This window comes from Rousettus aegyptiacus, unplaced genomic scaffold, assembly GCF_014176215.1.
Source record: "Rousettus aegyptiacus isolate mRouAeg1 unplaced genomic scaffold, mRouAeg1.p scaffold_m13_p_18, whole genome shotgun sequence".
Taxonomy (NCBI): Eukaryota; Metazoa; Chordata; class Mammalia; order Chiroptera; family Pteropodidae; genus Rousettus; species Rousettus aegyptiacus.
The window spans coordinates 6,887,357-7,175,714 of NW_023416293.1; the positions used below are offsets into that span (position 1 = coordinate 6,887,357).

At 38.4% G+C, this 288,358-nt stretch overlaps 3 protein-coding genes, 1 long non-coding RNA gene and 3 pseudogenes across 6 annotated transcripts; 2 read left to right on the forward strand and 5 right to left on the reverse strand.

The window, feature by feature from the left end:
• Positions 1-19,914: 19,914 nt before the first annotated feature.
• Positions 19,915-43,793, reverse strand: RGS13 (regulator of G protein signaling 13). 2 transcript variants are annotated; one of them, XM_016122678.2, is made up of 6 exons: positions 43,558-43,793; positions 42,133-42,247; positions 37,275-37,343; positions 33,998-34,059; positions 23,032-23,198; positions 19,915-21,936 (listed from the first exon to the last, which is right to left on the reverse strand). In XM_016122678.2, the coding sequence occupies exons 3-6, from the start codon at positions 37,337-37,339 to the stop codon at positions 21,751-21,753; spliced, it is 480 nt and encodes a 159-aa protein (XP_015978164.1). In that variant the 5' UTR covers positions 37,340-37,343; positions 42,133-42,247; positions 43,558-43,793; the 3' UTR covers positions 19,915-21,750. The 2 variants fall into 2 exon arrangements, with proteins under 2 accessions (XP_015978164.1, XP_015978165.1); XM_016122679.2 differs by lacking the exon at positions 42,133-42,247.
• Positions 43,794-44,064: 271 nt separating this feature from the next.
• On the forward strand, positions 44,065-164,456 carry LOC107498963. The gene is made up of 5 exons (XR_001594166.2): positions 44,065-44,237; positions 136,827-137,031; positions 141,306-141,533; positions 141,658-141,803; positions 163,986-164,456. It is a non-coding gene; the product is annotated as an uncharacterized LOC107498963 (long non-coding RNA).
• LOC118613517 lies at positions 54,955-55,073 on the forward strand (annotated as a pseudogene).
• Positions 78,948-83,541, reverse strand: RGS1 (regulator of G protein signaling 1). 2 transcript variants are annotated; one of them, XM_016122676.2, is made up of 5 exons: positions 83,307-83,541; positions 82,872-82,955; positions 82,357-82,418; positions 80,909-81,072; positions 78,948-80,251 (listed from the first exon to the last, which is right to left on the reverse strand). In XM_016122676.2, exons 1-5 carry the CDS (start codon positions 83,441-83,443, stop codon positions 80,066-80,068), a joined length of 633 nt encoding a protein of 210 aa, XP_015978162.2. In that variant the 5' UTR covers positions 83,444-83,541; the 3' UTR covers positions 78,948-80,065. The 2 variants fall into 2 exon arrangements, with proteins under 2 accessions (XP_015978162.2, XP_015978163.2); XM_016122677.2 differs by having other exon boundaries at positions 82,872-82,952; positions 83,307-83,537.
• Positions 85,187-85,305, reverse strand: LOC118613395 (annotated as a pseudogene).
• A 28,708-nt stretch (positions 164,457-193,164) lies between the features above and the next one.
• On the reverse strand, positions 193,165-214,783 carry RGS21 (regulator of G protein signaling 21). The gene is made up of 5 exons (XM_016122665.2): positions 214,746-214,783; positions 212,079-212,153; positions 207,791-207,852; positions 204,009-204,175; positions 193,165-193,848 (listed from the first exon to the last, which is right to left on the reverse strand). Exons 1-5 carry the CDS (start codon positions 214,781-214,783, stop codon positions 193,645-193,647), a joined length of 546 nt encoding a protein of 181 aa, XP_015978151.2. The 3' UTR covers positions 193,165-193,644.
• Positions 200,835-200,953, reverse strand: LOC118613441 (annotated as a pseudogene).
• Positions 214,784-288,358: the final 73,575 nt, after the last annotated feature.

Below are 288,358 nucleotides of genomic sequence, written 5' to 3' on the forward strand. Positions count from 1 at the left end.
TTAAATACCTGCAGTTCATTGTATGTCGACTATACCTCAATAAAGGTTTTCAGATAAAATGCTTACCAGTGAGTCCTGAAGGAGCAGCTGCAGGCCCTTCCCCTCTGCCATCCAGCCAGGAAGCCCTCTGTCTGTCACGTGCAGCCTTGTATCTGTCACAGGAAGAGCAGCACGTGACATACAACAGGAGCTTGCCCAGAGGGAGATGTTTTAGGGGCCGGCACGCATGAGACCTGAGGGAGGGAGAGATCCTCTTGTTCTCTGGGGAAACAGGTTGACGCTTTCAATGACCTGTCCAAGAGACCACAGCTAAGGACTGGCAAAACAAACAGACAAACAAAGCAAGCAGAGAAGGGGACAGTGAGCTACTGTGGAAGGCTAGGGGGCTTCCCCACGGGCCCCTGTGGGGAAGGCCCTTGCAGCTGGAAGAGGCAGGTGGCCAGGCATGGAAGCCGAAAGAACAAGAGGGCATGGGCAAGAAGACAGTGAAATAAAAAAACATACACAACTGCAGCGAGAAAACAGTTGGAAACCTTTGTTTTTATATGAAAGAATAATGAACTGAGTGAATTTCATTCCGCCGGTGTGTTCATATCTGACACAGGCCACTTTCTACCGAAGTTCTTGTTACTGAATGGCATACGCTTAGGGGTGTCTATATGGCACATATGAGCAGTTTCCTTTTACTTGTATAAACCAAGTTGCGATCCATTCTGTAATACTTGACTAAACATTTCATATAAAAGACTTAAATGTATCTTCCATGCGCATTTCTGTGACTATAAATGCATTTTTAAAAGGCCTGGAGGGGATCACATCAAACAGGTTACGTCTGAGGAAGGCAGTGAGATTGGATGGGGCCAAAGAACCGTATTCAACATTTCAACAGAGAATATCTCCTGTGTAACTGTATTTAAAAATAAGTTTCCAAGATGCAAAAGAAAGATACGGCGAGAAGAAGACTAAATATTTTAGAGACTTGAAGCATAGAAAGGGAACAATAGAAGTGACTATATTAAAAAATCTGTTATAAATGGAATTAGTTCATAAATGGCATTGCAAAATAAATATAATTTTTGTTGACCAAATCACAAAAATGCACAAAACATTTGAGAAAATTCTATACGTGTATAAAATACTACTTGACATAGTGGACAGTAAGCTTACAGAACTTGATTTTCACAGTGGTCATGCACAGGTTGAAAATACAAATGCGTTAAATCATTCAAATTTATAGATGAAAAACATATACTGGCTTGTAGAGGAAAATCTTGAGAATCGGGTCGTATTCCTAAATTTGGAGTTTTTATCAGAGGAGATAGTATTTTCAGAGGTAAAATGCTGAGCTATGTGATACCTGACATTTCCCGGCACGGGTTCCTCCAGGGTCCTCAGAGGTGACCTTCTCAGGCTTTTCCTTGAGCACTCGGTGTTCTGTCTGCCCTTCCCTAAGAGAAGAGGGGAGTCGGTCACACCCTTTGGAGACTCTGAACTTAGAGCTTTTGCCCTCCATGCTCAGTCGCTGACGGTCAGATCACTGGGAGGGAATCTGCCCTTCCCGTGACTCTAGCACCTTAACGTTATTTCCACAGCTCTTCAGTGTCTTTAAAGTTCTGATTTTTGGTATTTATCTGGCTTTTCCTAATTGTCGCAAGAGTTGCCTTGCCATGATCTACTACATCCTTCGTGGCATGGATGCCCTGCGTACTATGCTTAAAACCTCATTTTGATGTTGCATGTAGTTATCAGTGGGGCATCTGAAATGAAGTATTTCACAAAATGGTTTTGTTTGCCTGCCACTGGGAATGCAGGCACCTGGCTCTGGGTTCCGTTTCTTCAAAGAGGAGGTGGTATTGGCATCAGGTTTTCTCTAGGGCTGGGTCCAAGTTCTCTTCTGGGGCCCCACCTGCTCTCTGCCTCGCGCTCCCCATCACGCCTACGTTCACACCTGCCTGAGTCCACAGCCTCTGTTACCTGCCTGGATTCTGCAGACATTAGAGTTTGTGATCGTCTGTTGCAGCCCTGAGAAAGCAGCACCCATTCTGTCTTTGTCTTAGCATTTTTGTGTAGGTGACTGACATCTTGGAGCTTGTGGAATGTTCAAGTTATTTTCATGGCCCATCTCCATGTTTTATGTTTTAAAGATTATTCAAAGGGGCTCTGAGAACATATATTTTTTTTATTCACCAATTCTCTTCCCTTAACCTATAAATTCTTAGTTTAAACTTAGTGCTAGAAAAAATTCTTTAAAGAGTTGATATAGTTCCTTCTATGCTATAATGACATAGCAGCAGACTGTCTGTCTATCCGCCTGTCCATCTATCCGTCTGTCCATCCGTCCATCTATCCATCCATCCATTATGCGTTGGACCTTATGATGCGGGTATTTCTAGTCCTTTGCTTGGAAACTTTCTACTTCGTTATATCTTTGTAGCATTCTCTTTTAAATTCTCTCAGAAGTAGGAGGGATATAAGCTGACACATAAAAGTAATTTGTGTAAAAATTTTAAAATTACTTATTAATATAAATTTGAGTTGGCTTAATTAGCATGCAGAGCAACAACAAAGTATGCCTATCTTTAAATGCTGATCAGTGAAATAGTCTTAAGGTGTTTTTGGTTATGGTATTGAATTCTGCTCTTATATATGAATAATTTGTGATTCCTGAGGTAAATTTCCTTATAACAAAACAAATAGAGCCAACATTTATCATCTGTTTGTCTCTGTATGTATGATTTCCCTTTTTCTTTAGAATAACCTTGGGAAATAAAAAATATTTATAAGAAAATCAAATAGTATGCCTTTGAGTTCAGGGCACCACAGTTTGTTACATTAATTACCCTTTAAATGGAGCCATGATTATTCAATATTTATGCCTTTGTGGGTAGACAGAAACGGCTTCCTATCATCATTTGTTCAGAAACAGAAGACATCTGGTAGTGGATTGTGTTGAAATCATTTGGCTGAAAAAAAAAGGAAAGAAAAAAATCCATTTCACAGCCTGCCAGATGGTTGACTAAGAATGCCTTTACTGATTTGTGGGGAATTTTTCTTAAGTTCTGGGCTGTTTCTGAGAATAAAGCACTCAAATGAGCAGGGAGCCTCAGACAATCAATATAGCCACACTGCAATAGTGGGGCGGGCGTTACTGAACTGTTCAGTTCTCAACTCATTTGCTTTTTAGTGCACAGGGTTTCTGAGTACGGGGAGGATAAAGTACTTTGGATTTCAAATCCCAAGTCTTGATAGAGTATATTGTTGCTGAATTTAAAGCACCAAATGACTCACAGTTTTCACAAGTACCTGAAAGGGAACATGATCTGAGATTGAAAAACAGAGCACGATTATTCCTGATCAGACAAAGCCCCTTTCAGAAGCTTCTGAGATTGATAGCCGTCTCCATGTGCAATTTTGCCTGATGCTATCTTTTTATCCACTCTGGATTAATTGAAAGGGGAGAATCATTTTTACAAAGAATGAGCTGTTATTTCTCTTCATCTTGGCAAGAGCTGAAAAGAAGTACCTTCTTGTTAGTTTTGAAAGCTTTGAATCCAGGCGGTGTTTGCTGGGTTTCTACCTTCCTGGATCTCAGCTGTTCTGGAAGCTTTGACCCAGAAAGCCCAGACGGGTCCTGCCACCTTCCGTGTGACGCAAGGACAGTGTTGGGGGCCTGGAAGTCGGAGCCAGGGGTGTATCTTTGTCCTGACAGTTACTACTGTGTGCTCTGGGGAAATTACTTAGCCTAAATTTCAGTTTCGCTTAGGGTCGTTTCGAGGAGTAAATGAGAGCATTATGTTAAATATTCAGTAAATGGTAGCGAGAGTGACGATGACAGCAATCATCTGCTTTGGTGACAAGCACCCATCATTCCCGAGTTCAGACGGCCTGAGAGTACACGCAAGCTCTGGCGTGTTCGTGCCTGTGAACTTGAGTCTCAATTTTCCCATCTGTAAAGTAGCTTTCTCACCAGGTTGTGAAGATTGTGTGATACACACTCATTCACACACGCATAGAGTTTGTCTCTGACACTCAGTGCCTACAGCAGTCTCTGGCACACAGGAAGTGGTGAATAAATGTAAGCTGTTGTTAATATCATTAGCCATTCGGGGAGGCAGAGCTGTGGATGTGTGTCCTTGTCATTTGCCTTTGCCTTCTTATGTACCTGCAGAGTGGACCAGAGCCTGGAGTGCTGACGCCAGGCTGACCTTAGCCGATCAAACACTTTCCACCCTTGAGTATCTCCCATCTTCTAGTCTCTGTGGACAAATGACGAGGAGTTAGGATTCAGCTCTAGCCTCTAGGACTGAAGGGGGTGTATGGTTTTCTTGTCTGTGGACTGATGACAGTATACACAACTGAAGAATTCATCCAGGCATGGGCTTTTGATTTCACTTCGTCCTACTTTCATGAGCTTTGCCTTTTTTTTCTCTCTCTCTTTTCCAAGAATCTTTGCAGGCAGACCAATTCTAGTTATTGATGAAAATACTCACCTGTTTCAATTTATGCTGTTCATCAACACATTGATTATTTACTTGAAAATGGAAAATTTAGAGGTGGAGAAAATAGAGAGTTTGATTTGGACTTTTAAAAACAGTCTGTGTTATGCTGACCTCAGGTCCGATTTTTCAATAAATATGTAGATGGCTAAGAAAATGGAACTAAGTGCCGGTTGCCAGTCTGCGTGCGTTTCCCTGTCGTCTAGTTAAGAAGCTGCACACTGTGGGATTATGTTTCTGATAATAATAGCTACGTTTAGTTGAATGGAAAAGGCGCCTTTCATTGTTAAATAGTTAAGGCATTTATATATGCTGTCTTTTACTTTTTAATTTAATTTTTTTTAATTAAAAATTACATGCTGTCTTTTAAAAATCACATTTTAGCCGCGCCAGGATATCTGCTTAGGATTTAGGGGGTAGATTTCATGCCCCTTTTCTGACGTCTGTTGGAATGTAGGGTTTAGTTGCTTCCTGAGGGGCATCGGGAGAAATCCTCTATCATCAATCTATCTGTCACCATAAACCTACACAGAAGCAGGTGCCTTTCTTAACGTGTAATTTTGCCCGTATCCTCTTCAACTCTCCTCATTCTTTGGAGTGGTTTACTTCCATTTTTGACGGGGCTTACCTGCCTTAGAAAATATAAGGAATTGCATCTGAGATCTGAATTCTATTCCTAGGAGACATGTCAACTTTCTGAGTTCTGGTTTACTCATTTATAAAATGGAGATTGTTTGACTAATAGTCTCTTCAAGGAATGGCTATAAAGATCAAATACATTCATGCACATGAAAGACGATATAATATTATAGGAACATTGAGTGTTAGAATTAATGTTATATGGTACTTGAATTCAATGTTGTGAAACTTAAGTGAGAATAATTGCTATTTTATTCATTAGAATACCCCGAGTTTCTGCTTTAAAATGACACTATCAAATAACACACAGCAAGTATAAAATTTTGAAAATATAACAGTTGACTGATTTGTGGTAGAAAGTTTCTATGACTTCAGGTGTTTACACAGCTATGATTTAATCTCCCAAATAAGATTGAGTTTCTCAATCTATATTTAGCATTTCTTTTCTCCCTGGCAAGGATTTTAGAGGATTCACTAACTCTATTTTTAAAATAGGATATTAGTACTTCATCTTCTAAAATGCCTTCCAGGATAGGAATCTCTCCAGGTAGAGGAAGTGATTAACTTTAAATAATAGACTTATTCATTCTCTGCCAAGAATGTGGATTTTGGCTAAATGTATCCAAATTTGTATTAAAAGTTGTATTTTGATAGATCCCTTATCTGTTACTTCTAGCACATTGCTTTGTAAATACTTAGGGCGAGGGGAACTTGACTAAATTTATATCCAGGTGGTAAATTTCCTCTGCAAAATAGATTTCTCACTATAAACTTTAAAATTACATTTAATTAGAATTAAAAACTTAAAAATCATTGCACAGTAATTTCTCTAGACATTTAGGCTGGCAGAGTAAACCTTTCTTGCTTTAAAGACCAAAGAGCTCTCAGCTGGTTTTAGTATGATGTCAAGAAAATCAATTTTGTAAATTTAGCTTAGGTAGGCTGGTTAGCTTCATAATATTATAGAATTACATTTGTAGAACTGCCTGTCATAGCTTTCATTAGGAACCAGGTAAGAAATGGAGACAGATTGGCAAAATCCTTCCTCTTTGAGAAACTCAACATACCATATTGAAAGATGCCACAGTTTTCATCTTTGCACATGACAGGGTATTATTTTTCAGTGTGTGAATTATACCAGTTTCCATTAGAAGTTCAAATTTCCACTTGGAGCCTTTATAAGGCTCTTTAATAGACTTGAATCTAGGAAAATTTGGACCAGAGGTGAAATTAAGTTCTATATCATTTCATTCATTTATTTTATATAACTAAGATGATTTTATCCTATCCCTTTAAAGTGATATTAGCTAAACATGCAGAAAATCATTAAATATATAAATTGTATGCAATGTATAAATTGATGCAATCGATACGTGGGTTAAAGTGGGACCTCCATTCACATGGAATTAACTCAGGACAGCTCCGGAGCACTGTAACGGGACAGCATTTCATGCTGCACAGCAGAAAATGTCCAATGGACGATCCATTGTCAAGTGGATTATTAACCTGGGGGTTATGGTTTTCTCTACCAACATCAGAGATCCAGCCTTCAGGGGGAGCTGAATAAAGCCTTCTTTCCTTTGGCACAGCGCTCGTCTCCTTTGGCACCGAGGAAGAGAGCAAAGGTCTTGTTGAGCATGTGCACCAGGAAGCTGGCATTTCGCTGAGCTTGTTATTAGGGAGACAGTCCCTCTTCACCTGCACTGCCATGTGGTCGAACGCTTCGCTTGCAACTAGGTATAGCTGTGCATCTGGCTTCCAGTCCACCGTTTTCCAATGGTGTGACTTGAGAATTCACACGATCCCAGAAAGCCTCAGTTTCTTCAAGCACAAGATGGAAGTGAGAATATCTACTTTGGAAGGTCCTATAAGTGCTCTATGAGAAAATGAATGTTATAGACTTAATGTAGTGATTGGCAAATACTGAGTCATCGTTATGAGTAAAGATTATTAGGATATAATGATAGATTTCCTACTTGAACTTTCAGCATGTGAAAAATGAGACATTAAAAGAAACTAAAAGAATGACCCTGATGCGCAATGTTCGACAGCCTAAAATAGGACAAAGATAGTGAAGTATTCATGAAAGAAACAGAAGATGCTAAGAAAAAAAGAGAGAGAGAAATCCAGACCAGAAGAGAATGGAGACTGTTCTCTTGGCTGTACTAGTTAAAGTGTTTTACCAGTTCCTCTGTGAGAAAGGTGTGAAAGTTTATTCAGATTTTCATTTTTATCCACTGAACACTCATAAATGTTCTGCATATGATGGATACGATTTATTTGTTTAACACATTCTCATATACAGTAATATCTCTATACATATCCATATGTATCTTACTCACACTAGGGCTTATTCGTTCTTTGCATTCTCAAGTAAAGTCTTGGTTATCTCATAATGCCAACCCCCCCCCCCCCCCAAAAAAAAGAACCATTTGGTATGGTTGTGTATAGATAACTGGACTGAATGGATGGTGATGACCACCACAGCTAGAACTCCTGTGCTAAGAGTGACAAAGCAGACCAGCAGCACCAACAGCTTAAAGACCACCCACTTGGAGTCAGATATGCCTGAGTTTTGGTTCTCCGTTTTCCACTAAAGGAGTTAGATGATATTCTCACATTCTCCAAGATTTAATTTTCCTATCTCTTAAGCTGACTTTAATTGCCTACAGCAGTAGCAGTAAGGTTTAGCAGATGCAGTATTATCTAAAAAGTTTTTCCGAGGGAGGGGAGTCTGGCTGTGCTGTAGAATTATTAAGTGTTTGATATAAGAATAGGAAAAAGGAGACGCGGAGTGATTTCATTTGTAAAAGGAAAGAGATGAGATAATCAATGGGTATAATTTATGTTTATAAAAAGTATTTACAAAGATCTTAACACATCTGTGTATTTTTCTAATACATGTATTTCAGTTTGGGAAGTATTTTTTTGTACCATTGAAGACTTTTGAGATTAAAAATATATACATATATGAAGATAATAAGATTTTCGAATAAAGTATTGCCAAATTTTTATCTCATTTATATTTTAGGAAAAACTATAAAACATTCCTTACATATTACAAACCGGATTTATGTACAGGTACTTGCAAATGATTTTACCGACACCTGTAACAGAAGCACAGATATATCACTGTGTTTTCACGGTTCTTTGATTAATCATTAAGTTGTTGTAATGCTTGCTATTTTTATCAAGCCTTGCTGAGAGCAGCCACTGTTCACTTACCTTTGTATTTTGCCAACATTCCCTTTTGACGTAATATGATAGGGTTTATTTTTAGAAACTAAAGAGAGTTATTTTATTTTTTTAGCTAGTAGTCCACAAAAAATTATTACCTATACCCTTAGCTTGACACAAACAGCTTCAGAGATTGCTGTGTAACTGGGTGAACCCACGCGAGTTTTCTTTAGTCGGAATTGTGTCGTCTGTGGGCCTTGACCCTTTAAGAATTGTAGGCTAGCTCATTCTCAGCATCAACTCAAATAAGCAGGTGGTTAGCCAGCCTAACATGTGATTCCTGTGGCTGTTTTAAAGAATAAATAACTTTTGTATATCGTGATTTAATAGTTTCAATAGTTTTGTATCTCTGTTTTAATAGATTTAATAGTTTATTTCTGTTAACAGGAGCCAATTAAGTTTTGTTACCAGAATGTTGCATTTTTTGTTTCTCTTTTCTCTCTTCTCTTCTCTTCCCCTTTTTTTTTCTTTTTCTTTTTCTTTTTTTCCTTCAGAGTGTAAAACTTCTCCAGAGAGTGCGATATGGACATAATGAGTTGAAAATTTCGTGGAAGACTGATTTATGCTTAATATTAAAGTATAGGTTTCAAAGTCAATCCTTGCGGGGCTGGGCAGGTAGCATAAATGAGGTTGGTAGGCAGAGCAGAAACTAGAAGATTTCCAGAGCCGCTGGGGCTGTGGCGAGCTGCAAACTCTGCATGGGCCGGGAATGACTTCTGAGAGCTTCCTGAGGTGGTCCAGGTGCTTGCAGATGCCTAGTCTTACAGGGGAGATCATGGCGGAGTCGACAAGTGGAGAAGGTAATGTCTGAGACTGGGGACCGCTATTAGCAAAAGTAGAGAAAGAAACATAGCCTGGTGGGGGCGGGGGCTGGGCCATGGGGTAAGCCTGGCTTAGAGGGGTCCTGCTCGGCGCGGGGTGTTTTACCACCCTGGGGTGTTTGGTAATAACGTCTGTAGGCGTGTTTGCCTGTCACCACTGGAGGAGGACATCTCGTGCACAGACACGAGGGGTGCACTAAACCCCCTTCAGTGCCCTGGCCGTCCCCCCACTCCACTAGAGAATTACCTAGGCCAGTGGTGCCCAGGTAGAGAAGCCCTGCTCTAGATGAATGTGTGAGCTGGGGAATCGGGAAAGGTAAAGGTAGACGTTGTATTCTGCAATTCCCTGTTTAAATACTTTAGCATAGAAGGTGTTAGTTAATTTAATCTACACCCTAAGGGCCATTAGTTAGCATTTTAGAGATCTCAGTCAGGAGTAGTTAGTCAATACATGAAAGGGTCTAAGCAGAAACTCCAAGTCCTGAGGTCCAGGCAGGCAGAGAGCTTCACTATCTTTATTTCTAGTATCCGTTTCCTTATTAATTAGTATAATGGATGTTAAATATTATTTTTCAATCCATGAAATGAGGGCTATTCAGGTTAGACATTTTGCATGGGAATGTATAGACTGGCACAGAGATCCAGCAGGCCATGTGCTTTGGAAAGTCACCATAGGCTTAGGTTTGTGCACCTGACCTGTGTTCAGCTGTTCGGCAGAGGACGTTGTTGCCTGACTTGGACCAGAAGATTGGTTGAATCATGCAATCAGCATAGCGTAGAAAGTGCAGGAAATGGGGAGATGTTGCCCCAAGGGTACAAACTTCCAGGCACAAGACATATAAGTTCTCAGCGTTTAATGTACAGCATGGTGATTATAGTTATGCTGTATTTATATACTTGAAAGTTTGCTAAAAGAGTAGATCTTGAATTTTCTCACCACCAAAAGGAAATGGTAATTATGAGAAGATGGAGGGGTTAGCTAAGGCTGTGGTGGTCATATTCTGAGATATATAAGTGTATCAAATCAATATGTTATACACCTTATATGTCACGTTATATATCAATTAAATCTCAGTAAAGCTGGGTAAAAGAATGGTGTAGAAATCGGCTTCAGGTGAATTTTCCATACGGAACATTGCTGAAACGCCAGAGATGATCGTTGAGTTTACGGAATAGGTGATATGGCTATTGTGGGATCAAATGGCTATTTGCATAGGTAGCAGAGTCGACTCTGAGTCCTGCTTTCAAGTCGGTGTCATCTGAGTGACAAGGCTGTGGGCTTCTTCCTTTACCCATTGGCTGCTACTGGAAACCACCAAAAAGAATTAACAATGAGTCTAGATTAGTTTAGTGGAGTCGAGTTGTAGAGAACTTTGAAAGCGAGGCACACCCGTGTGTACGAGCCAGGGCCCCGCTGTGCTGGGCAGCTGGGAGCAGGAGATGGCTAATACTGACGTCCGAGATGAAGAAGAGGGACGCACTGGAGGCAAGAAAACCAGCGGGAAAGCTGCGAAAATAATAAGACTTGAGGCGAGCCAGGATTCTTGTGGATTTAGCAGTGAGAAGAGACAAAATCAGAAGGCACCCCGAAGACGCGAGCAACAACAATAGCTAAAATGTTGCGTTCCTTGATTTTTACTGTTCGTGCGTTATCTCACTTAAACCTGAGAACAGCACTACAAGCTAGATATGATTGTTGCCCCTGTCTTATATGTGAGAAAAGTCAAGCACAAGAACTTAGGTGACTTGCTTAGGGTGACGCTATTACTAAGTGATGAGCAGGGCCATTTGGAGACAAATGTTAGCACAGGTTTGCCTGGCGATTTCCAAAATGACTACGTGGCAGACGGAGCCAATTTGAATGGGGAAGGAGAAGAGTACGTGTGCGTCGGCCAGAATCAAGAGGACGGAGTGTAGTAGGCGTCGTTGGCTCATGGAGACGCTGTCCAGGAAATCTGTCAGGGCTGAGCAGTAAGACACCGAGCCAAAGTGATAATTCCATGAAGTTCAATTGTCCTGTTTTCCTGGATCGGTTTCTGTTTCTTGTGTAAATTTATTTAACTTTAAGTGCTTCAGTAATTCTAGATTGCAACTGCTGTGAGTTTTGCCTTCCTGTGTGGGCAACAGAGGAGTCAGGCCCGTTGCACTTTGAAGCCTTGTATCCAAAAGCCATTTAGTCATGATTCTCAAACATGCGTGTCTGATATATTCAGACTTACTAAGATGCAAGATTCATAAAAGCCAGGGTATGGATTTCTGTTGATTGTAATCCCAGATAATCGGGGTTAACTAGAACTACCAGCTTTTAGATTAGAGCCTTGTAGCTTGATTTTATACTTGTCCCCTCAGACTCAGAGGATGAGGCAGGGTCTTTCTTAAAATTTTGTGAAGAGTCTCTACAGTTCCTGGAAGAGGCTTAAAAGCATCTGAGGCACAATTAAGTAGGTTATATATGTTCTATATAGTTTATATCAAATTATAAAATAAATTATTTAATCTCTAGATCCCCCCAAAGTCACAACTAAAAAATAAGGTAAACTACCTCTTTCACCCTCAAGCCTAGACACTGAAAAGCCTGTGAATATTCTCAGAGATCCTTCCTGTCGTGTCTTAGAGACTCTGCTAGACAATTTACAAAAAGACATTTTCTTATATTTTCATGAACGATGCCATTCTGCTATTTATTTCCCTAGCAACTTACACTTCTTCAAAAGATTCGGTATATATATCTTATTCAAAGCTTATTTTTCTTGCTAGAGTAGAAGCTTCTCGAAGACAGGGAATTTGTGTAATCCAATGGGCCTACACTTAACTCTCTTCAATTTTCACACTAATAATTATTGCATTTCACATCTGTCAGGTTGCAGGATTGAACGATCATTCTCTCTAGGCAGCTGTGTTTTCCCATTTACGGAAAATAGAATGGGAGCAATAGAAAAAAATGTGTTTGAACATTTATTGAAGGCTTGTAATAGGCTGGTTGTTTTGTTAGAAATTTACAGATGTTATCGAGAATAATATAATCTTAACAGCAACTCTATGAAGTAACTTTTATCCAGTAATACTATTTTTTATTTGAAAAAACTTTACTTTTTAGGGCAATTTTAGGTTTACAGCAACACTGAGAGGAAAGTGCAGAGATTTCTCATATGCCCCGGCCCCACACATGCATAGCCTCCCCCACTATCTACATTCCTCGCCAGAGGATGCGTTTGTGACAATCAGTGAACCTGCTTTGACATGTCATTATCATCCAAAGTCCATCATTTCCCTTATGGTTCATGGTTGTTGGTGTACAATCTATGGGTTTGAACCAATGAATACGACAGGTACCCGCCATTATAGTATCATACAGAATAGTTTCACTGCTCCCCAAATCCTTTGTACTTTGCCCACCTACTTAGTTGGTCATCTTGCAGATTTTTCAACAGAGTTCTTGCTCTTGGGGAGCTTTTATATGATAGAGGTCTACAGAAAGTAAGCAAAACGATATGTTAGGGATTGACACGTGTTATGAGGAATAACGAGGTCAGGGGAGTAGAAGGAGGTGATGATAGTGTTACTCTTTACAGGGAGACCTGAGAACGTCTCCCTCAGGCATTCTGCAGAAAACAGCTGAGCTGCAAGCATAGGGCCTAGTGAGTGCAAATGCTTGGGGTGGAGGGAGAAGGGAATGATGAGTTCGTAGAAAGGCAAGGAGGCCTCAGGGTTTGGAGGCGAGGGAAGGTGATGGGGTTTTGGTGCTGGTGTTGAGGGAGCGGTTGGAGGCAGATTTGATCGGTGCGGTAGTGGGGAACTGGCGGGCTTAGTGGTCCAAAGAAAGGGTTTTGATTTTTTTCTTTGGGCACTATTAGAATCACTGGGTAGTTTTACAGAGGATATAATCTGACACATTTTCAAGTGAACACTCTGGCTTGTGTGTGCGCATGTGTTAGAGAAAGTAGTGGATGTGGAGAGGTAGACACTGGAGAGAAAGCCAGCTAATATCCATTGCAGTAGTCCTAGAGTGGCTCGGGGTAGGTCAAAGGAGTGAAAATGGTGGCCAGCGATAGGGCTCTGGGTCTATTTTAAAGGAAGAGAAGGCCAGGATGACTGATGGCTGGAGAGTAAGATGTGACAGAAAGAGCAGAGTTCAGGACAATTTCAAGGGCTGGAGCCTAAATTTTTTTGGCTTGTGGATTGCACTGAAAATGGTTGCCGCGGGCATTCAGAGGTGAATAAGAGATGGTGTTCTAACCTGGGGCGATCACGGAGGACTTTGGAAAAACAGGGTGAAATTCGAACTGGACCTTGAGGGAGAAACAGGATTTTTATGTAAAGTGAAGAGAGGGCAGAAATTTCAGGCAGGCGACATCTAAGGAAACAGTGCAGAAGTGGGAAGAGGCAACGCTCTGTCCTGTGACGAGGAAAATTGGGGAGGAATGGGTTCTGGAAGAATATCAAGAATTCATTTTTGGACATACCAGTTTCAAGATGTCTTATTAGACATCCTAAGTATTTACAATCTCTTAAGTGTTTTGTGCTCTCTTTATTTCTAAGAGTTCTTTGTCTGTCAAAAGCAGTAAACCAAGAACAGATAGAACTGTACTCAAAGTACTTCATAATCTTGTCTCTGCTTCCCTTGTTATGATTCACATGTAGATGATTTCACCACCAACTCCAGATCCTATTAGAAGGTTTTTTAAACAACATTTTTCTCTCTTACAGTGATTTAGTTGACAATAATTCTTTCATTCCACTTTGTACTTTTTAACTGCCTAGCTGTTTTTCCAGAATTGTCGCTAGCTCTGATATTTAAAAATCCTTGTTTAATATTTATGAAACAGTTAGAAATTCTTGTTTAATATTTACCATTATTTATTGTAGAGTTCTGTTTCACTATGGGTTCTATTAATGTGACTGATTTTTCCCCTAAAAGTGCATATTACTTTATTAAATACATGAGACAACTTTAACATCCTCTACTTCTTAATTAAGGAGCCTATTTCAGAGTGCCTTGCTTTGGGGTGAGTGATATAGACACGTGAATGAAAGTTCATTATTGATAAAGGATGCTTTTTCTAAAAGAATGACATCAAGAAATAGATAATAAAATTTTGTCTGCCCAAGGATGTGGATTCCTGCGAGCAGAAATTTACCATTGAAAATAAGACCAAGTTATGGCTTTTCCACTGCTAGCTATATGTTCTACAGACACTAATTAATGTGTCCAAAGTCTTAGTTTTATCCGCTGTAATAGAAAGGTAATATAATATAAATAGAACCAAATTTACAAGTTTGTCGTAAGAGTTAAAGGAGATAATCCACATGAAGTGATTGGCACAGCACCTGGCGCCTCGCAAATTCTTTACATTACAAATTATATTATTGCTATTATTATTATCATCTTCACCAATGGATAAAATACCATCTCCAATGTACTTTTACCATGTACTCCTTGTACACAATCGATGTGGTCTCTGGTGAATATAAAGATGGACAACATGGGTTACTGTGAGCTTATAAGCAGTTTCTGAGAGCTAAAGTAGAGAGTGTGAGTGAGAGGGAGACAGAGAGAGAGAGAGACAGACAGACAGAGACAAAGACAAAGACAGAGAGACAGAGAGACAGTGAGAGAAAGACAGATGTAGAGGAAGCAAGCACTAGAGCATGAGCGAGCCAGCGGATGCTGAGATTAGAGCGGCAGGGGAGAGTAAGAGTTTGAAGAGATAAGGACCGTACTAGGGTCTACGAGGAGTGACCGAGAGCTGGGCAGGATTTGGTCTGTGGTGTTATGGACAGGAGGCCCCTCAGATAGAAGGACGTTTCCATCTTTCAGAAAAAAACTGCAGTAATCCAAGCGAGCATGATGGGAATGAGAGCTAAGGCGTAGCGACTAAGATGCCAAAAGGAAGACAGCTTCTTGAGCCACCCAAAGTAGAATGGGCAAGACTTGATTACTAAAGGGTCTTGGGGAGAGAGAGGAAGGAGTCTTGGATGACTCTGGGATTCTGGCTAAGGGGATTGGGTAGCATCATTTATTTAGCAAATGTTTATATAGTAAATATGTCTTAAATTATTTGTCCAGCTCTCTGACAGTTTCTGGGGACATAAAGGTTGCTAACAGTGCCATGAAAGAGGAAGACAAGTGAACATACACATTTATTATCATTGATAAGTGATGCTGTTCATTCTTGTAAAGAATACAGGAGGGAAAGAAAGCAGAGATCAGTAATAAAGAGAAACAGTGCATTTGTGTATAGACACAAGGAAGATTCAGAGAGCTCCGGTTCTACTGAGAGGTAGTGAGGGTTGGGGGAGTGAGCATCAGCCTCATGATCAGAGAGACCTGGGCTTGAAATGTTGGTTTCTCTCATTCATTAGGTTTGTGAACTTCAGATAAGTAATAATTTCTTCCTCTGAAACATGGATTCAGATTACCCACTTTTCAGAGTGATCAAGGATGAGTGATGATAACGTAGTATGTATTTTAGCACCAAAACAAGCCAAAAAGGGTGCACCACAAACGGTGGTTCTGAACAGAGGTGGCGTTGCACAGTTCAGGTCTAGAGTTCAGGGAAGAGATTAGGCTGGGGCGTAGGTGACCCATGCTCCTGCCTTGGGTGACAGGTTACTCTAGACAAGTCTAGTGAGCAGGAGAGGCTTGGCGGTTTCTGATTTATCTTCCTGTTATCTGAACAGATTCAGTTCAGAATATGCAGATTATTTAGTCTCATTTATCTGAACAGTTTTCCTACCTTTGGAAAGATGGAGAATTGCCGAGAACAGTAACCACTTTAAAAACTGGGATTTTAAAAATTGGAATATGGGCAGGTTAGAGTACACCTATCAATAACTGTTGCATATTGCATAGAAAGAACTTTCTAACTTATGTATCTTCGGGATGTCATTTGAATGATGATGATAGCTTTTTTGAGATTTATCAAGAAAATCAGTTATTACTCAGACACACACAAGTCTCCTCAGTGTAAGAAGCTAATCTGCAAGCATGTGGCTGGACATAGTTTCAGTTTTGGCCATCAGTAAGCAAAATCGCATTTGATTTATGGGAAGAACATGAATTTCAGAGTCAGAAAGTTCTTCGATTTAGTTCTGGCTTTATTTCTTTGTTCCTTGAATGAGCTTAGTCACCTTTTTCATTTCTCTGAACCTGTTCTCTCAAGATTAAAATGTAGTTAATAATTTCTTTCCCCATTTATTGTGAGACTTAAATGAGGTAAGATGTGCAAAATGACCATTACAGTGCCTGTCACCTAGTAGCTTCCAAGATTTTCCTTTTTCTTTTCTTTGCCCCCTGAAAACAGAACTTCAGAATCTTTTTTCCTCTCTTCTCAAAGAATAAGCGTTAATGACACTTTCCCTAAAACTTTAAGCTAATAATAACGTTTATTTGTGGGAATTCTAGAAACAAACTGCCAAACTGAGACATAAAAGTTCAGCTAGCACATACACTCCAATTTTAGATTTAGTTGCTTGGGATATAACTCGCGTATGAATCACCATAGCTGGGGTGCTATCAAACAGTATTACAGCAGAAGAACAGACTGTATTTACCTTAACCATCTTTTATTATCCTGCTCACTAGTAGAGCCCTGTGATAAAGAATTCAGTTACAAGTGCTGCCAGAGACTCACATCCAAGTGTCTAATAATATAGCTGAATGCACTATTAATTAGAAGCCATGTGATGGGCTGTCAAGAAGTCAAATTATCCAGTAGATTTTCCCACCTCTTTCTGTAAACCATTCCTTTTAAAGTATGTTTCAAACTAAGTGTGTTTATAGGTCTGGCATATTCCTTGCTTGTATTGAAAACTTTCCTTTCCTTATGAAGAGTGGACGCTCTCTAACGAAGGGTGTTTATCATTGTAAGTGTGGCTTGTTTACAACCATAACACTTTCTGCGTGGGGTTTCTTTCTTCCCTTCTCTTTCCTTCCTTCTAGCACTTGACATCTGAGGATGCTGCTCCCTTTAGTTCGCACCATTATTTCTTCTGTTTCCCCTTGCGTATTTCATTTTGTTATTCTCTTACATCTTGAGTATTGCTTTCACTTGGTTTGATTCTCATTATTCTCTAAAGTCACATGCTCAGGCATCTGAATTCATCAGCTCACTTAATTCATGCAGCACCCTGCAGGGCAGTGGCTATTACCATCCTGCCACTGGATTTTGGTCCAAGTGCTTGAATCCCTCTGCTCAACCAAAGGCCCATGTAGCATCATCAGACCCAGCTCATTGGGTCCTACCACTCTCTTCCTCTATACATCAGGGCTAACCATGCATCCTATTAGGATTGTTTTGATGCTCAAATAAAATACATAGTAATGTTGTTCATGAACTGTGCAGACTTTATTCATTTCTGAAAATACATTTTTCTTTCTAAGGCATTTTGCCTACAAATTGTTAAAATCTGAAAATGCTACTGGTCAAATTCTTTTTGTAAACATACTTTTTAATACTTAGGTAAGTGGTCTAAGCACTAAGTGATTCGTTTCTCATTCTCAGCAAAATCACAGAGCAAGGGGACAGTTGGTAGAGTATTGGGTGGTGTCCTCAGAAAGTGACAAATGCTATTTCATGTGTGGCTGACAGATTAAAAAAATAATAAAAACAAAACAAAACAAAACACCCCAGAGGAGAATGATGCTGCTCGTTAAAGCAAAATAAAAGTATTCTCATGATTTCCTACTTTATTTTCTCTAAATTTGTTGGTGATACATTCTAGGTTCTTTCGGTACTTTCTTTGGCTTTTGGTGCTTCTGATGTTGTTTTTCACTATGTGTGTGTTTAAATGCCTGGCTCAATCCACACATTTGCTAGTTAAAGAGAAGATGCTTTTTCCTCATTTGCCTGGCTCAGACCATCACTATCTCTCGTTCGGACTTTCATGGTAGCTAGTAACACAGTCAAGGTTTATCGAACACAGTATCAGGATTGTGTATGCACTTAAGTATCCAAGAGGCCATGAGGTAGATGTCATTAATTATATTGTTATTTTACAGATTAAGAAAATAACAGTGTTCCGAGAGGTTAGCAGTTTCCTAAATTCTCCAGGCTGCTAACTGTTACAGCCAGGACGTGAACTTCAATCGGTTTGATTCCAGAGCCTCCCCCATCTTTTAGACCTTCCTCGTTGCCACAGGGTTTCTCTTCTTTAGCGCTCATTCCAACCCAACTGCGTTCTCCTTTCCTCTGAATAATCTCTTAATTATTCATCAGGAATAACATTAAACATCACCTCTTCTGCTCTTTCCACGTTTTGCTGGGTAGAATGCTTCTGCTGATTCCACAGCACTCTGTACGTCTGTCACCTTGGCCCCTATTATTTCGTATTTTAATTATCAGCTCACACATCCTTGAGAACAGAAACCATACCTACTTAATGTTTGCATGTATAATATCTGCACTTTGATTTTTATTGAAGGAATACTTCTATAAATACTGTTCGCTGAGGAATTTAACACTTTTATAGGGAGCCTATTCATTTTTCTACTGAACTGTATAATAAACAATTTTGAATACCTGCTTTTTAAAGAAAGCGCCCTCCTCCACTTTGGTTTTCTGTTAAGAGCATACGGAGATTTTAATAAGCAGTCTGTTTTCATGTTCCCTCTAGTTACTCTATTATCTTTGTTCTTTCAGCCTATTTTCTTAATGCCATTCCACCTGTGTGAATTCTATTTTCCCAAGTCTTGCGTTCTGCTCAGCAGCAGGTGAAGCTCAGCTCTAGATTTCACTCCTCACTTAAAACATGAATTCAGATGCCATTTTTCATTTTCTTTGCCCAGTGATGGGAATTTCATGTCCTAGAGATAGAGGAGATATTTTCAGCAGTGGGATCTTATGATTTCTTTCAAATCACACCTCATTATGTCTTTGAAGAAAGCCTCATGTATCTCTTTTATTCCAAAATTGGTAAAAAGCCCTTTGTAGTTGATGAAATGATAGTGTGACTGATGAATTATAAATAGGAAAGTATTCATCTATGCCAAGATGCTTGAATCTGAATTGTACAAATCTCTGTCACTATCTCCTTTTGAAGATAAGACTTTATTTTTATACAGAGACAATGAAGGCTTATCTTGTGCATCATCAGAGTTTGAAAATATTTGTCTAAAAATAGAAGAAAATCATAAATACATCTGGATTATGATATCAGAAATCTAAAAATATGTTTTTAATGAATTGATTTCAAAGTACTATGGATAAAATGAATATCTGTAAAAATGTGTTATTGTGGGCACATCTCGTAGCCATTTGATAAATATTATCAATTTTTAATTGTTATAATAAAATAAAATATTAATATAAAGTAGTCTAAGAACAATAAATAAGATTTAGGATATTATTAAGTTAAAATGATCTGAAAACCACTTTAATTGTCAGTAGCATGAAACATATTTCCATGTAGAATTCTCAAACAGATAGCACTTTAAATTTAAATTCTGTTTTTCAGTTAAAAAATTCAAAACTCCCTTAATCAGAGTTAAACACAAAATAAGTAGTTCATTATCTACTTCTTCATGGTAACGTCAATTTTTGGAGGAATTACTCTTCAGAACGAATCCAAGCTTGAGGAGAATGATGAACACATCAGGAACGAGAGGGAACAAGACACGCACTGCCCGTGGCTCACTCAGTCAGCTCATCCCACCTCGTTATTTTACAGGTGAGGAAGCTGAGGCTGACTGGCACCAAAGAAAGGTACAAGGACCTCAGATGAGCAAACTTGCACTAACCCTGTGGCTTTGTACCTCGGCCCAAAGCCTTTTGTTTCATGCCACCATGTGGCACCTTGTTTACCCAACGTGAAGTGAAGGTACTTAGAAAGCCGAGCAGAGGGACTGTATGTGGGAGGTATGATCAGTGTATAAGCACAACCGAATGTTCCAGATGTTCCCTATATTGAGTACGAGGGGAGGAGTAAGTAGTAAGGAATGCTGGCTTTTCTAATTTCATTTGTTAATTCTATCAGTGTTCGGCCAGTTGCATACCATTTGAATGAGAAGAGGAATTCTGAAGCTGCTAGACTGTGTGTATTATGTCCATGTGTGTGTAACCTTTCCTACCTGCCCATAATATACTCATTGGCTGATGGGGAAAGACGAGGAGACACTTTTAAACATGTGAAAAAAAAAGTTGTTTTCTGGTTTATTGTGGCTGGAGATCATCATCTAGTTCAGGTACATAGGACTTCAACCTGTAATCAAATACTAGCATTTTTAAGAAAAAGTAAATAAAATTCAATGAATTAGGTAAAATTGGAATATTGTGGTAACACCTTTTATTTAGAGTGCATTAATCAACCATGTACTTTTTAACAAAAATATTCTCTTGTACAGCTAATTTTCTTTCTCAGAAATGAATGAACCCCCAAATATTTATTCTGTTATAATAATCCTTTGTTTAATGAGAAGAATTTCAGTTAATATTCATTTTCATGTGATACAGCATAGTTTTCTAGGCATTTAAAAATAGTAATGATATTTCAATCAAATTTGAGACTTAAAAAACACTTTTCATATAAAACTAAGATCTTGAACAAAATTTTCCTAAAGTTAATTCTTTGGAAAAATGATATTAAATATTTTAGGTATTTTGTTCTTTATCAAAAGCATAGATATTTGTCCTTTTTATGGAGCATTTATCCTATTTTTGTGCTAAACAAGCTGAAGTAGACATGAGTTCTTTCTTCTGGAATCTTCTGGCAAATTCTAAGAAGTTGCTATGATAGGACAGATAAAAACAATCTTTAACTGGAAAAATAACTTTGCTATATCTTTGAAAAAACTTATCTTTGTAAGTTTTTCATTTATATCTCTCTGGTTTATTGATTATCAGGATCATGTTTAATTCACAGTGTGAGGAAAATAAGCTCAAAGTATAGGAACCAAATTTTCTACCCTTATAGCAATGAAAGTATAGAAATAAATGAAGAAATTCATACATTTTTAATAGCTTAGAATCTTCAGGAATTTTTCACCTGTAGGAGATATACGAAATATAGAAGTTCAGTTATGAACGTAATAGGAAAATTTCGCATGAAATATCTCTTAAGAACACATCATTTTGATACAGTTCGTGATGTAACAAAGCTGACTACACCATAGGTACCAAGTTTGTCTATTAACTAACATTATTAAGAGCAGGAGAGGATACAGTCACGCTAGAGACACAACTCACATGGCTACCACTTTTATAGGCTAATCAGCACACCATGACAACAAAATTTCAGTGATAAGAAAACACACATTAGTTGATGTGTACAGTCAGAACCTTGTAATATTGGTGTCATGGAGCAAGACCTTCCTTTTCCTTATGTGTTTGCTGGGCCACAGAGCATGCTAAAAGTCTGTTGTTCATGTGGTAAGAGGCATCGAGTCCATCCCTTTTGGGATCTGTTTCTCTTTGTGAACTAGAAATCAATTTATAGTTTGATTTTTCCTATGTCATTTCTACTCTGTTTCTCATTTCATGTGTTTTTTTTTTTTTTTTTAATTAAAAGAACAAAGCTAGTCTTTCAATATACCATCTTCAGTTTTAACTTCTGAGCAGCCGTCAGGAATTGCTGCTGGACTGCATAGTCTTCAGAAGTTTCTGGTACATTTCCGACTTCAGGAATCTGGGGTAGGAGTCTCTCTCCATGTGCATATACACAATTCTTTGAGCCTCTTCGAAACATGTTTGAGTGGGTTCTTGAATATTCCTGCAGATGTTTTCTCTTGTCGAGCTGTCAATGTTGATCTGAAAGGTGAAACCACATGTAGAGCATCAGTAATTAAAGATGAACGTATAACAGGACGGTTTAATTCCCCCTCCCACCCCATCCCCACTCTCCAGTGGAATAGGGTTATTTTGTTTGCAGTTTCATGGGTATCTCAAAGACATAGGAGATAAACTCTTTGCTTTTTAAAAAGTAAACATCCACCTCCACATCCGGATAAAAATACCATGAGGCCTAAGACCAGGGAAATCTCTGCAACCATTGCTTACTTAGTAGGTTGTAAGTGGTTTGTAAGCCAAGTCTACAAACAAGGAAGTTTATGCGATGGCATTCTTTTCTAAGGAAAAAAAAGGGAAGTGGGTGCTATTTTAAACTTTATCTTCCTTAATAGTCGCCAGTGTTGATTTAACCGAATATGCCCTGAAATGGGAAGAAGGTGAAGAGAAGTGGAGAAATGGAGGCGAGAAGTGGTGATTTCCATAAACCGAGTATGTTTCACACAAGAGTTTTGAGGAACCAACCACTTCGGCAGGACTGTCGTGAGCGATAGGAACCTCGTGCACCGTTCCCCACCCTTTTCCCCTTGAGGGAATTGTCATTCTTCATTCTCTCTCCCCCAGGAGGAGTCTTGGTGTTCTATTCACTCCTGACTCTGTTTCCTTGAGACGGTCCTAGGTGACTGGCAGTGGCAGCAGCGTGAATGCTCGCTGAACTCGCTGGTTTTAGCTCAGGTGAGCAGTGCGCTCTGGTGCGGTGGCAGACTTTGCCCAGCACCGGCAGGGAGGTCAGCATGCCTGTCGAAAGTATCTAGTTCCTTCTAAAAACACCAGTTCTTCTTGGAGGGGCTTCTTTGTTACTTTCCCAGGAATTAAAATAATTTGTTAAGGGTAGACTTCAGAGCCAGGGAGACCTCACTTTGAATCCTAACTCTCCGTGTGAAACTGTACAAGTTAGTTCACTTCTCAAATTCTCAGGTTTCTCACCTGTAAAACCAGGTTAACGATACAGACTTTACAGCACTATGGGAGATACTGGATGTAAAAGTCTGGTGCATAGGTGTGCTTGACAGGTATTAACACCCCAGTTTCCATTTGCTGTCACTGTCAGGTGGTTACCTCTCTAGGGGATTGTGGCTGGATGTAAATCTTATAAAGCTTCTTTGCTTTAGAAATTCTGCTCCTCTGTGAGGCAATTTTCTTATAGGTTTCACATGCCATCCAGAATTTGATATTCTCGTCGCTGTGTTCCATTTTTAAGTATGCCGAATAGACTACTGGACCATCTAAAAGAAACAGAAATTTGTTTATTTCGATTGGTCGAAATCATTTAAAAATCTGAAAAAAACATGTAATGCAATTTAAAAATCAAGTCTGAATCAAAGCTGTGAATATTACACAGTGACATACACGCACACCACATCACCCTTAGATGTGTACACCGAAAGTGTGTTTTTAAAAATTATATTCATTGGGGTGACATTGGTTAATAGCATCAGATAAGCTTCAAGTGTACAGTTCTATAATACATTGTCTGTATATTGCATCGTGTGCTCACCACTCAAAGTCCAGTCTCATTCTGTCACAATGTGTTTGACCCCCTTGACCCTCTTCAACCTCTGTCCCCTCTGGTAACCAGCATACTATTGTCTGTGTCTATGAATTTGTTTGTTTTGTTACTTTCTGTTTCCTATCCCGTACATAGGAGAAATCACATGGTTCTTGTCCCTTTCTGTCTGACTTATTTCCCTTAGTACGATACTATCAAGATCCATCTGTGTTGTCACAAATAGCAGTATTTCATTCTTATGGCTGAGTGGTATTCCATTGTATAGATGTACCACATTGAGGCATGTTTTGGTAATGCCCAACAGTGGTGTGGTCACCCCTTCATTCTTTTATTCTGAGTCACAGAGCAAATGCTCACTGGAGTGGCTGGTTCCAGGATGTTAAAGGTCACCAGGATCCAGAAATAGGAATTAACTTTGAGTCAGTAGATAGAGCTTTGCTCCTAAAACTGACATGAAAAATCTGAGACTGTAGGCCAACCTGATGGGCTGGCCAGAAAGGTGAGAGTTAGGTTTAGACTCTAAATAGGCAGGATAAGTTTGGAAGGGAAAAGCCAAGCCACATAGACATGATAGACTGATTAGACCGTACAGCCTGGGGTGTTTCTCAATATCCGATAAGAGCAGGAGAACATGGATAGATAAAAAATTCATGGTTTACAGTTCAAACAAGAAATGAAGGACTGAGCAAAGAGTAGAGTTCAGACGAGGTGTTGGAAGCTTCTCAAAACTCAGACAGTTACAACCATCAAATGCCACTCGATTCCAGAGATGCCAGCTCTGGTCTTACACTGCCTTTCTGGAGTGGGTAGATGGGGACAAACATGTGAGAGGAGCTTTTCCAGCTGAGGCGCTATTTCGTAGGTGCCGGAGTTTGAAGAAGACGGATAGGCAGGCTCTCACAAATCAATGCATTAATATAAATCTTTGAGAGGACCAAGCATTCCCCGGATTCAAGACGAACACTCTTGAGATGAATATTAAATTTCTTTTGTTGACGAAGTCTTTCGGCAGCTCTGAGAAAGTGAATTCCCAAATGATAAAACATAACTTTCAATTGATAGTAACAGAAATATGTGTGTAGGCACTTTGAATATATGACTAAGCCATGGATTTTGATGAATAATATCTTGGTCAGTATTACTAACTGTTACAAGAAATAATGATAATCAGATGGAATGACAATGGTGACTAAAATTATATCTTCTTAGATCTTCATGTAAGAGATTAGATTAAGTTTTCTAGCACTAGAAAGCCAGATTCCTTGACTCCTTGACTTCTACTGGCTCTTTCAGCAGTGATGAAGATAATAATTAAGATGTTTTGTATCCAAGAGAAAAGCTCAAATAGAGACAGATCTCATCTAAAGAGCCATTAGGATTGGGGATATCTGGCAGTCTGTAAGAAACGTGCCATTCTAGGAATATACACAATTAGAATATGGCTCATTATTATCGCACGAGCAAGTATATGCAGCCTTTATGACATCAGGCAGGAGATGGTTCACAGGATATCACTTGAAGTGAGAGGGGAGACAAGATGTGGGTGGATCATATATAAAAATGAAGGTAGGAAACATCAGAGGTTAGATATCCCTACCCAATGGGGGAATATTTTAACTTAGATTCCAATCAAGAAATTCATTTTCCCACCAAAGGAATTTTAAGATGTGCCTTGCCTCATCACAGGCACGGAAAGCTGAGGTCAGGGAATACAGATGTAGGAATTGGCACTCCCTTTAGAGAAATAGCTGGACGAACAGGCAAACCATTTCTGGCCTAATGAGTAAAGCTGGAAGCCAATTATTTGCAGCATGTATTGAAAGAAACAGAGTTCTAGTTAAGAAAAAAAAAAAAAGCAGTTTGACATACTTTGTATTCAGAGGGATTTTGACCGAGTATTTTATCAGGAACAGAAAATAAGGGCCCTTAAATAAATAAATGAGCCATGTAGCAGGAAAAACCGAGATACCAGATACAACCTACCGATCCTGGAATGAGAGTTAGCCACCAGGCTACTTGGACGAATTGAGTGGATGGGTGAGCGGGGCTAGGGAGATGATCTGGAAACATGATACAGTATTCTGGATTTGTGTTTAAGTTTACGTTTAGCTTAATTGTATAGGAAAATGTTTAGAAATGCTCATTCTAGAACCAGCCTGCACCCGCTTCTGCCTTCTCTAACTTCCCTCCTGATCATGCCGGTCAAATTGCTCAACATTTTTCAATAGACCCGAATCCTTGGCTAATGAAGCCATCCATGCTTCGCAACCTATGTTTTTATATAGATACTGGGTGTGTGTGGGGGGGTTGTAGGGTTCTCAGTTATTCCTTGCCTTTCTCATACGAGGATTAGACTTTCATGTCCCATTTACATCAGTTTTGCCGTTTATCGGACTTGCGTTTGCCCATGAAATATACACAAAGTGCCATGTATGGTGCACAGGGGTTTATGGACCCCCCAGGTGGTTTTGTCATTGCTCCTGCCCCTGCCATGGGAGGCACACGTTCTGGAGAGAGCTGCTTCTTTGGCCTGAAGTCAGAACGAAACCTGGAACAGAGCTGGAGCTGACCCCGGTCTTTGTGCCACAAAACTATGAAATGAACCTCCCTTGTTGCAAATTCCTGGGATGCCAATGTCACGTGACACTGCGTGTGACACAGTGAATGCCGACCTGGACCACGAACCTATCGGACATATCAGATATGATCCCAGTGTGTAGAGTAAGCGCTCATGTGATTGGCATATTTTACAGAATTTTGTCTGCGTTAGACTCGTGTGTAAGTCAGCCAAGTTAGCAGCAGAGATCATGTATGTTTAAAAGTGTTCCAGGAGTCTCAGTGATTAGTAAACCCAGAACTGAATTGCTCAGTCTAGAATTTCTAGTTGACTCACACAGCAAGTAAGTTATGAGGTTGGAAAAAACTCTTTTTCCAAATCAGGCAATGCTGCCCATTCTGAGGTTTTAAATGGCACTCCTTCCTGACCCTTACACCCAGGAGACCATGATTCTGCTTAAGCTGAGTGAATGGGGATGAACAATAGAATTTGTCATTAAATTGAGGAAATGGAAAAAGTAGTTTATGCTGTACACAGCGTAGCCTTTTTCCTTGAAGAATGAGAGTTGTGCCTTTGGGACTCTCTAGCATGAGCTTTTCAAACCAGTCACTGAAATCAGTGTTCTATGACACACGAGGTGATAACACGCCGGGATCGTGAGGCGGAAAGGAAAGGTGGCATTCCTCTGGTCTGAGTCAGAGCCGTGGCCCGTCGCTTCCAGGGTGGTTTTCTGCAGGGCGGTGAGGCTCACCACACGCGTTCGAATCCTAGAGCTGAGCTATGTATGACACATCTTCCAGCAGAAATGTGTCTACAACAATTTTACATTTATTGTGTTTTCCATCTGCATCGCTGAGGAGAATGAATTCCACAAATCTCCCAGCCTGCTTGAAAATTTAAAGTAAATCTTCTGCTGTATGGAAATTCTCTGGTTTGGCTTCTGTGATATTAATTATTTCTGATTCTCATCACTCTGCAGTTTAAGGCCATTCACGTGGCCTATAGGCCCTATGCTCTTGTTATGTTAACTTCTTTCATTCATTTTAAGACATAACCCCACTCATATCTCAGTTTCTGGAAACGTTCCTCTGAACCCTCCAGGTCCCTGTCAATTGACAAAGAGCACTGAGCGCACACTCGTTTCAATTACGTCTCACTCTGTATCACAGTTCGCCGTATTTATTGGTTTACTTTTATTACTCTCCCGCTGACCTGCGCACACTCTGAGAATTAGGACTGCATTTTATTCATTTTCAGGTCTCCAGTGCCTGTGCACAGCCTGGCGTGTGGCAGGCACTGAGTACATGAATGCTTGTCGGCCCACGCTTTCGGATCCCTCGTGCTCATGTATCGTAAGGTGACTCGCCACAGGTTTTGAAAAGTGAGGTGGGCCCCAGTTATTCAGCATCCAGGGATCACCGAAGTCCACAGGGTTAAACCAGGCATGCTGTGACTTTTTGCTTTTCTGAGAGCAACATGTACACACCCAAAAGTCCTAAATGAACAGTGATGTTTCTAAAAGGCCAGGTTTTGCTATATATGTTTTTTTCTCTGCAAGGTAAAGATGGACATGAGAAATAACAAAGAAAAAGGTGCTGAGTGGAAAAAGCTGAGGCATGGCGTGTGGGTAACATGAGGGTTGGTGGAGGGAGCCATGGCAACAGCAGCGGGTAGCGGAGGTTAGAGCAGATGCTAGTGCAGGCAGCTGCCAGTCCGCGCAGAGCGGCACAGAATCTCTCCTGGATGCAGGCGGCCTAGAGAGAGCTCTGCCTCTGGGCTCGGGATGCACGTGAGGGCACAACAGTGCCTCTCAGTAACTTCTAACGCCCACTTGGTGGCATGACCATGAAGAAGAAGCCCCGGCCGGCAGAGGCAGTGCGCCTGTGTGGCCAGTCCTTGTCACCTTCAGCTCTGAAATCCTGTGCTGTTCACCGCCAAGGCTGTGTACAGGTGACTGTGATCATTTAGCAGGGAGGAAAGTATAGAGTGCGTACAGGGATGATTTGGATCAAAATTAAAACACCGATGCAGAGTCTGTGTGATCCAGAACCCTCGGCCGTCTGGCATGGCTTCTCCGTATGTCTGCCCTGCGTCTGCAACGGGACAGACTGCACGGGCCACAGCGATATACAGCTCTGTGGAGTCACCACTGAGGAACTGAAACGGGCAGTGCGCACCCCGCGCTCCTCCTGCTGCCCGTCCGCAGGGTCGGCGGGCTCCCCAGATCTCCAGAACGGATCACGTTCTCCCTTTGAAAAATGCCAGCGCATCTGCTCAGGTCTCCGCGGATGATCTTGCCTCAGACTTTGCTGAGAATGGAGATTTAATGAGGTGGAGATTTTTCTCATCACCCTCCTCCAGATCAACCATCCTCCCTCCAGTGGTACCTGCCCTTCCCGACGTCCCTCCGGAGAGGGAAGTGTCCCTGTTCCCTGTTCCCTTTTGGGCCGAACAGTTCTCTGTTGGCTCCCACCTGACCCGGCTTTCTCCATTCCTTTTGCATTTTTCCGTTGGTCTTAAAATCGTCCCCACTCCCTGTGTGTCACCAGCTTCTCCCTGTCTCGTGGTTGCCACCATCGCGCTTGCCTTTCGTGATCATGTACAGTTTTAGTCACCCTCAGCTCACCCGACGCTTTTTCATGTCTCTTTCGAGGACTGTCCCTCTTCTCCAAATTTAGAAACATTTCGAGCGCCTGAGCTCCATCTCTGTGTCTCTGCTCCCTCTCCCTGAGCTGCCCCCCTGGGTGGTCTCCTAGCCTCGGCCTTTGATGAGGGTCTGTTCACTAACGACTCCAGGCTCGGTCTCCCCCACTGAGTCCAGTCTTATCTGGGTTTTTTGCAACAGCCTCCTCACCGGTCACTCTGCTTTTCTTCTTCAGGAGAGAGCCAGAGGGATCGTGTGAAAGCACGCCGACTCTCGTCACTCTGCAGTTTAAGGCCATTCACGTGGCCTACAAGACCTATGCTCTTGTCACGTTAACGTCTTTCAGTTACTTTAAGACATAACCCCACTCATATCTCAGGGCCTTTGCACGTGATGCTCCCCTCCTTGGGCCACTCTGTCCCCAGACCCCAGGACGCTGGCTGCTTCCCATCACTCAGCTCTTAGTTCAGCTTTTGTCTCTGCTCATAGTTTTTCTTCTATTCTCTAATCAAACAACCCAATTGCCCTCTTACACCTGCTTTTCTCCGTCACGTCTCCTGGCTTTACATTCTTCAAAGTGCAGCTTTCTGGAATGACCTCATTAGGTGATCTGCTTGGTTGTGTGCCCCCTCCCTCAGGAGCACATGAGCTGAGCATAGTGACCTTGTCTGCCTCTTTCACCCCAGTGTCCCAGTCAGCCAGACACACATGACACGACTGAGTGGATCATCCAAGGGAACTGCAGCTTTTTACCGAACAATTTTTTCGTTTATATTGAATACTTTTTACTCAGATATCAGCGGCCAATCTGTATTTTTATCTTTTGAGATTTGGCCAATAAATATGTGCATTATATTTTCTGGCATTATAGATTTTGATTTTGATTATTTTTTAGTATTGACCTTTCTGGTACGAAGAACACTTGGGTTTCAGGTGATTGCCAGTCTCCTTGTCATTTCAAATGTGTGTGTTTCTGTATTTTTTTTTTTTAAGTTCTACTAAGTTTAGTCATCAGCAATAGAGTTCTACTAGGTTTGGCCATCAGAAATACCCATGGGATTTTTTTTTCCCCATTTTTCATCTTGCTGAACGCCTACTGCTTTGATGATATTTTGGGGGAGCTGTGCTGTATTTTGGTTCTCCATCATTTCGGGAAAAATCTTTAGTAATTCTCATGCCTTTTTATGAAGAGATGACTAATAGCTCGGACATTTTTTTCTGATTCATTTAAAAACTTATTACTACTTTTATGTCTGTTTGAAAATAATTTAATTCTGTTGTAAAAACTTGGAGGACTTTCTATTGTCTGTCAACTTGGAAATTTTGCAGGGTACTTTCTACTTACTTTATTTTGGAGGCTTTTAAATGAGACCAATTTTTTTACATCAAATCCTGAGGAATCCTTTGTATTCCATTTCTTCCTTGAAAGAAGACTCATTCATCTTGGCTGTGCTTGCTTCTTCTCAAACAGATGCCTATCTTTAAAATACTGCCAGTCGGATCTCCTTATCATTTTGCCACAATCTGAGTCATTAAGACCCATCACCATCTCGCCTCGCCTCGCCCCTCAGCACGTACACACGAGGCCTGTGCGACGTGCCCCGCTGTGGCTCGTCTCCCTTCTCTACGGCTCTTCCCATACTGTCCGTAGTGCATGGATGTCTTATCCTTCCTTGATTGTAGATGCCTTCAGGAAAACATTGTGCCATCTTTTGGACACACTGCCTACCACTGCCTGCAGGACGGGGTTCCCTACTTCCTATACAGTATGAACTCAGGGGGTGTTTCCCTGTTCTTAGGTCCCCCTGCACCACGTATCAGCTAAAATGCAAAGATTTTTTTTTTCTCGTTTTGTTCTTAGCAGTTCTTTGGGCGACCTGCACAGCCCTCTGATTCTCAGCCTGGCCTGCCTGGCACTTCACATACACACGTTACTATGGTCACAAGCCGCACTTTAGGGAAGGTGTCCTGACAGGAGTTTGCAAGGAACTGTACGTAAAAAAAAGTGCGTGCGTAGCATGTTTTTCTTTCTATGTCTAGAGCATCCTTCTGCTTGTGCCATGTAACAATAGATCCTTCGAGGGAAAGGGATGACTTCCTAAAACCATCTTTACTCTAGCCGCTAACAAAAAAAAAAAGAAAAACAATACATAGCTACCTGCTAGTCAGTTTATTATGCAGTCTTTGGTGAAAATTTTTGTCAAAGGCTGTTATTTTTAAAAAGTGTGCTTGTGTCTTGTCTTCGGTGTTACTACAAATCGCTTCAATCACCATTTCTACCTTCCCTCGATGTGCCATAAATGGCCGGCTTCCCTGTTATTTTCTGGGAGAGTTTCAGTTTTTGAAAAATCTGTTTTTTTCTATTATTTTATGTATCACATGGACACATGGGTTTTTTTTTTTTTTTTTTTTTAAAGCACATGTCCCGGTACCCAAGAAGTGTTTAATAATTATCGAATATATATCGAGCAAGGATAAAGATTGTTTTTTTAAAAATCAGCTTGTTTGTCAATCTATTATTAAATAACATCTAGAATGCCTCTAGGTCACTGGCATACTTAATTTCTAACCAATGTCTTAACTTTGTCATGGTTCTGTTCTTAAATTCATGATTTTTTTTGGATCTTCCTTTCCCCTGAATTTAACTGTATTGTGATGATTGTTCCTTAATGGCTCCTAAACCAATTTCTGCTCATCTGTGGAGACCAAGCCTAATATGTGCCATTCCCGTGTGGCTTTCTGAACCGCATGTTCTTCGAAGCAGGCTTTTTATCTGTGTAGAAGGAGGCGTTTGCCCACCTCAGCTAGAGGGCACATTTTGCTCATATGCTTGGTTAATGCAAACACACTTTGTTCTCTGGCTCATTTAATGTTGGCATCCTTAGTTATCTTCCTGATTACACGGTCCACAAAATGATTTGTTTAGTTACCTTTTTATTCTGTGATTGTGGAGCTTTCACATGAGTTTCACAGTAATCTAATTTCCGGTAAGATTCTTACCCTGTTTTGCGGGTTTTCACGAAGAGCAGTGTGCTTCTTCCTGTCCTCATCTCTGTAGACTGCTTATTCTCAGGACACTAAATCTCTAAATTGCTAATTCTAACTAGGCTCCTTCTTGAGATCATTATCAAGTAATTAGCTGTATTCACTTTGTTTATGAGACCTCTAGGACTGGCACGGAAACTCTTACATAGTATGGCTCAGTGTGTTGATCTTTTCTTACCAATATTTGTCTTGTATTTATTCTCTGAACTTTTACTGAATGTCCATTTGTTACAGTGCATGTTTTAAGTCTCTGGGAGGGAGGGATAAAAGGTGAATGAAAGATGACCTAGCTCTTAGGGAATTCACAATCCAGTGAGAAAGCTTTGGAGGAAAACACCCGATACACAAAATAACTATAATTAGAATCAGAATAAATAATGATACTAACAAATAGAAGGAAGAGAAAAAATATTTCCAAGGGGTTTCATGGAAAAGGTGGAAGTCGGGTGTTACTTTTAAGGATGGGCAGAGTAGACAAAGGAGACAGAGAGGGCTTCGCACAAAGGTCAGGAGCGGGAGGTTCATGGATGCAGACAGTGGAGGGAGGTCACGTGGGCAGAAGGGCCAGCGTGGTCCGTGGCGGGGCAGAGCTGGAAGTAAACTTTAGGAAATATATTGGGTTAGGGAGTGGAGCCCGAATACCATGATGGAGGCTTTGGACTTCTTGGTAGACAGCAGAGAAAAAGGAATGATGGAGACATGAACTTTACTACTAATAAAAATAATCATCAGTTGTTGTGAGCCTAACCTGCACCAGGCACTGAGCTAGGGGGGTGTATATTTAACCTGCACAGTAATGCTGAGAAGATAAGTGATATTAGTCTCATTTTATAGATGTAGAATAAAACTCCAAGCGAGAGACTCATCTGGCAATGTTGCAAAGCTTGGATTACAAGGGATTGGGACCTGAATTCAAATTATTAGCAGATCAATTAATATATCTGACTAACATATACTCTTGCTTCTTTCTCCCATTCCAGTGCCCTAAAATTGCGCCCCCCCCTTAAAAAAATGTATTTCTAAACATTCACAGTCATGCTAGCAAACTAGATGACAGACTATGAAAAGTGAAAGACAGGAATGGTTGTGGCAAAGAAGTTTCCACATGCTTATCAGAAATGAGGGGTTTCAAATGCTTATCGGAAAGGCCTGCTCCAGAAGATGGGCACTCAGGTGGTGACCCACGGCAAGAGGTGTGGATGCCAGCACTCGGGAGGGGCCGCGAAGTACTTGCCAGAATGATTAAGGTGTTTCTGTAGGAGCATTGCTCTTGGCCGGGCATGACAGCTGTCACCACACCTGGAAGGGCCCTTGAGTCAAGGGAAGCAGGAGCATCCCAGGAACACAGCATCCCCAGGAGGTGCAGGAAGAATCCCATCCAGATTAACCACCCACACATCCCACTAATTAAACCGCCAGGTAGCACTAACCCCCCTTCCTCAGTCCACAGGTATAAATGGAAGACACACTCCCAGAGAGACAGCAGGGTGTCTCAAATGAAAAGACCTCTCCAGACAACAGTTAGCAAACATTTGGGAACAAACATGAACAATGATTAAAGGGAACAAATTCCATTAAAAAAAGATACCAAATTTAGCCAAAATGAATTTTCTTTGAGTATCCACTACATTTTGTTTTCTTACCTGATTTTTGGTATTTATCATTTTCTACGATTTCCCAATTGCCTACCCCAAAACACAGCTGATTGCTCATGTGAATGATACTTCTTCATATTTCTGGCACTGAGCCTGACTTTATTGCCCTCATATCCATTGCTGTTACCTTGTACTTATACATCTGAATATTGCCACTAATATGCAACTGTATAAAGTCCCACTGAAATGAGACACTGATCAAGTTAGTAACAAATGTTGAGGAGTTTTATAGCATTGAGACTCAAATTTATTCTTACTTTTGAAGGCACTAAGAAAAGCAAATTGTTAATATATTTTTTTAATTTAACTTTAGAAGGCTACGCTTAAACAGTGTATTTCAGGATGTGTTACTATTTAAGCATATTTTCCAAGGGATTTTACACATGTACTTGTGAAGAATAAATATTCACAGTGACTAATCTTGTTTTAATTAACACCAAGAAAATCATGGTCGTTGACACGACAAACTATTTTCAGGGTTTCCTTTTTTAAATGTGGCAGTTGCCATTTAGAATGCCGTGAGAAGCGCATGCACTCATCATCTGCTTTTTTCTTTTTTCCCTTAAAAGTGAGACAGACTAGTTATTTAAAGATGACATATACATCGTACTCACATTTTGTAGCCATCAACTTTTCAAAGGACTGGGCCCACTGTAACACCTCCTCCAAAGTAAGGCTTTAAAAAGAAACAAAAGGTGCTTATTGCACTAAAATATTCTTGGTTTTGCTGAACTAAGCGAAAATAGACTATCTTGAAAATAACACCAAAATATAATCACACTCCATTTGTGTTTGGTTTTGGTCAGAAGTTTATATCCCTGTGATATATTACATTATAATTTTACTTCCTAAAGGCTTAAAATTATAAACTTATAAAAGTAGTATAAACTTGAAAATATGGTAAAACACATTTTTAAAGAGTTAAAGAATTATATTCTTATTATCTCCTGATTCCCAAATTACTACTATCAATATTTTGATTTTCTTTTTCGTCTTTTTGCTCTGTGCATGTTTGTGTGTTTTAACCAAGAGGTAATCATACTCTGGATGTGTGTTTGTGTGTGTGTACTTTATGTGTATGAGTGGATGTGTGTTTATTATTATAATGACCTTCTCAGATGCCTTCACAGTTGTCTTAATAACCATTTACAGTGTTGTAATTTAGAGTTATAATTTATAATCACTGATACTCATTATCATTTATAGTGACTGTGGAGCATCTACAAAGGGGCATTCCGTGGTTTGCATAAGTATTCTCAATGAGTATTTTATTTCTCATTTTTCACCACAAAAACCAAATCTAGCCCTACTGTGATTAAAGCTCGCCTACACAGATAGGGTAATTCCTTAGGAGATTAGCAGAAGCGGATTCAAAGTGGGTCAGAAGAAGTACATTTTTAAGGTTCATGGAACAAATCTTCAAATCTCTTTTAAAAGGATTGTGTACTGCCACCACCAGCAATGTGTCTGCCCGTTTATCTACTGGAATTTTAACTGTAATTGGAATTCTAGCATTTACTCACAAAACCTATTTGCTTACATTCACATAATATGGTTACCACACATCTATTATGCATAGCTATTTTCTCAGTCTATTATTGACTATAATTTTTTATATGTTGAGGGTTTTAATTTTATTACTGTGAATAATACATTGTTACATTTTACCCAAACAGTATTTTAAAAGAGCATTTATCATTTAGAAAATATCTGTGAAAGATACTGGCTTCGAGGCTTCATTTCTGTTCATATTGTCAGGCTTTTGAGGTGAATTGGCAAGTGACGATGCCTGCCGATGTATGAATTATCGTGTCTTCCATCGTTTAAAATATATAATGTGTTCATCGCCATTCAGGTTATGATACATTCTTAAGTTTCCTGTATCCGATAACTGCATTTAATGAAAGACAGGTATAGATACAAGCAAGCACTGTCCATTGGCTGTATCTGGTGTACTTAGCCCGATAATTAGTGTTGAAGGAACAGCCATCAGCATTAGCAGGTACCTAACATAATACAGGAAGATTAGTAAAAGAGGTTAAAAAATAACCTAGAACATGGAAAAATATTGGGAGTCCTAAAAAAGGTCAAATAGCTTTTGTTTTCTAAAAATGTAGATGGCTCTTGTCATTTTTAGCAGGACTATTTGCATCAGTACCGAGGCTTAACAGCGTACTGCTGCGAGGCTTGCTTTCAGAAAAACATTTCCATGAAATGGTGTCTGACTCATTGTCCTTTTCTCTCATTAGAACTTGAAAAACGGTGACCTAAAATAACCTTTTCAATCAAGTGACACAAAAAGTTCCCGGCAAGGTGTAGTGCATGTCCGTCTCTTCCAACCATTGCTATTATTTAGGGGAGAATAAAATCTACAGCACGAGTGAAGACGCCATCACTGTCTTTGGTTGGCTTAAAAGTTGGTGTTGGTAATTGTTGGCAAGAGAATTCCTTTACACCTAAGATCCATGAGATTTATGGAGACATGATAATTGGAGTAATTATAGTTGGGGACAAGTTGTGAAATGAAATCTGTTTTTGGTTTAACCCCATTTGTGCTTGAATTTTTTTCTTAGTATCTCACAAGTTTCTCACTGTCCCCTGGCTCTCCAGCGGCTTTTATCAGAATTATTCTAAATACCTTCGTCCCCTCACACACCCAGATTCCTAATAGAAGTTCTGCACTTTTATGTCCCTCCCTGCCCCCCCCCCCCTTTCTTCTGGACAAATTGACAGCGAGTACCAAGCCGATCTGTGAACTTTCAGAGGCATCATGATGGAAAGAGTGATGAAAAGAGAGTTTGGAATTGGACGGTCCTGGCTTCTAATTCCAGTGCTGTTCTGAATCACTTTGGGTTTTTATTAAAGTCTCTAAGCCTCAGTTTTACAATCTGTAAAATGGGGATAATAATACCTATCGCACAAAGACCATGTCATGAAATCAAATTAGGTTGTAAATGTAAAGCACCTATCACGTGACAGTTGTCTAGCAGCTTGCCATGCACGTGAATTCTCTTTCCCTGGTCTTCCCTTCCCCTCGGTGAGTCCACAAGGCCAGTAGAAGGAAATGGGGGCCCTGCCAGCGTCGCCCTACAGGGGTCCTTAGCAGAAGAGAAGGAGCCATTCCCTAGTTAGTCCACGTCACTTTCCTCCTTGCACGTGCTCGTGCATGCAGCAGGCACAACCTGCCATTCAACATGCTGAGCTTTGGGTCTCACTGTCTCCTCTACCCACTTGTAAGCATTTGGGGGCATGTTGGTACTTGGCGCTGGGAGCTCTGACCACAGCAGGGTGGTGTGGCCAGAACCAAGGTCTCCACACACACCAGGTTAGGCACTCATGGATCAGCTAGCGGGGTCCTCGCCCCAGGAATTTTCTGAAGTGAGTGAATCCAATCTCTTGGCCTGCTACTCTTCTCAGAGACATTGTGCTTTCCATTTTGCTACAGTTACTGTCCCTACCCAGAGGGCTACAATGTCTAAGAGACTTAGGAGCTTGGCAAGCATCGGGTCACTCCCCTGGTCTCACCTCTTCCAACTGAGGTTCAGGGTTCCTGGCACATTGCAGATGGAGGATTTGAACATAAAAATATTTTGAATCGAAAAATCTCATTTTAACATAAATGATATAAAATTTTTTTAAACCTAAGAATATTTATTCATAATAGACTCTTTAAAAACATTTCACATGCCGAATTCTCAAGTGTAAACCATGAATAATGAAAAGGGAAGCTTCGTGGGACAGATGATTGCTCTTCTGGCGGAAATTACTCATGTGTAAATGCAAATTTTACTTTTTGAACAAAATATGCTAAGATAGCAGTTGAATGCACATTTTCTATTTATCATGTGATAAAGTGCTCTGTAATGGCCATAGACTTTAAATGCTACTTACTTTGAAGGGGGCCTCTTCGATTCATCTCTGCAGATCTTACAGATCCAACAATTCCGCCTGTTCATTTTTCTAAAGAAATACAGAATACGCTTAGTATAATTTAATCATTTAAAATAACTATGTTAGCATCAATTTTTAAAGAGCACACAAACTTATAAATCATGAAAAAAGAAGGATGAACTCTCGACATTAGTGAGACATAATTATTAGTGGACGTGGGGAGGAGAGAGGAGAATTAAAGGGCTCATAAACGTTTTATAGGAAGGTAGGTGCTTAGAGTTGGTGCCTTTAGCACCCATCTGTCCCACCTGTTTGTTAAATCATGGCATTTGAAAAATCCAGCTACCCAAAAAACAGTCGTTCCATTTAGGCCCACAACAGCGAATTTATTCATTGTTGGATAATTCTTATTTTTAGAAAGATCTCTTGATTTTGAATAAGAATTTGCCTTTGATAATTAGTCAGATAAAATATAAGTAGCCAAATGAAAACTAAGCCTCCTTCAGGTTGAATTCTGAGAAGGTGTTGCTTACGTAGTTCTCCCATTTCTAGGAGGTATACTTTTGACTTTAAAATTCACATAGAGTCTACTCGACCCAGGCTTTATATAACAATGCATGTCATTTTTAACACAGGACTTTGCAACGACTCAAAAACATGTTAAGAATAATGAAATCCACAGGTTATAATGAGAGTTGGAAATATTTTGCTACACATGTATTCACACTTACAAACAATGAATTATTGAGGATAAATAGTGAGTTTTTATCCTAGTCTTTATTGATTCATTTGAAGCATCTGTCAAACACTTGTTACGTGCCAAATGCTGGCTGCCAGTGATCTACATGGATCCTGTCTCTCCCCATTTTCACTAATAAGCAGTTAAAATTCATGTGATGGGACTTTGATACAGGAAGTAGGAGGGCCTGTGAGAATACACAGGAAGAGAACGCAACCAGACTCGGGGTGAGGAGAGAAGGCACCCCAGTAAAGTAACTGCCGAGTTGGAACCTACAGGATGGGCAGGAATGTGTGGAGTGCAGGGGAGAGAGAACTTAGGGCGAAGCTCAGGAGTCAAGAGGTGGTGTCTCAGTTACAAAAATGAAAGGGTTGCAGCCACCACGTGATTCTAGAGTGTGGCAGGAAGAGAGCTCAGAGAAAAGGCTTGAGTTCCGATCAGACCAATAATCACGTTCAAAATGTTTGTTGCTGCAAGAAGGGGGTGAGAGGTGTCGTGACGAGGGCCTGATGCAGAGTGTGTTAGGGCTCACACACTGTCCGTTTCATAGCAAGGACAGTCATTGAAGGTTTTAAAACATGGAAGAGACCTGTTAGCATTTGAGACTGGTTTTGTGAGTAGAACGGGTTGCAGCGTGTGGAGGATGGAGCTGGGGGGCCGGTTAGGAGGTGACTGTGGGAGTCCAGGAGAGGGATGTCACAGGCTCACATGGGAAGGTGGCAGTAGACAAGTAGACCCCTTCCGTCCCCTCTCTCTGTCTCTCTCATGAAAGCTGTGGACAGAATGGTATCATAGAGGCAGGACGATGCCATTTGACCGCACTGGTCTGTGCTCTGTGCATCGTTCATGTCATAAGGCCTATAATGTGAGTGACACACCTTAAGGCTGACAAAGAGTGGCCATGGACAGAGATTAAAGACGTAGAGGAAAGACTGAAAATCCATAGAATTCCAGGTTCCTAAGATACCTGTAGCGGGAGCTGGAATTAGACTGTGTGGGCTACGACACTGGAGAAGTGGAGGCACAGGAAATGAAGGCACAGGAAGTGGAGGCACAGGAAGTAGAGGGCACAGGAAGTGGAGGCACAGGAAGTGGAGGCACAGGAAGAGGTTGCTGTCACTGGAAGGGGTGGGGGAAGCATGGGTGCAGTTCTGTGCACATTTGCGGGTTTGGGCATAAGACCTGATGGGCGCTGTGGTTGCTGGACTTCATTTTCTGTATGGGTCTCTACTGTGAAGATGGTCAAGTGACAAGGTAGTTAAATATATCCACAGGAAGGAGCAAAATAGGAGTCTTTGGATTACAAATATAGAGTAAATCTTAAGTTTAAGCACAAGGGAGAGTTTATTATAAGGCTATGTTTGTGGGTGCAGTTAGATTCTGGATGGCCTTAAATGTTGGCCTCTATTCTGTTGGAAGTAATAATTCATCGAGGTCTTTGAAGAATAATGTGATGAAAAAAAGAGTCCTTTCCTGGAAAGATACAGCTGACTGTAGATGATTAGTGCTGACATAATCGAGGCCGAGGAAACTGCCCATGGACTGGCTGTCCACAACGGACCCTGTGTGGCATTGAGCCCCGGCTTCATTAAGATTCCTCAGCCCTGGGATTGCCTCCGAGATGCAGCCGGCCCGACCGCTCTCTGCTTATCTGCTAAGCGGGAGAATGGTCAACAAGTTCCTTTTTCATGCCTCCTCTGTCAGTATAACGACTCGTCCTCGTCTTCTACTACCTCCTGATGACCCGGACGGTCTGCACATCTCATTGTCTCCTCGCTGGATCTGCTAGACCTGTGTATGCACACGGTGATTTCTGTAACTAAAATCCCTGTCTGTCTGCAAATTACTGAATTTCCTTTTCCAACTTTAGTGGGATTGTGGGACTATGGCTGAGCCATCTTAGTATGCAACACCTGCTGGGGTCCAAAGTACAGCAGCGTCAGAGTAATCCCCAGGTGTGCCCGAGTTTAGGGAGTCCCGACAGCCCCTGAGAGGCAACAGAGTGTGTTAAAATAATTCTGGTCCCTGAAGCCAGACAGACATATGCCTGAGTTCAAGCTCTTAGCTCTGTTTTCTTGGGCATAGCAATTATACTTTCAGATTCTCAATTTCCTTTTCTCTAAAATGGAACTGTGCCCATCAGAAGAAGGCAGGCAGAAACTTTCTGTTCCAGTTAATCCGATCTTCCTTCAGCTTCTCGCACCACGTCACCCGGGAGGTATTTCCTAAGCGCTTTCGTGTGTGCAGGAAACACGGACCACCGGGCTGCATCCCTTCCTCTTTTTAAATTTCAACTCAGGCCTCATAGTTTCCCCAGATAACCTTATCCATTCTTCAACATGTCAGGCTCCTCCCTGCCATCCTTCTTTCCATTTTTGTTTGTGTTCCTGAGTTTCTGTTGTTCACACAACATATCGGTAGCTGGAGTCCCAGCTTTGCAATTAGCTGGATCTGCGATAGGGGTTCAGACACTTTCGGGTACATGTATCATATTGATACAGTGGGGCCGCAGGAAGGGTTTTGGGGTCAGAGGAGCTTGGGCATGCTTGAGAGCCGGAGGGGGAAGGGATGAGGTGACAGCCCAGCCAGGGTGCCCCCTTACACACAACTATGCAGGTCGCCCCCTCTGTAGAGAAGCTGGTCTGGAGCAGAGACGAGGCCGAGATCTATGCACACTCCCTTCGCCAGGCTGAGTCCCCAGGTGGGGGTTCATCCGTGGGGTCAGACTACCTTGTCAAACCCCAGCAAAGGCTCTGAACAGAGGAGCGGCAGCCCTGGGCTCAGCTATGTGACTTGTTCAGAGGCAGATCTCTGGCCCAAGCTGGTCGTTAGTTAAGTGACATTAGAAAATGAATGTAATATAAATATATACATATATATATAATGCAGAAATAATGTCATTTATATTTCTGATTTATTCTACTATAGATTCCCTGAAGTATTATGTTCAAATGCTATTTGATAACCATATATAAGTAGTTTATATGTTGTTTAGTATTCTAAGTCTAACATTCACAGATTTATTAAATGATGGGCTACCAATAGAATGACATAAAACAATAATTAATAAAAATTAGTGGTGGAATTATGTACAAGATGCATTATTCATAGAATAAACAGATTGCAAAGCAGCCTTATTTTACAAAGTTCTCTGGTTTTCTAGTCCAGTATGAAATGCTGTCTCAGTGGCTGTCTCAGTGGCTGGGGTTCAGCTCCGTGAACCCCATCCTCTAAGATTTCTGGAACTGAATATCCACTCGCATGCTGGCCTTCCTTTGATTACTACTAGATTCACTGTCACTATAGACCGCTATTTCACTGGGGTATCACAGAACACTCTCCATGTTCTTGTAATGCATTTTACATTGAAACCAAAAGACAAATTCACAAATATTTGCCCCAGTTTCCGGCAATAGAACAGATCGAGCCCCTGAGTTTACTGCCTCTTGCCACCAAAACATTGATAAAACTACAGTAAAGGAATGCATAAGGCTTTAATATGAAGGAAAAAAAGGAAATTATAAAAAGACAGAAAACAACAGAATATTTCAAGTTAGTTTTGGAAGATGAAAAGCAGATGAAGGAATAGAAATTAAAATTCTCATACTTCTAAAATGAGAAGCGAAAAGGCAGACTTTGGAATTTCATCTGGCAAAATAAAGAAAATATAATTCACAGTCTGAGAGCAAAGAATTTCCAGCATACCTGGTGGTTTAATAAGAAATGTCTGCTACCCTGCATTCAACAGTATTTGTCATTCCATATATATTCGCATCTATAGGTTAATAATACCAAAATAGAGTGGCAGAGCGAAGCACTTTTACATTTGCAATCGAGAACTTTTAAGAAATATTTTTGATAATTCCAAAAAGAGTAAATTCTAATTTTTTTAAATAAGTATAGTTTTTCAGGATGAGAATTTGATTGAAATATCCTATTAATAAACTCAATTTATTTTGTTTATAGTTAAATCCAATTAAGACCATCTTTAGTTAAATTATATCCTTGGAATTATAATATATGTGGTCATTTTCTAGAAAAAGTAAATATTAGCCTCAAATATATCATAGAACTATAATTCTACTTTGGCAAAAAGAGAGTTCCCTGTGAAAGAATTACCTGAACTGATATAATATAGAATTGATTTAAATTCGAGAAATCACTTAGCTTTAAATCAGCAGTAATCATTTTTTTCTAATGTTGGTAGTATGGCATGTGGAAAAATTCCATTGACCTAAAAATAAAAAATAACGGAAACAGACAAAAACAAAAAGATTATTGTGTGCTTCCTGGAAAATGCATATTTGGCAAAGATTTCTATAAATACCTTTTGCCTTACATCTGAAATAGTTTGTTTACTTTGTAAGTACTGAATTATGATTATCTCTTAGATTTATTAACTTCTCACCTAGAAGTTTATTAATTTTATGGATTTATATTATAAAAATTCAATACTTTTAACTTGTATTTTCCACTGTTTTTTAAAAACTATTTTTAATGTTTTTATGTTAACATCATGCATGAATTTTGTCTTTTTAATTTTTTTTTTCGGATTCCTCTGGGTAAAACTAGTGTGCATTTTTACAATCTAAGCATAGAGTATTTAGAACAAATTTAGGTCTTCATAACGTTTTCTCCCCCAATGTTTTCTCCTGATTATTTTAAAGAAAGTGTACGTATCATCTAGCATATCTAATTCTTACAGTGGTTATAAATGTGCTAGTGGTGAATTGAGTTGGATATGTTTTGTCAGAAATAGATTCAAGTTTCCTCTAACATTAAAATGAAATATTTCTCAAAGTAAACTGAAATGATTTTTCTTAAACTGAGCCATTTTACATATTTACATGTTTTTACTACCCTGATAGGCAATTGATGCCTTCTTTCCGTTCCTATGCAATATATATATTTAAGTGTGTTTCTCTATATTGTAAGGTAGCATGTCACATAAAATTTAGAAAAACCTAGAGCAATTTATACTTCCATGATGTTTGGTTTACTGTCACACACAAAGCTCTTGCCTTTTAAAACACAGTGCTGTGCGCAGTTGAGCTTAGGCATAACATTTAAGAATGAAGGCATCCTGTAAAATTATGATTAGCAATGCTTCCTATAAACCTCACAACTTGGAATCAGTATAGCTAATTAAATGATAGAACTAATTTTTTGGTAATGCATGATTTTTTTTTTAAATTCTGAAATATCTGATTTTATGATATATCTGTATCTTAACATATACACACCTGTACACACAGAAACCCCATAAAATGGAAGACTGTTCTTGCTCTAAAACTGTAATATTTCCTTTACTGCCCAGTTTAGAAGCTTCGTTTATGCACATAGGACTGTAAGGGTTTTTTTGGGTTTTTTTTAGGTATAGAAACCCTGGGCCAGACAAACATATGTGTTTACTCATTTATTTTCCTTAGAAGAAACCTGCTAACACTCCTAGCAGTCCTGCTGTTGAAGTAAACACCCACTAGTCATTTACACCAAGCTAATACTATTGTATCCATCAACCATTTTAAAGACCCTCATACTTACAAATATATCTTGAAGAACAGTCAACCATGCTCGATTTTATTTCCTCTCTGGATGATGCTTTTGAAATCAGGTTTCCAACTTTTGTGAGACACCCAGCTTTTTATTTCTCCTGGCATAAAAGAACTTTACTGTCTCTGTAATTACTTTCGATGGCACACTGGCCTCTGCCTGAATGCTCTGTTTTTATACACGTATCTATGCAAAGAGAAGTTTTGTTGAATATGGAAAGCAGAGCTGTGGGACTCCGGGGCTCTGCTGATAAAGAGGTTGTAACAGTATCAGCCCATCTGTTGTGATCAGATGAGGGGAAGCAGACGCTCCATGAACTCATCAGTGGAATCGTCAAACTTTGTTTTCTAAGATAATTCATTTTTCTAGTTTTAGAAATGTATAGCATAAAATAAAATTTCCTTTAAAAATAACAGAAAACCGAATACCAATGAGTAGGCTACCCCTGCCAACACTTCCTGTCAAATTATTGAAAATTATGAAAATCAGTCTGTCATTTTGCTAAGGAATAGTCAAGTTCCTAAGGACGTGTAACAGCTGAAGGGTCTACAGAGGTCTCCTTGCTCATCAAATCTTTCTAGTTCCTTCAATTGGTTCTCCAATTGGGGCCGCTTCTGGATTCCCTCTTGTTCTCCAGTTTGCTGATACACCTGTTAAACTCTGAATGCCAGGTGAGGACTAATGAATGCAGAGTATGGTGAGAGTTGTTAATGCTCGTGTCCTAGGTCTAGTCTAACCGTGTGTGTGTGTGTGTGTGTGTGTGTGTGAGAGAGAGAGAGAGAGAGAGAGAGGAGAGAGAGACAGAGACAGAGACAAAACAGAGACAGACAGACAGACAGACAGCAGTGGCAGATGAGGAATGCTACAATAAAACAGCAGAGAAGATCAGAATGTGGTTAATGGAGTGTTTTTTAAAGTGTTCGGGAGCTTAATGAGGTAGAAGATTATCTTGACTTCTGTGTCGTAATTTCGAGGATCATAAGTTTGGGACTGGAAAAGGCAGACAAACTCCATAAAGTCCGAAGCACATCAGACCATATGGGCGGTGAAGGGTGGGGGTCGGGTTAGTCATGGAGGGTCCAGGCTGTCTGCTGAATGAACTTGTTTCCACTGGTCCTAGTTGTCTAGTTCCTTCCCTACCTCAGGACCTCTGGGAGTTTCTTCAAGCTCTGTGCCTGGGACTTAGGATTATTTCCTCTTTCTCATCGTATGGGTGCAAGGAGCAGACAGGAAGATTCCAGAAGCACCGCTCTGCTTAACAGAGTGAATGTCAGTTTCACAGCCTGCTTAATGGAGTAAAACATGAGCACCTTCCTACGGAGTGAAAACTGGGTGTCACGGAGTAAAGACAGGTGGGCAGGTAGAAGGTGGTCCTGGACGAATTCCAGAACAAGGCGAGGCTGGTGTGGCAGCTGCCTCCGCATCTGTAGTAGGTAGACCACGTCCGATGAATGGGGTCGGAGGAACGCAACCCGTGGGCCGCGTCAGCGATGTGAGGGCAGGGCGGGGGGGGGCGGGAGGTGGGGCTCCCTGGGGCCGCTCGGCACTGCCCTCGCCTTGGCCAGGCTGTGGCTCTCGTTAGCTGTCGCCTGCCTGCCCCTGAACACTTCTACTCTGTTTCTATTTCAGCCAAACTAAGTCCAAAAGTCACACACATTTAAATGTGCAAAATGAAAGACTACTTGATACTGTACTTTCGTATGGTTAAAAATCCAAAATGAGCTTGCTCAAAATGAAGTGTTAGATATTGGTTGTTTTTGGTGATGGCAGTTTAAGAAATAAACCTATCGTTTATAGTGCATCCTGTTTATATTGTATAGTTACCGGTTGTTCATAGCACCTAACAAACTTATAAAAGCACTCTATCTACTTTAATATTTAATTAATATGTAGTACTTAAATATAATAATATAATATGTATTTGATATGCTTTAATATCATGGTATACTCATTTTAAACATATACATTGAATATATGATGAATATATTATACTTTTTAGGATATTCTCAAAGCAGAATAAACCACTCTTGAGTGCCTCAGTGAAAGGTATCCAGTCGGCAGTAGCTGTACCACTGTTTTCATCCCCACGTAGGAGAGATTTTCTAATGTGTCCACATGTGCAGTCGCCGGCTTTGGGACGCCGTGTGATGCTTGGTGCATGAGCCGCTGCTGGCGGGGAAGCACATGCAATACAGTTGCGTTTTCCGCCCACTTGCAGGAATACATTCCTTTTCGAACCTGACTTTAAAATGCTACTCAGCAGCTATTTGTAGCTATGCACATCTGTTAGTTAAGTAAACGCAGAACATGCTGTCACTTCCTTTAACCGAATTGAAAATTAAGGGGTTAGATAGTAAATTATGAAAACATGGACCATAGTGCTTAACACTTAAGTATAGTTTGAAAATGCTAGTTCCTGCTTAGTAACCTGCGAAGACAAAACAAAAAGAAAGATACAGGGGAACAGTCTGTCGAAGGTGATATTCGACGTGACTATGTCAGATGCCACCTCCTGAATCTTTAACAGAGGCTTGCAAGATAATTATTTTAGCTTTACATTTCTTCGATAAGGATTTAAAATTTTCTATTCAAGTCTTTATTTACAGAGATATAGAGCTTTTAACAAACATTTAAGAAACATTTGCATTTTATGCGTAGCTAGAATCTGGCTCAAGAAACTGCCAAATGGCTAGTATCTTCCTCCGAATCTTCCTTATGTCACCACGATTTGCAGCCTTGCCGCTTCTTCGAGAAGACGTGCATGATATGCATTTCATCAGGGCCCAGTTGCCCTTCGCAGCTCCTGAGATAGCATCTCAGCTTCCTGATTTACTCATGTTCCAGTGCGCTTTTTGTCAGGGTGGTTGATGTTTGCTTCCACTTTCCCTGAACTGGACCTGACCCTCTCAGCCTTTCCCTTCGGCCCCTTCTCTTGTCGCATCTCTTCAGAGCGACCTCTATCAGTCTTAACAGACTCCGTGTCCCTGTCTTAGCATGTGGCCTTGCCTTCTACAGCCCAGACACTAGACTCGCTCACCCCTAGGTCTTGTCCTTTCTGGCTTGCTGCTGACTAGAAACCATCTAACTCTGGCTTCTGGGTGGCCTTGTGTGAAGCAAAAACATAGTGGCAACATAAATTAGAACATCAGCCACTGCTTCCAGCCCAGAATGCACCTCAATAGCAATTAGAATTAGCTACCAATTAGTCTGCGTTTATTCAAATGACTTACTGTAAAGGTGTCTTTATTACAGTCATGGTTTGCCAGTCTGTCAGGTTCACTCACTGACTTCCAATCATTTTCCACTTGGCAGCAGCTCCGAGTCCTTCCTGGGCAATCAGTGATGCTTCCAGTTTGTAACTGGAAGGCAGCAAACAGCAGCCTCACTTGGCTTCCACTTTCTCCTGAGCACTTACTGGTCTCATTCTACCCTTGCCATTAGTTCCAGGAGATTTGTCGGAATCTTACTGTTTCCTCCAGTGTTTTTTTTAGACAGCATCATTATAGCTAGGAAAGCAATGTTCTTTTGCTGGAAAAAAAAAGGAGACAGCCCACAGTTGTTTAATTGGGAGAGGGTTGTGTCCATTAGCTTTTTCATAAATTCATGTTCATTTTTGGGACCATCTGAGAATGAGGTTGAGGGTACTGCCTTTTAAATAAGATTGCTTTGGCTGGGGCCTTCCAACCTGAAATAACTTTGCATCGTGGGTTCCTGGACCATGCAGGTAAATTTAAACTATAAACCCAGGAGAGCACGCACCTGGTGTTGTGCCAAATCCAACATGTTTCCTTGTCATCGGTCTTTATAGGTGACTGGTTTTTCCTGTTTACTCTTTCACAGAAGATGTGGCACTTTGAGGGTCCTTGACCCATCTTCCTCCCTGGTGAGGCCTAAGGTCTCTTTTTCCGGTAACTGGGATCAGCAAATGCTGAGCTCAGCCATATGTTAAATGCTGGTTTGCCACTCAGATTTAAGAGTCCCTCTGTTTACCCTTGGACACTTTCCTTATTTTTTTGCAAAGCTAACTATGCATTTAAATGAGGGGTATTTGTTATATTCTTTTTTTTTTTTTTTTTTAGCATTTTGAATAAATAGTAAGATCTTTCAAGGTATCTCTTACCTACCATAATCCATATTTTCTTTTATATGATACAATGTGATATATTCATTTTTTAAAGAAATCCAAATGCCATGAAATATCAAGGAAACTGGCACTTCAGAATTTCCTTGCTATAACAGGTGGAAAGCACCATTATTTGCTTCTGGAAGTGAGAAATGCCTCAAGCATACAGGGCCCATCGGCTTGGGGTTGTGAAGCTGAAAGCTGTGTGGTTTCTCATCCTCTAAACAATCCTCTGCCCTCATTCTTTGTATGAGAGCCCCTCACTTTCCACAGAGCATATGAATTTTCTGCCATAAAAGGGCAGAACAAACACACCTGTGCCATATTTCCTATTTCATTATATGTAAAATCACAGTGATGAAAATGGCTCTTTTTGCAGATTACTATTTAAAAACGTGTGGACAATCTTGTAGCCACTCCGCCCCCAGAACAATGATGAACGGTGACGAATAGCCCCATCTGCCCCCTTCATGGAGGTCTGTGTGTATCCAGGGATTCAGACCAGGCAGTGACTCAGAGGCAAAGGTAATTTAAGAAGAAATAGGACCTCTCATCAGCTGGTAGGTTGTACAAAGGAGGGTGGAGAAGTCAGGATTAACTTGCATGGCTGCTTCCTCCTTTTCTAAGGGGCCTCTGGCTTCTGTCAACATAACACTGAGACTGGCATAGTAGATGCTCAATAAATATTTGAATAATTAATAAATATATTCTTTTTCTAACAAAATTCATCCAAAATAAAAATTACCTTTAATGTTCTTTTAACCAATTTTCACTAATATAAAAATTGGAAAAGATTATATTGTATACATTTTCCCACATTGCAGACCTTACTTAGAGATAATTCTGTGTCTCTCCTGTAACCTTTTAATAACCTGCAATTTGTGTAACCGCTAATGAGATGTTAAGCTTTGTAAGTATAATTTACTCAAATAAGTGTTTTTATGAAGCATGCAAATTTGAACAATGGAGTTCTTGTGTTTCTACCAAACAAGGAACCAGAATAAAACAAAGCCAACCTTTGTCCTTAGGATCTGAAAATAACATAAGGTAACTATATTTAAAACCTTTGGAAGGACATGATATGCAACTGAGATTAGTTAAAACACATTTCATTTTTAGGAAAGGCAAAAAACTTAAGAAAAAATGCAATCCAAGAGCTTTAGAAATCTACTTTGATGTGCTTTTCTCCATAAAAAATTCATGTTTTTTTCCCCTGCAAGGTTGAATAGTTGGGGTTTGCTTTAACAACTTGAAAACCAATCCATCAAATAAATGTGTTTTTTTTTTCAGTTATAAAAAATGGATCCTTAAAATATCTTTACATCAAAGAAAAGCAATGTGGCCCAAAGAAAATTATATCTAAAGGAAGATGAAAAGTAATGCCGCCATAAAAGATATAATCCTGGGGTCCTGTCAGACGAACAGAGATTATCCGGATGCTATTTATAGAGGGACCCAAGGAAAGGGACGGCCAGAATGGGGTGTAGATGAGGGGCCAAAAGACAAGGGGAGTGACTTTAGCTTGAACAGGAAAAATTTCTAGCCAGTAATCACAAACATTCATTTTCTCCAAAAACATTTCAAATAATGAAGAAAATAATATTTATTAAAACCTGAAAAATTTTGAACTTTATTGAAAAAATTTCAAATACAGTAATTTAGGGAAAATGTCATATTTTTTCAGGTTAGTGAACATTTATCTCATGTTATTCCTTTTCTCCTCTGTTGGTAGGCAGAGGGTAAATAGCAGTGTGACATTTATATCAATTGATTATTTTCTTAATACCTTTGCTGAATGGCTTTTCAAAAGAGACTTTTATAGCGAGAGGTATTTCCGCATTTAAATCTCAGTTGTCTGTGTGGTAAGTTGAAGAGCTTGTATCAGAGGCTACTTCTCCAGCCCTATTTTAAACTATAATTTCCGTCATAGAAATTTAGCATTTAAAGGAACTTTGAAGATGATGTATTTCAAAGCTTTCATTTTATTGACCAAGATATGGCTCTCTTGTGCATTTCCCCACGTCACACTAAACCCCCAGGCCCCCTAGCCCATGAGTTCTGTGTACCTTTTACTGTAAGTTCTTACATTCCTTTAATGATTTACTTCTGATTGAAAATGAAAGGTATATCTGTACCTCAGAGTCTCCTTTTCATTGATGTAATAGCCCAAAGTTTTTAGGCACACGTGTTTTTGTGTCCACGCCCTTTTCTTTGTTTACCAGGAAGGTATGTGACACAGATGTCGCAGTGCACAATTCTGCTCCATTCTTGCTGCATTATGGCCACTGTGATTCATTAACTTCATACTGAGAACTGGTCTCTCCACTTGAGGGCTTTTAACATGGTTTCTGTTGAGTTGAATTAATGGAATGCAACGCTTCTAAATGTAACTTGTCTGTCTCAAAAGATTCAGTTCGGGCATCATCCTTTACAGAAACACAACATATGACGCCTACTACCAGAATATAATAAAATATCTGACAGGAAAATATAGGTTAAAGGATGATGGCTTATGTTGAAAATAATGATTTACTTTACAGAAGAATCCCATAAGGATTTCTTTATGGAATGCCTCTAGTTTAAATGTCTGAAAGTCAGTTGAGGCTCAATAGTTCAAGAACATAACTTAAAGCAAAATGTATTTGAATTTGATGACACATGAAAAACACCTCAACTTTTCTAAATAACTCTAACAACAGTTCCAAACAGTAGTTATTTTGGGTAATATCAGCAATCACATACCCAATGTATTTGTTATTATTTTACTGTTACTTTCTGCCAAGGCCCATGTTTTTTCGGTAGGATGAATGATACTATCTGTAGATTGGGAACGGATTTAAATTGCTAAATTACAATGCTTAGAAATACCCTAGAGGGTCAATCATGCCTGAGAAAAGAGGGTCAAACAGCTATTATGAAACAGTGGTAATTAAGGAATATTCCACTGAGGTCTGTTTTAAGTCAAGCCATGCTGCAGAGGGACCATGTGGCTTTATTTTTAGGTTACAGTTTATTAATTCAGGCTGCAGCCTCTGTTCGTGGCCTACAGATGTTTTATTGGTTCTAGATAATAAGAAATTATATGTCTGTCATCCTGAGGAGAAGAAACCAATTACTCAGCCGAGGAGTCTTTCTTCAGGGTCAAGCCCTATTGCTAGGTGGACCACGTGCAAGGTTACTTGACAAATAGTGAGCTTCACATTGTCCATACATAATTTCCCCCGGGCCAATGAGTGATGGATTAGTCAGGATTATGGAGGCCATACTTGGAATGGGGCTGTGAGGATGACTCCCTGGGTAGTTAATCCAGGGAATCAACTAGCTAACAGCTTGATCTCTGAGGGGTTGTGACAGGAGATCAAGAGATGCCAGTGGTGCACAAAATAAACCAAGGGACTGGCCAAAACAAAACAAAACAAAACAGAAACCCCACAGGGTTGGGGAAGGCAGCACAGTGTGCATCTTTAGAGGTGTTCAGAACTCATGAAGACAGGACACGGAGGCAAGTCCAGCTTCATGTGCATGTGGCATGTCCCACAGTTACACGGGGCCCAGAGCCTGGTTCAACACTCTGTTGTCACTGTCTTAAAATCCTTAATGGTTTTTAAATAAAGTGCCTTCAATGTTCTCAGTGAACTGAGGGCAGCACTAAGTCTCGCCCAATGACATGGTGAGGTGGAGGAGTCTCAGGGGAGAAGCACAGAGGTGTCCCCCAGGTGAGAGATCCAGAACAAGGGACGTCAGCGTTCCCTGGGCAGTTGCGATTGACCCAGTTAGGAGACCCGGTGAGTGAATAGAATTAGCCGAGTTACATTGCCTTTGACTCACCGGTGCTTGAGAAAATGTCACTTGACTTTCAGTGTTTCAGATTCCTTATCAGTACAAAGATTTTTCATACTAGCTTCCCTCTAATAACTAACAGTCTTAACATGATAGCATCTGTCAAATGCTCTGAGCTCCTAAGAGATAGGCTCTTTATCGAGCAGCACAGAAGTTTGTTCCGATCAACAGAAATAAGTGAATCTGGGGTCTGCTGCAGTCACCAAGGAGGATGTGGTTTGAAGTTTAGGAGTTTAAATGTTGTAGTTAGCGGTTCTTTGGGGAGATATCTTATATGTAATGGCCACTTCCCTGTCCCAAAAGCTCAAGTAAATTATCCAGTTATAGTTCCTTGTAAAGTTAAATAGGGGGTCAGACCTAAGACAGTAAGTCCCTCAGGTATCGTAGAGGGGACCTGCTTAATTTAGAGGGTTCGTAAAAATGATAGTCTGTGAGCTCTTGGGGACATTGCAAACAATTTAGGTCATCCTCTTAAGTTTCAGCTGACAAAGTTGAAAGAGAAAAGGATAATGAATGACTCAGCTCTCACACTGAAAGGCATGGAGCCGAGTTAGTGACCAGATCTATTAGCTTCTGGTTCAGGGTTTTCCCCTTATACCACGTGTGTCTTCTAGGCAGTCGGGTCTGTTATCAAGGTTCTGTTTGGTTCCATATTTACAGGTGTTCCAAGGTGATTATTATGGAGTGTTTATTAGTGAGAGTAATAATAAGAAGGACCACTCAAATAGGGCCTACAATGGGCACAATTAACTTGAACTTCATCTAATTCTTTCAACAACCATAAGAGGTAGATCTTATCATCTTCATGGACGTGGGGACTCAGTATCACATGGCTCTTAATTAGATGGAATTTAGGACTTTACCAGCCTTCTGGAAGGTTTTAGCAGCTGCTCACCTCTGAGCAGCCTCCATGTACTTGGCAGGAGCTCTCCCAGTCTGCCCTTCCTGGCCAAGCAAGATCTGGAGCGCGGACTACAAGGATATTTACCTTACGGCATTTAGTCTTTCGTTATTTGCATTAACTCATGATATTTAATTTTATTATTTTTTCCAGTTGATACACAGAGGACTCAGGGTGCTCTTCCTGGTCCAGTCACTCAGCTGGAGCACAAACTCCCTTTAACAAAGGGAACACGTGAGAGAAATGGGAGTGAATAAGGACTATGACGTGTCACTTTATGGAAATAGAATGGTGACGTGTGTACATTTGTCAGCCTTCAGGGAGGCATTGTCAAGCAAAGTGTTTTGATTATAAGAAAGGGCAATATTTGAAATCAGTTTAAGCAGAGCTGACTAGAAATTGAAGGAGACGCAGGGAAGTCAGATTTTTCTGGGCTGTGTTTGTCCAAGACGCTTAGAGTTAGGCTATAAGTCAGAACATGCATTTACCCCTCTGCTGGGTGCAGAGAGGAGGGGGCACAGTTAAGAGTATAATAGGTACCAGTCTGGGGAAGGGGTCGCAGGTGTGGTGTGCCCTCCTCCTGCAACTCTTTGTCACCCTGTCCAGAGGCAGAGGACGTGGCCCCTGGAAATGAACTCAAGGCCCTCTGTCAACGCTGTCATTCATATTAACCAGTCAGGCCACTAGACTTCATTTACCTAAACTCGTGTTGTATTTCCCCTAACATTCTTGGTTGGCCAAGGTTGCTATGAGTACAGTCAAGTGTAAAGAGGCCATGCAGGTTTCTGTTCAACAAGGCAAATGTGAGTTTCTCATCACTCCCCTGGGGCCACTTATCATGAGGCATTGGCTGTGGGAGCTTTGAAACTTTTCCATTCACCGCCCTGCATATCTTTTATTGTTTTGCCTTTTAAAATCAACGTGCTATTTTAGAAAAGAAAGAGGACAGGCTCAAGAAGCGTAACAAGGGCATCTGCTTTGCAGAAGTTTTGCATTAGTCCCTGTCTCTGCACACTGAGTTTTAAGTTATCACCTGAAGTAGGAAAATATGCAAATGTAAGACATGTGTATTGGTCATGCTTTTATCTTGAGACTCTCCTGCATATCTAAAGGATGGATGTTGGTGTGCAGATTTGATTCTGGTTTCCCCACGACACTGTGCTTGTGGATTCTAGAATGTGGCACGTCTCACAGGCGTGACGATTCTGTAATGTGGTTGTGTGGTACCTGGCACCCGGCACTGTGCCCCCAGCACCAGACCATCAAATAAATTTCATTGTGAATAATGACTGCACTTTACAGGTACTGAGTTTTCATCGTGATTTAGAGATATCAGAAGAGTAGAAAAGTCTGTTCTGATCCTGTAGGTACCCTTTGTTTGTGCCCTAAAAGTACTTCGTACTTGCTTCTGAATTGCTTGGCTTGTCTCAAGGTACTGCATTTGCATGTTCAAATGCCTGTTTTCTTCATTAGACTCTAAGCTCTTGAACAATAGGGCCCATGTTCGTCTTGTTCATTATTGGGCCCTCAGAACAAATTTGTGCATGACTCTCAGCGGGCCCCTGATCAGCCCTTGTTTAATTGAGCTGATACCTTTAATTTAATATGTTTTTCTGGGCTTAGTATGCCAGACACTGTGAAAGGCGCCTTGAACCCAGTTTCCCGTGTGTTGTCCTCACAGTAACCATTCAAGGTGGTTATTTTGATGTTTATATTCCAGATAAGGAATCTGAAACTCAGACGGGGTACGCGGCATGTTTAGGCTGTCCCGCTGAGCCATGTAATTTGGAACTGGATCGTGGTGACTGCAAAGTCCACACCTTATCTCCCACATCATACCGCTTTGTAATCAGAAGGGAGAATGATATGGAAAACACTCCAGATGCTGACGGAAAGTAGCAAAACGTAAAAGATGGGTTTGTAGGCACGTCGGCAAAGGGATGTTGGTAAAGAGGTGTATCCCCTTCAAATTTCTCACAGAGAAGTTCTTTTGATTAAGTACAAATTGCTCCTTAGACAAATAAACTAGATAAAGCATATTTGTTCAATGTTCCTGCCATTTTGAATGGCAGAAATTAAAAGTAATTATAGCTAAGGATGGCATAACCATTACTATTGGATTTAATTGACATTATTGACCAGTTTCTAATTCTGAGAATGGTAGTGGATGAGGTGGTACAATTTGTCTCTTATTTTCACAAGCTTACAGTATAACCTTGTGAGAATAAGAGGATAATCAAATTACTACATAACAAATGTATTCAATGTATATAACATATGTACAATAGAGAGAGGCTATCGAAAGAGTAAGATTATATCTGGTTGGCGATAGAAATATGTTATGGAAGGGGTAGCATTGGGATGGCTCTTGGAAAGTCGGTGGGATCCAGTGGTTTCATCTGAAGATGAACAAAGACATGGTCTCTGCCTTTAAGAATTGCTGAGACTTTGGCAGAAATGAGTACTGAGTGAGGAGATACAGATCAGAGAACAGTAGGCTAGAGAAAGAATGAAGAAATAAATGGTCTGCGGCCATGCTACCCTGAACAAACCAGATCCCGTCTGATCTTGGAAGCTAAGCAGGGTCAGGCCTGGTTAATACTTGGATGGGAGACCAACTAGGAAGACCAGGTGCTGTAGACGTAAAAAATAAATAAATAAATAAATAAGGGATTGTAAGCTGACAAGGTCTTGCAATCTGTGAGGTCAACCAAGGCTCACCTCACCTAAAAAAAAAAAAAAAAGAAAAATAATTGTGTGATGTAATACTGAAATGATAGTGTGGGACTTTGTGTCTTTCTAGGGAAGCAGTAGAGATTTCCAACACAGGTAGACGGCCGACCAGCAGTTGAGGGTTTTAGACAGTGTCGATCTACTCCTTAAAAGTCCATTCTAAAAAAAAGACGTAAAAGGGGTTTCGGAAGCTCGATTAATGTAAGCTCCAGTTCAGTGACTCAGTTTCCGTGGCCGCGAGAGGGTTTGAGTGTGGAATCCACAAGGCGCGGGAAGGGGAAACAGCCTTCCGGACAGCGGGGCGCACTGCTGCCCTGCGCATCCGAGCTGGCAGGGAAGAGTCAGGCAGCATTTGGGTCGGATTATGTTGAAATCACGTCAGAGGCTGAATAATTAAAACCACTTTAAAGGGAAGTTTGTTTTTCTCTCTCGCAATGCACATATGACTCTGGCGTAGAAACATTTTTCCAGTTAAATTTTGGTTCATTTCCCATTTAAGATTTGTCATGGTAAATGATCTTTTCTCAAACGGCAATATCTCGAATGTAAAATATAGAGGGTGCTGTCTAAACACTAGGTAATCAGTCCCTCTGTGGGTTCAACTAGCTGTTTCTTAGATAAGGATTGTAAAACGATGAAGTAGCACACATGATCAAATACTAGGAATGTGTCCATGGTGAAGATGACCAGAGATGCTTTGGGTAATAGAGGAGAATGGGATGGATGTTAAAGATGTCAATTAGCTATAATATGGCAACACCTTAAAATTTATTTTTATTTTTTATTTCAAGTATATAATACTTGGTTAGACATTTATATAGTTTATAAAACAATGCCCCTGATTACTCTGTCTGCCCTCTGGCTCTACACGTATCCATCACCTTACTGCTGACTGCATCCCCATCCCCACGATCCTCCATCAACTGCTGATTTGTACTTCTTTAACCCATCACTGCTTTCTCCCAGCCTCACCACCTCACCACTCTCCTCTGACCATCACCCGATTGTCCTCTATATTTGTGGGTCTATTTTTGATTCATTTGTTCTATCTGTTCCCTAGATTCCACATATTAGTGAAATTATATGCTATTTATCTTCCTCTGACTTATTTTGCTTAGTACTGTCACCTCTAGGCCCATCCATGTCATTTTTTATGGCCAAGTAATATTCCATTGTATATCTGAACCATAACCTCTTTATCCATTCATCTGTTGGTGGGTGTTTAGGTTGCTTCCATATCTTGGCTATTGTAAATTGTGCTGCTGTGGACATAGGGGTGCATAGATCTTTGTGAATTATTGTTTTGGTTTTCTTTGAGTAAATACACAGAAGTACAATTGCTGGCTCAAAAGGTAGGTCCATTATGAATTTTTTGAGGACCCTCCAGACTGTTTCCCATAGAAGCTGCACCAGTCTGTAATCCTAACAATCGTGTACGCGGGCTCCCTCCTCTCCACATCCTCGCCAGCACTTATTCTTTAATGTATTAATGACATCCATTCTGACAGGTGTGAAGGGATCTCTCATTGTGGTTTTAATTTGGATTTCTCTGATGATAGTGACCTTGAGCATCTTTTCATATATCTGTTGGCCGTCTGTATTTTCTCTTTGGAAAAATCTCTGTTCAGATCTTCTGTAATGGCAACAGCTTTTTTAAACAACCATAAGCTTCTCCATTAATCTTCTGTGTCTATAGCTCCATAAGCTGGCTACAAAAATACAAACAGTATAGAAATATATTTTTATTAAAAAAGATCAAGTTGTTGTTATTTTTAACAGCTTTATTGAGAACCAATTTGCATACTTTTTTAAAAAAGTAAAGTATGTTTCTTGTTTTTGAAAATCTGACAAACTAGAGAGAAGGTGAGGTTAAACTGTCCTTTCAGAGATGAGTGATAAAACTAAGGGTTAAACTCTGTCCGGAGACCACAGGTATAGAACTAAAAAGGGGCAAAAGCTATATAAATAGAGAGATGACAAAACGAAACAAGTAAATTGAACACCAGACATGTCATATTCATTTAGATGAAAATGTTTGATTGAATAATGAGATAATTCCTCCACATCTTCATTTTTTTTTTTTCCAGTGAAAAAGAGAAAGACTGTGTGACTATCAGTAATTTGTAGAAACTCATGTTGGAGGTCTCTCAAAAGTCATCCAAATTTAACCCCCTTGTATCATTACCAACTATGGAATTGAGGCACAGAGAAGTTACTCAATTTGCTCAAGTTCAGAATAGCCAGTTCGAGGGACAGCCAAGACTATAATTCTGTCTTCTGTCCCAGTAATATTATATGACATGACTCTGCCTCATATTCCGATACTTTTGAGGGTTAACTGATTATAATACATGCATTTGTTCTGAGCTTGTATCAGTTTATTTTCTGTCTTTTTAAACTATTTGTCATTGATAGCTAATATCTAAAGATTTAAGTAAAAATTTTAAAAGGTGGCCTTTCTTAATTCCAGATCACTCTTGTGAGCATTTTTATCTTTGTAATGGAAAAGTGAAGTCATATATCTACCTTCTTCTTTAAACGTGTCAGAATCCACAAATGGAAATGTGACTATGAAATTGGAAAATTCATTGTTAATCAAATTGAGAATTTCAGAATATGCCCATTAGCCACTAGGTGTCACCATAAGCCACTTTAATTAAAAGCAAGTTTGATAATTTTGTAGGAAAAGTCAATAGCAAAAGTTTTGCTGAAATGCAGCTCTGCGATTCTGGACCTAAGCCCTAGGTGGATACATTAATTAGGAATAGATTTAATGTAACTTTCTTTGCAGTCCATTAACTAAGAGTAACTGCAGCACTGAAGATTTTAGTGACCAAACTGTGTTTTTATCGATGTTTAATAATGGCAACATGCATCTCATCTTGGGATTCTATTGGTTTCTTGCCAATTCACAGAGAGGGAAGGTTAGGGGAGATTAAGATCTGCCCTGATTGGTTGTTTTCTGGGGGGAAGTGCCAAAAAGGAGGAATGTCGTCTCCGATGGTTCTGCAGGCCTGTACCGAAGGTCACATTACTTGGTCTGGCTGGCTGGGAGCTAGCTGGGTCCCCCGCCCTCTTGCACACCAGTGTGCAACGCTATACTTCACCTCTGTGTGAAAGTCTGCTTTTTTCAAGTGAAACATCCATTTGCTCCATGAACCTGCAGGTGTTAAGGCGTTTTCAGAATGGGTCTGTCACATCCATCATTGACTTCTTTGCTTTTTGAGTCACTTGTTTCAGAAAAGAAAACAAAGATAGAAAAAGGCATTTCAGTTCTCTTCATCTCTACCATACTCTTGGGTTGATGGTTGTCATTTTATTGATTTCCCCATATCGGAACCGCTTGTAGACTCCCCTGCATAATATGATAGAGTTCATTTCCCATTTTTAAAATGGAACTTAAAAATGTTCCAGCCGCCCTCGTAGTGAGGGCATGGACACAAGACATAGCACCCGCCAGTCAGACGTGCCTGCATGACAGTGAATCAGAATTTAGTCACAGGGGACAGGGGGGACTGCAGAGCCCTTCCGGTGGGAGTGGTGACGGAGTGGCAGTGCCGTGGCATCTGGGGACAGCTTATGACGCCTGGTGTTTGGAGTACAGGTGCCGTAACCAGCAGTGCGTGTGCCGGGGTACGGGGTGGCGATGGCTGATCTGTGGGACAGCTTTGCGGCAAGGTTTGGGATGGAGCTTCCAGCCTCTAGGCCTCCTAGAGATTGTGAGAGCTGCCCGGGAGCCTTCTGATACGTGCGTTTCTCTTATGCTCAGTGAGGTTTTTGTTTTGTCTTATTTTTTTGTACAGCAAAGAATTCTGACTTAAATACTTTCAGTTTCCAAAGCAGGAAAACATGGAAGCCTCCACTGTGATAAAGGAAGGCCCCGTGTACATCAAAAGCCTCCTAGAGCATACTGGTTAAGAGTACTGGGGTCTGGCAGACCTGAGTTCCAATCCCATCCTTGGCAATTATTTGCTAGATGATCTCAGGCATGAGTTGCTTAAACTTCTGTAAAATGGATTTTTAATTGTACAAGTAATACACAAAACTGTTCTACTTGCAAAACGTGAACAGTTATAGATAACTTCTTAACACCCATAGCCTGACCTTACCCTGAGGCAAACATTATCACCCTTTTCCTCACCTGTAAAATGGGTGTGACAAAAACTGTCCGACAGGCTGCAGTGAGGTTTCCTCACTCAGACAAGAGTCACAACGCTGCTGGCCTTGGGACGCCTTCTCTGACACTCAGACTAGGACATTCCTGTACCGTCTGCTCCCATGACACTCTACTTCATCATAGTAGTTTCATAGCTATAGTTTATTTCTTTACTTACAGTAGAATATTATTTACCCAGCACATTCAGGATTTGGTCTAAGATTGATAATAACATCCAGAGTTTGGAAAACGTAATCCCACAGAAAATAGAGCAAGAAGAAATAAGATGTCTTGGCAAGCAAGGACATCTTCCATGCCAGACACATATGTGTGTATTTTATATTTGTATAGAAATATATGTATTTCCATTCTCATTGTCATCAACAGTTGGGTGATTATGAGTTTCAGCCCCTTTACTCAAGTATTCAAGAAACCGAAATTTCTTACCTCTTCTGACTTGATTTTAAAACTTGTGATTGTTTTGGGATTTTCCACAGAACTGTGGTATCACGGTAGGGGGTATGAAAAGATAAACTGAGGCATATTAAAATTTTCAAGAATTTATTTCAGCAACATTGATTTGAATTGGGCAGCATCCCACCTAGTAGATAGAAGGGAGTTCCAATGAGCTATGAAACAGGATGGACTTTTATAGGCAGAAGGGGACAGACGCAAGGAAGTCACACCAAGAAAAAGTGGGCGGATTACTGCAGAGTCACTTTCCTTTAGTAGGTGGCAGGGGTCTGTCTGCCAGGCAGTTATCTCACTATAGCTGATCAGGTGATTCCTGCTTGACCAACATAAGATTCCATTTCTAAGAGGGCTGAGTCTGTAATTAAGTCTCAGTTTGGTGACAAGAGGCATGGAATAAGCTACTCCACTTTGGGCCTATTGTCTTGTTTTTAGCAGGAGAGACCACCTGGTCCTAGGTGGTCAAGCCACCTTGATGGCCTGGTCATCCCTGGACCTGTCTAGTCTCAGTCGTTGGTCCAGAGAAGTAGCTGCTAAATTCTCGTCATCCCTGGTGGCAAGGCACTTCCAGTCCAGCTCTCCCTATGTCCACGGCCAAGGGAGACGGGCATTGTGAGTCTGTCTGAGCTCAGCCGCCTGTGACCCAGGTGCCATGCTGGGTGTGGGCCGTCTCTGCCACAGGTGCCGCTTTTTCAGGCTGTACCCATCACATTCCCTCAACACCTGGATTCCCAAGAACCATCTGGAGATTTGGGAATGTCCTTCCCCGGCCACCAAGCCCTTGGTAGATGGGGCACTTTGTGCTCTTCATCCTCCCAGAAATGCTCTTCCATAAATGCACGAAGCTCCCCCGCCCTTCCCCCAGGTTCTGGTGTCCTCATGAACTTCTGATCCAAACCTCTCTACCCTTCATTTCCTATGCCTTTAATCCCATAATTTGAATTTTAGCATTCATTGCCAATTAATTTCATTTTTTTCTTATCTTTCTTTCTTTTTTTTTTCTGCTACCGTTTTTTTCCTCCTTTCCTTTGTTTCTATTATTATTCCTATTAAGTATCTCCTTCCATTAGAATGTTGGCCCAGTGAGGTTAGGACCTTCTCAGCGTCATTCTTTATTATGTCTCCAATACTTACTAATTCATGCCCAGTAGACTTTTTGAACAGAAGAATAAACAGAAGATAAATCATAACCTTGTCATTATAGTTCCCTTCAAACATGATTATTATTTTTCTGTTTTAGAAGAATTAACAGAGGTTTTTCTATTTAATTTTCATTTCTTCTAATTAACTTTTCCTAAATGCATCACTTTACAGTATATTAATTTCAGCTTTTAATCTAATGTTCGCTTCATTGAGTAACTTCATCGTTCACTGAATAACTGCTGTCCTTTGTGGTTGTCACTTCATTCTTTTTGTGATGTAAATATTTAATACATTTATTTTCCTTTTTAAAAAGCAATGAAGTTGTGATGTAATATATAGTATTCTCTTTTTTGTTGTCTAAATAGTCCTGTATTTTATTCTACAACTAGTCCTTGATTTTGTTGTTTTTACTTAAGAAATTTTTAAACATATTATAATCACCAACTATTTTTTTGTTTAAATATATGTTTTTAACATCAAGTCTTTATTGAATTTTGATTTATGAAATTTCTATTTTGTGGAACTTATTGAGGATATTTTTTGTGATCAACTTTTCTAATGTTTTTGTTGGTCCTCAAAAAAGTGCATTCCTTGTCTTTAGAAGGACTGCATACATGGTAAGAAAGATGATATCTTTATTCATCAAAATTCTTTTGAAGTGCACTGTATGTGTTTGGGAGAAATTCATGGTGAGGCTGTAGCAGTTGGGAGTGTGATTTTGAAGAAATAGAGTCAATGGCAAACACCTTTGTGCTGACGAACCCACCTCCACCCCACCTTGTTCTATCTTTGGGGTCGAAATGGCCTCAGAGGCTGATCCCGTAATGTGGGTTGGGCAGCTAGCCCCACTTTCTTCTCGATTAAATTTACCTGTGGAGGCCACTCATTTTGGAATGCTAACTTTTCTTCACATAGCTTTACTGTGTTCTGAGAGCTGTAGTTTCTGAACACATATGACCCTGTATGGGTAGGGAATTTGACTCTCATGGTAGAAATTTTTGGGAGGTCACAGTTTCTTTCTGACATTTCAGATAGTTTTCTCAAAACACCTATTTTCTGTATTAGTCTATGTGTGGAATTTATTCAATTGGCCTATCTTCACAGGTATCTCAGCAGTAAGTTTAATAGGGCTCCTAGTAATGAAATTTTAGTAATAGATGCTTTACACATTGTAAAAACTCTAACAGAAAAGGTTTTCTGAGACTTAACAACTTTAGTTCTCTGATGTATTTATTTCTAATGGGTGTCATTTTCTTATACTGTCATACAATAGCACTAAAATAGAGACATGATTTCTATATTAATTCTTACAAATAAGATAGAAATAAAGACAGAATTGTATTACATTATTATAATTCATAACACAACCATTTACATTACATCTATACATGCAAATGAAAATATCAGGCATTGACCCCCTCATGGTTTCGAGTCCTTTCTCGTTTGTAGATTTTACAGTTGTGCTGGGAGGGCAGGGGCTACATGCTGCAAAATGACAAAACAAGTTTAAGAAAAACAGGCTAGCATTCTGATGTATTGTGGAGAGCCTTGGCCTTTGTCTGGGGAACTTAGTTCAGGGTCTTGTCCCGTTTCTGTTTACAATCATTATGGCACCGAGCAAGTCATTGAACTTTGAAAGGAACGCTTACCTCTTTGAACTCCTATTTTCTACAGGTAATAGGAAGAAGAGGAAGATTACATTTTATTAATATAGCAAGTCCTACTGTAAGTGATCTTAACGCAGCTTTTCATTGACTCTTCGAAATAATTTTTTTATGGTAAATATTTTTATCTGCTTTTTTCAAATAATACACACAATTAAGTTGCCCAAATTTACAGTGTTTAGGAGGTAGGATGATTGGGATTTGGACCCTCAACTTGGTGCTCAGTCCAGGACAAAGCACTGTGTATATAAGCTCTTTGTTCAGTCTAAAACACTATGTATAACTCATCCGTACTACGGATGATGTTTTAACCAGTTCAACTTTGCACGTATACACGAGTCTGACACATTTTCTCCATCAAGACTGTAAGCAGCTAAAGTGGCAAAGAGCAGCGTTATTCGTTAGCTTGAGAAACACAATGAAAGCCGAGATCCCAGGCGTTTATTAAAACAGTATTGCTCAGCCTTGAGAGCTTTTTAAAATCCCATTAGGGTTGAAAATAATGGCAACTTGTCATGGTATCAACTTTCTTTGGAAACGTTTTTATTAGTTGAATGCGTTGGGTTGAGAACAGATGGCTCATTTTCATAGCCTAACTTTACAGCCTTGAGGAACTGGTGGTCTATGCCTGTCTCAATATCGTGAGGTAATCAGAATGTTTCAAAATTACCAAAGGAGAAACACATGCCAAAGTGATAAAAACAAAAAGAAAAAACAGTAATAACAACAAAAACCCCAAAAAAGAAGTATGTCGTAATCAAGCACGTCACACATCTCTGTCTCGGTGAGGGTGATGACTCTTCTGTGTGGACTTAGATGTCACTGAAAAGCATAGGCCATGATTAAAAATAGTCGCTGTGGTCAGACATGTGGCACCACAAAGAGGAAGAAATCTAATCTTGTTCCGCATGTATTTTTTCGAAAGATCCTAGTGCCCATTTGTTTACAGCAACAAGCTTGGCTACTAGCAACTTACGAAGGAATCAGTCATCTGATATCAATGCGAAATGTTAGTTATTTCAAGGCAAGTGAATATATAATCTTGAAAGACTTAGTTTTTAGATGATTCATTCATCAAATAATCAAATCTTATGTAAAAGTTCATTATCTGCATAGCGATTTAATATGTTATACATATTTCATCATATTATCTTGAGGAAGAAAGGGTAATAATTTTTATTATCCCTATGTCATAAAGGAGAGAATAAGGTCAGAGTGGTTAAGAGACTTGTCTCAGGTCACGTAGCTATTATTCAGTGGAGCCTAGCCTCGATTTAGTCATGTAATCACCAAGACTATAGTCTTGGAATAAAGTTAAAAACTATCAAGGAACATTATCCAGGTCCATTTTTTTTTTTTAACATACAGCCCGCATATTATTGAAATGAAAGTTATGTCAAGAACTTGTTGTCAGCAGATGATTTAGTATTTTGTAAAATCCTACAATTGTAAAGCTAGGTATATCCTAGGAATCCAATCTGGCTATCTCAATTTTATTTTGTGTTGTAATGATAATTTTTTTTTCTGTTAATTTATCAAAACCAAATTTTAACTGTTTATATTTATCCAAAAAATACTAAAACATAGTTTGTAACAAGTTTGGTCATATGATACTAAATCCCTGTTTTTAATTACTAGAAAATCACAGCATCATATATTGGGATAGTCACTATAATATCTTAAGAGAGAATATAACCTAAAGAAGTTCATCTAAAATTTGCTGCCTTATAGGGTTTATATTTCACTCTTCCCAGTTTGTGTTTAGTCTGCTTAATATACATCCTCTAGGAAAACAGTAATAACAGAATAGAATTTGTTAGAAGATGTTTGAAAGCTTGAGACTAAAATTTTTCTGTAGCTTTGACATGCAAATTAGATATCTTTCTATCATTCGTCCATCCATCCACCCATCCACCCATTTATATGTGTTAAATTTATTGTTAAACACTTCATAATTTGTTTTATAATAATCCCACATAACTTTCCTATTTTGAAATATTCTGAATATCGAAATACAATTTTGTGTGGAAATAAAACATTCGTTATGTAAATGCAATGTTACCAGTAACAGTTGTGTTTTATACTTGGGAGAATAGAGAAGCCTAAGACATCATTTTATGTAGTACAGACTATAACAATGTAAAGTTCAGAGATGATATACTAGTAAGAAACTGGAATACTTTTGTTAAAGGAGGACTTGAAGTGGGCTTTGAAAGCTAGATTTGGCTTTGCAGAAGAGAGGTATGGGATTTTAAAAATGGGAACAGAAAAAACAAATAACATGAGACTCCTAGAAGTAGAGAGTAGAATAATGGTTTCCAGGGGCTAGGGGTTGGGAAAATATAGAGATGTTGGTCAAAGAGTTCAAAGTTTCAGTTATGCAGAATGAATAACGTCCAGAGAGCTCATGGACAATACAATGACTGCCGTTAATAATACTGCATTGCATTACTGGAAAAGGACGGCTGAGCCGATGAGCATATTTTATAGTAACTATACGTGAAGTCATGAGTTACAGTGACTTCAGAGAAGGTGTGAGGATGGAAGTTTCAGTGTAGTGTGGGTTGACAAGTGAATAGGAAGTGAGTCAAGAGAATGCGGGGTGGAAGGAAAAATGAAAGGCAAGTTAGAGAGGAACTCAGGATAGTATTTTTTTTTTTCCAAAGAGGGGAGAGATGTGACCATTTCTATTTCCATATGGACACTTTCTGTTGGTGGCTGCTCTGTAGAGTGAGGACAGGGAAATTTACGGGGTGCTGGTATGCAGAAGAGTCATTGGATGGACAATAGAGGCTCCACCAATTATTACTCAACAGAATATTCATATAGTGTTATTGGCACATTCTGTGCCACCTTGAGAAGCTTTGTAGGTCACAGACTTGCTACCGACGTGTAATTCTGTACATGGCAAACTGCCATCTCTAACTCGTTTAATGGAAACAGAGGACAGGCCGGCAGCACTGTGTTACTGAAGTATTACTGCGGCACTGTATTGCTGACATATGGCTGTGGCATTGTTTTCCTGATGTATTACTGAAATATTCCTAAGTTACAGTCATATGCGCCAGTTTTCATCAGGTAGATAGCATGGGGCAGTTTATAAAACTCTCAGATCTCATGTCCTATCTACTTGTGGATTTTTGATTTTGTGTCTTTATTCCTTGGGTCTCCACGGATAAACCACTTCATCTTTTTGTGCTCGGGCTTCATAATCTACAAATAGGAAGGGTAAATTTGGCAACACTGGCTGCGACGGGCTGGCACGATGCTGTGGGGTTCCGTTTCCCTCCCGCAGAGTGGATGAGAGAGTACTTGGCCAGACAGAAAGCCAGTTATCATTTTCCTCATCTCATGATTTCCTATATGAGTGGAATCGACATTTAATAGGTCCTTTGTTCACTGAGTGATGTTCTTTCTATAGGGTCAGAAGCTCTCATAGAGTTTTGCAAATATTCTCCAGATTTAGCCTAGGGTATTATTTCGTCAACGATATTCCTTTTATGTTACAACTAAAAGCATGGATTTAGCTTTCGAGGCATTTGAGTAAAATTTTTTTTACCATAAGTTTTCCTGGAATACATTTGAACTGCTGTAATTAGATTTTTTTCTGTTATAATTATGTTATAAAGACTGGAATATGGTTTTATTTTAGTAACTGGGAAAGTAAAGTAATCCAGGCCAAGGAGATTCATGTTTGAAAGAGAAGCTAGTGCAAAGGCAACACTGTTCTCTCTAGAAACTTGATGAGAAAATACCCGGGGAGAGAAACAGAACCACAGGTGATAGAAGAAGACTCAGAACCACCAGAAGCAGGAAGACTGTGGAAGAAAGAACCTGAACTGTGACCACAGGAGGAGTCACGAAATCTCCCTTCGCATGGTTTCCAAGGAACTTGTCTTAGAGGAAATGAATTGTGTGGGGTCTTTCAATGTCTATTTATAGTCAGAAGAGAAATCTTCCCTGTTGCTCGTGACTCATGCGGAAAAGAGGGAAAATCAAGGAAAAGATGAGAAAGACCTTTGGAAGGGAGAATGGCTTTCACCTGGTATTTTTGTTTGTTTTAATACAAAGTGTCTGGCATGAGGTGGCGTGGCTGTCACAGAGGATGATGGGTGGGGTAGGGATGTAAAGGCTAAAAATGAAGTCGTCATTTTAAAGAAGAGCCTTAAGAATTTCGGGGACATGTTTCGAGACTCCAAGTTAACACCTTCCTAATCTTTTCACATCATAGTGCAAAACTTAAAGATAAAATTTGTCCATGTCACTGTGGTGAATGCTTGGCGACATCCCTCGTCAACCGTGATAAGCCAGCTCTGGAACTTGACCATACTCGAAGGTCAAGATGTTATTCACTTGAAATTTTGCAACAATAATAAACAAATTACCATGCTGTCTAGAGTAATGTTTATAACAGAGACTCCAGAGGCAATGATGGAGCATCTTCAATTAATAGGTCAGCTGGACATCCCCTACCTCCCAAAGTCATCCAGGGACCTAGGCTAGAAGGGTAACTGTGTCCTCCTCTGGGCCATTGTCATCATGTGCATACTTAAAACCGAGTGGGTACCTGTCTAGGTTCCAGCTGGCAAAAAGTGGAGCAAAGCGTGGAGGAAGGCCACCCAGTACCTTATACCCTGGGCATCAGTGGGACCAGCATTTCTTCTCAAGTTCATTTTAGAGAACTGAGCATGGCCACACCTGACTGGCCAGGATGAGGAGAGAACAGATTCTGCTGTTCTCTCCACCACGATTATCATTTTCCTTTCCATTTTAATGAGAAGCAGCTACAGTTTATAAACACTCATATATATTTTTTTTATTTTTACCCTACAAAGGCCAGGTTATTAATTAAACAACTAGAATTTCTCGGATATTGTCAAAGTAAAATTTATAAGCAGTTGTTATTGAAAACTCTGTGCTACATGTTTAGGAGATTAAAATAAATTAACAGATTTTTTCCTTCTGAAAACTCCCATAGAAGATAGAAACTCAGAAAAAAAAAAAACCCAGCTTAAGTTAACACTAGAAGGTGTACAAAGTGAGTTCCAAAGAGTTAACCCTCTGGGGAAGGATAGAGACAGAAAGTAACACAGTAATTCAGAAGAGGGTACGTGAACTTGGATCATCTGAGAAGGCTTTATTGGGAAGGATGATATGAGCTGGATTTTGAAGGAATGGTAAGATCTGGATGGCAAATAGAAGTTATTCTATGTAAGAGAAAAACGTTGCTTCGAAATGCCCAACACAATATTCTGGGACTAACATGGAATTTGGCTCATTAATAATGTTTATTATAGAAATACAAGCACATGGGTAAGGAATTATGAGGTTTATTGATGGGATATTTAGTTATCTTTTGGACTGGACTGGAATGTTCAAGTATTTAGATGACTAGCAGATGGGCCATTTGGGATGTGTTATAAATTCAAATGGCTTTTTATAAGGAAAAGATTGTGTAAACTGATTCAGACGGTCACTTCTTTTGGCAATATTTACTTCAAATAGTGGCAGGGACATAAGTTCATTATATATATTATCTATATCTATGTATATATGTATGTATGTATGTATGTATGTATGTATGTATGTATGTATGTATGTATCTATCTATCTATCTATCTATCTATCGAAAGGCCTCTTGAACATTTTGTCCACAGGAAAGAGCCTGTAATGACATTATCTGTAATGGATTGCTTGTGTCTCCCATACTTTGAACAGCTTGAAGCAGAAATGACTGGTTGTCATATAAATATATAGGTATAGATACATATATTACATTTGAGAAGTTGACAAACTTTACCATGAAGCCCTGACCAACAAGTTAAAAGGATGCTCCAAGTGCCTGGAACTGTGTGTCACAAAGCTCGTCACATGTCCCCTTTCTGGAGTTTCCCATGATCCTTCTCAGCAGCAGTTTGAACGCTCTTTCTAGATACACATCGCTGCTTCTCATTGATTTCCAAGTCCTGATCTCTTGCCTGTTTTCCAAATGAATGCCCTGAATTATTATCAATGGAGGTGGCCCCATCTCCCTGTCCATGACGACCCTCTGGTCAGCTCCTGTCTCTGCGAACTCCCTTACCTTAGAACAGGATCTGTTCTATTTCTTTTTAGCCTCACTCTAAAATAAGGAGTTTTCCTGCTATTCCTTTTCTTTCTTACTTTTTTTTTTACTCCTTTTTCTTTTCTTGGGAAGTCAAATAAGCCTTCTCCATTTGATGATTCACTTGGCACTGCAAGATTTTTTGTCAAAAGAGTAACCTTAGCATCTAGCCTTTTAAAAAGAGAATTCTGGTCTTTATTTTTACAGTTGATTATTATTAAGTGAACATCCTCTGCAAAGCAGCAATTTCATAATGGTGGAAATGTCTAGGGCGTGAGTCAGCAAATAACCAGGTTGTCATTCTAAGCCAGGAAGTCTGAAAAATTCATTTAACAGATAATACCCATTGTAACTCAGAGAATATTTTATGTTTTAAAAATATTTAAAACAATAATGCAGGATTCCAAGCAAGATAAAGTAGTTTCTCCGAATGATTAAGTGATAGAAAATGGATATCCCTTAGAGGTTTTTTGATGATGACAGAGAAAATCTATTATTTCTTTGAGTGAAACCATCATCTAAACTAACGATATTTATCATAATGTGGCAAAAGAACAATTGAATTTAAAGTAGAAAGTAATTCTGCCATTAGCTGAGTTGATTGTCTTTCCTTGCTGAAGCTTGGCTTATTGTCTATAAAATGGGAATAGTTACAGCTCTTCTGTCTTGTAGCTCTAGCTGGAATTGACAAAACGATATGTTAGTCATGAATACCGTGAGTGATCCTCATCTCCCCACCTTAGACTGACTTATGCACACACCACCTTCTAGATGAAACTGTAGTCATATTGACGGCAGAATACGTGCTCGGCTGATCACAGCACCTTGTCAAAATGCAGGGCCCTATTTGCAGGATAGCCCTAAAATATATTTGTTGTAAGTAATGAATGAACATTCCCTGTAAATTGTTTTGCCTTATTTCATTGTAATTGATTCTATTATATAATGTGCTAATATATAATGTGATACAATTCTGTTTTTGGAAGTAGATGGATTTTAAATCTTAAACAGATAAATGATGTAGTTGCATCAGGGGTCTCAGATAACTTTAGCAGTAATTTTTGAGGTGGAATAGCACTTCATATTGGACCCACTTGGAGCAAAGGGGCCAGAATTTTGGACCCTGCACTGATCACTCATTGACTACAGTCTTCTCCCAAAGAGGGACATAAACCTGGCAAGGTAGCTTCTGAGGCTTGGCTGCTACATTTGTCCATGTTCAAGTTCCCGGAGATACCCACTGGATTGTCTGGTCGAAAATATCCTCCCTTAATCCTCATCTGTAAGAGCAGCCCTATTTTCTCTTCAAGATCAAGGTCAATTACATCTGTCAGAATGATGACTCCTTTCTTTGCCTGCTGGTCTCTTGGTGGAGCCTAAAGTAAGCAATAGGTGCCTGCAATTTAAAGTTCCTTGTAACTCTGATTTTGTGCCTTGATGGAAGTATTTACCTTCTGAGAACAAGGTCACTGGGAGTGCTAGCAAATAGGGCCACCCCTATACTGACCCTTTGGTTTTCAGATCCACATATTCCGTATATTGGGGACACTGTATCATATAGTGGTCATTGATTAAAACTATATTCTTTATTCTGGAGGATGATGTATAATCCTTGAAGGGTATTATCTCAAAACGGTGCCTCAGCAGTGCCATAAAAAGACCGTTGCGTCACTCCAGCAGGTCGGCAGCTTCTGAGTAGTAGGGCATGTGATACAGCCCATGGATGCTGTGGCCATGTGTCCACTGCTATACTACCTTTGTTGTGAAGCAGGTCTCTTAGTCTGATGTGATTTCATATGGGATCCTGTATTGGCAGATCAAAAACTGTCTGACTAAGGCCTTACTAGCAGGAAAGGCAAACCAACCTCAGATATGTGTTGATTTAAGTCAAGATGAATCACTGCCTCTTTCAGGGTGGAAGGAATCCAATGTAATGAACTTGCCATCAAATGGTTGGCTGGACCATTTGAGATAGGGCATCAAATCATCTGCTCAGCATTGCCCTCTTTTTCTTGATGGTTGGACTTTGGCAAGGGTAGGTGATAGATCAGCCTTCTATGAGTGGATGTTCATTCTGTTGGCCCAATGCATATCCATCCCTGCCACCATGGCTATCCTGCTCATGAACCCATCACAGGCTGGCTGATGAGAGAGGCTAACGAGTCAGCTGGCACAGTCATTCTGTCTGCTTGGTCATTTACATCTTTTGTGTCTTTTGTGTGGTAAATGGTCTCTGCTGGGCATTACCATGCGATACAAAGACCTTCAAACCTTTGAGTCCTCTTAGAGGTCTACCCACATGCATCTTCCATAGACCTTCTTATTTTCATCTAGGTCCCAATCTACAAACCAAGCTAGTTTCCACTGTCTGCGAGTTAACATCTATCCTAGTCTCAAGTCACTTTTCTTTCCATAGGAAGTAGATGATGAGGTGCATTGTTGCCCCACACTCCGCCCACGGGAGGGCTTTTCCTCCGTGCTGTCTTTTAGGTCCATCCCTTAGCAGGACTGTAATGAGTATCAGTATGTTTTCAGCTTTCACCTACCTGCCATGTGCATAGAAACTTAGTTTTTTTTCCGCCTCCATCATTAGTCACAAGGGAGCCCTAAGCTGCCACAGGGCACAAGTAAGCTCATGTTGGATCCTGGATTGTTCATTTCCATCTCTCAGTGCACTGAGGTCTATGGCCTGGTGGTCTGATGGAACCCAGCTCATAATGAGCAGACCCCCCCCCCCCCCACCTCTCTTAAACCCCGTCACATGCCAGGAGCTCTGGGCTGGGCTGACTTCACATTTGTTCTGATTGTTTCGTTCCCCACTCTGTGCAGAGATTGTGCCTCTGCCCGACACTACCTGCAGCTGGGTAGCAAGTTGATCTTTCTCTGGGGTTGTATTAGAGACCATATCACTCCCTCCCAATACTCTGTTCTCAAGCTGAGCTGAATCAGTAATATCTTGACCTCTGCCTTATTCCATTTACTTCTCAAATCATCAGAACTTGGGTAGGAGGGGAGAAGAGCACCGTTCTTCTTTAAGAGCCCCGGGCAGGACCACCACACCTGCGTCAGTGTTCGCCAGCAGTGATGGAGGCACCCGCTGAAGCACCACGCCCCCTTCCGCTTCCTGCAGCTCGACGCGCGTGGACCGATGCCAGTTCCGTGTGCCGCGTCCCGTCAGCGCTCCCCTGCGGACGCCGGGTGGGGAGAGCGCTTCACCATCGCCAAAGCAATCCGCGGCTCCCGGGGGTCCTCGCGGGCTTACAGGACGTTCAGGGAATCTGTGCTTGTAGCGTTTGTCCCTTTTTCATGGCTCGCTCACTCAGACTTTGGAGCTGCATCAAGGGCCGTAAGAGTGGCAGGGACCCGCTGTCCTTAGAGGGGCCTGCTTCTGCCACTTCATCCACTGGCTTTAGGCCCGTTTACACATCACACAAACGCTCTTCTTTTTGGATAAATTATTTCAAAGTCATTCTTTGGTCTCAAGAAAATTGGCCCTGGTGAGTTCACTTCTTTGGTATGCGTTGAATTCACACTTCCTGTCTGAATTCCACCTTAACCACACACATGCTTTCCAGGGCCCCGCGCAGCATTTGCTTGGCAGCCTGACATTTACTTGGCAATTGGCCCATCTCAACCTCACAATATTTGTGTCCGTGCAAGATGAGCCCTAAATTGAGTCAGAGTGACTGAACGGAACATACATGTTGCATGGCCCGCTTGTTCTCAGTTAATGTTTTCATCCACTGCAAAATTTTCCACTACTTATTCTTTTCCTGCTTCTGAACCCCCGCCCCCACTTTTTTTGTGCTGTTTTTGGCATTTCCTATTCTAAATTGCATCCGAAATAAGCTTTTCACATATTGTTCTCATCGATAGCTCACATCCTCCTTTCCAGGCAGCTCTATCTCGAAGAACATCACAAGGCCAGAGCGATAACCTCGGCCAAATGTGGGAATTAAATAACACCGATTTGCGATGGAGAAGTTGCCCTGGTTTTTTCCAGGATGGCTCGCATGCTCTCTCTCTATATATGTATCTATATATCTATAGATATATAGATATATATACACACACCCCCCCCACACACATATATAGAGATAGATAGATAGATAGATAGATGTGCTACATATAATCTTTAGAGATGAAATAAGGAATTGTGTTTTTTTGAAGGAAACTAAATATATGTATATCTGTGTATATATCAATGTCTTCATTTTCATCAAGATAATATTCCCTAGTTACCCTAACAAATAATCCCCAAATCTCAGAGGCTTTTATTCTCCACATATACAAATGCCTGTGTAGGTTGAATGACTGTTTCTAATATGGTGATTTCTTTCTGTAGCTTTACAACATCAGGGTCCTTGGCTTCGAGTGGTGTGCCTAGCGAAGGGAGAGGCATCAGGGTTTCTTACTGCCGGCCTGAAGCTGCTGTGTGTCTATCCCTTTCTGCTCACCAAATGCAACTCAGTTTTGTGATTCTAATAATTCAAGGCAAAATATCAAATTGCAGTTCAAGGTGAAATACCAAATTGAAGTAAAAGAGCTGCTGGGAAGTAAATCCTCAGTAAATATTGACAGCACAGAAACATTCACAGAAGGTTCTAGGCCTGCCATTCACATTTAGGGCGGCTGGGAAACATAGCTTTCCTGTTCCCCAGACAGAGGACCTAAGACTGGCGAACGTCTGGGCAGTCTCTATCAGAACCTCCTGAAATGAAAGAGGAGAATAAATCATTATTTTAGCACAATAACACCAGCTAAAGGAAGTCAGTATTGATGTGCACAGAGTAATATTAGCAGCTAGGATGAGGGACTCATTCGATCCAGATTTTCTGGAGCCCGGTCACGCCAGCATTTGTAGCCACTTGTGAGTTCCAGAGCTTGCAATTAACCCAGTGGTGCAGTAGTTCCAAAAGTCACTTGATTCACTTTGAATTTAATCTACATTTTGTTGTGCGACTGTTATTTCTCCGAAGCCTTATCTTTCCTCCAGGATACAATTACTAGCCCCTCCTCTGAGCTCTCATGGCACATTGTTCCTGTCTGTTGAGCAGAGGCTGGGATAACCCCCCCCACATTCCATAGGAGCAGGAGGAGGAGCAGCAGGTGTCACTGGCTCCTTAGCCTTACAGCACCTCATACAGGAGCAGGAGTAGTTTTTTCTCAAGGCTTCATTTGCATCAGGCACTTCGGAAGGAAGTGGGGAGCACCCACCTGACTCTGTGACCACAGAGAGAGAGAACTTGCTAAGGGAGGATAAGCTTGCTGTGGGACCTGATTCCCCGGGGAAGATGCTAGCAGCATCTGTAGACTTTTGGAGACGCTGTACAACGTCTCCCATTTGGCGGGAGGGCCACCAGTCCCAGTGGGCTTTTTAGCTGGGACCTGGAGAGAGCCACTGTGGAGGTCTTTTATCAGACAAGCTTACTTGTCTGTCCTATATGCTTCTCTTACACTGTTTAGTCGGTTTTAGTTTTCACTCCTTACTTCGTGCTTCTTTCTGTACAAGATCACTGTGACCCTCCGAGGGACTGAGGGCTACATCTGATTCATCTCTGTTCCATGGCATGTTGCCTGGCTTACGGCACATGGTGGGTGTCTCTATTGGTGAACGTGCTCAGGAAGCAATAACCAAGACTGTAGGTGTATATAATCGAGCCTAGATTTCTGAAGATGAATTAAAAAGCCTCTGAGCAAGGAATATCTTGTGCTTCCCTTGACTTTGGCGCTTTTAACCACCCCCAAAGTTAGCATGACTTATAATCATTCTAGTCGAAATTATTCTGGGAGGCATACTACTTAATTCTTAATACGGGAACATGTTCTACTTATGACTTGTTCACAGTGGGTCATTTGTGAACACCAAATTAACTGACTGATTTACGAAAAAAAGCACTAAGCTAGGAATACAATCTGTTTTTATAGTTAATCCAAGCTGCGGGTTTCAGAGGCAGAATATAAAAGATGAGTGAAGAACGTGTCAGTTTCACTGATTTAAACCGAGCCCATCACATTCTTCGTGAGATTTAACTAGAATTCATTCTAGGTTTGACTAAAATAGTAACAGCGTTTCGGGGGAGATAGGAGACTATCTGAAACCTGCAATATTCTAGTGGTTTTTTTTTTTTCTATTAAGAAATAAAAGATAAAAATAACTTCATCTATTCTGAGGTATTAGGTAAGAAGCATCAAAATAAAGAAATGTGCCGAGAGTGGCTGGCTAACTTCGGGACTACAGTCCTCTGTTTTTAATCTGTCGGCAAGAACTGGACATGGGAACATCCCACCAGGCACACGGGCCCACCATCAAGTTCATGGCCGTCCGAAGCAAGAGGCGCAGTGCCCGCCCCGCTGCCCGGTTCGTCGTCGTCCCCCGTGCCGTCGATCTCCGTCCGCCGTGGCTTCTGTTTCTGTCCTGTGGCTGCTCTGCCCGTCGTTCGGCCTGAATCCCAGACTTCGGTTTTGCCCCCTGCGTGGTCGTAAAGGTTTTTCTCTGCCTTAGATCAGTGACTTGCTTCACATGCGTTGAGTCTCCTGGCCCTTGGTTTTCGTTGTCAGCCTGGAGATGGCTTGCGAGGCTCTGGTCTCACCTGTGATGAGAGCGAGCTTCGAGGGGGGACGTGTGGAATGCTCCATCTATAGGTTGATTAGGAACAAGCTTCATCTATTGAAAGCACCGCGGAATTTATTTCACATGTGGAACCTCTTAAAAGTGTGTGACTTGATCTTCTCCCTCCAGTGTCTGCCCCCATCTTCCATTTCCAAGTTGTTTAATGCACATTTGTAATTGGCGGGCCTCAAAGGGAATATGTCTAAAATCAGCCAGAAATTTTGAGGGCCCAGGCTAGACACCCCGAAGGTATCCTGCATTGCTCTTCACCACAGCAAATTCCTCATCAAGTATTGTCTGTTCATCCTTCCAATTGCCTTGATTGCTGTCCTGCATCAGGCCCTAATCTCTCTCTGTCTCTGTCTTTCTCTCTCTCTTTCTCTCTGTGAAAAAAGGAGAAAATCAGCCAGTAATATTCTAACAAGTAAAAATGCACATTAAATATAGGATAAAAGTAAATACTTTTCATGAACAAATCTAATGTCTATTATAATGTATTATTATTGGAATAACTTTATTATTTTTTGCTAAAAATTTGGAGTTAAAGAACTTTTTAGAAATCTTACATTTTTCACTTGAGAAGTAGGAGGTTGGTTTTTCTCTTGGGTGACATAAAAGAGTATCTACCTGGAATGTCCCTAAACTCTCTGAAGTTGTGCATGCTTAGCTAGACGGATCATAGGCATCTGGTTATGAGTTTGATAGGAGAAGGAGGAGGCTGTGAATATTTAATTCGGAAGTGTAATTGGCATGGCCAACAGAGTTTTATAAATTTTAAATAGTGTACCTACAACATACCATTTGTTTTTATTTAAATAAATTAGCATGCTAATCCCATGAGCTTGAATTCTTTTTCAATCATCAAGCCCACCACCATAGATCTTCCCTAACAGACAATACTCCATATTAAAACATGGTCCCCATGGGGTTTTAAATTTGGATATCTTGGATTTAGATTCAAATTCCTAGTCTAATCTATCATCAATTATGGGAGTTTTAAAGTAAAGTTATATAGACAACACAAAATTATAGCATAATCCTCTTTGGTTTAAAATTTTAATTTGAGAAAGTAAAATATTAAAACTGGCAGTTTGGGGCATTCAAGTTATAAAATAGATATAAAATAATATAGACATTTAAGATGCTCGGCCAATTCATTTTCCTCCTGCCCCCCACCCCACCCCACCCCACCCCAACTCCTTCCTCTTTCTTTTTGTCCTGTTTTCAAATTCCAGTTACAGGAGCTACTGAGAAGTACATCCCCAGTCAACTATTGACTGGATAGAAACATCCATAGAAGGTTCTTTATGTTGCCACTGACTTAACTTGTAAAAAAGTTTTTTAGGTCGGACATGGAGTGAGATACAAAATTTTGCCAATTAGATGATACATTTTTAGCTTTTAAGATACTGGTCTCCAACAAAAAGGATGGATGTGTATGTATGTATGTTTGTGTATGTATGTGTGTGTATATATATATTTGATGGTATTTTTTGTTCTATAGAGATTGATTTCATGCTGGTCTTGAACTTCTTCCTCTGTGTATAATAGCAGTTATTTATATCTGTGGTCATATAAACCATTGTTTATTCTATTTCTGCCCTCACATATTTCAGAATTTCTTATTATCAGCAATAAATCATCAAGGATTTCTGCTAATGTAATATAGCCTGTGTTTGTACACAGAAAGAAAGTTAAACTTTAATTTATCCCATGCAAGCTAAATGAGTTAATGTGTACTTTTTATTAGACATCATGGGGTATATCACTATTCTCATTCCTACCTACTTAGATTCCTAGTTTTCTATGACTAGGAAATATTAGAAATAATGTAATTATATTAGAAATAATGTAAAACATGTCCGAGAAAAGCATTTTTTAAATGAATGAGTTTTAAAGCATATTGCCAACTGCCTCTGCTTTAGTATTACAGTAGAGCACAGCCTGTGTTCTAAGAATCTCAGGTCAAGCAACTGGATCAGATTTCTTTAAATAATAGATTTTACCAGCACTAATCACATTCTTGGGAGTCATTTTATAAGAAAGTCACACCATAACAAACAATGCCAGTGAAAAGAAATTTTTCTGTTTAATTATTTTACAATATCTTGAATTTTGGCAGCCATGATGACTTTTTTTTTTGAAAATGAAGAGGTCTTTTAGATGTTTGTTTTGATCATCTATTCAAAAATTGGTGACTCTTTGATGCGGCATCTTATCAAGACAAAGACCAGAGCATTCATGTTTTGACCAGCTGTTCTTCTCACGGCACACAGTCTAAAGACCTGGAGTATTTCATGTGACAGCAGTACTAGGAATAGGAGCAGAGTGTCTGGTGTTTATTTGGATTCAGTTCACTTCCATTAGACATTGAAAATAACAACAGAGTGATGTAAAGTGTTAGCCTTAATGGAAGAGTTTTTCTTCCTGGGCTTCGGATAATTGGTTGGAGTTTCAAAACTAGAAGGAGGTAGGAAAAGGAATTTTAGATGGAGAATAACCAAAGGCCTGAAGATAGTGAAGACTGGAGCTAGCTTAAGAAGAGGCAATTCATCCAGCATGACATCGAGGTAGGAAGGATACCCAGAGGGGAGTAACGGGAGTTGTACCCCATAGCTCTTACTGGGAGAGTTTTGAATTTCTGAAGGGGAAATTTGAACTTCATTTTGTTTGTCATGGGAAATAACATGGCCGGATCTATGTTTTAGAAGGTGACGCTCCTGCCTATTCTAAGAGAATGAATTGGAGAGAAGAGGCTAGAAAGAGGGAAAACAAGTCACATGAGTTAGCAAGGGGTAATAAAAAAAAGAGCAAGTGACGTGCCAGCTGCACACATTGATTGTAGAAGGAAGATTACCAACCACTGTTTGGTGATGGAATGAGTAGGGGAGAGAAACACTTGATGGTTATGATGATGATCATGGCGGGGGTGGTGGTCATGGTGGTGGTGGTGTTGATGATGATAGAGATATGATGATGATGATGGTGATGATGATGAAACTGGACTCCCTTCCTAAGCCTTTGTTATCATATGACGTGATAAACCAAGGAATAAAACTTCAGGTAGAGCCAACTGGGATTCTGTTCCATGGAAACTCAAGAATAATACTTTAAAGTCTGATTTAGATATTACCCCATACCTTCACTGTGTGCCTGATAACTAGAAAGGCCTATACTGAGAATATCCATAGAACTCCATTATGATGTGTAGATGGCTGATTATCCAATTTGATATGAAATGCAGGTGCATAGGAAGACACAGCCGTACAGGCTCTGCGGGGGTATGCACCATCCTGATTATTTTTCTGCTCTCTGTAGGTGATTCCTGCAGAGTGATCTTAATTTCCTACTTAGGTGACACTTAGGACTGTTGCAGACTTGAGTGATTTAGGTCACGTGTTCTTGTCAGTAGGGGGCAGTATTACATAGTAGAAGGAATACAGAGTGTGTGGCCAGATTTCTGTGCACTTGATCCCTGGCAGTGTGACTGTCCCTAGGGTTCCCAATTATGTATTATATCATTTTCAGAATCACCTGGCCTTTCCTTTTAAAATGCAGATTTTTATACCCTATTCCTTTGAGACTACATTTTAGTCAGTCTGGCGCAGGGCCCTAAAATCTATGTTTTGTTTTGTTTTTTTTTTAACATTCTAGATAATTCTGATCGTTAGCTAAACTTGGGGACCAGTGATTTAACCTTCCTGAATCCCAGGCTTCACAGGATTGCTGTAAACAGTAAATGAGAAAATATATCTGGGTTTGATAAACTTTGAATTACCATAAACTATCAGTTACTAATTAAGTTACATCTTAAAACAACTTTTCCATTTCTTTTTAAACGACTTTTTCAATTTCTCATCAGTTTGAAGATTGACTATATGAGAGCATATTATATATTTTTTTGAGGTTATGCATTGTGATAGCAGAGAGAAAACTAATGAATTCTGTCCAATACATATACATAATAAACATAGGATTAATTAGATGATAGTTTTTGATGTTGAAGAAATGATAGAAGGCAAAAGACCCTTGATTAAATTTGTATTAAATCTGAGGAATAAGTGCCCATTTTAAAAAAGGTCAAGAAAGATTAAACAGAAACTGCTTCTCTATACTTTTAATACAAAATTTATATTTATTACTGACACTATAATAACTTAATTTACAAATATATTCTGACTTCCAAGTTTTAAGAGCAATAGCTTAAGTTAAATACATTATCCACTTCATCTCCTTCAAGCCAAAAGCAGTCAAACAAACAAAAGAACACCAAAAAGACTTTGTGTCAATAATAGCAATGGTAATTTCAATCCACATACTGTTCACATAGTCATCCAAGTTACAGAGTTCAAGCAGCTCAAGATAATCTCTATATAATAATATGCAGCACAAGTGTCAGTTGACCTTGAAGTTTACAGCATGCCTCGATCAGTTTCAGAGACTTTCTTCATCGTTCCCGTGTGACTGGAGTTACCCAGCCTTCTCAGTTCTGCATGATTTTCTGGTCCATAGCTCCACCGTATGTCATGACAGTACCACAGTGTCTCCTTCCTTCTACTGCCTCTCAGTTTTCATCTCATGCTTCTTCACCCCTGCGCCTGGATAACTTCCACATTAATCCTTTCTGAGTCATTTGTCCTTTCCCTGGACTGTCGAGTGGCCCCCAAAGGCCATGCTGCTCACCCAGGGAGCCATCCAGGCACATTCCTTCTGCACTTGATACCATCTTTGATTCCCTCAGCCAGGAAACGGTCACTTTAGACTATTAGCTTGAAGGTCATTCAGGAGATTTAAGTATATATTTGATTTGAGGAACCTGGGGTAGGAGTCCTTTTCCATGAGCGTGTAGATGGTCTTTTGGGCTTCATCGAAGCACGTGGAGGTTGGAGCTTTAATCTTCTTGGCTGTCGATTCTCGAGTGCAAAAGTCGATATTGATCTAAAAAGAAATCCTCATTAGTTAATATATCCCCAGTTCATTGCATATTTTATGATATTACAGTGTTTTTTGAAGCACCTCAAATAGTGGCTTTAAGCCCATATTTAAATCTGTTCAAATATCTCTTGAATGCCCATTCTAAACCAGTCCTATCCTAGGTGTAGAGGAGTTCAAAAGAAATATCAAACAAGTTTTTGCCGCAGGTTAGTTCATCATATAGTTGGGGGATGCAAAAGAGGCAGACATGAAAAATTCGAATATCCATACAAGGGGACACAAGAAAAGGAGGAGAGAGACTTTGTGCAGCTTTTTTTTTTTTTTTTTTTTTTTTGCTTGCAGCAAGAATATTTCTATCCTCATCCAAGATGAGGTAGCTAGTAAGAATTCCCTGACGTTCAATTCTGGCCAGTAACACCAGTGCTCCTCGCCACAATCCCATCATGTTAGCTGGTTTTGTAAAATCAGTCTTTCCTCCAATCTTGTCACAAATATAGAAAATAAGATTATCATTGCACCAAACTATATAAATATACCTAAATATGTAGCATCGAAATCACGATACTTAAAAAGGATTCCATCTTGTTAGTTATATTGAATGTTATTTCTGTATCTAATTTCCTTTACATGTAAAATGATGATAATGAACTTAATACTCACTTGTTTGGCAGCATCTGAATGCACAAAAGCTTTATATATTTTTTCTGCTTTCTTCTGCAAAAGATCAGACTCTGTTTTTCTATAATCTTCACAAGCCAGCCAGAACTCAATATTCTCCTCGCTGAACTCAGACTTCAGGAAACTTCCAAAAACATCTTGACCAGCTAAAAAGAAAGAGGGAGGGGTAAGATACTTATAGTAATTGCGCCGATAAAGGAATAACTTGAAGAAGAAATTGGCAAGAAAAACACTATTGCATTCTCTAGGTACAGAGCTGAGAGACGGCTGCTGTTGAAACAGCCATGCCCCGGTTTGTAGAGGTGGGAATGTCTCAGAGATTTCTTCTTGCATAGTCTTTCCAGGGCCACACAATCATGTAGCTGCCTAGTGGTGGCTCCAAACTTGCTTTGCTTCCATCTGCTAATTAAGTTAAAATTCGCTTCTACTGCTTACAAAACAATCTGTTTTTGTATATGGAGTATTTCAAGGAAGCACATTGATAAAGGGCATTGGCACCATGTTATTTATTAACAGATAAAATTTCCACATCCAGTGCATATTAGTCAGAAAATGTGAGGCCTATATATTACCTATTATATTTGCTAGTGTTACCGAGACTTTCAGATGGGACATTTCTATGCCGTTCATTTGTTTGGCTGAATCAGAAACTAAGTCATGAACGAGGTTGAACCACTTGGTCCCCAAGTCAGGCTCCTTAGGGGGTTTGCTGAGAGAAGAGACGAACTGCTCATATTTGCCTCTCATCAGGGTCCTAATCCCAACAGACCTGCACTGACCACGTGAGGACAAGGCAAGCTGATGACATTCTTTACCTGCTTTCATCAGAAATGCCCCCGTAAGACTCTGTTTTTAAAAATTGCTTTTATCTTATCTGTAATAAGATGTGTTTTGTTATATTTAATGCAATTACATACTATGTGTCTTAACTGCCTTCAGGGTAGCCAGACACTGTGTCTTTGTTTTGAATTCTTTGTGCTTTTAAAATGCTTACCACATAAAAGTGGGCCGAATGAATGAGTTATGAATGATAAAAAAATGAATCGAATGAATGAATTCTATTCCTTAGATCCAGTGGCACAATAACACATTCTTTAGGTAGCTTTCAGAATATCAGGTCAGCTCTTGAGGGATTTGGTTTATTTTACAAAACTTTAGATGTCAGAACCCCAGCCTAATTTTTAATTTTTCTCCTATAATGATCCACGGAAACACCTAATTCTCTTGGCGAAGTTGTCAGTGGAAGAATTGAGTGTAAAGTGAACATAACATGACAATGAGGCATAATATGGTGAAACTCTCAGCGACTACAGAAAAACTACAATACAGCTTCCCACACGCTCCCTTCTTCAGAGTACTGTATCTTAATGAGACTATCAGTGAAGCCTTGAGCTAAACCCAGACACATTCAGCAGTTTATTTATACGTACTTGGGTTGGAGAGAAGTTTTTCCAGAGAGTGAGACCACTGCAGTACTTCATCAGCAGAGAGTCTGCGGGGGATAAGATTTACATAAATTAGTAAAAAATATGTATTTTTCATAAGCACAGGTAAAATCTGAACGACTGCTGCATTTCTATAACTTCAAAAACTGAGACTGTAGTTTCAATGAATTTTATTAAAATTCATCTATAAGAAAATGAAATTTCACTTAGAATTACTATTGAGAAGAAATTTCATGTAGAATTGCTACATGACAATATTTGCCAATAAAATCTGGAAAAAAAAATCCAAGTACCTATACTCCAACACTATAATAAACAGCAAGTATGTACACACACACATGCTCTATTTAATTTACATTGGTAGTAAAGTGCTAATCTCCTTAGGCTTATTACATAAAAGCAATAAAGTCCCTTTTGTGCAGTATAAATCTCTTTCTAGAATACAGAGCAGATGCATAGGCCACTTTTATAATGATAGTTCCATGTTTTAGTGTACGTACATGTCCTTAGACTTGGAGGTCTTCATTCCGGATTCCAGATGGGGGATCACAGACCTCAGATACGCTTTCACGTCCATCCCACTGCAAAAGATGCAAAAGTGAACATTTATAGTTCCTCAGTAGAAAACATTTCATTCGTGAAAAGAAAAGAGCCTGAAATAAACTTCTCCCAGGAATAAGGCAATAATAAAAATTGTTGATATGATATGTTGCCATATTAAGATTAAGCCAATTTAAGTCTGGAAAAATTCCCACCTAATGCAATGCCCAATAGCGATTCATTTTTTCACATAGTTGAATACACTTGGAACTCTTAACAGGTAATGGCTCTGATCTAGCTAAACTAATCGCTCACGTTTTCTTCCAATCATTCTCCGTTTCTCTGGCATTACAGAAAAGTCAAAGTTCGCAAAGTGAGACACTGAAGAAACTTACAAAGTCTTTGGCCTCCTTTTCCGTGTTTTATCGTCTAGAAGCGAATGGTCAGTTCCTTTCAGGTCCTTTGGTGTCGCAGAGAAGAGCATGCCCGGCATCCTGTCTGAGCTTGGCGCGTGGATGGCTGCTGCTCGCATAGCCCTCCCCAGCGAATGTCTGCTTGTCAGCGTCTCCGCTGCTTTATATAGGGAAGGCAAACAGGCTCGTGCTGCTCAGCGAGTCTGTTTATCAAGTGATGTTGCCACAGACACTGAAGTTCCCCCTTTCTTGCTGGGCTGTGACGTGTATCTTAAAAAAAAAAAAAAAAGAAAAAGAAAAACGAACAGTGATGTTTCGTGGTTGAAACTTAACCAAATGAGAATAGGTCACTTTGATTATAAAGAAAGGAAGAGAATCAGACACTGAGACACGCGTGCGCACACACACACACGCGCACACACACACACGTCTGAAGCATTACTGGTGTCAGTCTTTGATTCTAGGGGATGCTTGTGTCTTTATGAAAATTGCATATTTCAGTAAAATGCCTCTTTTGGTATATTTGTTGTGTCACATAGAAACTGGACACTAGGGAGATATGTTCTCTCGATGCTTTGTTAGTACTTGGGTATAAAATGCATCTGATCACCATGTTTTAAAAAGTATATATATATTTTTTTCTTTCAGAAAGCACTGTAAAGTATACAAATCCTTTTTTTTTTTTTTTTTAAGTTTCATTAGTTTCATGGCAAGAAATTTCTTTGTGAGTGTTTTCCCAGATGTGTGCCAGACATTCTACTGGTGACATACATGATAATTTTAAGGGGTACCTGGATTTTAACATTTATTAGAAATATAACTAATCGATCAAACTTTGATTTTTTTTTGTATATTACTGCTCATGATAAGAATAAATAAAATTAAAGCAAAATGATAAACAAAAGTACAATTTGCACAAAAATATGGATACTATGCAAGCGTTTTGATACGAATTGCATAGTATCAGAGGAAAAACTGTTCATGGTAAAACAAGAGTGTATTTGGAGAGGCGAATAATGTGTACTTCTGGGCGATCAACTTCTGAATTTTGGCAGTATCTCTGAAGAGTTAAGTGTAGCTTTAATTAAGATTAAGGATTTTTTAAAATCCCAAGGAATTAGATGACTCATCACTGATCAGGGTGGAGGGGTTAGTGTAATATTAGCTGTTACAGAGTTTATATAGAGAGTGTGGTTTATTTATAGTGTCCAGTTTATCTTAAATCTCCTCTGGGTTTTGCCCCTGAAAAGACAAAACACATTTTACTTTGAAAGGCTTCTGACAGTAATAGGTAAAGCTGACAGAAAGAAGGAGAGTATTACTTTTCCTGTCTTGGTTCTATAATCAGGATAAAAAATATGTGAAGGAATCACACTTACAATAATTTAAAATTCACTTCCTACACAGCTGTGAACATGAATTATATTGTATGAAGCAAGCGTTATTTGATGTTCAGAAGATAACATCATGATGCATTAAGAAAGAGAACTAGTGGGTGGAGATAGCCCCTTTGTGATCAAAACACAAATGATGAGGCTCAAAGACTAATGACATAAAAGCATGTGTTTGTATATTTCCTGTGGTTCAGTCCCTACTTAACTTTTCAGTTAAACTCTTTAGCATCATTCATGCTTCTTTATCTAGCATTTATCTCCTCCTTCCTCTAGATGGTTGTAAGTTATGTTAAAGAAACATAATTTAATGTGTATTTTTATTTTTTTAACTAGCTCATTTTATTTTATATTTTTATTTGATTCATTTGTTTGTTTGTTTGTTTATTTATTTATGTGAGGCAACCCTTGGTTGACCTCACAGATTGCAAGGACCTGGTCAGCTTACAATCCCTCATTTTTTATTTTTTACGCCTACAGCTCCTGGTCTTCCTTGGTGGACTCCCATCCAAGTACAAACCAGGCCCGGCCCTGCTTAGCTTCCGAGATAAGATGGGATCAGGCGTGTTCAGGGTGGCGTGGCTGTAGACTTAATGTGTATTTTTAATGCCCCACTTGTGTTATTATTATCCATATATATTGACAGTTTCCAAAGTATGTTTACTACTTCCTTTGGTCATTAACAAGCGTTATAAGGACAATTGCAGCAGCAGCAAAAGTTATACAGCCACATAAGTTTGGGAAATGTTGAGTCAGAGTTGAATAAGATACTTAACTTGATCATTGCAGGTCTTCTGAGAGCCTTTACTATGTGAATGCACATTTTCTAGTGTCTAAGAGGTAGACTGTGCAGTGGTTTCCTAAGATTTTTGAGAATGGACCCTCATTAGGTAGGGAAAACAGTTTGCAAAAATAATGTTCCCTTGACACCACATTAGGAAACGCTGATCTGAGGCAGAGATAAATATTTGCCTCTTAATTTCTTTAAACCTCCAACCTTTTGCTACCTGAATATACACTTTCAAGCTCAGGCATTTGTAAGCAATTGCAACCTCATGCTTCTAAGTTAAAATGGAGAATTAAACTCCTTATAGAGAGGGTCCATCTGAAATCCCTGTATTGCAATTGGCTGTCGAAGCCACCTCAGTGGTACAAGAAAAAAGCCACTCTCTCAACAGCTGGCTGCTTGCACATGCCAAGCTGTGTGTGCCAGAGGTAGGCAAGTGTAGGAAGCTGTGTTCGCAAGGATTGATGAGTCCATGACGAGGCATTGAAAGTTCCTTATCAGCTGCACATAGTGTCTCCGTCTGGCTCCTCTTTGTGAAACTCAGTAAGAAAAGGCAAATGATCAGATAGTAAGTTGACTGAGTCAATGATCTGGGTTGAAATCGTAGAGGAGTTGATAAAAGCCAGTAAATAGAACAAATGGTGGCTCTCACGAAAGTATTCTTGTCGACATAGTTCCTTTGTGAAATTATGCTTAAGAAACTAGGTTGGAGCCTTAAGAAAAGGAATACTTCATGTGGGGTCTTGGTGTTATCTTTTTATATTAAAAAAAAAAACTTTTATTTTTAGAGCAGTTTTAGGTTTACAGCAAAATTGAGCGGAAAGTACAGAGAATTCCCATATATGCCCTCCACCCCCAGGGCCACCCCCATCAGCATCCCACATCAGTGTGGTGAATTCTTTTCGACCAATGATGAACGTGCACTGACACATCATCATCACCCAAGGTCCTTAGTTTACATTGCGGTTCACTCACCGTGCCCTACATCCTGAAGGTTTTCACAAGTGTGTAATGACATGTGTCCACCATTATAGCTTCATACAGAATAGTTTCCCTGCCTAAAATCCCAGTATTAGATTTTAAAATGTCTATGAGATTGGCTTAGTAAAACTCCTTCAGATTATGGTTATCCATTTGTTGGGGAAAATTTTAATCTTTGCTGGGTTGATTTTAGGTTTCGGTTCCATTCATTCCAACTAACTGAATCTCAGTAGGAAATGCTTTGCTGAATAAATTTTTCATCCTTGGTATTGATTCAACTGGTCTCTAGCCTTTATAATATCACTGAAATTTTGTTGGGACATTAAGAACTTTGGGGGAAAAGGACAATAATGAATACAAAATTGTATCATTTAAAAAAACTTATTGGTTTGCATTTTAAAATTCAGTTGATTGGGGGAACATTGGTAGATAACATTATGTAAATTTTAGGTACACAACTTCATGAATGACTTCTGACTACACCATTGCATGCTGACCACTCGAGGTCTAGTCTCCTTCTGTCACCATGGATTTGACCCCTTTACCCTTTTTGTCACCCCTTTCTCCACGCTTCCCCTCTGATAACCACCATTGTGTTATCTGTGTCTGTTTGTTCATTTGTTGCTTTCTGTTTTACATCCCACATATGAGTGAAATCAGATGGTTCTTGTCCTTTTCTGTCTGATTTATTTCACTAAGTATAACACTCCTAAGACCCATTTGTGTTGCCACAAATGACAGTAGTTCCTCTTCCTTCTGGGTGAGTAATATTGCATTCTATATATGCACCACATCTTATTAACCAATTATCCATGGAAGGGCACTTAGGTTGTTTCCATGTCTTGGCTATTGTGAATAATGCAGCAATAAATGTGGGGGTGCGTATGTCTTTATGAGTAAGCGTCCTGTAATTTTTGGGGTAGATGTCCAGAAGAGGGATTGCTGGATTATATGGAAGCTCTGTTTTTATTTATTTATTTTTTTGAGGAAACTCACTCCATAGTGTTTTCCATAGTGGCTGCACCAATTTACATCCTCACCAGCAGGGTATGAGGGTTCTTTTTTCTCCATATACTTGCCAGTACTTTCTATTTCTTGCCTTACTGATAACAACCATTCTAAGAAGTGCAGGGTGGTATTTCATTGTAGTTTTCATTTGCATTTTCTTTATAACTGAACGTTTTTTATATATCTGTTGGCCCTCTGAATGTCTTCCTTTGGAAAAGTGTCTATTCAGGTTCTCTGCCACAGGTATGTATCTTAAAAGTAAAAATACATCTATACATAAGAATCAATGACATGAACAGAAATTTTGGTCTGTTGAAACAAAATGCCTTCATTTAAGACATTTTTCTTGAAGTCTTAACAATGTATCAGACATAGGTACTGCAAATAGAAAGGTGAATGAATCTCTGTTTATAGTGTGGCTGGGCAGACAGATGTTTAAACAAGTAATCAAAAGGAGCAATTAACTCTGGAAGGGCGGGGCAGAAGAGCTGTGACCATTCACCAGAAAATGAACATGTATCTAGTCTCTGCCAGTTTCTGCATTTGACATCAACACCCCGTGGAAAGCACACAAGACTGCGGTAGAGGTGCTGGTCATCAACAAGTAGACACGTCTTCCATGCGTAAAGATCATGGAAGGATAGATTCTGTCTGTCACCAGGAAGCTCTGCAGCGTTTAAAGGGGGCTCTCAAAGAAGTTATCAAATTAGCATAACAGTTCACTTAAGACAAAAGTTCACTTCCTGGGTCTTTTTCAGCTCCTAAAGCCTCGAGGCTTATAGGCAGGCCTGCCTACAGTGTTTCTGCTACATTTCATAAAATTTATGTGAAAAGCTTCAACAAAGGTGCATTTGGAAGGATTTTTCTCTATGTCCAGGTAGAACTTTGATGGGGACATTGATGCCAACTCTAGGTTATTTGTGAATAAAAAGGTTAAATATTTTAGACTTGCTTCTAACTTTATTTTCTAAATGAAGAAATCAGCTGATAGCTTTTAGTAAAAAAAAGATATTCGCAACTTGGTAAAATTCATGATCTCAATAAATGCAAACTGAATGAGATAAGCATCTAGTTTCTTTTTCTCGTCCTGTTCTAATCTGCTGTTAGTCAACACCGAACACCTCCTTTCTATAATTTAAGCGATTATGAGAAAACGAACCTTCAGTGTACTGGGTTCATGGGATCCTGTAAACCTTATTCACCCTAGGTCTCATCTTACCGATAAACTTATCATGAATAGACCTCTCTTCCAAGTCATCCTTGAAAGTACTAAAGAAAACTTTGATTAATATTATTTCTGGTATACTTCCCCCATATTAGAATCACTTTCATTTATGATCACCTCATAACTATAATCATTTCAACAGTGGAGAGTAAGTCACGCTGGGCTCTACTTGACTATGTTTTGCAAATAAAACTTAGTAAGTACTGAAACAATTGTTTTATTCCCAAGTCTAAGAACGGAAAACCATGCCGTAAGTACATTGACGTATTATTTGCAGTTGGGGTGGAATGTTCTATTACCTAACACAAGACATAAATGCAAAAGGAAAGATACACAAAGGCCAGCATGGAGGGGCAATTTGCAAAGGAAAGTATATTTAAAGTATATTTTAATTATTAGGGAACAACTTCCATAAATGACTGTATTAAGTTTTCCCTGCTGTCTGAAAGTAGAGCGTTCCATGACACCTTTGGTAAGCCAAAAGGATATAAAGCGAAGAAACAATCACCTTAGCATGCATCTTGCTAACAGATGCACAAAATAAAGCAGGAGAAAGCACAGATGCCAAAGCTGGATGCTGTGGCTCTGAGCATCGTTACGGGAAAGGGGCCCGTCAGGGTCACTCTCGCTGCTGGGGCGCACGCTGCAAAACAAACGCCGAATGCTATTTTCACTTTTCTTTTCGGTAGGTTTTATTATTATTTGTACTTTAAATGAATAAATTTGTTGGCGTGATGAGTTAGTGAAGTTATATAGATTTCAAGTGTACAGTTCAATAATATGTCACATACACATTGTTTTGTGTGTTTGTCTTTTTTTATTCTCAGCGTGAACATCCTCTTCAGTTAGTGAAGACAGGTCCTCAAGTAGGCCTTTCATAAAGCCACCTTTTGGAACATGTGGCACTAGTCCAGTGACTCGCCTTTGTTTTTTACTAGACATTAGCGATAGTTAACAACAGTAACTTATGAGCTTTGTTTTTCCCGATTATGCGATTTTTCCTAGAAAAATCCATCAAGATTGCCTAATGTGCTTTGTTCTTTCCAAAGCCATGTCAGTTATCTCTTGCGATGACATCCTCTGCACTTTCTTCATGTCTTCTCTGATGTTTTCCTTTTGTGTTTATTTACATATTTATTTTTGATCAAGTATTGATGTCAGACCTTCTGGACATTTACTTTATAATAAGTTTCATATTCTCAAAATAAGTCGTAGTCTTCCTACTTGAGTTGGCATCTTTAAGTCGAGAGCTAGTGGCCACTCTCAGCATGATTGTACTGCTATTGTGGGTACAAGTTGTCTGTGGTGCCCCACTATTTCCTGTGCCTTTTTATGTATTATCCTAGTTTTATTTTTTAATTAAATGAACGGCTTTGAGTCCACCGAATCCCAGTAACATGTTAACGTTGCTGCCTTTCAAAGGGTTGTGGGTTCAAAACCAAGCCGTTAACTTTGGCCTGTTCCGGTTGCTTGGATCGGATCAGCTGACTTCTTGTCTGTTTCTTCTGCGTAGAGGTCAAAGATGGCCATCAATCCACCTGCAGTTCTGGCAATGGCATAGGGAGATTTCGCTCCTTTTGCAACTCCATGGTGATAAAAACTAGACCCTGAAAAATGAGGATTTAAATAGAATTTATCATAGGTAGAATGTGTTTCGTTTATATTTCTACATGGGAGCCCTTTGCCTTGACTTCTTCCTAAAACTCAATTAACTTGGTGATTCAACTGCTTCTAACGCAGAGCTGGTCCTGGCATTGCGTCTGTGCGTGCAGCGGGCCACACTTCTGCCTATCCCTTTCTCTATCAATCCCTATTTATCATGAGTCTCCTTTCCTCTCATTGTATTTCTGTAAACGAATAGGTTAAACACATGTACAAATGCACATCTAGATGTTCGTGATGTGGAAATATCACAGGCTATTTCTGCCAACCCCAATCTAATTTTCTTGCCATCTGCTTTTTAGATATTCTAGCTAGAGGTATTGATCACTCCCAATGCAGACCTTACCCAGCTCCAGGTTTCGAGCGAATCCGTAATGAGTCTGGAAAGAGCTAAGTTATTTTGGTTTGAATTAGGAGTGGTAGCAAGTTCTGTTGTAGATTCTGTTATTAAAGTTTTCATGGTTGCCAGTGTCAGTGACCCCGGGGTCACTGGGTAGTACTGGGTCATTTAGGCAAACAGGAAGGTAACTGGAGGTATGCTGGGGGTACCCGAGGTATTTAAAGATGATGCTGAGCAAACCCTTCAAAGGTCAGCTAAGCCTAAAAAGGGCCTCACAGTGTTTGTTAGTTATGACTTTGCATGAGACCACAGATAGCTGCACATTGAGGGAACATGGCCGCCACACTTCCCACGACAGCGGCCTCCCAAGGTGCGAATAGCCCCTCTTCTAGTCTCTCCTCATCTCTGCTTTCTTCTCCTGTGTATTTTGTCTTATTTTCACTTGGATTTATAGAAGCAGAAAACCAGGGCAGTATATTTGGTGGGGACTCAGATTTAGAACAAGCTCATAATCTCGTCTAACCTTTTGTCCCAGACGATACGGAAAGTCAGGAGCTATAATTTCAAACTTCTATATGCTGCTGTTATTTTGTGTGTGTGTGCGCGAAGAATAGGTAGCTTTTACTTTAAGAATTTACTTTTGGTCATTATGAGGTTTTAAATTCTGTTTTATCTGGATTTGGTATCTTGTTTATGACTCTTTGGCTTGTTCCCTTGTGAGTCTCATTTGACCGAACTTTGGTTGAGACAGTAGATTTTAACACACCCAAGACAGTGCAGAGAAATATTAAAAGCAGCCTGGTGTGTGAGTGGGAGTTTGTTCCGTTCTTCTAGCCTGGGCTTCTTTCCACACATTATTTTAAGCGAGGCCTCCCCCATGTGAAAGAATGAGTGGGCAATGCACACGGAGTGCGGGCACCAGCCACGCTTGCATCACATCGCAGCAGGAGGCTGGACGTGTGCCAGAAAGCAGGGCAGCTCGGTCTGGGTGGGCGGAGGGTCAGGCATGTGGCGGTGGGACCTGCGTCGTCCAGGGCGATCTCCACACCGGGCCTGTCCCTCTCCTGTCTCACCATCTCCTGGGGAACAGCTCTGATGACTGAGAAAAGAGAATCCTCTGCACAGTTTCGTAGTCACATCACGATTTACACAATCCTGTTCATTCACATCCTTGAAAACAAAGACCTTGCCGATAGTGGCATTTTATAATTCACCTTTTGCATCTTTAAATGAATCATTACTCCCCAGGTATAGAAAATTAAAAGCTTCTGGGGAGACCTAAAAAAATGATCAGTATTTTAGGATTTTCCCTCCTTTATACAGAATTTCCCCTCGATTTGGGATAGTTTTAAAGGCAGTGAAGTCATGCCAGGGAAAATGTCATCATTTCACTTCTCTTTTTGTGAGAAAAGTTGTTTTATGCCGTACATCACTTTAGAGCTAACTATAAAAGAGGTTTGAAATGTTGAGGGAGTTTTTTGTTTTATTTTCTTTTTTGCTTTTTTTTTTCCCTGGCAGAAACCATAGCCAACTACCAAATCAAACATCAGTCAATCCAGAGGAGGACCATCTGGGCAGCTGTGATATCTCTTGGTCTCCTTTACCTATCTTATAAATTTATAAATTCGCTTTTTTTTTTTTTTTTTTGCTGAAAACCTTGAATATTTGTACCCAGACATTCTCCCCTCTTCTCTCTTCTGTCTTTATTCTTCCCTAACTTTGTTGGCTTCTGCATGTGCCAATGGAATATGGCTACCCTATTTATCTAAACCATCTTCATGATAATAGTAGAAAGCACAGAGCAAGTTGATGGGTTGTGGAAAACTTAGGGTTTCTGGGTCTCTGTCTGCAGCCTCCACTAGAATCTAAAGTCTTCTAGTCAAACTCTACAAGCAAGGCAAATTTCTTTGAAACAAACTTTTTACATATGAATTCAAGAATGAGTTTATTGTGCTCAAATCTTCAGAACAACAGTTGGTGTGTATGAGGTACAAAGAAAAATAACTTGTTAAAAAAGAGCTTCAGGACTGAGGCTTACACTAATTTGCTCAACTAGTCAGTCAGTATATATCAAGTGCTTACCAGATGCTGGTCACTGGGCTAAGTATTAGGAAATATAGAAACACATCTTGTACTGGAGAGAGACAAATAAATGGGGTATTTCAAAACGTGTTAAATGTACAATGTAGAGTTGAGCCTAGGGTAGTTTAAAGGAATAAGGTGGCATCTAACCCAGCAGGATCATGATAAACATATTCATTCTGCACATTCAATAGATAAAACTTACTACGTGCCAGTTACTCGTCCACGCACTTTAAAAGAGGCAGGCCGAACTGGCATGATGTTTACCCTTTGCCATTGGCCTGAGCAGTCATGTTGCTACTGTGAGATTTCAAAGGATGAAAGCCAGAGGCTAAGGATGGCTGGGCAGAAACACAGAAGGGCCCGGGGCCCTGCCGCAATCACAGAGCCACAGCTGCAGCCGGGCCAGCGGGCCTCCACGTCACTTCTCTGTGAGAACAAGAAAGCGACCGCGCCGAATGGTCTCCGCTCATTCTGCTGTGCTTTCTATTTTATTATTTCAAAATACGCAGTCGGTATATTTTGCTATTGTTGTTTTAGTTTGTGTTTGTATTCCTCCTGACTAATCGGATGGTTTGCATTTTTGTCCTGGTATGCAGTTTATCCATTATTGTTTTAGATGATGCCCTTTACTGGCTATGAATGCTAATGCAATAAATATAATCTACTTTCCCTACTTTTCCCCTTTCCCTCTGCAATGTGGTATAATCCATATACATACGTGTGTGTGTGTGTGTAACGAGTTCGAGATCGCACAGCTCATGTGTGGTCACTAGCAGAGAAGGCCTGAGATCTTTCCTCACCCTGTGCTCAGGTCCTGTCTGTTCCCATTCTCTGGGAATCGCTACCTCGAGAAAGTGTCTGTCTTCACTTCGCGAGTGCTTTGCTTGGTGGCTCAAAACTCATCACACCCCCACGTCTCCGGAAGCCCGCCCATGCTTCCCGCCCATGCCAGTTCCTCCGGCAGGATTCTCCTCGTGGGGAGACGTCCTCGTCTCCCTCAGCCCCAGTTTCATGTTCTCTTTCCTTTTTGAAGGAAAACGCACGCACGCACACGCCTACCCTCTGAAAGAATTTGTTTTATTTTATTTTTTGGTCTCAGTGAACGAACATTTTACATCCAAGTTAAGGTTTTTCTGTTAATCTATAAAATTTTTAGGTTTTCGTATCTGGAAGCTCTGCCAACAAATTTCTTTTCAGGATTTGTGGTGAGTGGGACGCACAGACACACACTCCATTTTCCCCTTTGAGGTTCAGTCTTAATTGTCTAATACGACAGTATCCCATTTAGTGTATTTTTCATTTCAGATATTGTAGTTTCCGTATCTAGAAGTTTAATTTGTGCTTCTTCAAGTCTTCTGCAGCTTTACTTAACATGCTCAATATTCTAACATCTTGAACACAGAAGATGCACTTACAATAACTATTCTGACTTCCTTGTCTCCTAATTGCGTTCTCTGTGTCATTTCTGGAGAAGTTTCAAGGATGAATTTTCATCTTCATTTTGGGTTGTAGCATCCAAGATTCGTTACATGCCTGGCCATTTTTTGCTTAGATGCCAGAGTTAATGATTTTTCCTTTTTGGTAAATATGAATATTCTTGGATGTGGTTATTTACTTCCAGGTCAGGCTGTGTTAAGTGGGATCAAAGCGACATTTCTTTACAGGTCAATTTTCCCTGCTTCTCAGGCGAGGTTGGTTTACTGCTCTACCGTTTGACATCTAGGTCTTCCACTCTGGCTGCTGGGACCAATTCTGTCCCCGCGGGAGCTCTGGGCATTGTTCCCTCTGCTCCTTCTTTGTCGCTAGCAGTTTCATTACAGACGAGCGGTAATGAGTATTCGAGTGAATACAGAAGCAGAACCCTCTGTAAAATCTGGAGTCCTTTCTCTTATAGCTCGTTCTGGTTGCTGTCCCCGCCAATCCAGTGACCCTAGTTTTCATGTCCTTTTTCAGCATAGAAGGAATTGTTTCCCAGCCCTGACCCCTCCTTGCTGTGACAAATAAGTGTTGACAATACCTGACTCACATCAACATGTTATTCTTTACTCATACCCTCATTTGATTACTATTTTGACCTTCAGAGCGCTAGAATGCATTTATTGAGAAATATAATAATAGTCCTGATTATCACACAGCCTGGATTTGTATAGTTTTTAAAGTTGAAGTTAAAGATTTTGTTAAACTTTTAAAAGATTTTGTCTTTAGAGTGATGGCATTGGAGATTTAGAAGGAGAAATATAAACAAACAAATGGGCTGATGCTGGTCAAATGACTGGTCTGAAGTCAGTCCCTGCGTCACCGGCAGAGCCCGCGGCTGCTCTTGGGAGCATAACTCCCAACCACTTGTCCTAACCTCTAGACCACACTTCGATCATTCATAACCTTGAACACAGTTAAGGAAGTACCGCTTTCTCTGTGAGACTGCTTAGGTCAGATGGTAACCCTCATGTCTGGATGCGTCACAGGTGGACCTAGAAATTCATTCATATAATTAAGTACACCGGTTTCCCTTCTCATCATCGCAGGAAATAACATATTATATCTTTGATAGTTTCACCAATAACAGCAAGCTCGCCATAGTATAGTTATGTGGAAATGGAGATCGAGAGACTGATTTCATGTCGTGCCCCTTCAGAGTTGTGATCGACAAAGGGACGGACTCAGCAATGTCAGGCGACCTCAGACGGGCGGATTATGAGGCGGCTCCATGCCGTGCGTGCAACTCTCTGTGTCAACCTTTCATTTGTTACGTGCACCAGGGATTCCAAAGAAATAGTGCCCTGGGCGACAGTCAAAGCATCTTTCCCCCTTCAGACCTGGTATAGAAGTAATTTTTCACTGCTCATAAAGGTAATAATGATAGCTAATAATAAAGCGAGGGGACAGACATGTCAGATTATTGCATTCAGACTTTACAGTGATCCTGTAAGACACAAGTCATTATTCCCCTTTAAGAAATCAGACACCTAAGTTTCAAAGGGATTCACTTTTCTAATGAAATGTGTCAGCACTCGGAATAGCACTGAGGCCTGACTCCGAAGTTCCTGCTGCTTCCAGGGTTTAAGCTGCCTCTCAAAGTCGCTGCTTTGTATGACTGAAGTCACCAGACCCTGGAGGTGTTGCCTCTCGTAAGTGTAGGAGCCGGGTGCGCCCTGGAGGCTGTCTCAGCACCGCAGAGAGCCTTTCAGTCCAGCTCCAGTTTTCCATCCCCTGCTTAGTATCGAGGGCCACCCCTCGCTTCCTTTTGGCGTCTTTGTCACAGTCTGGTTTGGGGCTTGTCTCGCATGTGGGGATCCCACAGCTCATACTCAGCTTGCCTTCCAGTGGCTGGAAGCGACCCTCCCCCGCAAACCCCTACCAGGCAACTTTCTCAATTGCTTTCTTTTCCTGGGCAGTTCCCTTCACAGAAATTTTTGCCATGTATAAAGATCACAGTCTTTAAAAATGTGTCAAGACTTCTACACCTACTTTTCAATGGTTTCAGAAACTTTACTTCTTTTGGTTCAAATTTAGAATGGCACTGTGTCATCTCATGAGAATTTTTTAAGGTTAGGCTTGTGAGTTGTATACTTCATTGAACATCCCTGATGAAAAATCACTCTGTTTTGAGGGTTTCAAATTCATCGGTTACTTTGAGTGTATCTTGCAAATTTTAGTGTAGGGAGGGTTTTTTACAGAGTGTTTTTTTTTTTTAAGTTAATATTTCAAGATCACTTTGTAGGACAATATTCTATGCCAAAATGAAAACATGAAAAATCATTTCGATGGCAATAAGCTAGGTGTGAAGCATAATACCAACTTTATAACATGATTCCAAGGCAATTTATGTGAGCCCTACAGGCAGTGGGGCTTTCCGTTTGAAAAATACTAAAATTTAGTTCTGCGAAGTCTAGGGGCTTTCTGATGTTTAGCTGTAACACATCTGGACTGAAAAATTAAATCTCATTTCTTAAGCATCCTGTGTCAGTTTCTTTGCAGTGCAGGAAATAAGTTCGAAAAAAAAAAAAAAGATGAGAAAGATATATAATAGCTATGCAGGATGCCCTGTGTACCAACCAGTTCATAATAATGCAGCCATTTCCGGGAATCAGTGGTTGATTATTTTTCACGTGATATACTTAAAACAAAGTGATGGGAGGAAATCCACATTCAATCACATTCTCAGGCATCTTTCCTGATGCACTCACACATTCTTATATTTATCATAATGCTGACATGTCGAGACATGCATTGAATGTTACCTATGCTTTCTTGTCTTTCTCTTTTTATATATCATTCAAGAAACAATTCAAGATAATTCGGTTCACTTCTGACACATTATGCTTCTCTGAAAAAATCTCAAAATACCTTTACTAGAAGGGCACACTGGTTTAAAAATGAAACAACTGACTTACAGATCTTTAGAGCATCAGCTCCATTTCCCCACATAAATCAGTTCGTCTCTACTACAATATTATGAAATAGGTAGTGTTAGTCTCATATTTCACAGTGGAAAATCTAGTCTCAGAGGTTTTTTTTTAAACCTGCTTAAGGTCACAAATATAATAAATACATATGTCGAGAACTCGCTATGTGCTGTTTTATGTGTATTCATTAATCTTCCTAATAACTCCAGGGGGAAGGGATGATTTGATCTCCGATTGACAGATGAGGAACTGTACTTTTGGAAGGTCAAGTAAGAAGCCTCAGTGTACACAGTTAGCAAGCATTGGAGCTCGGATCCTTAGTCGGTGTCCCACGGCTGTCCTCTCTACCGCATCTTCTTTCCCTGGCAGAGTGACTCCTTCAGGACAGAGCAAGGATGCACACCCAGGGCCTCTGGCTTTGTTGTTGATGGGGGACACACTCTAAGACAAATTCATCAGTTTTATAAGCACATGCATTTCATTGGTGCAGAAGTTTCAACAAATTGGTGGTTGGAGTCAGCAATGATCCCACAACTGGAATTATCTTTTTGCATGATTTATAAGAGCAAGACTACAGAAACGTTGCCCCTGGGACAGAGCCTTGACTAAGAGGGACAGAGGATGTTTCCGTAGCTCAGCCATGAGTCTCTGGGATAGCCTCCTGTACTAAACGGTGCCCTGGAGAGTGACTGCAGGCTACTGTGCTCGTAAATAAGTGTTGAACATCTTTCAAATGAAATCCCTGCAAGGCACTTTCTTTAACTATTTAAAACATATGCCCTATGCCCTTGGAGGAGGCTTGGCTCTGAGTCAGCTATGAAAACCCTGCAAGAGAAGTAGAGGTGGGATATTCTTACCACCCTTGTCCTTCCTGTCCTATGAACTGTGATTAAATTCCCCCTGCAACCAGCTTCAAAGCTGCACGAATGAGAGCGTGAGTGTAGTCAGTCCAGTGCTCTGTCTTCAAAGGTCAGTCATCGCTCCCGTCCCACCCTCGAACTTTCCCCGGGACACCTGATAGGAGGGAAGTGTGTCAGCTGACGGTTTGTCAAGTTCCCTTTCAGGACGCTGGAGACCTACATGAATGGCCCAATGAATGGCTCCAAAACTTTGGAAAATGCCAGTGTGAAAGCTGACGACCACAATTAGTCATAGGCTGCACCCAGCCAGAGAGATCTTTGCTCTTTTACCTGCATCCGAATATACTTGAGTCGAAGTCTTGACTGAATGATCAAACAGCAACCCGCAAGCCAGGGCACACACAGCTTTTGAGAACAGAGCTGGGGCTACAGACAGGTAGCCTCGTGTGTGGGCAAGTCCTTGGGAGGCACGTCTTTTCAGCTGGGGAGGAAATGCTACTGAAAGCCTGAACCTTGAAAATTCAGATGGAAAAAATCCAATAAAAATCATAGATACATGTATGAATTAAGTAGAGGTTGATGTGTAAGGCCTCTGCTCTCTCTTTCTGAGTGATTCTTTCCAGCACTCTGCCCTGCGGGGTCTTCAGTGCATCTCCTGGGTGGTTCACGTAAAAACATTTACTCCCCATGTATTTTAAACAGTTACCATGATGATTAGAGCGTAGGCACTTTGGGGTAGGGTCATCACTCTTGAGTTGTGTTAGCCCCAAACAACGCTTACTCTGAACAGCCCCTAAAGTTGGGATGCTAGAAGCTCATCTTAAAAGGGCCTTTGCCTGGCTTTTCATTAGGAAAGTGAGTTCAAATTGAGATACTTGTTAAGTGGAGGCTGAATTCTCATCTGAGTTATACGTACCCTTTAAAAGCTGGCTGGGAGAATCGTAAAGCATGAGGGAAAGCCCCTTTGTGTGCAGTGCAGGTGGATCTCAGAGGATCCCCGCTCAGAGAGCTTGAGAGAAAACCACGCTTCCCCTGGCTTCCTCACCCACTGCCCTTTGGTCCTCGTAGCTGCTTTCCGCGGGCTCGGAGGAGGCTCCCAGGTTCTAAGGAACTTTAAGTAGGGCAGCGATGGGTTAGAATGTGTTTAGTTAGTCAATTCTTTTTTTCTTTTTGGTCAAAACCTTTAGTTACTAGGAAGCAATTTGAAGACTTCTGGGGAATATTGAGGGAGAAAGACCATAATTACTATGAAAGATAGGTCACAGTGTTATTTTAACTTCTCTAGTAAATGTTTAATGGTGGGAATATTACCGTCATCACCTATTCAGTTGAAGACATTTAATCGTTACACTGTTGAAAAATATGCAGAGTTGTTATTGTTGTTGTTGTTTACCCAATAAGGTACTGCATGCTGATTGTTGCTGTGAGCCTAAGACTGCTCCGGAAAATAGTCTATTATTTTTTTTTTTAAAAAAAAAGAAGAAAAAAGTAAAGTCAAAGTCCTAATTGCCTAAATTTAAATACTTCGTTTGTGATTCATGCCACAAATTCTCTGACTTTTTTTTCCACATTCATTGCTGGTTTACTTAAATAGCTACGGTTTATGTTCTCTGTTTATCTTTAGGTCCAGTCATTTAGCTGGTTTAGCATTTTCCCAGATTTCTCTCTCTCTCTCTCTCTTTTAAACAAAATCCTTTTATTAGTTATTGTATTGAAATGAAATAGGATGGGTTTGGTGACCTTTCAATGTATATTTCCATCTCATGCCATGACCTTATCTAACAGTGTGTGTGTGACTCACATGGCAGTGAAGAGAGTTCACACTTCAATACATGGTTAAATCCAAAAAGCAATGGGCGACACCTCACCTCTTATTTTCCTACATCTTTTCTGAAGTGAAGAGACACTTGCAGCAGCTCGAGGCAGCCAACGTCCTCTGGGTTTTAGATAGCAAGAGAAATCTTTGGCGCTTTGTTACCCACTGGTGTCTTTTCGCAACAGCCGTTTGTTCCCTGTTCTAATCTCTGTCACGATCATGAGAGGTAAAAAGCTGTGAAAACTCATGTTGGTGGCCATTGGGAAACATGGAGAATGGAAAGTCGCTTGTTTGTGAAGCCTGGCCAGGAAATAGACACAGCACGACTGCCAGAGGACGACGCAGAGAAGGCCATCTGGACACCTTCGCAAAAAGTGTTCTTCTTATTATTATTCTTTTACTTACGGTATAAACATACAACTACTAATTTTTTTAAAAACTTGCAACAAAACCCTTTCAGCAGCAATAAGCTAAAGAAAGTTTATGTTTAATTAAAAATTGGGTAATTTCTGTTTCTCAAGGGAGTGGATGAGGGAAGTATGCTTGCACAGAACGTTTGTCAATGTTTCCATCCACGGCAGAAGCTGTAGTGCTACCACTAACGGCGTGAGACGTGGGGGCATCAGCCTCTGCTCCATACGTGAGTAAGTGTTTCATGAAGACTGTGCCTGGAGACTGTGGATATCAGTATTTTGGAGGTTAATGAGAGTCTCTGTGACCTTGGTTAGATGCAGCCTGGCAGCCATAAAGTGCTAGATCGCTCTGAAGCCACCTTGAAATACTGAAAATTTTACATGTTTACCAGAGGGTAGTTCAAAGTTCCACTGGTGTGCTTGCTCCATGACCCAGGAACTCTGAGCTCTTCCAGCAATCCTCAGACATGTGTCCTTCCTCGGCTGGCCATCTGCCTCTCTATGACCCCGTTTTTGCCATGACCATTTCCGGTCATGACTTTGTCGCAGACCTCAAATACGGGTTTCAGTAGAACTTGCGTCCAGAAAGGCATCGCCTTCAGCTCACTCCATCTTCTGTGCCGTCCCATTTTACACTATCATATCCTATGCTGTGTGCGTGCATGTTTTCTGACATTAAAATAAACGAAAAGTTGCCATTTAGAAAGAGGAAATGATAGGGGTGAAATAGAGTTGATGGTCTTGGTGAAATATTCTTAAAAAGTAGGGAGAATCCCGTCAGTCATTTTAGCCCAATTTCCTGATACAGAGAATTTCCTCAGTGACGGAGAATTCTAATAACAAAGAGTCTGCTCGACCGAACTCTAGACGGCCTCCTGTAACGTCTCCTAGGTCCATCTGTGCACTTCCTTAAAAAGCCCAGTCTTACTATGACCCCGCTAAATCAGTTTAGCAAGAAACCCCCATCCACCATATCTGATCACTCTTGATATCTGCAGGGTTTCTCATCTTTTACCGCCCCCAGGTGATGTCTGATCACCTGGCCTGTCTTCACAAGGACTTGTTAGGTCATTTCAGCCAGAGTCCCCCTGAGCCCTGATGTTCCCTTTTAGTAAGTTTCCATCCACTGACTGCCTCCCTGCTTACGCTCACTCCTCAGTTGTAAGTTCCCCATCTGTGTTCAGAAGTGAGCCTGGGTCCATAGTGAGACCTCTGTTGCCGTCCTCCTGAACAGAGCCTCTTTTCACTGCCTTAAGTTCTGTCCAGCTCTGCTTTTCCGTGGACACTAGCTCGAGGTCTCATAGGAATGAAAGAAATATTTATGTCAAGAAAGAGTTTGTAGCATGAGAAATAGTACGTAAAGTTCCAAATGGCTACCTACCTTCCCTTCTAATAAAAATTACAAATTGTTAAGTTCTTGTAATCTTGTTATTTCCAATAAGTTCCATTATAATCCCAATATTGTTTTTACAAATATTAATCGTTCCCAAAGACTTCACATAGTTTGGTACAGATTCTCTCTCTCCCCACCCCCTACCTCCTCCTCCTCCTCCTCCTCCTCCTCCTCCTTCCTCCTCTTCTTCCTTCTCTCTCTTTCACCTTTGTACTATTCTTATGATGTCAGAAGTGGGAAAAAGTTATTTCCTTTTAGAAATGGAGAAAATGTCCAGGCTTCACCAGAAGTTAATGAGGTGGGGATTAAATGAGAGCCGTGGATTCCCAGGCCATAGCTCATAGGTGGTTCACATTTTTCATGGGTTCCTCATTAGAAATGTCTAGGAATAGTGAGGAAAAAAAATGGTAATAAAGTTATTGTTACTGGAAATTTTCAAATTGTCCATGGAGATGCTTCTTTTTAGGAAAGAATATTCTGTGAATCGCAGTTCCTTGCATGAACCCCTCTAAAAGGAAATAAAAAAAAAAAAAAGAGTTTAAAGGGGATGTCCAGAGAATAGTCTTCTGGGACTATAGTAAATTAACTCTTAGTCAACAGGGGAATTTCTCAAACCATCTTAACACTTAACCAGAACGGCACCTGTCAGCACTGTCTGCCTTTCAGGTCAGAAACATTTGCAAGTATAGCCTGAAATGTGAAGTGTCTACCACTCCCTCTTAAACAGCTACTTCATCCCTTCAAGAGAACTGAACCTAAATAGTGGGACTTTGCATGTTTGACTAATTACTCATTTCCTGCCAAGCCAAAACCTAACAGTTACATGAAGACAGTTACAAGGATGGGTAGCTAGTTGTGTATTATGAACCTGTTTCAAAGAATTCAAGCTCCTCTGAAATATTTCTATTTAAACAAAGGCCAAATGCAGACTTAATCTCTTAGAGTGTGTCTATACTCCAGGAAACTTCTTTTAAAACTACTATCGGAAATTTCCTTCTGCAACCAATTAGCTAAAATGACTCTATTAGTGTTAGTTATTTTTGCAGTTTATAGTTCCCATGACCAATCACAGTTGTGCAGATAAAATTTGAAAGGACATTGTTTGTTAGTGTTTCACCTAAAACGATAAGTAGACTGAAAATTGCCAACATTGTTTGGATTGATACATAACACGGAGTGGTATTTGAGGTATTTACCTGGTGTGTCAGACTTTAGGTAAAATCACAGAAAAATATTCCAGAGAGAATTTCTTGAATTCTTCTGGAATTCTGGAAAACAGCCGCCCTGTTAAAAGTTATAAAAGTCATAACCACCATACCGAGTCATTTTGGCATCTCATAAATTTTATTTTGAAATAAATCAATACGACATTTTCATAGAATAAATTATATTTTCATGACTTGATTGGATATCAAGTAGATACAAAATATTTGATTTGCTACCTAGTAGATACAAGAGTAGAAGAAAAAGGAAGAAATAAGGGTTAAGTCTCTCTCTTGCCAAAGATGAACATAGCTAGACATTGGTTAGAGCCATGAAAACAGATTTTTTTTTTTTCAGTGACTATATGATGGCAGGAGAAAGAGCTAAACTCCATTCAGGTTTGCAATTTGCACACAGGTACCTGGGCATTTGAAAGGGAGAATGGAGGGGTAAGGGAGGCAGAGAGCGAGTAGGGCCTTACGTAGAGTTAGGGAAGTAAAACGTTTATAAATGGTCGGCCAGGGCAAGTGATCAGTGTCTGCTCGCTGGCAGTTCTGGAAGCTAGGGTTCTTCCTCCCACAGAGACTGGGAGACAGAGACCCCATCCTTCCTGATGATGACATGTCAAAGGAACAGCTTTCAGATCCTTGAGAGAGACACTCCTAGGTTGTAGGAGGTACAAAGTCATCTCTGAGGGACAGAGGAAGGATTCTCAGTTGTAAACCGTTTTTAGTGGATGCGCTCAGAAAGGGAGGTCAGAAGCTTATCGTCAGATATTGTCGGAGCAGAAGGTAAATTCTCCACAGCCCTGGCCTTTTCTAGGCAGAAGCACAGCACCCCCGCCCCCCCCCCCTCTCACCTCTGACCTCTTATTCCCTCTTACTGTATCTGACAGTTTGAACTATAGGAAACAGAAACTATAACTGTAGGTATGTTGAGCAAAAATGGTTTTAATACAGGAAATTATGCGCTTACACAAATGTCAGAAATGATACAAGATCGAATTCAAGGCTGAGCTCCAGGGCTGACCCCAGACTGACCTCACTGGGCAGCTATCGCCTCTGAGGCCTTTAGGAGAGCTGCAGGTTCTAGAACAATTTCTGGTGCTGCGATGCAGGTGTTAGAACGCTGGAATCAGGAACTTGTCCCTGCTGCCTCCGAGCCTGCCTTCCGGCACGCAGGGCGCTAGAGAGCAGACTCCTGCGGCGACGAGCTGGGCGCTGCCCCTAGCCCTGCAGAAGCCGCACAGCGCCCCGCCTCCCGCCCCCTTGCCTGCCCGCAGGCATGCGGGGATGGTTTCGGCCTTGCGGTCCTTCCAACTCTTCTGACCGACAGGAACTAACTGTGCCTAGAAATCCAGATACGAAGGTGTCTCTGTGTCTTTCCATCTCCCGTCTTTCAAAGACGCGAGTCCATACTTGTTCCGCCAAAGTGCTAAACATTCCCGGGCTTCGGACATCATGCGTGCCATAGGCCAATCCCGTGCTTTTTGTGTGGTTCCCCGTCCAAAAGGGAGTCTCTGTCTCACGGGTGACATTGTTGGAGGAACTGTGCATATGGAGCTTTGGGAGCACATCGAATTCACGATAGCTGGGCTCAGTGAAGGGCCCCGGTGCTGCCTGGGAAACGGTGACTACGAGGTTGTTCACTGGGGAGGAGGCACAAGGTCCTCCGAGAGGGAGCAATGCATGGGAAAATGTGGGATTAAGAAAGTGTGGTGAGCTAAAGGCGGAACAAGTTGCTCAGTACAGCCCTGATGTAAGTAAGGGTGGTGGCTCTCACTCTAGAAAACTATGGTTGGAGACAGACCTTATCTCCAAGTAGGAAGCTCTGACTCCTGAAAGAATAACGTGGTTACACAAATGCCACGTGGCCTCTCTCCAGCTTTGCTTGTAGTAGTTCCTATAGCAACTAGGTCCAGGCCTGTGACACCCAAGACCTGCCTCCCTGACGAATACTTCCCCTCTAAGCTTCCAACTCTGTTTATGTCTTAAGCTTAAAAGAAACAGAATATCTTTTTTGCTGTTGATGTGCACGTTTAATTTTCTGATGCGTTTAACAGATGCTAGGAGCCGGCTTGCGTGCCAGGCACCATGCTCGGTGTGTGTGGGGGGGAAGCAGGTGCTCGTGTCTGCGCTGAGGCCTTTCTCGTGAGGAGAAGGATGTGCAGACACCATCTGGAGGACTAGTGTGCAGAACGCCCCTGGGGGACCAGAAGAGAGCTCTCCTAAGTCTCTTGGTGACATCAGCAGAGGCTTCTGGAAGAAGCAGCGCTTTACCTGAGAAGTAAAGGCTGATTTAACATGTGGGAGTGGAAGGATGTTCTAGGAGAAGACATGGCTTTTCATCATCTGTCCGCAGGGAGAGCACTGTGGATATTGGGGGAATATATGGGAAGGGCGATTTGGGATGGGGTAGCAGTGTGAGGATGCCATCAGAATATGACAAGGCAGACGCTGACCTCGAGAAGGGTCGGGGTGTGAAACTGTGCAGTGAAAGCTGCAAGGACTATGAGGATGCCCACAGGAGAGGCTTTCTGAAGTCCAGGGAAGGCAGCGAGGGCTTTGCTGGCGGCGGGGTGGGGATGGGGTGCTCAAGGCTTGGATTTGAAAAGAGCACAGGGACGAAGCCCCAGGTTTGCTGAGCGATGCGAGCTGCTGAGCAGAGGTAACATCAAGGTGCTCCAGCTGCCGGGAGGTGGGAACTTGAACCTGCCTTTAGCAGAGGCGCAACTCTGAGGGTAGCAGAAGTAGCGCTGGGCACAGAACTGGCTGTATTATTAAAAGCTGAAAATACCAGGGGGCATTTACGAGAGTGGGATAGAGAGCGTAGCAGTAAACGCTATCAGTTCAAGTACTGGTCCCGTCTGTAATTAGTTCTGTGATGCTGGACACGTCCCAGTCTGATGCTCTGCAGCTATAAAGAAAAGGCAGTAAGATTTCACGCCTGTAAGGCCACCTCCCGTTCTCAACTGCTACGCGTCTTTAAGACACGTGGAACATTTTAGTGGGTTTTGTTGTGGTGTTATTATTATTTGGCCTCAAGAAGACAGAATTAAGTTTGGGAAGCTGGGATTTACATCCAACATTTCAGTTGTGTGACGTGCCAGCTTCCCGACCTTGAGAAAATGATTTACTCTTCCTGTGCCTGAGAAGATATTTCGAATGAAATGGAGAGTGACACCTTGTAAGGTTGATGGAGGAGAAGAGATGGGGACCTGCTGACGGCGAAGAGAGGTTGGCAGCAACGTTCCTTTAAAATCTCTGTGCTCAACACAGGGTCTCAGGATGACCCCAGACTTAGGGAATAAGAACCTGCATCTTAATAGGACACCAGAGCGACTTCTGTGCCCATCACTGAATGCCGTGTCTCATCAGAACTGTCTTTAACCTGCTGACAGTGACGGAGGACCAGGAGCTCTGAGGGGTCCCAATGTCTCAGACTCACAACTGGATCTTATTCAATGAAACATTGTTCCTGATCAATGATAAATATAAAGATAATTTCAACCAACAGCTCTGCTTTTAGAAGAAACCAGGCGAGACGGAATACTGTTAACTTCACCCAGGGGTGTGTCGATGAGACTTGAACGATCAATGGCACCGAGAATTTTAGCTCAAAAAGAGAGAAAATCTGTTGAACGTTATATGGCAAATTCAACAATAAGAAAAATAATGACCATAGACCAAGCAAACAACTTGACCGTAAGCTTATGAGAGACCTTGACGCAGAACCACCCAGCTAAGCTACCACTGGAAAAATTTCGAGAAAATAAGTCTGTAGTTTTAAGCTGTTAAAAATAATAAATAAAACAAAACAGTATAATAAAATCTGTGCTGGACAGTGTAGAGAAATACATTCTAATGCAAATGGATAGTATAATAAAGTAATTTTTTTGTAGTCTGGGATCAAAGCATGCCAAAACGAGAAATTTACTTTTGAATTTTAAGAAGTATATGGAACCACATTCTAGAAAGATAGTGGCATCCGTAACGTCCACTGATATTTTCATGTAAAACATTTTAGATGATAAAAAGGTGATAGCCTATTTTTCTACTCTGGAAAGAAAAAATAAACTCTACAGCAGACAAATTTTATGAGCCCATTTCAGAATTGGAGAAGAGGATTTCTCGATGCCTTGTGAGTAAAGCCGGAAGACGACAAGTGCCAAGCGGACATTTCTTGGAATTGTCGTGAGCTCTGAATAGGAAATCCCAGGATATGTTTCTGTTCCAGGTTTCTGCATGTGCCGCCGTGAAGGGACCATCCCAGATCCTGCGCTCTGTAATGTGATCGCTTTTCTCGGGAATTCCTCCAGTCCCTGATACGTAGCTGGAGGAGTGTGGACCACCGGAGGTCATGTTTTATGTGTTGCTATGGAACTGTCTAAATGTTTTGAACAGAACAGTAGTACATGGCCAAACAGTGGTTGAACGCCATGAAATTATGGCCACTAGAAATCACTTTCACATCTCTGAAATGTAAGCTTCTGATTTAAAAAAAAAAAAAAAGGCATGTCTTTAATAAACAAATTATCCTTTATTGCACTAAATTAGATCCTAGATGGAGCTATGAAGACTTCAAAGGAGCTTTAGACGGTTGCGCATCCCGAAGACCATAACTAGCAAATGCGCAAGGTGATCAGGCAAGGCCAAGTGAGGGGCAAGCTGAATGCAGAAAGAGGTTGGTCGTCTCAGGGATCTCTATTATAACATTGCTGTAACAAATAGGGCCGCTTTAAGTCTCACCCCAGCCGTGTGGTTGGAAGTACACAAGATAACTCTGTTCCGGGCTCACAGAAGTGACCCAAACACAGTCCCCCTCTTCTGACTCCCTTGTTTTCAGCAGTGAGACCCCAACCGCTCAGCTACTCAGGCTTTGATGTTTTCTTTCTCTGATTCCAATAATTGTTTATGAAACTTCATTCAACTTTAAATCAGGAGTTACCCACTGTAAAATGTACCTACTTCCCCACTTCATTACAGGTAAGGTAAGGTTCATTTAAATAAGAAGTACAGCTCTCCGGTGCACTTTTTTGAATAACAGTTCTGTGAATGCTAATTTCTTCTGCAGATTATATCCACGCCAGTTTCCTCTCTGAATGAACGTTTTTCATATGTGAATTCAAAACACACCAAGCCTACGTCACAAGCTGCCCAGAGTGAACAGGAACTAAGTACAGCTGGGCCTCTGTGGCTTTCTTGTTTTCTTTCCTTTTTTCTCTTCTTGCTATTGAATGCTTTTATTTTTTTAATTAAAGAGGGGACAAAATGTTTCTCACAAGTTCTTTTGCCTGCACCAAGATATTCAAAATAAAAAGTTGAAGACTTTCAAAAGAGTGAAGTTTTACTTTGTGAAAAGGCAGGAAAATCCATTCCTCTCAATGTCTGGTTCAGTTTCACTAACAGTAGGAAGAATGCATTTCACGCCGCTTCTCTATTTTCTCATCCACCCTGCCTACCAGGAGAGGAAGGCACTTTCCCTCTTTTCTTTGTGGTTCTTTGTTAAAACAACATAAAAAAAAATGTTTAAAAAAATGTTTCCTATTAAATCAGTTTCTTATTTTTTAAGACATGCCACCACCTGGAAATTCTTATCTGGAATACTCCTTAGAAAGTATGGGAGATCTAGAACAAAGTATAAGACGTAGTGGAAGTTTAAAAATATCTGTCAAGTGAAACATTGCCTCAGTATTATTTCCAAACCTCGGACTACCCAATTTTCCTTTCTTCTTTTTGAGATCATTGATATTCAATGGAAGAAAGCCTTTTAAAGGTCTGACCTGCAAGGAAATTATGTTAAAAGATGTTGGTGGTGAAGCATGCTCAAAGAGAAGCCGTTATCAGTGAACACACTGACAACCAGCCGTGTTTGGCCACGTCTCTGTGGTCTTCCTGCCTGTACCCGGCTGAGTGAGACAGATCCTACTGAGGACAAAAATCTCCTGATGCTTGCTGTTCTAGGCTGTCGAATTTCTGAAGAAGGAAGTGGATTAGTCAACTATGTCATCCATGATCGCAGAAGTATGACACAGAGATAACTGATACTGTGTGTTTCATCAAATGACAGTGTGCCCGTTGCTATTTGATAATTTGGGGAGGTTTCGTGTTTTACTTATCCTTTTGGCACAACCTTGTTGTCTTCCTTTGGTCGATGACTTCAAAGTGGTTGCTCAAAATAAAAGAATAACAAAATGTATAATTAAAATTATTTTAAGTCTGTAAAGTAATAGATTCTGTACCAGGGTACTTGGGTGATTTTGCCACCCAAGGAATATTTGACAACTTCAGGAGACATATTTGATCATCATGACTGAGAGGGGGAGAGGCTAAAGGCGTCTGGCCAGAGGCCAGGTGTGCTGCAGTGCGTAGGATGGCCTCCCACAAGAAAATGTCCCAGGTATTGAAGTTGAGAAACCCTATATTATGCACATTGCTGTGAACAAAGACCTAATAGACATGCTATAATCCTGAGGATTTTTGTCCTTTTTAGATCACAAAATTGTTTTTTCCATATGCTTTTAGAATTTCATTACCGAGCAAATAAAACGATTAGTTATGTTATACCCAGTTTGAAACTGCAGGACATAATTATATTTTTTTGAGACATGAAAAGGAGATGCATTTCCTCTTCTATTTGTGTTTTAAGTTCCATTTACCTTCTCCAACGCATTCATAAACCTCCCAATAGAGGCCGTCTTCAAACTCGAGAGTAGGTCATATGCATTTTGCAAGGGGAACAAAAGTTCTATTTCACATTGAAGTTATAAGTATTGCAAACATTATTATAGCCCATATTATACTGAATTATTAAATTGTAACACCTCTGGACTTTTGTTATCTTGTTGAAGTATAAGAGTAGAGAGAGGTATATGATATCATTGCGCCAGTAAGCGTCACTGCGTTTCTAATTGTAATAAGCAACGGGTATCTTGAAAATTCTCTTCCTCTCATCTCTCCCACTGTGACAGGAAAAAGGAGATCTGGCAGAAAACTAGAAAGGATATGGATGCAGTTCACTCAGAGAAATCAAGTGATACTGCATTACTTAGCCATAGCTAACAGACTGTACTGGAGGAAAACTAATTTCAAAGAAATAAACTGATTAATATACCGTACCTCCATCCCTATTTGGAACTAGAAAATATATGGACATACATCTTTTACAAAGCTGAGGGTAAAAATGGCATCACATGTCAACAGACAGTGAGCTAAATCCCGGTGGCCGGTCCCTCTTTCACTGTGATTATTGACTCTCAGATCCTTTTCCAGGTAGGCTGACATCGTGGATTCCCTTCTGAACAGACTTAGGGAAAATGCCACCCCTGCCTCCAATTTCGTGTCTCCCTTGACGCCCAGGCCCTCACACAGCACCACTTGGACACAGGGACTCACATCTTTCCAAAGGCAGACCCTTCCGTTCCGTCCTTCCCATGGGAAACTCCTGAAACTAACAAAAACCCAGCGGTCTCACCAGGTACAAGCAAAAGTCCAGACACCGTTCCATTGCTAGTCTTTTCCATCCCTGGCCAATGCTGCTCACCCACTGACTCAGAAAAATGGCACACGGCGCTGCTCAGCCTATGTGTAAATTTCTAATCGAGAATATGCATTTGTTTGTTTGCTTTTTTATTTATTTCACCAATAATATTTTAAATTTTTTTCAATTATAGTTGACATGCAATATTCTTCTCCTTTTTGACGGGAATCTGTATCCAGAATATTTATTCTATGCATTTAGATTCATAATGTCAGCATAGATGTGATAGATAAATATTTTGTTTACATTTACATAACAGGAGCGCCATTATAGAGATTTAAGAAAAATAAATGACCTCTTCCAAAATACAATAGAAAAGTCTACTACTGGTGCAGAAAACTACTTAAGATATTTAGAAACAGTTTTCCCTAACTCGTTCATTTCAAACTCCCTGGCGTTCAGTTTTAACCAAGGCATGCTGTTAAATGGGGGCAAAAAAAAAAAAAAAAGGCTTTTTAATAAAAGGGAAATGGAGTAAAAAGTAAATATTACAGCACAGATGTTATTAGCCAAGACTAGTCAAAGAAGAATTTTGATTAGTCTAGAACTTTTGGAGAATCTAGACCAGCTGAGATCTTTACTTTTAATTGCACTGAAGAACTAAGGCATTTGAGGATGCTCTCACACGTGTATCTCCCGTCTGACCACTCTCCTAAATAGCGCGGCCATGCGCCCAGCTGCCCACCCACTGTCTTCACTACCCAGGAGTCTAACAGGGACCTCAGACTTCTGTGAGAGAGCCGAACCCTGTCTGTCTCTCTCCCACACTTCCCTGTCTAAGTTCATGGCAACACCCTTTTTTCTGTTCCTTAGGCCAAAACCCTTGGGGTTGGTCTTCATTCTTCTTGAAATTTCTCTGTCGTCCTGCATAAAACCCAGGAGCAGCCTTGCAGGTTTCATCTTCAAGATGTACCCAGCCCGGACTATATCTCACTACCTCCACGGACATGGCCCTTGGACCAGAGCATCATCTCTCGCCTGGATTATCGCAGTTGTCCCCTATCTGGTCTTCTTTGGGTCCCTAGACGAATTCCAAAGCAGGTTCTGTAAGTTAGGTTGCTAACCCACCCCGCCCCCCGCTCCAGTGATGTGCCATTTCTCTAAAGTAAATGTCAACATTCTTATAAGAGTCTGGAAGGCCCTTTGAAACATATCCCCTCATTCTTTTACCTGTTTGACCTGACTACGTGTCCTGCCAAAGCCTGCTTCATGGAAGTGTGACCCGTGCAGTCACACAGAGCCCTATGCTCAGGTGCCCTGTGCATGGTTCAAGGCTCTGCTCCAACTATCTCAAAATTCTGAATAATTCCGAGCAAGGAGCCCCGCACTTTCATGTTGCACGAGGCCACAAGTTACACAGCTGGTCCTGTCTTCTATTACTCATCTCCTCAGCCACTACCCTGAAGCCGACGCCTCACGCAGCATCCACACGAGCACAGTGGATGCTGTCTGTCCTCTCTCTGCGCCTTGGTACTTGCTGCTCCCTCTGCCTGCCGCTCTCTTCCCTGGAGAGTTGATGGGGCTCACACTTTATCTCCTTCAAGTCTTTTTCTAATGCTAATTTTTCAATGAGTCTTACTCTGACCACATCATTTATATTGCAAGCTGTCTTCCTATTCTCCTTACTCCAATGCATTTTTTCCTCATTTCTCTTATGACCTTCTTGCCTATTAAGATTTTTGTTAGTTATCAATTATCTGTATTTCCTCCTCTTGAATATAATAAGCTTCATGAAGGCAAGGATCTTTATCTGTTTTTCTCACTGCTGTATACTATGAGCCTGATACATAGTAGGCACTTAACTATATATTGCATGAATGGATAAGCCTTGAAAATTGATATCGGGGTCCAAGATACAACCTCTATAGTTAATTATATGTGATATGGGATAATAAGCTACATTTAGTTTTCATTAAAGAATGACTCATTTAATTCACAATTTTTTTGTCGTATCCATATGCTACTTGTTTTATTATAATTCAGAAAGTGACATATTAAGATCCTCTAAATTTCACCGACATTTGGGAAAATTTCAGTTTATATAAAAATATCCATCTTTAGGCCGATTTTGAAATAGGGAATATTTTGAGCATGGGGCATAGGTGACTTTGCAACAGAAATGTAAAAACCTAGTAAATTGGGATTCCTCAATTAAAACAAATAAAATACATACTCCTCCATTCCCCCTGTTCCCCATCCCCCCGCTGCCACCCCCCGCCCCCCATAACTAAGTTTAAGTACACAAATAACTCTTTGGCTTGTAAAACTGAAACCTGTTAGTGGAAATGGCTGCGTCTGGACAGAACTGGAGGCAGAAGTGAACGGCCAGACCTGACTTAGCTTTACTGAGTTTCACTTCCTTTGACTGCAGCTCTCAGCCCGTGGCCCCCTTGTCCCTTCACAGTCTGTGTGTGCCGCACATTGGGACTTCTTGTCCATCAGCAGGCACATCTTGTCCTGTCTTGAGCCCTTGTGCAGATGTGTGTCGGTACAGAGATGGCAAGCTGCCAGCAGGTCTCAGCCCTTCCTCTCTGGACATTTTTTATTTTTGTTTTTCCCATAAATTATGAATTTTGTCATTTGAATCTCTGCTATCTGTTGATGATCTTATTTCCCATTTTACTGAGCAAATAGAGGCAATTAGAGGAGAATTTCTACAGTTCCCACTACCATATCTACCAACCTCTGGCCTCCGTGCCCACATATTCTGCTTTCTCTCTTGTTCCCGTGGAGGAATTGTCTGAAGTCCAAGGCCAGTTCCTCCCTTTCTAGAAGGATATTGCTCCAGTACTTCGCTTCTTTCCGGAATTTTGACCCTGCTAGTGTGACCCTTCTCATCAGTGTGTAAATATGAATTGAGTCTTTGTCTTTTCCTTTTCAGCTACTGCTCCATTTTTTTTTTTTTGTCTTTTTATGGTAAATCTTCATACGAGAGTCAACTGTGGTATTTCCACTTCTCTAATCCCATTTTATCTTGAGTTACGCTTTTGCTTTCAGTATTTGCAGAAACTGCCTTTGTCCATACTACTTAAGACCTTCATAATAACCAAGATCTACACTCAATCCTTCCCCTTCTCTGCAGGTTCCTCGTCATGCCCTACTTAATTCTGGGGTGGCCCAAAGCTCAGTTGTCAAATCTCTCTGCTGTTTTTCTTAATTCCCAAGTGATCTCATTCATTCTTATGGTTTTAATACCATCCATATGCTGAAAACTCTCTAAATTTATGCCTCTTTCTGGATATCTTCCCTTTAACTTGAACGTTTAATCAATCTCTCCAAGTTAGGATGTCCATAGATCCCATCAGTCTTCCTTGCTCTTGCAAAATTCTTCTTGGTCTCCATGGACATATAAGAACTCTGTTTTTCTAGAGTTCAGGCCACAATCTTTAACGTCAATCTTGATGCCTTTCAGCTATAGTCTATAGTACATCCTGTTAGCTTTGTCTTCAAAATATTCAGAATCTGAGTCCTACTTATCACATCCAGTGCTGCTAACCTTATCTAAGACATCATTATTTTTTGCTTGGATTATTGCAGTAAACTCTTATCTAATCTCCCTTTTTTAAGTCTTCCATCTCATCTTTCATCTTTAGACTATTTTCCATATACCAGCCAGAGTGATCCTCTAAAAAAAAAAAAAGTTGGTTATTTACTCATCTGCTCAAAATCCTCCACCGACTTTCCGTTTTACTCAGAGCAGAGCCAAAGTCACCACAGTGTCCTACAAGACTCTAAGCAATCTGACCTCTATAATCTCTAACTTTGTCTTCTTCACCCACACTTCTTCCTTGACCATACCAGGTATATTTTTTTTGCAGAAATTGTTTCCCCCACTCAGAAGACTATTTCCTGGATGTCTGCATGATTTTCTTCCTTATTTCTTTTAGATTTCCCTTACACTTCTCAGTAAAATCTTCTCCGGCTACCATATGTATATTGTAATCCTTCAAATTACTTTATCTTCCTTGCCTGCTTTATTCCCAGTGACAATAATTACAGTCATCCACCATTCTACATTTTTACTTGTTACTTTTTAAAAATTGTTTGTCTCTTCACACTAGAATATAACTCACGCAGGGGCAGGTATGTTTGTATTTTTGTCCACTACTGTTTCTCTGGTATCTGGAACAGTGCTTGCCACCCACCAGGGACTCAGTAAATATTTAGTAAATAAGTAAATTTTGTATATTTTCATGATATACATATATAATTATAGTCTTTGTTAAGTAGATAGAGTTATAGATCTTATTTTAGGTCACCAAAAGTGAATTAGAACAAAGAAAGATGAATTATCTTTAGTATATTTTTTTAAGTGAGACTATTTTAGGATATATGTCAACTGTTTATTCAACCCTGCAGAGCGGTTTCCTACAACTCTCCTACCTAGCCTCATTCGTCTCTTTTCCTGTTTTATTTTTCTTTTTTGTTTGGCTTAGAAGGCATATTCTGTAACTACACCATGTGTCATCTTTACTAGTTATTTTTCTAACAGTTACTTTGAGCTTAAGAGTTTACATGGGCTGGTAGCAGTTCTTTGATGCTGGTCACTTACAGGGCCCATGCTGACTCTGCTCACACTCAGCAGGTGGAAAATGAACAGGACCTTAAGAAAAAGGGAGAAACTGCTCGATGTTACGTAACAACCTGCTTTTCCACAGTTGAATCATCCCCAAATGTGCAGATACTCCAATTTTCAGTTATATTAGTCTAGTTATCCTTTACTGAAACATGAAAGCAAAAAATCAAAAAACAAACAAACTTAGAAGAGTGCGTGAATGATCAATGTGTTTTTTATAATCACTTATGATATATCTGAGTTAGCATGTCTCTTTATTTTGTGTGTGTATATGTGGTGTGTGTGTATGTGTGTGTGTGTGCGCGCCTAGTTTTTAAATGCATGTGATACTGCTCAAGAGATGGGGATTGTCCTTGAGAAATCCCCAGTATTTCATCTTGGAAGCTGAGCATCTGGGTTCCCTACTGACTCTTTTGACTCTTGGCCAGAAGTAAATGGCATGGAACTCTTGTGAAAGTGACTAATGGTGAGAGACTTATAGTTCTTGGAATCTATGACACTTGACTTGGTATTTATGGATGACTTTCTTTAGGGTCCCTAGACTCCATTTAAGGTGTGCGAGGAATCCTGGATTCATTATGTTGTCATTCAGTGAGTTCCCCCCAAATGTTTGCTCTTGGACCTAGTCACTGAAAGGGTTAGTGAGCAGACCTCATGTCATCGTCTGAAAACTACGGAGAAAGACAATAGGTGGCCCCCTAGCAGGTTCTGTTTTCGTCTGAAAACTACGGAGAAAGACAATAGGTGGCCCCCTAGCAGGTTCTGTTTTCTGTGGAGACTATGTAGGTTGGTCACGTGGAGGTAAGTCAAATGACTTGGTCTCGATCTTTTTCTACCATGATTTTGTGATCTCATACTGATCACTACATGTATGAGTACTGTAGTCACGTGCTTTTTCTTCATGTGGTTTCCTTGCATTTGTTTGGTGTCTTAATCTCTTTGACTCTATATGTCTTCAGATTTGTTGATAACATTTTATTAATTTTTAGTTCAATATGAACTGGTTAGTGTGTAGTTACTATTGACATGTTACACATGCATTTGTGCATAACAAGTTGTTTATAAAGATAGAAATAGACACCAGAACCTTGTCCATTATGGCCAACCAGGCCCATAGGGATTCAACTGGTAGCTTCGTAAAATCAAGGGAAGTTACTGAGATTGACTGTATCTATACTATACACCCCTTGTAGTTTACTAAATATAACTTATACATACTCAATTAGTAATTTATTTTATTCAGAAGCTATTTTTTAGTTCCCATGATATTTTAGGAATTGTTCTAGATGCCAGAAGATTAGCAGAGAATAAAAGACAAGTTTCTACTGAGGTGGAACCGACATTCTAGTGGTAATGGTGGGTCAGACAATAAGCAAGATAAACAGGGAGTAGCATGCTCGGTCGTGATGTTTGAGCTGTGGGAGGAAAACAGTAGAGGACAATGTTGGAGAGTGGGTGTCAGGGAAAGCCTGACAGAGGGTACAGTGTTTGAGCAGAGACCTAAGAGAAGTCGGAATGCAAATTATGGAACTATCCCAAGGAAGGGCATCTGGACAGGAAGAAGCAGGTCCTAAGGCTCCATGGCAGGAGATGATGAAGTGATGGATGATGGTGAGAAGAATGGGAGAGGTAAAGTACTGTTGTTAGTAGGGCCAGATATTGCAGGACCCACCTAAGAGTCTGTGTTTTATGGGAATTCTAAGTGAGATGGGAGCCACTTATTTCCAAGGAAGAAAATTACAGGGTTTTATTTATAGTTTTAAAAGAATCTTCTGTGCTTTGGAAAATAGACTTATGGGAGAAAGGGGTGTAAAAATGGAAGCAGAGAGATGAGGTAGGAGAGTGTGGGAATCCAGGAGAAAGCTGAGGCCACTTGCTCTGGGATTAGGGCACTAGGAAAAGAGATGGTTGTAAGAAGTAGCCAGATTCACAATAAAACCCGGACATCAAGTGGGTGCAATTTGTTAAAAAAGCTGGTATGAGAGGAAGAGAGTTGTCAGGGATAATGGTAAGGCTTTTGGTTGAGCAACTAGTGAACAGTGGTGTCACTGATGTGGGGGAAAGTTTGGGGGAAGAAATAGTTTTGCGGATTGGGGTGGGAATCGAGGGTTCAGTTTGATGAATGTGAAATTTGCAAAGCCCATTAGGCATCCAAGAGGAGATAGTGAATAAGACGTGGGGGTCTGGATTTTAGGAGAGAGGTGAGAGATGCAGATATAAACTTGGGGGGCATCAGCCCACAGATGAGACTTTGCGGGAGCAGCTACAGAGTAGGTGCAGATAGAGAAGAGGGGGACCTCAGTACCCAGGGCTTTGGGAAGAAGGAGATGATCCAGCAAAGAAGGGGAGAGGCATGGGGAGAAAGTCTAGAGAGTGAGATATCTTGGAATGAAGCAAAGAAAGTAGATATTTTTATAAGGAGGAGGTCTATATGTGTTTAAAAAAAACAGCTGATATATCAAGAAAAAGAAGGAATAATAATTAACCATTGGAATTTGAAATATGAAGATCCTTAGATCAGTAGCAAGGTGTGATAAGATGTTCAAGTTTCTAAGTCGCAAAGATTAATTCTTGGCAGAAAACCTTTTTCTTCTTAACTAAATGTGAGGGTTTCTCGCCTTCATGTCATTGCTCAAAATTCAGATTTAAGAGAGTTCATTCATGGTCATACTTACAAACATTTTTTTTTCTATAGGATAGATAATGTAAGGCAAATTTTGAAACCCAAATCAGTTTACCTTTCGGTGGCCATGTCCCGAACGTGTTCTGTTTCAAGTTTCTTGTTAGGACCCCTTCCCATCACTGTTCCACCTATGTGCTCATTACGTGGGATGCTAATTTTTCAGAAGTCTTGAATTCTCTAGAAGGGACAGATTCATCTCAAAGTATGTCACTGCTCAGTATATTAGTGATCTAAATCCTATTTCCTAAGGGCAAGTTCATTTATCATCCTTTTCTGTCCCAGAACTTCAGTTGGCAGCTTGCCATAGAGTCAGTGGTTGGTTTTTCAGTGGGAAAAATGCAACATTACGAGTTCTTCACATGTTAAAGAAGAAAGCACCTTTGGAAAGGGCAAAAGGTCAATGCGTTGCTGTTAGGGGAAACCACTGTTTTTACCAGCACCTTCTCACTAGCTGCCTGGAACATAGAACAAAGAGGAATTGGGAAAAGGCTGTACTTTAGTCGGTGGTGGGCAGAACTTTGTGGATTTGGGGTTTATAGCTTATGATGTGTTTCTCTCTGGGAACTTTCAAGGCACCGAAGGCAAAACAAAACTATTCATTTCTTTTTTTGGCTGGAATTTTTGAGAAATGAGAACTCTTTTTAGTATGCGACAAAGCGCACGTGCGCACGCACACACACACGCATGCGCGCGCGCACACATACAATAGCTTCTGCCATGAGCACGTCCTACCAGAAGCACCGATGCCAGCAGCGTGCTGACCATTCTGATCAATCACCTCCGAGGGTGTTTGGAGCACTTATTCTGTACTTAGCGTAGTACGAAACACTCTATTAATTTTCTCAATTTTCTGAACAAGCCCACTAAATAGAGCTTACGTAAGACATTACACAAAAGAAAATTCCAGGACCAAGCATGCTTAAATAGTTTTATTAAAGGCACACGGGAGGTAAGTGATGGAGCTCAGACTCTGAGTCCGAAGCTTACTGTCTAATGCTGACCACCTGGGCTCCAGGTAGACACGTGCGCAGTGCACCAGTGCGTGGCCTGGTGAAAATGGTTCTGCACACACCATTATGGACCAGTGGCAGGAACAGGCAGTGGACTCTCACAAAGGCCAGAGGTGTATTTTCCACTGGGCCTTAACAGGTTAGGATGAGAGACTTCGGCATTCCTGGCTTTGGAGAAGCAAAGGCATAATGTAACACTGATGACTTTTGTGATTGTGTACAATATGTATCGGTGAACTGATAACCAGTTTTTGGAAACTTTCCCAAGTGGACTGTCACATCTCTGCAGTCAGTTCTCTATTCATACTCTGGAGTTGGGTACGTGTCGGTTGTGATGGCAGTTGGAGGTGGTGTTCACACCCAGAGCTTGCTTGAAAAGTCATGGGCACAGGGACACTTGGAGACACGCCTTGTGAAAACTCCCGAGCTATCTGGCTACTCAGTGGACCAAGAGCTGAAGTATGGAGAATGAGAGGCGAGGTACTGGGCAGCTCATCCTCGTCTTAACTCTGCACTTGTTTGCAAATACCTCTTTTGCCAGTATCGATTGCCCTTACACCATCAAAAAGAGAACATTGTCTGAGGGCCTGACATCAAGTTCAGAAAGATTAATTAATGTAGGAATGAATAAAGGGCATTGCAGGTCTAGATGACCGTAAAATCCAGTTCCAAGTTTAAGACAAGGGATTAAGACAAGAGAAAAAGATTTGGAGTCCTGGTTAAAAAAAAAAAAAAAAAAAATCAGCGAAGTATCTCAATTTGGAGAATGGATGGATAATGGGGAACAGGGGTAGATAATGGTAGGTAAGTAATGTGGTCCAATTCTAAACAAAGCTTTTCTGGTGCAGGAAGTGGCATATCTCTTTCAAGGCTAGAGTGACCCGAAGGGTGGGCTGCTGTGATTTTGTGAGTGAAGGCTCATTTACGTCTGGCTGAAAGCGGAGAACACGGCCTGAAGCGAGAGGAAGGTTATGAGTTCGAGTTCGTATGACAGGTCTCCTTTCCTGGATGGATTTTCCTGTTGGGGTTTGAGATGCAGCCCTGGCAATTCCTGGGCTTCATCCATGTGTGTTTTGCTCTATTTCCCAGATGTTTCCCAGGCTGCCTGTTGTCGAAGATGGTGGGCAAGACCCTGCCACACAAATGTCTCTCTTATACTGATTACAGCTTCTCAGGTGTCACTCGGTCTCTGAGCTGAGTGTTCTGACTAGTGCTTCCTCATGACTCTATAGTTCACAGGATTTTGGCCTCGCTTCCACTTTGCAGGATATACCCTAGGAAGGGACGAGCGATTGCAGCTCAGAAGCTGGTATTTCCCTTGAACTCCAACACCTCAACTGCTCGGCCATTTACGGGTTGCGTCATGCATCCTAACCAGATCTGGCGTTCATTATATTTTCAAGTATATGTGTCTTACTACCTCGACTCTATTGCGAGGTCAAGGAACATGAGTGTCTGTTTCGATATTTTATGCAATACCTTGCTAGTGCCCAGTCCAGCAGTTTCCCCATCCTTTTGTCCATAGTAAAGGTGACCACAGTCACCTGAGTTGACTGTTACAAATACACATCCCAGGGTTTCTCCCCAGATACTGAGATTGAGTAATTCCAGGCTAGAGTCCCAGAATATTCTTTTTTTTTACCTTTTTTTTTTTTAAACCAATTATCTCTGGAGATCACGATTATATTTTAAAAAACACTAGAGTCAGTAGTAGGAGCTCAAAAGACACATATCGAGTGATGATTGATGCCCAGGAAATGAGCAGAAGAAAGAGCAAAGCAAATCAGGAGGTGCGGCTGAGTTTTGTTTTCTGTAAGAACTACTGGCTCGCTTGGTTGGCATCCTGTTCAGTACTGCTCCTTCCCTGGTAAAGTTCAGAATGTCCCTAGTGCAAAGCCACCTGTTCACACAGCCACCACGCCGCTCCGTTCCAGTTCCTATTGTCCTGATTCATTCTTTCCGGTCTTAAATGTCACTTCCTCTGAGACCCTCCCTGACTTCTCTGAGCACTTTAAGTGGAATCTTTCCCCACTCAGCCCAGTTCTTCGGCAGCACCCGTCTCACTCGTAATGTTTTATAAATGCGGATGCGCACAGTCCACCCGCAGAGACATGTATGTGCGAGCGTACACGTGTGCACACGCGTGCGCACATACATCTACTTATTTATTGTCTGCCTGACTTCATCTAACTGCTAGTACACGCCCAGCGTCTGATGCCAACCCTGCCATCTTGTGTCATGTCAACATGAAATAAAGAAATCATATATAAATGAGAGAGCCATCCGGATGTCCATATGTTCATATGGGTAGGTTTTTAAAATTAACATTGATTATGAAAAGACAACGAAGGCTTTGGAAATGCATGTTGTTTTGTGGTTTATTTTGGTGCATGTTATTTATTTTGGTGTTTCTCTTGGTAAGGTAGATACTGTCATCCTAAACGTGCCGATGCCAGTTTCGAGATGCCCTAGGGAGTAAGCGGTGGTGTCCGCAGACCTGCTCGCCCCTTCCCTCGCCTGTGTTTCTTCTATAGCAAGCTATATACACAAGGTGGCCAAACCTGCTGTGAGAGAATTGTCTGTGTGTCTTTAGAATTGGAAAGGATGCCACGATTATTATTTCACAAACCGCACGTTCCTGGAACTATGTCTTGGGGAGATTCATTATGCATATCCTTTTTCTTGTTTATTTAAGACTCTTTCGGTGGGGCTGGCTGCAGGCTTCGCAGTGCAGTGCTTCTGTTGATCCTCATAGAGCAGCAGTCGAAGAAAGCTCTTTTTAGAGAGAAATAGCTTCCCTTCTCCTATAGACGCAGGATTCGATGGACAGAGCTTAATCTTTGGCTGGAAGCGTGTAACAGAGTGAGAGGATGTGCTCAGAGGGAGTCTTCATTTCCATCAGCTTGCCGGAGCTACGGAGCGCTTCTCGCTGACTGTCCCCTCAGGCTGCTGGCTAAGTCCACGCGCTTTCGGTGGTCTGGGTTTTCTTATGTTCGTCTTTGATGTGTATGCGAGCGAAACCGCCGATTCATTCTCCACAACCGACGGAATGTCACTCAGAATTATCAGCATCTGTCAACTTGTTTGTCACAACATCATTTTGTGTACAAAATGATCAGTTTTGAAACTTGCAGTGATTTTATAGGTCATTTACGAAGCTCTCTTGGAGATGTAAAGTTTCTAATTATGATAAAGTCTGTATATTTCTATGGCCTCGAATAAGAAATTCTTGATGAAAATAGTTAATGAAATACAACATCACCAAGATCTGTATTAATCTTTCCCTTTAGAGTTTTGTACATTTTATTTTTTGAAAAATATTTTGTTTGGCATAAACATGATGGGAATGGTTGGGGGGTTTTTCACAATCTTTAATATACTAAAGTAATTTACATTTAAAAAAAACGTTTGGAAATCAATACTACAAATTATGGTGTCACATTACCATGGGTTTTATTTCTCTTCAGATGGTTCAGTGTTAAAGAATGTTTAAGTCTAATAAGGTTATCAGACAAAGTCATGTGATTTTTCTATTTGTTTATTAAATTTATTGGAGTGACATTAATTAATAAGATTAAACAGATTTCGAGTGTACAATAATGTCATACACACATTGCATTGTGTGACTTAATATTGAATCTCAGAAGGATGATTCCGCTGCCTACCTGCTTTTTTTTTTTAAAGCAGATAAAAGTAAGAGGTAACCTCAGAGCCAGCTTATTAAGTTCAGTACCGGATCAGAGAAGGTGACAGATACTCACATTTACTCTTGGTGACCTAGGCTCTGTGATCATGCAAACATGAACTCGAGTGCATGGCCCCACTTGGTTTCTGGTAGGCGTGTGGAAACCATTCTAAAGCTACAAAATGGACTTTATCAGACTGAGTAGTTGAGGGAGAGCTCGGTCCTACTCGCATTCAAGTGACGAGGGGGGCTGGCCTGGCAGACGTGAGGTTATAAATGTCCATGCAGTGAATCAACATGAAGTGGCAGGTCACTCGGTTCTCTAGCTGTGACCGTTTCATAATTGGCAAGCTGGATCTTGGTCTTACTCCTGCCCAAAGAGGCAGTGCCCAAGGATGAAAACCGAACAAACTCATCTGATGCGGACCCTTCTTGGCTTAGCGTTTTGAGAGCATGTACGTGGGAAGTTGCATAGTGCCCAAGAGGCCACAGTGCCCGCCCCGAAACCAGGAAGCTGACTGTCAGCCTGGGCAGGCCCACTCAGTGCACGGAACTTCTGAAATGAATAATGCACCAGAGAGCAGTATTTATGTGGAGATAGATGGACTTTATTAGCTACATTTTTAAGCTCATGCCACATATTTGAATGCGACAAGGAATCACAGAGGGGAACTAGATGGAAAACGTGAACCCTGAAAAGCGGGCAACAATTTTTAACTTGAAAGCTAGAGAATTCCAGAAGAGCAAAGATGTTATAGTCAGTGATTATAATATATTCTATTTTTAATATGAAATGGCTGTAATCCACACTAATAGAAAGTTTTCTCATACCCTACTAAATAAATATTGAAGAAGATATTTAAAGAATATATTCGTTTGAAGAAATGCCAAGTTATTAGCCTACCAGGGGGCTCTTGCATCTCTCCCAGCATGCCCGGTCTCAACTCTGACTGCTGGTCTGTACCCTGGGCACGTGTCCAGGTTTAACACGTCCCTCCGCTGATGAAAAATATTCAGTGTCTCAACATTACCTGTGCGCGGAGGTCTGATCTCCTTGGCTTTGCGTTCACATTCTTGCTGGTCTGATTTCAACCTGCATTCTCAACTGTGGTTCCCATTCTCCTCCTCCCGGGACACCTCCGACAGGCAGACGAGTCCAGTCCCTGTTCCCGAACCTTCCCCAGTGCCCTCGGACTCCTGCGCTTTGGCTCCACGGCCCTTCCTCCCTGATACACCTCTGACTCTTCTGTTTTATCTGCACGCTCCTCTTTTCCAAAGCTCGCATCAAGTACAATTTCTGTCTGGATCGCTCTAACTTATAGTTACTGTTATCTAAACATACAGATATCTCTGATTATCAGCACCAGTCAGTTGGCGATATGCTAAGTGCTACCTTGTTTTGTTAGTTCTTTTCTTCATGTGGCTAAAGGTTCTTCCCAACCCTGACCCTCAATTGGACTATAGATTCCTTGAGGATCAAAAGTATATTTTACATATATATATATATATTTTAATCTCTATGGTATCTCTAAGAGCATATACCAAAAGTAGGTATTCAGAATGTAATTTCATCTAGAATCATGTTGGGGAGTTTAAATAAAAATTGCTGAATCATTTCTCCCCAACTGTCATCTGATTATACGTTTAGATCTGAGATTCTGAGAGAATCTGTGTGCTTAAGCCCAGCATCATTTGGCTTCATTATAAATATTGACAGAATCCTTATAATCGGTCGACAGAAACATGTCCTAAATAAATGTGGGTGACCTAGCAAGTTCCTTTGCCTTATCTTGTACAAGTTTTATATGCTGCATCAAAAAAAACAAGCGATTGCTGAAATGAGTAATACAGAGCTTCACTGGTTAGTCAATCTTCCTATTCCGGAAGTTGAGACTTCCACACAAGGCTCATTTACATCCGCACCCTGCAAAAGGAAGTTTTGGGCAAAGTGGTCTCTGTTCAGCATGCGTGTCCCACACAACCACATGGTCCTCGTAAAACCACCTAATATCCGTTCTCATACACCATGTCTCGCCAATGTGTTAATCATTACTGACAGCTGCATCTTTTTTTTTTTTTTCAGCTTCTGAGCTCGTTTTAGGGCAGTGTGAGATGTCGTGGGTAGTAAGCCAAGTGAAAGCCACTTTAAAGGGAATCAGCCCCAATATAACTTTTACATACCACCCAAAACAGTTGTCAGGTTACACATGCATTCCTACTTTAGACTTGGAGTTCTTTGAAGGAACTTCTTATCTATTCATCTTCTCCAGCACAGGGCCTGAAGGACAGCAGGTTTTCAATGAATGTTTATTGGCTGAATATTTAAAGAAAGAATAAAGGGATCAAGGAAGTGTGTCTGTGAAGTGGAGGGAATTAATTGTAGTACTACAACCAAGGAATAAATTGAAAACATTTACTAAGTTCCTATTGTGAGACATGAACTTCAAAGCGTGCGAAGGGAGATAGGCTAGAACTGCCTCATTAAGTCTCTCTTTTTACCCCATTGAAAATGAAGCCACAGAAAAAGAGAAAGGAGGAGAAGCATTGCCTGTTCCTCCCCTGATTCCTTTACTGAGTGCAGACCTTGTGTGGATGGTCTCAGATTGCCGAAGCTGTTTCCTTTATCTTTTCTTATAGGAGGCGCACGCTGATGGTTTATTCGGCCTTCTTAGTGTTAACGAAACAGAAAAATTTTACACCGATATTCAGATGTGTGTCAGTTCATGACAAAATATCTAGCAAAAGAGGGTCAGCGTTCTGCATTGCAGTGATTGTCTGAAATTGAACAGCAGCTGTAAGTGTTCAAGCCCATGGTGAAAATGCAGGCCGTCACTGTACACGGCTTGGAGGCCCACAGAACTACACAGTTACAGTTTGCACTACACACATGAGTGTTTAAGACTTCTTCATTAAGCTTTGACTGGGGGGGGGGGGCAGAGAGGGCGAGTAACACATTCACTAATTTTTAATTTAGCTATGCACCTTAGATATAACAAAAAAGACACTGGATATGGGATTTTTTTTTTAATACTAAATTTGCCACTGCTTAGCTGTGTTTATATCTTTAAACACTTTAGAGCTTATTCTCTGTTACATTCTCTGATTATTTACGTAATTATTCAGCAGAAGTAGGGTATAAGACAGGACAGAAACCAGTAGGGAGCGACGGGGCACTGGAAGAAGCCAACCTTAGAGGAGGCGAACTGACATTAACAGAGTCCTTACTTCCTAGCTACTGTTTTGGATTGTCTGTTTAAATCTTCACTAACACATCATGAGGTAGCTTCATTATTCCTAGTTTATAAGTGAAAAAGAAGGACTTAGAGTTCAAGAGTAACACTGTAGAACGTGTGTCCTCGTTTCTTTGATCCTAAACTTAAGATGCTTCCAAACTGTCTTGTTGATTTGGGGGTCCTTGTCCTTCCATAGAAGATTGAATTGGTGGTATAACTGCTTTACATCAACTCCGAATTGTAGAGTTAGCTTTAGAACGATGTGAAATTTTAAATGATATAACAAATATAAAGCACCTGGCTTGAAACCTAGTACACCATTCCTTCTGTCTTAAAAAAAAGCATTGCATTTGCATATTTGATGGGGTGAATTCACAATGGTAGACACTTAACAATTAAAAGCATTAATAGCTATAAAATATGAACTCTTTCTTTCAGAGAAGCAAATACCTGCATATCTATATGTGTGTATCCATAAGGATCTATGTATGTGCCTATCTATAGATGTATACCCTTTTGAGTTTTAAGAACTGAGCGGGGAACATAGCTTATTTCAGTCAAATAATATAGTTGCTCTTTCACAGTCATTGCTGGGAATCCACCTAGCTCTATGTGTATCAGCAGGAATCACCATAACAAAGAGAACCTAATGTAAATCATGGCGGAGCAGTTACTAAATGTATTTATAAAGGACAGTGTAACAAATCTGTTCGGTCTCCAAGGTGCCAACACAGCCTCAAATAATAAACTCTTCTGTTCTTGGAAACCAGGAAGATCTTCGGGAATCCTGGCGAGGGAAAACATCTCTGTCAGATGACACAGCCCGAGTGGTTGGCAAATACAATTCAATCTAATCTACTAGCCCCAAGCTTACCAGTTAGCCTGTTTTTGGACTCACGGAACATATATTTTGCTTTGCACTGGTAAGCATGTAGTCAACGTGAACCGATTATTAGTGATTAAGGAAAATATTTAGAAACAGAAACAAAGTTTTCTGTTTCATGTTAGCGAATAAGCTTGAATGGATGGTAGTTTCTGGGATGAAATTAGAAGAAAGGGGCCAAGTAGAGAAGAACATTATTTTAATTGGTTTGATGTTGAGTGTGAGATCCTGCTTCCTCATCAAGAGGGGCCGGAATCAGCCTTAGAGCCAAGCTACCTGCCTACCTGCGGATGTCAAGGAACCAGTGCTTATGATGACTTGGTCTATAGCAAAAGAAGGACTCTTAAGATTTAGAAGGGATAAACATCAAGAAATATTTTTTCCCCATAACTTTAAATAATATAAAATGAGATAGAATCACATTTGATACTTTATCTGTGAGCCTGTATGTGTATGTCTAGGAAGAAATGCATATGGTCTCATCGTTATATTTAATTTAGCCAGAAACTAAAATAAAGCTAGCTGTTTCTTTTTTTTTTTTAATCCATTGATACCCCATGATCAATATAAAAGTGCCACTCTCACTCTCCCCACGCCCCTTCACCCGCCCACCCATACACGCACACAGATTTCTGTCTCTCTTTTGGAAGTATTTATTTTAACCGAACTAAAGATCTAAAGTATTTTGTTATCTAAACAAGAGTATTTCTTTCCCACATGGCATGGGTATCACAAGGCTTTTGAACTAAGTTGTTTGATTTCTGTAATTCTTCACGTCACGAGCCTGATATCAGGACCAAGGCAGAGAACTTGAGAAGTTTAATGTGAACAGAGCCAAGGAGATAAAAGATGACAGAATTTCAAGTTGATCGTTAGATGCATTCTCCTACACACTTGTGTGGCAATGCTTGACTGCTGTCAGCAATGCCATTCACACTGTCCTCTCTGACATGCAAGACAAAGGTCCGATTACCTACGTTCAGATAAGGAGGCTGATCTGACCCAAGAGAGTACATGGGCGAATTCTGTTTAGAGCAAATGCTCTTCAAGTGGTTCTTTGTTGACTAACCATTAGGAAGGAGAGTCCTTCCCTCCGTCTCCTCCATTCTGATCATTCAAATAAACTGTGAGTGACATGCTGAAGGGGCTATGGAATGCCGTTTTTATTTTATCTTTTAATGTAAATTGTTTATTTATTTATTATTTTGAGGTTAATAAGATTTTTTTTAAAAAAAATATTTATTTTTATGGTGACATTGGTTAACGGAATCTGATGTTTCAGCTGTACATTTTAACAGTAAGGGAGATATATATATATATATCTCTATATATCTATATATACATAGATATATAGAGATATATATATATAGATAGATAGATAGATATATTTACACTATGTGTTCACCTCCCCTAGTTAGATTTCTTTTTATTACCACATATTTGACCCCCTTTACCCCATCTACCTCCCTGCTACCCCCTTCCTCCTCCCCTCTGGTAACCACTAATCTATTGTCCATGTCCACAAGTCTCTGTTTGTTTGTCCTGTTCATTTGTTGCTTTTAGGTTTATATCCCACATATAAGTGACATCATATGGTTTTCAACTTTTTCTATCTGACTTCATGATTATCTTGAAGTCTATCCATGTCGTTACAAATGACAGTATTTCATCTCTTCTTATGGCTGAATAATATGCCATTGTACATATGTATTATAGCTTCATTATCCAATCATCTATAATAGGACACTTTGGTTACTTGGCCATTGTAAATAATGCTGCTATGAATATTGATGTGCAGATACCTTTTCAGATACGAATTTCAAGTCTTTGGGATAAATACCCAGTAGAGGGATTGCTGGATCATATGGTAGATCATTCTTAGTTTTTTGAGGTACCTCCATACTGTTTTCCATAGTGGCTGTACCAATTTGCAGTCCCACTACCAGTGTTTGAGGGTTCCTTTTCTCCATATCCTCTCCAACACTTGTTATTACTTGTCCTATTGATAGCAACTGTTCTAACAGCTGTGAGATGGTATCTCATAGTGGTTTTTATTTGCATTTCCCTAATAGCTAGCGACGTTGAGCATCTTTTCATATATTTGTTGGCCATTTGTATATCCTCTAGGGAGAAGTGTCTGTTCAGGTCCTCTGCCCATGCTTTGATTAGATTGTTTTTTTTGTTGTTATCGAGTTGTATGAATTCTTTGTATATTTTGGATATTAGGCCCTTATCAGAGGTGTTGCTGGCAAATATATTTTCCCATTTGAATGGTTGTCTCTTTACCTTGTTGATGGTTGCTTTTGCTGAGCAGCAGCTTTTTACTTTGATGTAGTCCCATTCATTTATTTTTGTTTTTACTTCCCTTGTCTTTGAGGTCAAATTCATAAAATTCTCTTTAAGTCCAAAGTCCTCAAGTTTAGTTCCTATGTTTTCTTCTATGTGTTTTATTGTTTCAAGTTTTACATTTAGGTCCTTAATCCATTTTGAGTTAATTTTGGTGTGCGGCGATAGATATCAGTCTAGTTTCATTCTTTTGCAGGTGGCTTTCCAGTTTTCCCACACTATTTATTGAAGAGGTTTTCCTTTTTCCAATGTATATTTTCATTTTTTTTCTTTTAATAAAAAATGATTTGTTCATATAAATATGGGCTTAATTCTGGACTCTCGATTCTGTTCCACTAGTCCGTGTGTCTGTTTTTCTGCCAATACCATGCCGTTTTGATTATTGTTGCTTAATTTTTTATTTTTATTTTTGTCTTGATATCCAAGAGGGTCTGAGGCTGATGACTCCTCATCAGGAAGCCGCGATCCTTCTGTAGCTTCCGAAATGAGGAAGCACCTGCTGTGGGAAGCAGCTTCCCTTCCTTTTCCCTGTGGGCGTTCCCAGAGAGGTGCTTCTGGAATCCTTGCCTTGAAGAGACTCGAGCTATGCACTTCCCCAAATCAGCGTTTGTCAGGGAGCTTTATGTATGCATCATTTCTGGGCTTCAGGGGCGGGCTTGTGGACGTAAAGACTATTGCCAGATTAGAGATGGAAAAGGCAGCCCCGATGTGCTGAGCACATCCTTTGTGTCAAACACAGTGTTACCATCAGAGTGTCTAATTTAATTTTCAAACCAGGACTGAGGCTCAGAGAAATTAGGGAATTTGTCAGATTTCACAGCTGAAAGAAGCAGAACCGGGTTTTGAACCAGTTATCTTTCAGCTCCCAAAGCCCATGCTCTCTACTTTATTACTCGGAAAAGCAGGATGCAGACAGAGCCGAAAAACAAGGCTATTATAAACAATCATCTTTCCTGCTTAAAAATCAAGTAAGCAAACCAATCAATTTTGTTATGTTGTTTCTCTTTATAAAATAGCTTGCTAAGAAAGAGGTAAGAAGCAAGGCCTTCCCAACAGGGATGCTTCTGTCTCTTGCTTCTTGGAGACTTTCTTAAAGGATATTTGCAGAGGTCCGAGAGGTCTTGCAATGGCAGGTATTACAGATAATAGCTCTGCTACCTAGGGCTGTGAGGTGACTACAGAAGAACGCTTGAAGTGAGTACACACACACACACACACACACACACACACAGATATATATAAATCCCATGATTATATGATATATAAATTATTTAGTAACCTTTGGATTTAAAAAATATATCAAAAACTCTGTTTGTAAGTCTAAGATTACATTCTGGGTAATAACTTAAGAACTAAATTGATTTTGAGGATCATTTTAGAGCAGTTCTTCTCAAACTTCAGTTTTCCTAAGGATTACCTGTTAAAACACAAGTTCTTGGGACACCCCTAAGATTCTGATCCAGGTGGTCTGCAGTGGCATCTGAGATTTGCATGGCCGACAAATCCTCTCCTGTGTTGATGCTCAGCCCAGGGACCATACGAGGGAAGGCCTGGCTGAGAAATTGAGCAGAAGAGTAGAAGAATAGGGCTAAATTCTGAACATTTTGTTTTCAGTATTCAGGCTTTCTCAGCTACAGGCATGAGGCTAGAATTCATTCCTTTCCTTTGGTGATTTCTTGATTCAATTCAATGCAGGAAATATTTCTGAGCCATCTTTTCTTTTCCAAACGTGGTACTGTGCGCTCTGGATAAAATTTAATCTTAATGCCTTTAGAGAAATATACCAAAAGCTCTCACATTGTCCTAAGCTGGAGTTTAAAAAACAAGCAAACAAATAAATCTTAATCATAGCATTGTAGAGAAGGAAAAAAAAATTAGAGATAATCTAATACCACTTCATTTATGGATGAAGAAATTTCCTGGATAAGTAACTTGCCCAGATTCACACAGCTAATCCAATTGTGGACATGGCCTGGATTCTAAATTGTACATGATTTTTATAAATAAGTCAGAACCAAACTCAATGCTGGTTTTTGAAAAAATAAATCCTGAAAAATGTTGCTGAGATTTATATTTTTCTTTCCATTTCTACTTTTACCAGTTATTATGACTTCACTGTGAATTATCACGTTTGCTTCTGGCTATTCTAATTATTAGATCTCTGTTGCCTCTAACTTATCCTGTACCCAACAGACAGAGTAATCTAGAATCACTCTTTTTTCCCCTCTCATTTTCATTATAGATCCTCATTCTCTCCTGAATATCACTGCAGCTTTTCTGCCTAGTCTAAAATCTAGTCCCACTTTCCAATTTTCATTATTTCTCTTTCCGATCTCCAGCATAAACATTCAGCTCTGGACTGGTCATTCAAACCCATGGAACAAACCGAATGAATTCCTAATCTTCCCTCCCACAGATTCGCTGGTCTAGGATCTCCTTTCCATCCTTCCATCGTATAGGGACTCAGAACAGAGTTTCGCTTTGGAGCTGGACCCTAATAAGATACAGATCACAATGAAATCCTAGCTTTGGGCCTTGGACAAGTTACTTAACCTTTCAGACTTTGTTTTCCGCACGTAGGAAATGCAGCAATTGCAGCAACTCACTCATAGGTTTGTGGTGGAGATTAAAGAGACAATGCATGCACAGGGTTTTGCCTGGTACCTAGCGTATAGTGAACACAGTGAATGTCAACAATTATTTTTATTCAAACACTATTAATCATTCGTACTTATCTCACCTTGTTTAATTTCCTTTCTTCCTAATCCCTCTTAAATTTATAACTTCATTGATACCATTTATCTTTTAATTATTTATTTTCTTCTCTGTTAGAAAATATTTTTAAAGTTTTTAAGACTTTTTTTCCTCACTGGATGGTAAATAATCTGATGATCAGGTCAAGAATCCAACATTTCTGCGTTCACTGCCACCAACCTGGTCCAGGCCACCATCGTCTCTCCATCCCTCGCCATGGACCCCACAATGCCCTGGCCACAATAATCCTCCACCATAAACAGATAAATTCACTTCTCTGATCTTCAAATATGTGGAAGAATATTAAATATATTTATGTTATTGGAATTTACTCAATATATGGAATGACCTCTCCTGAATTTGAGGATGAGATAGTACTTTAAAAAATTTGTAATTTTTATTTTTGTTTGGAAACTCAAAACAAAAATCTTAATTAGAGGTGATTGTTGATATTTAGAATCAATAACATAAAGTCAAACTTTATCCTGATTTTTAAAGTCATTCAGAGAGATAAATAGTTAGGGCTAAGAATTTAGATGTTGAAACCGAAGTCTATTTTTTCTTCTAAATTTTGATTTTGTGTACTTTCTACATTTCTTCTTTTCCGTTCTCTTCTTTCTCCTACCTCCATTGCCTTCTTCTCTTCATTTTTCTCTTCGTTGTCCTCCTCCACCTCCTCTCTTCCTCCTACTCCATATACTTCTTATTTTATGTGTATATAAAAATCCTCATTCCTTCTCCATAGGAAAAAAATTCAGAGTAAATTAAATGCTTCTAGAAAGCTGAGATCAAACTGATGAATCTATTCATTGGTATAGGGTGGGATCACCCTGACTATGTAGAGGGAATTAACTTTCTGGGCAAAACCAAAACAAAATAGTTGATAATTCATCAGTAAAATTACCAAACATATATATCCAGTCTGTCTTAGGTCTTTCAGGAGATACCCAAAAATATGCAAAATGAATTTATATGCCAACTGGGAAAAAGATGTTTAAGTATTAGCAATAAATGATAGCATATGGCTATGATTATCCATTATGATATGTTAAAATTTAACTGTGATTGATATTAAGATAAGAAGAGATTGATTATGACTTTTGTTCAGATGACAGTTCTCTGTTGGATGGACCTATATGAACTTCAATAAGTCTGATTAGGCTGCACTGATCAACCTGCAGTTGCATATCTAAGAGTGATCCGTCAGTCTTTCCTCGCCTGCACGAGCTGGGGGTCCCCCTGCTGACTGAAAGCAGTAGGAACGCCTCCGGTTCTGTGCCCGGTCCCGCTAGCCCCATCTCCTCTATGGACCTAGGCAACACTTTTTAAAGTTTATAACTAGCAAATCCTGTGTCTTTCATCTTTTCCGGGCACTTTCACCAACAGGTATATTGAGTATTGATTTGGGAACAGATAGGAGCAACTATTATTCTAAATCAAATAGGAACATATCAAAATACTGCAAAGGGGTTAGGCCCTCATTTATAGGGACAAGCAGCTGTGAGCTTTCAGTAGATGGAATAAGCAGATATCCATGTGCTGGGATTTCAGGGATGCCAAGGAAAATATGTTACCTTTTATCTCTGTTCCGTTATGCCTTAAGTCGTATTGTTAAGACAAGTTTCCTGGACTTAAAACTTAGCCTTATTAAATTGCAAACTTTTGATGGGAATCCTAGCATTTTAAGTGTTACCTATCACATTTGCCCACTGGGTAAACTTTTTCATTTCTGATATATATATATGTGTGTAGATATATGGTCATTACAGTATAAATTAATACACACTCTTACTTGAGTGGAGTTAAGATAAAGGATGTTTTATACAATCCACAAAAGACGAAGGTTAATTTTACAAAAGACTTCCATGGTCAGGAAATGTATCTTTGAAAAACTCATGATGGCCTAGTACAGAATTTAAACTTATTTTTTGACGGAATGAAAGAAAAAAGATAATAGGAGCAGATCTCTAAAACTTATACAACCAACAGTGCTATTCTTCTTTAAAAAGAAATATTTATACTTTATCTCATTAAATAAGAATATATATTAACCTATACATATATGTATATACTTATATATGCACATGCATTAACTTTTTTAAAAGTAATATTTATACTTCATCTCATTTAACATTCAAAGATGTGTCACATAGAAAGTATTTCTCTAATCTTACTCTTTAAAGATGACCACTGTGAACTTTTTGCTATATGGAGTCCCATGTTTTTAAATTGTCTATATACATAACTATCTAGATTTTTAAAACAAAATAGAGATCACAATGCAATCGTGCGATGTAATACATTTTAGTCAATATACATGAACAGATAATATTCCATTGTACATTTTCCTAACCAATTATTTTCTCCAAAAAGCATCCCTAAATACAGGAATGTTAAGCAAAATTGAAAATAGAATTTGAATTTGTAATTAAATAATTATGGTGTTTTGCCCCCAATACTTTTTCATATATTGATGGGAAGGACAGAGATCTGGGAAGGAGATTCTGTGTGGGTTTTGGCATTCAGGGTATTTATCAGGGAATGCCCTTGGGAGAGGAAGGAGTGGAAGTGAGCAGGAAGAAGCTAACCTGTAATGCTGTCCCAACAGTAGCTTTAACTGACCCTGTGAAGAGCTTTGGCACTATGGTGGCCTTCCACGTTGTCCCAAGTTGAGGCAACAGGTTTTATACTCAACAGTTATTCTGGAAAAACCACATGAAATAAACCATACACAAAAAGCAGAATAGATCATGTACAACCCTTTCCCTGTTTTTAAATCATTTTTTTTAGAACCGTCTAGTAGCTATAAAAGGTGACCAGAGAGTGTGTACTTTTTTTTTTTTTTTAAATGATTGCTAACTCATGATTATATATATGTATCAGATCAATTTTAGGCCTTTCCATTCATTCTTATTGATACTCAAGTGGTTCCTCAAATTAGTCAGTGAGAGCTTCTCTGAAGGCTTCCTCTGCCTCTTTGCCATGACCTCAGATTATTTTGACATATTTTCCACTCAGACCTGGAGTCAGTCAGTTTCCAAAGGAGGGAAATAAACTTTAGAGACCAGAATCAGAGCGCAGAGGTAGTCATTGTTGCTGGTTTGTTTCTGCTTCTGGAACTTTTCAGTGGACAGGTATTTACGTAATACATGCTTTTAAAAGAGACAAGTAAACATGGGTGTCTAAGTCAGTTGAGGCTGCTAGATCGAATACCATAGACTGGGTGGCGTAAGCAGCCCCATTAATTTCCCGCAGTTCTGGAGGCTAGAAGTCCAAGGTCAAGGCCCAGGCAGATTCTGTGTCTGGTGAGGGCTCACTTCCTGGCTTAGCCACCATCTTGCTATGTGTCCTCACATGGAAGAGAAAGAGATCATTTCTCTTCTGTGTTTTCTTATGAGGGCCCCACTCCCATGCCCTAATCACACCCCAAACCTCCACCTCCAAATATCATCCCTTTGGGGAATACGGCTTCAACATGTGAATTTGGCAGTGGAGGGCGGGGAGGTCATTGGGGGTGGGTGGGTGTTCAGTTCGTAACAATGAGAATATGTATGTTTTAGAAAAGATAAAAAATATATCTCTAATGTTATTTCTATTTCAAATATACAATTATGGTGTATGCATTTATTTGGTTTTATGCTTTTCTTCGCATGTCATATTAAAAGTCTTGGTGACATGCACATAATTACTTCTTCGATGTTGTCTGTACCACATACGTGCAATAATTTAAAAATAACAAAACTGATGTAAGGCTATTGAATGCAGCTCGTGATTCATTTGTGGTGACTTTTATGCTTAGGCTCTGTCTCCCTAGTGATAGACAGTATAAATACTACCTTTCAAAGACACTTGAAATAATTTTTCTTTGTGTGTTTATGTCAACAATTAGTTATGCGAATATTTTCTTTTTCTTCAGATTTTATTTTTAGAAATTGCTTGGCTTTTTATTTCTGAAATAATTATATTTTTTGATAACCTAAGAGTATCAAAGTAAATATACAGACATCAGTTTCAAGTTCTCTTTCTTTCTCCATAGTAACCATTTTAAAATAAATTTCGGTTTACCTTTCTATTGTTTTAATACTTAAGTAAGTTTATATTTGTATGCCCTATTTGAAAGCATTTCTATAAATTTAAAAATTAGAAGGATTCTCAAATGTAGTCATGGTCTGGTCCTATAGTTAGACAACTGTATGAGATAGAAGATTGCTTCATTTTGCACTATTATAGACTCATAGAACAGGATGACTTCTAAGCAGAGCAAGCAAGTATGACAAATTTTAAAGGAAACATATGCAAAATATAATAAAACTAGAATATCAACTCATATTTGTATGGTATCTTTCAGTTTATAAAACAATTACTCCATAAATTTATTAATTTGGTTTTCACAATAACCTATGACTTTACCTCCATTTTACAAATCAGAAATTGAGGCTTGCCAAGTCCCATAGCTCATTACTGACAGAGGTAAGAGAAGAATTTAGGTCGTTTGTCTCAACACTACATTATGACACTGCCTCTCAGATGATTTGCAAATACACATGGAACTCCTGCGGTTTAAGCTACGGGTCTCCAACCCCTGGGGCTGTGGACCAGTACCGGTCCGTGCCCGTTAGGACCCAGGCCACACAGTCGGAGGTGAGTGGCAGGCAAAGGAGCGAAGCTTCACCTGTATCTGCAGCCGCTCCCCAGCTCCAGCATCGCCACCTCAGCTCCACCTCAGATCCTCAGGCATTAGATGCTCATGGAAGCCCTGGTCCGTGGAGCCAAAAAGGCTGGGGAGCACTGTTTTAAGCCATGTCTTTTGTAGTTGTCCTAAGTTATTTCACGTAAGTTTTAGAAGTAGGAAATCCTCTGCAAATGTCTGTAGTTTTGAAATGTTTACTTCCTAATGTTCCCTGATTTTATAAGACCACAGAACAAATCCCTCCCCAGCTAAGCCTGACAAGGTATTAAAGCAGTTAAAACTTGTTGTTGTTAAAAGGGCGATTCGTTCATTTTATGATGGCGTCCATCAGCCGTTATTTTCTTGTTATAAACCATGCTTGAGAATTATACTCAGTTTAGATGGCCATTTATGACATTCTGAAAGCCAGATGTTGAAGATCATTGGTGTTATAATATGATTGAGTCAATCTTTTAGTAATTTAATAATCAGGTCCTAATTTAGAAAAATATTAGTAATAATTTTCTCATAAAAAAAACTTTACCTGTGTTTAGTTAACAGACTCGCAAGGGAATCCGCAGTAGCCAGCAGTGCTTCTGACTGTTCTTAGCAACAAGAAACCAGGACAGAGCAGGGCCTGAAACAGGAGCCTCCTGCGTATTCTCATCTGCGCTGAGGGACGTTGGCGCTGGAGACGAATGAGCCTGGAGACGTGAACTGCTGACCGCCAAGGGCAGTGCACTCCGCACCGCAGCGGAGGTGAGTGTCAGTGGAGGCCGGGTCGCAGGCGGAGCCAGGTAGCCTAGCGTTTCCTAAAAGGGTACATAGCAAGTTATAAAAAGTGAATACAATTACTGGAGCTAATTTACGATACTCTTTATTGTCTCACTTTTTTCATTTTTTTATTCTGGTTATTTCAAGACAACTGACCAATACTTTAAGAAAAAAAAAAAAAACCTATTTTGAAGAACAAGGAGGCACTGTTGAAATTGGATTTTTTCCCCTCCATTCTTAATTTCTGAAAAATGCCCTTGAGAATTTAACCTTTTTTGGAAAGTAGAGTTACATACAGAGATAGAGAAAATCTCTGGGAATTTATATGCACTCCCCTGGGCTTTAATTGAAAACACTTTCTTGGATGAATTTTTTTTTAAGTTAATTAATTTTTTTTTTATGGTAACATTGGTTAATGAAATCCAATAAGTTTCCACTATATACTCTAACCATAAGGCATATATATATATTAACACTGGATGTTCACCTCCCACAGTTAGATTTCTGTCACCACATATTTGTGGATGAATTCTTAAAAATAGGGGGACAATTAATTACAGGATGGATTATTTCCTAAGGTAATTTTAATTCACTCATTCATCAGGGACCACAGAATTGCTATTTAGTAAGTGCCCTGGATTCTGACAGGCTTGTTGGGAATGAAAGTCGCACCCTGGGATGGCCATCTAGCAGGCTGACACGGTACATGACAGTGGTCAGATTGGTATTATTATAAGAATAGCCATAAAGTAATTCATGACATTAAAGCACTGAATGGATTTTAGAAAACTATGGGAAATTGGAAGATGTTATGTAGGTATATATGAAGCCTGGAGGAGTCTAGTATAGAACATTTTTGAGGTGATGATATTTGAGTTGAGCAGTGAACAAGTGAAAACCTCGGGTAGTTGGAGAAGAACAGAGAACTTTCCATAAAGGAAGGCTGAGTGAGCAGAGGCCAGGAGAAAATAAACCCACTGATGGGCTCAGGAGGTGAGTTTGACTAGGGCACAAGGAAGAGAAGTATGATAGGAGAAGCTGACATCAATTGTTGATGCACCAAGAAGGACATGGCTTCCTCTGTGTGGTGTTCTTGTTAGGAATGTTTAAACCGGATTTAATCGCCTGAAAAATTCAAATCATAGAACACTCTGAAAAGCGACTGGTCTGGACCTTTAGAAATTTCAGTGTCACGAATGACAAAAAGGTTGGGAAATTGTTCCAGAGTAAAGGAGACTAAAGAGGCACAACAGTGCGTGGTCCTGGAAAGTAATCTAGAGAGGAAAAGTCAATAAGAAAAAAAAACAAGCTACAAAGAGCAGTATTGGTATAATTGGGAAAATTTGAAAACAGGCTGTGTATGAGATGTTGGCACTGGATACATGTTACATTTTCTGAATGGGATAAGTGGATTGGTATATAAGAGAATGAGTTCATTCTTAGAAGATGTATCTGATGTATTTAGGGGTAAAGTGTTACAGTATCGGCAAGTGATTCTTAAATGGTCACACACACACACACAAACACACACACAAATATTACAAGAGAAACGGACACAGCTAAAGCTTAACATTGAAGAATCCAGACAAAGGGCATATGGAAATTTCTTTTACTGTATTTGCAACTTTTCTGTAGATTCCGAAATTTTCAAAATAACAAGGAAGAGGAAAATCAATTTTCTGTTAACATTTAGACATTCGCTTTTTTTTTTAACTTCTTTTATTTACTTGATATTCATTGAACACCTGTTAGTAAAGGATCCCTGGCTCTGTAAGTCTGAGTTTGTGGTGATCACTTTTGTGGAAATATTTGCTCTATGAACATTCATTAACGCAGAGCAATCTCATTGTATTCCTGAAAATGACTGCTGTACATAACCACAGGCCAATTTTTCCCTTGAGTCATAGCCTCATGAACACAGTGGTTTTCTCAAACGGTCCTATCCCTTCCCAGAATTATAAAACATTTCACTTTTATTTTTAAGTGTTCACAAAATAGTGTAGTTTAATTTGTGATAAAATAAATAATTCACCGCATATTTGTTACATATGTATCATTGCCTATAACTGGACCAGGTGTAGCGTTGGCTTGCAAGAGACTTAAACAGTCACTGACGTGTGACTGCCCATTTGACTCCAGGAAATGTCAGACCGTAAATAAGATAAAAATTTTCATCTGCCTCAGGGATGATGGGAAGGGTGGTTTGAATTTTCTAATAACAGTGAGATTTGGAGAAAGATACTTTGGTGAATTGCACGGAGGCCAAAGATTTGTTTTTTTTCCAAGGAATTATGGCTTCTAGAAACTGCCAGCGATGGGCAAGTTTCCTGAGAAGGAGTTGCACTGAGTGCCTTTCCCCTTTAACGAATCTATCAGGAGAGTTTTAGTTGTACAAGTTCTTAGGTAACCTGCTCTCTGAGTCATTGTTTCAGAGGCTTTCCACCTACTGATGTGATCAATGCCAGCTCAGACAGCTAGAGGTCTTTTTTTCCTAGAGGAGTTGTAGGCGTGATTCACCCTCTCACATCCTGTCCCCATTGTGACTTGAGGGTGCATTTTTAGGAGGACCTGTCAGGTCGGTGCTAGGCTATAACCATGAAATAAAACCAAGCAATTGTTGTACAATCTGAAAGCTTGGCAGTGAATGCGCCACATGCCAAATAATAATTCCACCATTTTGTATGCAGACCATCAATTTATTTTATCTGCTTTTCGTTTTCACGAAGGAGAGTTAAAATTCATCTCACCGTTCAACAGGATCCAAATAATACAGCCACAGAATCATAGTAAAATTGGCATTATTGCCCATTATAATCATGGTTTACTTTACAATATAAATTTGACAACCAAAGAGGATTGATCAGAAAGTGGACGCGGAGTTTATTTCTTTGAAGTGTTCAGAAACCCGATCTTCCCTAAAACAGCACACAGAACAACACTAAACAAAAACTCTAAGACAGAAAAACACAATTGTGAGGCAAGTTTTCATAGATAGCCCGGGATTTCAGAAGCTGGCTCACAGGGGTATCAAGTGTTCTTTCTATTGACCGTAGAGCATGGGGGGCCAGACTTGGCCATGTTATGGAGTGCCCCAGAGCTAGAACGGTCATTAGTGCATCAAGTGTGTTTGAGATGGAGTATCACACACCAAAGAAGAGAATAGGCATGGAAAATTAGGAGAGGCAAGCTCTAATGATTTAGAAAAATGATTTTAGTCTATACAATTTTATAATTATTAGAGAATTTAATTTCAGAAGGAAGATGCTGGGGACTTCAGGTTGAATAGTTAAAATCGATTATGTCCAACTCACTTTTCATCCTTGTTGAAAATTTATACTGAATGTCTTATATGCACATATTTAAAAAGAAAGTCTAAAAAGTCAACTAAGTCTCCATTTCAATGTTAGATATAGATGTTAGAAAAAGAACAGCAAGTTAAATCCAAGGAGTATGAAATGAAGAAAATGGTAAGAGAAAAAATTAATAGAAGAAACACACAAGGGATTAATAAAGTCAAAGTTGTTAAATTAAAAAGATTAGTAAAATTGCTAGACCTTTAGCAAACATATGTAATGGTGAAAGGTTTGAAACTTCTCCGTTTACATCAGGAGCAAGGCTAAAATGCTGTTATCAGTACTTTATTCCCTAGTGTTCTAGACGTCCCAAGCAACACAGTAAGAAAAAGGAAAAATATTAATGTTAGCAAAGTAGGAAATAAAACTGACATAACTTGCAGAAGATATATCATGTATACAGAAAATTCAAGAGATCTTAAACATAATTAATATGAATTAATAAGAGACTTTAACAACTTCGCTGACTAAAGCCAGTGTACAAAAAAATGGTTGCATTTATGTATGTATATAGATGAGTAACAGTTAAACATTAAAATTTAAAAACAAGGTACTAGTTAAAGAAATATTCAAAATATTCACATACCTAATTTGAAAATTAAATACCTAACATTCTAAATATGTATAAGAACTCTATGTAGAAAACTTAAAGTATCATTTAGAGAAATTAAATAAACTCTCAAAAATTAGTAGGTTTTAAGACTCAGTCTTGCAAAGATGGCAGTGAAAAAAATTCATTAATGCCGTTCAATTAGAATTCCAGCAGATTTTTTGTTGTTTTGGGGGTTTGGTTTGTTAGCTTGTATGTGTGTGTGTGTGTGTGTGTGTGTGTGTGTAAATTGAAATGCAGTTTTCATTTCAAAATTGGGAGTCAATTACCTTACAAGTCTCAAAATATTTTTCTAGAACGCTGATAAACTTACGGAGTCCAAGCACTGTTCCCACAGTACTCCGTGGATAAGGACGACTTCTTTGCATTCCCAGGTCTCTGTGCCCCTAGGCTGCGGGTGTCTCGCTCTACTACCACCGCGCACTCTGCCTCTGCGCCAATGACTCCTCGACTCATAATTCTCTTCCAATTAACCAAGAATCCAGGCATCTGTTGTCAAGTGGTTTGGGGTTAAATTTATTTAGGTATGTGGTGGAAAACTGTGCTTATGCATGCTATGAAACTATAAAGTTAAAGTTAATGCTTAATATTTTAACTGAAATTTGTGTCTTTGGAGACTAAGCACTTTCATTCCACTCTCTTCATTAGTTGCTGCAACAGGAGAAGCATTTTTTTTAAAAAAAAATATGGCTGCTTACCTATGTTCAAAAAGCGGACCAAGACCTTACTGCTTTTCCTGGTACCTGTCTTCTCCCTAGGCGTCATAGAGCAAAGCCCAAAGAAAAATTCCACAGGTAAGAACCTGACGATTAATTTTTGAAAAAAACGATTATTTTGTCTTCTCATTTGGCCTGGCGCTCTGTCTGACATGTTACTGACTTTAGAGATCGAGTACATGTCAACGGCAGGCATCTACATGCATCCCTACAGTGCCGTCACGGATAATTTGGTAAGATGTGCGGATTCAGTTAAAAGGCTCGTGTCGAAGTAATGCGTACACTGATGGAAATGACAGTAAAGGTAACAAATAAAAAGCGCGGTCATAGATCAAATTTACTGAGCACTTAATCACTGCGCTGAGCACTGTCCACACTGTGTCATTTTAACTGCCTGGGAACAGGGACGCATTTACAGAGCAGAAAATGCAGGCTGCGCGCAGGCCCAGAGTCCCAGAGACGCGGCGTGGCGTGGGGTGAGGCGAGGCGGGAGTGGGGTGCGGGCTGGAGAAGCTCGCCCTGGAAGGTGGAACCCCGCCGGGAAGACCGCGGGGGTGCTGCATCTGCTTCCCAGTGTTGTTGACTAAGCAAGCTACCTGCGACAGAGTTGGGGCCAGGGTCCTTGCCAGCGCCGCCAGACGTGAGCGCATTACTTTAGGAAGAGCGTGACAGCAGAGAGCTGCCGTGGCGACGTGGGAAAAGAAAAGCCTACGCATCCCCTCACGGGGCGTTGGAACGAAAGAAGCAGCCGTCAAAAATATGTGAAGAACAAGAACCCCAGCAACGCAGAGACCGCGGCGCGGCCTCACGCTCAGGTCTGGCGGGTGCGCACAAGGAGCTGCTGGAGATTTTTTTTTTCAAGGCTGGTTGAAAACATTTCTTTCCATCTCAGAGTGTATTAGAAGCCCTGGGAGAGCTTTTAAAAAACTCATAAGCGAACGCCACACCCCTGCCAGTTGTGAGCGAATGCATCTAAGTGCACAGAGCAGGGCTCAGAAATGCATATTTTGAAAAATTCTCTGGTGTGATTCTAACGCTCACCCTGGCTGAGTCATTCACCTAAGGTGGTGTTGAGCTATCTCTTCGCTGACAGAAGACTCAGGTGTGATACGCAAGTTGAATAAGATTATGGGGTGAGTTAGGAGTGTCGACTTCCTGGATTAGAACTAGTTTGTTCAGATTTTAAAAGTTCTCCAACTTTTAAAAGTGTCAGAATTAAGGAGGTCAGGCTTTTAGGGAAGTTCTCGTTTCTGTAGCATTCTTTAAAAGGGAGATTCTAGAAAAGAACAAAAGTGACCTCACATGGCCAAACGTTAAATTACATTTTGGTGAAAATAAGATTTATTTGAAAAAGATGAGCAGTGAGAAAAGAATTGTTTGGAGCCCAGAATTTCAAATTCAAGATATTGGGACATGTGGTTTGAAAAGAGTATGTGAATACAATGAGATGTATCTTTTTATCTGAAATTGCCTGAAAAAAAATGGTGATGAGTTATTTCTATACCCAAACCTCAAGTGTGCTAGAGGTATATATCACGTTAGAAAGTCATTTCACTTTTAAGACAGTTTTCTTGTTGGAATCTGGACTGACCACCTTAGACACAACTTCCGATTGAAATGCACAAGGATTATACTTTCTGGGTTGACACTGAAAAGTAGTCACACATTTGTATTATAATGAGGATTATTCATTAATTTATTCAACAAATGTGGATTCAGCATTTATTTTTATGCCAGCATTGCTCTGGGCTTTGGGATTGCAGTGGTCAACTAGACAGAAAAGATCACTGCCCTCACGGGTGTGTGTGGGGTATCCGTGGAGAGGAGACTGTCCCCAAACAATACTCATATCATGCCCAGGAATAACAACACACACAGTGGTAATAAACACCATTGAGGGAATAAACTTGGAGGCGTGATAGAATCTGACGGTGTGCTGGCATTTTTAGATTGGATAGATTGAGATGACGTTTGGATTGAGATGTGAAAGAGAAAAGTTAGCCGTATGACAACTAAAGGAAAGCAATCCAGGAAGGAATGGAAGAACTGAGCGTGTTTACAGGGAGACAACATGCCTCAGAACTACTGCCCCCCACAACACACGCACGCACAGGGAGAGCTGGGCCAAATGGATCAGGATGAGGCAGGCAGGAACCGGATCTCATCCTTTGTACTCCACTGGACGTCACTGGGAAGCCATGAAGGTTTTCCAGCGGTGTGACCTGGAGCAATTTGATTGCATTGGCAAAAGGACATGTAAGGTCTGTGGGAATATTGACTGGAGATAGGTAAGAGGAAAAACGAGATCAGCTAGGAAGCTTCCGCAGCCGGCCAGGTGAGGGAAGATGCAGGTGTGGGCTAAGGTGGTAGAAAGGGAGATGTAGAGAAGTGTTGACTCAAGGTATTTGAGGGAAGTACAGACTGGTCTTCGATGTGAGGGATGAGAGGAGGCTGTCACGAGGATGGCTCCGTGGTATTTGTCTTGAATTACTGGGCGGAAGGAGATGCCATTTATCACAATAGCTAATGCCGAAGAAGTTGAGACGAGTCAGAAAGCGAGAGTTTTCCGCTTTGTTCTTGTTAGCTTCGAGAGGCATGTGGCATACACGTTAAGTGTCAGCAGTCAGCTGGCCATAGAGTTTAGAACTCAGAAAAGAATTAAGAACTAGGCTGTACGTTTAGCAGTCATTATCTAATCACGTGGTGTGATTTAAAGAACACGGTGATGAATGAGATTGTCTAGCAAGAGGTTAGAAGAACAAAAGCAACCTGAACTGAACTTTGGGGATTCAAACTTTTTGAGGCCGGGGGGATGCAATGAAGTCATCCGAGGAGAGATAAAGTGAAAAGCAGAAGAGTGTGATGTCGCAGCAAGAAAGCCTAAGAGTTTCAAGGAACGGCCGACTATGCCAAATGCTCTTGAGTATAAAGTAAGGTAAGAACTGAAAAATGTCTGCAGAATTCGGCAACAGAGAAGTTTTTGAGACCTTGACAAGTGCAATTTCAGTGGGAGAAAGCCAGCCAGCCATAGGCTGAAGAGCGATGGTGCAACATTATTAGGAAGAGATGTCGAGTAGAAACTTTCAAGAATTTTGCTGTATTGGGGAACAAAGAAAAAGGTGGCAGCTTGACATTTGTGAATTTATATTTTTTCCCCAAATAGGAGGTATAAAGGAATGTTTTCATAGGCAACGGATAGGCATCTCAAAGAGAAAAATATCAATAGAGAATTGGTGATGTAGGAATGAGATCCTTGGCAAAGCAAAAGGGAATGGCAAACAGAATGCACTCAGAGTGGCCACTTTTTATGAGGACCAGCCAGAAAGACAGAGAAATGGTGTAAGTGTGGGTCACATCCATCTTTAGCTAATTCCACTTGACCACCTTTAAAAACCTTGTATTTTTGAGTTATAAAATCACATTCTTTGCCAAAACTCCTTGACGCTTTCTCAAATTTCGGAAACAAATATTCACCTACTCGAGGTCTTATTTTGAAATCCATGACAGAACCTAGCAGAGTAATCTGCCCATAATAAGGACTCAAGAAATATATGTTGAATTTCATTAGACTTTCAAAAGGACCTGCCCTAAGTAAACATAACTCAGAAAACTGCACGTATTTGTTTAATTTCAGGGAACCCAGGAAGGCCTAATCGCTGCAAATAATTTTCACTTATCAAATCTAGATTAAATATCTACTTGTTATGTACAAGCCACTGTGCTAGGTACAGGGAAGGCAAAGAACACTAGCTTATAGCCCAGCCCAGTGCAGAGTCGGGCGTGCAAATCACTATCGCCTATTTTGTTGTCTTTATTTATTTTTGATAAATGATTCTCATCTACCTTGTGTTTAGTGTATTCCTCTCTGCGTCTTCCTCCCTCTTACTTTTTCCTTATTATTCTTACCATCGTTCACCTTGGAAACATGAGCGGGTCTGAAGAAGAGTTGGGGGAGGCATCAGAGAGGAAGGGGGGCTCACTGAAATTCGGTCTTCTCCAAACGTCTCCTTACTCCCTCCTGTGTTCTGGGGCTCTGCGAAGCCCACCGGGTTTCTGTTTCGCTATGGTGTGGGGAGCGTGTGCACATGCACGCATGTGTAAGTGTGTGTTTGTCCACACACGAGCCCACACAGGTGTGCAGTGCAGGTACTTCCTTTCTTTGTCTTCTGCTTGGTGTCTGTATTTTATTCTGTATGCTGTTCCTTCCGTGGCAAGGACAGCCTTTCCATGCATTTCCTTTCAGTTCCTCCTTCCTGGCTACTTATTTGCAACAGAGAAGGCGCCAGCGAGGCTCCTGCTGGCCGCCCCTCGCCGGACCCCCGCTGTTCCAGCAGGGGGCGCTCTTTGCCCAGAAGCTGAGATGCATCTCAGGAGCTCTCAGCACCGAACACGCGGTCTGGGATCTGCTGTGGTCTCCTCCAGCTTTCTAGTCTGATTTTAATGGCCCTTTGGGACTCTTCTGTATGTGTTTTCATCTAGAGTTATGAACTTTTACTAGATTTTATTGACGATGAGGTGTTCTTCCTATTTTTCTCCTTGTTATTTTTGGATAGTTTTTAAGGAGAGGGACAGAGAATATTACGCCCTTGTTTTGTTTTCCCAGAATTCCCTCAAAAGACTTAAAAAGTAGTTGCAATGGAAGCGAAGGAGAGAAAGATCGAATGCTAAAAAATTCTGTTTTGGGTAGAAAATTAGAGTTTAAGATTCCAGAGGTGAAGTTGTAGATATGTTTATAGGAGCAAAGGTAGAGTGGAGACGAAAAATACTGGAGATAAAGAGGTTAGAAAACCGTCCAGCTGGGGTCTTGATTCAATCATGCATGTGAGAAAGGAAGGGTAGTCACAGTGATTGGGGTGGAAGAGAAGGCTGTGAGTTATATGACAAATTCTCAGAGAACTGTGTTCATTAGAAGCTACGGCGCGGCGAAGGAGTAAAGATGCAGACATTCTGAGCAGTGTTTAAGGGAGAAGCTGCATCCCATGACTGTTTCAGAGGAATAAGATATGGCAGAGGTGGTAGGCAAGGGCGGGCTTGGGAACGACGATGACTGCGTCCGTCAGCAAGGCCGGATGAAACAGGAGGGCGGCAGATTGCTGGGGCGGGTCTGTGTGAGAAGAGAGGACTTCTGCTTCCCCATTAGTCAAATGAGCATCCATAGCATCTGGGTTTATGCCTCTCTAGGCATTTTTCATGGTACCCAGAAACTCTGCTAAAATCTTTGGGAAATTTCTGATTTCACTAAAATTTCCGCAGTTGTATTTTTGCTGCTTCGTAAGTAGTGATGGAGTAGAATGAAAAACTGTTAAAAACTGTTAAGACTGTTTCTTTCTTGTAAGCGAACCGATTGATAGATTGTAAAAAAATATTAATTCTTTTGTCGTTGGAAATACCGAGCAAGGCTCTGATGGCATTTTTGCTTGAGAAAGTGATGCTTTAGGTGGGGTGGGTGGGAGGAAGGCAGCCATGAACCTTTCAACACTATTAAGCCAGAGGAATTTTGAGTCTCGGGGAGTAAACAAGAGATCATTTAAGGGACATGTCAAACCAGCAGGGAGAAGAGCCTTAAAGAACATGATGGAAGGCAGGGGACTTAGGGATGGAGATGGATACTGAAGAGCATTTCCACAGTGGAGAAGTGGTGACAAACACCTAGAAACAGTCATGTCCTCCACTGAACCGGCGGGATTTCTTTTCTGTTCCATGCTTCCCCATCTGTTACCGCCAAGTTTCCATGAAAGATTCTTTGTTGTTCTCTTTGTGTGATTTATCATTTGGGGAAAGAAAAAAAAGGTACCTTTTAAAAGTGCTTCTAACAGACAGCTCTTTTTATTAAACAAATATATATTGTGCGAGTTCAAGGTCAGTGACAAGGCCTTGGCCAGCTCCACAAACCTGACCTGTGGACCACAAGTTCATGGCAGAGCTCCTGTCCACAGGGCCCCCTGGGGCCACCCTGAGGGCATGTGAGGGGACATCCACGGCGACCTGGTCTCTTTAGGATTAAGATTCCCCAAAACAGGAGGAAAATAAAAGACTATTATCCATGCCCCAAGCCTGAGTCCAGGAAGCCAAAAAGCGCTCTTTGAGAGGAGGACTTTTCCAGTTTGGGGCATGGGAATAAAAATTGTCACATGTGGGCTGCCAGTGCCAGCCACACTGGTGTAATTGCAGTCATCTCTCGGTCTTTTTTCCAGAGGACTTGATTTATAGTCTGGACAAAAGTAGTGAAAGAGGAGAGAGGTGAATGGGTTTGTAATTTTATTAGAATTGAGTATCTTTCAAGTCTTTAAAAATAAAACCTAAGCTCTCTCTCTCTATATGTATATGTAGATATAGCTAAGAGATAGCTATATAGCTATATAGATATATACTTTTTCTTTGACTGGTTTATCTTGTGCAATAAGGATAAGACAATATTTAAAATCCAATAACTTAATTTGTGGATATGATAGAAATCACAATTAAAGGTGAATTTAGCTCAACTAAAGCAAGAATTCTCCAAATTTTTGGTTTTAGAGCCGCTTTACACTCTTAAACATGATTAAAGACACCAAAGAAATTTTGCTTGTATATTGATATGTATAATGGTGGAAATTAAAACAGAATCATAAAAAATATTAATTCATTTAAAAACCAAAAATCCCATTGCATAATAATGTATTTTAATAAAATAACTATATTTTTCAAAAAAATTTTAGTAAGAAGAATGAGAGAGTTTTCCATGTTTGCAAAGCTCTTTAGTACCTGGCCTAGTAAAGATTAGCGGGTTTAACATATGTGCTCCAGCATTTTACCTTTTGTGATATTTTGCTCTATTTGAAGTTATAATGAAAAAAATTAAGCTTTACACATACATGCATAGTCGAAAAAAAGAGGAGTAGTTTATTATCTTTTATAAGTAATGGTAAATAGTCTCCTTTGATATTATACTTAAACTCAGTGGGTAGTAGTTTCTTAATGATTAATTGCAATGTGGAATCTGAAACTATCAATAAATTTTCCTTACAGTAAAATCTATCATGTTATTTAAATGTAGTTTTTGCCCACACATGATTTTGTACCATGATGTACTGAGCATTTTGAAAATATGTTAAATAGATTTTCTAAGTGCTCATGAATTTCAATATACAATATCAAAAATTTTATTAATATCACTACCCTATTTATCAGAAACGCCTGTCAAGGTAACGGAAGCTTTCACTTGAACTTAAATTGTGTTATTGGCAATAAATACTGTCAGTTGTTTTCCTTAAGTGACAAGTTCACTTTGTTCATTTTTGAGAAAATGTCTGCCGAATATTCAAGACTGAATTATGATATTTATCTGCCATGTCTTCTTTTCGGGAAAAGTGATGTTTCATGAAAATAGTAGCTAGTTCAGCTCACAACGTAATCGCACAAGCGTTTTCTGCACAACAGCCTGCGTACTTCGGTGTGCGAGAACGCCTTATGTGTGCTCCCCATTTAAAAAAGACGAGGACTCCAGGGTCCAGATTTAATAACATTAGTAATTCCTGCTGCTTCATCAAGGACATTCTGAAGCGAAAGGTGACGTGTTGGCAGGGAAGACAGTGATGACTGTCACCCAGTCTGGTGCCAATGTCTTGGTTCATTCTAAAGTGCCAGCGGTTTTAGCCCGTCATTTTCTTTTCTTTTCTTTTTTCTTTCTTTTTTTTTTTTTTGCGCATTCAGTGCAAATGTCACCACAGTGAAAGTGGCAAATCATGTCTTCTTATTAAAATGCCTCTGACCTTGCTGAGCCCCTGAAAAAAAATTTGGAGACCCTCAGGGGTCTGCAGACATTTTGAGAACTGCTCAGCTAAATTATTTAATGATATGTTTCAACATAATTTAGCGCACGCTAGATTTTCAGTATTCATTTCTATTTATGAACTCCTTGAAAATTAATAACTTTTGTATTTTTAATCTCAATTAAATACGTAGTTCATTGGACAAAATTACATTTTGACAATTAAAAAGTATCCGTGAGCAACTGAATCGGTTGACTATTATCCCTTTCCTGCTGATTCATTTCTTTGGAGACTGTAATTTATGGAGCAGCAGACAGGAGATGACATGGCCTTCGCGTTCCATCCTGGTGAACGAGAGTGGGATCAGGAAAAAAAAGGCCATTAATTTCATATGCTATTTAAAATTATAGCTCAATATCTATCACATTTTCTTCCATGATGTCTGACCTCTTATTCTTTTTGAAACTGCTTTTAATTATTCATGGAAATTGTTAAACCTCATTATCCAGTAAGATAGATTATTTTCATGCTGTGAGTCTCTTATCTTTCATAAGTAGAAACTTTATTTATTTATTTTTTTCCCTAAAGAGTCACTTGTGTTTCTCTTGGATTTGCCACAGGGCACGATTCTCCTGGGGTGATTGTGGTGACCTCTCGGCTCCCTTTGTCCGCCTTGCCTTCTCTCCCGGGAACTCCATTTGCTAGTCCTTCCTCTTCGAAGCTGAGTTTTTTCTCCTCACTTGTATTTGCAGAGCAAACTCCAACCTTTTTTCTTCTTTTCTGCTTGTAGAAAATGAGCACATGGACCCTTATCTGTTTTTCAATACTCACTGAAAAATCAATATGGGAGCTATTAAATATTAAAAATATCAGTTCTATGATTCCATCTTCCAAATTTCGTCACACCATCAGGGCTCTGCCACTTTCTCTTTAAGATAAAGCCAGCAGGTCTTCTCTTCCTTCCCATCCATTGTAGATTTTCATGATCAACTCTTCAACTTATATTTAATTATCTTCCTTTTTTTTTCATCTACGATGTATTGAATTGTGTCCCCCACCACCAAATTCATATGTTGATGCCCTAACCCCCAATGTCATGATACTTGGTCATGGGGTCTTTGGAAGGTAATGAGGTTTAGACGAGGTCACAGGTGGGGCCCTCATGATGGGACCAGTGCCTTTGTAGGAAGAGATGCCAGAGAGCTTGCTTTCCCTCACTCTCAGCATGTGAGGGCACAGCAAGAAGGTAGCCATCTGCAGTTCAGGGACTGTCCTCATCAGAACCTGATCATGCTGGCACCTTGGCCTCAAACTTCCAGCCTCCAGAATTGTCAGAAAATAGACGTCTATTGGCTAAGCCACCCAGTGGCTGGTGTTTGATATGGCAGCCTGAGCCTACGACACCATCCATCCGGAAAAATTCCTTTTCCAGATGGATTCAATTGCTTACTTTTCCCGCGTCCATACTTGATTGAACTGTTGAGGAAATCTTGAAATTTCCCAATGAATGGTGACAGAATTTATTCTGTTCATTTTAGCACTGTCTGGTGGTACAGTTCTCCTCACAGTCAGCGATGCACTTTAGCCAGCATGTGTGTAATTTCTAACTTAATAAAATTACCAAAATGTGGATCTTAAAATAGAAAGGTTTCAAGAGATGTCTCTGTGGGGAGTGATTGGAGTCCAGCACACATGCAGCACAACTGGCGGCTGCAGTAGTACTTACTGTAAAGGAGCATCTGCTCCTGGGTCTATTAACCTATGGAAACCATCGGTCCCTGAGTGCGCACAGGACGGGGAGAGAGGCAGAGGGCCGGCTGGCAGCCTTAGGGGGGTCGGGGCCCAGGGCTGGCGGGACTACCCCTGGAAGCCCCTCCCTCCAAGACACTGATGTCCAACATCTGTTTGCTAATATTGCTTTATCGCTCTGCTAGGCCATGTCCAGTTCATTCGATTTAATGTGGATACTGAACGTGAACTCTTTAGGGTAGCCGAAGACATTTCCTAATGAATATAAGAACCCGAGAAAGGGAAATGATGACAATGGATGCACCCGTGCTCTTTGAACCACTAGACCAAATAAATTGGACATGATATAAAAGCTTCTTGTTTTTGCCAGAGACTTCGTCTGGCTCCTTAGAGAGGAATTCAGTCATTTTCATTTTGGTCAGTTCTTCATCAGCTGTTTGAATTATCTGATGAAACAGATCCAGTGAATATCCTGACGCCTGGAATTTTTGTGAATAACTTAGGATACTTGTCTATGTTGTAATAGAAGAATTTAGAATATTTAGATTAAGCATATTTTCCTTGCTAAAATGCATATCCTATGTTACATATAATGAAGTGATGGTATCTTTTGAAAGTTGTTTTCTTTTTCACTTTCAAATTTCAGTAGAATACTACCGATGACAGCTCATCAACGGTGAAGCATTATTACCCATTTCCACTAAGATCAGTCACCCTTCTTAAAGTAGGTAATCCTGTTTTAAAAGTAAAATATAATCATCTAGTTTTTAAATTTTATTCTAATTTAAATAATAACCATAATAATGAAAACTAGTTCTTATTATCAGCTGAAGTTCTAAGTGCTTTACCTATGATGATTGATCTAATTTTCACCAAACAAAACCAGAACAAAACAAAACACCTCGATGAGATAGATGCAATTAATATCTCTGCTTTATAGATAGGAAAACTGAGGTCTGGAGGAGTTTAGAACTCGCCCAGGACCGCAGAGCTGTTGGGCAGCAAAGCTGAGGTTCGAACCAACGCCCCAGGGTCTACCATTGTGGACTCCGCCTCTCCAAAATTCACAGTGCCAGTTAGGATCATTTAGTGTTGCTAATCAACTATGTGGTAATTTGCAGGAAAATTTGAAAAAGTATCCAATATCAGTACTAAAAAGAGCCATTAGCATTGAAATCCAGTGATATTTAACCCTGTTGATCACGCTCAGTGAATGTCGCGAATGTACATGCTCTTAGGGTTTTTGAGGCTGCAAGGGATGGTGATGTGTTTGGTTATGGCATATAATGGGGCTTTTGATTAAGAAAGAGCAGGGCAGAGCTGGAAGAGCTGTGGCCTCAGGCTCCACATTCAAGGTAGACCTGTGATTCTGCAGTCACGCCTTAGGGAGAGGCGGACCTTGGTTCAGCATTCATCATTGCTGGTAGTAACCTAGCTCTCTTGAGTTGCCTCCGGAAAAATGGCTTCACCATTTTCTCCTATTGAGTTTTTGCCTTTTTTTTTTTTTCTTTGCCCCAGTCCATCTCTGTTTCAAATGCATTTATTTCAACTGCTGGAAACTGACCCTAACTTGGCACGTTTCACATGCAAACTCCCCAAGAGAGAGTATTTGTTTTGGTTGAATTGTCACCACCCAGTACGAGGGCATTTCTTATGGACAGTCACCTATGGATGGCTGCCTTCCGGTACAACACCCACCCCTGCTCCAAACAGCCATGCCCAAGATTGACAGCAGATGAAATGCTGAGGCCGAGTTCCTCAGAAGAGAACTAAGGGCAGGTACACTTTGAGAATATTCTGTCCAAATCATATATCCATGTATTTTCCCTTAAATTATGTAAATACCAGTCAGTCTAAAACCTTTCCTCAATTAAGTTTGAGTCCACAAAGTTCTTATTTAAAATTAATAAAAGTAGTGTTTTCTCAAAACACAATTAAGATGAAAATTATTAGCTAAGTATTAGATTTGAAGCAATATCATAGAATATAAATTTAAATACACATACCCAACTTCCTAATCCTTACTCTTCTTTTCAGGCAGAAATTTAAGAATTGAGAGCAGATGTGTCTTTCATTGAGGAACTAGAAGGTTGATATGAAAGTAAATTCCTTTAAATAGCACTTCAGTTATTCCATTGGTATTGATTTCTCTTTATTTGGCTGTTAATAAAAAAAAAGCAATTACTGTGTGATTTCTAGGGCATATGTGCCTTTCAAACTTTAAGGATTATTGGCACTAGTAATAAGATATTAAACTAAAAGGATTTGGTCCTGTAGCTAGGTCTGTGTCCCCCTGTGTGTATGATTGCCGTGACTCGGTCATGGCTGCCCTGATGGATTACTCACCTGAGCCTCCCATGCTATTGGGAATTTTTTATCCCTTGTTCTCATGATGGTTTAATATGGCAAACCTCTGCCCCGATCCTCATAGAGTAAGGGAAATGATCTGTTGCAGAAAGGGAAGAAACTAAAATGGGAATAAAAATAAATTGTGGTGAGCTGAGCTTTCTCAGAAAACAGAGATACCCATGTCAGGATAGTTTTAACAATTTTGTTCCAATTTAATCTGTTGGCGAAATGACAAGTTTTCTTTGTTGGTTTATTTCCTCTTTGATCATTACTTAAGAGTTAAAATTCAAGCTCACTATGCCACTTTTTTGATTACAAAAAAATTTATTTAATACTCATCATTTAAACAAATGTCTCCAGCACATTGTAGTTTATGTAAATGCAAAACTCTGTTGTGTGGTCTTTTCCCCCTGAAGATCTCTGGGAATGTGTTGTGAATTGTCTATTACAGTCAAATCTGGTTGAACTTTGGTTCCAAACAGCTTAGAGAGTGCTCTGTGCTACTCATTAGTGGAAATGTTTTTAAGCCCATGGTGGCAGCTAAAGAAGAGGCTCATAAAATATTTATTAAAAAATAAAATACTGGATTAGAATGGGGGAGCTGGGCAGTAAATTGCACCACAGCCCTAGGTGAGTCACTTAACTCCTCAACCCTCAATTTCTTCACTGGCAAAAGGGTTATGCTAGTATTTGTCCTCAGAAGAGATTGTGAGTTTGAAACATTAATACCAGCTGTTTGATTTATGGTGTCATTTCTAGGTCATTTGAAAAACTATTTTTTTTTATTAGATAAACATGATTCCCTAAGAAAGAGAAACTCTATCAGCTAAATAGTGTGTTGCTGGGAAAGAAATAGTTCGATAATACAGTTAACATGTAGGTAATTCATCTTTAATTTCGCACAATGCCATATAATACGCACAGACAGAGGGCCTGATGGCACCCAGTGTATTGGGGGTTTGGTTTCAGGTGTCCTAAGGGTTTTGTGTAGTTTCCTCAGGGGGCCCAGTGTTGTGATGGGGGAAGGAGGCAAGTTGGCACAATTTGATGTTCCCCTCCTGTTTCCATACAAGAAGTTCACCTTTCTTTGTTACAAGTTTTTGGTGTGTCTCCAAATGACTTCCAAGTATTTTGCCAAAAACATGTTCAAAGATAATACATCATATTCAACATCCTCATTTGCAGATAAAATAGCTGATCTCCAAATCCATCTCTGAGTCATGCTAGTCTGTGATTTTAATTGACAAAGAAGTTATAAAAACAAAAACAAAACAAAACAAAAAACAACTGTTCGGATCTTAGCTGTGTTAGTCAACCTTGGCTGCACATTGGACTCACCTTGAGAAATTTGAAAATCTTGATGCCCAGGTGGATCCCCAAACCAATTATTTCATGTCTCCACAGGTAATTCCGACATGCAGCCAAAGCTGGAAACCAGTGGCTTGGCGGGAGGGAGAGGTGACTTTGACTTAAGTTGGTAGGGAATTGTTTATGGAGAAAGCAGGCTCTGAGTAAGACTTGACAGATGGGCTGAATTTTGATGGAAAAAAAAAATGGAAGCATTTTAGGTGATATAATAACATTTGTTTCAGAGAATAGAGAGAGGCAAAAGAACGAGAGAGAGGGAGAGGGGAGGAGAGAGAGTCAGAAGGGCAGCATGGCATTAAGAATCAGAAATAGCTTCATATGTCAAATTATGGTAAATTCTATCTTTTACTACCTGCGAAAATGCGTCCAAGTTACTTAATCTTTAAATCTTTGCTTCTTCGTTTTCAAAACAGAAAATAAAAGGGCCCACTGATGAGGTTTAGTAATGGCTCAAGGAGGGAATTCATACAAAATTCTTCACTTCTGTCACTATCCAGCCACAGAAAGCTCTCGATATTTGTTGACTGAGACCGTCACCATTATTACCGGCAGGTTTCGTCTCTCCCGTTAGGTAGTGCGAAGTTTCCATTCCATGTTATCCGATTCATAATTACAGATGTGCGATGCACTCTTGCTGAATAGATGAATGCGTATTTCTCTTGTGTTTACTCTGATACTTATCCGGATACTCTAAACCTCTAGGGAGCGTCTGAAAATGCATAGAAGTGTAGGGTATCATAACGAAGGCCGCCGAGGGCTGCTGGTGTGTGGTGCCCAAATCCCAGGAGTGCTGAACATACTGTAACGTGTGGGACACTGTGTACGGTGAACAGTGGTTTCTTCCTCAATGTCAAAAGGGTTGCCATTGAAAACACTGGCCGAAACACTGCTAAGTAGATGGTAGCTACTGTCTAATGCGACTATTGAAGTGGCTGAGGGATTTCGCAGCTGAGAACAAGCATGACATGGCCCTACTGACGGGGAAGGAACAGGTCTGAAGTAGTGTTGAAGTTTCCTTTAAAATGTAAATGACATGGTTCGATCAAACATTGGAAAAGACTGTTCTACAGATTTTAAAATAATCGGCTAATTATTTAGATTCGTAGCCCCTTGACAGTTGCATAAAGAGGCTGTCAACACATTTTCGATGCCCTCGAGATGGTGATCTGTCCTCAAGAAGTATTTTCCTAAAATAGTTTTGATTCTGTCCAAAATGCAATTATTTAATATATTTTAATATAACAAACTTGAATCGAATCAATCTTAGCTGCTCAACAAAATGAGATTTTTTTTTTTCAGTCTGACGCAAAGGATGATAAAGATACAGACATGGTTCCCACATCTATTAAAGGAACGATAACCACGAAGGATATTTACTTTTATATCTCAGTCCTTGTCCTTCCCTCAAAACATCAGAAATTACACCCGTTGAGAAAATGTCCGCTTATTATTTGTCATCGTGAACATAATGACCGACATAATGCTTAGTCAGTAGTTTTGAACAGGTGCATGAGTATAGTTTTTAAGTTTCTGCAACAAAATTTAAATAAATGATTATCAGTGGGATGTCATATGGAAATTAACCACAAGGTGGAACCAGAGGATTTAAAGTCAGTGCATTTAGCTTACCTATGACAAAAAATGAGGCGATTTTTTAAAAAATTATACTTATATGTATATGACTTAATAAAAACATGGATAAATTTTAAATTTCAAATATGTTCTGGGTACTAGTTTTCCTTAAATGTGAGAACACACTCACTAAGCATTAAAAACAAAACAAAACAAAACAAAAAATGGAACGAGTTGGAGATGGAGGGCCAAAGAAGGGACGTGAAAGAATATTCCACAGGCTGATGAAAATGTTACCTAGCTCCAAAGCATGCAAAATCCATATGTATATCTACAGATATGCACATACATACACATTCACTTATTATATATTCATGTATTATATAAATATTTCATACACATTTTATATTATATAATATACAATTATAATTTTGGATTATAAAACATGTTTAAAATTACATATATAATAAATACATAATTCCATCCCTCCATCTACCCACCTATCCAAGTAGGGCATTTTCTTCAAAGGAAGCAGGCTGGGGTCTTTGGTGCCTTCGTGTTTTTTTCTGGAATGACTCCCTGTGTCCAGTTTCTTTGTCCACTTCACTCAGAAACCTCTTCCCCTGGTGAAGTTCTTCCTGAAATCTCTCCCCGGTAAAACCTGTTACTTGCTTTATTGTTTCTGTTACATTGTTTTCTTAGGAAGGCATACTTCATTTTACTCTACTCTACTGTTCTTCACAGATGTTGTATTTTTTACATACTGAAGGCAAGATCCTCCACCAGCAAAAAGATTATTCCTCTCTTTAGTGAGATGCTCACTTTATTATGATGGTCTGGATTTGGACCTGCAATATCCCTGACGCATACCTGTAATTTAATATAATATCTTTACCTTTCAAGCACATTTATTTACTTTCCTATCTGCCATATTGTATGTAATGGTGACTCGTTTGAGAAAAGAGCCGTATCTTATTTGGTTTCGACTCCTACAGCCTGGCATTTAATAGGAACCTGAGAAATGCTTTGGGAATGAATGTCAGGCATTTTCTGTCAAGAGAACGCTATGAAAAATAAAAGCACATGACAGGAAATGTACTAAAAATCACGAAGCCAGATGTCAATATCTTCTGGCTAATATTGATATTAATCACGTTTAATCAATCACTGTGATCACAAATTTATAAATTCACCATTTTATTAATGTTATTATATGAAAATTATCATTAAGTTACTCTTCTTCCTATTTCTTGAGGTGCAAGGTGGAAGAAACTAATCTTAGTAGATAATGAAGATTAGCTAGAGAACCATTATCTTAGTCATTCTGCACTTCGATTTGCACTGCAAACTCTCCCACTTTCCCATTCACTGCACCTATAAACCAGACCAATTAAAGCTGGACTCAGCGTTGATCCTTCCATATGCTGACTGGCACGCTTTCATCAGTGAGCAGTTTAGATTTCTAATTTTTTTTAAACCCCCTGTTTACAAACCTTCTGCTTATTTTCAAATAATGCAGCAATGCTAAAATCCCGAGCCAATAAGACTTAATTTCCAAGAACCAAATGCTCATCTAAATAAAGATACAGTATCTTGGAAATATGTGGATTAATGAATGCCATTGTGAGTACTCTGGTTTCTTTGAAGGAAAGTGTTCAAAATAATTATGTTTGCATTTCGTATGTTCAATGGCAGTACCAGAACCATAACAAAGTATTTTAATTTCCATTTTAAAGGTGGAAAATGGAGTTTCTGCTACATATCAATACACTAAAGATACACACACACACACACACGTACACACACACACACAGTTCTCTATTTCCACTACTTAAGATCTTTGGTGACTTGAGATTAATCGTGAGAGTGAAGGTGGGTGAGGTTAAGTCCATCTGGGCCAGCACAGCGGTCCCCCAGGATGTCCCCTGGGGAAGCTGAGACGTGGCATGGAATCTACATTCTAGAGCTCTAACCCTGACTTTTTAAAAAAAGATTTTTATCTCGTTTTCTCTGATCTTTTTTTTTTAAAAGTAATCGTGAACTATTTGGCATAGAAAATCTAGAATAGACAGAAACCTTCTCCATCTTAAGGAGCCATCCTTGTCCTTCCCGCTTCTACAGACAAAACTCCTTTTTATTTCTCAGAACCTCTTATGTAAATTTTGTACACAATTTTTGTTTTAAATAGCAGAATCTTAAATCTATGCATGTAAACCTCCCCCCAGACATAAATAACTTCGGGCACCACATATTCCACAATTTCAATGTATTCTTTCCAGAAACAAACAAGCATGTTCTCCCCTTCTCACATCTCTTCCCAGTCCCATCTGGGAGCAGACACCCCTATTTTAGTTGTTTCTTCCCTGCTTGATGTAATCCTTTAGAATCTTTTTTTCTGTGCATGAGTCATGTGTCACTTGGATAAACTGTTTTCACAAACCTTCAATCCTACTGTTTTTTTTCTTTTATTAGCAAGATGTTTTAGTTATCTTACTCCTAGAACAGAGCACAAATTGGTGATTTATAAAGGTGTCCTCTCTTTCATTCCATACTATTGTTCTCTCTGCCTATACCATTGGCTGGTTTTCTGATTAATACAATGTTAGGCACCCAGGGGCCACTTATTGAATACTTGATTAATGAATGAATGCACCAATGGCCAAGTTGTTGAATTAAAGATTTTAAGAAGAGAGTGATTGCTACAAATACGTGTTTTGACTCCTTATTTTGCTTATGGAAGTCTCAAAGACAAGGGTTCCTTAATATATTTATTTCATATTTACTCAGTACCTAGCAGAGTTTCTTACCCACAGTATGCGTCTTCATGCTGTCTTTACAATTTCCGGTTCTGTAAATAGAAAGTCTGTGTTTGAATTATGGTTCTACCATTTATTAGCTCCATTAACCCTGCTGAAGTCTCAGTTTTCATTGTGAGGTGTAGAGAATAATACCCAGCTTATAGATTTCTTTTGATAGTTAAATGAGATAATGTAACAAAAGCACTTAGCCTAATTGTCCTTGTCATCTATTGCTACTTTATAAATGACCCCTAAAACTTAGTGACACAAAATGGAAACTCTTTTATTATGCTCATAAATTCAGATGGAGAACATTGAATTCTGAAGCTTCAGCTTGGAAGACTCAAATAGCTTGGGATGCATCAAAGGCTGGGGGTGGAATCATATGGAGAGTTCTGCATTTACGCACCTGATTGTAATGGCTTGGAGAGCAGGCTTCCCGGTGATTGGTTCCCCACCTGTAGCATCTTGATGTTACTGTGCTTCTTTCAGTGTGGTGACTGGTTCCAAGAAGGAGTGTGTCCTAAGAGGGATGTCTGGAGAGCAAGTGTCCCCAGAGAACCAGCTGGAAGATGCAGAGCCGTTCTGAACTAGGCTCAGATGTTACATGAAGTCACTTTCTTCATGTTCTTTTGGTTGCAGACTGTTCACTCAGTCCAACCTGGATTCCAAGGAAAGGGGAAATAGATTCCACCTAGGAACTGACAGGAGAGCTCACAGATGGGGGATATTACTGCTGTTACCTTTATTTAATGCAATCCATCTAGATAGTGCTTGGCATACACTAAGTGATCAAAAATATCTTGCCATTTTTGTAGAGGATGCTATTATACTATTATAACGTATACTTGTGAGTAATTTTGCATTTGTGGGATTAGCAATGGGCTCTGAATTTAGCGAGCAGCCTGAGTTCAGCACCTGGGACAGTGACTCATGGAATTGGCTCTCTATCATGATTTGGTTGAACGAATGTGAATGATTTGATGACTGAGCGGGTTCTGTCTCCTGATCATACTTTTGGGTTCTTGATCTTCATTGTTGTCTGACATTTTTTTCTGGAATGAGCCACATGTGTTTGGCTAGAACCTAAAGATTCATAATTCTCATAGACTGAGACAATGAATAGTACCCAGTTCTAGGCTGTGTGTCTGCCCTTCTCCTCATGGTACCCTTGTGAAGATGCAACGCCCCCTTGGGGCTGGGAAGGGCAGATGTCTTTGTTTAGACAAATTTGAATACATATGCATAGCAACTCCATCTTGGCCTCTGTTGCTGGTTCCTCAACTTTTAACTAGCAAGTCCCAGCACTCAGTCCTTACACTTGTTCTTTACCTAAACTCTCTCCCTTAGGGAGCTCATCTAGTGCCATGTCCTGAAAAATATCTATTTCCTATCTATCTGTCATCTATCATCTATCTAATCTACTAATCTATCCATCCATCCATCCATCCATCTATATATCATCTATTGATCACCTATCTGTCTATCATCTATCATATCTATCTATCTGTCTATCTACTATCATCTATCTATGTATCTTTCTATCATCTGTCTGTCCACCTACTTACCTACCTACATACCTACCTATATATCTATCATCTATCTATGTATATCTATCTTCTAAAACGTTCACATACACATAATTTCTGACCCAGGCCACCTACTTTGCATCTCCACTTGTCTGTCTGAGAGCGGTTTCAAGCTAAACATGCTTAGAACTGAATTTCTGTCATCTCATTGCCCTTCTGACCCACAAACCTGCCCCCGGAAACCTCCCTGAGTCTTCTCCGTCTGCTCAGTTGCCCAGGTTAACATCACATAGTTTCTGTCTTCTCTCTTTTTACTACCACCTAAGTTGCCATGGAAGATAATTCTCTTGGCTCTGCCTTTGAAATATATTGTCACATCCATGGCTATGGCGCTGATTCATTCCACCACCACATCCCTTCTGCATTATACCCTCGTAGCTTTCTCTGGTCTCAGCGCTCCTGCTTTTGCCTTCCCCTAAGTCTGTTTTCAACAAAGAAGTCAGAATATATATATATATATATATATATATATATATATATATATATATATTTATAAATGTGAACTAGTTTACGTTACTTCTTCATTCAAAACCCTCCTGTCTTAGTCAGTGTCTTCTTATCTTATTCAGGCAAAAGTCTAAGTTCTTATTATGACCTGAAAGACCCCACAAGTGCACAAACACACACACATCCCCCCGACCTTTCTAGTTTTCTCCCCCTGCTCTCTTCACCATATCTACACTGTCCTCCCAAGCAGGCTCCTACTTTAGGGCCTTTGCAATTGCTCTTCCCTTATCCTATATTTCTGTCTTTCCAGATAGCCACAAGGCTGGCTTGGTCATCGTCAGGCCATTGCGCAAATGCCATCTTTACAATGAGGCCTTCCAGACCATCCTATTTAAATCACAACCGCTCTAATCATCCTCATCATGTTTCTCTTCATTATTATTATTTTTTTCACAGCCCTATTCAGCATCAGGCATACAACTCATTCGCTAATTTCATTTATTGTCCATTCCTGTGCTGGAAACTGCTGTGAGGGCAGGAGTTTTTGTCTGCTCCATTTTCCTTGTTTTCTGTCAGCCTCAGCGTGGTTCCAGTCTAGACACTCAGGAAATATTTGTTGAATCAATGAATCAATTAATAATGTATAATATAGTCACGTGAAATAAACTTACAATAATTGCCATCTATAAGATATTTATAAAAAGTAAATACCCAAACAAACAATCGATACGTGTTTTTTTTATAAGATAGATTTTTCTGAGTACCCTAAGTTTATTTCATGTTGTTTTGCTTCCCAAAGAGCCTTGATGGACAGCAGGCCCTTTGTCAACTGCTTTGTGAGCATGAGTGCAGCTTCCTTGTGAATGACTTATACAGAAGAGTCATTTTAGGTCCTAGGACAACTGGCTCAACTTGTGTTTTCATTTAGCGAATACTGCTCTTAAAAATAAAAAATCTCCTATATTGTTTTGGGATATATAAACTCTTAAAATACTCTTTTGTAAGTTATTTTTAAATAAATACAGAAGAGTTTAGTGGTTTCAACTGCAAGACAAATGCAGACCAAGTCAGGTCAAAGTTCTAGTCAATATTATCAAATTGTAAATGTTCTAGTTTTACAAACATGGTTAATGTAAAAGTACATGGCCAAGTGCAAATCAATTCTCACACATAAAAATGAGATCAAGAATATAATTTAACAATCTTTCAAATCTAGGCTAGTAACAATTGTGAATTATGTGCATCATAAAATTTAGATGTATAACTTTGACCATGTGCTCAGTTTTTTTAAAGTTTATGTGAAAAACTGTACAAATACTGCTATTGTTTACTGAACTCTCCAACAAATAAGTTACTTTATCTCTGTGGATTTTCTTAACGGCCAGAGATGAGATGAAAAAAATAACATAGCTTTTACTACAAAGATGTTTTTTTTTTTTTTTTGCTATATTTAAAAGACATGTATTTGATTTATCACTCTTGCTTGACTTTTAGTTGTAAATTTTTTTATGTAATTTGAAAAGACTGACTTCATATATGAGCAGTTTGACATGATTGGTTAAAATAATTAGGAATATCAAGAATTGGGTAGTCATTTATAGACTGGTTTATTTATGATCACAATGCTTGCATTATCAAATTACATATGCATATATATTCATACACTGTAACTAACTTTCTATGCTGTTAAAAAAGTTCTTTACAGTGATGTATTCATCAGAACGAATGTAGGAAACAATTATCCTAGTTCAGAAGGGACTATGCCCTATTGGAGGTCACCCTTTGGGCAGATGATGGGCTCATAGCAGGAGACCTAATTTAGCCAGGCACCAATGAAATGTAAACTGGGATTCAGGTTGTGTAAAAATGCTCTGAGAAGGGATGGGGTGAGCGGGTCCCTAGGGGCCTCGCTGAGTGGGTGTTACTGTGAATGCTCCTGGGAGGTGACTCCCAACAAGCAAAGATGAAGCCAAGCCTTGGTTCTCCTGGGGGTGACAGTGGTCCCCAGTTCTGAGTAGCGACTGGCTGTGAATTCACTCAAGGCCAATGGCTTGTGTCTGGGACTAGAAGGGGATTACACATGAGGATTAAATGAGCAGCCATGTCTGCGTGTAGTAGCTGCTCAATTAGTTCCCTTCCCCTTTCCTCCAAATTCACTGTCAGTTTATTTATAGTACTCTATTCATATTTGTTCAGATTTAACGGTAATATACATTCACCCCATTCTTTCTTACTCTCTCTTTTTTATTGAGGTATAATTTATATACCATGAAATTCACATCGTAAGTGTGCAATTCAGCGATTTCAGTAAATTTGTAGAGTTGCGCAACCTTTATCAAAATCCAGTTTTAAAACATTTTCATTTCTCCCCAAAGTTCCCCTGTGCCTATTTACGGTTAATCCATTGCCACTCGGCAATATGCATTTAAGCACACATGCTACATCTTTCACAGTTAATTACATTTATCCTGTTTTTCAAAAGTTCCAGATATTAAAAACCTATTGGAAGAATAAATTATCATTAACCGAAGAGGCTGAAATCAGAGAGCATAGTGATTACACACTCTTTTAAAATATTTCCACGGTACTATAGCTCTAAGTGCCTAATGTCTGACTTTATCTGATGATATCGAACAGGTACCTTTAGCTCTCTGCTTGAGAGCGAACATCACGAGGTGCCCGTGGTGCCGTGGAGGAGGGGATCTACACGGTGACAGTGCCAGTGTGGGCTCCTGAGAAGACGTCGCGTCCGTGTGAAACGGAACGAAGTCGCATTTACCCCTCCTTTGTCATTCACCGACCGAGTGATATTGGGTAAGCTATGGGACGTCACTGAGCTTACTTTCTCATTGGCAAATGGGAGTAATATTTATTTATTTTTATTGATTCGTGAGGTGGTTACAATAATGAAGGAAATGGCCAGGACAGCACCTTGTAAAAAAAAAAAAATCCTACGCGTAGGTGAGTTTTACTACCTTGTGATTGATAAAGTTAGACCAGCTCTGTCTACAGTTAATTCATTTTACCAGAGCTCCAAAACCGAGTAGATGAATAAATAAGGCAAAGTGTTTTTCATCTGTGGTTTTATAGATTCTGTGGTTCATTAGGTACATGGGTTGAAAGTAATTAGTATCCATTTGAATTATATTTTTGCCTCACTTGGATGTCTGAAATCTTAATATTAGTAGTGCATGTTGAGACTTCATTGAATTTTTAATATAATTCTATCTTGAAGTCCCAGACATCTAATGTTTGACTCTTCCTGATGAAATTTGCCAAGAGCTTTCATCTTTCCACCCGAGAAAGAATTTTAAGTTGCTGGTGGCACAGAGCAGGGAGCCCCCTACACAACAATACTGTAGTTTCACTCTGTCAAGATTAAAAGCTCAATGCTATTCACATTGTCTCTGAGAGGAAAGAAATGGAAAAAGGGAATTTATAAAATTCTTCAAATCCCACTTCTCAAACATCTTTTCTGTCCGGTTTCTCTGCTCGTGAATGGAGTGCATTGTTCAGGAGGCATCTGGGCTCTCCTACACAGCTTTCTTCATCCTGTGCATGGCACAGAAGAGACTTATTCTTTGCAGGTACACGTTCTACAGCTTGAGTGGATTGAACATTGCAGGTTTTAAGTTCTATTTAAGTGTTACTTCCTGTTAGGGTGCTGTATTTGAAGGGTCAGTCGTCGTGGAGCTGTGTGCAAAGGATATGTCCATTCGAAAGAGCTGAATTTAAAAGTATGTGGAGAATTTTCAAATGATCACAATCATTGTCTCATTTTTTTTGACATTAAAACAAAATCAGGAATGAATAATTGATAATAAATAACTTAATCCATCGCTTTGATAGGAATAACTTTCATATTTTTCTTCTCCAGAGTTTCTTATTCTCTATTTGGGTAAATGTTTACTTGCATGTTTTCATCTTGACATTGGCTCAGTTTTATTGATTTACATTTTTTTTACTTTACAGGAACAATATAAATGGTTTTCCATCACATTCAAAAATCAAACCACTGTACCCTGGTTTTCACATCCCTGTGGGAGTGAACACTGGCCTCTCCCTCTGGGCTAATTTTCTAATCTCAACTTGAGCCATTCTTTTGAACTCTTAACTCTAACCTCAATCACTTTTTTTTTTTTTTTCGCTTGTCCTTTCTATTTCTATTTGAAAAGCCTTAGCACTAGTCCCCCAGTGCTGCAGGTTCGGTTTCCCAGGACACGGAGTCCGAGGTGGAAAGCGGGGTGCGGGGAGTTTATTAGGGAATGCTCACGGGAGCAGCACCGTGCGAGGGAGGGCAGAAGACCAGGCACAGAGAGAACGGCCTTGAGCACAGAGCAGCCTCGGGTGACTCTGCGGGACACTCTACTGTCTGTGGCATTCCAGACTGTCTTCTGGAACAATTCGCATGATCTCTTTAGGGATATTTTATATCTCTTGACATTCGACTCAGAGAGTCTGGTTAGAATATGTAGTTCTTCTCATATTGTCATTTAGCTTACATTGTTAGGGTTCATGAAGGCCGGGACATTTCCCACAAAGTCGCATACCATAAGTAACATGTGGCTTAACATATGCATTTAGAGATATAGTATTTTATTACTTATGTTCCTGTTTTGATTACTGTTTTTGATTTTCAACTTCCCTGTTTTAAAGCTTTCGAGGTAATAGTTATCACCCAGCACTGGGGTCAGCAAACATTTTCTTTAAAGGGTGAGATGTTAAATATTTTAGTCTGTGTGGACCAGATACTTTCTACTCAACTATGGCTTTGTAGTAGGAAAGCAGCCATACTCAAGAAAAGAAAATGGGCTTGACTGTGTTCCAATGAAACTTTTTTTTCACAGCTCTTAATTTGCTGATGCTTCCTCTAGCTCCATGTTTTTCATAGCTTACCAGTCTAGAGTGAGATAAGGAGCTTGTACCAGAATGTAAAACTACACTGTGCTTTCTTCATTGAGGAAGACGTGTTACGAAAAATGTATCCGTTGACTAATGACTGTATGGCTGGCTTATATCGTTGCAAACTCCTTATTTCACCAAAGACCTGGAATAGTTTTCTGTACAACACTTACAATTTAAAACTGTTATTGTATATATATTTCCATAATAACATGTCCAGTCTTCTTCAAACAATAGTAGAAATGAAAATTTAAGTGCGTGAAATTAAGAGATGATATTTTTTCTTCTGTCTTTATCTACATGTGATAGAATTTCCAGATTCTCAAAATCAGAGATATTGGTTGCTTTTCTGTACTGTATAATCTTTCTCACATTAAGCACTTAAGCTTAAAATGATGCTACACATCGGCCATTCAATTTTGAATATATGTCTCCAATTTTTTTAACCTATCAAATGACAACTTAAAATGAACTAAATGGTATACATGTCAAATCTGTCACCGTTTTAAATTTTTTGTTTTACCAATTGAGATTAGTGAACAATTTGTGGGATGTCATGACAATTCACTAGCACAAACAAATTACTTTATGATACATGTTGCATTTCTATTTATATTTTTTAAGAAGTTATCAGTATTCAAAATGCATGGAATTTCTCTTGTGAGTAATACAGCACTTTTCCCTTCTCCCACAAGTCACTCAGAATAGGTTGCAAGTCTCAGGTTCACATTTTAGAGATATGAAAGAAAGGATCTCAAAAGATAGAGTATGGGTTGGAAGAACCATATATTTATTTCTTCATTACACGTTTATTGGCCTGTTATTTGGTGTTCAGAATTTCTGTTTAAAACACATAAAGATAACAATTCCGTTTGATAGGGCTTCATAAATGTGCTTTATAATTTAGACTTAGGTTTTCATGGTTTTTATCAAGTTCGTCACATATAAGCAGGGCTATTTGATCATACTCTGTTTCCTGGCTTCAGCGTTTCAAGCCTCTCCTGGGTAGAAATGAAAGATTATGAGTGTGCTACATTTCTACAGCTCTTTCATTTATCCCCCAACCCTAGCTGGCTTTCATGTCCGCAATAAAAATTCTGATCCAGGTTGGATTTATAGGAACATTATTTTTTTTCAGATCAACCTACCGTGTGACTGAATTTTTCAATGGAACCTTATCAAGTTATTATACACCATTGCAACTGGGCGCCTTAAAATTAGATGGAAGAAACAGAATATGTTGCCACAGGATGTGCTGACTAGATAAAAAGCAGGTCTTACCTTGTTTCATACTTTTAGAGCATAGAAGCCACTTAAAAAGTTTGCAAGTCTTTAAAGCATTAGCTTCAGATATTTTACTAGTTATGAGGCAAGACAGATAAGTCATGATCTTTAGGCTCCAAGATGTCTACAGACTTCTGATCATAACTTGGAATCAGTCAGTGTTACCACTTTGAATTGATCAAAGTCACAACAACAGTGTTCTATTTAGTTCACCCAAAATAGATAAATGTGCAATGTGTGTAAGACAGTTTGGAACTGAAAATAGTTTACGGACTTCTTATGACTCTCTTGAAAGGCAGTATGCATGGTGATGAATATGTCTAGGTTGCTTGGAGTCAGATCTTAACTCAGCCAGTTACTGACTGAATGGCCTTGGGGAAACTTTCTTTATCTCTCTGTGCATTCATCTCTTCATCTATAGAATGAAGAAGAATACTAATTTCGTGGCTTCGTTATAAGGATTAAATATTTAATACATATGAAGTATATGGAACAATCCTTGGAATACAGGAGGCATATAATCAGTGTTGTTTCTTGTCAAGATTATCATTAGCATCATTCTCGAAGCCCACTTTGCTGTGAACCCTGGAGTCCAGGGTTCTAAATTAAAAACCAATGATGTAAAGTCATAAGCTCACTAAACTGAGTTTTAACTTAGAAAAAATAATTAAAATTTGTCAAAAAACTAATAATAGAAAATATTATAACTATTTTTATTCATTCTTACTTTAAAAATATGCTGTCTGAAAGAGGTTTTAAACTTTCTTCTATTAGGTCTTTATACTTCTTCCTTTCCACATTCATAAAATTTGTTAGCATTTTTATATCACTGACAGAAAAATGTGAGAAATAGACTATTTAATAGTTAGCAGTTGAATATAGTTAATTTTAATAGGAAAATAATTTAATTCTTAAGTATGCGGCATACAGTTTGGTCCACAATGGTAGATTTATTTGGAAAACCCAAAATGTTTCTTTTTCCTTCTATAATAACAGTGTTTTTTTATTCACTTATAGTTTCAATTAAAGTTGAAAATATTTGCATCATAAGATACACATAGCTAATTCATATAGATTGCTGAGAAGGTTTCTGTATGAAATTTCATTCTATGTAAGCTTTAGAATTTCATGTTTATTGGATTTAGATCATTAAATATGATGCACTTTGTTTTTAAAATGGTAAATTATACCCTTTATAGCAGTGTGTTTGTGTATGTGACTTCTGGTATTCAAATCATCTCCAAAAAACTTGTATAGAAACTTCTTTATAAGAATCCAACAAACCTAATTCTCAGATTTTGATTGTTGTAATTGAATATTTCATTCAGTCTTTCCATATATGTCCTAGGCAAGATGGCAGAGAGATTGCTAATAAGCCATGTTTGCTTTTGAGCAATACTGGAAAATATATGATGATATAGGAATGACAAAGTACATATTTTAATAGTGGATTATATATTTTAATATCATCTTTTCCTGACTGTTCTTGGTGATTCAAGTGTCAGTAAGGGTCTTATGTTCTCTGCCTCAAGCAGACAGTAGACATAAATATTTCTATTTTTAATTATAAGCATAAGATGATTTAAAGAGAAATACATTTAGTGTATTTTATAGTCTTATTTAAAAACATCAATGGCCCAAATGTGGAACTCAGAGCACAGGGTTTATACCTCAGTGAGAGAGAATTGGTGATGAGTCGAGATGACACAGAGTCTGGATTGTCAGCCAGACTCACTCTCATGAGGACTCTTCCTCAATAACAACCTTTGCTTCTAATTTTGAGAAGACATATAATGACGGGGCAGAGAGGAAACAGGGAGAAATCCAAGACCTTCAGCGCCGTGACTCAGGTCACGTCTTGCCAGTCAGGATGTGCTCTCGTTCAGGTGATATTTCAGCTTCTATGTGATATTTATGGCTACACAAATGACACTAAAGAGGGCTGTTTGGCTCTGACATATTGCCATTTTATTTCCAGATGATCGTATAGCTTATGTGACATTTTCCAGGGAGCTATGTGCTATAAACTTACAGATTCCGGGTTTGTTTAGTACGAACAATTCTAGATGAATCAAGTATATTCTGCTGACACATTTTTGTAAACGAGGACTCTCTTGGGAGAGGATACCTTCAGTTTGTGTGCCAGGAGAACTGTCATCAGCATGGTTGCAGGAGATGTGGCTAGACTAGCTTCTTTGTTTCTCGAAGTGACTTCCTTATCTCCCTCCTCCCAGCCCAAGGGGGACGATGGATCGCAGACATTCCCCGAAGCCCTTCTTGAGGGAGATGGGCTCAACCACAGGGCAGGAGAGAGACTGGAGTTCATGCAGTTTGGTGGTTGCTGGGTCTTTGCAAAAAGATTCGGTCTCTGTCATATCCTTTAAGCTGAGTCCAGGGAGAATGCATGACTCGGGAGATACCAGCTACGTTTGGAGCTATCTCAGAGCTGAATGTACCAGGACTTATGGGTGTCAGGGCACAGCTAAGCAAGATGGCAAGTGTCTTGAAATCTCAGAATTGTAGGTTATCAGTGGTTGAGAGAAATACCTTGTGGACCAGCCTGTGTCCTAGCAATATCATCGAGATTTGCATATCCGGGCCAGGCATGTTGAGGAAAGATTTGTAAATTTACTGTGTTTACAGGAAAAGTGTGGGAATAGATGACGCGAGAGGTAGAAGAGGGGAGAGGGAGAGAGGCAGAACAAGAGAGAAAGAGAGAGAGAACTTGATTGGATTCCGTTGTATATCGTAAAGGTCCATACTACCTTGAACTGGCAAGAAAAAATTCTTCTAGTGAAAAAAAAAATGCAAGCCAAATTCCATTCAGTTATAGACCAATAAACATTATTATTCTTGGAAAGACTTCATGACAGTAGAATTTCCAATGTGCTGTATTACCTTTGCTGAAGAGCAAATCAGTAAAAGAGGAAAATTGTTGAAGGAAACACCTCTGCTCTTACTGGTTGTGTTGCATGGATTGGGTTGCTTCATTTTACTGACTCTCGGTTTCTTTATTTGTCAAGTAAGTTCATCTCTGCCTATTCACGCCACTGCTGCAAAGAGCAAAGGAGATGTGAACGGGAGCACCTGGCCCTTGGTCTGGTGCAGGTTTGGAGAGGCGTGATCGGAGGAGGTACCACTGAGGTGATACCCCTGCTTCTCGTTTTGCAAATTATTTAGCTTCTGCCTCCACACTGAGGCCACTCTTCCATGACCTCTGAGATCTGGAGTCGCGACTTTTGTTCTTCTGCTTTGGAATCCGAGCACCGTGTGTGGCAACCAAGGTTTCAGCTGTTAGTAGATGTAGGGATTATTGTTGCCGACGACTGAAAAATATGTCGGGCGCCACGAGGTCCCTTTGTATTTGTGTAGTCACAGGTGTAATCAACCAATGACTCTTTACTCGTGCTGGTCTGAAATAAGCCTGGCATTTCTAGAAGCAGACCTTTAAAGCATCCATCTTTTTCTTTTGGACATTAGTATTTAATTATTTGCATTCATGAGGAGACTTTTGTTGTCTCTTCATAATTTGTATGTGAGAACAAGGCAAACACATTTGTGATATTTCATTTATTATTTATGTATTAATTTTATTTTATCATATCTGTGGGAGTACTGATGTTAAGGGCATGTGTACATTTTCAAGAGATTCTCCTCTCTTGAAAAGTCATAGATGACCCCTGCGAGCTGTTGGGGGCACTTGTTTTCTTAAAGCACAGTTACGTGCAGATACAAAAGAGGCAACATTTCCTCAGGATATAATTTTTTAAAGCACCAACCAAAAGTCAACGTTGTGTCTTCGTTTTCAAAAGAAGTCCGCTGAGGTTTGCCAATTCACTTGTGTCTGACTGTCGGAATGATAGGCATGAAACTGTTTAGAGACGGAAGGCCACCCCGCCATTGATCTTCTGGACATGGCACAATTAAGAAAGTCCACGACAAAAAAGAGAGAGGTGACCATGTAGATGAGTTTCTTATTCTTTGACTCCAAGTAAATCCAAAACGAAGCACATCTCTGCAAGTAGTTCTTTTTCTTTTTTTCTTCCCTGAATTTTAAAAGAGACTCTGAAGGAATGAGAGAAAGCTAAAAATATTCTAAACAGAACTTGAAAATTGATCATTGCAGCCAATATCAGTAATGATAAATTTATTAAGAGGGTTAGTTTTTCAAAATAACAAACTTGGAACTTCAAGATTTACATTAACATGCAAATTATTTGGAATTTATGATTGTAAAGAAGAAAAAGATGGTTGATAAAATAATGCCCTAGAGAAGCAGCCCTAAATTTGTGGAGCTTGGGATGTGTAGTGGAGAGGGTTGTAAATGATAGAAGTTTAAAGTACGTATGTTTTTCTTGAAATTCACTGATCTGACACTGAAAACATCAAAATGAAAATGAGACTTTTTGTTGTTGTTGTTAATCCTCAGTTCTGTCACTAACTCGCTCTTTCATCCTAGGCTCCCATTTTCTTCCCTGAACCTGTGTTTTTGGGTGACACAGAGGTATGGCATTGAGAGGTCTCCAATTTCCTTTGCTGTTCTGACATCTTCCGAGAGTGCGTCATCATTTTCTGCGGACTTGACCTCTGGGTTTTGCAACACTTGCTTACCCTCAGTGTATGACGATTTAATCTTTCATTTACCATGCTTTTGAGACCACACTCTCATGGCCTTGGCGACTGAAATGAGACCCATTTAGAATAACATAACAAAAAGGGCATTATTTCAATAGCAAATAAAAAATATATATCGTCACTTGGAACCTGGAATCCCAGTGCTCAGTGAGAAGCATGATGTCCCCTGTGCCATTAGAAATGTATTAGGAACCCAGTGACAAGTTTTGCTCTTTCTTACATGCTCATGACTTCCCTTGAAGTCAGCAGGAACTGAGTATGTGTAATAGGGTAGAATACAACCTTTGTAACAGGTGTCATTGCTGTCTGTAACCCACGTTCTTATCCCACTTGACAAAGAGTGTTTGTCAAGTCCAGTCTCAAGTCTGAGAAGCCAGTTGTAATGATTTGCTCTCGCGCCTGCGGGCTGAAGCTAACAGGAACAGACTCTGACATACGGGATGAATTCCCTGGCCCGGAGCCACTAATTACAGTGGCCGTGTCGGAAGAGCCTGAATTGCTTATAGGAAAATCTCCAAAGCTCTTAAAAAAGATGGAAGAGAACATTGTCATCTAAAGAAACAGTGGAAGTTTAAGTGAGGCACAATTACGTAGTGATTGTTTACTAGTTAAAGACATCCTAGGCATTGTATTATTATAGGCTGTGAATCAGTCATTTTGAGCAGGAATGATACTTTAACCTGACTTTATTACTCTTTTCTTTAGGAGTCAAGGGATGAGAGAAGGAATGTTTATTATGTTAATAACTGATTTAGAACTGGAATTAGAAATGAGAACGAAGTTAACATTCTGGGGAGGAAAGAACAAACTCACGCCCACACCCTTCTGGAATGTACCTGCATTTTCTGTGCGTACGAGATATAGCCTCTCTCTAACATTATTTCTTCAATTGGATTGCTGCAGTCACTTAACAAAAAGTTTTTAAGCCAGTCTACCAAAATCAAATTAGTCAGTATATCCGGATGGTATTTATCTGAGGGATTTAAAAGTATCCAAGGAGAAAACTGGGGTTGTATGAGATAAAATATATAATTTATATATAAAAAGCTTAATAGCACTTTAAATTTAATCATTAATTTAAATCAACAGAGACTATGTGTTCTCCACAGTGACCAGACTACAGATGTTTATAAACAGAAGCAAAAACAGAACCATGGATATTTTAACCAAATGACCAATTAGAAAATAATAGATTGTAATTTTTTACTCTTACATGGAAAATAATGCTAATTTAGGTTACATAAGTAAAGAAAACTCATCAGGGGTTCTCAGCGCCTGGTCCTTGGACTGGCACCAATCTGTGGTCTGTTAGGAACTGGGCCGCCCAGCAGGAAGCGAGCAGTGGGCCAGTGAGCGAAGCTTCATCTGTATTTGAAGCCACTCCCCAGCGCCAGCATCACCACCTCAGCTCCGCCTCAGCTCTTCAGACATCAGATTCTCATAGGAGCACCAGTCCCTGTCGTAAAGGCTAGGGACCTCTGCTTCATATAACCTACTTGGATTTCTAAAGACTATCTTTGGGATATAGTTATTCTCTGCTAACGAGACATGCCAACATTTGCACCAGTGGAAAGGTATCAGGTTAGTTTTATGTTTGCTAAAATGGTAAAACTACAGATTTTTTTTGAAGCAGTTAAATATTTAATAGGTATTGATGTCGGTAGTGAAAAATCATCTTAGATTCATCCTAAGGTATTAATTTACAGTGATGCAACAACCAAAAAAGCTATAAAATGGAAAGGGATTGGTATAGACTTTGAAGTTTAAAGGTCTTAAAAATCCAAACTGAATAGAAATCAAATCTAGATATATAAAATCATCAGTGGCAGGGATAAGGTAAGCGTTTTTTTATTTTTTTCCTACAAAAAATCTCGAAACGATAGAATAAATGTATGTATTTCAAAACCGTAGCAATGAAAAAGTGGAAACTTTTACTTGATAAATAAATAAGAGAATTTAAGGAATCTAAATGTTAATAGTTATAGAGAATATAATTTAATAAAAATAGGTTAAAGTTTTTTTCTTTTAATCGAGGAGTCACACATAAATTATTATAGAATCCGTGATTGGCTGTCATGGAGAGCAATATATCCTGCAGTATTACTTTTAGGGCCCTAGAATGTAAATAAATTTAAATTTCACAAGGGAGCTAAATATAACAATTCTTATTTGGATCATTTGAAGAAATTGTTGAAATAAATGGAGTTAAGTTCAGTAGAAGAAGTTTTTACAGTATACATAAGAAGAAATAATTTAAATAAATACTAAACAAAAATGATTTGTCTTAGTTAAGCACTGCAAAAAAATTCACTAGAAATATCATTTTTCACAATAGGCTAAATAACATCAATAAAATATTGTTAAAATTATTTATCCTACTTATTCATTCTATATTATATATAAAATTGGATATAACTATATGTATTATAGATGCATATAACTATATATTAATATATACTTTAGCTTTCAAAAACTTCATTGCTACAGGATCCATTCATATTTAAACACCTGCCTTTTGATTATTAATGATTCTTAGCTAGCATTAAAGTCACTCTGAGCTTTGATTATGGAATAAACATAAAAGCATTTTGTATCTTTCCAAGGAACCTGCAGATTTATGAGGGAAGAATAGACAGGCTAGTAAAATTAAAATTTGTATGTCTCTTAAGAAACCACTGTCCCATAAAGAATGGCCAGGCCAGTAAGCGTGAGCAGGACGTGAGCGCTGAGGCGTGATTTAGTGTCTGCAGTTGCTGTCTGTCTTTCCCTCCGGTTTTACAAGATGAATTACTGAGTAGCAACTTTGCTTATGTCATTACGATTACACCTCTGTCAACATGGTCCTGGAGGAATTATAAAAGATCTGGGGAAATGAGTTTGGTATTAGCAAGGCTGCCAGTTTTCCACATTAAAAAATATTGCTTTTTCCAGTATCTTAGTGTGTGTGTGTGTGTGTGTGTGTGTGTGTGTGTGTGTGTGTGTGTGTTTAGAGGGCAGGATGAAAAATCACCAATGTAGAATAGGTAGGTAAATATTCCATTAGAGATATCACATTACTTTTTTCATAGAGCCAAGTTTGAAAAGTTCTGGAGTGTCAGAGGGTGAATGGGTGAGATTTGTCAGAGCTGACACATCTTACAGCCTTAGAAACCAGACAGTCAGACTACAGAGTGAGAATATATGTTGAGAATAATATTTATATGACATGAAGAAACCACACCAATTTAGATTATTCCTCGAGGTCAAATAAGAATGACATATTAAAGCGCCAACGCACAATTCTAATGATTTCCTTGAAGGGCGTAATATCATTCCACGAGAAAGGAATTGTGAATAATAAGAGCCTGCATCAGGATTTTCAGAGTTAAAATGTAAGCAGGAAACAAAAGCATCTTAGCGGCTTCGCCGTGGAGATAAGAGTGATTCCTCATATTGTCTACATCCCAATTTAGAGTGTGCCTGGCACTCCCAGCTTCGTAAACTGGTCTGATAAAAAGAGAGGGAAGCTTCATGTACTTTTTTTTCCTTGATATGATTTCATTTTGTATGTAAACTAATTGTTTTTACTGTGATTATTTTTGATTGGGCCAAAAAAAAAAATTAAATGAATGGCATTTGAAGTGGTAGTATAGGAGCATAATAACCTGTTTGTTTCTAGTTCTGTAAGACTATTTTTAAATTGATATAAGTTGAGGTTTGTGGGGTTTTTTTGGCTCATGAGTAGGAAGGGAAAAGCAAATTAAGTCACCCTGATCCTGTGAAGCCAAGCAGAAAAGCATGGTTTTAATACTAAATTCCTGATTTTACAATGATCACATATTAAATAATTACAGTTTGGGGCATGATTCTTTTCAATAATCTTCAGAACACTGTGGTGCTTAGGTCTTTCTTTGAAGTTAAGAAAGCTCTGAATACAGTTCAGATGCCCGAACAAATACTGTAAAAATGTTAAATCAGATTAAACTGGTGGAAAAAGGTGAAGTAGTAATAGAGAATACTCATTTTGTTTTGAAAGGTGCAGAGGTGATCATATCAACATGGCTAACAGGCCATTGGTATTTTATTCATGATGTTCAGTTACATGAGGGATCGTGAGAAATCCCCAGCGGCCTGGCCACATTTTCTTCCTATTATTCTTATTTTAACACTTTGATTTTGTTTAAAAAATGCATGACGTGCCCACAGGGTGAACTATCTCATCCCAGGTGGTTTCTATCGAAATATCTGCAAGGTCAGCTTCTGCAGATAAAGAGGTCAATTTGTTTCATATAATGTGATGTTATTCCGGAAATAGCGCTGAGTTTTAGATTCAGGACTTGAGGTTTCAAATATTTGCTCTTTTTCCCCAAGAGTGCCGCCTCTCTCTGGAGCCACAACTGCTCTGGGTCCCCTGCTCGCCAACCATTTCTCTCAATCCTTCGTCCTCTTCCTAAAATGCCCCGCCCCGCGTGATGGGCCACCGCCGATGCCCTGGAATTGGGTTGTGTGGCGGGCTTTCTTCCCTAACGTGGGGATTCACGCACTTCATAGAGCGACGCTAAAGGCAGATCAGCGCCTGCACGCGGTGTCCTTCTTCTTTGTATAATTAGAAGAATTAAAAATCCAAAAGGAAAAACTTCAGAGAGAAAAACAAAACAGGAACAGCGGGCGCTTGTCTGAAAAGTCTTGCTTCCGGGATAAATATTTGCAATTTTGTTCTCTCTTTCCAGGCGTCGCCTGTCACTGGGGTAAGTATTCTACAGGAATGTTTGTTTGGATAAGGCCGTATCATTATTTATTTGCTTAGTTTCACTTCATGAAAATTTCAAGTGGCTTACAAGAAGTGAGCGCACAATTGTGGAGGCATGCAGGTGGAATTTGTGACAACTCTTCTCAGCAGAAATTCTGGACCTTTCTCTATCTTTTTTGTTTAATGTTACCGTTTTGGTAACTACTCAAAAAACAAACAAACGAACAAACCTAACTAGTAATTACTAAACTGTTAATGCCTGGATCAGTTCGTGTACAGCAATCAAATCGTTTCTCTCAATGTTTTAAATTCCTAAGCTAATTGAAAAATCTTGGTAGCTGTTGTACCCCTGCCCCACAGAGGGCGGGGTCACCTTGGCCATCCCACATTAGGTCTGGACGCTGAGACCGATGGCACCTGCACACACTGTGAGGGGGTGAAGAGATGTAGGACTCGTGAAAAGAGGCTTTCTGGGGAAAGCAGGGCAGACGCCCCAGGAGGTCTGAAAATGGCCGGAAAGTCGGGAGGGACAGACGGCCTCGGTTTCTCTTGCAGTCAGAGGGCAGGTGAGGTGAGGATTTCCAGGAGGGGCGGAGACTGGCATCGTCTGAACTTGCCACTGGTACTAAGGGAGGGGCACCCTGGGCTCTCTTATTGGTCGCCCGGATGACGGGCAAGAGGGGAAGTGGAAGAGACACGGTTTAAACGCTGTCGGTGGTCACGCATCAAATATGGAGTCGAATTCTTTATTACAACAGCGGTGACAATTACCTTTTTAATACCGACCCTTGCTTTTCTCATCTCCACCGGCATTGTCATCTGTCTATCTTTAGCATCTTCCTTTCTTCCTCTGTCCTTCTTACTTTCATGGAACTGGTCACAGTCTAACGTATGACTGTGTCTTTGTTTATTGTTTGCATCTTCTGGCTGCAGTTGTGAGCTCCTGAAGGCTAAGATTATGTCTGTCTGTCTTGTTTACTGCTGTATCCTCTGCAGGAAACACAATAGGTACACGATAGTTTTTTTTTTTTTTTAATGTCCATGAGCTTTACTAGACACCGTGAATGCAAGACTGCCTGTTTCTCTCATGATCGATGCCCGCAACCCAGAGAAATACTTCATACCTCAGTAAATGCTGGCAGAAAGAATTCATTTAATTACTTAAAATAGCGCTTTTGCAAGGTTCTCAGATCTTTAATTTTCAAGAAAGAGACTAAGTCCATTTTTCATAAAATCTTGACTCAAGTCCTGAAACAGAGCAAGAACAAGATTATTGAGTCTTGTTGCTTTGTTTGAAAGTGTGGGCAAAGCAGCAACTTTACTGAAGTAAGAGTTGGAAACTCATTTCTGATGGCAAAAAATGCTAAAATTTTGAACAATTTATGGGTATGGTAGACGTTTCTGTGTCTTCTCATCTACTTCTTTCCTCATGAGAGCACAAGAGTTGTCTTGGAACTAAACAATAGATTTTTGATTTATTAAATGTTCCGAGACTTAAGCTAGTTATTTTTAGTTCTTCTTAAACATTTAGTTTACGCTAATTTAGTAACTGTTATTACAAAGGCATTTGATATTCTGCAGCTGTGCAATTACATAGCTGCCAAGCTCTACGGATTGATTGCAATGCTGTCACTGTCTGAAATAGGTGGCTTGGCCCACACCCCTCCTGGTGTCCAAGCCGCAGTCGCGTTAGCTTTCAGCTGCTTGTCCTTTCCTGTGCTTTCCAGAAAAGTCTGTTGCTGAGCAACCAGGCCTTCCCTCTGAGGAAACAGGTCAGAGAAAAGGAAGAGATGAGGGGGTGATTAGATGTTCATCTGCCATCTCTGATAAAGCAGAAATCCTCTGAAAAGAAGTCGTTCTGAGTAGATACCTCCAACCACAGAGAAACAAACTCATCTCATTAGGGAAGGGGCTAATATCTGTACATAGAAGTGTTGTGCCCCCTCTCATCTGGGGGAGAGTCTTAGTGGCTTTAAATAGCATCTAAGGCATCGCATTTGATAAAGTTAGAGATTTTAGTGTGGTATGGCCATCGTCTCAAAGTCCGATCTCAGAAGCTTAGCAGGGTCAGGCCTGGTTAGTACTTGGATGGGAGACCACCTAGGAAGACCAGGTGCTGTAGGCGTAAAACATAAAAAAATAAGGGATTGTCAGCTGACAAGGTCCTTGCAGTCTGTGCGGTCAACCAAGGGTTACCCTATCTAGAAAAAAAAAAAAAAAGGATGTTTTATTTAATATAGTTGACATTAGTTATTTGGAGACATCCGAATATCATAACAAATTCTAGTCCTTTTTAATGGCATAACAATTTGTGGAAACGTCTTTCTTCTTTTGTGACTTAGGAATACTGATTGAGAGTATTTGTCAAGAAAAATTCCAAATGAAAAACTGCATTGCAGAATTTTGAATGGCTATAATTGAAAAATTTTAAAAATGAAAAAAATGCTCTTTTTAACACACGTTTTCTTTCGTGAGCTACACGATGTGGATGTGTGGCAGCTGTATATAATTGGGTAGATTTAAAATCTGAAAGATTTAAAAATTAAATTTGCAAGCATATGGTAAATAGGCATTTTGGTTAGGGATATTAGGTGGACAAAAGAACTTATGATTCTTTAAAAGTCCACTCTTCCCACTCTTCTTAAACTGGGCTTTCTTTTTGGAAATGCTTTCTCAGCTGATATCATTATACACGCTGAACAATCGTACAGCTGTTCTCCATACTATGTGACTGATGTGCTCCTTAAAAGGGACAACATGCCACTTATTTTTCAGTTAAGGACTTTTCAGTGCTGTCAGGAGGAGAGCTTCTCACTTTTAAAGCGTGGGTCAGTTTAGACGAGGTGGTGTTATCTCACGGGAAATTGCCAAGTGTCTATCCAGGGCACTGTGAGCGCTTCTGGATATGGGCCGATGGCTCCACCAGAGTCTAAGACCGGATCTGTGTACTTACCTATGTATCTGTTTACAATTCATTAAGTTATGATTCAGCTTTTACGAGAAATATGAATAAATTAATATGACAACCATTTACTGCCTTTCCCCTTGTTACTTCAGTGGAGATTTTATTGGCTTTGAGAATCGAAGACAACTGAACATATTTAAAACCCTTAGAACAATGTTGGGAGAGAATCAACCCTATTTTATCCATGATGAGCTCTCTATATGATAATCTTAAAATCAGCCTCTACTTGTCTTCTGTAAAATGGGGTTGAAACCTCCTGTTACATCTTTTATATTGTATTGTATTGAAGTGCTGTAGGAGATTTTATTATTGAAAGTATTTAAGATCTTAGTTAAGGTTAATTATGTTATAATTCAGAATAATATTGCTACATAATCAATAATCAATATTTCTAATCTACCTATATAAAAACATATTTATATTCATATTTATAAATATCATTTTTAGTTTAGTTCATGTAGTTGTCATTATTATGATTTTATTTAATATTGCTACATGATAAAGCAAGGAAATTTATATCATATACATAGATATTTATATTTTTCCAGGACTCTGCAGAATTACTTCAACAGATTGTAATTGCAAATTTGATTTAATATCTGTCTTTATATCTTTCAAACGGGAACATTTTTATCTACATTTTTCTTATTCTCACTTTTCGGTTCTTGTGCCGGCAGTTAAACTTGAATCAGAGAGCAGAGGCACTCCACCCACATCCAGCACCATTTAATGACCCCTGGCATTATCGCTCTTGCTCCCTTGACTAAAAATGTACAGAATTCACATTTTATGTGAGAAATAGCATTGCTCAAAACTTGCAAAATTTAAAAGTAATTTCCCATAGGGTATTTATTTGGGCTTAGCTTGGGAAAATGTGGCGAACCATGCTTATATTATTTAGGCACAAGGTATTTTAAAAAATAATAACACAAACATATAACTTTTGCAGCTTTACCTTACTTATGGAATCTCTTCCTTTATAAGATTTCTTCACAACTGCAACAGACCAGCAGTGTATCAAACCATTTGCATTTAAACGTGATAATCAGGAAAAAGAGATTCTTTACCATATGAAGCTCAGATAAAGAATAAATTGTATATGCAAATGTGCTGATTTAGATGCAGAGGATGAATTCTAACAGTGGGGCAACTATAGAAATTAAGGCTCACGCTTTTTCTGAGTGCCCAGTAATGTCGAATTACAATTGAACCCCTATAGAAATAAATGTGACTTCCAAATGGTTACCAAATGAATATATTATGCTCTGTGATGTTTCGCTGAATTCTAAACGAGTTCGGAATGATGACATACCACGAGGCGCTGAAGTGCTTCAGACAGGCTCAGGCAAACGCCTGTGGTTAAATAAAACTCTGCGGAATGTTCCTTATATAAAATGAGTTTTTCCTATTCAGAAGGAAAGTAGAGCAACTTATTTATTTATTTTTTCCTTATAAAGCCTCATCACAAGTAGGAGTTCGGTTTAATGAACTTGCTTTGGTTTTCAAAGAAACTCTTGCAGTTTGAAAGTTACTTTGTAATGTTTTCAAATTCTAACGTGCAGTCTTGCCTTTATGGTGTCTTGTAGAATTTATTCAGCTACATTCTCTGTATCCAGGATGAAAAGCAGTAGCGGTGAGTCCTGCGTAAGTGGACTAAAGGGCAGAATAGTTTATGCTACCAAAAGGCTCTCCAGTAAACTCGGGACTCAAGAAGTTCTGTTTAGTTAAATGTCTGTGTACGTTATGTGCTGTTGAGTTGGCTCCGACTCCTGGCAGCCCTGTGAATGAGTGATGGACACAGTGCTCCGTTCTCAGCAGCCCTGCTCAGGTCCTGTAGACTCAGCCTATGGCCTCCTTGATGGAGTCAATCCACTTCATGCTTGGTCTTTGTCTTTCCCTGCTGCCTTCTGTATTTCCCAGCACTCTTGTCTTTTACAAAGCATCCTGCCTTCTCAAGATGCGCCCGAGCAGGATGAATAGGACACCTTCTGCATCGTCCTTTAGTCTCTAGTGATGTTTCAGGCTTAAATTGCTCTGAGACCGCTTGTCCGTCCTCCCGGCAGTCCAAGGTCCCTGTGGGTCTCTGCTCCATCACCAAGTCTCACATGAGCCCGTTTCTTTCCCATCACTGTCCAGCCTGCGCATCCACACATAGCAACCAGGAGGCGAGGGCGTGCGCGGTCTCGGCCTCGGTCTCTGATGACACACCTGTGCTCTCGGCAATCTCTCCTGGTCCTCCATCGCTGCCCTTCTGACTCTCCGCCTTCTCCTCACGTCTTGGCTGCGGTCTCCATTTGAATTGATCAGTGAACCAGGGCAAGCAAAGCAAAATCTCCAACAATTGCAGTGTCTCTGTTGTCTGCGTTGAAGTTGGGGGTGAGAGGGAGTAGAATTTGCCATCTCAAAGTCGGGATATTGATGATTTTAAGCTGGTCGTTTTTAAGCAGTTCACTCTGTTACACTCTGCATCCCAGTCCTGACGGTGGCCCAGCAAACATTTGTTTATAAGCACTTGCCTCTGCATCTCCATGTGGACGACCTCACAGTTTTAGAGAATTGAAAACCTGGGCACCAATTGACCATCACATAGAGAAAACTGTCGAAGTATAGTACGCATGAATATGACATGTAACTGGATTGTAGTGATCCTTATATCAAAAGATTAGAAAGGGAAAATCTATTACATTCTTTATAACCATAATTGGTACAGTACTGATGTCATGTCCCTTCTATTTCTGGCCTTTTTTTCACCCTTCCTACTTGTCTAGGCATTGATACTTCTTTTTTTTTTTTTTTTCTGTGTTTCTCTCATATACATATACTCTTCTTGTCCTAATTCATATAAATTTTTTTTTCTTGAAAAATAATTATTCTGTTTTAGCAAAATCCTGGCCTATCATTAGTGTTCTTAGAACTAAAGAAAAACTGAAAGAAGTCAAATCAACAAACCCCCAGAGGGGGAAAAAATTAGCTTTCAGATTCAGTCATATCCAATAAATTGTCTTTGCTTGTTTCTATGACAAATGAATGCAGTATGGAAATTATTCACACTCCAGCAGCAACCTGGATGCAAACCCATTTGCAGAAGGCCTTGAATAAGAATATAATTCAGCATTCGTTCATTTTAAATGCAAATAGTGGAGTCTGAGTAGGACAGAGTGTGAGAGTGAAGGGTGTGTCTCCTGGCACTGCAGAGAGCTCCCATGGTGATCAGGGGGCTTGGCAACTTACTTATTTATAAACATAAATCTGAAAATAGAGTAACTCAAGCACAGGTTGCGATTTTACTCCTGTCAGTGCTGGCTGGAGAATGTACCCTGAAAAATCTTAGTTTTCAGGATTCTGACAAAAAGCATTAGAGAGAGAATAACAGAAAGCCACACCTTTTCAAAGGTGAAGATATAAAATATTTTCATCTTCCAGTCATTTGAGAGTCTTACAACTGACTATTTTTGGAATATTTTCTAAATTAGGGCAAGAAAAATAAATATTTTACGTGTGAAATTAAAAAAAATATATATCTAGTAAATTCTGATTTTTATTAATTTGTGTCTTGAGTGTTACAAGGATGATTCCCCGCTCGTCTTTCCCCGCAGGTGTGTTTCACTCCAGCACTTCTCTTGATTATCATACACTAAATAAGTCACGAAGATTAGGGAAGATGTTAAAATTCAGAGAAGAAAATTAATTGGAAATCAATCCTAAATCACATGGCAACATGCTAAAGGTAGCATGCACCCTCTCCTTGGCGTGTGTACCTCAGCGTAAAGTGTCACTGAGACTAGTTTGAGAAGTGTGGAGTTGAAACTCTTCTCTGGGCAAAGAAGTCCCTGCTGTGACAGCTGTGAGCGCTGTAGAGGCCAGACCCCAAGGCCGGAGAGCTCCGCAATTAGGATTAATTGGCTGGCCACCCTTCCGGCGGGAATTGTGGAAGGGTCTAATTAGCAGCAAGCTCCTCATTTCCCACCAGGGTTCCCTTTCACAGCCTCCCACACTTAGACTTTGGACTGGGTGAAAGTTTAGAGATGAGTTTTCGTTTGTTTTTGATTTTTCCCCAATGGTATAATTTTGATGAGGAACAATCAGGTAGAAGGTGCTCTCATTCTAAAATGCATATGTGGGTCCCACTGGGACCTCGTCTGGAGATGAGCTGAATGGATTCATGTCGGAGTTCAGTCCGCAGAAAGTGGTGGTGGTTTTCACCTACCCTTGTAGAGTATAGACCCAGGAAGTAGAGAGAGAGTGGCTAGTTGGCATTTTCAAAAACCTCGTTACAGAATTTTAGTCATACTTCGTCATAACTTTTTAATTCTGTGGCATACGCAGCATGAAAGGCTTAAAAAATCCAGGTGCTTGTAATCATGTCAATCGTACTTGTGACTAGTTTTATGGTTTGTGGTTGACTTATTTATAGTTTACAAAAAACAAACGGGCGCAGCCAACTTCAGTATGTCGTGTTTTCTGGTTTGGGACTGAACGTGACAAGAGTTTTCAGAACGTGCTCATGGTGTAGGAAGCTCCATCCACTGCTTGGTGAAGACTTTGATATACCCCTCTGTGAACCCGGTCCTTTCGCTTTAATAGAAAATATTATGGAACTTATTTAATTTTTTCTCTTCTGCCAAAGTATGCTTTCCACAGAGGCAGACATCCTATCTACCCCATTCATGTGTTCCTAGAAACATCACATACCTCATAGCAAGTATTCAATAAAGATTTCTGGAATAATGTGTTAACCTAAAAATAAAAGACCCAAGTCAGCAGCAACAAGCATTTATTTGAAGTCCAAAATAATAGCTATTTGGGAAGCACTGATTCAGGCAGAACCTCAAATAGTGCCCCAGTCAGGGGATGAAGGAAAGGGGGTTTCATGAGAAAGGGAAGGGGAATAATTACCTGAATTAAAGGAAGGAATTTCTACAGAGGCAAATAAGCTACGTTATTCTTTAGCTACACATGGTGGTGCTAATTCTAAGGAATGTCTTTAATTTTCAGTCTGGTAGTCAGAACACTTTCCTGTTAGCTCTGCAAACACTTGTTTGGGATGCAACGTTGCTCTGGCCCTGCCCAGTGGCTGTTCTGCCCGGTTTAGACATCCTAAGGGTTGGAGGAGTAAGGCACACACGGCGCTTCCTCTGGGATGGCAGCTCTGATCCCATTTTGAAGTGACTTAATTTACAGTGGGAATATTAATACCTCAAATTTGTAAAATGTCAGCAAGCAACAAAGAAAGGAGATATTTTAACCCCCTATTGGGTGGACTTCTACAATCTTGGCTTATCAGGTGTTGTTTGGGAGAAAAGTGAGAGAATTTCTAGGGGTGCTACGTGTCTCCACATTCAGTTTCAGATACAGAAATGAAGAGACCAATGAAGGCCAAAGGACAGGACTGCAGACTGTTCACTCAGAAATGGAGCTGATTGGGGACTGAGATTTCCTAAACACTCAATACCTTTTCATATCCAATCACCCTATTGGTTAGGATTTTAGGATCAGTTTAAACCTAACTTATTCCTCGGATTTCTTCTGAGACTCCCCCTGTTCCAAACAGGCAGACAGATACACTCCCGCACATACAGGCTCTTTCTTAAAACCTCCCTTCCATCCCATCTGACTCACATGCAGGCACTTCTGCATCGCCTTCCTGTAATAATTTCCCTATGATGAGATCAGCAAAAGTAGCAGTGTTTAACCCACTGAGAGAAGCGCCTACTTCTTCACTTTTATTAACCACAGTTACGAAGCAGCTCAACGTTTAATGATTTGCTGAATTAATTAATGACTGAAAGGATTGCCCTGATGACTGGATAAATAAATGGATGGATAGGAGAATGGATGGGTGGACTGATTAGAGCCATAACTGATTTTTCTCATTATTTTGTCAACTTATATTATTCTCACGTTCTAACAACAGGACAGACTAAAACCTCTACAGAAAGAAACTAATAGTAAAATAATAATTAAAATAAAATACTCACATAAAAAATATCTTACTGCAGGTAGTCTGGTGCACAGCCTTAGACATTTATATTACATAACAGCATATCAAGTTACTTAAGGCATTTCCCTGTTTTGGGGAGATTTTCATTAGGATTGAAGCAGAGATAGCATAAATGTAAACAAATGAGACAAAAAAAAAGAAAACAGTACTTTTAATGCATTGTTTTGACTATAGTTTTCCTTAAAACTTTGTGCCATAGTTTATCCAGTGCATACGTAAATTATATCTGTGTACCTGATGAATTAGTGGGTCGATAAGAAGCCGTCCTGGGCCACTCATAGTGAAAAGGTCTTATTTTTAAAATTTGTGTTGCACTGGAATTTAATAACCTCCCCGCCCGCACAAATGCATTTCAGCAGACGCGGAAGGATCGCTTTGCCGCCTGCTGCCCGGGGCCCTCAGGACAGTAGTCAGCACAGCAAACAAAGCTGACTCTCAAGCGAGCAGCCTCGTTCAGCCGCAGTATCGTATAACCACAACACGGAGCCACAAGCGTGTGACACAAGCGATCCTGTCAACGGTAAATTTAGGGTCTGGGGTGATGCCTTCTTTTTAGAAGACAGCAAACGGCAGATCTAGAGCAGCGAACTTTCTGTTGAGTCATCTTGCTTGTGACACTTATTTTAAGCAATCTGTCTAACTCAAAGTATTACCATCTTTAGAAAATATGCCCCACCCCAGGGCATTTCTCTTATTCGTTTGTAGGCAGCTTGTTGAAGAGCTTCCAAAGGGAAAAATTCCATCTCAGACAAAGTCATGTACTTTGACTTTTTTTTTTTTTTTTTTTAGAGAGAGTGTCTTCTGACAAAACATGACTGTTACCATTTTCTTACCTTCTGCTCAGGGAATGGCTTCCTGCAAGTTCAAACGCAGCTCTGTGTTGACAATCTACAGAGCGCGTAGATTGTCTGAGCATCTTCCCTGTGTTCTCTATGATAAGACTAGTTATTTCCTAGTCTTTGGGTGGTTGTTGGGAGACAGTTCTCCATGGGTCTCTCACATTTCTGCCCATTGTGAAAGCAGAGGCAGCGATGCTTTTGTTCTGGTCTAATTTTCAAGGTTGTCACATCGCAAACAGTCTTGGGAAATGGAGTCTTTGCAGAAGCAAAGTTAGGCTTTCTCTCTTGTAACACAAACCACTGATCTGCAGGTGTCCTCTGACCCTCTGTGCATCACCCTGTGAAAGGTGAGACTCCAGCATCCTGATCATCTGGCTACTGCTATTGATTGCTATGAGTAATAACGTGTTCTGTCTCAGGTTTAGGAGTCTCACGTCTTCTACTAGCATCAGTGGGACTGTGGTCATCTAAATTGTTCACTCAAGAATATGATAACATCTTGTATACCTCACAGTGAGAATGGTAGGGTGAGATATATTATTTCAAACATTGTGATGAAGAATTAACTAAGTAAAGCTTTGGTTTCAACACCTACTTGTAACTAAGGGTTATTCACTAACTCGTTACTGATGGCTGAGTTGTTTTATGGTAAGTTGAGAATAGTAGTAAGAAGAAACATTTCATTATAATACAGTATGTGCATTTATTCAGTGTTATAGTCAGGGTAAAATTATATTTGCATAATGTATCACATAGCTCTTGACAGCCACTACACTGTATGCTTTGACTAAAAGTTACTACTTTTCTAAACTTAATATTTTAATCTTGAGAGAAAGATGATCTTTAATTAAAAGAGTTTTATAGTTAAAATTTTTCACGTACTTTCTATCATAAAGTTCCTCAATTTTATATTTCATATCTTCAAGAAATTGTATTTTTCCCCACATGTTTCTGAAATAATCATGCTTAACACCAATCTATTTATTCACATTCAAATACAATCATTTAAAAACCAGTGTAGTTTCAAGTATGAAACATTATTTTAAATTCATGGAACATTATGTTGTTCGTAAGTGTAGTAGGATTCTCTTAAAATCTTTAAGAACTGTAACTTAAACAACGGTTTTAAGTTACTGAAATATAATTTTATAATATAGGCAGAAACGAAAGACTGACATGTGACGAAGACTTTACGTGGCCCAGAAATATTAAAATATTTACTATCTTGCACTATATAGAAAATGTTTACTCTAGAGGGATGAACCATTGTTTGATTTACTATTTACTGTTGATCAGGATCAGACTTAATGGAGGCAGATGACAACTTGTAAATTGATAACTTTCAAATGATTTTTGTCCATTGGAGAAGCAAAAGATGTGTGTCTGGTAGAAAAGATAAACCTAAAGAATATGACTGTAACTTTCTAAGACATTAGCCAGATTCCCATATAACTTTGTAATTATATTTTAGCATCTTCAGTTGGCTGTAAGTAGTTTAGTCTGTCTCTTTTTCCTTTGAAATAGCTGTACTAGCCTGCCGTTTCTCTTATTAATAAGAAATAAATACTTGCTGACAAGTATTTATTCTATATTTGCATTGGAATCATATTTTAATTCTTAGAACTTTAAGCTTTGACAATAAATGCGCCACTCCCTTTTCCCATTCAGCTCTTGGTCCTTTCAGCATTCTGAACCAACAGGGTATGGACACCTAAGCCTGGGTTTTCTGAGTTTGCTCATCTTAAAAGCCAGTCTAGATGTACTTTTAACAGAACTCCAATCAGAGTTTTCACTGAGTTATTCCACTATCCTCATTTTTTTTTTAACATACGGTTTGATGCTGCAATATTGAATCCTTGTAACTAGCGCTCATCTCCTGCCAATAGAGTTATATGTTTATCAAGAGACAGTGATGTTTTCCTTTTTTTCCCTTATGTACGTTTTACTTACTGTTGTTAATGCATACTTAATTAAATAGGACACCAATGAAATTAGCATAGGAAGAGAGAGTTGGGTCCATGACGGCCACGTTGAATGCTTTGCAAAGAACCAGCAAAGGCGAATGGCTAAGTGATTGCCATGTGGTGCAGAATGGGTGAAGTGTAGTAACTGCGGGGTGCCCTCGGCTGGGACCCGGCCTCTGCTTGAAAGCACCTGCTTCCGATGGCACCTGTATTGCATGGAAAGCCCCTCTGTGTCATGGGGAGGGCCAGACTGCTTCTAGCAAAAAGAGAATCCCATGACTCTATTGAATTATCGAACAATAAACAACATGGTCAAAGCAAATTTTTAGTAGATCAATTATCAATCGGACATTTACATCTTCCTTGAAATGCTCTTGGTTTTTACTAATAGAATTTGGGATGATCCCATAAAAGATTCATGCTCATATATTTAAACAAACACAACTTTGAATGATTGATTTTAAAGTTTATTATTTCCTACTAAATAATAGGAATTTCCTCTGTCTTTTTCATTCAAAAGAAGTAAGGAAAACCAGTCTTATAATTTTGAATTCATGATTATATGTCTTTGTGGTAAGCATGACATATTTAGGAAGTAGAAAAAAACAATGACTCAATGACACCATCCAGAAAAATATTTAATTTTTAAGGGCATGAAATGATACTTTAAAAATAAGACGTTTAAATTAAAATCTACATAAGATAAATGTAAGACTATTTAATGCACCTACATTATAAAACCTTTAATTTTTCTCTTATCAATTTTTAAAAAGAGCCAGATATTTATTAAATTTTATGTCATTATTTACAAAATCAACAGTTCAAATATTACAACTTATTTTCCTAAAAGCGCAAAATAAAATATCAGAATAAGGAAACCAGATTTTATTTGTAAGGAATTAAGTGCTTCAAAATTCTTATTTATAAAAATATGTCAATGAAATGATGTTTTATGTGAGATATTCAAGAATAATTAAACAATCGTCACCCAAGAAAAAAATGTGAATTGAACAAGATATTTTTCTCAGATATATGTATAGCTGACTTTAATCTAGATATGATGTAAGGCACAAATATTCAGCAGTTAAACAATAACCTGATTAAACTTTTTTTTTTCTCTGCTAGACTTCCAATCCTATTTCTATATTTTTAACAAAATAGGAGAAAAAAATAATTTGGTTTCTTAAAGAAATGAGTTCATTTTAAAATGTTATTTTTCTACCTTCTGTTATACTTGGAAACACATCAATATCTGTTCATTTATTATTAGAATTAATCATGCATGGGTATTTTACATTCAAATACACACTATAAATAGTAATCGTATAAAACATTAAGTTCCTCTTGAATGGCACAGCCAACGTAAATTGTTATCACTTAATATTCATTCCTGATGCTTCCCCCATTAAAATGCAATGGCAAATCTGACAAAACAATAAGAGGAACATAGAGCAAGCGACTCTTTATTCATCTACTGCTTTCACACATCCCACCTTTTTCACACAGTTGTGAAAAAAAAAACTTCGCTTGAAATTAATTGGCATCGCCATGAAATAAATTACAGGACTGTGTGATTGGGAAGCAAATGAGGTCCACATTCAACGGAATTGGGGGGTGAAACTGATGGGGGTTTTGTGGGTGAAGGCTGGAGACAGAACTTTGCACAGGACATAAATGCGTGAAGGCTAGTAACACTGAGACCAAATCGTCTGTTTTTGTTTTAAAGAGAATTTCCACTTCCCCCTCAACTTTTTTTTTTTTTTTTTTAGAATGGATCTTTTTAGCTTTCCGACAATGATTGATATCGATTGCTTATGTTAGAACATAACCCATTTGATTGGAAAGAGTACCTTATTAGCTTCCATTGAAACAAAATAAAAGTCAATATAATATAAATTTCCAGATCAGGTTAATGAAATTGAACTTTTCTTGAAATTCCAGGAAAGAAATCTAGACTATTCTCCAAAGTTATGGGCCAGAATTCTACTGTTATTTAAAATCCAAGATGATACTAATAATCTGATAATAATCCACGTTATTAGAAAGGATGCTGGAAAGGAAACAGAAAACATTTATCCCTGCTTCTTTGTATCAACATGTATTCTTGTCAGAAGTACTATGAATATATATATAGTTGCTACACCACACAAAATTAGAAAACTCTAGAGAAAAGTAAAACAATGAAGATGAGTAGACTAAATTCTATATATAGGTAGGCTAAAAAAAGAGAAGATTAAGAAAATAAAGTTTGATATTAGCTCATGTTTGCAGTGCCCTAAATGTTTTAGAGTTTTGCAATATAGTCTTAGAAAAAAAAAAATCTGTTGATTATATTTCGAGACCGAATTGGATCCTTTTTAGACAAGTATAAGAAATCTACATTTGTATAAACTTATAAGAATCAGTATTCATTATTAATGAATTGCTGTTTTTTGATATTCAAATAAATTCAAAAGAATTTTAGATGACTTCATGTCATAGCTCCACATTAGATTGTTAAAGTTAAGATTCTTTCAGGAATGTATCATTTAATTTTTTTAGGTCTGATCTAATGGAGGACAAACATAAATTTCTTTAAAAAATATTCTGTAGGAACTGTCAGAAAATGAAAAACACTGTACTTGCAAAAACTCTTATAATTTGAAGGTCACATATATGTCATTATCTTGTAATTCCTGCCTGCATAGCTTTATTTCTAATGTAAGCACTTCATTTCTTAAAGCCAATGCAAATATTTTTAGAAAATGGCATTGTGCAATCATTAAATATTTTACTGGGAATGTTGTTATTCTTATTTATTTTTTGCAAATTAATCCTTTTTACTTAAAAATCCCATCCATGAAGGCAGTCATCAATGATAAGTGATCAAATAAAGTAACATATGGAGGTGAAAGAGACATAGATATAACCATATCTGAAAGATATACATTTGATTTTACTAAAAATTCTCAGTACCAAGTATTCCAAAAACCTGAAATATACATATATATTTTAATTTCAGTTTTTTCCCCTCCTTTTAAGTCAGAAAACCTGTAATTATACTGGGGTTGGGAATGAGTTAAGGTGGGAGGAAAGTATTGCTGTTGAGGGTGATTGGTTGGTGTTTATTAGAGCTTATTCAACATTCACTTTTTCACCAAACTGCTTGGACACCTACTGTATTTTTGCCCACTACCGCTCATCTCCTGCTTTGCCGTGATGATTGTTTGACTTGTGGTTTCCAGTGCACCATTAGGGAAAACCTGAGAGGCTGCCGTTAAACAGGAAGTGTTACTCTCTGATAACAAGAAAAAAGTTGTGAACTGGCTGTAAAAGGACATCTGTGTGTTTGACCGTGGGTAGGATTTAGATTCCAAGCCTTAGCGGTGTCTTACCTGGGGAGGGGAACCCATTGTTGCTGACCGGGAGCCTTGAGAAAAGCCCTGTTCTCACCAGCTCTGCAGCTGACCAGCTGTGTGACCTAAGGGAATAGCTGAGTTCTCGTTTCTCTTTTCTCTTTTTTTTTTTTTCAATTCTAGAAGGAGGGATGTGATTTTAATTCCTAAGCATCTTTCTATTTTCCAAAGTCTTTTTCATCTCTGGGAATAATTTTTAAAATTTCGACTTAAATAGAGACTAAATTAAAGTTGGAACCTTCAGAATAAATGTTGAAAAATATGCATATATTATCCTCTGAGTGAACCAAAGATACAATGAATACTTCACAATCATTTTGTATTATGCTTTCCTTTAAAAAAAAAAATCAAGTGTACAGGGAATGTTCCATTTGCATGTGTTTAAATGTTTATTTTTGATGACGAAGAAGAGACATATTTTGTCTATCAAATGAATAATTTGTGGAAATATGAAATAAGTCATGTTATTTTTTCATGAGATATCAACAAGATATGAGATATCAACAAAGATAAATAAATCTGTGCAAATAATATGAAAAGATGGAAGAAAGATCTGTTGAATCTTTATAGCTTCTCATATTGGCATGAAATTATTCATATTTATCACAGGACATTTATATACAGAAAGAAACAGTTTGGGGAACATCTCAAAATAAATACATATCAAATTTGAGTTTTATAAACAAGTTTCAGTGGTGAATGAGTGAATAGATACTTAATTCCATATTTATTTGAGTAGATAATGTCGAAATAATTTTTGTTTATGGGAAAATCACTAGTGTGCAGGTCATAATATAAGAACTTATCCACGCTCTTAGTTTATTCTTTTTCTTTTGTGTTCTTATTAATCTAAGAAAATCAATCTTCCTCACCCTCAAAGTCCTTCCCATACATGGCTATGTGATACCGTTGAATTAAACCAAGTGATATATTTTTACCAAGTTCAAGCAACAGGTTTATTAGGCAGATTTTATATGTGTGTGTGTGCGCACGTATGCACTATATATATATAAATGATGAGCATACATGCTTTCAGTTTTTCTTTGTAATTAATCTGAGAGCCACAGCACTTTACACACTGCTACTTTATTATGTAGCAGATCCTAATTAAAAAGAGATAGTTGAATGCACTAAATGAAGGGTTGTGTTTGGTTCACAATTTCTCTTTTTACAGAAGTGAGGTTTTGGACAATGTGCATGGTATTTAAAATCATGTCTATGATGCTAAACAATTTCCCACTCAGCAACATGAGGACATATCGTTTCTTGAATTTATAATGTTATAAGAATGTCCACTTATGGTTTAAGAGTGTATTATATATCTAGAAACTCCTTTTGTGCTCCCCAACTGATTTTTAAGTACCTAATGAAATAAATAAACTCTGAACAAATAACTTAGAGATTCAGGCTTCATATATAAAATATTATTTTTCTGTTAGAGTAAAAAATGTTTTCTAAACCCTAAAAATCTTATATTGTTGCCTCAATATTTTTGCCTCAATGTATAATTATTGAGAGTTAATTAGTCCTATCACTTGTTTTCCCCCAAATTATGTTATTTTTAGTTGGTCATTTTTCTTCTTTACAAGAAAGGGAACCATTTTTTTTGATTTCCAACCTGTTTGCTGTTTACCAGTTTCTTGTAAATCTCTGACTTTAGAAATCGAGGAAAAGAATCTTTGGCCATGAGACAGTAGATTAACTTCTGAGCCTCATCAAAACATTTGAGAGTTGGTTCTGCGATATTCTTTGAGATGAGGTCTCTGGTGCTGAAGTCAATGTTAATCTGCGGAAATAAATTTGCATATCATTAGACTAGTTTAACCAAAGAGTACACAGTTTATACAGATGGTAGATTCACATATTATTTGAATTTTCTCTCTAAACACAAAGATAAACTGATGCAAAACAGCAGAAAGGTCGTGCATCATTTTCCGATGCATGACAGGCTCGATGTGTTTTTCCTAGTATGATAGGATTGGCATGGGCAAAGAACATAGGTAGAGCCTTACTTTGAGATTATAAAAAATAGCCAAGTGAAAAAGCAAACATAATATTTTGATTTTAAATTTTTTCCCTCCCTTCCTTCCTTCCTTCCTGCCTTCCTGCCTTCCTGCCTTCCTGCCTTCCTTCCTTCCTGCCTTCCTTCCTTTTTCTAGTACTTTGGCCTTAATATCTAAAATGTATTTTCCAAGGAGCAGAACAACAACTAGAATTTACTAGGACAGCTTCCACCAACCCATTCTCCATACCTTTCTGTGCTGTTTCCCGCAATATTGCTTTTCATTCTAATTTGTGTGTGTGTGTGTGTGTGTGTGTGTGTGTGTGTGTGTGTTTGCTTGCCAAATGGACCAAATAGCACCCCTCTACACAGACCCCATGCCTCCCGTGGATGGTACATACATATGTGTGCATGTTTGTGTGTGTGTGTGTGTGTGTGTACCCTGCCTCCTACCACCGCCACACATAAGGCTCCCCGGCAAGGTCTAATAGAGATCTATCCTGCTGAAACACCACCCACCCGCCAGTATGTAAAACTCCCCGAACCTTCTTGTGGAGAGACTTGTCCACCTCCACGCACATTTCAGGATATATTCAGAGAAGCAGAAAATTTCAAATCCAAGTTGTTTAACTTAAACTGAAAATATTCATGAAGCACAAAAGAGACTGGAATCTTAAAAGCTTACCAAGGCAGGTGCTGTATCTGTCTTATTCATCATTCTATTTGTCTGCACTTAGCAGACTAACGTGTGATCAGCAATCGATGAATATTTATTGACTCAAATTAAAATGTTTCTTGGCAAAATGGGGGAGATTGTAAAAATGCCAGAAGTTTGGGGTCTGGTAAAAAAAAATACTATAAATGACAATTTATGTTTATTGAATCGAAGTTAAAAGATAGACAGACAGACCTGCCGTCAAATCTCCCCTCAAGTGCCTACTTGCTATTTGTATGAGTGAAGCGGATTCTGTGATTTCCTTTAATCTTTGTTTCCATGGTATAAAAGAGAATAGAAATAGCATCTCTCTGAAAGAGTTTTAAGGACTAAACGAGATAAGTAATATCAAACTATTTTAAGACAATTAGTTTAGGAAGAAGAAAAATAAATAAGAAGAATCATTGAAAGACCATTATTTGCTTATGGATATTTTCTTTCTTAGGTCCTGCATCTACGTTCCAGATTGAATGGCCTGGCTCTCACGATGCCCTCAACATCTGGAATTAATTTCTACTTCTTTGTACAGGAAGATGGCGCATGGTCGTGAAAAGAAGGGGATGATTTTCAAACCTGTGATCTGCCACAGAGCACCTGGGTGACCTGAGGTGAGTGACTAATATTTTCGAGGTCTGCTTTCTCATCTTTAAGGAGGTAGTTCTCGACTGAGTTGTTGTAAGAGTTAAAGTGAGATGATCGCACACTCATTGATTCTACAAATATTTGAGTGTTCGTTATGTGCCAAATGCTTTCCATATTTGGGGAAAGACAATCAACAACTAAATAAATTATTCTAGATTTGAACTTGATGAATGAGAAAAAGCCAGTCCTCTAAGAATCTGGGGGAAAACATTTCAGGCAGAAAAACAAAACAAAACAAACAAAACAAAACAAACATAAATGTAGAGTTCCTGATTTTGGAAAGAATGTGTTATGTTCTGAACTGCCACTCTGCCTGGATAGGTGGAGTGTGTTGTGCGAGGAAGAAAGTCCTCGGGGTGAGGTTGGGGCAGGAGATGCAGCCAGATGGAGCTTCCGTGCTGTGCAAGGAGTTCCTGTTCTTCTGCTGGAAGCAACAGAGCCACCCTGGGGGCTTTGAGCAGGGAGGGGGCGTGATCACAGTTAGGACCCTGGTATGGTGCCCGCCTCACGAGTGAGTCGGTGCACAGGGGCTGCTATCGCGATCTTACAGTGGTTTTTAAAACTCTAGGGTCATCTGTTTTGTAAATCTGCTCTGTGTCGTGGGGATATGAGAGGAAATATCTCCTGTTTTCCTCCTTTAACAATGCTGTTCATTCTTTAACGGCATCATCTGCAATTTGTTTAACTTTATAGTCCCCATAATGGTAACTATAGCAACTCAGCTCATTGAGGCATTCTTTCCTAGGGTGAGCTTTCCCAGGGCACAGTGTTGCCTGATTATTATTTTAATCAGAATTGAACACACGCAATAACTCCACATTCCCTGTTTAAAAACCCCAAAGCCCTTGTTCCGGCATTCATGGTCTTGACAATGTGGTCTCGACTTACACATTTCTGTCTTCTGTGCCTGCCCTCAATTTCCACCAGGCTAGATGATTCCTCTCAAATTCCTTGTTTTTCCCCATCTATGACCATTTTTGCATACCACCCCAGTCTAGTGAAAGTCACTCCTTTTTACCTAAGTCATTCACAATCTTTTATGTCTTTAAGGGCACATTCAAATATCATCTACCTCGTAGAGTTTACTTGTGGATTATTTTTTCTTTTCTGACCTCTTAAAGGACTTTGTGTTACATTGACAATATTTGCATTTTGGTCATTTCTCACTATACCTTGCACAGTGTAAAGACTCAATAAATATATGTCATATAAAGACAGTGAAAAAAAATGTTTCTATATTTGTTAAAAATCATGTTTAAATTTTGATGAGAACTATTCCATTTCAACCTGACTCTGATGACGAATATTACTTACTGAAATATATGAAGCTTGCACTTCTGACTTATTCCTCTCATTTTTCTGATTTACCTGTTTTCCTACCAAGGAACCGCCAACATTAGCTATTGACAGCCAAGTGACAAGTGAAGACACTGTTCCTAGGAGATAATCAGTGGCCTTATGAAGATGTGATTTGGCAAGTCAGCTTAATGTCAGTGAGAAAACATCATACCCACATATTTTTGTAAATGCCATTATTTTTCTCCAAGTTGTTGAAGCTTGAAATGTAGGGATTATCTCCGATACCTCTTCTTTCTCTGACCTCTTATCATATAAATATATATATATACTATATTATACATATGTTTTTTCCTCTTGTTTTTTATTTTGTAATTTCTCAATGATCTTTTTCATTCTTACTTTTATCAGTCCGGTTTAGTCTTTTGTACCCTAATGTCATTCTTAAACCGTGGAATTTACCTCTTACCCAATATTTCTTCTTACAATGTCTTTCCCTCTGACACCATAGATATCATTATTATATAAATTTGACCGAAATATCACTTTCATCATATAAGTGTTCAGCCGAAAACCCATTTTTTTATATAATATAAAATTTAAACTTCTTAGCTTGGCATTTGACCTTCCTCATCTCTGACCTTCAATGTTTTGTCACAAAACTGTCTCCTCCTTGTCCTTAGTGACAATCATGAAACTGGGCTACTGTCACTTATTTCCCAGGACAAATCTTGCACCTAAAGCCTTCGTTTATGTGGTTTAATCTAAAATCCTTTCTTCCACCATTTTATTCTCTAAAGATGACTTACCCTCATGTCTTATGATTTAGCTTAAGTCAGATATCCTCCCAGAAGAATCAAGGATGACTACTGATGATCTATCCAGAATAAATAGAAGAATGTCATTACCTTTAATTGAGATGGAGAGACTCAGGTAGAAGAAAGTTTTGAGTAGGAAATTAGGACTCATATTTGAGTTTGTTAACTTTGAAAGAGCTTTTAAAGCCATGGGACCGGAAGAGATCCCGTGAGAGAAAGGGAAGCAGAAACAAAAGCAGACCACCTCTGTCATTTTAGTGTGTGTTGGGTTATGAGTCAGAACAGCAAAAGAAATTGTTGAAGAGCTGTCATTAGGAGAGGAGGACATCAGGCATTGGAAGCCACCTGAAAACAGTATTTCACCTACGAAAGAGTGATCGATTTTGTTAAATGCTCCTGAGAAGTCAATCTGAGTGAGCTTTGAGAATAGGTGACCCAAAGTGCCTGTCTTTTCTTCTTGACACCCCTGAAATTTCTATATCATGAAAAAAAAAGATGAAAACATTAAGCCTAATACATATTTTGACACGTAAATTCCTTTAATAGGATCACTGCTGGGAGCATGTCTGCAAACTGCATTCCTCACTTTGCACTCATCTCAAATTCGATTTACACAGAAGATACATAAACACATTTCTATCCCCCCCCCCAAAATAAGACAGAGGAGATGTCGAGCTTGGGGTATGCTGAAGGAAGAGTTCTATTTGGAGCTGACCCTCTGGGGAGGCAGACTCTCCACCAGCATGATCTTGAGAAACTCCTGAGCTACGAGAGTTATACAGAAGCTTAGACTTTGCTGACCACCTCAAACTGGTTAGTCCAGAGCATGGGCTAACTGAACGCTTTATCAGTTAATGAAACAAACAGAGTTATATTAATATTATTTACTGATATAGTCACTTGCATTTTGTGTGCATGGATGCTCTTTAGTTTCAAGGATTCTCAGAAATACCATATTTTAATTGCTTATTTTTCAAAAGTTCACGAGTTATCTTAGATATCTGTGATGACTGCACTGCCAGGCTCAGAAAACAAAACGTGGGATTGTGAGTCTCACGAAATGGCATCCGAGATGCCATCATGACTGTTTAGAGGCTCTTACATCCTCTCAGTTCTGAAAAGGCCTTGACACAGCTGACATTGACAACAACCCGATGCATTACAGTGACCGCCTCCTGAATGATGGTTGTGGTAGTTGTTTCAACACAACTTTATGCTACAGATCCAGGATATTCTAATACTCACATGATTTTGTTAAATGCAAATTATACATGCCATATTCCACTTTTCTATGGCAGCCATTTTTCATTCTTTTTGGCTCTTAACACGTCATTTTTGCAGGAAGAACACATTTTAAAGTGTCCCCTGTGGCTTTCCTGTGACCCTAAACTGTGCTTTATATATCTTTTACATAATTTGAATGAAAACTTTCCAATTGTGTTCTCACATTCAAATTAGATAGCCTTTCCTCATTTAGAATCGATAGTGTAGCAGGAGACTGTCATTATGCAAAGGGCATGTGCATGCATATGTAAAACACCCCGCTAAAATGGAGCAGGCAGCCTCTCAGCCCTCAATCACATCAGAGCTTAAAAACGACTGTTGGAATTAAAGCCACCTGTAATCACGTTTTCGATGACGTAATTCTATTTAATCACCACCAACACCTCTAGTCTTACTTCAGTTTTTGGCATCATTCAAGGCAAATGGATATCCTGAAACATATTCTCAAGGGTGACTATTAAAATTGAGAATTGGCAACTAGAAGGAAACCATCCATGCACTGAACCATATCCGTTTGCTGTTACTGGTTTTCGAGATGGAAATAAATGACACAAGTTGGGAGGTAGTACTAACATTAAATTGGGCAAGAGAAATAAAATAAATTATAATGTATACAGTAATAACATGTAAAACAGTAATGTATAAGGACTGCTAAAAAAAAAAAAAAACACGTGCATAAGCAAAAGCTATCTGAAGTCTCTGAACGGAAGTGGATGGACTGGGTTCCTTCACCAACCCAACGTGCTAATCCTAGATTCATTTAAGTGCCATAGGGACATGTGGACATTTGAAAAACACCCAAGTATTTTGTTTTTGAGTTGAAATGTAGCATTTGATTTTTTCTCAGAGGGCCAAAATGATACTGCAAATTATTAGAAGAAATATTTCTACCGCTTTTTTTTTTTACCCCTTCCAAATGCCATATTTGAATCTGGGCTTCATAGTTAAGAAGTTATGCAAAATAGAGAGACTATGAGAAATAAAGTTTTGATAGATAGACTCTGTGTGATGAGATAACTTTATACTTTTGCCTTTAGTGTGAATATCAAGGTTCCCAGGTTGCGTCAGGAACATTTAAAATACGTAGAAGATCTAGACAAAGGAATGTGAAGGCTAACGGCATGGCTGTAGATCCCTCCTCATGATCTGTGTATCTTAGTGACTGCAGAGCTCATCATTTTCTCTCTAAGGCTCAGTTCGCTTTTCACCTGTGCCGAGTGCGTGGCTGAGATGCCTTCCTGAGACAGTGAGCACGGAGAGCCAATGAGACAGATGTTGCTTATAGTTTCTTTGGCTCTTAACTTTTCTCCCCTCCGTCCCTTTTCTTCTTTTTCTTTCCTCTCTCTCTTTCTCCCCATCCCCCCACCCCTTTTAAAGATACATGTATTTTAAGATGAAATAAATACGACGCAGAAATCGTTGGGATCGTGGACGTACTGTCACTTCAGTGTGTACTGGGAGACACATAGCACGAGGCTGCTTCGTCACTGGACTCGCTTTCCAGGCCCTGGCTGGTCCTTTGCTTCACTCTCCTTTCCTTTCCTTTCCTCTCCTTCCCTCCCCCTAACTTGTCTCGTTCCCTCTATACTCAAATTTCTAGTCAAAATTTAGTCATGATTTTCAGCCGCATTTTCTGATTCCCTAGACTTGAATTTTTCTGCTATGTGCTATCATATCACCTGTATTTCCCAATGACAACACTCGTGAAAGCTTAATGCAGTGATTCTTTAACCGGCATCTTCCCACTCACATGGTTCACTTTCAAAGACTGTCTTTTTTTCTCAGCTGCTCTAGCATGGTACACTTATCAAGTCTTTAAAGGTTCCTTATCTTCAAATGTTCCTAGAAGTTAGTTAATGGTTGTTTTCAAGTTCGTTCAGTAGTACTTAGAGTGACTTGTTTGAGGAAAGAAAGGGATTAATTTTTTTTTTTTTTAAGGTGAGGCAACCCGTGGTTGACTTCACAGATTGCAAGGAACTTGTCAGCTTACAATCCCTTATTTTTTAAATTTTTTATGCCTACAGAACCTGGTCTTCCTAGGTGGTCTCCCATCCAAGTAATAACCAGGCTCGACCCTGCTTAGCTTCCGAGATCAGACGGGATTGGTCTTATTCAGGGTGGCATGGCTGTAGATGAGATTAAAATCTCTTAAAAACTGTTCTGCACTTAAAAACTACTCTAGACACATGGTCTCACTCATCATTCTAATCTGTCAGGTGTGGTTGTTAAATGCTTTTTTTAAGATGAAGTTTTAGATGAGGAAACTGAGCCTCAGAGAGAATAAATAGCTTACACAAGATTACGAGATTTGAACTGAGGTCTCAGCAGCTCCCTGCTTTACACCACACAAACCCTGTACTGGTGGAGAAGCCAGAGTGCAGATAACACTGTAAGGGAAAAGGGCATAAAGTCTAGTTGCAATTATCATCTTATGGAAGCCTGAAAGTTCGATTTTTATGTGCATAAAACTTAGAATGTAAAACTGAGAACCATTAAGTAATGTCAGTTTATAGAGAAGGATCATTTAGTAAGTTTAGTACAAATTGTAAATTGTCTAATTACATCAATTAAAATTAAGCCATGCTAGCAGTTTTATAGATGACGAAATAAAGACACAAAAAGTTGAAAAGAAAGTGAAGGGGATTTACTAGACATCTGAATTACATAACTTTTCCATTGTTCTTTAGGATTTTCTACCAAGAAAACTGGTTATAATTTTAATTCTATATAAGAGTCAGTTATGCAACTCTTAATTAATATAAAAATGGAGAATATATGTATATGAATCTCAATCTCCTATTAATTTTCTACTTAGGAAATTTAAAAAATGATATATTTTTTTATTTTTCCAACCTCCCTCTCAAGGTATCACTTTGTCTCATTAAATCTACTTACTAGATAAATCTAGAATATTCTGACGCTTTCTTGTGTCTACTGCTGCCTGTTCGAACTCACCCTCACGCTGTATCAAAACACTTACAATTTCTGGACAACAACAGGAAGCTTTGTACCTCTGTGCTATATTGCTGTGCTCTCAGTCTGAAATGTTCTTTTTTCATTTGCTCTTTTGAAATATATTACTTATTTTTCATGAAATACCTCTTCAAGTATGAGCCATTCTACAAATTCATCCCTTTCTCTCCAGATAGAGTTAATCATTCTTTCCTTCTGTGCTAGTAACAAACTTTAATTTTTAAAAAAATTATATTGTGTGTATTTGACTGGTTTTACCATCTCTCCTTCCTCTTACTATCTCTCTTTTCAATCTCCTCTTCCTCTATAACTTCATTGTGTGGACAGCCACTCTAAGAATCTGTTTAATAACTCAACATACTAACAATTAATTGTATTATATTTAACCTTTAACTAGCAGCTTGTAGAGAACTACCTTGAAGACTACAATTGATGTATAAGAGGCAAATGCCCATTAGTAATTTAAATTGGAAATAATAAATAGCAAATAATAGGGAAGACAATGACTATTTTTAATACTTATTTCTTTATTTTCAGTGAATTTCATCATAGCCATAATTTTAATTATATTTTATCTTGTCAAAATTATTAGATGCATAAATTATAAAAAGCTATAAAAGTTTATATCCTAAAATAACAACTACACTATTTAAATTATTACTATATAAATCTATTTTGGAAAATTGAGAAAACAAACGAAACTATTGTCAAAATTGATAATCTATATATTATAAATTTGAATTCAGCTATAATTAAAAGATTACATTTCTCTTTAGAAGATTTTTCATACATAATGTTTGAAAATGTTAACTTAGAACAATCACAATTAGATGGATTCATAAAGAAGGGGGAAAATCTGGCTTTCAAACCAATATCACAATTAATAGAATATCTTTAGAGTTGATTTCAAAGTCTTTTTAGGTAATGACACATTAATCAACTTGATAAATCTTAAATACTATCTTTAAAATTTTTAGCATTATTTGTTTATTTTCAGAGGGTAACTGGGAAGTGAATGTCGAAATAGATCCACATGAGTTAAAGTTTTCTTTTTTCCTTTTTTTTCGCCTACGAATTCCAGGCAATGGTTCAGTGGTTCGTATTTCTGGAATGTCATACTAGGTCGACATCTGCTGCAGTAATTAATGTCCATCAAAAATTTGAACTATCGATAAGGCAGATTTTATGTCCTAGATTTTCTGAAAGTGTGCATTTCATCTATTCTTTTCTTTGCCCCATAAATATAACAACCCTTCTCATATCATGAATCCTAATTTTAGATCAGAAAATACGGTAGTTGTCTGTCACTTCTGAGGGTATCAGTTTTGCGCCTCTGTAAGAAAGATAACTTGTACTAGTAGTTTACGTTTGGTACTAGTAGTTTAAGTAACTTCCTCTTTGCTACTTATGCATTAAAATTCTTTGCTTCTATTTAAGTCCAGTCAAAGCAGTTTTAAAATAGAAATTGTTTAAACTTTTACAGTTAAACATTAAAGAGGTATGTGGAGACAATCATGGTTTTAGTTCTGGAAATCAAATCTAATATAAATGAAATGTTACACACATATGATACTTTTTTAAGGCAGTTATTCTGGGTTTCTATCTATGTCTTTTTTTCTATTTTTCTGATCTTAGAAACAGCACAGGTGGTTCTTGATTCCTTGAGACAATGCCTCACACCTCTGGGTCATTTTTACCATAAAAAATATAAAAGTGAGCAAACTCTTATTTTGGAAAGAAAGACATTACATGCCATAGTGTGAATCTCCAAATTATTAAAAATAAAGAATTTGTGTTTTTGGTTGTAAGTGCCCCCCCACACACACACACAAGCTAGCACAAAATTAAAAAAAAATCATTCAAGAATCCCACATTGACTTCCATGGCTTAGAAAAGGAGAAACAAAAATTCACTTGAAATCCAAGAACACATCTTAAGTAAGGTTAACTTTAGAGCCATTTAATTTGAGATAGGAGATACAATTTCTCAAAAGCCTGCATCCTGTACTAAGAAAACAGAAATAGTATTGAACTATATTTGCTGAATTAGTGAAACACAGAGGATCGTCTTCAGGGATTTTTTCTGAAGTTGATGAACATTTTCTACTTGAATACATAGCAACAATTTGATTTCTCTTTAGATAGATTTAGTGTCTTTTAATTGGAAGCAGATTTGCTGAGAGAGGAATATTCATTATCCTGGAATATTTTACTCACCTCTTTAGGGGCATCAGCTTCAATGAATTCAGAATAAATCATCTTGGCTTTGGAAGCAATTTTTTCTGCATTTTCTGTTTTCTTGAAGTCTTCACAGGCAAGCCAGAACTCAACATTTTCTTCACTGAACTCCGATTTTAGAAATGTTCTAAAAGCATCCAGACCAGCTATAAAATATATGAGACAAATTTTGTACATCATGTAGCTCAGTAATATGACCAAATAAGTACATTGTATGGTGTGAGCATTTCCTGAGTATTCAGCGGTGAATATTTATCATCCTTCAACAGTTATATGTTTTAGTTTTTAACTTTAGAAACCTTATTTAGATCGATGATCATAAACATTAAATATTATATCTATATTTCCAGAAGTAGCTCCATTAACAGTGAAAACCTGTGCTTTTCCTTTCTAGATCTAAAAATGAGTTATATTTAGGGAAAAGTCTTAATGGCCATTGCTTCCTAGAAAACCCTATGGACTTTGCTTTTTAGACCCATTGCACTAAGTTAATGGTGTTACTAATTTAAAATAAGAATATCTTTTTCTATAAGTTGTTGAGAAAACACAATTTGATGTAAACAGGTTAGATTGTGCTAGCTTGGGCTTATTAAAGGAAAGGAGGAAGGACTGGTATTTATCAGTGTTGTGTGAATATATCAGCCATCCTAATCTCTATACTGAGAAAGTAGCTGGCAAGATATTTGGTCTGTATGCTTCTCCCCTTTATGTATTGATAGGCAACTTTAATTCAATAAGGCAAATAAATACGCTTTTCCCGGGTTACCTGTTCTAGCTTAGCTTATGCATGGTGTTTTCCTGCCTTCGGGTAGTCCCCTGAGCATGCATTACTCCAGAAACTTTAGACTAGGGGCTGTAAATGGGCCTATCTACCTCTAGGCTTGTTGACTTTGCCTTGACTAGCGTATGCATTTTTGTTATGTTTAATAACAACAGTTTAGAGCTTGCAGTCTGAGATTCTCATAGGTCCCACTTCTCTCCATTATCTTACTTTCAGCCAAATTTGCACAATTATTATTTCTTTCTCTCATAAATATTTGAGTTTGTGACTACCTGTTTAGACCCTTCTTTTCTCTACTTTTCTTATCAAAACAGGCCCTGACGTATTCTTTGGTATACCTAGAGCTCATTCGAGAAGGTAATTCTTGCTAAATCTTTTAGGACTGAGTATGGTTGAGAGTGTGCCAAGTAAGATACATGAGGAAGTTCATTTTTAGATTTGCATTGTTGACAGGGCACAGCCAGAACTGTAAATTCATGTTACCCTTTCACAGTTTGCAACCTTCGGACAGCAGTGTATCTGTTTATAAGTGAGACTGTCTCTCTTGGGGAGGAAAACGTGCATCAGCACTCTATCTTCTCAGAGGGATTTCTCTTCTAAAACGTTGGTGATTTTCTTCTCCGCTTCCCAGGAGGGCCCCTTTGCGCTTGCTCAGTGCAGCTCTTCCCTGACTTCACACTCAGAGAGTTGATCCTTTGCATCCCCAAGTAGGGGGGGTATGAGTTTATGAGAATTAGGGGAAAGGAAAATTAACTAGAGAAAAATAAAGTTCAAGAGAAAGGTTTATGGAAAAGGAGCTTAAGTCAGTTGTTTGTAGATGGGAAGCACAGATTTAGTCAGAGAAAATAGAAAATGATCATGGAACAAGACTGAAGTGTCTAAAAACACTAGATTAAAATAAATTTAGTGGTGTTTTCTTTCTTTCTTTTTTTAAAAATATGGTTGAAATAGCAAATCACTGCAAACGATTATTGGGTACTGACTGAAATTCTCTGTAGCAATATTGGAGCGTTAGATGTCATTAATATGTGAGCACTATAAAAAATTCAACTGGCTGCATGATTCTTGAATTTAAAAATACATCCAAGAAGTTTCTGTGACATAAATTTAGGTTGTGAGAATCCTTTCAGTAACACTCAATTAAAACTTTCTATGAGTTTGTTCCAAACAATGATGAATTTGAGGGTTCTAAGCAGAATTCATGATAAAATATATTTTATAGAGAGAATAAAGTATACTTTAATAATGTTAAAAGAATATTGTAGATTCATTAAGGCCTATGAAACTTTCTCCCCATGAGGATTGTCTAAATACAGATGGGAAGATAGAGACCAAAAACAATTATGATTTTTTTCCCATCCTGAGATTTCAATGAAGGATTTACCTGAACTAACCATTATCATCTTAGAACACAATGGAACAGAAGAAATAACTAAAACTGGAGCTAGTAAACTCTGTCTTGGACATGATATTTTATTGAGCTACTCTTCTATACATATAATTTGAATGTTCAAAAGATGGCAATTGACTTTGGAATAATATGCTAAATACAATTAAAATCCTAACAGCAGAGAGCACTTTCTGCTGTATGAAATGGCTATTGGTTAGATCCAGTGAGGCTCACCAAAGAAAAAGTCAGCAGTAGTTGGTGAAATCTACTCTAATGCCGTGCCCAGTGCATGCGAGGCACATCCTCCAGTCAACAAAACAATCAGATAATTCCGTGAGTCACTGAATTGTCAAGAGCATTAAAAAGCTCTTTCTCTGGAGTTATAAAATGTAGGAACTAAACAGCTGTTCAGATTAATCTACGACTTTTCCACACTATGTGGGCGTGAAATATAAACCCCCAGGAGATGTGCAGATGGAAGCATCTGTCTTCATCTTAAAGCCTTCGGTGCCTCTGTCTGATGGTGCTGTCATGGAGAAGTCAGTCCCCTGTGCTGGCAGAGAGACTTTCTGCTCTTAGCTAACCTGACCTGTCCCACTGGCGACTTAAGGGGAAAAAAACGCCACTCCAAACTTATAAAAATGCAATCCCATGTTCTTGATGTCTTTCGTATATCTCCTTAGTTGGATTTTAGGAGTAATGCAAATTATTTTATGTCTGTGCTTTAGGAATTAGTTATTTAAGAGTCATAAAATCAGAGTATAATTTTATCTAATCCAATAAAGCTTTATATATGCATGAACAATTAATTCAGCTTCATCATGTTTTAAACTGTTTTTATATTCTTGTATTTACTTATGGATTCAAAATAGGAATGCCATTTGATTAGTATAAACAGACGACATTGAGCATTTTCTATATATGTCTCTATAGGGTCATTTTCCCCCATATGAGGTAGAACTGCTGAGAAGCAGGATTATTTCTCACAGAAACAGAACTTCTAGACACCTTTATAAATGACTATTTCGTATTGAATTCTGCGATATTTTATTTATAATTGGCCAAAATTACCTTATTGAGTCATTATAGCAAATGTAAATACATATCGACACATGTCAACACATATCAATATACATATTAATATACATACATTTAAATATGGTTTTGTGTTTAATAAAAATGAAAATAACTCACTTGAAATAAATACCTAAAATTTTTATTTTGGCCTATAGAGCATGAAAAACAAATGATTTATTTAAATTTTCAACTTTTCAGCAGTTTGTATGTTTCTTTCAACTTGGAAAAATGTAGTTATTTATATGCATCAAATGATAATGAGTCTAAGGAAATGACACATTTCTCACTTGCTATTTGAAATTTTCTTTCTGTTTTAGTGGTTAGATTCATATAATCTTATTTTTGGCCTAACCTAATTCCATTTAGACTTTGGGTTTGTATGAATTTGTGCGACTATGGAGGATCTTAGATTGATTAAATATTGATCGAAGCCATACTATGTATCTATAACTATCAGGATTTAGCAATTCATGTTTAAGTATTGTATTTGCAAACCTATTAATTGGTTCTTACCTTGGCTGGTTAAAAGCGAGTCCATGTTCTCAGACCGCGCCACCGCTTCTGTTGTTGGTGACCTGTAGAAACAACATCTACCCTTGACAATAGCATTGTGATCTTTTTCTTCTGTAACTTATAGTCATATGCAAGTTATGTGTATTCGCTGAATCACGTCATTTAAATGAGCTTTGCAACATTAATCAAACTGCAAAAGGTTAACAAGAATTATATGTTTTCCCGCAGTGGGCAGCAAGGCAACACAAAGTAGGATATAATTTGACATCAGCAAATTATTTTTTAATGTAGCTAACAGTGTTAATAACACTTGCAAATTCTTGGGTTCTGGTAAAGGCGTGAGAGAGAGATCGCTCACAATTCTATGGAGCTTAGTGAATTTCTTCTCAACTATATCATCATAGCAATAGTGATGAATGAACTATTTTCTAAATTTCCACAATACGAAATTATCTGTTTCATAATTATGCATCTTAGAGTTTTTATTAAGGATTTCTAACATGTTTGAAATGTTTGAAAAAGTTTTTTTTTTAAATGTATTTTGAGACATACTTATCTCACTCTGAGGCAGCCTTTATTTTTCCTTAGACTGCTATCCTTCCAGATTTATTTAAATCTAGGAATCTGTCAGGATGAGGTAATATCTTTTCCAAAGCAGTCAAAAAATTTATAGACTTAAGTCTTCTGAAGAAGGTATAATTTGGGGGATGCGATGCAGAAATAACAAATCAAGTTTAAAATATAAACTTTTGCAATGCAAATATATCTTTTAATAAACAAAAATCCTGATGAAATAAGCCTTATCCATGGAAAGTACCTACCGCCCTGAAAGAACTAGCTTAGGTAATGTAGCCATGATGTGCAAATGACTCCATTGTGGAAAGGGATGTTCTAAGTGAAGGTCTCTATTAAAATGATTGATAATAAAAAGGAATCTCCTATCTAGTTATTCTGACAAAATTTTATATTTGCATATCGAGGTGACTAATCTTAAATGTGCCAGTGTGAAGCATCTCTACGCTTTTATGTTCTGTTACTTCCTGTAATTTGCCATAGTTTTTATTATTTGTATTAATATTGATCGTGATCTCTTCTGCTGTGACTATTGTAGTTATATTTTCAGATAATAATGGCTTTCTGCATAGAGGATACACTCAGTGGTGCTGTGTGACAGAAGATTCATTTCCTATCTCAAACTTTCTTCCCCAGTGGTGGGGTCTCCCTTGTGTGACTTGATCTTGGGGACACAAGATTCCTGTGAAAACATTTTAAAATGGTGGCTTTGTATTCAAATGAACATTTGAATCAATGTGGGTTGTTCAGTTTCCATCTTTTATAAATGGAGAATGAGACCCAACTATAGCTTTAATTTTGCATTAAAGGGCTTTGTGCACTGTATACCCTGTCGCTCTAATAAGCATATGTTATAAATCCTATGACTCAAATATCAGGAATCGTAAGAATTCTACAGGTAGTGCTAAAATTGTCATATAGTCATTTAAAATGCATATGTTTAAACGTGTCATCTCTATTTGCAGATTGAAATTTGGTGGCTTGAAGGCTATTCAAGTTAAAAGCTTCTGTAGGATATATATTCATGAATAGGGCAGAGGGATGTTTTCAGCCCAAACCTGGCCACACAGCACCCCGATTTTGAATGAGGAAAAATCATCAAAGAAAATGAGAAATAGTGTCTAGGCAACAGCATTCAAGGATAAACACGCACTCTGCCGTCGGCATGTAAGCCGTCTGATGCCAGAGGTAGTGTTATTTTCCAGCACCGAGAGCAGTGTGCCTGGTCCAAGAAATATTGATTGAATGTATAAACAAATAATGAGTGAATGGCCAATCCCTAAATAGTGGCAGGTATTAAAGCCGTCGATGAAAGTGGAGCGGTGGCTAGATGATGGTGATAAGGCTACTGGAACGTCTGGATGCATTTTATTAGTTTCCGAGGCTCTTCTGGGTGAGGGGACAGGATCAGCAGTCTGAGAGCATCACTGGGAAGCGGCAGACCAGAGACCTCCCGCTCAACCGTAAGGTATGTGAAATTGGAAGAGACGGGCAGTAGCCTTCTGGACGGCATCAAAGCAGGTTGCGTGCCTTTTGGGAGAGCCAGGTTTTTGCTTAAGCCAAAAGCAAAAGGAATACATGGTGAAGAATGCATTGGATAGAAAGGAGTCTTTTGGAATGGAAGTGTTTCATATAAATGGTAGCTATTCTTATTCTCTTCATTAATGCAGGAAAACAATAAAAGCAGAAGAAAGCAATGTCTGGGAGATGATATAGAACACAAGGACAAAAGAAAAATTCTAATATTTTGAATTAGGAATATACACTAACATTTCATAGATAGTCTACTGATGTACGGTGATGTATGTATTGATTATACATAATAGAACGAGTGATACTAGGATATCCTGGTGTATGTAAGGTCCACCAAATGCTGACATCATTCTAAAGGGAAGAACCGCCCTCCAACTCTGAAGCAATACCCCTGCCGGTGTGTGATGATGCCTGGAATGCCCTTAGATCATCCTTTTCTAACTGGTTTCAAGCTTGACCTGACAGCTTTGATTGTGACTACCTGATGTTGAAAAGGTTGGTAGTAATGAGTGTTTACTTTTTAGAAGTTAGGAAAAATGCAACGATTTTAAGGAATAATCTTAATTTGATGTTTAAATTTGGGGTTGATTGTATATTTACAAGTTGGTGGAAGAACAAATTATTTCAACATATGACTAAAGTAAAAGACAATATTTATAATAGCACTAAAATGTACAAACATATAATGAGTGTTTACAATTCATACTGCATTGTGCTAAGCATGTCATATATTTTAACTTCATTTAATCTTGAAAACAATAGAGATCTATTTAAATCTCATATTACCCATTAGTCAAGACGCTCAGAGATGCTGTAACTGATGCAATATCTCACGTATATTAATGGGCAATTAAAGTTTAAACAGTCATATCTGTTTGCAACCCAAGTTGTTTTTTGTTTTTTTTTGTTTTTTTTTAAGATTCTTTCTAGAATGAATGAGTCAAAACACATACGTTTGTACTTTGTTCATGCTTTGGAACATACACTATAAATACTTTGAGAATGCTTTTCTGTAATAGAGTTTTATTACACTTTACACAAATATTTCCTCTAAATAATAGTTAAATTATGGTGGTTGGCTGCTCAGTAGAAAGTTTTCAGAAGAAAGAGATTCTTAAATCATGTACATTATCAAATGAAAATGGGACATTTCTTATGTTAGATGTGAGTGAGCAATATGTTTTATGCAACTATTTAAATGTTAAGAAAGAAGTCCATTGAATTAAAATTAGAGAAAAAAGAGGGTGGATGATTTAAAGATGTACTGACTTGATTGAATTTCGCATGACGTGTGTTACTTTAAAAAGAGGACAATATGCGACTGCCATTTCCCTCTCTTTTCCTCTTTTATTTAGGTTTTAGTTGTAACTTTAACAGAGCTTTTGTCTGGGTCTTCTCATTGTGTCTTTCCTGTGTAATTACAATGCATAATCAGAGTAACTTTGTGTGTGTGTGTGTATGATTTGCCATGAAAATTCACTGTCTATCTGGAGCCAAAATCGACTTAGTATTTCATGGGGTTTTGGCTGTTTCCTTCATTAAGCAAGTGCCATCAAGGCCAGCAGTCCCCATATTTTGTGTCCGAAGAAGAGCCAGGCCAGATGGGAACTGCGTGAAAGCTACCAGTTATCTTGCTAATTGTGCCAGCTAGAACCAGTTGTATTGCATTAAAAAATGTGGAATCCAACAACTTATCTGTTCACACTCAATTAGCGGTGTGCTGGAGAATGGGAAATTCAAGCAAGGAGTCCATGTGCTCGGGGAAGTGACAGCTGCTTCCTTACTTGGCATTTAATATCCATTTTCAAATTTCTAAACAAACATTGCAATAATGAATACTTTCGCAAGGTTCATAAATATAAGTAAGCATCTCATGTCTCACGTTTAATAATTGTGAAGAGCTTCACATAAAGAGCTCAGTGGTATTTTTCCCACTTTACAACCTTTCTTTATCTTAGCAAGTATATAGAAATAAACAGCAAATGTAAGCCATGAGTAGTTGACGCATTTTAGAAATGAAGAAGAAATCAATAGAGAAAGGAGAAAAAAATAAATCAGGAAGAAAGACAACAATTAGCATATTTATCATAAACGAAGGAAACAAAATATCTAGACTAATGAAGACTCAAGTATTTCATTTGTACATCTTCTGAGATAAAAAGAGCTTTAAACAGCAACTCACTTCACTGGCATTTTTCGTTCCACTGTCTGACTGTCACAGATGATGCCGAATTTCTCTTTCTGACTGATCTTCAAGCTGAAGGTAATGTGACAGCAGGAACATTACAATTAGTATGCAAATACCTGTCCCCTGGGTTACAAATTGGCATTCTTTAAATCATGCTCCTCTCAGCTTTTTCCACTGGTCAAAACACTTAAACTTCTAAGTAACAAATAACCCTTTGAATAAATGTGATATTTCTCATAATCTGTGGCATAACTGAAATAAATTCCATTTGAAAGTTTGGTTTCTAAAGTTCATGTACATCTGTTTACAAGACAACTATTGGTCACATGAGGTTAAATCAACTCGGAAAAAATATATATAAAATTCAGTGTTTACCTTTAGGTCTTTCATCTGTCAAAGGTCAGTTTGTTTTTCTTTGTTCTTTGCATTTTGGAAAGTCTGAGAAAGACTACTTTTAACACACTTATCTTAAGCAACTATATGTTTAAGTATTTTTACAATTTTGGTCATGTGTGAAATGTGCTGGCACAGGGCATTATACTTTTTAGAAATTTATAAACTTATTACAGCTTAATAATGAATATTTCTCTATTTTAACCATGAATCTCATGGCATTTTTTGCCAATATTTCCTTATGAAATGCTGATGTTTAAGGTAATAATACTTGGATGTATTTAATGAAATACAGGCCATATCTTGGTATTTTTATTTGTATCTAAAGTTTTGTACATATAATCCTGTGCTTCAGCAAGCTTTTATCTTACTATAACAGAGTTCATTGGAAGTAAAATACTACGAGGATATATTTATGACCCTCAATGTAAATTAAACACTCCTGAAAGATTGATGATTTTCCCGATGGAAGAAAGGAGTCGGGAGACAGCAGAAAATCTGCTTCTCCCTGACCTTGCATCGAAGCTTCCTCATTTAGTTGATCTATAGAAATGCCAGAGGGTGCCTAGTACGCAAGTGGCCCTGGGCTAATGAGACTGATGGAAGTCGATGAGATGACCTAAAAAGCCAGTGTATCATTAAGAACGGATATCATCAATTAGCGCAATTCATTTTGTTAATTCAAGCACCATTAAGTAATGTTCTTATGATATGCAAAAACTGAATCATTAAATATATTTAGACTTTGTTTTGCTGAGGGAGCACAATGAAGTACTAACTTTATAATATTTGCTTGAACTTTTTGGAAAAATAAACCGTCAAAATGTAAAGACCCTCTGGATAAAAACCATGCCAAATATATAAGAAATATGAGCCAGGAGTAGGCTTATTTTACATTAAAACTTTGAAACAGAAACTGAAATTTCTATTTTGAGTTCAAGGTAGTTCCCAATATGCTCTTTCTCATACATCCTTCCATGACATGCAATTTTTATTTATTAAAAGTGCACTTCCTATTCCTTACATGTTTCTCTTTCGTTTTCAGGAAAACCTAAGAATTGGATTTTATTTATGAAAACAGAGGTTCACAATAAATGAGCAGGTGAGTACTCAAACTGTCTTTTAAGGCTGAATGATTATTGTTTTCAATGCATCTTGACAAAAGATTACCACGTATAGGTATTATTGAGACATCTGAATAGTACCAGCTCAGTCCCAGGGGATTCAGGATCCATCATCAGAGCTCATGCCTATTGTGATAGGCTAACTTATGGCCCCAACAATGTCCATGTCTTAATGTCTTCAACTTGTGAATATGTTGCCCAACACAGCAATGGTTTTTTGATTATCTGGATGGGCCCAGTAAATCACATGGTCCTTACCAGAAGGGGCAGGAGGGTCAAAGTCAGTAATCAGATGTGTGAGGACAGAAGCAACCAGCCTTGACAACACTGTGATTTTAGCCCAGTGAGACTGATTTTGGACTTCTGACCTCCTGCCTCTAAGATAAAAAATTGCTTTGTTCTAAACCACCAAGTTTGTGGTAGTTTGTCACTGCAGCAGTAGAAAACTAAGACATCTGAGGAACTCCACTTTTTGAATGCCTGCTTAGGAGAAGGTAGGGGTAGCATGAAAAAGGCATACATTTCGAGACCAATGTTATGAGTTCCTATGTAATGTGGACCCTTTCTGCTGAACAGTTAGCCTTGACCTCGTTGGGTCTCTTTGCTACTGAAATGGAGATAGTACCTCTCTCATAGATTATTGTGTGAGACTAAAGAAATATTTAAGTCAAAGCATCTTACACAGTGCTATTTATAGATGTTTGTTTTCACTTCCTTTCCCCTAAAATTTGACATTCACAGAACCATAGTTAAGATGTATTGTGGGACTCTTGTGGACCATGCTGCCATCATGTAATCAATGAGGATTTCTTATAAGGCTCTGAGATTTATCCTACAAATTTTTCGAGTGTTTATATTGTGTCAGAACTCTTGATAGATGATATAAGAATACAACACTTTAATCAGACAGTATGAAATCGTTAATTTTGGAAAATTAACGTGGCGAGGTTGTGTGTGGAATGAACTGAAAGAATGTGAGAATAAAGGCAGGCAGAAGAATTAGAAGTATAGTGTAGTGGTCCAAACACGAGATGAGAAGAGTTTGGACAAGGGTAATAGCAGAGAGATGGAAACACAGGCATTGGTGGCGAGGAGCCTGTGTAGAAGGGACAGGATAGAGAGGGTCAAATGGCAGGATTGTTACCTTACAGCCTGAAGAATGGTGTTCCTACTAGTGATCATGGTAGTAACAAAAGAAAGACAGGTTTAGGAAATTTAATAGGTAAAAGAAAGTTTAGAGATGCATAGCAATATTTACTAAGTCGTTTGATTAACTTTCCTGTCACACAGAGGTCACAGCATTTTGACAGCCTACTCAGAAACAGCATGGAGCTATTAAATCCATATCAAGCCTGTATATTAATTAGCCTAAGAAGACCACTGCTGGCTGCTCTTATTACTTAAATAGGTGGCAAATGTATAAGAATTTAATTCTGATTTGCATAATTTAAGTGAAAGTATACCATTTTATCTTGGTGCAAGATCTAGATGATGTTCATATTTTTTTTAAAAAAATATGTTGAATTGCTTATATGACATCCCAGTGAGGATGTCATAAAGGATTTGGGGGGGGGGAGGAGAAACAATAATAGTAAAAATAATCGATACTTAAAATATATCAGAAACGTCCTGAGCATTATCTTCCTGGTCATGACTCTATGAGAGGGAGAATGTTTTTATGCCCATTTTACATATGAAGAAACTAAGACTTAGAGAAGTTAAATAATTTGTTTAAGGTCGCAAAGCAGGGAAGGGATAGGAATGGGGTAAGGATGGATAGTGGGACTTGGAATTGGAGTAGAAGTAAGAGTTAAACCTGTGAACTTTAGTTGAACAGGGAATAGCACAGAAAAATAGAGCAAAAATTAGAACCAAAGTCGTAACTATTTACTTGTTCAAGAAATACCTAAACACATTAGTAACTTTGGTATATCGACATTGTCTGCATGCACTGGGGAAGAAGACAACACAAGAAGTCAGAGGAAGACTGCAGGTTTAGCATCATGTGGAATTCCCTTCAGGGACACTGTCCATAGCATTTTGCAAAAAAGAAAGGATGCTTGAGAGTGTCACATGACTAATAGGGGTTACAGAGAATGGGAGAGATAAAATCCTGTGGAATTTGCTGAAGTGGTCATTGGAAAAACAACCATAGTGTGATTAGATGAGAATGCCAGTTCACAGCAAAGTTGCCCTGATTGTCACTCCATATTATATTATATTCCTGTTCACATTATAACAGGAAAGAAAGGATTATTATTAATTATTATTTTTACCATTGTCTTTCTCAATGTATATAATGGGCTTATAAAAGTAATTATTTTGGGATGAAATGATTTAAAATTTAAAGTTTTTTTAATAAAAGATGAGAAAATTATATTTTTCAATTCTGCTTTCCCTCAAGTTACTGCCGTATGAGATGCAGTTGATAAAACAATGAACCCGAGTTTTGTATGGTTCATAAATTATTTCTCAAAGCATTCTAAAAAGAAGTTTAAAACGTTTTGAGCAATGGCACTGAAATGTGTCTAATCCCCCAAAGTGGCTGCTTAGAAATACAGTGCTCATTTCGATGTTTAGTTCTTGGTATGCTCATTGACAAATCAGTCACATTACTTGCTAGTCACATCTCATAATTGTATATCCTAAGTGCACTTTTTTTTTGGTGTTATCTTAAAATACCAAGTTACTGAGAATGAAAAAATATCTGCCTCAGTAAAAGCGAAATATTTAGAAGTTTAACAAGCTTTCTGATGCAAGCAAATATGTCTTTTCTTGTTTTAAAAGTTAAATAACCATTTTACATTTTAATAGATTTATATACCTAAATTAATTATAATTAAACTTGAATAGCATGATAGAAATGAGTAAAGCTAAAAATATTCATCCATATCAAAAGATCAATTCCTCTCTTTTTTTGTAAAGAATATTTAACTCCACATTATAATCTCATAGTATTCATAATATAATTAACTGATTCCTCATAGCTTTTCTTTATTTTACTGTAGCTGAGTATTTTAACCACATAGAGATAAATAACCACTTAACTGGCTTTTCTCCCCCATATTTCAAATTTCTGTGTTACCATATCATACAGACAACATCTATTTGACTTTTTCCTGAACTAATTTTCCTTTTCTTCTATATCTGGTAAAGAGCTTATTATTCAATGCAGAAATAAGTAAGGCAGGGTAGAAGTCATGGAAGATATTTATATAGGTAAGTAAAATAATTAAAAAATATATTTCAAGTGGAATCTATGCACATCTTTGGCTAAAAATATTTTGTGTACTTTTTGTGGCCTGACATGATATTCAAGACCATTTACTGCGGGCAGTGGGATTTTGACATATTGAGAAGACTGTTCCCTGTACAGTGTAGTTTTTAAAAATATATGATAGAGAGAAGGTGCTAAGGTTATTCTTATTTAATAACACTAATTCCTTTAAAAAATATGAAAAACACATCCAGGCTATATATGTCTAATTTGAAATTCTCTATTATATCCAAATACATTTTAAACATAGCATACAATATGCTTTACTACTTATAAGGCAATTCTTTATTTTGTTATATATTCCTGGAATCCACTATCTAAGCAATGATATAAATTAAAATTAATTTTGCTCTGTTATTTCAATCAGATCCAAATTCTAGCTAGGGATAAACTGTCATTAATGGAAAGAAAAAAGACAAACAAAATTTTCACCAAACCAATCACCAATCACCTTACATTCTCAAATCATGGCAAGGTGATTTTCTTGTCTTTTTTTTTTTTTTTTCATAACAAGATATTGCATAATAATTTTGCTTTCACATATATATGATATACGTTTAACCTTTAAACTTCTAAAATTAATTTTTTCAAAAATAGGGAAGGAAACTAAGACAATGAAAACCTATTCACTCTTTTTAGCAAGTGTTAGTGAAATACCTGGCAAAATTCTTAGCGATGTTCAAGCATTTGATTTTTTGACAGGCTCAACGAGGTTCTCCTAATTTGTGGATTATTGCTGGAAGAACTCTCCTTTCAGCATTATAAAGAAGGCAGGAAGTCATCAAATACGTGCGCTGCCGGGAATAGGACAGCGGCAATAGCTTCCATTGAATTTATCATTCTTTGACTACTCGAGCCCTTTAATCATCTGATCAGAGGTACGTAGGTTTGACTTATAGACTGGCTGCAGGAAACTCAGAGGTGTCATACATACATTAATTTTCAATCAATCGATTTTTAGACAGTGTATTTTATATAGAGAGATATTATATAAAGTTATTAACCTAGATACTATTGAGTATACTTTTCTGAACAACAAGAAAAGCCTTCATTGGTTTCCTCTTGCTTACCTAGTAAGTGCAGAATGCTTAGCATGACGGTATGTAAACTATTTCTCTAAAACACAGATTTTTTTTTTTTTTCTTCACACGAACTGACTTCCTGGTATTTATTCCTTGAAGGTACCTCTGCTCTCTAATTACATTAGTTCATGGAATTTGTTTTTCTATTTGAAATCCTTTATACATTTTTTGCCTTCTATGTACCTCCAAAGCATAGCTTAAAAGTTGTCTCTTCTTTAGAAGAACTCTCCTATCAATAACAAGCTTCAGTTGGTAGTGCCGCAAAGCTCCTCGTCCTCTGTGCCTACTGAAACGGTGTGTGTCTGGTATTATTTTCTTGTGCGAGGCAGAGAGTCTTGTCCATTTCACAGCACTTGGCATAGTACTTTGCACTATCCCAGTGAATATTTTTAAAAAATAAATAAATAAAATGAGATGAGTATGGTGGGAAACCAGTATGTACAACTAAGGGAATATAGGATGTATTAAAAATAAAACAATAAGGAGGACGTTAATAAAATAATTAATGATAGTGACTTCATTAATAAGCTCCTATTTTATGCCAGCCACTGTACGTAGCTTTACATAGAGCGTTTAATTTCATTCTTACTCCAATTCTAAGATTCTCATTGTATATCTGAGGAAACAAGCTAAAAATGTCAGTTCCTTCTGCCTAAAAGTCACTTAAGGTGATGAAACAAAGATTTGAATACAGGGCTGAGCCCAAAACCTATGTTCTTTCTTTGATATAATTTAAAATTTCCCATTATGTACATTCTTTGATATGAAGGTATTCATCATAAATTCGAAAGAATAAAAATGTCAAGTATTATAAAATTATATTTTTATAGGAGACTTACATCTCTGAGAGTAATACAATGAAGTGGTCTGTTCAGGATCATATTTTAATACTGTTATTTGTAGGTCCAGATGTAGTAACAAGTATTGAATCGAATGAGTGCATGAAATACAACTTTAAAATAATATCTTGTGCAAATTCTTTAGGCAAGATTTCAAGCTTTGTAAGGACATAATGGAATACAGGTTATGATTTATTTTAAAAGAAGTATAACCCTAGCGTCAACCCAACTTTGGTGGGAGAAGGGACAGGAACTGAAGAGAAGGGCGAGGGGTGGATATACGACACGCATTCTTTTGCACGTTTATCACTATAATTTCACATAATTTATGCTCTTTATTACAAGAGATCTCTTAGTAAGTTACTTCTTAAAAATACAGCCTAGATTAGCAAAGGGTATGCAGGCCCAGGGACAATGCTAAATATACAGGAAGTTTATCTTTTAATAACCACAATATATTTAGGGAGCTTTATGTTAAAGTAGTTTACTCTTCCCACAGGATTAATGATATATAAGTTTAAGTTATATTTTAAACCATACAATGTGTTTTATTTTACATTTTTAAGCTTTTTATTTTAACATAATTACATATATAATTTATGGGAAATTATACAAACAATATAGAGAGGTCCTATGTACACTTCCTCTGGGGTTGTGTCTTACATAATTAGATCGCTATGTCAAAACCAGCAAAGTGACATTGGCACACGTGTGTTTAGTTCTGTCATTTTATCACATGTGTAGGTTCCTATAATCCAGATAGAGAACTATTCCATCGCTTCCACAATCTCCCTCATGCTTTTTCTTTATGATCACCTCCTATGTTATCTCTAATCCCTGGAAACCACTGAGCTGTTTTCATCTCTTTAGTTTTGTCATTATGATGATGTCATGTAAATAAAATCATAATAGTATGTGGCCTTTTGAGATTGGCTATTTTCACTTAGCATAATGTCCTTAAGATCCAGCCAAGTCGTGTCTATGAATAGTCCTTTTTTTTTTTTTTTTTTTTTTTGCTTAGTAGTATTCTGTAGTACGAATGTACGTACCATTCTTTATTTAACCATTCACCAATTGGGAGGCATTTTGTTTGTTCAGTTTATTATAAGGAGCTTTTATGAACAATTGCTTGAAGATTTTTGTGTGAACATAAGTTTTCACTTATCTGGAATAAATGTGAGGTTTGCAATATAAATGCATACACACACATACATATATATATTTTAAAGAAACTGCCAAATATTTTCAGAGACTACTATTTTACATTCTCACCTAAGTGTATGTGAGATCCAATGTTTCTACATATTCTCCAGCTTTTAGTTTTGTCATCGTTTTTAATTTTATTTGTCCTGATGGATATGTAGTGATAACTCATCATAATCTTAATTTTAATTTCCTAATTGCTAGTGATGGTGAATATCTTTTTCATGTGCATATTTGCCATCTGCATATCCCCTTTGATGAAATACTTCTTTATGTGTGTTTTTGCTCATTTTCTGATTGGATCACTAGTTTTTTGTTTTTTTTTTTTAACTGATGAGTTCTAAGACTTCTTTATCTATAGGAGATATGAATATTTTGTCAGATTTGTAGCTTACAAAGAATATTTCCTAATGATAGTTCATCCTCTTACCAGGATCTTTCATAGAGCAAAAGTTTTTAATTTTAGTGAAGTTTGATGTATTATTATTGTTGTTTTTCTTTCATGGATGTGTTTTTGAACTCTGCCTCCATTCCTAGATCTCAAAAATTTTCTCCTGTTATGTTCTAAAAAAATAGAATTTTAAGTTTGACATTTAGACCTATGTTCTATTAAGAGTTTATTTTCATGTAAGATGAAAGTTTAGATCTAGGTTTGTCTCTTTCTTTCTTTCTTTCTTTCTTTCTTTCTTTCTTTCTTTCTTTCTTTCTTTCTTTCTTTCTTTCTTGCCTATGAATATACATTGATGATTTGGCTGATAGAATTTTAGGCTAAAAATCATTTCACTCTATAATTTTGATACTATGGCTCCATTGTCTGCTTCTTCAAATGTTGCTGATGACTAATCTACATAATTCTAATTTTTAAATATTTTTATTGCTGGCATTGTGAAATAGTTTATTGCTGTTTCTTAATGAGCTAGACACATAAAGTGGATTATTTTAATATGAAGCTTTATGTTCTTCACATCTGGGGAGATTTCTTTCATTATTTTTTCAATAATGTCTTGTCAATTCTGTTTTTTTTTTCCCCTGGACTATCAATTTATCAATTAGATTATGAACATCTTGAGATTTACTTCCATATTTGATCTTCTTTCTCCTATTGTGGGCCTTTCGTGTAAGATTCCACTTCATCTGCTCTGCTGCATGGTACTTTTTTTTTTTTACATCATATAAGGTTTTTAAATTTAAAAAAATTACTTTTTACTCAAGACCCTTCTTCAAATATTTTTCCTATTGTGTATATATACAATAGTTATTCCTTTAAAATAGTCTTTTGTGGGAGCGGAGATTAAACATGTTTTGAATTTATTTTTAAACAAAAAGTAGAAACTTTTAAATCCAAGTTAAAAATTCCATAAAATAGCAAATATTTTAACTATTATTTTTATTTTTCTCATATTATTATAATTTTTTAGCCTATGAATTTAATGACTTCATGGAATTTAATAATTAACCAATGAATTTAGTGCTTTCAGGTATTTATCAAGTACCTGTGCCTTAATTATTGTTACTTTTCTTATGCCACTTATTAGGTATTTAAGTATGTATAATTTTCTGAACAGTATATACTAACTTATAGAAGAATGAAATCGGGGCAGTATCTTATACCACATACATAAATCAAGTATAAGTGAATTAAAGACTTAAACCTAAAACCTAAAACTATAAAACTACTAGAAGAAATAGAGAAAAGCTTCTTGATACTGGGGAAAAAAAATTTTTGGTTTCACACCAAAAGCACAGGCAGCAACAGCAAAACAAATTGACAAATGGGATTTCATCAAACTAACAAGGTTCCACATATCAATGAAAACAACAAAATTAAAAATCAATTTATAGAAAAGAAGAAAATACTTGCAAGTTCATATGTTTGAAGGGGTTACTATTAAAAATATTTAAGAAATTATAAAACTCAATAGTAAAAAAGAGGAACATGATTAAAAATATGGGCAAAAGACCTAAATAGACATTACTAAAAAGAAGAAATAAAAATGGCCACAGATACATGGAAAGGTGCTCAGCATCACTTATCACCAGGGAAGCACAAATCAAAACCACCGTGAGCTGTTACCTCTCAGGTTTTAGGATAGCTGTTAAAAAAAAAAAAAAAAAAAGGGTAGCATGTGTTGATGAGGACGTGAAGAAAAGGGAACCCTTGTACACTGTTGATAGAAATGTAAATTGGTACAGTCATTATGAAAATCAGTATGGAGTTTCCTCAAGAAATTAAAAATAGAACTATCATATGATCTGGATATATATTCAAAAGGTAAGAGATCTTGATTTTAAGGAGATATCTCCCTGCTCCCATGTTCAGACAACATAATTCACGATAATCAAGATATGGAGATAACCTAAGCGTCTGTCAATGGGTGAATAAAACAAGAAAACGTGATATTTGGAATATTATTCATCCATGTCCTTTCATGACTCGATAGCACGTTTCTTTTTAGTCCTAAATTGTATTCTGTTGTTTGATTGCACCCCTGTTTGTCCATTCACCTGCTGGAAGACATCACGGTTACCTCTAAGTTTGGGCAACTATGAGAAAAGCAGATATCAACATCCATGTGTAGGTTTTTGTGTGGTTCTAACATTTTAGCTCCTTTGAGTAAATACCAAGGAGTCAAACTGTATGGGAAGAGCATGCTCAGTTTTGTAAGAAACAACCACACTGTCTCCCACATGGCTGTGCCATTTTGCATTTCCACCAGCAACGAATAAGAGTTCTCGTTGCTCCACATCCTCACCAGCATTTGGTGTTGGCAGTGTTTTGGATTTTGGCCATTCTAGCATTCATAACACCACACTGGTGTGTTTTAATTCGAATTTCCTTGGCAACATATGATGTAGAGCATCTTTTCCTATGCTTATTTACCATCTGTGCATCTTTTTTGGTGAGGTGTTGATTAAGATCTTCATCCTATTTATCAGTCAGGTTCTTTGTTTTCTTATTATTGTTTTTGAGAATTCTTTGTATATTTTGTGTAATAGTCCTTAATCAGATGTTTTTCATGCAAATACGTTCTCCCAGTTTGTAACTTGTCTTCTTATTCTCTTGGGAAATAATACTTTACAGCTGAATAAATCTTACTTTCCCAGGCTAATTTTAGAAACATCAGTTTCTTATTATTTTGATTGAGCTTCTGAATGATTACTTGTAACTGAGACATTTGTTGGCATGGGATAGACTTGTGAGTTTACCTTTGATGAAATTCAACACAACTTATTTTTCAACATTAATGTTAGAATAGATGAGTGGCATTTAACAAATATAGATAAAGCTAATATAACTTTTTCTGTGGGTGGAGATTTTTAAATGTTAAATAAATATAAATATAAATATAAATATATATATCCCTCTGAGAATACTTTTGTTTTTTTGTGTGGTTTGGTTTTTTATGTGCAACATAATCATTATTTCTACTTTTCCAATGTAAAATTCACATGAGGTGAAATACTATTCCAAAGGGCACAGCAAATCATGTTTTTGAATCTTAGTTCAATTTCACAACCAGTGCAACATGAAATCTCTGTTAAGTGCAACTACTAATGCCTTATCCTTCTTCAAAATAGATCTTTCAGAGAGAAACTTAAACAAGGGGAAAATTATACCAAATTGAAGTGAAAACTCTTCTAGTGGGAAAATTATTTAGGTAGAAGAATTGTAGAATTATTCTCATAGAATTTGTCATCATTCTAAGGACTTTACCAACTTCATTTTAACAAAAATATAACTATATATATGGTTGGTCAGAAGGCTATTGATCTTTTAATATTGAAGAAACTTATGTTAATCTCTTGATATTATGAGTAAGGAAAAATATACAGGTGTCTGTGGAAATGGTTAATATCTATCACATGTGTATCGTTTCTGTATTAAGCTACATATTTACTTATATTTATTTTATTGTGGTATTTCTTGGGAATAAATAACACAATATGATAGAAACATTTACATGAGACAAAAATAGTTTTTAATAATTGTTTTATCCCTATAAGCTACTTTTTTTTTAAAAAAAAGTAGCATAAAGCTATGAATCTCTCTAGTAAACAATTTGGTTAATAATCTCTGGTCTGTGCATTTTTGTGGCTGGGTATTTTGGACTCTTTTCTAGTCTAAATATGTGTTCTATGTGCATCACCTCAATAACTAGTTGTATAATCTTCAACAAATTTATCTATATCACCTTAAGGTTGATGAATTTCAAATCTTCATCTGCAGCTCAGACCCTTCTCCTGAGCGCCTCATCCTTTTTTCTCTACTTAAAATTTCCACAGACATATAAGCATGTGCATGCTTTTTATCTTTGCCTTCTATGTAAATGACTCCTTCTGTAATTTCTTTTTCAGTCGATTTTTCTGTCATCTGCTCAGTAACCTGGGCAGAAAATCTAGGAGTCATTTTTGACTCTTCCCTCTGTCTTACCACATCCAACATCGTTTCTTAATACCTCTTGATTTGCTCACTTCACTTTCTCTCTGCCTCCCCTGGTCTAGTACAGCTTTGGCCCGATGGTTCTGCACTGCCCCTTAACTGTTCACATGGCATCTTCTCTTGTCTTTCTAAAGGCCACAGTTCATAATACAACAGGATTCATCTTTCTGCAAAGTAAATGTGAGACTGTGTCGTTGCCTGGCCGGATGTCATGCAAACGAATGCACTTTCCTTCACAGCCAACCTTTATGCAAAGGCAGAAAGAGGCAGCTGCCTCTATCAGGTAAAATGAGGAGTAACTTGAAGTTTCTGCATCTTGAACTTCTCTCTCTGCAGCACCATCATTTTATCTGAAATTTCCATTATCCTCATTTGTTGTGTTAGTAAATTGAAGTCCTGTTTTAAAATGCGGCACTTGTTTTTTTAAAATAAACTATTCGTTTTGGACTAGAGTTTTACAGAGAAGCTGGAAAGATAATACACAGTTCATATAGACTTCCTCACCTATTCTGCCTTCCCATACATTGTCGTGCACGTTTATCAAAACTAAGAAACCAACTAACCTCCAAAATTCATTCAGATTTCATCTGGTTTTCTACTGATGGCCTTTTGCCATTCCAGGATCCAATACAGAATTGCACAGTCATTTATTGATAACTTAGTTTAAAACAATGTATTAGATTAACTAGTTAATCACTCTTTATTCTCTGAAGCAATAGGAGTTTAGGTCTGGAAGAGTGAATGAGGACAGAACAATTTTGAGGGAGTATGTTGGAGCATTTGAGTGGTGAGCTCCAGGGTGGGATTTTAGGCTGTAAGGGATATAACACTGCCGGGAGACCCTCTGAAACCAGCGATTGCCGTTAGGGTGCCTGATTTAGGAGACGCAAAATGGAAAAGGGAATGAATACAGGAGGAAAATTAATCGTCGCAAACAAACATTTTAATAACAAGTTTGTTTGAGAATATTATTATTGATTGTGTAGATAATGATTGAATGATTATGATTCCAAACCCAAAATGGGAAGATATTTGGGGAAAACATTAAAAGTATATATACTATTAACCAGAATGGCAAATCTACAAATTTCTTCTTAAGAGATTTTTTTGCGTGGCCTTTGAAGGGGGTATTGGTTTAGGAATGGCTAAAGGTATTCTGAAGTCTGGGATAACTAGTTTCATTACTGTCTTGCCATGATAGGGTTTTCTTCAGTTGATACAAAACTTATGATTGGCCTTAGGTCTTTGAAGTCATGTTTTTATATTTAAATAAGTTGTTTCAGGTTCCAAAGGGAGCACATATAACTTTCAGGCTAAGTCAACCACATAGGAACCTGAGGAGAATGTCAGTGTGGTTTGTAACTTCCCCGGAAGCATCAGCTGCATTCCCCTGCAAGGGGCAGGATATTGGATTAGCTGTCCACTAATAATTTCCTGGGAACATATTGTGTGGTTACAGGGACATTATAAGAAAAATCTGCGTTAAATTTCTTTTTTTAAAAACGAGACATTACAAATAATTTGCTTGCTATAATCTGCACATGTGGGTAAAGGCTTTGTGTTTTGGTTATTTTTAAAGTCAAATTTTCCATTCTGAGGTAATATAACGTGCAACTCAAAATGAAGGATTCGTTCAAGTATTGAATATGAAAAACATATTCAAAAAGCATATTATTTTCAGATCAGGCTCTTCTTGTTATTATATCAGTGTGTGTAGGCAAGGTTAATGAGAAGATAGTTTGATTTATGCTAACTGTAGAGACATATAGCACAATTTTTAAATTTATCATGTTTATATTATATATGAATATGCAAATAATTCATAAAACAGCAGTAATAATGCATAGAAATAAAATCAGTAAGAATCTGTTTCTTTTCATAAAGTGTCATAACCTTCTTAGTTATATATATATTTAGTGTTCATACCTAACGTTATAACTAGAAAACAGTAAAGGTCAGGATGATTTTTTAGAGTGAATTTCATCAATATGCTTGGTGATTAGAAAAGCCTAAAATTATAAATAAAACTTTCCACTGGTTCCAATGAAAATATAGCCCTAATGTCAAGTCATTATAAGTTTATTAGGCACTTGGCATAATAACACTTACTATAATTTAGATCATTTTATATTCTTAAGAAGGGGGAAAGTAATTAAATTGGTGGTTTTATTAGTTGATGGACAGTTTTAAAGAGTTTATTTTGTTTTAGAAAATCAAGGTATACTTTCTTCTAAATAAGTGCTTAGTAGAAAAATGGATTTAATAAAAATCTGTATCTAACAAAATAAAATAGGTTTGTTATAATTAGTGAACTTGATTTTATTAATGAACTTCAACAAAGTTGTTTGTAATGATGTAAAGTGTTAGTTTAGAATTTAAATATTAGATTTTTCATCATTATATAAAACTTCAATTAATATTTCATTAGATGAATTAAAGACAGAAATTCATGATAATAGTATCTGTTATAGAGTCTATTCTTTGAAAATATGCTAATTGCAGGCTTTATAAATGACATGGAGATTAAAATCTTTGTAAGTCCTTAAGCATTGTACTTAACCTTTATGATGTTTTTGCTAGCCAAATTTAAAAGCATGCAAATGATTTATTTGAAATCTGCCAAGATGAAAAAAGAATTTTTAAATATTTTTAGTCAATTAGCTAATTTTAAATTTACTTTGTTTTTTTTTTCTTATACAATTTCCTGTTCTAATTTTCTGAAACTGATACTATAACAGTAGGAAATTAAATTCACAATGTAGTAAATCAAAAATATCATGCTCTGATAAAGTTTTTCGTCCACTGTTTGTAGCCGTGTTTTAGGTCGCAAATATTTTTCTTACCAGAAAAGCCGAAAGGGCTTATTACAACACACCCTCATACACACTTCCCTTTACATTTTTTTATGGTTTAAGAATGCGCATTTACAACGTTTCTACTATAAGCTGACCTTTGATTCTCCTCCTACCATGCAAACATTGAAATGAGAGAGTTTGTGTGCAAAATTCTTGCAAAATGTGTATTGCTATTTTGTATATATGCATTTTAATTTGAATACATAAATTATGTTGTGTGACAAATTTATTCTGTTTCTTGATGTGCTTCATCCGGCATCGTTCTTTCAAAAAGATTCATCTATGTCTGTCTCCTTTGCTTCTTATTTCTGGAATATTCTTCATTGTATCTGTTCACCCTATTTTTCCTACAATCAAACTCTTCTACTCTTGCAGAAACCACAGATATAGTTCAATTGAACATCCTTGACAGCTCCCTTTATTGCCATTTTTTTTTTTAGATGAAACTGAGGCACAGAGAGTTGAGTAATCTTACCAAGATGGCGCGGCCGGAATTAGGATTCTGCAGCAGCCTCTGACCCCTGGCAGTGCACTGCTCTGGGTCACCGGCCTCACAGCAGTGTACTCAAAACTCCTGTGCGCTATGTCCCAAGTGACTAGGCGAGCATCAACGCTGATCTCAGTACACAGCTTAAGCAATGATAATTCAGTGACCGAGTCAGGAATCTAAGCTCTATTAAACTTTATAATAAAGCATGTAGTGTGTAACAAAGAGCTAAAACCGCTGTTTTATATAGCTGTGGCCAAAATTGAAGTGGAAAGGGAACCGCTAATTATTAACTGTCTACCGTGTGGCAGGCATGTTCTGTGCGTAAGTAAATTTATCCACTTACGTGCCCTATGAAGTAGCCTAAAATGACACCCTTCTCATAAATCAGAAAAGTAGCCCGAATTCTCACAATTTATAACTGCCAAAGTCAGAAGCTTACTCACTACTGGTCAGCTCCCAGAGCCCACACTTATCTTAGTAAACCACAAGGTCTCATTGTAATTAATCCATTCTTAAAAAATAAAAATCAAAAAATGAGGCAAGTGCGCTTGACTGACTCCCCAGGTGTTTCTCTCATCTCGGCAAATCGCACGTGCACTGTGACATTCTTTCCAAACGGCAAATTCTATTTGCTCGTCTTTTTCCTAATTTTAAATAACATACAGGTGGGAGTAAAAATACAAATGCATGTTTTATATTTGAAATCGAGATTCCTTTTCTTCTCGAAAACACACATGTTGAAGCTGAATTGATAAAAAATGTCAGAAACCAGTCTTCGTATTGAACAGCTGGTTGCAGCCTGAGGCGTTTGGGACCCTGCCCTCCTCTGTGTCTCTGGGGTACAGGTGGGCACGGCAACTCTGTGAAAGCATTGTTTCTGTCTTCCACTGACCACTGAGTGAAGGTGACCTGCAGGTCTTTATGGCGATTATGCCCAGGAAGTATTAGGGGTCTGTATTAGTTCTTGGAAAGAACATTTTCAAAATCTTTTTTTTTCAAAGAGTTATTGAACGAAATTTTCTTATTCTTTCAATAGATTATTTAGTGAATCGACATCAGTTTAAGTACTAGAAAGTATCCTGAATGGTAAACCCCAGCAATAAAGACAGAACTAACAAGCCAAAATCGGGAAGTAGTTTATGTTGGGCAGAGGAGTGTCGCTTCCATAAGATTTACTTTTCTCCTCCTATTTCTGCTAGAAGATGGATCTTGGGAGAGGACAGTGTTGTGGAAGGGACAGACCAGAGAGTTGAACTCAGCACAGAAATTTTCACAGAATTTGCTGTTCTGGAAAGGTCGATATGTATGTGGCCCAAGGAGGGGGGTCCTTAGAGGCAGGCTGACAGGTGAGGTGTGGGGTGTCCCTCCAATCTAACCGTGTAGGAGACTGCTTTACCTCTTCCTCACACAGTGTCCATTCGGCTCAGAGTAATTAGCAGAAGTAATTAATAGTGTTACTTCGAGAATGCCTGGGTTGCTTGATTTATTTTCAAATCACATGGAAAACTGTAGTGTCCCCTTAACCAATCTAAAGGAATACTTGACATTTTTAAGTTTAATGGCTATGTTTATTTAGATAATGCAAAAATTTAAGTGTCTAGAAATAATAAAACTTCGATCTCTTTTAAGGCTAATATATGGTGGATACATTAATATTTATCGATATTTATAATTTGATAAAAATTAGAAACAAGAAAAAAGCTATCAGCACTTGATGTCATAAATTTTAGAGCATGATACAAACTACTAATAAATTGTATGTACTTATGGATGAGTGTGGTAGATATTTTAGAAAATGTGCAAATATGGTGACAACATTTCTTGAATTTGGAATGGACATGCTGAATACAAAATTCTTACTAAACTGCAAATAAAAATGTATAAACTACTTTGAAAGAATGCAATATTTTTAGGGTGGCCCAAACATGCTGTTTTTAAAATTATTTTTAAAATAAATAGTTGAAGAATAACGAAAATACTAATTTAAATATTTAAGACTTTAATCATTGTAAAAGTAGCACTTTTATCTGCTCAAGTCCTGCCTAAGTTATTTAAACTTATATTTGCATACGGAAATAGAAAGAGTAATTTTATATCTAATATTCTTTTGTGTGCTGTATACAACATCTTACATTTTCTTTATATAATTCATTATTTTAGAGTATGGTAATCAGCCATCTACTAGCTGTGTACCCTTGAGTTAGGTCTTGTTATTACTTGTTCTGGTTGCTCTTCTAAAAAGATAGAAGAAAGAGATGAGATAGTTTTTTACATCACTTATAACTCTAAAATTCCATGGATTCTATGATCCTATGTCTTCTCTCTTTTTTCCCCTCCCTGTGGAGTCTGATATTCTTGGCGCATCTTACTCTTTTTATAGATTTGAATCAAAGACTACTTGGCAGAGTGTCAGCTCACTGACAATATATGGCAATATATTATTTTGTGCAAATGGGACCAAATGAATAGCTAGTAAAAGTTTTTCTTCTTATGATTCTAAACCTGCTAAATTTGATGAATAAGTTCTAATATTTGGCATTTTTATCTTTAAATGTCATCATTTTAATCTTGAGCAAGTTTATTTATATAACAAACTTTTAATGTCTTTATACTCACACAAATGAAATGCAGGAGAAATCACTTTCCTTCTTGCTCTCTTGATTTCTTCTTTGTTGACAAGATGAATGAGATAATCTGTGCTTCTTTTGGATGAATTTTTTTTCCAAGTGGTAGCTTTTCTATGTTGACATATTCCCTATCATATATATGTATATATATATATATTTTTTTCTACACAATTTTCATATAACTGCATTATTTCTGAGGTCAAGATTAGTATCTAAACACCATTGAACCCATTCCATACTCGAGGTATTTAGATTTCAGTTAGTTTTAATTTGAAGGGTTTGGGTGGTATTTCCACCAAGTGTGTTATAAATGAAGTTCAGCAATAAGCCGGGCTCTCTGAGTCTCTTTTTTAATGACCTGGTACCTCTACGTGTCGGGGGCCTGCAATCTTCATATTGTGAAGTCACTTACCTTGTGCTACGTAAATTATTTTTCAGTCAAAGGTATGTAAATCTTTACTTTGCAGCTGTACCCAACTGCGGAAAGGGTTTAATTTGAGAGAGAAAAACAAAAACAAAAAAACAAGCCATTTTCCCCTCTTCTTCTGAAAGGAGCATTTGCATGGCTTTCATGGGGTCTGAATGTTTGCATAGGAAATCTCTTATTTTACATCTGCGTGGTTCATAACCTTTAGTGTCAATGATTCAAAACTTATCTGAAGGACGTTTAAAATGCTTAAAAGCTACTGCTATTTTTATATTTTCAGCTAATTGGGAAATGATTTTTAATGCATAAGCACACTCTTTATCCAGTCAAGTAGACTTGAAGGGAAATTATCACACGATAGTATTTTTTTTTTTTTAAAAGAATGGGCCTCAAATTGGAGAGATAACCTTGAAGGGGTAAACTAGGAGACAATTACTTCATCTGCCCAGATCATCTGAATCACTCTTGCATCAATAAAATTCTCAGCTCTTTCAGGAAGATTATCTTTAATGCCCATTCTACTCAAAAATTTAGAGGTACTAACGATTAATTTACAAAATATGGTTTATTGTCCTGCCGTAACACTGACATATCACAAAGTGAAATAGTTTGTCATGCTCTTGACATTTTGGGGTTCCAGTTCAAATAACTCTTTTTCCTCTTTCATACACCCTCAAATTAAGTAATATAATTCAAGTATTATATAGCATGGGAAAATATATTCACATTTCTTTATTTGGTAGTTCACTTGGCCTTTTACTTTGCTAACTGTATCTCACGTGTGTAGCGCTTGAAATGTGATGTATCTATAGAAGTATTGGCTTTGCCCCGACAATCCTTAAAGTTGTGTTATTAATGTTTCCTTATGTTTCAGCCTCTGCATACTTAGCACAGCCCTCCTGTCCCCTAGGATCCTACATAAAGTGACCGAGCAGAGACGAGCTCCGTGAGAAGAAAACAGCTCACGCAGAAATGCCGATTAAATTCTCAGAATGAAGAAGTCAAAAGGGATGAGCTGATGCCACGTGATGACGTAGGTCGTTGTGACAGGCTAGCGTTGCCTAGCAACAGTAGGCCATTCCATTAAGCAGAACACACCACAGTGCAACACAACACAACACAACACAACAAGAGAAAACGGGGGACCGGGGGGCTCCGTGCCTGGAACTAGGAAACGTGTCCTCCATAGAATATCTCCTTCTTCTTAAATTTTCTCTAATGGTTTTATTTCATTTAAGCATATATATTAAAAGTAATGATTTTCTTTTAGGTCTGGTTGAAGATAATGGTTTAAGTCTGAAAAAACTCTTACATTCGAGTACAGGTAGTCCTGTCTGAGTAAATAGATTTTAGACTGATTTTCCAAGCCAGTTCGATGACAGAACTTAGCCCCCAAATACAGTGTTTTATAGATAATTGATGAATTCTGAGAGAAAGTAACGTTGCTGCTTTTTAAAGAAATTTTATTGTAAAATACTTGTGTATAGATGATGTTGAGTGAAAAATAGTGCTGTATTTTGGCTGCCGAAGTCCAAGTCCATATTCATCTACTTACTACATATATCATTGGGCAAATTATTTTTTTGCAAAACTTTGTTTTTCTATCTCCAATATATAGAAAACAGCATTGAGCTCTTCAGCTTATAGGGAAGATTAAATGAGACAATCCACCTGGGTATTTATCAAAGTGACTGCTTCATTACTAGCTATTACAACAGAGGGATCAGCATTGCAATAATTCAGTTGAACATAAAAATCAAATGCAACTTACAGTATTAGTTTTAATCATTAGTAGAAAAAAACACTGTACTTGAGAGCAAACATAAGTGACGTGGTTGAGAAAAAAGCAGGTACGGCATGTTATCAAGTCAGGTCCTTTCACATTTGTGAGGGAGAAGAGAGTTTCCAGGGAGAAGAAACTAGACCTTGGTAACCTCACACCTTCCGGGCAGACCTTGGTAAAATTTTGAAATAGAGATGGTGAATCGTTAGAACTAGGTTAGAAAGAAGAGCCATTTGCGTGACAGAATTATGCTTATTTTCTACAGATGCAGTATTCTGAAAATGTGATTTACAGAGTTTATAAGAAAGGCAGCCAAGGAAGGAAGAACTAAAGATACGGATTGAGGTTTCAGCCGAAGCGTCGTTTAGTCAGGGCTATGGGTGTTGTGAGAGAAATTTTAAGGATGAATGTGGTAATATATATGAAACACTCTCTGTTCCTTGGAAGAAAAGTTCTATAAAAACATAACATATTGCTGATTCTCGGAATGAATGGTGAAGGTTGAAAGATTTTCAGGTATAAGGAAAGGGCACATTCACAAGCCAGTGAGAAGCAAAGGATATTGAAAATGGAAGGTCAGAATCAAAGAAAGAAAAAAAAATTAAGCCTCTTTATAAGACCACACACACACACACACACACACACACACACACACGTGCAGTTTTAAACAGGACTATCTTCATGTTGAGTTATTCTGTAAAATGATAGATTATTTTTAAAGAATTTTTGTATTTCTAAGATAACCACACTCAGAATTGAATAATTTAAGTGTATGAAGTTAAAACGAATACAGTAGTCAAGAAGAGCAAAGAGTAAACCTGGAATAAATGTATAAGGAAACAATGTTATAAAATGAAAAGCAAAATAGAAACAAGTAGAAGTAAGTATTTGAATTTTTTTCTTTTTTTTTTTTTTTGCCAAAAAAAATGTTAGGGAAATGTTTCGAAGCATGGAATTTTTAAAAGAACTCCGCAAAACAGGTTTGCATGGAGTGGATTGAGAGAGTAATAACTTGCAAGGGGATTTATGGCCACTTTTAGATACACAAAACGAGTTGGAGGAAATACAAGGAAATTAGAGTGTGCCTCCCAGAGTGTGTCATGTGGAGCTGTTGATTACATCTCCAATCTCATAATTGATGCCGAGGTAGCTCTCAGGTAACTTGGCCAACAGAATGCCCTTGAAACCAATAAAGTGTTCACAGTACAAGCACTATAGAATTAAAATGTGTTAACATTGAATGGCTATACTTCCTTCATGGTCTAAATCACGATATAGCATTGATGCTCTGATTAATTAGGCAGCCATAGTATGTTTCTACTGAAGAGTATTATCAATTGGAAATTCATAGTTAGTTGGAATCAGGGTTCTAATAGTGAATGTCTTATGACTTGAGGAAGCGTTTTTGAAAAACAGATTTAGTAAATGATCACAGGGAACGATTCAGTACTGTAGTATTATCATAAATTGAAATCTTGTGTTCTGTTATGTGTCTGATAGATACTTGGAAAGATAGTAATGGATTTTTCATTTGCAATACCATGACCATGGAAATCACATGAAAGATATAATTTAATGTCCTGGATTTTAGAATGTTATCAGATTCTTTTATTATACCAACCCATCACCAAAAGAAAAACCTCTGGCTATCTCTTTAGAGTTTTTCTGGTACTCGTAGAGAGGATGTCATTTTGAGTTTGTAGACTCCTTCTTCCTCCCCGCCCCCCCCCCCCCCCCGCTCTTTTTTTCATTTTTTCTAACCCCTCTCCCATTCAGTTACCAAATCCTTTCGGTTCTACTTTCAAGATGTATCTACCACCCTGTTTTCACTCGCTCACCTCTGTCAGCTCACGCTACAGCTGACCATTCCCTGGAGTGCTGTTGTTGTCTCTGCACTGTCTCTCTGCCTTGACCCCCGTGGTGTGTCCTCAGTTGGGCCACAGGGCAGTGTGTGTGTGTGTGTGTGTGTGTGTGTGTGTGTGTGTGGAGAGGAAACCTTTCAAAATGTAAGTCAGATGATATCACTCCTCCACTCAGCCTTCCCATGGCTTCCATCTCGCTCAGAGTTAACACCGTGTCCTAGCGCGAGCTGAAAGTCACGGCAGAACTCACCCCCTTTTTCCTCTGACCCTGTCTCCTTTCGCTCATTCTACCTTAGCCGCACGCGCCATCTACCTGCCGCCCTTCTTCCTTTCTAGGCACCCGTCCTCCTCAGTTTCTTTACTCTTGCTGTTCCTCCCTTCTGGATATTTCTTCCCTAGTCGCTTCCACCACTTACTACCTCGCCTGATTTGCTCAAATATCAACAGAGGGCCTCCCTGACCGCGACATGCAGCATGGCTAACACACCACAGCCTGTCTCCCATCGAAGTATCTTTAACTCCCTTCCCTGCATTATTTTATCTACACCTGTAATAACACTTATCACCACTTGGCATATAATACCATTTATTTTATTTTTTTTCTGTTTATTTTCTCCTTCTCATTACTTGAATGGAAAACTCCAGGTAAACTGGGATTTTCATCTGTATTGTTTACTTTTGAATCACAGCACCTAAAACAGTTTATACCATGTAGAGATATTTTTAAAATTTTTGTTGAATGCGTAAATGAAAGAAGTTGTACCCAGAAGCTCGCTGGGGTAGCTGCACTTTAATAAAATGCATCGTTGTCTTGAAGTTATAAAACATTGGTGAGAAGTTCTGGTTAAGTCTGGGGCGTAGCATTTAGTGGGAGAGAAAGGTTAGGGAAAAGAATGAAAAGAGACAGTGAAAAGCTCAGGAAAGTGCACAAAAGATAGGAAACTAAGATCTGATATGCTTGAAAATGTGACACTTCTTTTTTTTTTTAGAGTTAAGAATACCATGTATTTGCTCAGTTTAACTAATCCTCTGACTAATTAGAAAATGAAATTCCCCAAATTAGAAACTTGTTCTAAAACCAGACACTTAAATTCTTTTTAAATAACATCACAATTGACTTTCTCTTTAATTCGTAATCTTAATGAGGGTAAAAATTAAACAGTTATTTAGGCCATTTCTAACTCTTATTTGTGGACATGTATTGAGAATGTTTATGTCCTTACATAACTTAACCAAAACTATAGCTAAGAATTAGCTTCTAAATAAACTGTAACATTCAAACTAGAGCCATTAAAAAATTTTTATCTTCATTTTAAGTTAACTGAAACTTATAAATGAAACTTGTCTACTTATTTTTGCCAATAGATGTCAGTGGTTGACTATATTAGTGAAATGATGGCAGATGTACTTGTTTTATACCACTGTGGGAAGGCTAACCTTTAAAAGAATGTATCATTCCTTAAACGGTCCTTTTTATTATTTCACCTTGAGAAGTAATATACATTTATGACGTGATAGAATTGACAGTAGGAAATGCTAATAGATTCCATAATCGATTGCAGCTATTGAAATATTTAAGAGCTATAGGCCCTAGAAGCAAAATTAAAATTTTTTCAAATGCCTACTTACTTTGTATAGATTTATATATATTCTTCCAACAAGCAATTTTCAATGTATAAGAGAAATTGTTCACATATAGTGTTTTATTCACATTTATGTCTACTATGAAGATTTTTATTGTCATTCCAAGCAACTTCTTTAAAAAAAAATCCAGAAACACTGTCCAAGCCAGTTTGAAAATTAAGTTTTATTTCTTAATTATAAATAGTTGTATGGTAATTGATTACTCATCATTTTATATCTTCCAAACAGGTTGTGAACATTGAATTCAACATGAAATATTCTTGTTTTAAGTCTTAAACACTTATAATACAGTTGTTTTTCCATTTCCTTTCTACTATTTGATATATTCTTTCCTCAATGTCTATTTCCTTAAATATATCTCTGGAGTTAGATATGATGTTAGAAATAATACAGTGTATGGTATATTTACCTGGGTTAATAATTATTGAAAACCTGCTAACGGTTTTTCAGAAATTTCAAGAATGCTAATCCATGCTTCTCTGCTTTGGTCAATGGCAGATGTTCAGATCCCTGAGGTATTTCAAAAATTTTCTTAATCATGATTTTTTTTTCTGCTGGAAAACTGTCATTACTACATTAAAAAATATCGTGGCACTATTTTAATAAGGATTTTATTAAACAGAACTAAAACATGTGCCATCATTCAATGGTAATTCAAGACAAAGTCACCGAGCTTCTATGATATACCAGAAAGTTAACACGTTTTCTTTCTTACCTATGGTTACTTGTTGCCATGTAGAGACATTCTTTGCTGTTTTTCTTATGTTTAAAATATCGTGTGTGTGTGTGTGTGTGTGTGTGTGTGTGTTAAATGAATACATTGAGTGAAAGAAAATACAAGCCATGAAATGGGACAAAATATTTGCAATACGTAATCTGAAAAAGAACACGTGTGTGCAGAACATATCAGGAACTCTTATAAAGCAAGAAAAACACATTCACCCCAATTGAAAATTGTGGGCAGAAGAGTTAAGTAAGCACACTTCATAACAGAGGATATCCAAATGGCTAATAACCATGTAAAAATATGGTCTTAGGTATGCATCATCAGAAAAGTAAAATTAAAACCACTGTACACACACTATAATATCTAAAATTTTTTTAAAATTGGCAATTCCAACTTTAGGCAAGGCTGTAAAGTAACAGGATTCTTTGCAGAGCTCTAATGAGAGTGTAAGTCACAAACATTTTGGAAAAGGTTTAGAAGTACGTCTTAAAGGTGACATATGTAAAACCTATGATCTGGTAATTCCAAGAGAGATCCATACACGTGTGTACCAAAAGACACATATCAGAACGACATTTGCAGTGGGTTGTTTTTTGTTTTTTGTTTTGGCAACAACCTCACACCAGGATCAGCCAACAGTAAAGAGGATAAATTAATTGTGAAATATGCAATACCTGCAGCAATAATAATAATAAAAAAGAATGAATTTGGCTACCTACAACAATATGGATTCATATCATAAACACTGAGTGAAAAAAACTTGGCACAAAAGAATATGTACAATTTAATTCCATTTATTTAAAGTTCAAAAGTAGTCAAACATAATCTTCAAAGCACAATAAAACTCAGTGCAATAAAATGAGGTATGTCTATATATAGTTTATATATACATGTTATATAATTTACATTTAAATATAAGCTTTATGTGTACCACACATATATATGTACACACATATATAGAAGTAAGGCAAATTATTAGGGAAAATAGAAGTGAGGATTATTAGGAAAACTCATACTTTATTTTAAAATTACATTTTCTTGTTCTCTAGTTTTATATGATGTTTCTCTTAAGGTTTCTTACACAATAAAGGAAAAACAAATGTTGATAAACATAAATCTTTCTCTTACATTTAGCCACAGTCCTTGGGCAATGTCTCAAAACTTAATAAACTTGAATTTCGTCATAAGAAAAGTGAAGGCAATTTAATGGTCAAGACCATGCCATAGAAAATACATTTCTTGGAGCTCTCTGAAATTTGAGTTGGAGAGCTTTTCTCTGGTGAAAGGCAGTGGAGAGACCAAATAAAAGAGACAGCCAATGAAGGCAGAAACTATAAATAATACATGGTTTTAAATTACTGCTTTTGTGTGGGTCACTGTCTATAAGAAAACAGTGCAGTGGAGATTTCACTGGACTTAGAAGACATAAGTTAAAATCTCAGCTTTGTCATTTCCAGCTGGATGAGGTTGAAGAGTACAGTCATTTCTGGACCTTGGTTTACCCATTGGAAAAGTTGGGAATTAGGATAGAAGAGTCAGATAGATGGTCCCTTGTGGTTCCAAAGTCGTACTGTACATTTCAACATATTCAAATATCACCGATTTAAAATAAATTAGAAAATGTCTTCCATATTCTATCGTGTTCTAGTTGCTGCTAAAAGTATAAAACAGAGAGCAACAAAAATTTCTCACTAAAACACTCTGATCTGCTCACAAAAAAACCTCATCGTCTAGAGAGGCAGAATGTAAGAAATCTAGCAAGAAATAGAATTTAAAACAAAGCTTGAATTTGTATCATTCCAGCTTTTCTTTGACTTGCATGGACTTACATCAAAATTGCAGCTCTAGCATTTAATTCCCGTGTAAACCTGGGCACGCCGGGTTTACCTTGGCATGATTTAGTGAAATTGAAAGATCTGTAATGTAAGCAAAACCCCTAACCCCATTTCTGTACATTGTAAGTGTTCAAAATGACAAGTTCCCTTCCGTAGATTAGACACTGTTTTGTATTTGTGAGCACAGTTGGGGAGATGAATGCTTGGGTTTCTAACAGAATCTTATTTCATTTCTTTCTGCATCATAATATAAATGACAATTTATTGGACCCATTTTCCTTCTGTCTTTCCTTCCTGACCTACCTTCTTGAGGCTAGCATTGGTATTTTCCTGAACTCTATCTTCAAATCATATAGAATTAACAAGTGGGTGAGTGAATGAAGACTTATATAAGGTATTTATTGCCATAGGGGTTTGCAAGGACATTGCTTTGATGATATTAATTCATTTATGACATTACAGGTAGTTATTTTAGAAGTTTAACCAAGCTCTGTTTTATTTTTATGTAGTACTTGGTTTCATTTTGGGTACAATGAAAGATTTAACAGTAAGTCAGTAAAATTACTTTTTTCAAGAATTTTCTAATATATGGGGAATAAGAAAAGTTTAAATGATTACAATATAAGGCAGAAAATGGTATATTCTATAAACAAGACACTGGATTTCAGAGGAAGGATCTCATGGTCTCAGGAAAAGCATCATTTTCAAATGACATTTGAGATAGGTCTTAAAACTTGGGGAGAAATTGACTCAAAGGTCACAAGAGACATTCTAGGAATGTTGAATCCTATGAGCAACTGCATGAGACTTTAACAATTTAGAGAAATCCTGAGCATAGTGATTGGGAAAGCAATAGAAAGCAAAAGGTTGTCCAATTGTAAAACTCTTCAAATGCAAGCTTACAATTGTACATTTTCTTTGAACAATAGAAAAATTTAAAAGGCTTTTGAATGGGGTTATGATGTAATTAAAATTGTGTTTCATAAAGAAAATGTGGCAGCTGTACATAAAATGTATCAGGAATGGGATAGACATGGTGGAAAATAAATGCAAATGTCTGTTACAGTAGCCGGTGGGGGAATCAAATTGGGGTCATGGGTTTAGAAATAAAGTAATTAGTAGATACAGAAATACAATGCAGATGGCTTAGCATGTCATTAGCAAGAAAAGAAGGAGAGGTATAGATGAGTCTGATGTTTCAAACTTTTATGGCCGAGAAAAATAATATGTTATTAAACAAGAACATGAGGGGAGACCAAATCCAATATGGATGATTAATTGAATTTTAAAATAAGAAGTAGCAATGCACCTTTCTTGGGGACGCTAAGGAAGGAGAAGTGCATCAATAGACATAGAAAGACTTTAGAAAGGAATATAATAATACTTTAAGTTAATTTAGAAACTATCTTAGTGACTAATTGTCCAGGGCATGAGAACAACATTAGTCCTTGACATAATTACAAAATTGGCAGATGATTCCTTCCTTCCTTCCTTCCTTCCTTCCTTCCTTCCTTCCTTCCTTCCTTCCTTCCTTCCTTCCTTCCTTCCTTCCCTCCCTCCCTCCCTCCCTCCCTCCTTCCCTCCCTCCCTCCCTCCCTCCCTTTCCTTCCCTCCTTCCTTCTTTCCTTCCTTCCTTCTTTTTCTTTCTTTCAATTGTTTTGTCTTGCAATCTCCTCACTGTCTTCTCTCCGACAAGGCGGTTACTATGGGCTTTTTCCTGGACAGGCCCGGAGAAGTTGCCTCTGTTCTCAGTTAGCCTTCTGTTTTCTCTCCCAGGTGCTGATGAACACCTGTGGTCTTTCTGTCTCGGCTTCCCAGGGTCAGCATCTCAATATTTCAAGGTGAAATCAGGTAACCACATGAGCCAACTTGTATTAATATGAATAGAAGATTGGGGGAGTGCTTTCTTATCTCCCTCCATGAAAGAGTTTGATTTAGCCCGAGACATTTGGATGCCGTTATTGTGCCTTTATTGTTGATTTCTCAGAGACTGTGGGGCGGTAGCTCTAGAACTGGTGAAATGCAGAAACAGGAAGGAAGACCGGGGAGGGGGGCTGTATTTGGAGCACCTCAACTCTCAAATTACGACTATGTGTCTCTCGTCTCTCTAGTTAACCAAATGGTAGGCTGTTCTGCTTTCATTAGGAAATTGAACCCACTGAACTCACTCATTCTGTAAGTTTGGCATTACATGAATCTAATAAAAATGTTGAACCACATTTTTTAGAGAACGCAATACAGTGCCTTTCTCGTACAATATTATGGAGGTTTTACGCCAGCTGCCTTATAAAGTAAAGTAGTGTAACATACCCAGACAACTTGCCTTCTAAAGTTATGTGATTTGAATGAAAAAAAAAAAGTGTAATTTGTGAATCATAGAGTGCTATAAAATGTATAGCATTACTGTTTGTGATTAAACACATTTAGAACGTAGTTTTCCATGAAGACTCTGGCATGATTTTCCTGCATGGCTTTCAGTATGTTCTATTTCAGTCTCACTCTTTGTTTACTGGTGACTACTGAGGATATAACTGAATAATATAAATTCCCAAATCTCATCCTGTAGACTTGGTATATAATGAGATATTTGCATTATCATAAAACAAAAGTATAGGAAAAAAAAAAAGACCCCAAATTCCATCTGGTATACTTTACAGCTACCATCTAACTGAAAATCCCAAATACAGATGCTAATTGGACTTTTAATGAATTATTAAAATAAAAGTAATGAATATTCAGATATGTTGCAAACAATAGCTCAGTAAACTATTGTTGAGAGAATTTCTGAATCCTAAATGGATAATAATGGAAAAGCTTAAAAATATGTCAAAACATTTTAAGGTTCTTTTTATTTTAGTACTAACTCTAAAAAAGTTAATAAGTTTTATATTTCTCATGTGTATGTGAGAGGAGATTATTCTGGGGTGACTCTCTAGTCAAAAAATGAATGCCATAAGTTAAGTGTGATTGATTATGCTCTCTCGGGTTTTGCATACTCCTACCATTTTATAGACTTTTATAGCCAAAGAGATATTTATCTTCTCATGTGGTTTCTCTAGACAACGTGGTTAATATTCTAGAAACCAAACAAGGTGAGTGTAGTGACAGCTACAGGTTAGGGTAAGGTGAGTGAGGTACTCTCAAGTATAAAATTTAAGAGTGCACCAAAAACTATCTCAGTAATAAAGATTAATAATGCAATATTTTAAAATAAAAATTAATGCAGAAGTCAATGGTGAACAAAATATCAAATTTAAAATAAAGACAGAGTCAATATTACTGTTTCTAACTTTTGTCTCAGGCTCTAACCTGATGGGTACCACATTGATATACAGATATTTTTGGGTCTCTAAAGCTATAAATTTCTAAATTATCTCCTCTGAATTGGGTCCATAGGTCAATAATTGGAGCTCACATTTATTATCAGAACTGACAAATATTTTAATGTATTTTTCAATTATCTATTTTATTTTTTGAAACTTCTATAAATATTTATAATGTTATCTTGATGAGTCTTGTACATGGGCTATTGAACAATTTAATTTAATTCATATACAATTTTATTCATTTCTCAACCTGCACCCCACAACCTAGCATGGAAGCAGTCAGGAGATCTTAAATTGAATAACACAGTTTGGCAAGCCTCTTTAATCTTTGGCACAAACTGGAAGGCACTGAGAGATGCCCGTGGTGTAAGCCTGCCGGCCCTCTGTGGATTGGCCACACTGTGTTCCCATGCCATGGGCTCTGGGCCTCTTCATCATTCTGGGAGACTTGCTTGTCCAGACTCCATCTCTCTGGCTGTACTTATGAGCCTTTGAGGATCTCCTGCCTCAAATGTTGTCAGCATTTCGAACAGAATCTTCTCTGTCCTCAGCACAAATTTGGTATCTCTGGGATTTCTTTCTGTTCTTGCAGAATCTTTGCATCTTTTTGGCAGCCTTCAAACTCACTCTTTTTATCTCTCTTCTTTTAGAACTTCTAAGTTAATCATTCCAGAGATGAAAGATCTTTACAAAGGTAAGAAACTCTGTTGACTTCAAGCAGTTTTGGCTTGAAGAATGAAAAAGTGCTTTCCTTGGGGAGGAAAAAATGTGGGTAGAATAAACAAACTACCCCACTGCACCTATCCAATAGTATTGAAATGTATATTAGATTAGATCGATCCTAACATGCTTAATAGATATTGGTTATACTTAGCACTTCTTTCTTCATATATGAATAAACGTGCTTCTTTACATAAATTAATATCTTTTTTACACATGGACAGAACTTTTAAGATAGAAATTTCACTGAATAAAAATGCAATTCCAAGTTTTTAAAAAGATTGTTGCTTCATTATCTGAAAGCATATGAAATACTGTGGGCAAAGTTTTTCCTTTTCACTAAGGAATCTACTGAGTTCACCACAATTTTGGCCCAGGAAGAAATGACACAGGACATGGCACTCTATGTACACACAGTGTCAACACAATTATTTACTATGCTATGTGTGTATTTAGAGCTTTGCTGTATTCTTGCTGCTCTCTAGTAGACTGATTTCCTTGAGTACTTACTAAGAAAATGGATAATTTGTCTTTATAACCTCAATCTCCTGCATAATTCCAACTTAGAGATGTTTTTAATATATATTTGTTGAATGAATTAAAAGGATTCAATTAATTCTATATGATTTCATTGATAAAATATATATGCCCATATATGAGCTACATAAAATATATAACTTTTAGAAATTGTACAAAACACTATATGCTTATATATTTGTATATTACATATTTTACAATATATATTTCATATAGTTTTATATATTTTATGAAGTAATATAGTAGTATAAAATGATAAGCATTATATAAAATATATGCCATTGTCTATTATGGTATAGTTAGATATCAAATTATAAAATTTAATTTCCCTTTGCATTACTTTGCTACTTATTTTCCAAGAAATATTAAGAAGCAAAAAATGTAAGACTTTCATACCACATGATAAATAAAAAATGACCTTTCATTATACTAACTGTATTAGGGATCTCTAGAGAAACAGGATAGATAGGTAGGTAGGTAGATAGATAGACAGATGATAGATAGATAGATAGATAGATAGATAGATAGATAGATAGAGAGATAGAGAGAGAGAGAGAGAGAGAGAGAGAGAGAGAGATGTAGATAGAGACAGAGATAGAGATAAAAAGATTTTTTAAAAGGAATTGTCTCAGGTCACTCTGTGTTGATGTGTTCTGCTACTTAAGGCAGAAAATATTCAAATCACTACCTTCAGGATTTGATGCCTTTTTTTTTTTTTTTTTTAAATCACCAGGAACATTCTTTGTTCTTCCAGAAGCTATCAACTGAACAGTGCCAGGAATTAATTTTCAACACCCTCATTAATTCCTGATGTTAGTAACAAGAAGTTACAGTTACTAATGACAAGACAGGAGGGTAGGGGGCTATTCAGTGCTTTCTCATCACCTATTTTTAGAACTGCATTGTGAACTCTTTAACAATAAGTACTTTTATACTACATCTGGTAAAGTGCTTGGCTCATAATAATTTCACAATAAATTCTTGTGCAAATGATACCTGGACAAATCAACAATTTTTCTTTAGCATCCTACATAGATTTTTAAAGAAATATCACTGGTTTACAGGAATTGAACTTTGCTCTTTTTGTGGAATTGTACCAAGATTTTACTGAAAAGATTTTTTAAGAGAATAGAGAAATCGTAAGATTTCTTGTTTCAGGCATCTACGATGATATGCTACATCTAATTTTTTTTCCCCACTATGACTTGTATGTAGAGCAAAATGACAATAGAGATGATCTACTTCCTTTGTTTCCTTGTAAGATCACATAAACAAAGTAGAATAAATGTCAAGGGAAACAATAGCAATGCATAACCTCTGGTTATATTTTTCAAATGAAAAAAGTCTCCCAGCGTGTCCTCTGGCTTGGTATAGCACTAACCTTTAAAATGTTCTTTTCCTTTGCTTTGACATTCTCTACCCCATCAAAAAATAACTTTGAGTTGATGACATGTGATGTCTACTGGATGATTGGAGAATGGTGACAATGCCATCGACTGATTTATCTTCAGTTTTATAAGTAGCAGCATTTATTTTCAGGTGACAGATAAGACATATATTTACCATGAGCTTTTAAAAGTTAATTATAAAGAGATCATAACTGAAAATGGTCGATAACCCAAACACTTTTGATGAGTTATAGACTTTCATATTATTTCTTATCATCTCGTATCAAATTTTTCCATATAAATGGGATAGTTCTCAACCTTAAATCTTAATTGATGAGATTGGATGGTAAAGAAAGGATAAAAAGAAAAATTACCTATAAAATATTTCATAGTATGATTTGTTTTACTTAAAATTGTTGTGGAATGAAAAAGCATTTACCAACTACAATTGAATATGTGTGAGGCAAATCATTCTTATTTTTTAGACTTATTTCATTAAAAAATATTATTTTGTAAGTTCCATCAATTGGCATCATCTTCATCATATTATTATTATTAGTGCAAACATACAAGAGAGCAGGTTATTTCTCATTTCCAGTTAGGTTCCTCTTTTCAGCCATCAAACTTAGAATTCTTTTTTTTTTTTTTTCCTCCAGTTTATGGAGATATAGCTGACATATAACATTGTATAAGTTAAAGGTATACAATGTGATGACTTGATATATGGTTATATTGCAAAATGATCACCGCAATAAGATTAGTTTCCACATCTATTACCTCACAGAGTTACCATTGTATGTGTGTGTCCAAGAAGAAAATATTAGAACTTTAGTTTATGGCTATTTTTATTTGAAATGAAAATTTACACAAGGGTTTATTATAAAAATAATACAGATTGAGGCTGGCGGCCTTACTTCGGGTAAGGTAAAATTAAAAATTATATTGCTTATTGTTTTTACTCTTTAATTTCAACAAAATAAACAAGTTGCTTAAAAAATTCCTGCCACGAAACCTCAGATTAAAGATAACTGCTGGAACTGTCATCTGAGCTTCTCGTTTGGCATATATTGGGTTGGTCAGTAAAAGCTAAAGCATTCTAACCTAATTATACTCTTGCGTGGTACTTGACATTTATTTTTAAAAATAATCACATTTTATTAGGCCTCGGTAAATACATTTTTTTTCCGCAGTGAGTAAAAAAGAAACTCATACCAACGAAAGAGCATTTTTAAGACAGATATTTGGAAATATTTTGTCGCAAATATTTCACCCATAAAAGCTTTCATTGCTCTTCACATAAAAAAGATTTAAAAACCACTTTCTAACCAGTTCATAAGAAGAGCTGGCTCAAGGAATACAGAAATGTAACATAAAGTTCAATTTCAAGAAAATCTTAGCCTAATTATACATGGATTGATAAATATGTGCATGATTATTAATGCAGCCAATGGAACATTTCTTCTATTTGTATTTAAGCATTTCCAAGGTATTTTATTTAGCTAAAATGATAATGTCAACTCTTAAACCCAAGTACCAAAATATACTCTGCTTAGAAAAAAACCTTGGTATGCTATAAAAATATTGAAGCATTTTCAGTAAGAATGTTTTCATACACTAAGTACACTCAGCCAATACATGATTTATTGAAGTATTTGAGTCTTTTTTGAAGAGTTATGTTTTGTGTATATTTTTAAATGTATGCAATTTATTAGCTCAATAGTATGTGATAGTAATGTGAAATGAATACATATATTGAGGGACATGCTCAATTCACTCTTTCTTTTTTCTGATCAGAATGAGTGTTCAGAAAATTCTGGAGACTACCTGAAACAACCTCATAAAGAGATTCTTAGTTATACACATCTGGGAATGCATTTTTTTTCTTCCTTTTTTTGCAGCGTATTCTGGAATTCATCCACCATCAAGCCTCTGGTTTTATTCTCCTCTGTTCTTTAAAAATCACTTTCATTCTGTTCTACTTTCTTACTAGATTATTCTTTCCATGCTTGTCAGGAATGCCTCATTATCACGAACTTTCAAAAGTATTTTTATACTCTTTTGTCTCCTTCTCTAGTTGAAGATTCACATCTCTTCAGGAAGCTTGAAACTGGCGAGTCCCTCAGGCAGTGGGACAAACAAAGAGCTCACCTGCAGGTCACCAGAACAGGCCTCCCTCTATCCATTCCCAGGGAGGGTCAAGTTGAAGTGCTTTTTCTTCTCTTAAACTTCTCCAGTTGATTTTCTCCCCACATCAGGTAATCTCTGCATTAATGAATGACACTAATTCACAGAGATGACTCAAACCCGATGCTCTTAGATAGCTACTTCAAACACTAGGGGTATGCTAGAATCTCTCGCTCCAGAGAAAAGAGGAAGCAGATACCTCATGTTCTGAGAGGGTTGCTTGCAGCTCGACTCTTAAACACTTTGTATTTTAAAAATAAATATTGCAAATAGATTTTACCGAGAAGAGCCTTATGTTTACATTTGGTCATTTTATTTATGGTTTCAAAGATTTATATAGAAGAAGTATGCATTGAGAAAATGGTAATAAATTAAAAGTAATTCAGTTAAGTAAATACCTTTACACATACACACAGATCTAAATGAAATAATTAAAAAAGAAGAAGAAGAAATAATAGGAGAGGATTCCTCCTCCTCTTGTTTTTCTCTCCTCCCATGTGACAATACTATTTAGCATAAATGAAAAACAGAGCTACAAAAATTGGAGGACAGCTTCTGCCAGTAAATATGCGACATACAGGGGAGGTTAGCAGCCTCACCAGTGCAGAGCGACTGAGATGGTTGGGACACCCAACCACAGCCCTTACAACTCACCAACCACAGGGACAGAAAAACACGGTCGAAGTCCTGGAACGCAAGTTGAAAGCCGCTCCATGAATTACGCTGAATACCTTTCTTCACTGGGGGTTCTCCACCTGGGCTTTCCTTTTAAAGAGCTGGCTAGACCTCGGCCATATCTTATCCAGGCTGAAAAACTGGATGAAAATAAAAACGAGGCCATATCATCTGGCTGCTTCACTCTTACGGCATTAAACTTTGTTTTGTAATTTAAAAACCATCCACGTTTTCATGGAGTGTTTTTGTATTTGTATGATTGACTGCTATCATGTGCACACAGTGTTCTATTAGCATATTTCCATAAACATTCATTGCAAAATTTATTTCTATGTAGAATACCTCACAGCCATCAAAATTCCAGAAAAGTGTGTTGCAGTCACCTTGTAAGTCAGCAGATAACGGCCACTGCCGGAGGTAAGATTTCGACACAGGGAGACCAGAGGTCTGATCTCATAAAGCAATCTCCCTCTTCCTGTCTTTTCCATTCCACTCCTAAGCTTAAAAAACTATGTTTAGGTTGTTGGCAGTTTATTACATCCAGAAGGAAATTTGACATACTTTTTAGAGGTGGAAAAATCTGAAAGTACAGAAAGCTCAAAATAGCACTTACCTTTAAGATAAGTGAAACATATTCAAATTTAAAGCAGAGTTACCCTTTTGATTAGTAGCTCACGATGTATAAAACATGCAGTATGCTTAGAGAAGGCGCAACTCGAAAAGTGACTGCAGCTAGAGGAAGCGCGGTGTGAAATTATAACTTGGTTTTAAATGTCTTTTAATGCCAATTTAACCATTTGAAGAAAAACAAATGATGATATTTTCCTATAAAGTTAGCTAAATCAATTAGAAAGTTTTTTTTTCTTCATAGCGCAGATCAGAATTTAAATAAAATTACTTTAAATCAGTGTGCCGATCTGCATAAAGGCCAGGGGAATAAACTAGAACTTTTACTTATTGTTTTCTTATCATAATCCCTTATGTCATCAAATTAAATAAATGCAGATATAAAATTCTTTTCTAATTTGTTCTAAGTTTTTAGAACATTATTAGTGGATGAGAAAGGCAGGTTAGAATAGAGAGGAAAAAGGGTTGTATTTAGTTATGTGCTGATTTCTTTCCATTTATTTTCTAGCCTAAGAAATTGTGGCAAGAAATCATTTTCCTTCGGAGCACTGTCTCAGACTAAATGGGGACAGAAGGGACTCAGCTGAGGTAAGGGAGACTTGGGTAGATAAACAGCGACTCATGATGCAGAAGTCAGTTTTAAGACTAATCACAAACAAATCCCAGGACCGTGGAAAGAAAGGAAGCATAGAGCTATGCGTGGACGTTAAGGCGGCTGAGCTATGCCCAGGTCCAGGGTCTCCTCCTGTTAAATTTATCCATTGGCTACGCATTGTTGAATATCTATGTGCACATGCACCTGTGATGTGATGTAGGTGTTCTAAGGGTTAAGGAAGCCTTGTGAGGCCGAAGGATATTTAAGAGCCACCAAGTCCCCTGCAAAGTAGAACTGCCCATGGTATCACAAGATCCTTCATTGGTCATGTTCAGCCACGTGATGGATAAAGCTTCTTGTCTAGAGATCGGCATTCTCCTGCTTTGTAAATATTGTTGGTCTTAGTTTACATTATAAAATAGATTATATTCTTTTTGTTTGTTTGTTTAAGAACATGCATTTAATTTCAATTTGAACTAGTTAACCAGATTTTGTTCTTTAGGGGGAAAAATTGGCTATATGTACAATTCAAATAAACAGCATTTGAGTTCAAATTGATGTAAGTTCTGCAGAGAGTGTCTGATGACTGGAAAGTATTGTTATTGTTGAAGGTGGGAAGATGCTTAAGGAGAACCTCGGAGGATTAGTGGGAATGTATGAAGAGAGTGACGTAAGGGAGGGTTCTGGATGAGAAGAAATGCCGTGGAAACTGCTGGAAGCCAGTTCTCTCAGAAGGAGCCCTTGGTGAGGGTGAGCATCACTTTCTAATGTAAGCTTTTCTAAGTGCTGTCTCAGGTCGACAGCATGAGAGATGTGTGCCTCTTAGCAAGATGATGTGGGATTTATGTCTGTCCTCCAGTGACGAGACATGCTGCCCTTCGCGAAGTGGTCTCTGATGAGTGAATATGCCCAGGGCTGGGGTTACTCAACTACTGGCTCCCTTCAGTTATTTCCTTAACAAATAATTTACTTTTATATATGATTATTCTGCTTTATAGTTCAAGTTCTGGCTATTTAGGATTTTCTTTAAGCTGATATTTACCTTTCGTGTTGATGTATCTATGAAAAAATAAAGTCGAGTGATTTGTATTTTATAACTAGCATTCATATTTTTGGGATACAGGCAAAGATTCAATGTTATATCCAGTTACAGCCTTCATATTAGAAGGGATACTTAGTACAATGAAAATGAAGCAAGCAAATATAGTTCAAGGTGAGTAGAGACCGTAGGTGAAGATCAATAGGTGCACGTGGGCCAAATAAAGAGCACGCTAAGGGCATTTGGTAGGTTAGGTGCTACTGCCTATGTTTAAATATGGCTCGGGAGACTTTTTCGAAGGATGGTAACCCCGCGAGTGCTTCAGGAGCTGGCGTATTTATAGACGAGACTAGATAGAGGACAGCTAGGTTAGACGCAAGTACGGCAGCGTGGGAGAGATTAGTAGGGTGAGCACTGAGGGAGCAGGAGAGGAGTGGAGAGGCTGGACTCCAGAGCTGTCTAGGAGACAGCTGCCGAGTGTTGGTGGTACTTGGAGATGAAGACTGAGAAGGCGCGATAAATTATGCCACGTTACTTGAACGGACCACTGAGTATTATAAAATCTAATTAAAATGCGGGACATCTTCATGGCAAGCCAAGTTCAAAAATATAATTTAAAAAGTGTGTGCGAATTATTAAGAATGTGCGCACATGTCGGCAGACTATACATTAAAAAAAAAGAAAAATTCATTTGAATGTTAAGGATGATACCTTCAAGAACTTTTTATTGCATCCTCATGTTCTTTCAATACGGTAATAGTTGCCAGTTATCACACACTTTCTGCCAATGTTAAATCACTTGAATTCACGTCGAAGTTTATTTACTTGAATTGTAAATGTAATCAAGTAAGGTAAATAAAAAGAAAGTAAATAAATGCAATATATCATGTTTACAAATATAAAAAATAAGCCAGCTCTTTGACAGCACTAATAAGATAAATATTATTTTATGTGAAACATAATTAAATTGTGTTACTTATTTGAGTATCTTCTTGTCATCCCGGACAAGGAAATTAAACCCTCAGGGCCATAATATCTTGGTGTGTAAAATGGAGATCAGGAGCTGTATATCTCAAAGTCTTAGAAAGGAATAAATGAGATAATATGTACAGAGTACCAAGCCAAATGCATAGAAAATGTCAGTTGTCCAACATAGGTTAGTAACATTTTCCCTGCCCTCTCCTGAGATAACCCTTCATTGAGTAAAAGCTATTTGTAGGACAGGCCTTACAGATAACACAGAGGACCACGAAGCTTCATATCTGTTCTGGGAATTTATGAAGAAAGCTTCTCTTAAGGCTTATGACAGAAAGGTGGAGGTATAGTCATCAAGCCATATCATTTGGTCGATATTTATATGAATCTGGTGCTGGAGTATATTCTCAGATCCCTCTGGGAAAGGTTCCTTTCTCATGATCACCATTTCACTGTGTGAGTTTCTCATGAGACTTATCAATGTATATGAACTAAGAAATGGTTTGTGTAGTAGATACGCCACTCAGGCACAAGCTAAAAGATGCAAGAAATATCCTAGACTTTGTAAAGCTCATCTTTTCCTGTGCATTCCCTGGGATCCTTCAGACAAAATATGAGGGGGGCGTAGCCTTTTGGCTATTGACCATTTTTCCTCATAGGTCACCCCTGGGATCTCTGTTGACCAGGTAGCATTTGCCCTTCAAACCAGAAGGTATTTTGCTACTTTGAGAACCTGAAATTTTAGCAAGGATGCCCGTGCACTCAGCTACCTGTGGCACAGGGTCATTTTACGCTGGTTTCGTCAGTCTCTCTGCAGCCTCGTGGGAGTAGGGGTGACGGGAGTGGAGGAAAAAGGGGCCTGTGCACATATGTGGCATTGTAACTTGAAAGGAGGAAACGCTCTTTCCCCTGCTTCCGGCCAAGATGGCCTTCCTCCGTACCGACACATTTCCCTTTTATAGCAGTGAGCATAGGGAAGGAAAAGGCAGAAACATCATCCAGGCTGGCCAGCTCTGTGCACCCCCCAAAACCTGCCTGCTGAGCCCAAGTTTGTCGAGAGTGGGGTTTTTTTTTTTTTTAAACCACATCTCAACTCTCTTAGTGCAATATCTAGAACATCGTGTTGCTAATATAAATATCTCCTTTTTGAGAAGAAAAATTCCACCATTAAAAACAATTGTTAAAATGTTATCATCTATAATTAAGTCCTTAAAAATCTCCCATGGCACTTTTTTTTGAAATAAGATATTCTATTTATGAAATATATATATATATATATATATATATATATATATATATATATATATAAGCAGGAAACCATTCCAGTCAATGCTAGTTTTGTATGCATGGCGAGGTCATCTGACAGGAAAACTAGAAAAGGAGACATATATTTAACAGAGATTTTTATGTTCAAGTGTAAATCTCAGGATTGCAACTGTAAAATTTCATCACCATATAACTGTTTAAAGGTGATCGAAACAGAGAAATTCCATTTTTTAGAGCTTTCTTTTCATAACTATAAAAAGGGGGAAAAATAACTTATTATAAAAGTTGGTTCTTGGGCTTTTGATCAAAATTTCAGTGAGCATTTTACAGGGTACATTAATTAGCTAATGTTGTGATATTGTTGCATACAAATATATACCTTAATGTCAGATACCACCAAGCATTTATTTTTATCATTCACATATCTGCGGTTTGGCTAGGGTGGCTCTACTTTGGACTTTGGGTGAGTTTGGATCTGATGAACTTGTCTTCTCATTCCCCTGGGACCAGCAGCCCTCTGAGAAGAAACCCCCAGCACAGGCCAAATTCTGCCACAGGTTAAAGCCTCCTCTCCCTTCAGGGCCACTGGGATTCCACTGATCAAGGTAAGTCACCTGTGGAGCCTGGAGATAATGGAGTGGTGGGATGTTTACCTCCCATAGACGATGGGGAGGAATGGGGGCCAGGAAGAATTATAAGCAGACAGTGTGAATTCATAAAAGGTTTGTCTAAAACACTTTTGTTGAAAGTTAAGATGACTCTGTGCCAAAGAAACGTGAACTTTTAACAAAAGTGTTATGAAAGGTAAGAACAATTTTATTTCAAAATGATTATACTAAATATTTAGTTTGCTGCATAAATTTTAAATGGACATATGTAAACTGTTTTAAAAGTCCAAAAATTAATACAAAGCATTTGACAATTTTCTCAACACGTTTATACTGCTGTGATAGCAAGCCTCCAAAATCCAGCGAATTATACAACATGTATTTAATCCCCAGGTGAATAGTCCAGACAGGTTGTCTTAGGTCAGCAGTAGCACTGCCTTCCCCACAATTATTCAGGGACTTAAGCTAAAGGTGGCTCTGCCATCTTCAAGGTCATCATGGTTTTCTCCATCAAGGTTAGTTAGAGACCCAGGAATGCACGCATTACTTGTACTGATGTTTTAACAGCCTAGGAAGCCGGTGCCAGGGACACAGCCTAGCTGTGCACCTGGGAGAAAGCAGACATTAGTGAACATTTGGCAATCCCTGCAAAACTCATTACAAGTCATCATAGTCAAGTTAAAAAAGTTGGCTCCTCTAATTGGGAATCTGATAGAATTTTTAGCATGCGTGGCTTTATAATTGGGTATACATAGTATTTGTTAAATATCAAATAAGATATACTGATATCAAAGGGGGAAAGAAAAACACTGTCAATAAATTTCTTTGACAATGAGCACCAAAAACTTGAGAGAGGGAAATAGGAAAGCAGTAAGCACAGGTTCAGTAAGGAAATCTGTAGTTTTTACTGTTTCAAGCCTATCACCTTGAATATGACAAATGAGGATGCAGTTTGTTGAATGGAATAGACTTCAGTAATAAGAACAAAGTGAAATACATAAGCCTTCATGCATTTTTAAAGTAAAATAAGAGAGAGAGTTTGACTTGATGGAGTTTCAAACGCTTAAGATTACTACGACTGAAAATATTTTAGCATGAAAAGAGCCTTAAATCATTAGGCGACCCTTTTATCCTTTTATTTCTTTACCTTGCCTTTCTTTCTTTCCTTTTTTTTTTTTGTCTCCTTTGTTCTTTCTGTTTTTAATGAATACCAAGGCAGTTTATCCAAGGAAATTGCAGAAATCCTCCTTAATTACTCACCTCTCAAGTATGACTGATTACATGGCCTTTTCTTTCACACAATCTGGGAAGTTTTTACTGTCTGTTTTGTGTCGGTTTATAACTTGGTGCAATTGGTATTTAGTAATGAGAGCTTTTGAACATCACCCCAGTTTTAAACGAATTGAAGTAAATAAGTTTTTATGTTTAAAATATACTTTGAAATTTGTGCCCAGCTCTTAACTGATCTAAATAAAATGGTATATTTTCAAAACGGCTGTAACTTATGTCAAACTAACTATTCAAAGTAGCAGTGCTCAAATTTCCAATATCAGCGAACAACAGACACCTTTTTTTAATCAAGTTGTTTTAATTTCATTGTTAAATAATGAGGTTTATAATGATTTCTCCCCAAATGTACTCATTCTAAAATATTCAGCGTTAGGTATGCTTTTTCTCCTCTATTTTAAAATATTGCCTCATGTAAATTCTTTCAGAAATGGAAAAGCCACCTAAAGTTGCAAAAAGAGCAAAATGAGTCATGCTTTATGTAGAAAGATTGCAAATTTATCTTAAGCTTTAAATCAGATATGAGGTTGATATATACATTTAATTACACCAGTATTTTTGGTCATATATCTTCTATAATTACCTCTGAATTAGCTTTCAGTGCATTAAGTAGTAATTGAGCAAGAAAAATTTGAAAGCAACAAATACACTGGTGTATTTAAATATACTCAAACAGGATAATTTTCAAGATTACTATTTTCAGACAATCTTTGCTTTTCTAAATATTTCATATTTCATGCGTGTTTTACTTAGAGGGGTGGAAAGAGTCATTATCTAAAAAATATGAAGAGGTTATCCAAAAGTATAGCTTATTCCTAGAAGATATTGGCATTCCCCAAGAATTGTATAGCCATGATGGAATTAAGGACACAGTAATTTTTTGGTTACCACCCCCCTTGTGCTGAAGGAGTCATATTGAATTTCTCTTTAATTGAATTGTGTGTTTCTTCTTCCTCAAACCATCAGGCAACTCTTATTGACTGAATCGTCCCAGCTCGTGTTTCTGTATAGAAATACTGTGTGATGTGTTCATGTATTCCCACACATGACTGACTGGTAATGACCTCAGTGAGTCATGCGTACAGCGGGCCCAGACATACTCTCCAAGACTGCACAATATTTATTTTAAAGAATGCCATTCTTTAGCCATTTTCTATTCCACTTTGTACATATGTATTACATTCTGTTGAAGGCATTCATCTGTTTCCTCATTACACATACTTGCCTCAAAGATAAACACATGCACACACACACGCACAAATTTGTCTTAGTCTTCCACATGTCTCTATTAGCAAAACTCTTCTTAAACTTCATCAATGCTCATCTGTAAAGTGAAACTAATACTGTATACCACAGGACTAATGTGAGGATTAAAGAATTCATGTGTATGGTGTTCTTTTACACACATATTTCCAGAGAATCTTGCTGATGGTACAAACACTTATTGTTATATGTATTCTAAAAGGTCGCTGAGCATATCTTACCTAAGAGGCAATAAAGCTTTTGCCAGACATTGTTATAGCATTTAACAGTTTTTAAATGATTAATCGTTCATGGCAGCACCATCAGATATGGACTAGTATCGTCTCCACTTAACAGAAAAGGCACAGGAAGTTTAAGTAACTTGTTTAAGGACACACCAAGGAAGCGAAGTGGCTAAGTAAATGTTCCCTTGTAACTACCAGCATTACTTATGTTTCATCATAAAATGAACTAGACTTTTCCTCTACCACTTACGTGTGTATCCATTCGACAAATATTTAGCAAGTGCTTGCCCTGTGTCATCCACTGGTCTCGTCAGGAATTAGGAGCGCCAGGGCGAAGCAACAGGGTAGGCTGCGATCTTCCATGCAGCTCTCCTCGAGTAGATGATATTCGTGCAAGGATCTGAAGGGGGCGGTGAAATGAGCAATGACGGCACCCTGGGGAATAGCATCCAGGCAGAGGAGCTTCCTGACGTGGAAGCAGGTGGACAGGCGTATGCCTGGGGTCAGCTCCAATGCCGACTGGACTAAAGCCAGAGATGCGCTAGAGGCCGGATCACGCTTGCAAACCATTGTATGGGGAGCACACAAGGGCAGGGACGGAGCCGAACCCCAGACGCTAAGCACCGGCACGTTGTTCAGCATCTGGGAAGATCATGAAGGGAATAGGCTTGACTTCTTGCATCCCTTACTTTTATATTTCAGAAAGAGAGGACTTATGTCAATCCTTTTGTTGTTCCTTATTCCTGAGGACTCATACTGGAGGATTTTATCTAGCAACCACTATACTGAGAGGCCTTATTTCGTCTAATTCGCAATTATGTCTATCAACATTAAAAAAATTCTTAAACTGTTGAAAATACACCTTCGACCACAGGAGTCTACCAGTTCCAGTTAGACAGACACTGATAGCCCACTTTATTTTTCTCATGATTCATATATCTTACTTTAATCTTTTGTGACTTCCATGAGATTTATTTAAACTTCTTTAAGGTTCAACTTGAAAACCACAATTAATTTGGAAAACAAAATTCGAAATAGCCAACAGAGTTGGGGTAATTTTCTCTAAAAAGTATCTTTGCACACAGTAGGCATTTTTCCAGATGCCCCTCACCGCTCATCCCACTGCTGTCTTTGGTGGCCTCCCGTCCACACTGAGGTGGTTCAAGATGGAGCTGCTTGTTTACGTCTCTGAAATCATCATGCCCATAGAGTCAGGGTACCTTGTAGCTTAGATCTCTGATCCTGTGCAAACTATTAGTCTTCAAGGTCAAGGATGACTTGTTTGGAAATGGTTTTTAAAAGAAGATTAAAAAGTATATGTGTTTCCTAACAACTGCATCCGTGCCAACTGTTCAAGAACACAGTTTAGTTGCCCTTTTTGTTGTTTGGGTTACATACTTGTTACAGAAATACTGTCATAAAGGAGCTATCATTACTAAAATTTAAAATAAAAATGCACCTGAAAAAGAGCCGGGATGTACTTGGATTAGGATATATTGCACAAAGATGCTATTTGGTATAATTTTTCTGGGCTTGCCCTTGCAAATTCTATTTTGACAGAGGACTTGAGTCATCATTTACCCCAGAACCACCCCCCTCAAAATGAACATTGCATCTCTCTGAAAATACAAGTTGATGTAGAAAGGGGTGACAGAATCAATGAATCGCTGCCCCAATATATATTTGCTCCTTCAGCAGAGATCATTAACCTAATGGATTATGTTTGGTAGTAGATGCATTTTTGGGTCTGTGTACTAAAAGAACATACGGGACCTTCCTGTTTTAATGGTCACTTAACCTTCACTGTGTAAAGGGCTTAAGTGAATTGAAACATTTGTGTTACAATCTGCATGGTCTATCTCAGACACGAAGTAGCTAGAAGTTGCAATGGCCTTCTGATACAGATAGCAACTGTCAAAAAACAAGACAACGGGCCCAAAATGAGGTCACTCATGCTGGGTGCTACATCGCCCACCGAGACTTAGCTACAGTTCCAGCTCTCCCAGTCAGGCAGGAATCGCCTGGTCGGCACGCGTCAGGTGACCCGCCAGGTGTACACCACCATCCTCTATAAGGAAAGTAACCTTGCGATAACCAGCCCACTTTTTTACTCAGTTTAAGTTTCTTGTTTCTGCCTGGGAAAGTCCGTTTGGCACAGCTCCTCGGGGCTGCTTTCTTTTTGTTAGATTGGATGCCGACTTATTTTAATTGATTTTTGCTCGAACTCTTAAAAATTTTAGTTTATCTTTTAACACAGCCGTTGTTAGCCAGCATGATAGTATTAGACACTCCTTTATCTTAGATCTGGGGCATTTTTATTTTTGGAGAAATGAAAAACAGCAAAAGTTTGTCCTGCAAGTTCTATCATGTTCTTCTCATTTATCCACCATCTTCCTGTCCTTGTTACTCCAATCTTAGAAGAAAGTTACAATAAAGGGATTTATAGTTTTATATATATTATATATAAGATATATATAAGACTTTTTATGCTGCTTTTTAAAGTATTTATAGTTTTAAAAAACACCATAATAGTTTATTTTTTTTAACAAATAAATGAATCATTGATATTAGCATTTTATGTAGGACACATATTATTATTTTGGAGAAAACAGGTAATTCCTTAATTCAAGACACGTTTGTGGAACACTTATTTCATGCAAGACATTTTTCTGATTTTAGAGTTGCAAAGACAAGAAGAAGATCCTTCATCTCCCTGAGCAGGCAGATGAATGAAGAAAATCTGCAGGTAAATAGTTATTATATACAGCGATAACTTCTATGGTAGAAGGAAGTGTATAGAACAGACTGATATTCCTGTTGCAGTTCATTCTTGCTCAGAGCGAATTGAGAAGCTTGTGCTGAATTGTCTATGATACAGAGGGAGTCAGCAGCGATGGTGAACCGTGCGAGGGGGTGATGGGGGCTGGAGAACTGAGGGGTGCTGGGTGTGACCTGCGAGCAGAGGCCACCACAGTCCTATTTCATATGCACACGCGATACCGTTGGGCCGCTTCTGAGCCCTGTTCCAGAAATGTGGCCGCGGATGGACAACCGCGCCTGGACAACCGCGCCTGGGACCGTGGGCGTGGAGGAAGCGTGACAGAAGGCCGAGCCGAGGAGGCGTGTTCCAGCGGGCCAGCCAGGCCTCGGCCAGCACAGCGGGCTTTAGAAGGGTGCTGGTCCCAGATCCAGCGGTTTGTAAGAGTCTACCCCAGTCTGGAGGCAGGAGGAGGGAGAGGGTTCGGGTCCGGGCAGCGAGTGCACCAAACCATGTCGACGATGACGGCGCCCGCGAGGCCAGGCCGGCCCAGAGGGGCTCCGCAGGTGCGCACAGCGTGTCCTTCGCAAGGAAGTGCCCCACGCTTTGCCCTAATTCACAGGCTTTTCGCTTTGGGGTTTTTATTTGCACTCAGACAAATGCATGCTCAGTGACACAGAGCTCAAAGGGCAAGGAAGCAGGTCACAGTCAGCCCAGATGACTGCAAACAGCAGCGTCGAAATCGTTGCCCGGTTCCGCCAAGAGGAAGTTCGGCTGGCACGTCCACCGGAAGCCTGGAGTTCTGGAAACTGAACTTGCGCAAAGTCTCTGTGGTTTGGCCAGGATTGTGATTTGAGCCTGTTTGACTCAAAGGGGTTGTTAGTTTCTCATTAATAGTGGGATTTTAATAGGAAAAAATAGGAAAATTGAGCAAAGGAAAGTGAGGCATAATGATTTTCAATCATTTCCTCATTTGATTTAGCATTGCCATTTTCAAGGGAAATGAACCCATTAATCAACTAAAGATGTTTATTTTTTTAAATAGACTTTCCAATCACACAAGACTAGGTAATGTTTTCTGAGTGTGTCATGTGCTTTTGTAACTCCATACTTCTATTCCATTCTTGGCCTCTCCTGCCTTACTTATATCTACCTTTTGGAAAGTCACTCACCCTCCAGTGTTCAGCTGAGGTGGCCCTGATCTGTTGTGCCGTCCCTGCGATAGCTTCTCAAGGGGAATTAAATGCATCGCCATATATTGCTAATGAATTCGTCATGCTACTTGGCTGTTTTTCTTCCTGTTACTGGACTTAGATCTCTGCATGTCTCTTTTCTAACCTAGCTGGAGCAACTTTAATAATAGCTTACATTAAACTGAACCTTATTGGATACATCATTTCATTGTTTCATTAAATCCTTAAAAGACTCCTATAAGGGAAATACAATTATTAGCCATTTTTTTTCCTCATAAAAGACTTTCTCAAGATCAGTCTAGCAAGTTGCTGAGTGGGTTTCAAAACCCAAGAAATTAGATTACAGACAGTCTCTTAGCCACTGAGCTCTAAATGACAGATTTTATATAAAAGAAAACTTTATCTCTACATAAGGACAGAAAAACAAAAGGCCACATTTTTAGGTGTAAAGCAGTCAAAGAGAATAATTCATTTATGCCAAAATGTAATCATGCACTTCCTCTTAAGTTATCAGTATGTGGCAGCCTGGTTAACTTGCCATCTGTATAAATGACATCGAGACTCAGAACACGTTTTATGGTAATTTTTCTCCTTTACTTGCATTTTGTCACTTTCCTTCAAATTAGGTCACAAACATACTTTAAAAAACGGTCTTGAGTCGAGAGATGGAACTTTCTAAAAAGTTAATTTCTTATTCTGGAAACTTACATTGACTCCTAGACATTTTCCTTTAAGGAAAGATCTCAATATCTATCATCTAACACCTTAAATCTGGGATTTTTCTTCACATTATCAAATTTTGAAAAGAGGGAAGTTTATCTTCAGTTATTTTTAATTGCATTACTTTATGTTTTTTTAAAAATGTATGCATTGAACAAATACAGTGTTTTACTGGATTTATGTTGTTTCTGAGGAATGAATTTATTATTTTATTCATGTTTAATGTGAGCTCCCCAAAGATATCAGACTCAAAAATGCTAGGTATTTTACAAGACCATTAAAGTGAATAGGAATGTTAGTACTAAAAATTAGATGAGTTTAAAGGCTGAAAAATCTGTTTAATTCTGTAGCAGAAGCGTCCGCTTTCATTTGAAAGAGGGAAATGGTTCTCTGCACGTAGGAGCTGCTTGCCAAATGATGATGCTGCCTTGGTCATTGCTCGATGTTCTACTTCCTGCTTTGGTTTATCTTGGTGTTGGGTGAATGTTTTCTTCCATGACCTTAGATCGTCATGTTTACAGTTATGCATAGCAATCATCTTTAAGAAATACATGTGCAGAAATGGATTCCATTAATGCACAAATTTTCTCTTTTTAAACGTTTGCTACTGTAGTTGGGGTTGTAATATAAATAACAGTAGCAAGCAAAGCCTCTATGCCTCCACTTCCAATTAGTGTAACTGAAGAAAAATATATTTTATATACATATTTTATATATTTATATTTATATATCTTACATAATAGAAATATATATACTTTATATAGTGTAAATATAAATACTTTGCATAAGTACTTTATGTATTATAATTTACATACTTTGTATAATATATATTTAAAATGATATTTTTCATAAAGTAAGTGTATAAATATATGTGTAAGATGAATTGCAGAATTTCTCTAATTTTTAATATTTTTATTATTGATCTTCCATGTGAGAAAAAAATGAAAAGCTACTGATGGTGAGAATATACTTAGAATATTTTGAGCTAATTTTTTTTTTTAATCCATAGGAAAATGCTTTTATGTTCATCTCCAAATTAGTTATTTTATTGTTTATTATTCTCGGTGTTGCAGATCAACTCCTTTTCAGAAGAGAAAATTGTATATATAAAGATATACTGAGGATATTGATTGAAATGAAGATAAAAAAAAGAGGATGTCATAGAAAGCAGGTCTGTATCAGGTACGTATACTGTTAGTTCCTGAATTCCAATACTAAGATATGTCTGTATGTTTAAATGTAATGTTGATCAAGACACAAGTAGAAAGTGTTTTTGTAGGAGGAGGTAAATGAGTACAATGTTTTGTCAGTAGTAAGTACTGCTTATAGGAAAGAAATAAGTGACAAGTTAGAGAAAAGCAGATTACTAATGTATTATTGAGTGTTGCAATAAGCAATTCGAGACGTGAAATGATAATTGCAGAGCTTGTATTTCAAGTCACATTGATACATTATCTGTGGTATTTCAAGTATAGAATCTATTATGTCTTCAAAATAATTAAAAATGCTCTGTGACACCAGTAAGTGTTATTCTGTTACCTAACTTAAAAATTTCACCGTGTATTACTAAAAGCTCTATTCTTTTATCATCATGGAGGATATTATATTTTTATTTTGAAACAAAATATATCGTGTTATATGTAAAACTTTGGTTCCTTTTGAATGTGTTCTTCACTTTTTCTTTCACCACACAAAATTGACTGACAATGTCCTGTGAAACACAATCGCTCCATGAAGATGTGTCCAAATGGCAATTCTGAATCACTGCAGCTCATGTTCATTCTTTCTAGACTCCATGCACAAGAAAAGGTCATGCTTTCTCTCTAGAATTGACAGTCTTCCCTCAAGTCCACTCCGCTCACAGATGCTGATCGCATGAAACATGAAACTAATCCTGGAAAGATCCTCTTTATTTTCTTGATGCCCCTTCTGTTTACAATTTTCTGAATGCAGTTGATATAATATGTTGGACTTAACCTAATGCTTTTTCCTTGTATAATGGATAGTTAATAGACACACACACACACACACACACACACACACACACACACACTCACACTCACATACCCGAATCCCTTTTATCCAGGCAGTTTGCATTGGAGATTCATCTAAGTAATTTCTTCCTGTGTTTGTTTACAGAATTGTTAGTAAATGATATGTGTTAACGTCTCTCTGTTCACTTTATAGCAAAATTGTAAGGTACAAAGTCATAGCCCATGATGTTTCTTTTTTTTTTATTTTACATTTTTGTTGCAAATGTATGTCATCCTTAACACTAAGCCCAGGGACCTATCTTCTATTAGAATGGGCCACCAAAAATTTGAGAGACGAACAGAAGTAACACATAGGAATGGAAAAAGAAGGAATTAAATAAAATTCAAGAGTGGGCGCAACAAAGTATTAACTTTCAGTATGAGAAAAACAAGTTTACAAAGCCTAGATAAATTTGAGATGCTTCGCGAAGGTACGTACTGTATCCCAGAAGCACTTAGGGATCCATGCACACAAATTCTTCTGATGACACTTGAATCAAGCCAGCTTGCCCCTCACAACTGCAACGCAGTCATACATTACCCCAACATATTTTTATTTCTTTATCTTGGATGATTTAAACCATTAAAACGAGTATCAAAATGTCAACTCAGATAAAGGGCATTTCTAATTCTTTCTAAAAGCACGTATAGCTCTCAATTTGCAGATAATCGGCATTTGAAATGTGGACTATTTCTTTTCCTTTCATTTTTTTAAATTCTTTCTATTTGCTTGGTTACTCTTCTCCATCCTTTTGCCTTACAGCCACCTACACCTCTCCTCAATTCAGGCACCCACGTTAATATGCTTATTGTATTTATTATTTTCACTTTTTTCAATTGATATTATGTCTGTAGACATCGAATATATAAAGTAAGATCATATGACACAATTTCATCTCCTTTTTAAATGCAATCAATACATTTCTAAGATTATTTATGTTCCTAGATTTATCTTTCATGCGTTGCTTCCACCTGCCCCACTGTATTCCACAAGGCATGTCCACCCATCTCTTCTCCCTGTGTCTATAAACAATCCTCCAATGAACATCTACTTATTTGTCCTTTAAGCTTTTTGTGACATTTTCCCTGGGATATGTAATTAGGAGCAGATTGTGTATATTCCATTTAACTGAGTGATTCAAGACTGCTCTCCAGCATGGTCTAACTAGTATGGCTTTCTACAGTAGAGACTGAGGATTCGAGGGTTTGTACCTGTCCGACGCTTGGCACTTGGCATTAGACACCTCTGAAATAGGAGACAAGTGCCATGTCATTAATGCCTTAATTTGCATTTCTCCAACAACTGTGATTTTGGAGCACCTCACCTGCAATGTGTCAACTTGTTTGGTTTTCTCTAGTGTTAAGAGTCTGACATATCCTTTGTGTATTTTTGTTTTGCGATCGCAAGATTTTTTCTTATTGTTTATTTTTATTTTTATTTTTTTATTTGTATACTTTTTGGTCCTTGGGTTATGTTGTGAAAGTTTTACTTAAGAACTTCTTGATCATAAGAATTTTCCAACATTTCTTCCACTGAAGATTAATTTGGCATTGAAGACTTTAATCCACCTAGATCTTCCATTTTTGTGTGTGTATGTGTGGTCTTAGGTAGGAATTTAGTTATATATTTGTTCATATAGTAAGCTTGTCTTGCCTTTTCCTGTTGCTTTGTGCTATACTTTATGCATAGAGTGTCTATCTATCTATATATATCTGTCCGTAAGCTCTCCATCTAAATCTATGGGCCCATTTGTCTTTTATTTGCACCACTGGCTTTCGAAGCAGTCAGAGCAGGCTCTATTATGCTGCAGTAATAAACAACTGAAATCCTGAGAGAAGTAGGGCAGCAGAGGCTGATTTCTCACTGGTGCTCCCTCTGTCACCCCGCGGGGCTGCAAGGAGCTCGGGTCACCTTAGTTTCCCGGGACCGCTGGTTTTCGAGCGTCCTGCAGCTTGTGCCTTGCCATTCACAGGCCAGAGGGAGGGAGGGATGGACGAGAAGCTGTCATACCAATGGTCAAATAAATGCTCTCATCTAGAAGTGAAATACCTAACTTTGGTTTATAATTTATCATCCAAAACAAGGGTGCAGAAGATAATGTTCTTCCATGTGATCACAACATGGAAACCAGACATGTTAAGTGAGCAGCATTGATGGCTGCTGTAACTTAGTACTAATTTCTGAATATCAAATTCTCTCATTTCCATGACTTTGCTATACCTCCTCTTCCTTCTCTACTCGCCAAACAAAGGGCTACCAAGCCCAGTTTTTTGTTTGTTTGTTTTTTAAACCTCATATTAGGATCAATTAGTATCCCCAGATATCCAAATTGCTCTTCAATTTGGTTTCTCTGTTTAGAGCGCTACCTCTAATCCTCTCGGCCTCCAATTCTCATCCATCACTTTCATTACTACTAGTGTCATTGTTCTAGGTTTAATACTGATATTTTCATAGCTGGCTCAGAGTTTATCGCTTTCTCTCATTACTGGGCGTGGCACCCAAGGCCTTTCCCCAGCCTGTTGTGCTCTCTTTGAAATTATTCTCCAGCCACGTTGTGATCTTTGTACCCACCCAAATGCACGAGACCGTCTTATACCTCTGTGTCTATGTTCAGTAGCTTTTTCTCCCTCTCATTTATCTTTCTCTCGTTTGTGACCTACCGAATATTAGGATTCTCTTCAGACTTTAATACCTTAATAGTATATTTTAAATCAGACCCATCACTATGCCTTTTGCTCTTATCAGCCTATAAATCTACGCAAACCCAAAGCAAGTAGCTTGTAGCAGCATGTGCCGTGGGATTCACCTTTCTGTTACCTCTGTCTATGTGTGGTTAGCAGTCTACAAATACTTTACCAAATCCATACGTGCATGAAAGAATAAGCAGGTAAAACATATTAGTGAATCTTATTTCTGAATTCCTATAAGGTTCAGTTCTGAGGCCTCCGAACCTCTGGGACTTTACCAGAGTTATTTTGATTCTCGAGCCCCTCTGAAGTGGTAGGGCATGTTGAGAGGTTTGTCCACCTGGACGAGGCTGCCATGATTGATAAGTCGCCTTGTTTAGAAGAAAAGCTTTAGCACGGAGTTGGTGGAGAAGTTCTATGGCTCTCAAAGCAACGGTTAAGGAGACATTCTGAGGTGGGTGACAAGTGTCAGCGGCTCTTTCTGTAAATCCCTTGGAAGATGACATACAGACACTTCAGACATTGTATATCTAGTCTAAATGCACATGAAAAATATTGGGATATATGTTTTACACACACGCACACACACACATTATATTTCACATAATGTAGTTCAAAAGTAAACACTCCCAAGGTACGTTTCCTATAAGCTTAATTAGATGACCCTGAAGCCAGGTGTTCTAGCAGGACAATAGATAGTTTGCATTTAGGAAAATGCATGATAAACAAACTGTTAAATATAGCTTTTTCCAAAGGATGCAAGATTCCAAGGAGCCCTTCATTTGCACATTGCTTAGCAACATAATTATAACATTTCTAAAATTTAGAAACTGAGGATGCAGAAATATAACCCTCCAGTTGTTTCCATGTCCTGTTGTGAGGTATGAAGACAACTTTCTCTTATTTGCAATAAGCAACTTAAAAAAAATATATATTCTAGGCAACCCATTTGTTTGTAGTTTTGTTAAAGAGTATATTTAAAAATAGTTTTGACAGTTTCCTGCACTCTGGTTTTGCTATTAGATTTGCTTTGACCCTGTGGTGAGAGGAACTGCTAAAATCTGGGAAGAAAGAATTAGGATTTAAAGTGAGTTTGATGTATCTGAGAAATGGTTAGTAGTAACACATTGTATTACCTGCATTCTACAATGTAGTGCTTGATCTGACTGCTAAAAACAGAACAAAGGAAATTCATTTAAATTTGAGCAAGAGTAATTTGGATCAGACTTAAGAAAAGTTTTCCTGGTTCAAAGAGAAGTTAGACATGAAAGTAGATTCTTGATGAAAGCTATGTTTTCCCATTCACTGAAAGTCATTAAATAAACACAAACCATGATTTGGACCACAAAATTAAGATATAGATAGTGGAATACATCAGTGGCCCAACTCCAAGTGACTGTTTCTCTTTTGCCTGCTTTACACATCTATGTTTTTCTCCATTATATACATAAAAGAATTAACTTTAGGCAAGTATATGAATGCATATTACATCTACATCAATGATATTTTAAGAAAATCACAGTGGTTGGTGTTTACTGTACACTATAAGTCTTCAATGAAGCAGTTTAAGTCATATCTCCACCTGACCTACAGGATAGTGACACACCAAATAATCAGCCTTCTTTCTCATGGAGTTTGAAAGTAAAATACAGAATCTATTGTTTTAGGGGCAGCAATTAACACATAATCAGCAGTCTCTTGTTGGTGACACTCTCAAGAATTTGGCCTTGTCCTAGGAGAGGTCTGCCCTTTGCAACTAGAAAGCCTGCCTGGTTTGTTATGCATTGAGATGCGAGGGGTAAGGGGATGGGATGAATCCAAATGACCCCTCTTGCATGGCCTGAGAACCTGGGAGGTCAGCGATGTCATTTATGAATGAGAAGAACTGATGTAGACACAGACTGGAGAAGGCGGTGTTCAGCACTGAGCTTTTGGGCGTGATAAATTCGAGCTGTCCGCTAGGCATGCAAGTGAGAGTCTTGCACAGTCTTCGGATATATTCACAGCAAAATCCTGCTCCGCAAAAGATGAATAGGTATCACTTCCACAATTAATCTTAACTGCATTATAACTACACGAAGATATCTCTCATCTTAATAGTCATTATTTCCAGCACCTGGGCTGGCACGTAGACGGTCCTAAATCATGACTTGCTGAGAAGTGAATGCTCAGAAATCGGGAGCAATGCTATTCTTCACTTAAGAAGATAATGCACACACACATTATTTGACATGATAGTCAGCACAGTGTGGCGGGACGTTGTAGCATGCCTAGATTTATATCCTAGTTTTTCTGTTCACTAGGCAAGCGAACTTAGGAAGTTATGAAACACACAATTTTAATATAAAAATTAAAATAGTCCATTAGTTTCCATTTACAAGAAGGTGATGTGAGAAGCTCCAAGGACTAACAATTCAACATAACTAAGAAAGCTGGCGAGAACTATAAAAAGCAAGCAAGCAATCAAACAAACAAACAAACAAACAACAAAAACAAGCTCCATCAAACCTTATAATGTCAAGCTAGGGAAAATTTTACAATAAATTTTAAAAGACCTAAATAAAGAGAAAGGCATTTGGTGTTTATGGACCAGAAGACTTAAGATAACAACATTTCTAAAATTAAACTGCAGATTCAAAACAACCCGTATCAATATCCCAGCTGACTTTGCCTACGATTATAATATGTGTTGACACGAATGTGGAGAAACTGAGATCCTCATACACTGAGTGAGCATGTAAAGTGATGTAGCTGCTTTGGTCTGGAACCATGTGAAAGTGTGAAACATAATGACCATATGAACTATTAGTTCTACCCCTATGTATATAACCAAGGAGAACGAAAACATATGTTCATTCAAAAATTTGCACACAAATGTTCATAGAAGCACTATTCATAAGAACCAAAAAACGGAAACAACCCAAATTTCCATCACCTGATAAATGAACAAATAAAATGTGGCATATCCTATAATGCGATATTATTTGACAATAAAAGGAATGAAATGCTGATACATGCTACAACATGAACGATCATTGAAAAACATGTTAAGTACAAGAAGCCAGGTACAAGTGTTTGTCACTGTCCGTAAGAGTGATGGCCTCGAGACAGTACCGGCATCTGCTTTCCTTCCAACCACAAATTCCTGTACAATTTACTTTCATTAAGTTCCGAGAGATATAATTCCATCTTAACAAAAGTGCCACTGTACAAACTGCCACACTGGAATTCATATACTTTTCTCAGAAATAATATAAATGAAGCTATCACATTCTAATCAGGTGTTTGATCAAACTCTATCCTGAAGATGACTAGTTGAGCAGAATTAGGTAGGTCTGAGAATAAGTGATGATATGATTTTCAAAAAGGATAAAACGCATCTTTACGAGGTAACTTAAATAAATACACTTAAACTTTAGTAAGCATACAACTTGTTGACACAAGCATGAATAATGGCTCTCCTTTATTAATGTCTTTAAATGTGCAACATGAAATTGTGGATTTAAAAAAAATCTCTGAGCTTAACCTTGGAATTCCTAAGAATATTAATGAACTTCAGTAAAAAAAAATAAAAGATCACAAATTAATTCTTATGTGTATAAAATCTACAGCTTAATTATTTAATTTCAAGATATTTTTAGACTTTAAGTAAATGAAAGGAGACTCTTTTATCATTCAATATATCGACAAGAATTTTGGTGCCTAACTCTGTGCCCAGAGTGCATGAAGGGATACAAAGCTAGAAAGGATAACGTATGTCTTTGAATTTCTTACATTGTTTTCATGGAGATAAATTAGATACACATGGGAGAATCAGACAGTGGCAAACAGGTAAACAGTACAGGTTAATATGTACACAGACAGCAATGTAATAAAAGTTTTAAGAAAGGATTCGTTGAAAGAAAGTCAGAATGCTTCCTACAAAAGAGATACAGCTCTTTCGTAGACCAGATGAGATTTGAAGAGGTGAAAAGGATGGAAGAACTCATTTTTTGAATGAAATGAAGAATCAATGATTTGGATAAGGAAGTGGCGAATTTAGTCTTTTCCTCCTGAGGGTCTGAAATCTGAGAAGCAGCATGTCCATGTTAGGGGCAGGTCTATATTTCTGAGAGGGTAACTGAGTTTGAACTTATATATAACAAGTCTTGGGGAACCGAGATGGAAGTAAAATGGCTGTGAATACTGCGGAAAATTCCTAAACTAATTCATAGCATGTATTTGCTTTTTAAATTCTTTTGATAGGCTTACATACACTAACTCTAATTATAATCTGTGGGCAGATAACAGAAGGTCTTGGTTCCTTTTATTGAAGATAAGTTCACTAGTTTTCTGTAACATCGCAATGATTTTGGTGTTGCTTATTCACTCTTGGCTTTTGCCTTTAAAGCACTTTACATAATATAATTTTACTACAGCACAAATTAATGGTTAAAAGTCCTTCCCAACAAGTATCTAAAATGTACGGGGCCACAGCACCATTCGGAACGAGCAGGACTTATGTGACCATCAAGTTTCATTTCTTTTAATATTCTGATTCTCCCCAAATAATGTCTACTCCCTAGTTGAATTGCCTTGGTTGTTTTCTTGAGCTTTTTGAACTAGTAAACTATTAAACGCATTTCCTACTTCTTTCTAATTTCCATGCTGAGGTTTCTAGGTACTTTTATATCCCCATCTTTGGGGTTGTCGTTAACAATTACCTTAAACTAATGTTGTTAATGATTTGTTCTCTTTTCTGCTTTTCAGAGTGGCAGCAGGCTAGTTAATCTTCAGTGGAATATGCAAATAGAATTTCTGGATTTGGGATGCAAATGCAAGAGGTAAGTGTAAAATTAACGTCACTAACAAAAATCGATGCCAGCAGAAGCTTTCGAGTTTAGCGTGTTGAATCTGTATCAGTTGCATTTAAGGAATATTATTGAATTCAGACATTTACTTATTTACTCATTTGTTTATTATTTATTTTTAGGGCTTCAATCTTTACCTTGAGTCTGGGTCTCTACCAAGACTCAGTAGTTCCAAAGACCCTTGAAAGATACTTCCAGTAGTGATACAAATAAATCTCCGAGGTGTGCATTTTTACTGCCAGATGCTGAGAGAAGTGAGGAGCATGTCACAAATGAAAAAGAATCTTGGATTAATATTTGTCCAACTTTCAAGGAAAATGGTCCTTTTTAAGACATTAGGTGCAGCTATTCAAATTAATATTAATGCAACCTTTTTTTGCAAATCAAAATATATTTATTAATGAATTTGCTCCCATAGTAACTCAAAGGAAAGAAAGAACCATTCAGTGCAATGCTAACTATAGTATTGTTTCAAGTCTGAAATTGTCAGAATATTTTAACAGTTAATTTCACAGATAATAAGCCCTTAAATAGTGGTTATTGTATCACTGAACTGTAATTACATGTAAAATTTAAGCTTTCTTTGACTTTCCAGAGATAAAAATGGGTATGGCATGACTCTCTGATGACCTAAGAGCAAATGTAGTTTGCAAAACCATTTTTAATTGACTCTGTACCTGGCTATAGATTGGAATTCTCTGGGAAGCAAATTCTGATATGGAGATTATTATGTAGGATATTTATTACAGTGTAATAATTTCCAGCACAGAGCCTAGAAAATGACCCACCACTTAGTAGATACCTTTTAATTTTCGTTAAAGCAACAAAGATAACGATAATCTGAGCTGAAAATGTCTCTATCTCCCCAATTGTTTGTCTGACATAGAAATGAAAGAGAAGAATAAAATAAGTAAAATGAATTACCATAGTGTGAAGAATGAAAAAATTACATAAACCAATCCGCTATCTTGATAACTAGTTAAAGATAGGAACAGGATAGTTGCATTTCGAGAGAGAATCCAGACATGGAACAGAAGGCGCATAGCATGCGTCTGTCTCGGTCAGTAACTGGAAGTGTGCAGCTCGCCGTTCCTTTGGCGGCTGAGAGGCGCTTTGCACAGATGTGGTGACGGATCATTACGGTGATGGAAAGGGGGGCGAGGGCAAAATTGTCCCCTGAACCAGTTTCCTCTGGTATCTTCCTCCTCGAGCAGTGGTTTTGATTAATCACGGTTGCCTCTCACTATCCGCTCAGCAGTTTTCCAGGTCATTTCCCCCCAAAGTTTGTGATAGTGACACATCGATATGGTATCTTCAACTCCTAAGCCATTTGATCAGGATGCCTTATTTGCATTTAGGACGGGAGTAAAGACATTCCATTCAGATGGTAGCTGCTGTAAGGATGATGATGATGATGATGATGATGATGATGATGATGATGATGATGGTAACTAACCAGGTCTCTCAATGGTACATTTCCAAATTTGAGAGTTTTCTCCTTACTTATAAGACCGAATTATAGCAGTCATAATTATGCTCGGTGAATGTTCCAGGATGCCATCGATGTTTTAAGGTTTACAGAGAACTCTGTTCCTGGAATTTGAAGTTGTGGTTCTGACCTTTTGCTCAGTCTGGATTAGTCACTGGACTTTCATTTCTATCAGCTTGAGAGTTAAGGTTGACCGTTTTGGGAGGGACTTTATTAGACAATGAATATGACAAAGACTTAAAAGCAGGTTTGCGTAAGGAAAACTAAATAAAATAGAGTATATTTGTAGGGAAACAGAGAGGTGGACCAATACAAGAGTAAGACACAAAGAAACGAATAGGGTTTCTAACGGTTTTGCCGTTTGGGCTGCAGTCCTTTGGGAAGCTCAGCTCAGCTACAGGTTTCAATGAGATATTCAAGTATGTTATTTAGAAAAGCAAATGACTCTTTTTCTTTGGCCTCAAAAGTAGAATTAGAAGATTAATGTGGGAATAATGTCGTGCATGTATTATAGTAGTGCACTCTTTATCTTAAAAAAAAAAAAAAAAGGTCGAAAATAAACTTTTCACCAATTCAGCCCTAATGAAGAGGCCAGTGCTGCCTGTTAAAAAGCTCAGACGAGAAGCAGAAGTGGAACGAGCTCGCTTCCCGGACCTCACAGACTGTGGGAGAGTCTGGAAAACATCGCGATACACTTCACTCTTCACTCCAGACTAAGTCCCAGAAGTCACATGTATGTTACGTTGAAATAAAGCCCAAAGAAGGAGACGTTTGCCCCATCCACCCCAGGGACTCTGGGAGAGACTCCCGTGCAGAATGACGCACTGCAAGGCTGGGGACCGCATCGGGGAGAAAGCATGGTGTGGAAGGCGTGCGGGGTTGGCTTGCCCAGGATCTCCTGTACCCCAGGTGACAGAAACTGTGTCGAGGTCGGCGATGCTGCCAAGCTCGGGAGAGATATGACGGTGACCTTATTAAAGCAAAAGGAGTCTTACGTCGGTTGTTGCTGGGACAGCCCATGGTCAAGAACTAACTCGGAGTCACCCTGGACCTTGGGTGAACGCACAGAGCCAGCCTGAGTGGGGAGGACTGAGCTCCTCAGTTTGATGCTCCCAAGAGATGGCGCATCCTGCGGCCTCGGCCAGCAGGGGAAGCACGGAGCCGGTGGACGTGGAAGACCGGTTCCCCCGGGGCCAGCGAGGACGCGGAGCCGTGCTGGCTGACACGCCTTTGTCACTTTGAAGCTAGAAGATATTCCCCAGCCTGTGAATCTACCTGAAGGAATTTTTTTTTTTTTTTAAGTTTGAATTGGAAAGGATCAGATATCGTTATTTGACAGGTATAATTTTTTTTTTCCTTTTGCTTCCTGGCACGGTGGGGGTTTTGAGGAACCCCATATTTGTGCATCTGCACGACGATGATGAGTGAAGTCAGAAGAGGGGCTGTGCCCTGGGGTGACGGACGATGCAAGCAGAACGGCTTATTTCTTACATGATGCTTCTCTCATGGGCCAGCATGGGTGCTTCTTTGTGGTGGTCGCTCAGACACACCGACGCAGCCAGCATCGCAGGCGTGCTGGTGGCCTGCCCCTGGCACGAGAGAGGGTCGCACGCGGGCTCGTAACTGCCTCTGCTCTGATGTGACATTCAGGGGTTCCTCCTCGCCGTTCAGAACTAGTCACGTCGAGGCAGGAAGCACGACCCTCTCATGCACTCGGAAGGGAGGAGAGTCAGAATGTCTCCGGCCAGAGCCCATGCCTACCTGGTGACGAGCGCCCCTGTCATCAGAGAGCGAAGTAATCCCGTCGCTCCTGTCCATTTAAGAAACGGAGGTGGAAGAAAGTCACAGACGAGTGGGCTTTATCAAGGGCATTTGTACGAAGGCAAGTGCCCCTCAGCGCTGAGGGGAGAGTGCTGAGTTTAATTATTCTGCTGAATGAAAGGAGAGAATTCCAAAGGTGACAAAGTCTTGAGGGAGAGAAGCTGAGTGTTACGCTTGTGTGACTAAATGGCTTCTACGAGGAGAGGCACCTGTTTAGAACCGTTAGCGCCGCTGTGAGCTAATCCCCAGCGGGACCCCAAATTTCCATGAAGTCTGACATGACACAAAATGCTTTCTACGAAGGTTTGTTTTTATTTGTTTGATTGTTTTGAGAAAAATTAAAGAGATGGTATTGAACATCTCTGTGTGGCAGAGGAGAGCGAGAGAGAGAAACCGTAAACTGCATTGAGAATTGAATAGTTACAAGGACATAGAGCCAGTCTAGGTCCTAGGGATTTTCACTTATCGAAGCGCATGTTGAATTGCCTGTGGAATATGGGATGGCCTACCAGAAGATTTTTATTTCAAGTTTACTAAGGCCTGAGTAACTAACTAACTGCACCCGGGATCTGGATAATATTTCAATATAGTCAACAATAATGTATTACCTCTTTGCGCTAGCTTGAAGTTCAGGCCTGTTACCTGAGACCAAAATAAATGTGAATAAGACACTTTATAGAGGAAATGCACAGATTTTCTATATTCGTAACAAAGGAAGCACGAGAATTGTATGAGAGAAAAATATAAAGTACGTTTAACACACTTACGTTTTCTGGACTAATTTTGCTCCATAACCAAGGAAACGATACTTGTTATTTATGAGCTACCTGTACTTGGGATGAGAGGAAGCTGGATCATTTTTAGTTCCAAGTACCTTTTATTTTATTTTTTGACATAAGCCTTTAAATTCACAATACTCCAAAATGCTAAGAAAAAGTGATTATCAGCCTAGAAAAGTATGCTCTATAAGAAGAGAATAATATTCTTTAGCTGCATTCTTTCACACATGGAGGATTTCAATTCTTTTTTTTTTTAATTTCATGAAACTTAAAAGTCTTTTTTCTTTTTAAGGACATCAAGTATATAATCTAATTTTCTAGATAACTCACATACATTTATTTTTAAAAAATATGTTTGTAAGAAGAAGTCAATGTGGCTATTTTGAAAATGTTCGTTGAAGACTATAATCCCTTTAGTTAGCCTTCCAGCATGTGGAAAGGCCAGACAGTCAGCCTTTGAGATGCTCCTCGGCCCGCATCTCCTCCTTGGTCCTCATGATAAAGGCACAGATCCACTTGTGGCCGCTGCGTGTCACAGCCAACTGCCTACGGTGGTTTATCTATTTACTCAAAGTATGTCGTCTCTCCTTTTCCCTGAAAGCGCAGCGTGGAGGGCGATAGCCCCTACGCCTTATGTCAGCTCAGTGCACTCAGGCTTCACGCTTGAGAAAGTGAAGCTTGTAATGTCTAAATAAGTATTCTAAGTGGGCAATTTCAGTAAATTGAATGGCAGTCAATGAACCTTTCTACTACTCCCTTCCCTTCATCTGTTACCATTATTTCTATGTGGGAGGTTTAGCTCAGGGCAGAAGTTGCCGTAGAGCTCATGAATGACAGAATGTTAAGCTATGTTCCTCCTACAGCTCTGAACTGTTCCAGGGACCACAGTCCTCTAAGAATTTAACAGTGAAAGAAATGTTTCACCATGTGCAGCCTCAGTAGAGAGATTCAGACTTTTAAAACTTTGCAAAAAAGTGGCATGCAGATGTTGCTTTATAAAAATTTGATCAAGTGTTAAATCAAACATTACACTAAATTGTTTTAAAGCAAAGTTGTTTTAGTGTTATGATGTTACTTTGGATGTGTAGGATACACAATCATGCTAAAATTTATAGATTTGAATGAAAAATACATAGACTTAAAAGCGTTACGAAGCTAATTACTGGTTTTTATTCTCAGCTCAGTGTGTCCTTACTGTATTTTTAATTTAAGCAATGGATGGTCTTAATTTTTCTAATTGTTTATCAAATACTTTATACCACTAAGTTATTTCACTGTGACAATTTTAATAAATGCATATAGTGTTTTTTGGGGGAGATTTATAAGAAACAACACAAATTCCTAAAAATTGAAAGAGACCAATTATCCTTAAATGGGACATAAACAAATTTCATAAGCCTTTAAGAAAGGTCACTTTATATTTTTCAGTACAATTGTTTTGTCTGTCTATTTTTTTTTTATTAGTTCTGGAAAATCTAAGACCAGTGCTATAGCTTTGCAATCTCAAATCCAGGATGAACATTAAATTCAAAGTATTAAGGTACTTAAGTAAGGGGACTGACATTTCATATATTTCTGTAGTTGTCTCAGAACATCTTGAAAAATTTTATATTTCTATCGTATCTATAGACATAGTTGGATTAAATCCAATGTGGCCTGGTTTTATTTCCAATGACAAAATAAGAAAACGTTATTACATATCTCTTTTTAAAGTTTCTTCCCAATATCAATATACAATATGTATAAAGCCACTTCTGATTTATTGCTCCTTATTGTTCATTAGTCCCTTGGTTCTGCTCTGTCACCTGCTATGACCTTTTTTTTTTTTCTGAGAATATGAAAAAAGAAACAAAAAGTAATGCCTTTCCTAATTTATTTGTTGCTGTGGTTTAAGAAAAAAAAAAATTGCTTTTCTTCTATTTGCTGTGGGCCAGGTAAAAGTTCATTTCTTCTTGTGCTTACCCAATACTTCCAGTTGGGGAGACACCAGACTGTTAGCAACTGGAGCATGGGAACGTCCTTCTCTACGAGGTGCAGTAGAGGCGGCGTGAAGAACGCACCATTCAACGAGCTCCAAACGAAGCAGAGAAAGTCCACGTCCCCCGAGGGAAAGCCCCGACCTTCATGTGGGGCAAGGCTATGTAAAGCTGGTAATGTCGCTTCAGATCTTTACAATTCATTTCCATGATTTAAATTTTTTTTTTCACAGATTGCTCTTAGGACCGTTTAAAAATCACATTGAGAGAAACTAGATACTACTTACTGGCTGTTTATTAAATTTGGCACTTTGAGGCACTTTTACTCAAAAATAGGATATTTTCTATTTTTTAAAGATAATATTTTCTTTTCCATCGGTGTTGCCCTGTAGTTGTTTGGGGTCAGAAATCATTACCGTCTGATACAAAAACTGGGATCATTCTTTCCATTTCAGGCAGTATGGTAGAAAGAATTCAGGAGATATCTTTTCTAATATTCAGTTTTCTATCACTTAAGATTGTCATTAAATCTCTCTAAAGGCAGATTTATTCATTTGGAAAACGAGGAGTGGGCTAGACCATCTCTGGGGAACTCCATTTGTGACATTATATTTCTTACGAGTAAGAATTGTTTCACTTATAGACACTTTGATTCTTATTAATAATAAAAAGTTACAAATCTTTATTAAATGCCATACTCAGCAATAAATCTATACTTCTCACCTGAGGTTGTCTAATCCCCCTCCAATATGAATCATAAAATAATAGGAATTACATGATATATTTATGAGGACGGATATAAGCTAATAATGTAACTCTGGACAATAGCTTAAAATGAAATCCAGATAATTTGTTTAAAAAATTTTTTCTTCTATAAATGATAAGAATGGTAACTTTTTCTGTAAAATTTATTTACTTAGTATAAACTATTAACTTTTAATAAAAGTACATACTGTACTTTAAAATAAAGTGTAATGATGGCAAGTTTAGATTTTTACAGTAAGTAATTTAACCTGAGTTTTAAAATTCTTATAAAATATAACTTAAATTGAAGAGTAGATGAGAAAAAGTATAATTCTCAACATTTATTTTCTTCCTTTTGTTTCTTTACTGTGGCATTTGAACCCCAAAAAACTTATTCATCTAAAGCCCTTTCCACTTCTACCTCAGCCACCCAATTCCTGCCACTGAATGAAAATACTTAGGACTAAATGAGAACGATAATTTTAAAGAAACAAATTAACTTAAAAATATAGATTATTTACTTAACAGCATGATTGTGGTGAGGGAATTTAAAGAAAGAAAAACTCTGGAATTAGTACAGTAAAACAAAACGGTTAAATAAATTCTAAATTAAATTGGGCTTATACAACTTGAAAATACCACATATTTACATAATTTTACTTGATTTTTCTAAACTCATTTTATCATCATTAATTTAAACTCCATTTTAATATAGAGTACATATTTCAGCATTTAATTTATGAGAATTATTTGTAATTGATTTTAAATGCTGAGGGTTTGATGGCTGAAGAGGTTTTAGGCTTAGACTGTGACCCTTGATGTATTTATGGATACACAATGGATATTTAAAATGATGGTGTCTTATGTCTCTAGGAAGTGTGGAAACTCTTTGCCTTTCACACGTTATTTCAATCCACATGCACATTTAAAAGCATCTAGATTTTTCCTGATGCATAATAAACACTATACATCTAAGTTTTAAAATTTATAAACAAACACTTTTCTCGTTTTAGCAGAAGGAACCAGTTTCCCACTGTTTAATCCTATAGGTTCAATTCTTCCCTCTTAAAAGCCCTTCCAAGGACCTGTGGGGGAATGTGACATCGGTCAGACTGTCAGACAATTTGCCCTTTTATCTCATAGCAGTTCTTGCAATGCATGTGCTGACCAGGATCAGCTTCTCAGCTTGAATAATGGCCACCATTTTAATCGTCTCCCATTTAGACCTTCAATTCTCTGCTTGATTTGCTGATCTAATTATGTTATGTCTATATTCGTTTTGGGTTGGAAGGGTTTTAGTGTGTTTCCTGTTGCTAGGATCAGAGGATGACTGCTGAGCGAGACAGGTTCCGGAGAGGAGGCAGCGTCCTCAGCATCCGTACAAAGTGACGTAACTGGCACTGTTATAGTTGAACGCGTATTCGTAGTCCTCCACGGATGTAACTCGTAGAGACGACCCAGCAGAGCATCTCCTCCTTGTTGCTATCTTAGATGAACCTTTGAGTGTTCGTTCTAAAATTCAAAGAGTGAACTTCTGGGTGATGTACTGTGTGACAGTGAGTTCATTATCACGCCCCCTTTGCTATGGAATGAATGACTTCCTTGGTCTAAGGCGCTGTTATTTAGTATCCCACACCAGTAACTCTGTTAGGACTTGGGTAGCATTGTTGAGGCTAGAAAGAAAAACACCATTGCGGAGTAAGTTTCAGTTGTAGTGAGGATGGGCCATCGCCCCCTTTGTGATAGAGGAGGTCAGTGTGTATAACATGCCACCAATGGGTTCTCTGCTGTCGAAAGTTCAAATGGGAAAGAGAAACACTTGATGATAAGTATCTCATAAGGGGAGGTGATCTCAGGAAGCACAAGTGGAAAAGTGGAGATTGTGAGTGAAGGACAGGTAGAAAGCCAGTAACGGCATGTGCTATAAGGTGGATTACGGCATGGGGATCTGGTCCGTACCACTGGGAGCGTTCTGAGAAACGTGCATCACATTGTCCAATCTGAGCACGGGGAGGCTGGGGCGTTTGTGCTTTGTGCCCCTTTCTCTTTTGTTTGAAGATAGCCCCAGGAGGTAAATTCTTGAATGAAGTGGGATAGTCCCCTGCAGTTTTCAGAAAGAGCCCTAGACAGCTAAGGGGAAGGCAGGAACTTAACGTGAGGCGTGTCATTAAGCCAGGAGTCATAGCAGCAGAAAATTAAAAGGGGGGATGAACTGTGAGGAACATCAACAACGTCTGTCTGTTCCGTGTATTTATTGAAATGAGGCTGCCGCTGCTCAAAGCTTTTTGCAAATCTTCATTCGAAATTGCCCGTAGCCTGTACACCCCTTGGCACAGGCTGTCTCAAGGCGCCAGAAAACGTTTCACACGCACAGCCGGGAGGGATGGGTCTCACTATACCAGAGTAAAGAACGGACAGTGGCTATTGAAAAACCTCTTTACTTGTGTGAAGTTTTCCCCACAAAGGCTATTCTTAAGTCCCTCTGCGTAAAGTGACCAAATGACTGAGATGAACTTTTTTTTTTTTTTTTTTTGGAGGGGGGTGTTAAAAATAGTTAAGTCACTTTTACTCTGGTATGCAATCGTTTTTGTTCCTCTGGAAGTGTTTAAGTTGAACATTTTGCACATAAAGGGACGCATCTGCCTATCTCTTTAGCCATGTATTTCACTTGTGAATTGGGCCTTCAGGATGCAGATTGAATCTAAAAATTAGGAGCCCTAAAATGTTGACGGAGAAAAGTGGGACAAAGGGCTCAGCTATTCTTCGTCAAGCTTTTGCTTACTCTATGATTTTCTGCAGTTAGAATGTGGTATGCCTGGGTGTAGATGTCTTGGAATTTGTTATATGTGGGATTCTTTCAGCTTCCTAGGTCTGTGATTTAGCGGCTGTCATTAACTTTGAGAAATTTTCAGTCATTTTTTTTCTTCAAATATTTCTTCTGTTCCTTTCTTATTTTCTGCTCCTGGTATTTCCATTACAGTTTTGGGGTACGCACTGTCACCCCCTCCCTCCCTTCCCATTTGAGAATTTGCATGTAACTAAGTCAGCCCTCCAAACACACAGATTCTCAAATGTGAATCAAAATTACTCTTTTTGATCCACAGTGGGTTGAATCTGCAGATGTAAAAACCCAGGATACAAAGACTTACTATATATTTGTTGAAAAAGAATCTACAAGTAAGCGGACCTGGACAGTTCAAATCCACGCTGTTCAATGCTCAACTGTAGTTTTAAATGTTCCTACTGATATTGGCTCCAGTCGCGAGCTTCCGCTTTTGGGCTCCTGCTCCGAGTGAGCTGTGATTCTCTGTGTCCACCTGTCCGTCTCGTTGTCAGGGCAGCACTCTGCCCTGCGACCTCATTTCTGTCTGTTCCAAGAAGACTCGTCAGTTTTCAGTTTGTTCAGCCTTTTTCTAGTTGTGAGAATGGAAGTGATGACTTCCAAGCTCTTCACCTGCCATGCTAGGAACCAGAAGTCCTGCTTATAAAATATTTTATGAAGTTATTGAATCTTCATTGTTTTCTCATTCACCAGTGATGGTTCTGGAGAACACAAGACTGAAATAATATGTGACTCAAATAATCTCAGAAAATAAATAAATAAAAATAAAAAAGAGAGAGAATTGCTGAGAACTAAAAGATGAAAGAAAAAGAGATAAAGTAAAAATAGCTAACATCCTCATTATTCTATTTCACTTGTTAGGTTCTATTTTCAGGATGATAAGCTTACGATAAGACATCTAAAATCTTCATCCAATTTGCCAAGTACACCCAGAAATTTAGTGCTCTTGAGAACTTTGTTGAAAAGTTATTTCCCATAATAGAACAATAGATACTCTTCTGCCCATTAAATAAAGGCAGTCCACATTTTTTGTATAGTAATGCCATGTGCTCTACTTAACTACACAATTACTCTCATAAAAATAATCTTACAGCTCATGGTACTTTTTCAGATTTCTGATATTTTTTCTTGGTAATAATAATGAGTAAGTAAATAAATAAAATTGTTTTGATTGAGCAAAATAAGAAAAAATATGTAAGTTTTGATTTTCCATTTTCTTTTTGCAAAATGCGAAAACAGTTGTTATAAATGTTATCATGCTTGGCTCTAGGATTTTTTCACCTACATCATCTGACATCTGCTTCTGCTGAATCCTCCCTTGCATCTGTAAATATGATCACTGCTTTTGAAATTGAAAGAGGATAGTAAAATCAACCAGAGAATTGGTATACAGCCTTCCACTGGGGAGAAGCTAATAGCTATATTTGAGAAGTTCTTATACAGAAAAAAAAAAAATACACCATAGGAGATGATTTATATAACTATAAACTAGATTTAAAAAATCTACCATAATGAAAAGAAACATGTGTAAGGGTATTTGAATGAGAGAAAGTAAATTTTATTCACCCCTGGTTGTTTGGGGAGTTTTCTGAAGCAATTGAAAAGATCCTGTGAGCAGTTTACCCTTTTTTGTAACGTGTGTTTTATGCCATAGCACTGCTATTCACGTCCTTAAAACACACCCTGACTCTGTCCTGTGGAAAACGCTGCTCACTGCGTTTGCTGTGTTCCACACTGGGACCATTTTTTTTTTCTCCTCTATGTGTCAGTCCCTTGAGGACCAGGCACAGACTCCACTATTTCTGTATATCATATCTTTTCACCTCCGTCTGACAACTGAGTTTTGTCCCACACATATCCTGCCAAAGGGGAAGGTCAATAAAGTTATGGAATCGCGATTCTATTTTACATTGTACTTCTACAATGTAAAACATCGACCTACTTGTTTTTCCAACTGAGTTTTTTATTTATCACATTTTATTTTTTGCTTGGATGGAATTTAGATCTCTATAAATGAAGTTAACAAAATAGTCTCAAAATAATAATTACTTTAACCTGTAAAAAGGAACATATGCTGTTTGATACCACTATCAATTTCTTGAGCTAAAGAGAAATAATCTAGAATGAAATATAATTAACTCATTATACTATCTAATAGAGTGATTAGTATACATTATTTTGATAGGGCCAGAGTTTTTTTTATAAACTAAATTTCTTAACAATTGGTCAAAGACAGTTTGTATAATATTTGAAGAATTTGTAGCCTTTACTACTGAAGAAAATTAGAACCCAAAGATGATATCTGTCTGTCCATTTACTGTTTTTGTGGCCTTCAGGGGATTATCAAACATAATAAAATGCATCTTTTTGAAATGTATTTAGGCAATTTATGTTTTCAGTTGTTAAGAAGACAATCTGATGACTTTTTCCAAATAGTATACGATGTACAAAAAGACATTTAAAATGAAAGAAAAAGATGTAACAGTGCTCACTGCTTTGTATTAAACAGAATCCACTCCATGGTTCCTGGAAACATTCTGCTGTGATGGATGTGAACGTGTACTCTTGAGACTCAGGAAGATGAGGAGGTGAGTACATGCTGCTCTTATGACCCAGGTCCTTTCCTTACATTCTTGATTCTTCCTCTGTGCATGGCCCCCCGATCCATTTTCTCTGCTCTAAAATGTACATTTCTTTCAGAGTTCTTGTGAGGATCAAGAATATGTACATAAATTACCTAGTCTAATTATCGGTAGGTACATAATAGATGCTCAAGTGGCAGTGTTACTACTATCATTATTGTTATATTTGCCGTACTTATTTGGCACTTAATTTTTCATTGTCTTAATTTTAGCAAGTCACTATCATCTAATACAATTAATATTGCTTTAAAATATAATTTTTAGAGTTTTATTTGAATGTCAATCATCTAATAATATAAGATCTTCATTCTTAAAACTTTATTTTTATTCAAAGATTCTTTTGTAAGATACCAAGTTGTAATAATTCATCGCTATCAGGAGAGTAGAATCAACACTTTTTCTATCAAATGTATTGGCTCAGAGATCAAGTACAACTTACAGATTTAAATCTAGAATGACAAAATAACAAAACATTTCCCACTATTATTTTGTTACTTATAAAGTTGGCCAAGATTTTAATGTGACAGAATTTTAACTTTGTGCCTCAGCAAAATCCTATACTCAATATTTACTTGAATAAGTGGAAAGAAACAAGGTTTTTATGTTGTTTCAGGTTACTTGAAAATTTGATAGACACATGCTAGATTTATAGAAAAACAAGTGGTATTAAAATGCATATGGAGATCAAATATTGAACATTTACTTTATCACCTTGTTTGTGCATGTTGATGTTAATTTGTGATATGATTTAGAGTATTGTATACCCAACAAAATCAATCAGAAAAATTGCATTTACAGTATGCATTCAAACTAGAAGAAAAAGTTTTCCTTATTCTATGATTTATTTGTAAGAAATAATACAAAATGCTACTGAGAAATATAAAAAGAAAACTTTAATCAATGGGTTTTTGTGAAGAGTAAAATTGTGAAGACAAGATTTTTTAATAAGTGTGTTATAGATTTAAATCACTTCTTACTAATATGCTCTGGAGTCAAACAGCTATTCCCCTCCTCAGATATCCACTTCTTTATTTAATGGGTGTTTGAAAGTTAAGAGGTGTGATGTCATAGCCTCTTTTTATCCAGCCTCACAAACTTCATTCTCCTCAATTTTAAATTTCTATAAATTATACTAATATCTACCAAATACCCAAGCCATCAGCCAAGACGTAGTCTGTATCTGTCTTGCGTTCTTCATGGTGCCTTCTGTGGAGTCACTGAGTCTTATCATACCTGATTCAGAATCGTTCTCCAACCCACTTGTTTCTTTCTGTCTCTGCTGCCAATACATCTAACCAGTTCACCATCGTTTTTTTCCTGTATTACCCTACGGAATTTTAATGATCTCTGCCTCTTGTCTTATTTTTCTCTAATTTATTTTTCTTAATGCCAGCCTTAATGATCTCTCTGGGAAGGAAAATCGATCATGTCATTCTCTTAGTTCATACACTTAATTTTTTTTTTTCAGTGTGAGAATAGAATTCAGACTTCTTAATATGGCTTATAATTCCAGAAATATCTGGCCCTTGCCTACATCTTTGTCACCACCACTTAGCATTGTCATCTATACACTCTAGTTTTAATTATACCGGAATTTTCCATTGCTTGAAGGAAATACTTTTTCCTGCATCCTGGGCTTTGCAATAGTTTCATAACTTTGCTGGATAGAATTCATATGTCATAGAAACCATCCATTTAAAGTGTACAATTTAGTAGCTTTTAGTGTATTCACAGAATTGTATCGTCATCAACGCAATCAATTTAAGAATATTTTCATCACTCTGAGAAGAAACCCCGTACTCATTAGCCGTCATTCCTCCCTCCCCTCCCGACCGCGCTCCCTACAACCCTCGCAACCGCTAATCTAGCCGCCGTCTGTTCCTACCAGCCATTGCGAACGTGTCATATAGGGAATTAAACAATTATGATTTGTGTGTCCTTCCATTTAACATGATGGTTTCAAGGGTCACCTACGTTGTATCGTGAATACGTACTTCATGTCTTTTTATGCCAAACAATATTTCATTGTACAGATATTATAGCGTTTTATTTATCTATTTATCAGTGGATAGACTTTTGGGTGGTTTCCACTTTTTAGCTATTATGAATAGTGCCACTATGAAAATTCATGCATGCGTGTGGACATATGCGTTCAGTCGTCTCGTATGGGTCATTTCCACTGGAACTGCTGGGTCATACGGCTACTCTGTGTGTCACCGTTCAGGAAACTGCTGAGCTCTTTCCCGAAGCTGCCGGGCCACTTTATGTTTCTGTCAGCTGTGATTACACGTTTCAACTTCTCCACGTCTTCGCCAACACTTACAATTTTATTGCCTTTGCAGTGGTTTCTTCTTTCTTCTTCTTTCTTCTTTCTTCTTCTCTTTCTCTTTCTTCTTTTCCTTCTCCTGCTCCTCCTCCTCCTCCTCTCCTTCCTCTTCTTCCTCCTCCTCCTCCCTCCTTCCTCCTTCCCTCCCTCCTTCCTTCCTTCTTTCTTCTTCTTTCTTCTTTCCTGGAATACAATCTCCTGCTCTGCCAGCCTCTTTTTTTTTTTCCCTTTTACAGAGGGCGACAATTCATCCTTCGATTTTTAGTTTAAATGTTACTTCCTTCGGAATTTGTTCCCAACATCTTCAAATGTTAGGTGTCTTTATATTACTCATTGGCACGACACCATGTATTTATCAAAATATATTATAATTAGTAGTGTAACCGTAACCCTAGTCACACTCTAGTTCTATGAAGCAGTATGGCTTTTTATTTTTTATTTTTTTCCTGCTGAATCGAGGGCCTGGAACAATACCTAATACCTGATAAATGCCAGAATAGTTACCAAATGACCAATGGAATGATAATCTGATTCGAAGACCTTTTACCTTTCCCAGACTCAGCAGCCGTAGAGTCCTTTTCCGATGTGTCCCTGCGCTTCTTTCATGCCACATCATCCACAGAGCTCCCCTCTCAACGCCCATCCTCAGCTCCTGCTTCCCATGTCACATCTGTCAAGGGCCCAGCCATTCTCAGAGTAAAGAAGCACTTTCTGATGTATGCGCTTTGGTTGTCAGACATGCCTCACGTGTCTGAAATGCCATCTTTCCAACTCTCCTATCTATAGAATGCTGTTCATTATCCAAGATATGTCTCAATGCCACCTTGCTTTTGAAATGGTCTTGAATGTTTTTCATCCCTCTGGTCTTTAAGCAATGACGGCGTCATGTCTGCACTGTAATTCGCCAGGGTGTTTGAGACAAATGTAAACGTGTCACTTGGGACAAGCATCTTATAGAGGATTTTCACGGCAATGTGGCAGGGGATTAGTTGTGAAGACTGCAGTAAAGAGAGATCCATAGGGCAGGCACTGGGAACCTAGAAGAAGGCAGCAGCAGAGAAACACAGCTCCCCGCTGACCGTCTTCCTCTCGTTAGGGTCGGCGTTTCCCACTTTCACCTTGGTTTTAAAATATTGAATCTTCTATGGCAGACACAGAATGTAATCGTTCTGAATGCATGTGGTAATCAATAAAAACAGAAAATGATAGAAAATAGTCCATAGATAAAAGAAGGCAGAAACAAGACATAAATTGTCACTTTCTCATTCTGAAGGCAGGTGTATTCCGACCTTTATTACATATGTGAGCCAATACTTGAGCGTGCTGCGTGAATTTTAGTAATGACAGAAACTTCTAAGAGCACATTGGCTGTGTTTTATTCATTCTTTGTTTAGTCATTCTTCTCATATTTTATGGCTGAAATAACTTCCTCTTAGATTAAAAATAAATCATTCTTCTTTGATTAAAAGAGTATTAAATCTTTATTTTGTCAGCAGTTTATGCTTATTAGCATATTTGAAATGAAAGGAAGTCATGTGCTCCTTCCTTTGATATTGTAAAACGTAATTAGATTATTTGCTAAGAAATTACTTTTCAGAATTAACTCTCTTCGTGGTTATTATTTTCCCCTTTGGCAGGACTCAACTGATTTTAATGCGCTTCCAATACTTCTGGCAACAATATAAAAATTCCATGGTGGGATGAGTCCATGTTTGCATGAGTAGAACTTTAGAAATTATAGGGACAAATGCATAAATTTCTGAAAATTGAAATTCTAAGAAAAAAAATCTCCCTCTTAAGTTATCTTTTTTATTCATATAGTGCTACAATTCCCGTATGGTATGAAAGGAAGTGGATTTCTATTAGTTTTCTAAACTGCAAGGTGATGCCATGTGTATTGGGACAGTGACAGAGTGATATTGGTGTGTCATAGTAAAGTCGGATCAGGCCAGCTGCTGTGTGCTGGGTCATCTTAATCCTTCCCAGCTGGTACTCGCCCTCCTGGGGAAAGGCGGGTGTAATGTATAAATTTTATCCTTATAAAAACCTCAAATATATATGGACTTTTTTGGTGGCTGTTAAAATAAATCTCCACTGTGACTTCCACACCAAGCCCACTTGACCTGACCAACTCTTGCCTGTTTTTGTCTCTCAGACATATGAGATCCCTTGAGGAAGGACCAATATCGTAACTGTGAAAGAGAAAGGAATCCCTTTTTACTCTTAAATTCATGGACTCTTTTTGGGGTAGAGTAACCAAGCTCGACCCTAAGCCTGCCCAACCCATGCCTAGCCCGGCTCTGAGATGGTGGCAGCCATCCGGGTTGTCCCCGAGGGGACCGTGCTGCAGAAGTCTTCAGGCCCTTGTATGGATATAAGTGTAAACTTGGCTTTAATGGGACAAGCGTTGCAAAGCTGAGAGCACCAAGGTCTCCTCTCCAAAGCTGGAATCAGTCTAAAATTATGGTCTTCTGAATGTCTTCCGTGCATTAACAGCTGGGTTCCAGGTAGCCATGACTATAGAAATAAAGCATCTTCCCGTACATCTTCCTCTCTTGTGCCCCTTTCACTCTCTGAGTCTTCACCGTAATTCAGAATGCATTATGCGAGCATGTAAAAGGTTTTGTGGGTTTGGATGGGAATCAGAAGCAAATCTTAGTGTTATTTACCTTCTCACTTCGATACTTTTTTTGACTGCCAAGCAAAGGTGTGGGTGACATTTGAAGTACGATGAACTGATTTGGAAGAAGCTTTTTTTTTTTTTTTTTTTTTTTTTGCATAACTCTAGAAGCTTTTAAAAGTATGAGTGGGCTTTGCGCAGCAGGTGGTGAATGGCAGCTGTTTGGGCAGAATACGAATGAGAATATCAGACACCTCCATATTATAAAAATTTCAAAAACAAAATATGTTGAGTCTGATGTATGACAATGCATATGGAATTACCTATTACTTTTTAAAAGTTCTCATTATATTTTGTAGTTTTAAATTAATACAAGACTGAAAAATTTAGATAAAATCAACAGTTTAAATTTAAAATTCTAATAAGGCTTTTCATCAATGGCATAATCGTGGTTTTAAATGTTTCAAATTTTATACTTCTTGTTTGTCGTTTTTATTAGGAAAGTCATGGAGAAGGGATATTGTAACTGGAAAAGGTCTAAATTTGAGTTTGGATCTGACTTCTAATCCCCTTTCAACCACTATCACCTTTAAGTAGTTAAAACATGGGTGAATATTTATAATAGGTGTTAGTGTAAAGTCTTGAAAAAGTCAATTTTTGCTTTTTAGCTCAGACATTGATTCATTCATTGAAACTCATTGAGACCCCATTTTGGATGCAAACATTAATGGACCATAATTAGAGTCTTTACTGAGCCTTTCTATAAGGAAGATGATAGGATGTAAAGTAAAAACACAAACAAACAAAGAAAAAACATGAAAAAAACTATAAATAGGTATAGAGGATATCTGCATCAAATTGTGATCAATGCATTTTTAGAATTTAGAGCATTTCCAACAGTTAAAGTGTGAAAAGGAGATCACCGTACTTATCTTGAGAAATGTCTAATATTGCTGCAGAAGAAAGGAGAGAGCCCCATAGAATGGCATGAGCCAGCATCGGGAGGACAGACAGCACTGAGAACGTACAGAGCATGGCACAGTGTTCAGCTCGCAATCAGGGAGTAGCGTTGAGATAAGGCTGGAAAAGAAGGACGGTCCCATCAGTACATTGCCAAAGCAACGTCAACGGTCGTCGAGAAGGCCACAAAATAAAAATAATATTTTCGATGATAAAATAAAAGCGCTTCCCTGTACTACGTAGTGTGAGCCTCGAACGTAGTGGATGTTAAAGCAGTATTAATTGGACGAATATCTTATCTCATTTAATTACCCCAAACAATTCAATGAGATAGGAATAATTATTTTCATTTTACAGATGAGAAAACGTATGACTAAAAACCAATTAGCAAGCTGGGTAAATTCATACAATGAAGTTTTAGAACAGAGATTTAAAGTCAACTTCGTTCTCTTCTAGTTTCAAAGCTCATAACCGTGACACATTCCTGTGAACTTCAGAAAGGAGATTCAG

Coding starts and splice junctions, on each gene's coding strand:
- RGS13 (XM_016122679.2), bottom strand. CDS start 37,339: ATGAACAGGCGGAATTGTTGGATCTGTAAGATCTGCAGAGATGAATCG. Junction 34,060..37,274: donor TCGAAGAGGCCCCCTTCAAA/GTAAGTAGCATT, acceptor TTCTTTTTAAAG/CCTTACTTTGGAGGAGGTGT. Junction 23,199..33,997: donor AAAGTTGATGGCTACAAAAT/GTGAGTACGATG, acceptor TGTTTCTTTTAG/ATGGTCCAGTAGTCTATTCG.
- RGS1 (XM_016122676.2), bottom strand. CDS start 83,443: ATGCGAGCAGCAGCCATCCACGCGCCAAGCTCAGACAGGATGCCGGGC. Junction 82,956..83,306: donor AAAAGGAGGCCAAAGACTTT/GTAAGTTTCTTC, acceptor TTGCATCTTTTG/CAGTGGGATGGACGTGAAAG. Junction 80,252..80,908: donor ATTCAGATGCTGCCAAACAA/GTGAGTATTAAG, acceptor ATTTCTTTTTAG/ATCAATATCGACTTTTGCAC.
- RGS21 (XM_016122665.2), bottom strand. CDS start 214,783: ATGATCACTAGTAGGAACACCATTCTTCAGGCTGTAAG. Junction 204,176..207,790: donor CTCGCTTTTAACCAGCCAAG/GTAAGAACCAAT, acceptor TATATTTTATAG/CTGGTCTGGATGCTTTTAGA. Junction 193,849..204,008: donor AAGCTGATGCCCCTAAAGAG/GTGAGTAAAATA, acceptor TTATTTCCGCAG/ATTAACATTGACTTCAGCAC.